The following is a 288,358-nucleotide window of genomic DNA, read 5'->3' as shown; positions in this document are numbered from 1 at the left end:
TGCTTCTTTTGCTTGGAGGAGTTTTGTTTGGATATTTTGCGCGTCAGCCAGAGACGCGATACAAAGTCCCCGCTCTGCAAGTTGGCCTGAACATCACTGGACCGGCTCCTGTAGCAGTTTTTTCTTTTCCGAGGTATCGGATTGGTTCAGGCCCGCCTCTAAAGCCAAACTACACAAGGGCGGCTGCCTTGCAGTTCGTGACTGCACGAAGGACTTTGGCATATTGTTACCGTTGCCCCTGCCCTGTTGACATTTGGATGGTGAGTTTAGAGCGTTATGGGGACCCGAGGAAGCCGTTGGACCCTGGACTCACCTTTAACAACTTAAAAACCTCCCTTTTGCCAGATATTTCAGCGCTCATTGAGCACGGACTCCGCCACTTGTACTTACCACCAAGATGCATTCTGGGGGCTGCAGTCTTCAGACATTGGACTGCAGCTGTGAGCAATCTGTTAGGAGGAGCCAGCTGTCTTCCCCACCCAGGGGGAGGATTGCAGTAGTTCAAAAGGAGGGTGTCGGTGATCTTCCAATGAGAAGGGCGTCTGATGAAGGCACACCCCACGCCGAAATGCATTATGCCCTGATGGTCCAATAAAGAGCTTCTGAAGGATTCCCCTGTGTGGCCTCTGCTTCTTCTGCTTGGAGGAGTTTTATTTGGATATTTTGCACGTCAGCCAAAGACGCGATACAGAGGCCCCGCTCTGCAAGTTGGCCTGAACATCACTGGACCTGCTCCTGTAGCTGTTTTTTCTTTTCCGAGGTATCGGATTGGTTCAGGCCCGCCTCTTAAGCCAAACTACAAAAGGGCGGCTGCCTTGCAGTCCGTGACTGCACGAAGGACTTTTGCACATTGTTGCCATTGCCCCTGCCCTGTTGACATTTGGATGGTGAGGTTGGAGCGTTATGGGGACCCGAGGAAGCCATTGGACCCTGGACTCACCTTTAACAACTTATAAACCTCCCTTTTGCCCGATATTTCAGCGCTCATTGAGCACGGACTCCGCCACTTGTACTTACCACCAAGATGCATTCTGGGGGCTGCAGTCTTCAGACATCGGACTGCAGCTGTGAGCAATCTGTTAGGAGGCGCCAGCTGACTTCCTCACCCAGGGGGAGGATCACAGTAGTTCAAAAGGAGGGTGTCGGTGATCTTCCAATGAGAAGGGCATCTGATGAAGGCACACGCCACGCCGAAATGCATTATGCCCTGATGGTCCAATAAAGAGCTTCTGAAGGATTCCCCTGTGTGGCCTCTGCTTCTTCTGCTTGGAGGAGTTTTGTTTGGATATTTTGCGCGTCAGCCAGAGACGCGATACAGATGCCCCGCTCTGCAAGTTGGCCTGAACATCACTGGACCTGCTCCTGTAGCTGTTTTTTCTTTTCCGAGGTATCGGATTGGTTCAGGCCCCCCTCTAAAGCCAAACTACACAAGGACGACTGCCTTGCAGTTCGTGACTGCACGAAGGACTTTGGCACATTGTTACCATTGCCCCTGCCCTGTTGACATTTGGATGGTGAGGTTGGAGCGTTATGGGGACCCGAGGAAGCCGTTGGACCCTGGACTCACCTTTTAACAACTTAAAAACCTCCCTTTTGCCTGATATTTCAGCGCTCCTTGAGCACGGACTCCGCCACTTGTACTTACCACCAAGATGCATTCTGGGGGCTGCAGTCTTCAGACATTGGACTGCAGCTGTGAGCAATCTGTCAGGAGGAGCCAGCTGACTTCCCCACCCAGTGGGAGGATCGCAGTAGTTCAAAAGGAGGGTGTCGGTGATCTTCCAATGAGAAGGGCGTCTGATGAAGGCACACCCCACGCTGAAATGCTTCTTCTGCTTGGAGGAGTTTTGTTGTTTGGACATATATATATATATATATATATATATATATATATATATATATATATATATATATATATATATATATATATATATATATATATATATATATATATATGTATATGTATTACCTACTGGCGGTCGCCAGTAGGTAGTTATAGTTAGGACCCTGTTTCCATAGGAAATCCGCAACATTCTATTTTGAATAACTTTGGCGCCGGTCGACGAATCCTCGCGAATTTCTCAAAATAGGTGGGGCGCTACGCTCCGCTCGTACCCTGAAAGTCTCGGGGGGATTCGTCAAGCGGGGGCTGAGATAAAAGGGGGGTCCCAAAACGCGTTTTTCCCATGCATTTTTCCATAGGACCTTTAGACAGGGCTACAGCCCGAACGGCTGAACAGAATTACTAGAAATTTGGCAGAGAGGTAGTCCTCAGGTCAAGGAAGTGCCTTTTGTAGGTTTGGTGTAAATCTGTTCAGTAGATTCTGAGAAAATAGCCTTTAAATCAATATATATATCTGAGCCAGCTTACGGTACGCTTACCGTAAGCTTACCGTACGCGTACGGTGGCGTGCGCGAGCGCGATTCTGATTGGCTGTTACATCTAAGTAAACATTCGAATCGGTCGAAACCAGGAAGCGGCGGCCGCCATTTTCTCTCTCGCACTCTGAGGGGGGGGCTGTAAACAAAGGCAAAAAACATATAAAGGGGCTGTTTAGACAGCGCCCATGCACATAGCCATGTTAGTTGAGTCCTCAAAGATCCCCCAAGGCCAAAAACGGTAAATTTTTATTTTTTGAAAATTTCGCCGATTACGCTTACCGTACGCGTACGGTGCGCTTACGCTAAAAATTTTAATAAAAAAAAAAAACACTCTCTGTGCATGGCATATTATTGTCATCACTTACAAATTAAATTTAACAGATTACCTATCACAAGGAAGCGCATAATATGTCCTCCATGTGCGCACGGTGCGTAACGTGGGCACGCGGTGTGCGTAGCGCACTGCGTGCCCACCTTGCGTGTACGGCACTAACTGCGTAAAGTGGGCGAGCGGTGCGCGAAGCGCACCGCGTGCTCACTGTGCGCGCACGGTGCGCGAAGCGCACCGTGCGCGCACGGAACGAACTGCGTTAAGTGGGCGTGCACGCCACGAATGGCGTAAAGTAACTTAGCATTTAAAAAACCGTACAAATTCACTGAAAAAACCATAGGTTTCACACACGTTATAGTTAGGAATTAGCATTTAAAAAACCTTGCAAATTCACTGAAAAAACCATAGGTTTCAGACATGTTATAGTTAGCGGAAATTTTACTGATAAAAAACCAATGAAATTCCCCCGTTATAGTTAGTGCAGGCAACTATAACTCACGCGACCGCAATCTTCTGCTGATGACATATGTGTCTTTATGAAAAAAAAATATTTGTAATATATGTATAGCTAAAAATTTATGGAAGAAGACATGGGCAAATAAGTGTCTAAATACAGTATTAGCATCAGCAGAGGATTGCGGTCGCGTGAGTTATAGTTGCCTGCACTAACTATAACGGGGGAATTTCATTGGTTTTTTACGAGTGAAATGTACAGCTAACTATAACATGTGTGAAACCTATGGTTTTTTCAGTGAATTTGCAAGGTTTTTTAAATGCTAATTCCTAACTATAACGTGTGTGAAACCTATGGTTTTTTCAGTGAATTTGTACGGTTTTTTAAATGCTAAGTTACTTTACGCCATTTGTGGCGTGCGCGCCCACTTAACGCAGTTCGTTCCGTGCGTGCACGGTGTGCTTCGCGCACCGTGCGCTCACAGTGAGCACGCGGTGCCCACGTTACGCTAGATGGGCCATGGACGCACGATGCGCTTCGCGCACCGTGCGCACATGGAGGTCATATGATGAGCATCGTTGTGACAGGTAAAATATATGTTTTGTTTATCTCTGATGAGCCATGCACAAAAGGTGACCTTCGGGCACCTTTTGCACACGGGGTGGGGAGAATGTGGATATTTTTTTTTTTTGTTATTATTTCTTACCGTACGCGTACGGTAAGCGTAATCGGCAAAATTTTCGAAAAAATTTAAATTGCCTTTTTTCACTTGGGGGATCGTTGGGGACTCCCTCGACATGGCTAGGTGCTTGGGAGCTGTGTAAACAGCCCCTTTACATGATTTGCACTTTGTTTTTCAACCCCATGTCAGAGTGCGAGAGAGAAAATGGCGGCCGCCGCTTCCTGGTTTCGACCGATTCGAATGTTTACTAAGATCTAAGGGCCAATCAGAATCGCGCTCGCCACCGTACGCGTACGGTAAGCGCACCGTAAGCGCACCGTACGCTGGCTCAGATATATATATTGATTTAAAGGCTATTTTCTCAGAATCTACTGAACAGATTTACACCAAACCTACAAAAGGCACTTCCTTGACCTGAGGACTACCTCTCTGCCAAATTTCAAGTAATTCAGTTCAGCCGTTCGGGCTGTAGCTCGGACTAAAGGTCCTATGAAAAAATGCATGGGAAAAACGCATTTTGGGACCCCCTTTTATCTCAGCCCCCGCTTGACGAATCCCCCCGAGACTTTCAGGGTAGGAGCGGAGCGTAGCGCCCCATTAGTTTTGAAAATTTCGCGAGGATTCGTCGACCGGCGCCAAAGTTATTCCAAATAGAATGTTACGGTTTTCCTATGGAAAGAGGGTCCTAACTATAACTACCTACTGGCGACCGCCAGTAGGTAATATGAAGAAAAGTACGCTGTCTCAGCACTTCCTTTCGGCGATCCAAGGACAACACGAATCCCAAATTCAGGCACAAATATTTTATTGTAGAGCTGCAAAATCTGATGCGTTTCGGGAGGTTGCCCTTGCTCACAGATTGTCAGTTCTTATATGTATATTACCTACTGGCGGTCGCCAGTAGGTAGTTATAGTTAGGACCCATTATCCATAGGGAATCTACAACATTCTATTTGGAATAACTTTGGCGCCGGTTGACGAATCTTCGCAAAATTTTCAAAACTGGTGGGATGCTCCGGTCCGCTCCTATCCTGAAAGTCTTGGGGTGATTTGTTAAGCTGGGGCCGAGAAAAAAGGGGGGTCCCAAAACGTGTTTTCCCCATGCAATTTTCCATAGAACCTTTAATCGCAGCTACAGCCCGAACTGCTGAACGGAATTACACCAAATTTGGCAAAGAGGTGGTCCTTGGTTCACACTGGTGCCTTTTGGTTAAATGGTGTAAATCCGTTCTGTAGTTGCTGAGAAAATCAAAAGTAAATTCACATATATATCTGGGCGGATCCTAACCACACATCTCATCGTGAAATCTGATTGGCTGTCAGCACTTCATCCAAGAAGTGTTGCCAGCCATCTTGGGACCAATATACATGATAGCACCTCATTAAAAAGCATTGCCGTTAATAGAAGGTTTTAAGACTTTAGTTACATTATAAATCATTTGTTGATGGTACCATACTCATTTTAGGAATTGTGGTGTGTTCTAAGGTGATTTTACCATGTGAAAAAGCCTTCTGCTGGGATATCATGAATCATGTTTGAGAGAAAACTATTTCCTCATGCTTTACGGATAGAGGTTTGGATGGTGATCTATAAGCTAAACTGAGAGCATATTTTCTGTTAATTCACATTATCTTTCTCAGTCATGTGAAAATGAAGTCTGATATTCTCAGTAAAACATGTACATCCAACAAGGGCAGAGATTGTCAGTAGATTCCTTTGTGTTCTACTGCAGCTTCCCACAGTGTTCTAAAGAACAACTAGAGCGCTAACAGTCCTACTTATGACAAACGTATTGCACACCTGAAGCCATCTTGATTGGAATAAAGTGGTAACTTTTAAAACATTTAATTTAAAAAGGAACAAAATGAGGGGGTTCATTTTGGCATAGAAAGTATGATTAGTGCTGCAGAAAGAAAAATTAGGTAACATTTTGAGTGACTTCTCAAATCCTCTTCTATTTCATTCAAAAATTCTGACATGCAGACTGAAACATGCACTTTCAATACCAGCAGCAGACTTCCCTGGTGAGCAGTAGCTTTACTACAGTGATCTAATGAGCAACTAGAGTGCTAACATTCTGAATTTATGGCAAATGTGTGACACATCTGAATGCCTTCTTGATGGAAACAAAGTAAAACACTTAAAGTATTTCCTACTGAGTAGAGTGTAGTAAATGAGGAAATTAGGAAACTTCATAACAAATAAGTCTCCCAAGATGGCCACCAGAGACAAAAGAGCCCAAATGTAGCACAAATATCACCCAGATGTAGCCGAAGTATAGCTCAATGACAGAATGTCCCAGAGTGTTCTTAAGAACAACTAGAGCGCTTACTGGGCAAACTAATGGGCGCTAGGTGGCGCTGGACCGTCATGGCCGCGCTTTAGTGAGGCTCTCGCCAGCCGGGCGACCATAAACCCTGCAACAACATCCTACAGGCCAGTTACCGACATTCAATCGATACCGATGGACAGCTGAAGGTCGCGGGTCCACTCGGTGCGAGTTTCAAGTCCGTGGGCGCCTTGGCGGTGAAGATATTACCCGCCGCGGACGGGGCAGCGAGAGGAGCGGACCTTCGGAGCGGAGGCTCCCAGCAACGCGAGACCGGGGATTCATCGGGCCCTGCGAGCCGCGGGGGAGTCGTGGACTGTGGCTGGCTCGGCGGCCGCTCTGCAGGACGGCCGCGGTGGGCCTGTACGTCCCCCTCCCTACATCGCGACTGCCGGTGCCTACCGGATGAGCCGGACGTGCAGGGAACGTGGAGAGGACCTTGCTGCATCGAGGCTGCGGACGTGGTGCGTGTAATACCCTGCCCGCCCGCACTGAGGCAGGGGAGCGCACTTCTGAGCCCGGGGGTCGCGGGGGTGCCGTGGCCGGGGGCACCGGGAGCTGCATCGAGGTGGGGGCTGGTGGCAGAGCCCTTACCCGACGGACGTCTCTTCTGGGCCTGGCTTGGTGTATCCCACGGGCCTGAACCTCGTGGCCTATGGAGCGGAGTGGCGCGGCCCTGTCCTTGCGGGGGCTGAGGATGTGCTGTGACTACACGGAGCGCCTGGAAGCCAAGCTGAACTGCAGAATCCTGGCGGCTAGAGGGGTCTGATCGTCTGGTGAGCTGGTGTTGGCACTGCAGACTGTGGCTGGCCCCCTCAACTTGGTGCTCACGTAGTCGCATACATTATTGAACTCACCTGGCGGACTGACTCTTGGAGATCTTGGCTCTCGTCTGAAGCCGCCATGGGCAAATCGGACGCGAAACAAGCGACGCTACAGTTCAACCCCCCCAAAAAGAAAACGCGAGCGCTGCCTGCGGAGAGTGGCGAGTTGGGTCCCAGCGAGGAGGAGGAAGTGGACTGGAAAGCTATCCTTCTCGGCATGCAGAAGAGCTTAACATCCATTGACACCAAAATCGACAACATGAACACACGCCTGGAGGCGGTGGTGCACCGGCTGGACCAACACGGAGAGCGCCTGAAAGAGGCGGAGGGGCGAATATCGGAGCTGGAGGATGGCGCAGTGGCTGGTGCAACTAAGTTGACGCAGATGGACCGACTGCTCAAGGTCATTGCCGACAAAAATGAAGATTTGGAGGCGCGCTCCCGGCGGAACAACGTTTGCCTGATTGGCCTTGCGGAGTCCAGCGGTGGGGGCCGTATGGAGGATTTCATTGAGCGGCTGCTGATCGATAAATTTGGAAGGGACTCTTTCTCGCCGCAGCTGGTGGTGGAGCGAGCCCACCGCTCCTTGGGGCCTCGTCCAGTCCCTGGGGCCCCGCCGCGCCCTGTCATCATCAAATTTCTGAATTACAGGGATCGGGACGCCGTACTGCGCCTAGCCAGGGAGAAACAACCGATCCTGCATGAAAACGTCACCATTTCATTCTACCCGGATTTTACCCAGGCAGTGCAGGATGCCCGTCGAAAGTTTACAGGAGTAAAGAAGAAACTACAGCAACGAGACATTCCTTACTCCATGCAATATCCAGCCAAGCTCAAGGTCACACATCATGGCAAGCCCCTTTTCTTTGGCAATCCGCAACAGGTGGAGGACTTTCTGAAAGAACAGCCTTCTGCTGCCCCTCGGCGACGCGGTCCTGTAACGGGATCGGGCTCCAGCTCTCCGACGTCTGCACCAGACTGATGAGTACCGCTGTTCTGGTTCATGTTCTGTCTCTTTACCCCTTCATGGGTCTTTCCTTCTTCCTCGGCACTGCCTGCTCCCCCTCGCTCTTGATTCTTCTCTTTGAGTGACCTGTACTTTGGCTGTGGAGCTTGGGGGGATCACGTTTTTTGGGAGGGACCGTTCCCGTTGGCCCAATGTAGGACTGCCTTGGCCTTTCGCCCTCTCTCTATGATGTAAGGGATGAACGGACATTACTGTTTGGGGACCTGTATGTGCTGTCGCCTACTGTTAACAGGGTACTGGTCTGGACATTGACGACGGGATTCGCCCTGGCACTCCCCCCCTGTCCCACTTGGACTCCTCCCCCAATGGGGTGATGGTGTGGTGGGTGAAAAAAAGGGGATTGGGACGGGCAGGTCCGGCACACCGGCGAGTCCCCCACAGGGTATACCCCACTTTTGCGTATATGTTTGTTGTTAAGGATGGGAGGGGGTCTGAATTCCGGCAGGATTGGGCTGCAGTGGTGGGAGGGGGTGGGATGGGGTTTGGGGATGCCCGACATGATTGGGATGTCGAAGTGGGCGGGGGGGTGGGATTTCCAGGGACTGTTTTGGGGTTGTTGTTGGTCTTCAGCATGAGCACTGCCAACATACTTGTTGAAATAGCACAGTGTGCCACCTTTTTTCGACCAATACATCTATGGCCTTGCTGCCAGTTGCGCCTCCTAATCCATAATTCATTTATCGGCACAAATGACCCACACCACACGCACTGAGCTGGAGGGGGGAGGAGTGCTCACTGCTATTACCTGGAATGTCCGTGGCCAGGGGGATCCAAGGAAACGTAGGCGAATCTTGGGTGCCTTAGACAGGTTGCATGCTCAGGTTGTATTTCTTCAGGAGACTCACATGGACCCTCTCCGCAATGCCACCTTCGCTGCCAGATGGGCTGCCCATTCACTTCATGCGCCTTACTCGTCTTATGCAAGAGGCACTACTATCCTAGTTAAAAGGGGAGTTCCCTATGTTCCCATAGGCACCGCCACGGATCGCGAGGGTCGTTATTGTATAGCGTGGGGTAGGATAGGTATCGAGACCATCACCCTTGCCTGCTCTTATGGCCCCAACTGTGATAACCCGAGCAGTTTCATTGCTCTCTGGAACAAGGTCAGAGAAGTGGGATCCACACACCTCATTTGGGGGGGAGATTTCAACGCTGTCTTAGACCCCGCTTTGGATAGGTCGAACCCATCTATGCACCACTACACTAATACACACAGATACCTAAGGGACATCTGCGACACCCATGAGATCGTGGATACCTGGCGACACTTACACCCGACTTCTATGGAAGGCACGCACTGGAATCATGCACATGCAACTTGGGCCAGACTAGATTACATTATGGTGGATCGGGCCCTAGCCCCCTCCTTAGTGGAGGTGCGACATGTGGGCCGTACGTACTCCGATCACTCCCCGGTACTGACCAAGTTCCGTCTACCCAATATAATGGGCAGACCTCAGACTTGGAGACTCCAACCCACCATCTTACTTGATGAACTATTTCGAACCGAATTGTGTCAAGAGCTAGAAGATTTCCTATCCCATAACAGGGGAACGGTAGACCGGGCGGCCACTCTCTGGGAGGCGCTAAAGGTCACAATACGAGGCTTCTGCATTTCTAAGAGCTCCGGGGTACTACGGACCTTGCGAGATACCTTGCGTAAACTGGAAACTACACTCCACACCCTAGAACATAGCCCAGACTACGCCAACAATACAGATGCGCAGGCAAAGTACCGCGAGACGCTATCGGACTACATGTCCACCGCTGAAAGAGAGGTGAATTTCCGGGGCAAGTACTTCAAAGCTCGCACGTACGGGGAAGGGGAACGACCCGGTAAATCTTTGGCGGGAGCGGTCCGCCCACCGCGAGGCTCTAATTTTGTGCTGGAGCTGGAGGGGGAGGATGGGACTCCTTTACGTGACACGCACTCGCTTCTGGCGGCCTTCACTACACACTACTCCACGCTATACTCTACTACTAGGGTCGGTGCATTGGACATGGACGACTACCTTCGGGAGCTTACACTGGGATGGCTCTCTGACCGTCAACGGGAGTTCCTGGCAGAGCCGATCGGCCTGGAAGAGGTTAGAGATGCGATCAAACAGATGGCTCCGGGAAAGGCCCCTGGCCTGGACGGGTTGCCTATGGACTTCTACAAGGCGTATATGGATATCCTAGCTCCGGTGCTCCGGGAGGTTTTCATGGAGGCGCATGAATCGGGCACGCTTCCTCCGTCAATGCAGGAGGCACTGATTACCTCCTTGTTGAAGCCTGGGAAGCCGCCTCAGTGCTGCGACTCATACCGCCCTCTCTCGTTAATTAATTGTGACGCCAAAATCCTGACTAAAATACTAGCTAACCGGCTGCAGTTGTTACTGGGAGGCCTGGTGTTATCTGATCAAGCGGGATTCGTCCCTGGTAGGGCCACTTCCAATAATCTCCGGACGCTATTTTCCATCATGCATAATGTAGACCCGGATTTGCCATTGGTGGCGGTCTTTTTGGACGCCACCAAGGCCTTCGACTCTCTGGAATGGGACTATCTCCACTGTATTTTGCGCAATATGGGCATGCCGCTGGGCTTCACGCGCTGGATTGATCCCCTGTATGACCGGCCGGTCGCTAGGGTGGGGTTGAACGGGCGAATATCGGACGCCTTTGTGGTATCGCGGGGTACCCGGCAGGGTTGCCCACTATCTCCGCTGCTGTTTGCGGTGGCGATGGAACCTCTGGCGGCCCGGCTCCGCCAACATCACCGAGACAAGGCTCTGCGCTGTCTTCAGCGAGAGGTCCTCATCTCCCTATACGCGGATGACATCACGCTCTACATACGTGACCCCGCTGCCAACCTCAGCCCTGTCCTCCGGGAGTTTATTCGCTTCGCAGGTATGTCTGGTATCCATATCAATTGGGGAAAATCCACTATATTTCCCCTGACTGCAGCCGCTCAGCCTTTCCCTCTGGACTACCCTCTACGGTGGGACATGGATGAGGTTCGCTACCTGGGCATACTTCTCTCCCATGACCGAGAAGAGTTAATGCGGATGAACTATGGCCGCACGTTTGACTATATCCAGGCATGCGTGTCTAGATGGATCACGCTGCCCCTCTCATTTGCGGGCCGCGCTTCCTTAATTAAGATGGTGGTTCTTCCGAAACTCCTGTACCTTTTCATGAACATCCCATATTACCCTGGCAAGTCCTTCTTTCGTCTTTTGAGGTCTGAGCTCATTCGCCTGGTCTGGGGGGGGAGGAAGCCGCGTCTCCGTTGAGAGGTGTTGACTCGTCCATTCGCGCAGGGAGGGCTCGACCTCCCGGAATTTGAGATGTATTATCATAGCGCGCAGGCCCACTACATTCATCACTGGATTCGCCCCACGCCCTTCCTGCCACAGACGGCTGTGGAACATTGGCTGGTTGCGCCTATTCCACTGGAGGGAGCGATACTCAGTACACCAGAGACACATACGGCGTACCGCACCACGATCTCGAGTTCCATTCTAGCGTGGCGATATATTGCGAAGGTAGCACGCGCACCGCTGCTTTATTCTCCACTGCTTCCTCTGGCATACCATCCCCGGTTGCCCCTTTTAGAGGAACAACTGTTTAAAAACTTTATGGCCAAACTCCACATTACAACATGGGGGGACCTCTATCATGACGGACAATTCCGCTCCCAATCTCACATGTTCGCTCACTCTGCACCCACTTTCATGGACACCTTCCTATATATCAGGCTTCGTAGTGGTATTCGTGCATTGAAAGGGGACTTTCCTAGTGAGCCACCCACGCTGGAACCCCTGCATCGGTTACTTAAGGCTACCACTCCGGCTCATGCAGTCTCTACCCTATACCACTCGCTACGCACTACTCTAGACTTCTTGCCTTGCAGGGCACGTACCAAATGGGAGGAAGACCTAGGACTGCCCATAGATGACGAACTCTGGAGCTATTGCTGCTTACAAACCGAACAGATCTCCTCCAGTAGCAGGTTTAGGGTGATTCATTATAGGTTCTTACATAGGCTCTATTGTACTCCAGAACACATGCATAGGGTGGGCCTTCGAGAGGACGATCTATGCTGGCGCTGTCGCGCTCCGGGAGCGGACTTCCTTCACATGACGTGGGGATGCCGGGAGATTGCCGACTATTGGCAACAAGTGTATTCCGGCGTTTCGGAAATGATAGATGTCCCACTGGCACCTTCTCCGACACAGGCACTCCTGGGCTATACCAAAACTATACGAAAACCGGTCCGCAGATTTGCCACTATCGCCCTTCTTCTGGCGAAACGTCTGATAGCCTGTAGATGGGGACGGGGCAGAGCTCCCAAATTTAAGGATTGGATCGGGGATATGGTACACTGTCAGGATACTTTACTTCGATATGCTGAACTTCTGCCTTCCGCTTCAAGGCCTACTGACATCTGGGGTCCCTTACAGGCATATCTGTTGTCACACCCACAGACATAGCGGGCCTTCTTACCCGCTTCCCCCTTCACCTTCCTAGACATCGCTCCTACGGTAGTGACCCACCTTCTGTCCCTCGGCCAGGCAGCACACGGGGATGGGAGGTGAGACGGTCATTGTGCGCGATTGCGAGGCACCTTTATACCACTGCTGCATGTTACTGAGGGTCGACTGTTTCAATGCAAAGTATTTCGTGGTTGATGGGTGATGGTCATTCACAGTGGCATGCTAATTATCCTGCTTCTTATGCCGCAGCCGGCCCCTGGAGGGTTGTAGGCAGGCAGCTGTGTATAACATTCATTTTCATTCTCGTATCAAGCCGCCGGCCACAAGATGGTTGTAGGCGAGGGGCTGTGTATTTCGCATTCATGCTGAATAAAGGTTTTGGAAACGTAAAAAAAAAAAAAAAAAAAACTAGAGCGCTTACTATCTTACTTATGACTCAAGTATGGCACACCTGAAGCCATCTTGATTGGAATAAACTGGTAACACTTAAAACATTTAATTTTTAAAGGAACATATTGAGGGGGTTCATTTTGCCATAGAAATTATGATTAGTGCTGAAGAAAGAAAAATTAGGTCACATTTTGAGTGACTTCTCAAATCTATAACAAATCAAGAAGGGGGGAGAAAGAAGGAACTGCGATCCATTCCGCTTCCTTATTCTATATCAAAAAATCAAGTGGGGAATGGATCACTTGTCCTGAGTAACCAGGGTTTTTTACATTTTCGTATGCTATACTGATAAAAAACCCTCATTCACGTACAGAGGTAGCGGTGGCGGTATATCTTGGTTCTCTGCCTTTCTCTTTAAAAACGTGACGGCATCATCATTGGGTTAGTTTTTATGCTTCCTCCACCGGGAGGTGTACCACTGGTTAGTGCAGTAGTGATCAGTGATGGTTGGGTTATGTGCAGTGAGAAAAAAAGGGAATAGTTAAAATGCTCGTACAGCCAGATAAAGTTTTTTAATAAATCTGAATTCGAGATAGTTTAAAAATAGTTCCGTGCGTAGGGGGATTTATTATGAATCTCCCGCACCTAATATATCCATAAAAAGGTCGACATGTTTCAGCCCTTGCGATTGCCCCGAGGGGTCAAGTGGGCTTTCTTCAGGACCTAGAGTGAAAAGATGTAGGAAAGGGGTATAGTGAGAGACCTATTCTGCTTTGGTCAGATAGTACCTGTAAAAAAGGGAGGAAACAAGACAAACAAACATAAAGGAGAATATCAGGTCTGTATTCTCACAAATGGTCATGCTGTCTTTGTGCTAAGACAGTGCAAGAAACTATAAAATGGCAACACTTTATAACAAGGCAAATTCCTATGGCAGACCTATTAGTGAGGATCTCTAATCTTTGCTTGCTGTGGGTTCGAGTATAGTTGGAATATCACTTGATGTTTTGTTTCTTTGTTATCATGTGGATTGATAACATAAATGTGGTACAGTGTCAGAAAGTGGTTAATTATCAGCGTTCTGGGTGAAAAATCTACATGTTTCATAGTTGATGTTACATTAAATTATGTTAGCTGTTGTTACGCTCTTTAAACAAAAGTGATAGGAATTCTAGCAGGTCTCTTATTCGCTGGGTAGTACTTAACAATGTGTGAGTGTTGAAAAGTTATCACAGCGTGATAGCGTAAGAGATGTTAGTACTTAGGGTTAAAATATTTGCTAGCATTCTGAGTGAATGATTAGGGCGTCTCAATATTGGTGTTAAATATAATTTACTTGGTGATGCTACCCGTGATTGGATACGAAATATGTACAGTTCCTATGGTAGGGCGCTTCCCTTAGATTCACGTTCTGGCCAACTCCTTCAATCTTTCTCATGTCAATTTGTATTGTTTCTTTACAACTAGATGTTAGTGTGTGGTAGATTAAAATTCATAGTGTAAAGAGTCCTGACCAAATGGCAGCGTGCGGTAATCGCATTATTGGTTGGTAAGTATTTACGAAAGAAGGTCAAAAATAGTCATTACAATGCTGCTGTTACTTGGAATGTTGTAGGAACTAAGTTCGCAGTGAAACAAAATGTTTATGGGTGCATTTCCCTTAGTAAAAAACACTCCTCTCAGATAATCGATGTGGCCAGTCCCCTCGCTCGCGCCGTTCTTGATTTACCTATTGTCCTCGTTACTGGACGTCAACGGGTTTTCAGCGAGTAAGTCACCTGTCTGATGACACAAAATAATACTCATTTAACACATATTTTGATAATACGTTACGGTTTTGTAGATCGTAGCTCTCTTCGTTGTTTGCTTCTACCTATCAGGTTGGTGCAGCACGACTTGTGCTGACTCTATCTCTGCTGGCCCGGTTGTGTTCGCCTTCACTGTGGTGTCATTTTTAAAGAGCTAGAAGAAAGACTATGGGTGGTTTTTACCACTGATATAGTTCAAGAAGAGGTGTTCCATTATTTTTCTTCAAATTATTATTCTTTTTTTTGCTGTGTATGTTGTAAAAAATAAAAACAAATAAATATAAATATCAATAAATGATTGTGCTTCTTTCATCAGACTCTGGGTGTTTTTAGCCCTCGATCTCTTGACTCATTATTTGAAAGGGTGTTTATAAAAAATGGAACGATCAAGTTTGGCTGAGGTATTTGTTACGCCGATGACTTCTCAAATCCTCTTCTATTTCATTAAAAAATTCTGACATGCAGACTCAAACATCTACTTTCAATACCAGCAGCAGACTTCCGTGGTGAGCAGTAGCTTTACTACAGTGATCTAATGAGCAACTAGAGTGCTAACATTCAGAATTTTTTGCCAAATGTGTGACATATCTGAATATCTTCTTGATGGAATCAAAGTACAAAACTGAAAGCATTTCCTACTGAGGAGACTGCAGTAAATGAGGAAATTAGGAAACTTCATAACAAATAAATCTCCCAAAATGGCCACCAGAGACAAAAGAGCCCAAATGCAGCACACATATCGCCCAGATGTAGCCCACAAGTAGCCCAAAGACAGAAGTGTGCAAAACACTTTTTATTTTTTGTGTTTTTGCAGTTTTATATAGTGCAGACTTGTCAGGTATTGGAGCGCTTTACATGAGCATTGGTTACATCACACAAGAACAAATTCATTTTGGTTGTAGACATGGGGAGATTAAGTGATTTGACCAGAATCACAGAATGTTGAGCTGAAGCAGAAACTCCAACCTGGTTCCCCAGTTGCAAAGTCTGCAGCTCTGGAAGTAACACAACATCCTCTCCCCTAAGTGCAACATTTAATCAAGTGGTCAACTGGATAAAAAAACATAAAGATAACAAATAATTTCAAAGTGCTTTGCCGCTATTTGAAAACTCAGAAAATATGTCCTAATTTTAGTTTTTTAGAGCACTAACCATAATTTTGATGCAAATAATCAACGATCTATGTAATTTAGATAGAATTCACCCTGATCAGCCATCCACTCAGGAGTTTTGTAGTTCCTTGAACTCATTCTTCTTGGACAAGATATCCATGATAAAGGCCAGTATCCCCGCCATATGTTGCACAGACCACACTGATCTGGTCACGACTAATCCTGTTACCTTGGATCATTTTCCTCTGCAGGACGGCCGCGGTGGGCCTGTACGTCCCCCTCCCTACATCGCGACTGCCGGTGCCTACCGGATGAGCCGGACGTGCAGGGAACGCGGAGAGGACCTTGCTGCATCGAGGCTGCGGACGTGGTGCGTGTAATACCCTGCCCGCCCGCACTGAGGCAGGGGAGCGCACTTCTGAGCCCGGGGGTCGCGGGGGTGCCGTGGCCGGGGGCACCGGGAGCTGCATCGAGGTGGGGGCTGGTGGCAGAGCCCTTACCCGACGGACGTCTCTTCTGGGCCTGGCTTGGTGTATCCCACGGGCCTGAACCTCGTGGCCTACGGAGCGGAGTGGCGCGGCCCTGTCCTTGCGGGGGCTGAGGATGTGCTGTGACTACACGGAGCGCCTGGAAGCCAAGCTGAACTGCAGAATCCTGGCGGCTAGAGGGGTCTGATCGTCTGGTGAGCTGGTGTTGGCACTGCAGACTGTGGCTGGCCCCCTCAACTTGGTGCTCACGTAGTCGCATACATTATTGAACTCACCTGGCGGACTGACTCTTGGAGATCTTGGCTCTCGTCTGAAGCCGCCATGGGCAAATCGGACGCGAAAGAAGCGACGCTACAGTTCAACCCCCCCAAAAAGAAAACGCGAGCGCTGCCTGCGGAGAGTGGCGAGTTGGGTCCCAGCGAGGAGGAGGAAGTGGACTGGAAAGCTATCCTTCTCGGCATGCAGAAGAGCTTAACATCCATTGACACCAAAATCGACAACATGAACACACGCCTGGAGGCGGTGGTGCACCGGCTGGACCAACACGGAGAGCGCCTGAAAGAGGCGGAGGGGCGAATATCGGAGCTGGAGGATGGCGCAGTGGCTGGTGCAACTAAGTTGACGCAGATGGACCGACTGCTCAAGGTCATTGCCGACAAAAATGAAGATTTGGAGGCGCGCTCCCGGCGGAACAACGTTTGCCTGATTGGCCTTGCGGAGTCCAGCGGTGGGGGCCGTATGGAGGATTTCATTGAGCGGCTGCTGATCGATAAATTTGGAAGGGACTCTTTCTCGCCGCAGCTGGTGGTGGAGCGAGCCCACCGCTCCTTGGGGCCTCGTCCAGTCCCTGGGGCCCCGCCGCGCCCTGTCATCATCAAATTTCTGAATTACAGGGATCGGGACGCCGTACTGCGCCTAGCCAGGGAGAAACAACCGATCCTGCATGAAAACGTCACCATTTCATTCTACCCGGATTTTACCCAGGCAGTGCAGGATGCCCGTCGAAAGTTTACAGGAGTAAAGAAGAAACTACAGCAACGAGACATTCCTTACTCCATGCAATATCCAGCCAAGCTCAAGGTCACACATCATGGCAAGCCCCTTTTCTTTGGCAATCCGCAACAGGTGGAGGACTTTCTGAAAGAACAGCCTTCTGCTGCCCCTCGGCGACGCGGTCCTGTAACGGGATCGGGCTCCAGCTCTCCGACGTCTGCACCAGACTGATGAGTACCGCTGTTCTGGTTCATGTTCTGTCTCTTTACCCCTTCATGGGTCTTTCCTTCTTCCTCGGCACTGCCTGCTCCCCCTCGCTCTTGATTCTTCTCTTTGAGTGACCTGTACTTTGGCTGTGGAGCTTGGGGGGATCACGTTTTTTGGGAGGGACCGTTCCCGCTGGCCCAATGTAGGACTGCCTTGGCCTTTCGCCCTCTCTCTATGATGTAAGGGATGAACGGACATTACTGTTTGGGGACCTGTATGTGCTGTCGCCTACTGTTAACAGGGTACTGGTCTGGACATTGACGACGGGATTCGCCCTGGCACTCCCCCCCTGTCCCACTTGGACTCCTCCCCCAATGGGGTGATGGTGTGGTGGGTGAAAAAAAGGGGATTGGGACGGGCAGGTCCGGCACACCGGCGAGTCCCCCACAGGGTATACCCCACTTTTGCGTATATGTTTGTTGTTAAGGATGGGAGGGGGTCTGAATTCCGGCAGGATTGGGCTGCAGTGGTGGGAGGGGGTGGGATGGGGGTTGGGGATGCCCGACATGATTGGGATGTCGAAGTGGGCGGGGGGGTGGGATTTCCAGGGACTGTTTTGGGGTTGTTGTTGGTCTTCAGCATGAGCACCGCCAACATACTTGTTGAAATAGCACAGTGTGCCACCTTTTTTCGACCAATACATCTATGGCCTTGCTGCCAGTTGCGCCTCCTAATCCATAATTCATTTATCGGCACAAATGACCCACACCACACGCACTGAGCTGGAGGGGGGAGGAGTGCTCACTGCTATTACCTGGAATGTCCGTGGCCTGGGGGATCCAAGGAAACGTAGGCGAATCTTGGGTGCCTTAGACAGGTTGCATGCTCAGGTTGTATTTCTTCAGGAGACTCACATGGACCCTCTCCGCAATGCCACCTTCGCTGCCAGATGGGCTGCCCATTCACTTCATGCGCCTTACTCGTCTTATGCAAGAGGCACTACTATCCTAGTTAAAAGGGGAGTTCCCTATGTTCCCATAGGCACCGCCACGGATCGCGAGGGTCGTTATTGTATAGCGTGGGGTAGGATAGGTATCGAGACCATCACCCTTGCCTGCTCTTATGGCCCCAACTGTGATAACCCGAGCAGTTTCATTGCTCTCTGGAACAAGGTCAGAGAAGTGGGATCCACACACCTCATTTGGGGGGGAGATTTCAACGCTGTCTTAGACCCCGCTTTGGATAGGTCGAACCCATCTATGCACCACTACACTAATACACACAGATACCTAAGGGACATCTGCGACACCCATGAGATCGTGGATACCTGGCGACACTTACACCCGACTTCTATGGAAGGCACGCACTGGAATCATGCACATGCAACTTGGGCCAGACTAGATTACATTATGGTGGATCGGGCCCTAGCCCCCTCCTTAGTGGAGGTGCGACATGTGGGCCGTACGTACTCCGATCACTCCCCGGTACTGACCAAGTTCCGTCTACCCAATATAATGGGCAGACCTCAGACTTGGAGACTCCAACCCACCATCTTACTTGATGAACTATTTCGAACCGAATTGTGTCAAGAGCTAGAAGATTTCCTATCCCATAACAGGGGAACGGTAGACCGGGCGGCCACTCTCTGGGAGGCGCTAAAGGTCACAATACGAGGCTTCTGCATTTCTAAGAGCTCCGGGGTACTACGGACCTTGCGAGATACCTTGCGTAAACTGGAAACTACACTCCACACCCTAGAACATAGCCCAGACTACGCCAACAATACAGATGCGCAGGCAAAGTACCGCGAGACGCTATCGGACTACATGTCCACCGCTGAAAGAGAGGTGAATTTCCGGGGCAAGTACTTCAAAGCTCGCACGTACGGGGAAGGAGAACGACCCGGTAAATCTTTGGCGGGAGCGGTCCGCCCACCGCGAGGCTCTAATTTTGTGCTGGAGCTGGAGGGGGAGGATGGGACTCCTTTACGTGACACGCACTCGCTTCTGGCGGCCTTCACTACACACTACTCCACGCTATACTCTACTACTAGGGTCGGTGCATTGGACATGGACGACTACCTTCGGGAGCTTACACTGGGATGGCTCTCTGACCGTCAACGGGAGTTCCTGGCAGAGCCGATCGGCCTGGAAGAGGTTAGAGATGCGATCAAACAGATGGCTCCGGGAAAGGCCCCTGGCCTGGACGGGTTGCCTATGGACTTCTACAAGGCGTATATGGATATCCTAGCTCCGGTGCTCCGGGAGGTTTTCATGGAGGCGCATGAATCGGGCACGCTTCCTCCGTCAATGCAGGAGGCACTGATTACCTCCTTGTTGAAGCCTGGGAAGCCGCCTCAGTGCTGCGACTCATACCGCCCTCTCTCGTTAATTAATTGTGACGCCAAAATCCTGACTAAAATACTAGCTAACCGGCTGCAGTTGTTACTGGGAGGCCTGGTGTTATCTGATCAAGCGGGATTCGTCCCTGGTAGGGCCACTTCCAATAATCTCCGGATGCTATTTTCCATCATGCATAATGTAGACCCGGATTTGCCATTGGTGGCGGTCTTTTTGGACGCCACCAAGGCCTTCGACTCTCTGGAATGGGACTATCTCCACTGTATTTTGCGCAATATGGGCATGCCGCTGGGCTTCACGCGCTGGATTGATCCCCTGTATGACCGGCCGGTCGCTAGGGTGGGGTTGAACGTGCGAATATCGGACGCCTTTGTGGTATCGCGGGGTACCCGGCAGGGTTGCCCACTATCTCCGCTGCTGTTTGCGGTGGCGATGGAACCTCTGGCGGCCCGGCTCCGCCAACATCACCGAGACAAGGCTCTGCGCTGTCTTCAGCGAGAGGTCCTCATCTCCCTATACGCGGATGACATCACGCTCTACATACGTGACCCCGCTGCCAACCTCAGCCCTGTCCTCCGGGAGTTTATTCGCTTTGCAGGTATGTCTGGTATCCATATCAATTGGGGAAAATCCACTATATTTCCCCTGACTGCAGCCGCTCAGCCTTTCCCTCTGGACTACCCTCTACGGTGGGACATGGATGAGGTTCACTACCTGGGCATACTTCTCTCCCATGACCGAGAAGAGTTAATGCGGATGAACTATGGCCGCACGTTTGACTATATCCAGGCATGCGTGTCTAGATGGATCACGCTGCCCCTCTCATTTGCGGGCCGCGCTTCCTTAATTAAGATGGTGGTTCTTCCGAAACTCCTGTACCTTTTCATGAACATCCCATATTACCCTGGCAAGTCCTTCTTTCGTCTTTTGAGGTCTGAGCTCATTCGCCTGGTCTGGGGGGGGAGGAAGCCGCGTCTCCGTTGGGAGGTGTTGACTCGTCCATTCGCGCAGGGAGGGCTCGACCTCCCGGACTTTGAGATGTATTATCATAGCGCGCAGGCCCACTACATTCATCACTGGATTCGCCCCACGCCCTTCCTGCCACAGACGGCTGTGGAACATTGGCTGGTTGCGCCTATTCCACTGGAGGGAGCGATACTCAGTACACCAGAGACACATACGGCGTACCGCACCACGATCTCGAGTTCCATTCTAGCGTGGCGATATATTGCGAAGGTAGCACGCGCACCGCTGCTTTATTCTCCACTGCTTCCTCTGGCATACCATCCCCGGTTGCCCCTTTTAGAGGAACAACTGTTTAAAAACTTTATGGCCAAACTCCACATTACAACAGGGGGGGACCTCTATCATGACGGACAATTCCGCTCCCAATCTCACATGTTCGCTCACTCTGCACCCACTTTCATGGACACCTTCCTATATATCAGGCTTCGTAGTGGTATTCGTGCATTGAAAGGGGACTTTCCTAGTGAGCCACCCACGCTGGAACCCCTGCATCGGTTACTTAAGGCTACCACTCCGGCTCATGCAGTCTCTACCCTATACCACTCGCTACGCACTACTCTAGACTTCTTGCCTTGCAGGGCACGTACCAAATGGGAGGAAGACCTAGGACTGCCCATAGATGACGAACTCTGGAGCTATTGCTGCTTACAAACCGAACAGATCTCCTCCAGTAGCAGGTTTAGGGTGATTCATTATAGGTTCTTACATAGGCTCTATTGTACTCCAGAACACATGCATAGGGTGGGCCTTCGAGAGGACGATCTATGCTGGCGCTGTCGCGCTCCGGGAGCGGACTTCCTTCACATGACGTGGGGATGCCGGGAGATTGCCGACTATTGGCAACAAGTGTATTCCGGCGTTTCGGAAATGATAGATGTCCCACTGGCACCTTCTCCGACACAGGCACTCCTGAGCTATACCAAAACTATACGAAAACCGGTCCGCAGATTTGCCACTATCGCCCTTCTTCTGGCAAAACGTCTGATAGCCTGTAGATGGGGACGGGGCAGAGCTCCCAAATTTAAGGATTGGATCGGGGATATGGTACACTGTCAGGATACTTTACTTCGATATGCTGAACTTCTGCCTTCCGCTTCAAGGCCTACTGACATCTGGGGTCCCTTACAGGCATATCTGTTGTCACACCCACAGACATAGCGGGCCTTCTTACCCGCTTCCCCCTTCACCTTCCTAGACATCGCTCCTACGGTAGTGACCCACCTTCTGTCCCTCGGCCAGGCAGCACACGGGGATGGGAGGTGAGACGGTCATTGTGCGCGATTGCGAGGCACCTTTATACCACTGCTGCATGTTACTGAGGGTCGACTGTTTCAATGCAAAGTATTTCGTGGTTGATGGGTGATGGTCATTCACAGTGGCATGCTAATTATCCTGCTTCTTATGCCGCAGCCGGCCCCTGGAGGGTTGTAGGCAGGCAGCTGTGTATAACATTCATTTTCATTCTCGTATCAAGCCGCCGGCCACAAGATGGTTGTAGGCGAGGGGCTGTGTATTTCGCATTCATGCTGAATAAAGGTTTTGGAAACGTAAAAAAAAAAAAAAAAAAAAACTAGAGCGCTTACTATCTTACTTATGACTCAAGTATGGCACACCTGAAGCCATCTTGATTGGAATAAACTGGTAACACTTAAAACATTTAATTTTTAAAGGAACATATTGAGGGGGTTCATTTTGCCATAGAAATTATGATTAGTGCTGAAGAAAGAAAAATTAGGTCACATTTTGAGTGACTTCTCAAATCTATAACAAATCAAGAAGGGGGGAGAAAGAAGGAACTGCGATCCATTCCGCTTCCTTATTCTATATCAAAAAATCAAGTGGGGAATGGATCACTTGTCCTGAGTAACCAGGGTTTTTTACATTTTCGTATGCTATACTGATAAAAAACCCTCATTCACGTACAGAGGTAGCGGTGGCGGTATATCTTGGTTCTCTGCCTTTCTCTTTAAAAACGTGACGGCATCATCATTGGGTTAGTTTTTATGCTTCCTCCACCGGGAGGTGTACCACTGGTTAGTGCAGTAGTGATCAGTGATGGTTGGGTTATGTGCAGTGAGAAAAAAAGGGAATAGTTAAAATGCTCGTACAGCCAGATAAAGTTTTTTAATAAATCTGAATTCGAGATAGTTTAAAAATAGTTCCGTGCGTAGGGGGATTTATTATGAATCTCCCGCACCTAATATATCCATAAAAAGGTCGACATGTTTCAGCCCTTGCGATTGCCCCGAGGGGTCAAGTGGGCTTTCTTCAGGACCTAGAGTGAAAAGATGTAGGAAAGGGGTATAGTGAGAGACCTATTCTGCTTTGGTCAGATAGTACCTGTAAAAAAGGGAGGAAACAAGACAAACAAACATAAAGGAGAATATCAGGTCTGTATTCTCACAAATGGTCATGCTGTCTTTGTGCTAAGACAGTGCAAGAAACTATAAAATGGCAACACTTTATAACAAGGCAAATTCCTATGGCAGACCTATTAGTGAGGATCTCTAATCTTTGCTTGCTGTGGGTTCGAGTATAGTTGGAATATCACTTGATGTTTTGTTTCTTTGTTATCATGTGGATTGATAACATAAATGTGGTACAGTGTCAGGAAGTGGTTAATTATCAGCGTTCTGGGTGAAAAATCTACATGTTTCATAGTTGATGTTACATTAAATTATGTTAGCTGTTGTTACGCTCTTTAAACAAAAGTGATAGGAATTCTAGCAGGTCTCTTATTCGCTGGGTAGTACTTAACAATGTGTGAGTGTTGAAAAGTTATCACAGCGTGATAGCGTAAGAGATGTTAGTACTTAGGGTTAAAATATTTGCTAGCATTCTGAGTGAATGATTAGGGCGTCTCAATATTGGTGTTAAATATAATTTACTTGGTGATGCTACCCGTGATTGGATACGAAATATGTACAGTTCCTATGGTAGGGCGCTTCCCTTAGATTCACGTTCTGGCCAACTCCTTCAATCTTTCTCATGTCAATTTGTATTGTTTCTTTACAACTAGATGTTAGTGTGTGGTAGATTAAAATTCATAGTGTAAAGAGTCCTGACCAAATGGCAGCGTGCGGTAATCGCATTATTGGTTGGTAAGTATTTACGAAAGAAGGTCAAAAATAGTCATTACAATGCTGCTGTTACTTGGAATGTTGTAGGAACTAAGTTCGCAGTGAAACAAAATGTTTATGGGTGCATTTCCCTTAGTAAAAAACACTCCTCTCAGATAATCGATGTGGCCAGTCCCCTCGCTCGCGCCGTTCTTGATTTACCTATTGTCCTCGTTACTGGACGTCAACGGGTTTTCAGCGAGTAAGTCACCTGTCTGATGACACAAAATAATACTCATTTAACACATATTTTGATAATACGTTACGGTTTTGTAGATCGTAGCTCTCTTCGTTGTTTGCTTCTACCTATCAGGTTGGTGCAGCACGACTTGTGCTGACTCTATCTCTGCTGGCCCGGTTGTGTTCGCCTTCACTGTGGTGTCATTTTTAAAGAGCTAGAAGAAAGACTATGGGTGGTTTTTACCACTGATATAGTTCAAGAAGAGGTGTTCCATTATTTTTCTTCAAATTATTATTCTTTTTTTTGCTGTGTATGTTGTAAAAAATAAAAACAAATAAATATAAATATCAATAAATGATTGTGCTTCTTTCATCAGACTCTGGGTGTTTTTAGCCCTCGATCTCTTGACTCATTATTTGAAAGGGTGTTTATAAAAAATGGAACGATCAAGTTTGGCTGAGGTATTTGTTACGCCGATGACTTCTCAAATCCTCTTCTATTTCATTAAAAAATTCTGACATGCAGACTCAAACATCTACTTTCAATACCAGCAGCAGACTTCCGTGGTGAGCAGTAGCTTTACTACAGTGATCTAATGAGCAACTAGAGTGCTAACATTCAGAATTTTTTGCCAAATGTGTGACATATCTGAATATCTTCTTGATGGAATCAAAGTACAAAACTGAAAGCATTTCCTACTGAGGAGACTGCAGTAAATGAGGAAATTAGGAAACTTCATAACAAATAAATCTCCCAAAATGGCCACCAGAGACAAAAGAGCCCAAATGCAGCACAAATATCGCCCAGATGTAGCCCACAAGTAGCCCAAAGACAGAAGTGTGCAAAACACTTTTTATTTTTTGTGTTTTTGCAGTTTTATATAGTGCAGACTTGTCAGGTATTGGAGCGCTTTACATGAGCATTGGTTACATCACACAAGAACAAATTCATTTTGGTTGTAGACATGGGGAGATTAAGTGATTTGACCAGAATCACAGAATGTTGAGCTGAAGCAGAAACTCCAACCTGGTTCCCCAGTTGCAAAGTCTGCAGCTCTGGAAGTAACACAACATCCTCTCCCCTAAGTGCAACATTTAATCAAGTGGTCAACTGGATAAAACAACATAGAGATAACAAATAATTTCAAAGTGCTTTGTCGCTATTTGAAAACTCAGAAAATATGTCCTAATTTTAGTTTTTTAGAGCACTAACCATAATTTTGATGCAAATAATCAACGATCTATGTAATTTAGATAGAATTCACCCTGATCAGCCATCCACTCAGGAGTTTTGTAGTTCCTTGAACTCATTCTTCTTGGACAAGATATCCATGATAAAGGCCAGTATCCCCGCCATATGTTGCACAGACCACACTGATCTGGTCACGACTAATCCTGTTACCTTGGATCATTTTCCAGCTTTATGCCCCCAGCTCTTCTCAGAACTACTGGTTCGAGTCAAATACGGGTCACCCAACGACTGTTGTCCCCCTCATATTCTAAAAGAGGTTCTGTCCGTCCTCCCCCATGTTGTACTCCCTCTCTTAAATGAATCACTCTCCCAAGGTAAGGTTCCCTCTGCTTTTAAGAATGCGATAGTGGTCCCACTATTAAAAAAACCCGGGGCTGACCCTCTGAATCACTCCAACTCTTTGCTTCCCTTCTTAGCAAAAATTTTTGAGGCCCACGTCACCAAGTCCCTCTCGAATTTCATCGAACAATCCGACTACTTGGAACCCAATCAAGCCGGGTTCCATCCTGCACATTCCACTGAAACGGTCATCCTTGCCGTACTAGATACCCTGCGAGCAAATGCGAACAAAGGCAATCACCAGGCCCTCATCCTCCTGGATCTGTCAGCCGCGTTCGACACGGTGAATCATCATATCTTATTATCCTGTGTCGAACAAGCAGGTATACAAGGCTCCGCCTACAACTGGATCAAATCTTTTCTTCAAGACAGAACGCTGGCAGTTCGTCTAGGCACTTTCACCGCTCCCAGGATGGTCTCCTCCTGCGGAGTCCCCCAGGGATCATCCCTCTCCCCTCTCTTATTTAATCTCTATCTCAGACCCCTCATTAGTTCCTTAAAAAATATGAAGGTCACAACTTTTAATTATGCAGATGACCTTCAACTTATTTTCACACTAGACGGGCCAAACTCAGCCTCTGAATTCCAAGCCACCATGTTACACATTCAGCGCTGGATGAGTCTCAATCATCTCAAACTTAATCCTGGCAAGACTGAACTAATCTTGACAGGCATTAGCGCAACCATGTAGGGCCCTCATTTCTGGCCTGCCAACCTTGGACCACCTCCCTCCCCCTCCCCCTCAGTAAAAAGCCTCGGAGTGACTTTGAATGCCGACCTTTCGCTCAGGGGACAAGTGGGGTCCGTAGTATCCTCATGTGTTTTTCAGTTGAGGAAACTCAAGAAAATTGCTCACCTACTTACCCCTTCGGCCCTTACTCAGGCAGTGATCGCCCTTGTACTCTTGCGTCTCGATTTCACCAATTCTATCTACTTTGGCCTACCCATGTTTCTGCTTAAACGTCTTCAAATGGTACAGAACCAGGCAGCCAGATTAATACTCAAGCAACCCAAATGGCACTCTGCCAGCCCCCTTCTGGCTAAACTACATTGGCTCCCAATCGCACAACGTGCAGCTTTTAAGACCGGCTGCCTTCTTTTTAAAGCCCTGCATTGTAAGAGCCCTAAATTTCTTAGTAACCTGATCGTGAAATACATACCACGCCGCTCCCTACGGTCTGGCAACCTCATGCTACTAGCTACCCCGACCATTAAACGGAAACGCCAGGGAGGGCGTAGGTTCTCGTACCTCGCACCTGGTCTCTGGAACTCGCTACCTCTGGACATCAGAGTGCAGGAAAACTTATTGAGTTTCAGAAAGGCCCTCAAAACACAGCTGTTTGCACTTTCATACAATTAGTCCGCCCGCCGCGTCTCCTTGTGACAATTAGCGCCATGAAACCTTCTGGTGTACGTGCGCTATACAAATCTCTTTTAACGTCACATAACATAACATAAGACCCTCTCATATATGTAATTTCTAAAGGAAATGCTCTAGGTATTAGAGTTTTGATTACATCAAGATGACATCAGGCGTTCCACACTTTTGTAATAAATATAGAATGTTAGCAATCTAGTTGTTCATTAGGATACTGTTGAGAGGCAGAGGCCAGGTGCACAGACTCTGAAAATTGAAGGCAGGTAGGAGGGTGCAGAGGCAACAATTTGACCACACTGGGCAGGCAGGAAGGGCAGTGGCAGCACAACGGACTATGGAGGGCAGTGGAAAGGGGGGCAGGTGCAACAAACCAACAATACAGGACTGGCAAGAGAGGCTGTGGCAATATAATAGACCATTGTGGGCAGAAGGAAGAGGCAGTGGTAGTACAACCATACATGCCAACAGACCCGATTCAGCCAGGAAACATCCAATGTTTTTAAGCTCAAATGGGCTTTATTTGATCTGTCTCCTGTCTACAATCTCCTCTTTTTTAACGTAACTCAAAGGGGAAAATCAATACTCCAGTTTTTTTTCAAAATCTCCCTCTTAAAAAAGTTCAAAATGTTTGCAAGTATGGTACATTGGATCATGGAAGGCAGGAGGAATTGGGGTAGGCACATGGACTTGGATAACAGAGGACAGGAGGAACATGGAGAGGTGCACCAAACTGACCCTACAGGGCAGGCATCAGGGTTTGCAGCAGCACAATACACCACACAGGGCATGTGGGACGGGAGTGCAGCACAACAATCCATAGAAAGCAATAGGGATGGGACAGGACCATGCACATGGACAACAGAGAACAGATGGGAAAGAGGCAATGGTAGCTAGCTGACCATAATGGACAGACAGGAGAGAAAGCTGCAGCATAACAGACCATAAAGGGCAGGAGGGACGGATCAGGGGCATTACAATGGAACAGACAAGCCAGGAGGGAGGGAATAGGGGTCTGCACATGGAAACAGAGGGCTGGGGGCAAGGGGGCAGGGCAGGAGCAGGAAGATAACCATGGAGGTCAGGCAGGATGGGCACTAGAAGCAAGACACACCATGGAGAGCAACAGTGAGCCTATGATGGCACACACACAGACCATGGAGGGAAGGTAGGAGGGGGTCAGGGGCAGCTAGCTGACCACACAGAGAAGGTGGGAGGGGCCATGGCAGCACAGAAGACCATGCATGGCAAGCAGGAGGATTAGTGGCAGCACAATGGCTATGATGGGCAAGAAGAAGGGTGCAGGGGCATGCACAAAGGACCATGGAGGATAGAAGGGAGGGTCAGGGCAGGCAGGAGGAGCAGTTGCAGCACAACAGACCAGGGAGGGCAGTAGGGTGTGGCAGTAAATTGGACCATGGAGGACAGGAGGAAGGGGATAGGGGCATGGAATGTGGACAGGCAGAGTGGAGGTGGCAGGGACAGGTTACAGTCATCTGACAATGCTAGGCAGGTGGGAGGCGAGTGGCAGCTCAACAGAACACTCAAAGTAGATAGGAGTGGCAGGTCCATGGAACATGGTGGGCAAAAAGGACGGAGCAGGGGCATGCACAAAGACATCAGTGGGCAGGGGGAAGGAGAATAGGGGCAGCAAGCTAAGCACAGAGGCTAAGCAAGAGGTGAATGATGGGGCATGAATTGAGCAATGGAGGGCAGGAGGAGTGGACTGGTACATCATTCTAAATGGAGGGCAGTGGCAGCACATCACACCATTCATGGCAGGAGGGAGGAGGCTAGTCCATGGATTCAGACAACAGAGGATATGGAGGAGGTGGATGGGGCAGCAAGCTAACTGTTCAGAGAAGGCGGGAAGGCCAGTGGCGGAACAACGGCCACACAGGGCTGTAATAAGGGAGCAGGGACATGGACTTGGACAATGGATGGCTAGGAGGAGGGAAGGCAGGAGCAGCAAGCTTGGGTGGGGGCAGCACAATGCCAGACCCTGCTTCCAACCCCCCACCATCCATTGTGATATGCATCTTACTTAACGTTAAAAAAAAAACTAGAAATTTGCTGAAAAAAACAAAGATTACAGGGATGGTATAGTTAGACTTAGAATTCACTCATACACAACCAGTGAAATTCAGCAGTTATAGTTACCTGAGCTAACTATAACTTACGCCCCCGCAATGTACTGCTAATGACCTCAGACATTACATCATTCATGACATGGTCAGTTACATCACTCATGACATCACTCATGACATCTCAAATGAGCAGTGAATGGAATGAAACTATAATCGCTAGAGCTTTATTCAGGGATAGTGTGTGTATATTAACACCCCTTTTTTTCCTTTTCTTTCGTGTAAGAACCATTATAATACGCAACGTGCACAGATTAATATGGCCGCTAGCCTTTCACTTTAAAGTAATGTGTAGTCCATTGTTTATGTTGATGTTTGCAATTCTAAGTATGTTTATTATGAATAAGTCATGTTGACGAACATACAGGTATGGCGGTCACGGGGCAAGATATGCTGAAATGACATTGTGTGCATATTAACACTTGTTTTCTTTTCTTTATTGTATCAATTCCTGAATTTTCACATCGTGACCAGGCCAATATGGCCGCCAGCTTTTTGGATTAAAGTAATGCACTGCTGATGACGTCACATATTACATCACTCATGACATGGTCAGTGACATCACTGATGGCATCTCAAATGACATCACTGATGACATAATCTACGTGATCATCTGATGCACCTCCTCACACCCTAAAATACAGACTACCATTCTCGAAACCATAGACCCACCAATACTAGTACAGCTACAATATTCTGTGCACTATGCAGAACTCTAATCAGCTACATAGCTTTGATACAGTCTTTTAAAAACTCAGTTAGTACCTATGCAGTCTAGGATCCTTCTGTCTGTCCCATGTACTTCTCCATTCAACCATCCAGCACTATCTATGTATCCTATCACCCTGCCAGTACCTAAGCACTAATACATTTAGCATGCACTCTCTTTGCAGCACTGAAATTACTCCAGTTATTAGTTATATACTTAAGGAATGGCCTAGCCACTAACACAAGTGCAGGTACAATATGTTGTACACTATGCATGCAGACCTCTAACCAGCTACATACTATTGATACTCTCTTCTAAATACCCACTTAGTACCTATGCAGTCTAGGAATCCTCCTGTCTGTCCCATGCACTTCTCCATTCACCCATCCAGCACTATCTACATATCCTATCACTCCACCAATACCTAAGCCCTTATAAATTCAGCACGCACTTTCTTTGAAACACTGAAATTACTCCAGTTATTAGTTGTATACTTAAGGAATGGCATAGTCAAAAACACAAGTGCAGGTACAATATTCTGTACACTATGCATGCACACCTCTAACCAGCTACAAACTATTGATACGCTCTTCTAAATACCCAGTTAGTACCTATGCAGTGTAGGAATCCTCCTGTCAGTCCCATGCATTTCTCCAATCACCCATCCTGCACTATCTACTTATCCTATTACTCCACCAATACCTAAGCACTTATAAATTCACTATACACTCTGTTTGTAATACTGTAATTATTCTAGTTACTAGTCATGAACATATGGAATGGCCTAGCTACTAACACAAGTACATCTATAATATTGTGTGCACTATCCAAGCAGACCTCTAACAAGCTACATACTATTGATACATTCTTCTAAATACCCAGTTAGTAATCAGCAGTGTAGGAATCGTCCAGTCTGTCCCATGCACTTCTTTAATCACTTATGTACTTAGCCTATCACTCCACCAATATGTAAGCACTTATAAATTAAGTGTTTGCAGCACTGTCATCATTCCAATTACTAGTGGTATTCTTATAAAATGACATAGGCACCAACACAGGTACACATAAAATATTCTGTGCATAATCCCTACAAGTCTCTAAGCAGATACATACTATTGGTCCACTCCATTAAATACTGAAGTAGTACCCATGCAGCATAGGATACCTCCTGTCAGTCTCATCCAATTCTTCAATCACCCATCCAGCACTATGTTCTTATTGTATCAGTCTGCCAATACCTAAGCACTTATGGGGCAGATTTACAAGCACCCTGCGCCACCAGTACGTCACTTTGTGTAACTTAGTGATGGCGCCAGGTACTCCTTCATATTTACAAGGAGTGGAAAAGCCACCCTGCGTGGTTTTTCCTCTCCTTGTAAATACGACCCCTTGATACACAGAACTTTGCGTTGAAGGGGCGTCCCATAGGTGTTGCTGTGGGTGTTCCCACGCAACACCCATAGAACAAGACACATCTCCAGATTTATGAGAAATCGTAAATCTGGAGATGTGTGTGAATGCTGCGCCATCCTAGAGTTGGTGTAGCAAGGCGCAACGAGGAGAATTGTTTTCATTTCTCCTCATTTTTTCCTCTTTCAATGCATGCTGCATTCCACAGCATACATTGAAAGAGGAGAATGCCTTTACTGATTGTTTTTGTGCAGGAAGGTCTCCCTTCCTGCACAAAAACCATCTCCACACGACACAGACATCCTTGCACCATGGTCCAAGGGTGCCTGTGTCACCGCATGGCTGCAGTTTGTGCAGCGGTGCAGAGGGAAGCACAGAGTTGCAACATATTCATGTACATATGTCACATCTTTGTGCTTCGGAAGTGCCAAAGTGCAGTGCAGCTAAAGAGCTTGCAGTGTCACGCTGCAGTACTTCCTCATAAATCTTCACCTATAAATTCACCATACACTACTAATGCATTCATTCAGTCAATCATGCTGTATACATATATTCAACCAAACTTTCACAAATTACCTTGCAATGATAGTTCTTTCTTTAACCAGATAAGGTAAGAACTTTTTTTTCTTCTTTTTTCTTTTGTATTTATTTTTTATTTTTTTGAACAATTTTGTATTTTTGTTTTTTTTTCAAAAATTTAACAAAAAAAGAACAAATAAAACAGGAAACATTTGGAATTGCTTATCATTCCAAAAACAAAAAAAATTAACAACGATGGTTGCGTTGCGCAGCACAAACTGCATCCACCGACTGCTCACCGAAGCATATAAGTTTCTTACACTTCACGTAGTGTTGCTCGAGAAAGGCGAATTCTGGCCTAATGTCCATTGCAGGTGTTCCTGAGGGCGCTCCAGATGTACTTGCCACAGAAGGTGAGGGGTTCAAAGCAGCTCACCTCATTTCCTCCCGAGCAAGATTGTGAGGATGTGTGGTCCGGAGATGCTTGTACATGGAAGCAGTGCCACAAGAGTATTTTTTTTCACTGCCTCTTGACAGCACTCGGTCACAAATTTTGCACGTCACCTTTCTCGCATTTACTTTCTTCTCTCCAGGTGGAAAAGTGAAGAATTTCCACATGACAGATTCCGGCTTCTGTGGACGTGGTGCCTCCTGCAAGAATTCTTCTTCAGAAGATACTTCCTCCTGCTGCTGCTGCTGTCCAGATGCCATTTTGTTTGATATTTTTTTTAAAACACCAAAAAAAAACAAGCAAAAAGGGTTCTTGTAGGAAAAGAGATGTCTCTCTAAAGATGCTCCAACAAGAATGATTAAAATGGGTGGATGGGTGGGGTCCTTCAATAGTTACAGTGGGAAATGTTATGAACCAATGAAATCTTTTTTTTTTAGCTCACATGGGATCCGCGCACTCTGCGCTCACGAAGCACGCACCCGAAAATATATTTAAAAATAATATAAGTTTATTATAAGTACAAATATCTTATTTTTATCAATATCTTAGTCTCTTGCCCTAATATGTATATTAAACACACATAAATATCATTTTAGAACATAAAAAAAATTAGCCGGAGTCGCGCACCCAGCGCGTCCCAGCACGTATATGACGTCACGCGGGACCCGCCACCGCGCAAGCGTTGTGTACTGTAATGCGCATGTGTCGGCATTGCGCGGGAGCAGGAGTCGCGGACTGGTCGCATACGAATCCCGCACATCACGTAATATTAAATGTATATGATGTAACTGAAAAACACACAGCCGTCGCACACCGTACGTGGATCCTTCACGATGTTTCTAAAATGGCGGCTAGAATCCGCACACCCACCGTGATGTGTACGCTTTGGGTGGGCGACTCCGAAAAATTTAGGGAAACATTTTTTTTAAAAAGAAAATAATATAAATATATTAAAATAAAAAATAAAACAAAAACATTAAACAATATTTCAGTTTGAATTTTTAAAAAAATTTTTGTTGCAATTTTCAGAAAAATATATGTTATTTAATGAATAAAATATATATCAATAAACAGTTAAAAAACTGTAGAAAATCAGTACAAAAAAATAGGTATAACTTCTATTACACTTTAAAATTAGCATTTAAAAAACCTTTGAAATTCACTGAAAAAACGATAGGTTTCAGAGACGTTATAGTTAGAAATTAGCATTTAAAAAAGCTTTGAAATTTACTGAAAAAAACATAGGTTTCAGAGACGTTATAGTTAGAAATTAGCATTTAAAAAACCTTAGAAATTCACAGAAAAAACCATAGGTTTCAGAGGTGTTACAGTTAGCTGCACATTTCACTCGTACAAAACCATATAAATTCCTCCGTTATAGTTAGTTCTGCTAACTATAACTCGCGCGCCCGCAATGCACTGCTGATGATGTCACATATTACATCATTCATGACATGGTCAGTGACAACACAGATGACATCTCAAATGACATCACTGATGACATCACTGATGACATCATCCATGTGACAATCTGATACACCTCATCATACACTAGTATAACCTTTCATCACTCACTGTAAAATACAGACTACCATATTTGAAACCATTGACACACCAATACCAGTTACTACGTACCCACTCACTGATTCCTAAGTCTACACACACAACTACCCACTCAACAACAAAATCACTTATACATGCAGTCACTAAGTAATAGAACACTATCGAATGCACTTATACACATATATAGACATTGAGACATCAGCAGTCATCTTAGTCGGTTATGCAGTCATCCTACTCACTCATGAAAAAAATTAATCACACTTACATTTACTCACTTACACAATTATACACACAACACCTCATTTATTCAAACACATAGTAACTCATAGTTAATATGTTAAAAAAATCACCATTACAATTATACACTCATTCATATAGTTACTCTCACAATCACTGACTCTTATATACACGTATTTATATACACCAATTCTCACATACAATGCCTTTTATTTTTTTACTTTGTTGAAGATGTACAACTAAAACATATATTCGCTCACCAACACACAAATAAATACAGTCAGTCACCCAAACAACTGTTTCCACATGCACTCTTAAACCTATACACCTAGTCAATCAACCATTCACACATCTATGCATAGAGTTACACACACCCCATCCAACCACAAACAAACTCAGTGTCCCATACAAATACTCACCCAACTAATCAATAACTAATATACACACTCATGTAGTTAGTGACCAACTGATGCAGCATGTTATACAACAACAGAGACAGTGATGCATACATTCACATAGTTTAGTTACTAATCCATGTATTAAGTGAGACACTTTTAATTACTAACTTAAACAGACAGTCAGACAGCTACTAAATCCTCCATCCAGACAGTTATATATCCACTCAATCTTCAATACAGATTGGTATATATATATATATATATAATACATATTTAAATGTCAAACTAAACCACATTCACTGGATGATGTCACCAGTGATGTCATCAGTGATGTCATTTGAGATGTCATCAGTGATGTCATCAGTGATGTCACTGATCATGTCATGAATGATGTAATATGTGACATCATCAGCAGTGCATTGCGGGCACATGAGTTATAGTTAGCAGAACTAACTATAACGGAGGAATTTCTATGGTTTTGTATGAGTGAAATGTCCAGCTAACTATAACACCCCTGTACCCTATGTTTGTTTCTGTGAATATATATATATATATATATATATATTATTTTTTTTCTTCGAATTGCTTGTATAGCAAACTCCTAGCCAGAGGGCGCATCGTCACAGCAGCCTACCCAAGCTCGGTCTCTATTTATATGATTGACACTCCTCAGCAACCAAGGACTGTCGACGCTATGTTTTGACAAAAATAAGGTTTTATTTGTCGGCTGATCGGACGTGTTTCGCCTGTACCAGAAGGCTTGCTCACCAACCAAGCTTTTGTCAAAATCAACCATTTTTAAATGCCGTGCATGTGACGTGTCACGTGTAAAGCTGCGCACACAATACCATAACAAACAGACTCGTAGTTTTTTAAAGAATTACAGCAATGCTTGCAAGTGCATACTTAAATTTCAGCCTTTGCTGCAGCTAATAAAACCATTTCTTTGAATCGTCAAAGAAATACATTCTACCACATTTTAAGACATTATCAGCATTTTTACGTTATTGCCATAAAAACATTTCTAATGATACATAAAGTGCCGCATAGCATAACTTTGCTCATTGCATAGCCAAAATATATTAGGCATTATTTCACCCATTCGATTACATCATTTTTCACATATTACCCCGCAATTCATTGCTCGATATTATATACATCCCAATCAGGGATTTCATTAATTTTTTTCAATAACGGTTCTTTTTCAGCAATTTTGCCCCAGTGCGCTTATCTCCTATTGGTTTCTACTCTATACAATAAGAAGTATGATCAGTCCTGCCAAAGTGGGCTTTTATAATCAGTCAGTCAGTCAGAAAACTTTATTTCGGCAAAGTTGCCATAAAAGTGCAGACATCACATTTAAAAAGAATCAACATATATAACCAATAGTCTTAAAACCTCTCATAAAACAATAATTTAAATCGTTATGTGTACATAAAAAGTAAATGATGTTTAGCACAAAGATACAATAAAAAGATACATGGCTTGGAGAAAATAAGGAAAAGGCGTTACAATGCTAGGTGTTTTCTTGTTACCCACATAGAGAAAAGGTATTTTGCAGTTACTGTGACGAATAGGGGTGAGGTGTCAGATTTCATTATCCTATGTAGTTCTCTATAGTTTCTTACACCAAGGTTTTTGGCTAGTTGAATGATCCATTTTTTGTGTGGGTTAGTGTAAGCCTTGCAAAAAAATAATACATGGGCCTCAGTTTCTTCATTCAAACTACACCCTGGGCAAGAACGAATTATAGAACCTTGCCATTTATTCGTCCTAGAAAACAAAGGGAGAGATCCATGCCTAAATTGGATGTAAAGTTTCTTGGCAAGCAATGGTTGGATCAAATCCAGTGCGGGCTCAAAGCTGTAGCTTAATTTCATTTCGAGGAATACAGAGGTCATGTTAGTGCTAGGCTCTAGGCGTAGCATTTGCAACATTTTGTATTCCTCTATCGCTTTTGACAACTGTTTTTTTTGTAGGACAACACAGGTCTCCTCTGGATTAAGCCAAAGATCCTCCCTACCAATTGCGCCTAAAAACCTTTTAATGTATACAAGCCATTAAATGGTGCCAGCCCCTGGTAGTGTCATAATTGATTTTAATTCCTCCCTAAAGTTGGTGAGTTCTGGTGTGCTCCACAAACGGCGCCAATACATGACCGGGCGGGAAGCAACCAGGTCCGCTATTGGGTGGATTCCAAGATCCATTCTAAGGGGTTGGAGGGGAGTACTCTTGGGTAGAGCTAAAAGTTGTCTCATAAAATGATTTTCTGACCTTACTAAGGACTGGACTGCGCTATGGCCCCAAAGTTCAGCGCCATATGTCGCCACTCCTCTTGCCTGGACCTTATAAACCTCTACAAGCGGGCCAATTAACTTTATCGGGCTGTCCCGGTACATCTTCAGGATTCCCCCAGAGACTTGGACCAGTTTCAGATTAGCCTTTAGGATCTGGGCTCCCCAATCCATTTTGTTACTTAGTGTGAGCCCCAAATAATCAAAGACCGATACTCGTTCCAGCGGTAGATCGTCAAGCTTTGGGATCGGGCAGTTTGTGGTATCCGCATGCAGAACCATGTATTTGGTCTTGTTGACATTGATGACCAGATTTTATATCTTTATATATTCTTGCGGTTTCGCTAATTAATTTCTGTATTTTGTCAACATTGTGCCTAAGACTAACAAAAAAGTGCAAGTGTAAACAAAACTTAAGATTATTAAAACCAGAGAATCTGATGGAGCTTATTAACTATTTGAACCTGTATGGCTAACTAGACTTCCAGAGAGTTCACAGATGTGTATACAAATCTTCTTCCATATTGAGCCCGGCCAGAGCCCTCGTATCTAGCTCTAATATGTAACAGGATTCTAACCTTCTTAATTTCTTCTCTCTGTCTCCTCCTCAAACATGAGGCGGAATGGAGTCTACGACAAAGTATGTTAAACCTTGCACATTTTTATTAGGATGTTTTATTCGAAATGGCGTGCCAATGGATAGGACTTATCACTCTAAGGTGCTGCAGCACTCTCCTGTGTACCGGAAGGATTGTACTGTCCACGTACTGAAGATTACAAGGACATCCTAGCACGTAGACAGCAAATTCGGTTTTGCAATTGTACTGTCCCTTTATTTTTCTTTCTGTTTTAGATAACCCCGGCAAATTTGCTGATGTATTCTTACCATGCATGCACGCTTTACACTTCATACATTTTATGAAGTCTTCTTTGTGTTTCAGCCACGGAGTGTTCACCCTGGAATTATCATAGAAATTCCCCCGTTATAGCTAGTTGAGCTAACTATAACTAGTGCGCCTGCAATGCACTGCTGAAGTCATCACATATTACATTACTCATGACATGGTCAGTGACATCACTGATGACATCACTGATGACATCTCAAATGACATCACTGATGACATCACTGATGACATCATCCAGTGAATGTGTGTTTCTGTAAAGTCCAATAATTTTTCATATATATCTATGCCAAGGTGTATTGAAGAATGAGTGGATTTACAAGGGCCTGAAGGGATTATTTAGTGGGTGCGTGACTGACTGTATAAGTGAGTGATTGAACGTGTGTTACTGAATGCATGGGTTAGTGACTAAACTGTGTGAAAGTCTGTATTAGTCTCTCAGTTGGTGTGTAAGCAACTGCATGGGTTGGTGAGTAGCTACATGAGTGTCTATATGGGTTATTGATTTGTTGTCTGAGTATCTGTATGGGTGCCTGAGTGTCTGTGTGGGTGGGTGGGGGGTGTGTGACTGTGCATAGATGTCTGAGTGGGCGATTCACTGGTTGTATGGATTCAAAAGTGCATCTGGGAAGGGCTGTATGGGTGAGTTAGTGTGTGTATGAATGTGTTGGTGCGTGAATGAATGTTTCAGTGGTATATGTGTGACTAACTACATATGTTTTAAGGCAGTATATGTGAATGCTGGAGTATATAAATGAATATACGTGAGAGTAAGTTATTTGAAGAGTAGGTGTATAACTGAGTGTCTGCTTGTATCAGTGATTGTATAAGACAGTAAGTATGTGTTAGTATTTGCATAAATAAGTGATGTGGTGTGTGTATAAATAACGGAGTTGGTGTGTATAACTGTATACATGAGTAAATGGGTATATGATTGATTCTTTGCATGACTGACTAGGTGTGTGAGTAACTCTATGGATGAGTGGCAGAGTGTGACTGTATGTATAGGTGTATGAGTGCATATTATAGTACTGTATTGATGATTAACTGCATGTATAAGTGACTGGATGTGTGTGTAGACCTTGGAAATAGTCGGTGGTATGTAGTATCTGGCATTGTTGTGTGTATGGTTTCAAAAATAGTAGTCTGTATTTTAGAGTGGGTGTATCAAAGTTTATATTAGGGCATCAATATGTGCATCAGATTATCACGTGGATGATGTCATCAGTGATGTAATTTGAGATGTCATCACTGATGTCACTGACCATGTCATGAGTGATGTAATATGTGATGTCATCAGCAGTGCATTGCGGGCGCGCGAGTTATAGTTAGCTCAACTAACTATAACGGGGGAATTTCTATGGTTTTATATGAGTCAAATGTCCAACTAACTATAACGTCCCAGAAACCTATGTTTTTTTTGTGAATTTCAAAGGTTTTTTAAATGCTAATTCCTAACTGTAACGTCTGTAAAACCTATGTTTTTTTCAGTGAAAAAAAATAAATATATATATATATATACACATATATATATATATATATATTATCTACTGGCGGTCGCCAGTAGATAGTTATAGTTAGGACCGAGTTCCCATAGGAAATCTGAAAATTCTATTTTGAATAACTTTGGCGCCGGTTGACTTATCTTCGTGAAATTTTTAAAACTAATGGGGCGCTTCACTCAGCTCCTACCCTGAAAGTCTCGGGGTGATTCGTCAAGCGGGGGCTGAGAAAAAAGGGGGGTCCCAAAACGCGTTTTCCCCATGCATTTTCCCATAGGAGCTTTACTACAATGATGTAATGAGCAACTAGAGTGCTAACATTCAGAATTTATGGCAAATGTGTGACACATCTGAATGCCTTCTTGATGGAACCAAGTAAAAAACTGAAAGTATTTCCTACTGAGGAGACTGCAGTAAATGAGGAAATTAGGAAACTTCATAACAAATAAATCTCCCAAGATGGCCACCAGAGACAAAAGAGCCCAAATGTAGCCCAAATATCACCCAGATGTAGCCCAAGTATAGCCCAATGACAGAATGTCCCAGAGTGTTCTAACGAACAACTAGAGCGCTAACAGTCTTACTTATAACAAAAGTATGGCACACCTGAAGCCATCTTGATTGGAATAAAGTGGTAACACGTAAAACATTTAATTTACAAAGGAACAAAATGAGGGGGTTCATTTTGCCATAGAAATTATGATTAGTTCTGCAGAAAGAAAAATGAGGGCACATTTTGACTTCTCAAATTCTCTTCTATTTCATAAACAAATTCTGTCATGCAGACTGAAACATGCACTTTGAATACCAGCAGCAGACTTCCCTGGTGAGCAGTAGTTTTACTACAGTGATCTAATGAGCAACTAGAGTGCTAACATTCAGAATTTATGGCAAATGTGTGACACATCTGAATGCCTTCTTGATGGAACCAAAATAAAAAACTGAAAGTATTCCCACTGAGGAGACTGCAGTAAATGAGGAAATTAGGAAACTTCATAACAAATAAATCTCCCAAGATGGCCACCAGAGACAAAAGAGCCCAAATGTAGCCCAAATATCACCCAGATGTAGCCCAAGTATAGCCTAATGACAGAATGTCCCAGAGTGTTCTTAAGAACAACTAGAGCGCTTACTGTCTTACTTATGACAAAAGTATGGCACACCTGAAGCCATCTTGATTGGAATAAACGGGTAACACCTAAAACATTTAATTTAAAAAGGAACACAATGAGGGGGTTCATTTTGCCATAGAAATTATGATTAGTGCTGAAGAAAGAAAAATTAGGGCACATTTTGAGTGACTTCTCAAATCCTCTTCTATTTCATTAAAAAATTCTGATATGCAGACTGAAACATGCACTTTTAATACCAGCAGCAGACTTCCGTGGTGAGCAGTAGCTTTACTACAGTGATCTAATGAGCAACTAGAGTGCTAACATTCAGAATTTATGGCAAATGTGTGACATATCTGAATACCTTCTTGATGGAATCAAAGTAAAAAACTGAAAGCATTTCCTACTGAGGAGACTGCAGTAAATGAGGAAATTAGGAAATTTCATAACAAATAAATCTCCCAAGATGGCCACCAGACACAAAAGAGCCTAAATGCAGCACAAATATCACCCATATGTAGCCCACATGTAGCCCAATGACAGAAGTGTGCAAAACACTTATTTTTTGTGTATTTGCAGTTTTATATAGTGCAGACTTGTCAGGTATTGGAATGCTTTACATGAGCATTGGTTACATCACACAAGATCAAATTAATTTTGGTTGTAGACATGGGGAGATTAAGTGATTTGACCACAATCACAGAATGTTGAGCTGAAGCAGAAACTCCAACCTGGTTCCCCAGTTGCAAAGTCTGCAGCTCTGGAAGTAACACCACATCCTCTCGCCAAGGTGCAACATTTAATCAAGTGGTCAACTGGATAAAAAAACATAAAGATTACAAATAATTTAAAAGTTCTTTATCGCTATTTGAAAACTCAGAAAATATGTCCCCATTTTAGTTTTTTAGAGCACTAACCATAATTTTGATGCAAATAAGACCCTCTCATATATGTAATTTCTAAAGGAAATACTCTAGGTATTACAGTTTTGATTACATCAAGATGACATCAGGCGTTCCACACTTTTGTAATAAATATAGAATGTTAGCAATCTAGTTGTTCATTGGGATACTGTTGAGAGGCAGAGGCCAGGGGCACGGACTCTGAAAATTGAAGGCAGGTAGGAGAGTGCAGAGGCAACAATTTGACCACACTGGGCAGGCAGGAAGGGCAGTGGCAGCACAACAGACTATGGAGGGCAGTGGAAAGGGGGGCAGGGGCAACAAACCAACAATACAGGACTGGCAAGAGAGGCTGTGGCACTATAATAGACCATTGTGGGCAGAAGGAAGAGGCTGTGGTAGTACAACCATACATGCCAACAGACCCGTTTCAGCCAGGAAACGTCCAATGTTTTTAAGCTCAAATGGGCTTTATTTGATCTGTCTCCTGTCTACAATCTCCTCTTTTTCAATGTAACTCAAAGGGGAAAATCAATACCCCAGTTTTTTCTCAAAATCTCCCTCTTACCAAGTTCAAAATGTTCGCAAGTATGGTACATTGAATCATGGTAGGCAGGAGGAATTGGGGTAGGGACATGGACTCAGATAACAGATGACAGGAGGGACATGGAGAGGTGCACCACCCTGACCCTACAGGGCAGGCATCAGGGTTTGCAGCTGCACAATACACCACACAACGCATGCGGGACGGAAGTGCAGCACAACAATCCATAGAAAGCAATAGGGAGGGGACAGGACCATGCACATGGACAACAGAGAACAGATGGGAAAGAGGCAATGGTAGCTAGCTGACCATAATGGACAGACAGGAGAGAAAGCTGCAGCATAACAGACCATAAAGGGCAGGAGGGATGGATCAGTGGCATTACAATGGAACAGACAAGCCAGGAGGGAGGGAATAGGGGGTCTGCACATGGAAACAGAGGGCTGGGGGCAAGGTGGCAGGGCAGGAGCAGCAAGATGACCATGGAGGTCAGGCAGGATGGGCACTAGAAACAAGACACACCATGGAGAGCAACAATGAGACTACGGTGGCATACACAAAGACCATGGAGGGAAGGTGGGAGGGGGTCAGGGGCAGCTAGCTGACCACACAGGGAAGGTGGGAAACCTCTATGCAACGCAGCTCTGTGGAGCTTACTGGAGGTACCTAGTGGGCTAGTTTGACCCTAGGGCCCCTTAGGATTCAAGGGGACTTAATCTCTCAACTTAGAATGGCCACAGGGTGCGTTTACACAGTGGTGAAGGGAGGGGACGGGGCCTGAGGTGACGTGTGCAAACACGCCCTGTGGCGCGTTTTAAGTTGGGGAAATAATTCCCCTTCAATCCTGAGGGCCCCTGGGGGCGAACTAGCCCACCAGGTGCTTCCAGTAAGCGCCACTGAGCTGCGTTGCAGAGAGGTGGTCCAGGCCGTGCCACTTTTTACACCTCTCTGCAACGCAGCTCTGTGGCGCATACTGGAGGTACCTAGTGGGCTAGTTGGACCCTAGGGACCCTCAGGATTCAAATGAACTTAATCTCCCAACTAAAAACGGCCATAGGGCGTGTTTACACAGTGGTGATGGGAGGGGACGGGGCCTGAGTTAACGTGTGCAAACAAGCCCTGTGGCATGTTTTAAGTTGGGGAAATAATTCCCCTTCAATCCTGAGGGACCCTGGGGGCCAACTAGCCCACCAGGTGCTTCCAGTAAGCACCACTCCGCTGCGTTGCAGAGAGGTGGTCTAGGCCGTGCCCCTTTTTACATCTCTCTGCAACGCAGCTCTGTGGCGCTTACTGGAGGTACCTAGTGGTCTAGTTGGACCCTAGGGACCCTCAGGATTCAAGGGGACTTAATCTCCCAACTTAAAACGGCGACAGGGCATGTTTACACAGTGGGGAAGTGAGGGGACGGGGCCTGAGGTGACATGTGCAAACACGCTCTGTGGCACGTTTTAAGAGGTAGTTTTAATCCCCTGCCCTATTATATACTAGGGGCTTACAGAGGAGGTCATGCTGATCACAGGGGGACCCCAATGCATAGTGTTCCCTAGTGTATGTAGGAAGTTTCACTGTATTCTGAGTGTCTTTTAACATAGCACTGGCTCTAGGACTGGTTAGTCAGACTCAGTTACCACCAGTATCCGTCTGAAAAAGTTGAGGGTACAGGATGATTTTGCAACAAGGCTTCTTTCTGCTCTTCTGTTTGTTCTTTCTGCACGTTATCCTTCTTCCTGCACTTTTCTTCGTCTTTGAGGACTTCTGTTGCTTCTTTCTGCATTTCTTTTTTTTCTTTCTGTGCGTTTTTTCTTCTTTCTTCACATGTCCTATCTCTGTAGGCATAGTTAGAAATTAGCATTTAAACCACCTTTGAAATTTACTGAAAAAACCATAGGTTTCAGGCACGTTATAGTTAGGAATTAGCATTTAAAAAACCTTAGAAATTCACTGAAAAAACCATAGGTTTCAGGGGCGTTAGAGTTAGCTGGACTTTTCACTCGTACAAAACCATTGAAATTCCCCCGTTATAGTTAGTTCAGCTAACTATAACTCGCGCGCCCGCAATGCACTGCTGATGACGTGACATATTACATCACTCATGACGTGGTTAGTGACATCACTCATGACATCACGGATGACATCTCAAATGACATCACGAATGACATCACTGATGACATCATCCTTGTGATAGAGTGGCAGATCTCCTCTTCCCCTAATATAACCTTTGATACACACATTCAAAAATAGAAACTACAATGTTCAAAACAATGGACATACCAATACCAGTTACAACAACCTATTCAGTAATTCTAAGATCCACATACACATCCACTCATTCACCAACATTCCTATACAGTCACTCATACATGTACTCACTCATCATATGTACTCACACACCTATACATCCTGTTACACAACGCCACTCATCCATAGAGTTACTCACACACATAGTCACTCATGCTAATAAAGAATCAAACATCCATTTACTTGCATATACAGTTATACACACACCACCACACTTACTTCTACAGAAACTTACACATACTTAGTATTTTAAACAATCACTTATAGAAACACATACTTATTCATACAGGAACTCTTTCAATCTCTCACTCTCACATATACTCACTTATATACACCAATAGTCACATATACTAGTTTAAAACATATGTAGTTACTCATAAAGACACTATTGAGACAGTCTATCACTCACTAACACACCCATGCACACACTCATCCACCCATACAGTCCTGCACACATGCTGTCTTCAACACATACAAACAGTGAGTCACTCATTCATGCACCTATGCACTACGTAATACCCCCCACCGAACCATACAGACACTCAGACACTCATACTGATACTCAAAAAACCAACTAATAACCTATATAGACACTCATGTAGCTACTCACCAACCCATGCAGCCACTTATACACAAAGTGAGAGACTGATACAGATATTTACACATTTAAACATTACTCACTAAGCCATGTATTCACTAAGATACACTTAATCAGTCAGTTATACAATCAATTTTTCAAAAACAAATCATCCATTTAGACACTTATATACCCATTTATTCTTCCATCGACCTTGAGATATATATATATAAAACATATGTAATTTTCAGAAAAACACACATTCACTGGATGATGTCATCAGTGATGTCATTTGAGATGTCATCAGTGATGTCATGAGTGATGTCACTGACCATGTCATGAGTGATGTAATATGTGACTGTTAGAAGGCGACCTCAGAGGGGCCCGAAGGGGGCCCTGACTGCCCTGAGACCCACCCTCGAAGTATCGTAGCCGGGCACTGGCGGGAGACTCCTCAGGGGAGGAACCTCGCTTCTAGGATCGGCACCACACGACAGAGAGACACCACACGAGGAGTTCTTAAGAGCAAATCTTTATCAGATCGAGTGGTAGGATCTTTATGATCAGCAAGGCAAAATATATACAAGTAGAGTGCGGGCTCACAAGGTCTTGGAGGGGGGTTAGGAGGTAGCGGGACAGTCTTTGGTGTTAGGAATCAAATGCAGGAGCTTACCCGGCGCACAGCTCACAATCCTCGAGCTGGGGGATACGCTTGTCGTTGTGGGGTCCGGCGGGACCACGAGAGTCTGTGGGAGCTGCGAGTCACTCAGCAGGGCTCAAGCACAAGTTCGGAGGTCTTACGATCTTCAGGGAGCCGCGAGTCACTCAGCAGGGCTCAAGCACAAGTTCGGAGGTCTTACGATCTTCAGGGAGCCGCGAGTCACTCAGCAGGGCTCAAGCACAGGTTCGGAGATCTTACGATCTTCAGGGAGCCGCGAGTCACTCAGCAGGGCTCAAGCAGAAGTTCGGAGGTCTTACGATCTTCAGGGAGCCGCGAGTCACTCAGCAGGGCTCAAGCACAAGTTCGGAGGTCTTACGATCTTCAGGGAGCCGCGAGTCACTCAGCAGGGCTCAGGTGTTTCCAAGGCGAATCTGCCGGACAGTCCCAGAGCACCCCTTGTTATAGGGCGACTCCTCTTTGATGTCCGGAGTCTGTGCAGGCAGGGGTCTGGTCCCATGGGGGTCGCTTGTTGGGGTTTCCTGCCATTGTCCTTCTGATCCTTCCAGGGCCGGGTCGGGAGGAGTCCCAGACACCCAGCAGGCGTGGAGCCAGCCCTCGGGGAGGCCGGCAGGTCGATCGAAACCCACCTTCCCAGGGAAGCGCAGAGGTGTGATAGAAACTGCTCCTCCCTCTCTCATCCCCGGGGGATCGCGATGTTCTCCAGCCGGAGTGGCGCCTCTAGGCCAGGGTTGCGCTGGGGCTGGGCGGCCATCTTGTTGCATGAAGGGGGCACGCGGGCCCGGTGTGGCCGAAAGGAGGAAGGCCACGGACGGCAAGTCCGGGTTGGGTGCGTGTGAGTTCTGGTGGGAAGAATCGGCTAGGCCGTGGGTTTGGGGGCTGGTGTGAGGTGCAGGGGTCAGGTCTAGCTATGTTACGAGGGCCGGGTCTAACATGCGTCCCCCCCAGCTGAAAGCCGGAGAGAACTACCCATCCTCTTGGGGGTTCTCTTCGCTGAGGCGGAAGAACCGGGAGAGGCCATCGGCGTTGGCGTGGTCAGTCCCAGGGCGGTGTTCCATGGTGAAATCCATCCCCTGGAGGGAGATCGACCACCGCAGTAGCTTGGGGTTTTCTCCTCGCATCTGCATGAGCCATCGCAAGGGGCGATGGTCGGTCTGGACCTTGAAATGGGTGCCGAACAGGTAAGGGCGTAGTTTCTTGAGGGCCCAGACTACGGCGAACGCCTCGCGCTCGATGGTGCTCCATCTCTGTTCCCTGGGCAATAGCCTTCGGCTGAGGAAGGCTACGGGCTGGTCGAGGCCTTGGTCATTTACCTGGGAGAGGACTGCCCCGATGCCATGCTCGGAGGCATCAGTTTGTACTACAAACTCTTTGGAGTAGTCGGGGCCTGGAGGACGGGGGCAGTACACATGGCTGCTTTCAGGGCCTCGAACGCCTCTTGGCAGGCAGGGGACCACTGTACCTTCTTGGGCTGCTTTTTGGACGTGAGTCCCGTGAGGGGACCGACCAGGCTGCCGTAATTCCGGATGAATCTCCGGTAGTAGCCCGTGAGGCCCAGAAAGGCTCGGACCTCCGTTTGGGTCGTGAGGGGTTCCCAGGCTAGGATGGCGTCGATTTTGGGCTGTAGGGGGGCGACCTGCCCGCTTCCGACCTGGTGCCCCAGGTAGGTTACCGAACCTTGCCCAATCTGGCACTTGCTGGCTTTCACGGTGAGGCCTGCCTGGTGCAGGGCGGTCAGCACCCTCCGGAGGTGCTGGAGGTGCTCACTCCATTCGGAGCTAAAAACTGCGATATCGTCGAGATATGCCGCACTGAATTTTTCCAGCCCGGCCAGGACTCTATTTACCAGTCGCTGGAAGGTGGCCGGGGCATTTTTCATCCCGAAGGGCATCACGCAAAAGCGATAGTGCCCATCCGGGGTGGAGAAGGCAGACCACTCCTTGGCTCCCTCTTTGAGCGCAATTTGCCAGTAGCCGCAGGTGAGGTCGAAGGTGCTGAGGAACCGAGCAGCCCCGAGCCGGTCAATGAGCTCGTCGGCTCGGGGAATGGGGTGGGCATCGGCTCGGGTGACTTCATTGAGTCCCCGGTAGTCCACGCAGAAGCGGAGTTCCGGTGCGACCCCGGGGGCAGCTGCTTTTGGGACCAGGACCACGGGGCTGGCCCAGGGGCTGTCTGAGGGTTCGATCACGCCTAGGGTCAACATTTTCGAGACTTCGGCTTGGATACAGGACCGGACCCGATCAGGGACCCTGTAGGCCCGGTGTCTCACTGGCGGGCTGTCCCCGGTATCCACATCGTGGACACACCAGTAGGTGACCTTAGGGACCAGGGAGAAGAGGTCCGGAAACTGCCCTAGGAGCTGGCGGCAATCTTCACGTTGCTGGGGAGTGAGAGATGGGGAAAGGTTCACTCCCTCTACGGAGCCGTCCTTCTCTTGGGTGCACAGGAGATCAGGGAGAGGATCTGACTCCTCCTCGGACCCGTCATCAGTGGCCAGTAGGAGGCTCAGCTCCGTCCGCACAAAGTGGGGCTTGAGGCGGTTCACGTGGAGGACCCGGAGGGGGTCCCGGGGGGACTGGACGTCCACCAAGTACGTGACCTGGCTCTTCCGCTCAACCACTTTGAAGGGCCCGGTCCATTTATCCTGGAGGGCGCAGGGTTTCACGGGGGCCATGACCCATACCTGCTGGCCCGGCTGAAACTCGACCAGAGTGGCGTTCTGGTCGTACCAGCGCTTCATTTCCTCCTGACTCGCCTCCAGGTTGGCCTCGGCCATCTCCCGGAACCTCCTAGTCTGATTTCGGAGGGTCAGGACGTACCGGAACACATCTCGGGGGGGCCTCGGGGCGCCGCCTCCCAGCCTTCCTTGACCAGGCTGAGGGGCCCCCTTACAGGGTGCCCGTAGAGTAACTCAAAGGGGATGAACCCCAAGGATTTCTGGGGAACTTCTCGGTATGCGAATAGGAGGCAGGGGAGCAGGATGTCCCACTTACGCCGGAGGGGCTCCTCCAGGCCCGCGATCATCCCCTTCAGAGTCCGGTTGAACCGCTCTACCAGGCTGTTTCCTTGGGGGTGGTACGGGGTGGTGAACTTATAGGACACCCCGCATTGTTGCCATAAGGACTTCATGTATCGGGATATAAAGTTGGTACCGCGATCGCTCACGACCTCGCGGGGAAAACCCATGCGGGAGAAGATTCCCATCAACGCCCGGCCCACCACGGGGGCTGTGACGGTGCGCAGGGGGATGGCCTCAGGGTAACGGGTGGCATGGTCCACCAGGACGAGGATGAACCGGTGCCCTTGGGAAGTTGGGGGGTCCAGAGGTCCTACAATGTCGATCCCGACCCGCTCAAAAGGGGTACTGACGACAGGGAAGGGTTGGAGGGGAGCCTTGCGCTTTCCTCCGCTCTTCCCACTGGCCTGGCACGTGGGGCAGGACTTGCAGTGGGCTTCTACATCTGCTTTCATTCTGGGCCAGTAGAAGTGAGTCACGAGGCGACTGTACGTTTTGTCCTGGCCCAAGTGGCCTGCGAGGGGGACGTCGTGGGCCAAACCCAGGAGGAGGTTTCGGAAGCGTAGGGGTACCACCAGCACCCGGCCGGACCCTAGCTCCACCGACTTCTGTTCGCTGTACAAAAGGTCATTCTCCCAATACACCCGGTGCGTCCCCGTCTGGTCGCCGGCGGCCTGGGCCTCTGCCTGTTGCCGGGGCCCGACCAGGGAAGGACAGGTAGCCTGCTCTCGGCAGAACTCCTCTCGGGAGGGGCCCCCTTCGTGGTGCCACTGGGCTAATTCGGGCAGATTGCCTAATTCGGTGACTTGGTGGGAGTCGGAAGGCGGGGTTCGTCACTGGCGATCGACTCTTCTGGTGGGGGAATGTGGGGACCCTCGGCCGGGACCATCCTATCTTCAGGGGTCGGGCGTCGTCGACTTCCCTCAGGGGGGTCAGTCGAGCCGCCATGGATCGAGTGGTGGCGCACACCCACTCAGGGAGGCCCATCATCCCTAGGTGGGTCTTGCGCTCGACTTGTCTCCAGGGTGAACTTTCCAGGTCGTTCCCCAGGAGACAGTCGACGGGCTGGGAGGTTCTTACCGCGACCTTCAGTTTACCGACCACCCCTCCCCACTCAAAGGGCACCAGGGCTACCTTACATAGGCTTTCTGTGTTGTCGGCTGAAATGACAGGGCAAAATACGTTGGGGAGGACCTGGTCTTCGTGGACTAAATGGCTGAGGACACCGGTGATGCTGGCCCCGGTGTCACGGAGGGCTTCTACTTGGTGGCCATTGATCGTTACGAGCTGCCCATATTTCTTTGTGTTAGGGGGCAGGAGGCTCCCAGGGACCATCTCTCTATCTCCTAAGGATACTAGGGCCATAGCGGCGGGTTCCCACTCCTCGGCCTCCTCAACCTCCTCCCCCAGTGCTACATTGGCTATCTGTCTAGCGGGGGGTGCTGCCTGGGTGGTGCGTGGGGCCATGGGGCATTCAGGGTCGTTGGCGTAATGCCCGGGCTTCTGGCAACGAAAACAAGTGATGGTTACCCGGTGCCCCGTCACAGGGGCGGGCCGGATACAGCTGGTGGGGGTGCCGGGAAAGGTGGAGGTTGGGACTTCGGGGGACTAGCCTGGGACTCTCTCTGCCCTCCTTGGTTTCCCCCCCCTCTCTGGCGGGATGGTCCCTGACTGGCTCGGGGGTATTCTCCTAAAGGGCCCCGGGAGACCCGGGTGTTGGTCCAGCGATCCGCCTCGACAGCCAGCTTTCTTGGGTCCGTGAGCTTGCTGTCGAGCAGATGCTGGCGTAGTTCCACAAAGCAGTTCGCAGCCAGGTGTTCCCACAACATAAGGTCGGTTAGTTCTTCCAGGGTGGTTACCTTGCTTCCCTTGATCCACCCATCGAAGGCACGGCTGAAGAAATTCACATATTCCACCCAGGTGGTACCCGGGATCTTCCGGCAGTCCCGGAACCGTTGGCGGTACATCTCCGGGGTGAGGCCGTACCTCGTGAGGAGGGCCGCTTTCATATGGTCATAAGAGGTCTGCATGGAGGTGGGTAGGTCGAGCAGGGTGTCTCTCCCTTCGCTCAGGAATCGTCCCCACAACCCAGCCCCCCAATCCTTCTGCGGGACCCGATGGGAGGTCATGGCGACCTCGTAGGCCCGGAACCACTGCTGAATGTCATCATTTTTGAAATATTCTTTGACCACATCCTTGGGGATGTGGACCTTCTGCTCCGCCGGGGCGGCCGCCTCCCGGTTCCCCGGGGGCCGCGCTTCTTCGCTTCTTGCTTTCGGTTCTATTTCCTTCAAGCTGCGTTCATGCTCCAGTTGAAGTCTCCTTCCCTCGTGTTCTCGTTGGAGTTTCTTCTCTTCTAGTTCTCCTTGGACTCGCAACTGTTCTACTGCTAGCTTTTTCTTGGCTAATTTCAACTCGCCCTCAATTTTGAGTTTGGCTAATTCCAGCTCGTGATGGCGACTTTTTTCTCTGTCTGTGAGTTCCTCCGGGGATGGGCCCCCGTCTGGTACGAAGCTTCGCACCTGGTTGCTGTTGCGTTCTCCTTGGGAGGGTCCAGCTTCGTCGTGGGGCTCCCCTGCTCCTTCTGGGCGGGAGGCCCCAGAATCCACCCAAACTTTCAGTGCCTTTTGCATATCTTCTTTGGTGTTGAGACCAGTGGTAGCGATTTTGAGTTCCTTACAGAATTGTTTTAGTTCTTTGTGAGTGTACTCTTCCAGCTGTTCCACCTGGAACACGGCACTGGTGTCGTTTTCTGTGAGAACCACGGCGTTTCCTTCTGCCATCTTTGTCGGTAGTGCGTCAGCCGTTCACGGTACGATCTCTAGATGATGAGCTCGAATCCCGTCGCTTGCCACCAATGTTAGAAGGCGACCTCAGAGGGGCCCGGAGGGGGCCCTGACTGCCCTGAGACCCACCCTCGAAGTATCGTAGCCGGGCACTGGCGGGAGACTCCTCAGGGGAGGAACCTCGCTTCTAGGATCGTACACTCGGCACCACACGACAGAGAGACACCACACGAGGAGTTCTTAAGAGCAAATCTTTATCAGATCGAGTGGTAGGATCTTTATGATCAGCAAGGCAAAATATATACAAGTAGAGCGCGGGCTCACAAGGTCTTGGAGGGGGGTTAGGAGGTAGCGGGACAGTCTTTGGTGTTAGGAATTAAATGCAGGAGCGTACCCGGCGCACAGCTCACAATCCTCGAGCTGGGGGATACGCTTGTCGTCGTGGGGTCCGGCGGGACCACGAGAGTCTGTGGGAGCTGCGAGTCACTCAGCAGGGCTCAAGCACAAGTTCGGAGGTCTTACGATCTTCAGGGAGCCGCGAGTCACTCAGCAGGGCTCAAGCACAAGTTCGGAGGTCTTACGATCTTCAGGGAGCCGCGAGTCACTCAGCAGGGCTCAAGCACAGGTACGGAGGTCTTACGATCTTCAGGGAGCCGCGAGTCACTCAGCAGGGCTCAAGCACAAGTTCGGAGGTCTTACGATCTTCAGGGAGCCGCGAGTCACTCAGCAGGGCTCAAGCACAAGTTCGGAGGTCTTACGATCTTCAGGGAGCCGCGAGTCACTCAGCAGGGCTCAGGTGTTTCCAAGGCGAATCTGCCGGACAGTCCCAGAGCACCCCTTGTTATAGGGCGACTCCTCTTTGATGTCCGGAGTCTGTGCAGGCAGGGGTCTGGTCCCCTGGGGGTCGCTTGTTGGGGTTTCCTGCCATTGTCCTTCTGATCCTTCCAGGGCCGGGTCGGGAGGAGTCCCAGACACCCAGCAGGCGTGGAGCCAGCCCTCGGGGGGCCGGCAGGTCGATCGAAACCCACCTTCCCAGGGAAGCGCAGAGGTGTGATAGAAACTGCTCCTCCCTCTCTCATCCCCGGGGGAGCGCGATGTTCTCCAGCCGGAGTGGCGCCTCTAGGCCAGGGTCGCGCTGGGGCTGGGCGGCCATCTTGTTGCATGAAGGGGGCACGCGGGCCCGGTGTGGCCGAAAGGAGGAAGGCCACGGACGGGAAGTCCGAGTTGGGTGCGTGTGAGTTCTGATGGGAAGAATCGGCTAGGCCGTGGGTTTGGGGGCTGGTGTGAGGTGCAGGGGTCAGGTCTAGCTATGTTACGAGGGCCGGGTCTAACAGTGACGTTATCAGCAGTGCATTGCGGACGTGCGAGTTATAGTTAGCTGGACTAACTATAACGGGGGAATTTCAATGGTTTTGTATGAGTCCAGCTAACTATAACGCCCCTGAAACCTATGGTTTTTTCAGTGAATATATATATACACACACATCGATAGCTCTTGTGCACTTTTAGCTGCTTTGCATCAATGCACACACCACTGCACATTGCGTGAACCCTGTCCTTCCCATATACTTCCACAAAGATCTTGTAGATCCCCCTGGCAGACCAATTGTGGCATCTGTGTAAAGTCTCCTAGAAAACTGTTCTATTTATGTTGACCTGTTTTTGTCACCGATGGTGAGAGACCTTGCATCCTATGTACAAGATTCGCAGGATTTCTTGAGATTGATCGAGGAGATAGTAATGGAAGAAGACATGATGTTGATTACGCTAGACATTACAAACATATAAACCTGCATTCACAACACTCAGGGCCTGCATGCAATCAAGTGGTTTTGGGGGAAAAGGCCACTGAAATTCCAACAGCTTAATCAAATGCTCCTCGACATGACGAAGTTCTGCTTAGAAAATAACATCTTCATTTTTGCAGGACAGTTGTATAGACAACAACGGGTAACTGCGATGGGCACGTGCTTTGCCCCCAGCTACGCAAACCTCTTTGTTGGCTGGTGGGAGAAGCATGTGACCTGGGCAGGAAGGAAGGAAAAATGGGTTGATAACATCACTCTGTGGGCAAAATACATAGACGACCTGTTTGTCATTTGGCGAGGTGATCGCTCCTCGGCTGAGGAGTACGGCAAATCGCTGAATGACAACGGGTTGAACCTATTTTTCACTGCCACCATTAGTAGTGAGGCAGTCTGCTATCTGGATTTAGATGTGTACATTGAGAATAACAGACTTCTAACCAGACTGTACAGGAAACCTACATCAGGAAATTCGACCCTACACGCAAGAAGTCACCACCCCAGGAGCCTAATCTCCAATATACCATATGGAGAACTATTGCGTATCAAACGCAATTGTACAAAAGAAGTTGAATATCAGCAAGTAAAGATAAGGGCTTTCGAACGCTTCACAGCCAGAGGTTATTCCATCAATGGCCTCCGTGCTGTGGAAGCAAAAGTAAATATGGTGCCTAGGATCTTCAAGAAAAATTGGAAAATCCTACAAACAGATCAGATGCTGCGTGGAGACCTCCCACTCAGACCTATGATCACCTATACAAGAGGGAAATCTATGGGTGATCACCTAATACACAGCCATTTCCAATCCATGCCCCCCAAAAACGACTCAATCACGGGCTTCTTCAACCTGCATGCGATGCAAGGCATACAAATACAGTAAAATAGTTCCCAGCTATAGGATCAACAATAAAGATCCAAAAAGCTTGTGGAAGATAAAATTGCTTCTTATTGCAATTCAGAATATACCGTCTATTGCTTGGTATGTCCTTGCAATAATAATGTCCATATGCTCAAGTGGCCACATATTCCCCAGCACCGTGTCTGCCCCCTCGTCGGGCTGCCAAACGTCTGCTTCAATGCAGTAAGGAGTGCATAAAGGTAAGCCTAAATCAGCAGGGTTCATCCTCCATAATCTGTCAATATCGATGGCGTACTGTGAGAGTGCCTCACAGCAGCTCTCTCTCATCTGCTCCCATGTTCCCCTGCCTACACATCTCACACCGTACAGAGGTTTTTCATAACTGTACGGGATTTAGAGGCCATATATTTGCAAGGAGAATATCTATCAATACTAGGGTCTAGTGGTAAGTTAAAATCACCAGCCGATATGAGTAATGCATCATCATGAATAGTTTAATGTTTGATTGTTAGGGAAGTCCAGAATGTTGAATCATCCCTATTTGGTGCGTATACATTGGCTACGTAAAAGTCTATCCTTGTTTAATTTAGAAATGATCCATGTGCCTTCATTGTCTGTAATTTTAGAGCTCCGGTTGATTCTAGCATTCTGATTGATATGAGTAAAGACATCATTTTTTTTGTTCAGTGTGTGGGAGGACACACTATATCACTGATCCCCCTCTGTTTGAGTAAAAATTGTGTTTTTATATCCATCTTACACTCTTGTAGCAAGACAATATCGCCTTGAAGTTTGTATAGGTAAGGTAGGATTTTTATTCCTTTGCCCAGGTGATTCAAACCCTTCATGTTCAAGTACAGTAATTTAATCCATTCATCAATAAAACTATGGTAGCAATAATAGATCATAATTATTAACATAACAGAGGAGTAGTAGCATTTGCTATAGTAACCCTACATATGTGTGTAAGACACAATGAGATGATCAACAGCGCATATCTGAATGAGTGTCAAATAACCATGAATATCAAAAAAGAAATGCTCCTAATCTGGTGAGTAGTGAAAGAGTACTTATGCAAAACTAAAAAGAAACATCTCCAAAAATCTTAACTCTCCAAGGGGCATATCATCAAGGTTCCGCAATGGAATTATCGCCGCTTTAGCGTCTGTTTCGGGCGAAAAGCGGCTATAATTTTATCACATGATCAGCAAGGTCACGCTATCGCGTGAATCCATGCCTCAGCGCCTATTTCCTTAACGCCCAGCATCTCACTGCTAATGAGATGCATAGTAGGCGTTCCGCAGTAAAATAACCTGAGAAATGTCGCTAACACGAGCTACTCCTATCAAAAAGGAGGGCGCAAACCTGCGTAGCACGGATAATAATATCGCTAACCGCGCTTATCGCAGCTTTGTTTCCTCCTGCTTCAGAACTGACTTACCCATTACATCCAATGGGAGGTGAATTGTAGGGATGAGTCTGCCCTGCACTATCAACAAGGTTCTGAATATCACCGTCATGTTATCGCTGGGTTTCCAGCGATAATTGCACACTTTCGCCGCTATCGCTGGATTTCCTAGCGCATTGGAGATAGGCGCTGCTGATAGTGCGCTATCTCTGTGATAGAATTCAGCGATAGCCGGCGTTAAGTTGGAACACGCTAAGCGCACTTAGCGATGTTTATCGCTTCTTGTTGCTGATATGCCCCCAAATCCCCTCCCTCCCCCGAGATATACTAGTAAAGAGTGGCGATATAGAGGATTGTAGACCATCACTGGGTGTGTCGACAAGTTATATTTGTTTAGAGGCAGAACACCATATAGCAATACTAGAAAGTAGCATATAACAAACAGGAATCTAGCAGACTCCTACTGCTTAAAGATGTGTTTATCTAAACTTGAAGTGTTCATGTAAGGGAGAACTTTAAAGACCAAATAAAGGGTCTGACAATGAAATATTACTTAAGAAGTTACTAAGAATAAAAAAAATTGTTAGGTAGTGAAGAGTATCATACCTTGGGTGAAACTGTTAGATATATCAATAAACATCTTAGATACTTTGGTTTAGAGTGCAATGTTAATTGAGAAACAGCATTAGCGACTCTGAGCAATTGCTTAATCATGAAAATAAAGAGACACGCTAGTAATTAGAAGCATGGATTTGTCTAGCCTCTAAAAAGAAAATTTTTAGCACTAGTATTAGTAACAGTTAGGATTTGTTAGAAGCATGGCTCTTTATGGCCACAGTGAGGAGCATTGTTAGTAGACATGTGATTCAATAGAATGAGGTGGTAACAAAAGTGATGTAGTAGGTCACAATGGATAATATGGAGATTGTCAAGATCTCCAATTGATTTACATATAAGGATACTGTTAGAAATCGGGGTCTCTAGTTGTTAGAGGTAGGTACCTTTGTCCAAATGGGGACATTTGCTTTTAATCAAGATAAGGGGGATACACACTTTAGATAACCCCTGCTCACCCCCTTGGTAGCTTGGCACAAGCAGACAGGCTTATCCCAAAGGCAATGTGTAAAGTATTTGTACTCAAAACACACAGTAATAAAGTGATAGCACCACAAATGAACACCACCCCAGTTTAGAAAAATAAGGTATCTTTATCTAAACCATCAAGAGACCAAAATGACGAACATCCGACATACAGGTAATAAGATATGACTTTAGAACAGTTAATGCAAAACAAATAACTCCACCTGGGGCTATTACGATGTTGTGCCAACAATAAATCCAAAGTACGGAGCCAACTGCGAGGTATGTGGCGTCGAAGGGACCCCCAAACACACAGTATCTTGGAAACAAAGTCTATGATGATGTACAGCGTCGTGGAGGTGAGGCATCGGTGCAAAGGTTAAGGCTGGCTTCCTGCTGCCACGGGGGAGGCGAGGTGGCGCATCCACGAGGAGGCGATGTGTCGAATCCAGGACAGGGGAAGACAGTTGCGGCGAGGCGGCGGTTCCAGTGATGGTGCAAAGTCAGCTAGTACATGGAGTCAGCCTAGGCGGTTATCAGCGCCGCGATAACAGGATGCAGGCACTAGAGATGACGGAGTCGGTGCGAGTGCTGGCGTCAGGAAATGCTGATAACTGGAGGTGTGGAAGGGCATTGAAGGGCGTCGGAGCTGTGGTGCAGGTCGGGCGGTGTGACGTTCACTTGACGAGCGGTGTCCTGGGCCTTGGTGCAGGTGGGGGTGTCACAGCAGCATCACTGACAGCATCCGAGACAGGCTTTCTTTACTTCTCCTCGGTTTCTTCCAACTCCCAACAGCACCTCCCAGCAGGTCAGAACTCTCAGCAATAGAGTTCAGGGGAGCTGGGGGTGAAGTCTTTGTGTCCCTGAAACTGCAGAACAGGAGGCCAGCACACTCAGGCCCTCTGAGATTCTTCTTCAAGCAGGTTGACAGCAAAGTTCCAGTCTTTGTCCTTTCCTTGGTAGAAACAGAAACTACAGGCCATCCCCACACAGCACACAGCAAAGGGGCAGTACTCCTCCTCACAGCTCTTCAGCTCTTCTCCTTGGCAAAGGTTTCTCTTGCTGGACTCAAGTGATCTAAGGTTTGGGGGTTTCTGGAATAATACTTATACCCCAAAATGTATTTGTTCGCTTTATGCAGGGGTCTCTGAGCCCAATACAAACCAGTTCTGTCCTCACTGGTGCAGTATGACCACAGGGGGTGGAAATAGCATGGTGCAAGGGAACCTCCTCCCACTACTCTAAATTTAGCCAAGATCTATTGCGCTCAGCTCTGAGTCATCCAGGAAGGGCCAGGTACACCTAAACCCCCCAAGCCCCCAGTGGCTGTCTACAGTGAATGCACATCCCCAGCCCCTGTCACTCCAAAACCAGACAGTCAATACACAACCAGGCAGGGGTGCACAGAATGGTTAAACAAGAAAATGCCTACTTTCTAAAAGTGGCATTTTCAAACACACAATTTAAAAACCATCTTTACTAAACGATGTGTTATTAAATTCTGAATTTATAGAGCCTAAACTTTATTTCTCCATCTTGTCCCAATGGGAAGTTATACTTGTAAGATGTTACAAAGTATTTCCCATTCTATCCTATGGGACAGTATTTCACTATCAGGACATGTCACACACAGCAATACCCACCCCACCTTTCACACACACTGTACCCTGCCCAGGGGGGTACCTTGGGCCTACCATAGGGGTGCCTTACATGTAGGAAAAGGGAAGGTTAGGGCCAAGTCAACATGGCAGTTAACAAACTGCTCACAGACACTGCATTGGCAGGTCTAAGATACCTCTTCAGGGCTACTCATGTGGGTGGCACACCAGTGCTGTAGGCCCATTAGTAGCATTTCATTTACAGGCCCTGGCTCACTCAGTGCACTTTACTAGAGGCTTACCAGTAAATCAAATGTGCAAATCAGAGAGAACCAACTGTAAATATAATTGACACTGATCTGCAGTGGTAAAGTGCCCAAAGATCTAAGCCAGCATAAACAAAATCCAGCACAGCATAAAAAATACAGGAGGCAGAGGCAAAAACCACACCAAAGATGCCAAGTCTAACAGATACATTCAAGGATACAAAATTCCACAGAAGCTACTTAATGCTTAGGAGTTTTGCTACAGTTACTCTTTGTGGAAGTATCCATGTCGGAATCACCTTTTTCATCTAAGAATTTTGATAAGTCTTTGTAATTCTTTGGCATTTGAGTAGTTCCTTTTACAAAAATGCAACATTTTTCTTGGTCCACAAAAGAGAATTCAATGTTCAAGGTTTTCAGTCTTAGTCGAGGTGCTAGGAAGCCTTTCCTCATACCTACCACGGCCTTAGAGCAGTTCTGAGTTATGTAGAATTTGTTACCATTCCAGTTTATAGAGTTATTTTTCCTTATGAATTCAGTTCTTTGGTGAAATGGGTACCTGTTGTCTGATGGATCCATTTTCCTAGGAAGGTGATGCATGAGCCTGTAGAGTCCGTGGCCCTTTCAGGGATGCGAAAGATGCATATATTCTCTCGTCTATAACGATCTCCCAAATTTGAGATTTCTTTTTGAAGAAATACTGCTGTAGATTTCAGAAAGGAAAGATCTTTTTAGAGTTTGCCTGTGATTCCTCAAGGCTCCTAATCCTGTCCTCAGCCTCCGCAATTTTATTGTTGATTGTTTTCATGTCCATTCTAATATTTGGGATTTTGTTTAGCATCATATCAGTGTTAGCTTTGGTAGACTTGGCCAATTTGTGTACTTCTGCTTTTTTTTTTAGGATCATGTCCATTGTGCTGTGGATGTCGGTTTTGTTTGTAACAGGAGAGTTAGGGTTAGGCGGCTCTGCCTTAGAGCGTATTAGGCTTGATTTTGTTTTGCTATCTGCCATTATAATACTGTACAAGGGTATAAAAGCTGCAGAGTGGAGAAGTTTGTTTATTATAAAAATGAGAAACAAGTACGGTCAATACAATATACTTGATATTTTGTAGAGTAGGCACCACGTGCTGTAAAGCTAGCAAAACACAGTGCGCACTAGGACAGTAGACAACAGTAGGCAACAATGGAAACAAATAGAGCATAACATTCTGTATTTTACCACAATCAAAAGGTAATGGTGCCCTATATAAGCCTTATTGATTGTGCATATATTATTTATTTATTTTAACGATTTATAAAGCGTGCAGCTACCCAACAGGGTTTCCCGGCGCTGAGCTGAGTGAGGTTGCAGCAGGATTGGTAAAGGGAGTTAAACCTGACTATAAAGGAGGGTCTTTAGCTTTTTTATGAAAGGTTAAAAGGGACTGACAGATCCTCAGTTCCAAAGGAAGAGAATTCCACAATTTAGGTCCAAGGTAGGACTACGAGCGACCTCCCATATGGGTCTGCCGTACTCTAGGAACTGAAAAAAGAGAGAGGCTGGCGGGGGGTAGGTAAAGCTGGACAAGGCTTTGAATGTAAGAGGGTGCCAAGCCATGCTAAACTCAAACATATAACATAGGGCCTTGAACTCAATACGTTTGGTAACCCTAAGCCACTGGAGTTGATGGAGCAGAGAAGAGACAGAGATTTGACGAGGCAACCGAAAAAGCAGGCGAGCGGCCACGTTTTGAATGAGTTGAAGATGGCGAACAGAAGCCTAGTCCGCACCCAAGTTAAGTGCATTGCCATAGTCAAGTCTGGAGATCACCAAAGTCTGCAGCACGGTTCTTTGGGCGGCAGGTGGAATTAACCAGAGGATTTTTTAACCACTTACGAACCACAAAGCAAGCCTCAGTAACTCCAGACACTTGGGCTTCAAGAGAAAGCTTACCATCAATGGTAAAACCCAAGTTCTTAATATTTGTGACCGGAGCAGGTAAAGGTCCCAAGGAGATGGGCCAATGACTAGCTCCCCAAAGTTTGGGATTGTTCCCCAAGACAACTTTAAGGCATTGCTGGACATCCATAAGGAAATGTTACGTAGTCGAAGCTGGAGTAATGAGGAGTCCTGATGCTGAGCAGATGAAAGAGAGAAAATTATCTGTGTATCATCTGCATAAGGGAAGATGGTCAAACCAGATTTTTCTGCAATGTCAGCCAGGGGGTGAACATAAAGGTTAGAAAGCAGAGGACTAAAAATTAAGCCCTGTGGTACTCCTGATGTTAAGGCTACTGAGTTTGATTTAGTTGGAAGTGAAAAGACCTGAAAGGAGCGACCCTCTAAAAAAGAGGTCAGCCACTGCAAGGCCACACCTACAATGCCTGAGGCTTTGAGACGATTCCCCAAGATGGAATGAGCGACTGTGTCAAAGGCAGCGCTCAAATCCAACAGGAAGAGTGTTGCCATCCCACACCTAGCAAGCTGCTGCCTGAGATCCTCCGTCACCCCAAGCAGAGCTGATTCGGTGTTATGACCAGGACGAAAACCGACTGCAAATGATGGAATAATTTGTGCAATGTCACATGTGCGTAGTGTTGAGAATTCATGTGTCTTTCCAATATTTTGAAAAATGTTGAAAGGAGAGATATGGGTCAATAATTTGACCAACAGGGGGGGTCCAAACCGGTCTTTTTCAGCAGAGGGATCACTTGTGCGTGTTTCCAATTTTGAGGTACCTGCCCATAATTTAAAGAGGGATTGAGAAGAGTGAGAATCACACCAAGGGCAGACTCATCTAAAAGTCTGAGCTTAGATGGAGGAGGCGGATGAAGTGGGGAGCCAGATTTAACAGTTCCCAGTAAACATTGAACGGAGGTCAAATCAAGTGGGAGCCAGGCCTCAATTTGACCAGGCTCTACCAATGAGAGAGCTTGGTGGGCGATATTGCCCAAATCAGATAGTTGCGTGTTAGGAAAGATGAGGTTGTCTTGAAAGGAGGAATCAGAATCAAGCTGGCGATGGATAGAAACAACTTTATCATGGAAGAACAGTGCAAGTTCGTTTCATTGAAGGGGACGGCTGGAAAGAGCTTGATGCGGAAAGCTCCGTCACAACTTTAAATAAAGTTTTCTGACAGTTTTGGGCAGTCATAATCTTGTCCGTATAAAAGGAAGCCCTTGATGAACTGCATAGAGAATGATGTTTTTTCAATGCCTCCAAATAGGCACTCTTAGCCTGAGGAGCATAATTCTTTCTCCACTATCTCTCCAAGACTTTACAGTGTTTTTTATCAAGTCGACGGGAGTCGGTGAACCACGGGGCAGGGGGAAGCACTCTGGGTTGGGATATGGCAGAGAGAGGAAGAGTGGAGTCAAGAGCCTCCACAAGCCAGTGATGCACCAGAAGTTGATCAGAGTCCAGTTGAGAAGTAATGGTAGGCATTGTGTTAGAAAGCTGCTTATTGAGTGCCTTCATATCAAGATTAGACCAGTTCCTCTTTTTTGACAGGACGGAAGGTCGAGACAAAGTGGCCTGAGAAGACATAATGGAGAAAGGGAAAGCAAAGTGATCCGATCAACCAAATCGAATAGGAGGTGCGGTGGACAAGGTAGGGAGATTAGAAAAATAGGGTCCAAGAGATGCCCTGCTGAATGTGTGGGTAAGGAATTAATAAGTGGAAGGTTCATGATCATCAGATCATCCATAAGAGTTAAAGCTGCTTTGTTATTAGGATCGTTAAGATGAAAATTTAGATCACCAAGCACCGAGAAGTTAGCCACCGGGAGAATATGGGTAGTTAACGATTCAGCAAAGATAGAGCCCCAATTATTAGATGTCCCCGGGGGGCGATAGACAAGAGCACCAGAGAGGGTAAATTTGGGGAAGAAAGGTATAGAGAAAAGCAAAGCTTAGCAATTAGGAATTGTAAGTGCCTCAATTTTACAAATGTCGTTTTTTTTTTAAAATGATGGCAATCCCACCGCCAGTTTTCTGTGATCGGTTGATAACTAGCAGCGCAAAGTTCTTAGGAAGTGCCGCAATCATGTCAGGCATGGATCCAGCATGAAGCCAGGTTTCTGTTAGGTAAACCACATCAGGATCCGTCTCAACGAGGAAATGAAATAAATGCAATTGATGTTTCGGAAGAGAGCGACAATTAAGACTTAAACAGCCAAATTCCTTAGCTAGACAAACAATGGTCGGATCGCATACATGGTGGTCTCTATGCCAGAGGGAAAGTGAGGCCCAATCCCAAAATAAGAGGCAGTAATGTCGAATAAGCAATTAGTGCAATGCCTAATGCCTGTTTCTGGCGCAAGAACTTGGCAGCAAGCGTTAGGGTGGGTCGGAATCTGAGAAGGGCCTGAGGGGAATAAATGAGGTGAGGATGCGAAACAAACTGAGCAGGGGGTCTGGGCCGGCCGCGGACGGGCGCAGACGGGCGCAGACGGGCTTGCCTTAGGCATGCCTTGGGCATGCCAGTGGCGCGCCCCCTGCACTCGTCCGCCAAGGCATGATTTTAAATATTGTGATGCCGGTAGGTGCACCGCCGTGCCCCACCGGAAGTGCTGTAAAACACTAGCCTGACTGGATTTTGTAACGCCCTCCGCACAAACAACACGCAGCCGCGACGGAAGAGGGCGAAAACAGAAGAAAACAGCAGGGCGTGTGAATAAAGCACCAAGAAGCAATCAACTGTAAGTCTAATCACACTAACAAAGTATTTCCCCACTGAAATAGTAATCCACGCAATCTTTGCGCCTAGACTTTCCCCCAGCAGTAATCTCTAACTGTGCAAGATATAAACCCTTGTATGTGTTTAGCATTGAGAGTCTCATATCTGCAATCAGAAGGTTCAGACAGGTAATTAATGTAGATTAATGCACCCATCCCGTGATTCTGGGCAAATCACTTACTCTCCCCATGCCCGTGGACAGCTCCTGGATACCCTAACGGGTGATTAGCGTGCTATAGAAATCTACTAATAATAATCATTCCTTTATTCAATTCCTCCCATTAAGTCATTTTAAAACCCAAGCCCTCAGCGGTGATACCAGCAAAATAAATTACTTTCCTCCTCTAAACTAGCATTAAATGCTGCAAAAACCTTGCACAGGTTTCTCCGACAATTAGTGACTTGATCAGGTGTATGGAAATGCAGTGTGTATGTCCGCTATATTCTAAATATGCTCCACTCGGGACACGCCGCCATTCACCTCCGCAGTCGAGGCGGAGAACTCCGCACATAAAATGATACGACAGGCCTATCCTTTCATGTGTGAAGTTCTCCACCCCGACTGCGGAGTCTCCGCACTCGTAAACATACTATTAAAATGCAGTTTTGTAAATACTGAGAAAGAGTGAACTTACACAAACGTGTATGTTTACCTTTGTGAATCAGGCCTTTAGTGTGCAACAATGACCAATCATCCCTCATCAACTTTAATCGATTATTACAAGTATCATGTCCTTAACACAAGGAAGACTTAATTGTATTTATTGTTTTCCACTTTGTTTCTTTCATTCTGCTCTGTCCAACTATTTGTTGTTTTATTTCTGGTTATTTTTTCTGTTTCACCTGGCTCTACTTCCCTTTACCCAAATATGTACGAAAGTGGGTTAGACATCTTATTATAATCTAAATGGATAATTTCAACTTTTAGGCCCTGATTACAAGTTGCATAATACTGGAGTAACAGTGAAATTGAATTTGTACAATTGCCATGTGGTGATTTCACACCAACACTGTGAAATTATGAATAAAGCCTCATGGAATGAAGAATTACCCTGGGGGGCCGATTTATCCAGCCATAAAACCACTCAGAATTTGCTATTCCCTGGAGGTTTCCTGCACATATTTACCACCTGCTCTGAGCAGGAGTTACATGTATATGCACAAGACTGAGCGTGGGTTAGGTTGTAGGTGGAGTAGGGAAGGGAGGGATTTTATTTTTCTTGTGGGGTGAGCAGAAGGGTATAGAGTCAGAATATTGAGTTGGAAATGTCGATGTGCACTAATTTCGACTTTGAAATATCGAGGAACAGAAATGTCGACAGCAAGAACATCGTGGTCCAGAATATCGAGTTTGGGGTAAGAAATATTGTTTTTTTAAATATGAAAGTCATTAATATCGTTAGCAAAAATATCGTCGTTAAAAATATCGTTTTTTAGTTAGTATTATGTCTTGTAGTCTGTATTTTAAATGTATGTGCTCAGTTTTTTTGTTCAAGTATTGCTTTTGTTTTTTAATATATGTGTTAATTTTTTGGTAGATATTCATTTTATTTTAATAAACTTTTGCGTTTTAGTTTCGTAGCAGGTTGTGGGTTTATAGGGGAATAGGGAATTTATTAGTATTTTTTTAATTTAGGTTTTATATTGTTAATTGTGGGAAATAATTTATTATTAAGTAATTAATAATTGACTGTTAATTTTAATTAATGAATTAATTAATTAATTAGTCACTGGAGTGAGTAGGGGCTCAAATCTCTTCACCCACCTACATATGTCACAAAGAACTAAGGGGCATATTTATAATAACTGACGGATCCCTGCATATCAGCAGGGATGCGCCAGTTATTTTGCGCCCCAGCTCCATCGCCATGGATGCGCCGCATTTATAATGCGGCGCACCATGGGGCAAAAACGGCACAGATGCGTCACGCATCTGTGCCGTAAAAGTGGCGCATTGCTGAAGTTGCGTCGCAAGCGCGACGCAGCTCCAGCAATGCTCTGGGGGGCCCTAGCTTCACATTGCTGCGTCAATCCTTACGCCTGCTTCAAGCAGGTGCAGGGTTTTGACGCAGCATGGGCTCAAAAGTGACTGAGTGAAATCTTGTAGATTTCACTCAGCCACTTTTAGGAGGCGTTCCTGCACCGGAACGTCCCCACCTGCCCTGGAACGCCTACATGTGGCGCAGGGCTTTACAACGTGACGCATCTCCCAGATGCATCACGTTGTAAATACCCCGCACCATGGCGCAGGATTTGCGCCGCTGCTGCGTCACAAAAGTGACGCAACAGCGGCGTAAATGAGGCGCAAGTCAAACATAAATCTGCCCCTAAGTTTGTATTATGTCGAGGATTTTATCAAATCTCGGCCTGCATTGTTCTGGCTAAAGATTTGGCGAAACCCAGCAGCAATTGTAACTCAGGAAATAATCAACGACTGCCTTAAATGCGAAAGGGGTAGTTTCATACCTTGGCTTAGTGCTGTTAAGAAAAGTCTAGCCAGTGTGAAATTGGAACATATTTTCTCCCATCCCCAAAATACAGACGGTATGAATATAAAAACCGTGAGAGAGGCATTGTATGATTCATTCCGAAGGGCCAGAGGACATACAGAGCTCTTCAAACCTTCAATAGTTAGATATACTTCCATTTTGACATTCCCAGGCAATAAAAATGACACGCCACAGGATTATCTTAAGAAAAATATCGGAAGATGGAATAGGAGCTTGCTCTTCCGTCTTAGGGATGGGAGCATAAAATACTCACTTTGCTTCCCACTCGGTTTTAATAAAGACCTAGAGAACCTGCTCTGCCCATGTGGAACTGGTCATAAACAAACAATTTTACACTTTCTGTTTTTCTCTAATTTCTATATCAGATACACTAAACAGTATTTGATCTCATATTTTAAATCACATGCTATTATTGATTATAAATTGGCATTTGATGAAATACTGCGGCTAGGAAGTGATGACATGATTTTCAGAGTAAGCTCATTTTTGCAATCTGCGGTACGATCGAGAAATACTATGAACATTTCTTAGTTCAATATCCACGCACGGCTATTTGTACATCGATATAGCTGGGTTTGTTGTCTGTATAATGTATATATTGAACCTGCTAGTACTTTATCACTATTTTGCACAACTGTCTTGTGATTTACACACATTGTACTTACCTGCACTTTATTGCTATTTTTGCACATTTGTCCATGCTATTAATAATGTTGATTCGATATTCAACTTATTTTAACATGTGTGTTTTATGTTATTGTGTATTGTATCCTATTGGTGGTGATGACTTGTACTTTTATGGATATTCTATATCCGAATAAAGACCATTTGACTTTGACTTGACTGGAGTGGGTATAGAAATTTTTTCTCCTCCGCTATCCAACACTTTCACTACTGTTGTACACGCTGGAGCAGGAATAGTCATTCTATTCCCTACGCTATCCAACTTTCCCTACTGTTGCACTCACTGGAATGGGACTAGTAATTTTTTCCCTTCTGCTATCCAACACTTTCCCTACTGTTGCACTCGCTGGAGAGGGAATAGTAATTTCTTCCCCTCGGCTATCCAACACTTTCCCTGTTGTTGCAGTCACTGGAGTGGGAATAGTAATTTTATTCCCTACGCTATCCAACGCTTTCCCTAATGTTGCACTTTCTGGAGTGGGAATGGTAATTTTTACACCTCCGCTCTCCAACACTTTTTCTACTGTTGCCCTCCATGCTCCATGTAGTGCAAAATGTAGGTTTGAAAAAAATTTAAATATTCTAATATTTTAATTTATAATATATATATGTTTTTTTAAATATTTATGTTACAGGTGTATATATATATATATATATATATATATATATATATTTATAATTTTTAATATATTTACAACATTTTAAAATGTATTACATTTATTTATTGATTTTTTTAAGTAAATATATATGTTACATTTTATATATGTATGTTTAATTTCTTTTACATTTAGGTGCCGATTTCGATCCTTTAAAAAAAATTACCGTACGACTCGTATCCGTATTTTTTTACGTACGAATCGTACAAGTCCCGTACAACTGGTGAAGTACGATTCGTACGTGAAAAATACATACGAATCGCTTCGGGAAAAGTCTACGAGACGTCCCCGGACAGTTTTACATACAAATCGTAAAACTGAAGTCTGAGCGCGCAAGTACGATCCGTACCGCCCTTCCGAAAACACAAGCGCATGGAAAAGGCCCCGTATGGAGCGAACGCCGTACCACTCGTATCCGTGTAAACCTGTGCCCGAGGTTACGAGTCGTACAGCCCCCCCTCCCCCCATATGTCAGCACCGTACCCCCCATATCTGCACTCTACCCAAGCCCCTTACGTGTACGCACCGTACCCCACCACCGTACCCCAGCCCCGTACATGTACGCACCATACCCCACCACCGTACCCCAGCCCCTTACTTGTACACACCATACCCCACCACCGTAGCCCAGCCCCGTACTTGGACGCACCGTACCCCAGCACCGTACCCCCGGCCCGTACTTGGATGCACCGTACCCCAGCGCCGTACCCCAGCCCCATACCCCAGCGCCGTACCCCAGCCCCGTACATGTACGCACCGTACCCCAACACTGTACCCCAGCCCCGTACATGTACGCACCGTACCCCAACACTGTACCCCAGCCCCATACATGTACGCACCGTACCCCACCACCGTACCCCAGCCCCGTACTTGTACGCACCATACCCCAACACCGTACCCCAGCCCCGTACTTGGACACACCGTACCCCAGCACCGTACTTGTACGCACCGTACCCCAACACCGTACCCCAGCCCCGTACATGTATGCACCGTACCCCACCACCGTACCCCAGCCCTGTACTTGTACGCACCGTACCCCACCACCGTACCCCCGTACTTGGACGCACCGTACCCCAGCACCATACTTGTATGCACCGTACCCCAACACTGTACCCCAGCCCCATACTTGGACGCACCGTACCCCACCACCGTACCCCAGCATCGCGTATGTACGAACCGTACAACAACATTGCATATGTGAGCACTGTACAACAACATCACGTATGTACGCACCTTACATACACTAAAACGACTCGTACAGAACCAGGACACTGTAAAACAGCACAAGGAGGGTCAATTCGACTCGCACAACACCACAAAACACGTCTACAGTAGAAAAAACATCTAAAAGACTGACCTGGCACATCCAAACAGGCAAACAGAGGCCCAAACTCACAACCACCTCTTATAACAAACCCACCAAAATTTCAAACCCAGCCACAACCACAAATGGACCAATAAAAAGGGCCCACACTCACAAACCATGAGCCTTTGCAACAGACCCACTGCTGACAGACACCACACACAAACAACTGCACCCATACACCTTAACTTACACACCTTCACACAACCTCCTCTCACCCCAGCCCCTTACTTGTACGCACCATACCCCACCACCATACCCCAGCCCCGTACTTGGACGCACCGTACCCCAGCGCCGTACCCCCGGCCCGTACTTGGATGCACCGTACCCCAGCGCCGTACCCCAGCCCCGTACCCCAGTGCCATACCCCAGCCCCGTACATGTATGCACCGTACCCCAACACTTTACCCCAGCCCCGTACATGTACGCACCGTACCCCAACACCGTACCCCAGCCCCATACATGTACGCACCGTACCCCACCACCGTACCCCAGCCCCATACTTGTATGCACCATACCCCACCACCGTACCCCAGCCCCGTACTTGGACACACCGTACCCCAGCACCGTACCCCAGCCCCGTACATGAACGCACCGTACCCCACCACCGTACCCCAGCCCCGTACTTGTACGCACCGTACACCACCACCGTACCCTAGCCCCGTACTTGGACGCACCGTACCCCAGCACCGTACTTGTATGCGCCGTACCACAACACCGTACCCCAGCCCCATACTTGGACGCACCGTACCCCACCACCGTACCCCAGCATCGCGTATGTACGAACCGTACAACAACAATGCATATGTGAGCCCTGTACAACAACATCACATATGTACGCACCTTACATACACTAAAACGACTCGTACAGAACCAGGACACTGTAAAACAGCACAAGGAGGGTCAATTCGACTCTCACAACACCACAAAACACGTCTACAGTAGAAAAAACATCTAAAAGACTGACCTGGCACATCCAAACAGGCAAACAGAGGCCCAAACTCACAACCACCTCTTATAACACACCCACCAAAATTTCAAACCCAGCCACACCCACAAATGGACCAATAAAAAGGGCCCACACTCACAAACCATGAGCCTTTGCAACAGACCCACTGCTGACAGACACCACACACAGACAACTGCACCCATACACCTTAACTTACACACCTTCACACAACCTCCTCTCACCCCAGCCCCTTACTTGTACGCACCATACCCCACCACCGTACCCCAGCCCCGTACTTGGACGCCCCGTACCCCAGCGCCGTACCCCCGGCCCTCAGCCCATATGGCCCAGGTACATACCCATGCACCATGCTCAATGCACAGGGACTGGCAAAGTACTGACAAGGTAGCTGACACTTGGCCCTGCTGTAGGCAGCACAAGGCCCTCCTGTGACCACTGCAAACTCAAACACAAACACAAGAAGCTCAGATATCTAGGACAGGAACTCACACTCACTGACATGGCAGCATGCTCCATGGGGGGACAGATACATCACCTGGGAGACCCACTGCCAAATCACACTACACCCACCAGCAGGCACCGTCAATCAATCAACAATCGATCAGGGTACTTGTAAGGCGTGCTACTTACCCGTGAGGGTATCAAGGCGCTGAGGGGAGGGGGTTCCACTACTGCTCGAAGAGCCAGGCTTTGAGGAGTCTTCTGAAGGCAAGTAGGTCTTGGGTCAGTCGTAGGTGGGTTGGGAGGGTGTTCCAGGTCTTGGTGGCGAGGTAGGAGAAGGATCTGCCGCAGGCGGTCGTACATTGGATGCGGGGGACAGCTGCGAGGGCGAGGCTGCCAGAGCAGAGCTGGCGGGTGGGGGTGTAGAAGCTGAGTCTGATGTTCAGGTAGGCTTGTCCGGCGTTGTGGAGTGCCTTGTGTGCGTGGGTGAGGAGCTTGAAGGTGATCCTCTTGTCGATGTGGAACCAGTGCAGGTCACTCAGGAGGGGGGTGATGTGGCTGTGGCGGGGGACGTTGACGATCAGTCATGCGGAGGCGTTTTGGAAGCGTTGTAGCCGCCGTTGGTGTTTGGATGGGAGTCCTGCGTAGAGTGCGTTGCCGTAGTCCAGTCTTCTGCTGACGAGGAGTGGTGAATCACAAACTCACCAACAATGTCCATCAGAAACCCACTGACAAAAATTCCCTCTTGCATTACAGATCTTACCACCCCAGGGCTCTGAGGGATAACCTGCCTGTAGGGCAATTCTTGCGATATCGCAGGAATTGTTCCTCCACTGAGGATTTTGTCGAACAAGCAGGTGCCTTGTCCTGCAAACTGGAGGAACGAGCGTACCCGACCAAGGTCATCAAACAGGCCAAAAAAAGAGCCTTGAATACTCCCCGAGCTGCCCTCTTGGATAGAACACCCAAGACTAAAGGGGTCTGTATCCCTGTGGTCACCACCTTTGGCCCCTTGTCCACCCAAATCAGACAAATGATTAGGAAACATTGGTCCCTGTTGAATACCCCCACCATGATTATGCCTCAACCCCGTTTTGCTTTTAAGCGATCTACTAATCTACGAGACCGTTTAGTGCATTCACGACCCAAATGTGAGATTAAGGAAACAGGGATCCCGCCAGGACACTATCAATGTGGCGGATGCACAGTATGTGAACTTACTACATCAACAAAAAGTGTCATTCTAGCAGGAGGCAAAACATGGTATCTCAACATGTTTAGCAACTGCAATACGAGTAACGTCATTTACAGACTGACGTGTCCCTGTGGCCTTCACTACATTGGCCTTACCACACGCAAAGTGAAGGTCAGAGTACAAGAACATCTCAGCACAATTCGGTTGGGTAAATTAACTACGAAACTGATCCAACATTTCTTGACGGCCCAACACAGTCCCAAAGATCTCCGGTGGGTTGTATTGGAGAGGGTAATGGGAGACCTCCACAATATGGAAGCCAGACTAATAACAAAGGAGGCACGCTGGATTTTTCAAGAGAAAGTGGACCAACAGGGTCTAAATGACTACATTGAATGGCACAAGGTACTGACTCAATAGCCTACTTACTAACACATCTTTCCTGTCAAACCATCTCTGCCAGGTATCCATATGCGATGAATTGGGTATTCATTTCCGCTTTTTGAACTTGGGTCTCTTATTGGTTTGAGCAGCTCCTCAAGTACTTCATCACCCACATAGCAGTCCGTCAGCTATAGGTCATGGGTGATCTAAACCATGCACTGACCACTCGCGTGTGTTTCTTCAATAAATGAGCAGGTTTTTACAAACTGAGCAGGCACTGATAGTAATTAAATATATATAACACACACTAACCGTGAAGTTATCTAGTCACTGCAATTCTGTTGAGTGAACATACAGTAATTTAGAAGTGCTTAAAGTGAGTTCTGCGTATTAGTGAGACAGTATACATAAGGTGCTGCCCAGGCAGTCACGGCGGCTTACACAACATGGCCGCCGGTGACTTCAACACACTGACACACATCCACGCATGCTCGCAGGCAGCGCGCTGCACGTATTTAAACCGGAAGTAGTTGTCCTGTCCGTGATGAAGGCTGATTAGCATCCGGACCAGAGGGCTGACGAGGTGAGATCGAGCACAGGCTGTGTATTGATGATAGAATCTTGCCGACACATATATTTGACCTAACACTCACTAGCGGGTTGCCTATAGACACAGGGGCTCCCCTCATGGCGGGCGGAAGTCACCGAAGAATTGTAATAGTGGGGTCCCGCGGACTCACTAGCTGTTAACGTCAGACATCAGTGGTAATTTCAGGGAGGAGGCCACATGCACGGGAGCCGAGCGGGGGCTCGGAGCTCCTTAGACTCTGTACGAATGCAACACATATCGGGGCAGTAGCAATAGGCTGTAACCACCAGCAGCAGCCTGTAGAAACGATGTGATGAGCGTTAGCATGGGCGACAGCAGTCACACATGCAGTGGGGGCTGTAACATCTTGGCTTGTGTGTGTAACAACTGGATGTGTTTCTGTGCTTTTCAGAAACGCGAATCCGCGGCCACTGGGCAAGCAGTCCAGGAGTAGTATTGGATGTAGCACATACCTATCTTTTTGAAGGGTTGAGGTATGCTGAACGAGAGCAATCTTCATGGTAAATATTAATGTCAAAGGTGTTGCAGGCACCGATTCTTTTTAGCAAGTCAGCGAAGACACAAATCACTCTCATATATGTATGAAGGACCCATATGAGCAATGTGGGTGAGAAGCTGAATGTGTGTTTTTTAATTGTGTTTCCCCCAGGTGCAGACAGATAGATCACTGGTCTGAACTAGCAACGCAGAGAGGCCAGTCGACCCTAGCCCTGAAGAAGTTGCCGCTAATTTAAACAGGCAATGAAACATGTTGGTTTTAATGAGCAGACACACAGCACAGAATAAAGAATCATGCAGCCAGTGTAGTCTTGCTCGGTTTTAACTTGGATTGACGTGGGTCCTGATCAGACTCAGTCTTCCTCTTTTTTTTGGGTCGACATTCTCAGTTTTTGAACACAGACACAAATTAGAATATAAGTTTCACTAGACACCAGTTTTTGGGATTGATTTGAGGTTTTTTGATTTATTCCTTCTTTTCCTTTCTGGGCGGCAGTTGCCTATGATTAGAACGTGAGGTAGCAGGCGTTTACCTGTCTGCGTATCCTCGTTGGGGTTACTTCCGTGAGGCACTGCCAGTCCCTTCCCACCTTTTTTCTATCTCTGTGGTTTTTGAATAGGTACCATAATTATTTGGTACTGTCTGGTCTTCCGCCTTATACAAACTATTTGGGAGATAGATTATCAGGGAAACACCTTCATAAATACTTAGACACGTAGGATTTTTTCTAAAGAAGCAAGTGACATCAGACCCGGTTGGTGAATGGCAAAAATTGGCCGCACATGCAATATCAAATACAACAGCTTTGAAAGTGCAAGCGTTACTGATAATAACGTGTTCACTGTGTTAATACATTTTTACTGGGCAGGTCCTGTTTTGTGTATAGTTTATGAGTGGGGGGGTGACCTGCCTATTGACCCCCTGAGCTCCATATTTTTGAGAATGCTGCTGACGAGGGCCTGTGTCACTGTACTACTTGTTTCGGTCAGGATCCACCTGTAGAACCGGTGGAGTGTGCGTAGGGTGTTGTAGCAGGAGGATGAGACGGCGTTGACCTGCTTGGACATGGAGAGGGAGGATGCGAGGATCAATCCTAGGTTGCGTGCGTGGTTGGTGGGTGTCGGTGCTGTCCCCAGAGCGGTCGGCCACCAGGAGTCGTCCCAGGCTGATGGTGTGGGTCCGAGGATGAGGACCTCCATCTTGTCCGAGTTCAGTTTCAGATGGCCGCTCCTCATCCAGTCGGCGATGGCCCTCAGACCCTCGTGGATGTTTGTTTTGGTGGTGTGAAGGTCCTTGGTGAGGGAGAGGATGAGCTGGGTGTCGTCGGCGTAGGAGATGATGTTGAGGTTGTGGTGGCGGGCCACTTGTGTAAGGGGGGCCATGTGGATGTTGAACAGCATCGGGCTGAGGGATGATCACTAACCCCTTACACAAGCACACACACCCGGGGCAGCCAATGGAGTTACCCACTCTCACAATGGACATGTGACACAACAAGATCAAGCCACAGCCAAAGAAGCATCCAAGCCCAAATTCGACATGTCAAACACCCTGGAGAACATTTCAATCAGTCCCCTGCAACATACCCATCCACAAGTGAACATTGATGTGAATGCTAGGCACATACAACTACCTGGAGGAACTGTGGCAACTAGAATATGTATGAAAACATGGATGGCGCATTAAACAGCATTAACATTGTCTCTCTCACACACACAGGGCAACGTCATGGATCTCCCCCCAACAATGGGGGGGGAAGTACCACAGTCCCAGGCTCGGGAGGAACCTGATCCCACTGGCAGCGACACCTCACAACACTCCGCGGATGATCCCAACCCACCTGGCCCCTCTGGTGTCCTAGCCCCTGCAGCACCTGCTTCAGATACATCTGTGCCAACCACCACCCCCATTACTGCCACATCCCAGGAGACACCCAGGAGCCCTGCCCACACTGAACAACTGAGCCAGTCTGACCTGGAGGGACAGGGTTTGCTGGGCACCCAGGAGGAGGCAGACAACACAGCAACTGCCATCCCTCAGGGGTCCCGTAGACCCGATGTGCCCACAACGGCAGGCCAGGCTCGTGTGGGCAGGGGTGGTGGGAGTGGAGGGAGGCGGAGGCGAGAACCTGACCAGACAGCTGTTGGGACCGTTATGTCACACGTACGCAACATCATGGAGGCATACCGGCGTGACACCAGGGCCATCAGTCAGGTAGTGGCGACCCTCACAGACATTAAGAATCAGCAGGCCGAGCAACACGCCAGTCAACAACAACACCAAGGACGGATGGAGGCAAGACTGGCTGAGCTCCTGGCGGTGCAAACAGACATAAGCCGTTCACTCCATCGGATCGCCGACAACATGGCCAACCCTCCCTGTGCCACCAGGCGAAGACCAACACCAGCCACAGGGAGGGAGGAGGAGGAGGAGGATTCGTCCGACGGAGCGTCCCAAGCTTCGTCAAGGCCTGCATCTGAGGGTCCCTGGAGGAAGGTGGGTCGTCCACGGAAAAGACCGTGAGAGGCAGCGGACCATCCACATCTCCCAGGTCACCTGGCCTGGCACCTGGCCCTCATGCGCAACAGCAGCACATCATTCACTGACATTCTCTGCCACATGGACTTGCTGGTCACAGTCTGACCAATGATGACCAACACTGTGGTCTGGACTCTGATGACTTCAAATGCCAAGGATCCCATTTCCCCCTGTGAACTTTGGATTCTATGCACCCGGTAGAGCACCTTATTTTTTTCTAACAAATCACGCACCCCATAGAGAATAAAACTATTTATTTATTATTAGATGTTGCAGTCATTTTGCATTAGTCCACAACATATGTGTGGGTAAATGTCAAACTATGCCTGAGTGTTGAACTAACTCCAGCCATCCATACCCTGGGATCTGAGTCCAATACAGGACACACATGGGTCACAATGTATCATCCGATACAGCCTGGGAGCCCAATACTCACCCGTGATGGCCTTAAGCTGCTGAGGGGGGGCTTGCAATACTGTGCGGACACACCAATCAGGAAGAGGATGATGAAGGCCTAGAGGTCATGGCTCATGTGGAAGTTCCCAGGGAGGGAGTCCCAGGTATGTTTGTCCAGGTGGGAGAACCATCTCCTTCATGCTGGAGTTTTGTGGATGTGAAGAATGGTGGCCAGGCCAAGTTCGGATGCATAGAGTTGGGCCAACGGGGTCTTGGATGACAGATGTACAAGGTTGATTTTGGGGTCTGGGGTTGTTGACTGCCACCTGAGTGTGTGTGAGGAGTGTGAAGGTCATCCTGCAGCACACAGTGATCCCTTGCAGCTATCTCAGGTGGACGGTGATGTGGATGGGGTGCGGGATGTTGAAGCTGAGTTGTGCAGATGCACCCTGGATGTGGCGTTGACGGCCCGTCATGGGGACCAACATGCCCAAATACATACACAACCATGGACTTCACACACAATAGAGATTCTAACCCATGAAGAACTGCATGCATGTAGCCAAACTACACATAGACTCATATGAACAATCTTTGACAACTATGCCAGAGATGCCGCATGCAAAGTGGCAAGAGACCTGCATTGACAGAGATGAGGCACCTTGGAGGGTGAGGAACCCCTTTATTACTCAGGCTCACACTAAGGGAAATGCATCAATATGAACAGACTCACAGGTCATTTGGCTGAACATGTGGGACCTACACTGGACACCCCCTTCACAACACAGATGTAGTAAATCCAAATGGCCTGGCACACAAGTTAAGGGGATGAGCCAAACACCCCCTGCTGCACACGGAGAGGCTGCAATTCCCCATTGAGCCACTTATGGGGATATCCCACACTATGTCCACCCGTAACATCCCATATGTTTCTGAGGGAAGTTTTACACACATTGATGCCTTCATCAGAATCCACAAACCATTACAGATGACTGTCACAAAGGTTGACTATAAATTCATGGGAGTCATGCTACATGTCATGTGCCCCATGGTGAGTCGACATGTATGCATGGTAACCCAACATGCACAGGAGCAGTCCCCACACATTCCAAACACGTAACACCCCCAAAATGCCGTGCTGCAATCCTCACCCAAAATTACTTTTCCCCATGTCCGTGCATGGAACGCTGATTCAGCACACGTTGCAATACTCATGAGGAATAGCAGGAGGCCAACGATGACACGACCAGACAACATGCGCAAGAACCTGTGGATGACAGACACACAAGAAGTCAGCTAAAAGATTTTTATCCGCATACATGGTCATTTACTCTACCGGAATAATGTTGTCACCATGCGAATTAAAAATGTAGTGTCTCAGCTAAAATGAGTGGAATGACAGCATCACTCGAGTGACACATCAGAACATACATCTAAGTCACTTAGCATACAGTCAGCTAGACACACACATTGCAACACATGCCACACAAGACTCCAAGCGTGCACACTCAGACCCAGTGACTCACCATTATGAGAAGAAGTTGCGTATGAGCTGACTCCGGATATCCTCCTCCTCCTCCTCCTCCATTGCCTCGTGACCAAGCCCTTCATCCTCCACGGGTGGATGTTCCTGCTCATGCTGCTCCAGGATGAGTGGCACTGCCTTCTACACTGCCATGTTGTGCAGCATGCAGCACACAAGGAAGATTTTGCAGACCTTTGCCGGTGCATATGGGAGGGGCCCACCTGTCTTGTGAAGGCACCGGAATCGGCTCTTCAGGAGGCCAAACGTCCTCTCAATCACTCGCCTGGTCTGCCCGTGTGCATTGTTGTAACGGTGATCTGCAGCTGATCTTGGGTTGCGGAGAGGCGTCATCAGCCATGGCATGTTGGGATAGCCAGAGTCCCCTACATGGAAACATCATGTAAAGAAGTGGATCAGGAGATGCCGTAAGATACAAAGATACCGCAAAACACAGGACGAACAGAGTATACCCACCAACAAGACATGCTCGTTCGTTGTGCAGCCGCAGCATCATTTGTGGCACCCTGCTACGCCTCATGATGCAGGCATCGTGTGCTGACCCTGGAAAACGTGCACAAACATGGGAAATCAGCATGTTAGCAAGACACACCACAAGGGCATTTATAGAGTGGTAATGTTTACGGTTGCGAAAGGCGACCTCCTGTGCCTGTGGTGGTACCAAAGCCACATGTGTCCCATCAATGGACCCAATGACATGGGGCATCCCTCCCAGAGCATAGAAATCACCCTTGACACCTGTCAACTCCTCTGGAGTCGGAAAATGGATGAATTCATCCAGGTGCTCCAACATGGCTGCTAAAACATCATGCAGGACACGGCTGAACATCGTCTGTGACATGCCACCAACATCAGCTATGGTGAATTGAAACGTACCTGTGGCAAAAAAATGTAGATCTGCCATCACCTTCATCTTGGGGGTTAGCGCAGTAGGACACCTGTGTTGTGGTTGGAGGTGTGGTGCCAGCTTCGTGGTCAAGTCCTCAATCAACTGTTGGGTGAATCTGTATCGTCGTATGCAGTCACGTTCCCTCATGGCACCCAAGTCTGACATTGGTCTGGGGACAGGCGGTGCCCTGCAGAAAATTGGAATGAATAACGAAGAGTGAGAACATAACAACATCAATGTCAATGAACTGAGCACATGCTCAACTGCTAATACACATCTGCTAAATGCAGAGTCTGGTCTGTGCAATACATCCAGGACACGTATGCCAGCCAGGTGATACTCCTACAAAAAGCCAGCTACACCCGTTGATTGTCAAGTCTGCATGACATGCCCTGAAACGAGCTGTGGGCCAGTGTCAGTGAACAGCCAGAGACATCACACGAGTGACATACATCCACATATCTGCATTTGAAGGAGGTTATCTCATACAGACAGCTGACGGCAAGCTAGACGCACAGATCACATGGAATGTCAAATGTACAGATCACACACATTGCGATGAAGGGGTACACATGAAAACAGAAAACACAGACATTGAGATGACGCAGATCTGTCCTCATGTGAAAATATCATGTTTGATGCATACAGACACACGTTACGTGGAAATCCACATGTGGCATGGTGTGCGTAGATGTGTGCCATGCCCATCTACACACAGACACATGTTGGATGCAGCAACAGCAGATGCAGTTGACGGAACACCAACAGCAAGCTCATGGGAACACATGACACACACATGACATAGTCACAACGGTGCACGCTGGTCGTTAAATGTCAGTTGTTAGTGTCCCTGTCCCTGGCATCAGGGGACAGTTGCGGGTGGTGGTGACTGTGCCATACCAGTGATGTTGTGCTTGACACGTTTGTACTACATGCACACATGTGCAAAGTGTGAAAGGGAAGTGTGCCACATAGTGCCCCATCACACATGACATGTGTACACAGGTCATCACACATCAATTGTCTAAATACATGAGGAGACATTGGCAATATCACTGCCTGACACACCTAGGCCCTGCACATGTAGGACAGCAATGACAATGACTTGATGTACATCCTTGTGTGAGTCTGAGATCTCCATTCCTTTCGTGTGTGCATCCTATCAACAGTGTAAGCGTGTGAAACGCACCATACACACGCTCAGAGGGCGTGTGTACGGTCTGTATCACTATAATAGTGGTGCCGTAGGAGCACGCATGGTACGGACCATACACACGTACGTGTATTACCAGTGCCTACACGTACGTGTACTACCCGTGCCTACACGTACGGGTACGCACTGGTAGTACACGTACCCGTACGTGTACTACCAGTGCCTACATTTACGTGTACTACCAGTGCCTACACATACGTGTAGGCACTGCTAGTACACGTACAGGTACGTGTACTATCAGTGCGTACACGTACGTGTAGGCACTGCTAGTACACGTACCTATACGTGTACTACCAGTGCGTACCCGTACGTGTAGGCACTGGTAGTACACGTATGTGTAGGCACTGGTAGTACACGTATGGGTACGTGTACTACCAGTGCGTACACGTACGTGTAGGCACTGGTAGTACACGTACGTGTAGGCACTGGTAGTACACGTACGTGTAGGCACTGGTAGTACACGTACGGGTACGTGTACTACCAGTGCGTACATGTACGTGTAGGCACTGGTAGTACACGTACGTGTAGGCACTGGTAGTACACGTACGGGTACGTGTACTACCAGTGCGTACATGTATGTGTAGGCACTGGTAGTACATATACGGGTAGGCACTGGTAGTACACGTACGTGTAGGCACTGGTAGTACACATACGTGTAGGCACTTGTAGTACACGTACGGGTACGTGTACTACCAGTGCGTACACGTACGTGTCAAACGCACTGTGCAACTGGTGCTGTAGGGGTACGTGTGAAACGCACCGTACCTGTGTGTGGATTTGAAAATTACATAGGGGACACATAAGGGACAAGTATTAGGCACTAAATGCATGCTGGTTGTCAAGGATACAGAGTTTTCAGTTCAAATTTTTCCATTAGGTGTCCTAGAAAAGTCAGTTGGCCACAAAATACAATGTTGCAAAGTGGTTGTTAACTTGACATGATGCTCAAAATTTGAACGATGCAAATGCTGTCACTGGTGTATGTGGAAAGGGATTGGAGTAAATGTAAGATGCGAATGAATCTGACCAATCACTATGTACTCCTCCAAATGAATGCCCCTGAGCAAGACAGATATAAGTCTGCCATGAGAGGGCACTTGCCTGCACAACTTTCCTGTTGACAACACTGCTGCTGTCTGTGCTTCCTCTGGCACCATGTCAAGGTCTGTGGAGAGGGCCCAGCCATTCACCCAGGAGGAGAATGAGGCATTGCTGGATGTCATCCTCCCACAGTACACCAGCCTGTATGGGAGACCAGAGGAGCAGGTGAGTGCTGACTCCACTACCTTTGACTGTGCACCTTTTTTGTGACTGTCACTTCTGGCATTGTGTCCAGGTGTGACAGACATGCAATGTTGTTTAGAGTGGGTCCCGGGGGGAATGGCTTATGTCTCCCATGCAGAGCATGATGTAGTTCATGTGTGCACTCCTCACTTGCATTATGCTTACTGTGACATTCACTGCATAGTGCATGACACATTCAGCCTGGATAATCCTTTGTGGCATTTTTTGTCTATAGTCCTGAGGTGTTTCAGTGGTCCCCCGGTGTGACAGGTGACTGTACCCACAGATGTGTGTGAGTTGAGTGGAGCTGTGCTGAGAGTGTCCAAGTGATGTGTACGCCCCCTGGACATTGATGTGTGTGAAGGTTCCTTGTCATGTGGGTGAGTGTATATGTGAAGTGTTGCACCACAGCTGCATGGAGGAGGCAACAGCTCTACCCATCTGATGTGAGAAGTAAGCCGTGCTGTGTGTCTGACTTGGTGAGCTAGCCCCACACCTGTGACACCCCACAGGCAAGTGGCACATGTGCAGAGTGAGGTTTGTATCCACTGTTGCCAATGGCATGTGATTGATCTGTGCCTGTGTGTGTCTGTTTACTCTGCTGAGGTTGCGTCAGTGGCCTGGGGCATGTAACTGCTCGGAGGTGCTGTCCATCAGCCTGGTGTTGCTTGTGATGCACAGTGTGTGCCATGATCATGGAGTGTGTCGCACCCCTCATGCCACCTGTGTACTTTCAATGCCACGTAGTGCATTGGGGCTTCCACAGAGGCCAATGTCCGTATGACAAAGATGCTATTCCTTGGCAGCATCCTATGCCCTGTTCAACGTATCAAAGATGTTCAAATGTGTGTCTCTCTGACATGGAGCAGGTGTAGTGATGTTGTCTCACTTTGTCATCCTCACAGCTAACTGCCTACGAGAAGGGGGAGATCTGGAAGCGGGCCGTCAGGGCAGTGAGATCGGTGGAGGGTCGCAGTCGGTGCCTAGCCCAAGTCCGAAAACGGTGGCAGGAAATCCGGTGCTGGACCCGGAGGATCGCCCGGGTCCTGCTGGGGGACTCACCTCCATGCCCCCATGGCAGGTGCCGACACCTGACCCACCAGATGAGGCGTGTCCTGGCGGTGGTCTTCCCTGACATGGATAGGCAGTTACAGGAGAGACAGCAGCAATGAGGGGGTAGGCACATGTGTGTTTGTTGTGTGTCACCAGCTTTTGGAAGTGCTCAGTCGCCTGGATACACAGCCAGGGTTTATATGTGCAGTGCATATCCTGTTCCCCCAAGTCAACCGGTGCTGTTCTTCCTCCCTTCCCCTCCTTGACATGTGTTCCCTGGTCTGTGTGTAATCACTATTGCACATGGTCATCTAGACTGCCAGTTAATCCAAGTGCACATTGCTTTCTGCATCATGTGTGGGGGTGGTCTGTGACATGTGTTGGTACCTTGCCTGTGCCCTGTCCTGTTCAGTCATTTGGGGGTCCATATTTGTTGGCACTGATGCTGAGTCTCAACATAGGAGTGTGAGATTTCAAATGAACAGACTTGCAGCATGCATGACCGATGTTGTGGCCTCAGTCATGATGTGCATGAGTGGGAGATATGCATAGTGCCGGGACGGTTGCTCATGTTACAGTCAGATCATTCCAGGACCATGGAGTAGTGTGCCCACTACAGTCCCCTGAGACACCCTTGCCTCGTAATCATGTGTGTCATCCAACACTGTGCCCATTCTCTGTGTGTTCAGCATAGGTTGGCCTCTGTGACATTGTTCCCTGGCCTCATTTGTATTTATCTAAAGTGTGCTACATGTGTCCACTGGACAGGGTGACCCCATTTGGCTTGTGCATACTCACACTGGGCAGTGCCTGTGTGTCTATTCACAACTACCTGTTGATGGTTGTTTGTCACAAATATTTCTTGGCAGCCTCACAAGGTGATGTGGAGTACATTTGGAAATTCTTGATGCACATTTTTGTAAACCCTGATTAAGAGATGTCACTTCTTGATCTGTCTCAATCACATTGTCTCAGGTATGGGGGGTTTGTGCGGGCGAGGCCTACATGTCCAAACCTTATGTCTCCTTGCCAGGTCTGACCTGTGTGTGATAATTGTCTGGACAGACACTCAACATGCAGTGACCCAGTGATGTTGTGCAGGGTTTAATGTTTGTGCTTTGCAGCATGTGTCAAAAGTTTAAATACATGATTCCTGCTCATCCATTTTTGGCACCAGTGTGTGGTCCAGATGCTACGTAGTTTTGTCTTTGTGTGCTGACATCTGTGTGGACATTCTGGCTTGCCATGAGGGTGTCTCCTCAGTGCAGGTGTGCCTTATTCCAACACAATTGCTGGCCCATTAGCTTATGCATTGTCGTGTGTTTGGACATGTGTGCCACTCCACATGACAGGCAGTGGGTCAGATGTGTTGCCAACTGTGTCATCATGGTACGGATGGCCATGTGACAGGTGGCATGATTCAAGTTGTTAGTCAAAAAGTCTTGTACCTTGGCACTCACTACACTTGTCAACATGTCTTCATGTTTTCAATGCTTGACTTTGATGTTTTGTTGTGAAGGACAATAATGTGCCTGCATGACAGATGTCTCCCAAGGAAGTACACAAGAAACCACCTTTACACTTTCAGGGAACACGCTGGCATATTTTAAAGAAAGGCACAGTTCGAAAAAGACTGTTTTTCAGATTATACATATCCATGTTCCCACAGTGTGGTGGCATTTGGGTAAGTCCTTGGTTTTTGCTGATACCAACTTACGAGTGTCAAGTCATCCAGACCGCTGTGGTCCCATGTATATGTACTTTCTGAAACCCCATTTCTTTCTAACAGTGGCTTCTTTGAATAAGGCTGGCAGCTCATACAATGACTGTGTAAATGTAGTTTTGTGTGCACCTCCTTATGTGACTTCTTTTATACAGGCACATGTGTGTTCTGTTCACAAAGTGGCACATTCACACATTCTAAACATGTAGATTGTGTAAAGTGGTGTGATTCCCAAGGGATCAAAATGTATTTCGTTTGGGTTTCCAAAGTACTTACAGGTCTCTGAGTGTGGGGACACCTTCAGCATTGAGGTCTGTTACTTTCACAGTAAACAAGAGGTGGAATGCCTTCATAGTATTGCTGTGCTCAACTGTTCCCAGACACTAGCTTCTCAGTATATTTCTAATTCAAGTTTTTGGCTGTTGTGTCCTATTTTTCCTTGTTTCCAAGTGGCATGGTGGGTCAACCAACTGGGGAGTACAGGGCTTACATATGTGCGGAGTAATCTAGATGTTACTCATGATGCATTGCCTGATATGCACTGTGACCTATTTTGTTTTGACTCATGTGTCAGATGTATACAGATGACTGATTATTTTCTGTATCTTCACCTTGCCCATAGCATCATTGGAGGAAACCGAGGGAGACACCTGCACGGACCTGGAGGAGGGATCCAGCACCGGTGCCACCAGTGCTGCCGAGTCTGCGGGAGCAAGTGGCCCGGAGGGCGAGGGGAGTCAGGCGGAGGACCTGTCTGGTGGCGAGACCAACTACGACGCTGACGGGTCCGAGGCTGAACTCATCGAGGGGGCGGAGGCTGCTACAACACCTGGCAGCAGCACAACATCTGTCCCCGCCTCCTCCATTCCCATCACTGCCCTCCCAGTTGCTCCGGTCCCTTCTGTCCGTGCAGGGCACCACCATGTCTCCTTCGTGCCAGGCACCACACCCCCTGACCCTGTCACCCCTGCTGCCCTCACTGCAGAGTCTGTGGACATTCAGTGGCAGTTGCAGGTTAGCCAGACATCGATGCTGAATGTCCTCCATGGCCACACCACGCTGCTGACACAGATGGTATCGTTCATGGAGGGCATGTCAGCAACGATGTCTGACCGACGGATGTTGCTGAGGTCCATGGACTCTTCACTGATGGCAGCAGTGAGTCTCCTGCAGCGCTTCATCCCCACTACCCCAGCCCCATCCACACTTCCCACTCCCATGCCTGTCCCATGCACACCCAGACATTCCCAAGCACGCACCCCACCAGACACAGGCAGCACACCACCACGTAAGGGCAAGCACACACCTCCTGGCACGCACACTCAGGGGGATAAGGGCACACCCACTGGGTCTGGGGCACACAGACATACACGCAGCCACAGTCTGAGTCCGCATGCCTCACTACCCAGTCCCTCCAAAAGCACTCCCCTTGGCTCCCCTGCCACACAGTCAGACAAGGAGAGCTACATGTCTGTGCTGGGCCTCAGCCCCACTGTGTCACCAGCCCGCAAGCGGGCAAGGCACTCCCCGGGTAGGGAAGTTGAGTCGCCCCCATGTCCACCCACTCCCCCAGAAGCACTGCACCCCATCCCTCCGACCCCCCCCTCCTTTGTGCCTGTGGTTTCTTCTGGTGCAGGGGATACTCTGGATGCCCTGGCAGAAGTGTGCAGCGCCGAGCTCACCTCCACCTTTGGCGCTGCCCCACCCCCTGTGGTGGAGGCGTCCGGCCCTGCACCCACCACACCTACCCTTACACCTCCTGTCCCTGCAGTGCCTGGTCCTTCCCCACATGATTCCCCCCCCCAGTCGACGAACCTGAGGGTTCCACTGTGCAGGTAAGCTAGGGGAGACGTGTGCCCATGTGTCCCCCCAAGGACTTCTATTCTGGACTGGCCATTGGCCTTTGTATATAGTGTTCTTGAAAAAAAATAATTATACTGATTAAAGCATTTTCTTTTTACTTTGAACACTATTGCATTTCAGATATTGATGTTGGTGCTGATGCTCCAGGAGTTGTGGCTGTGGTAATGTGTTATGTTTCTGGCAAAGGTTCGAGTCTGATGGTCATGAGGTGGACCATGGGATCTGCGTGCCATCACAAGGTCTCTGCAAAGGATCTTTGGTCGTGTGTGTTATTTGTTTTTTTAGACATAGTACCAAGGAGTGTCCCTTCCTCCGTGGCACCTGACATCTTTCCTGCAGAGAGATGCACAATTGTTGTGCTGACCTGTGTATACATTCCCTTTGTTGGTGACGGATCCCTTCAACTATGGCCATGCCTGCTCAGCAATGTCTCCGGCTGCATCGTCTGTGCCATCCTTGCTAGTCACTGTACTTGTGTATTGAGTATGTTGACATGCCTTCATGGAGAAATTCTCCCTTTTCCGCACTATGCATGTGTGTAATCCCAGCCTAGCACACATATGGTACTTGTTCTGAAGGGTATTTGGGCACCTGACTCACAATTGTGTGCATTGTATCTGTGGGAACTCAACCTTATTCCTTCCATGAGAGACAACATCTTGGTGGCTGTCCCAGCACCTGTACATTCCTATCAGTCCTGGGATGTGCGTGACAGTGTGTGTTCCCTTTGGCTCTCTTAGTTTAGTAGGCATTGACATGACTATACAGTCTTGTGGCATGATTTCTGTGTGTGTATTGTGCTGCATCCACCAGCGGTGGGTATGCATGTGTCATTTGTCCTCACACCCACATGTGGTGTGTCATGCAGTGGGGGAAAGACATCCATCCTCATGGGAGTGGGACACTGCTGGGAGTGATGGGCACCCACCCCTCACATGTCCCTGTCCACTGGTGGTATTCCTCTGCACCCACCCCTCACATGTCTCTGTCCACTGCTGGTATTCCTCTGCACCCACCGCTCACATGTCTCTGTCCACTGCTGGGAGTGATAGGTTGTTATGGCACTATCAACATAGTCGAAAATTAGGGATGCGTACATACACCCATGGAGTTGTGGTCATCTGATAATGATGTACACACCCCCATGTCTCTGTCCACTGCTGGTATTCCTCTGCACCCACCCCTCACATGTCTATGTCCACTGCTGGGTGTGATAGGCACCCACCCCCATGTCTCTGTCCACTGATGGGAGTGATAGGCACCCACCCCTCACATGTCTCTGTCCACTGCTGGGAGTGATAGGCACCCACCCCCATGTCTCTGTCCACTGCTGGTATTCCTCTGCACCCACCCCTCACATGTCTCTGTCCACTGCTGGTATTCCTCTGCACCCACCCCTCACATGTCTCTGTCCACTGCTGGGAGTGATAGGCACCCACCCCCATGTCTCTGTCCACTGCTGATATTCCTCTGCACCCACCCCTCACATGTCTCTGTCCACTGTTGGTATTCCTCTGCACCCACCCCTCACATGTCTCTGTCCACTGCTGGTATTCCTCTGCACCCACCCCTCACATGTCTCTGTCCACTGCTGGGAGTGATAGGCACCCATCCCTCACATGTCTCTGTCCACTGCTGGTATTCCTCTGCACCCACCCCTCACATGTCTCTGTCCACTGCTGGGAGTGATAGGCACCCACCCCCATGTCTCTGTCCACTAATGGGAGTGATAGGCACCCACCCCTCACATGTCTCTGCCCACTGCTGGGAGTGATAGGCACCCAGCCCCATGTCTCTGTCCACTGCTGGGAGTGATAGGCACCCACCCCTCACATGTCTCTTCCACTGCTGGGAGTGATAGGAACCCACCTGCATGTCTCTGTCCACTGCTGGGAGTGATAGGCACCCACCCCCATGTCTCTGTCCACTGATGGGAGTGATAGGCACCCACCTATCACATGTCTGTCCACTGCTGGTATTCCTCTGCACCCACCTCTCACATGTCTCTGTCCACTGCTGGGAGTGATAGGCAACCACCCCCATGTCTCTGTCCACTGCTGGGAGTGATAGGCACCCACCCCCATGTCTCTGTCCACTGATGGGAGTGATAGGCACCCACCCCTCACATGTCTCTGCCCACTGCTGGGAGTGATAGGCACCCGGCCCCATGTCTCTGTCCACTGCTGGGAGTGATAGGCACCCACCCCTCACATGTCTCTGTCCACTGCTGGGAGTGATAGGTACCCGCCCCCATGTCTCTGTCCACTGCTGGGAGTGATAGGCACCCACCCCTCACATGTCTCTGTCCACTGCTGGTATTCCTCTGCACCCACCCCTCACATGTCTCTGTCCACTGCTGGGAGTGATAGGCACCCACCCCCATGTCTCTGTCCACTGATGGGAGTGATAGGCACCCACCCCTCACATGTCTCTGTCCACTGCTGGGAGTGATAGGCACCCAGCCCCATGTCTCTGTCCACTGCTGGGAGTGATAGGCACCCACCCCTCACATGTCTCTGTCCACTGCTGGGAGTGATAGGTACCCGCCCCCATGTCTCTGTCCACTGCTGGGAGTGATAGGCACCCACCCGCATGTCTCTGTCCACTGCTGGGAGTGATAGGCACCCACCCCCATGTCTCTGTCCACTGATGGGAGTGATAGGCACCCACCTATCACATGTCTGTCCACTGCTGGTATTCCTCTGCACCCACCTCTCACATGTCTCTGTCCACTGCTGGGAGTGATAGGCAACCAGCCCCATGTCTCTGTCCACTGCTGGGAGTGATAGGCACCCACCTCCATGTCTCTGTCCACTGCTGGGAGTGATAGGCACCCACCCCCATGTCTCTGTCCACTGATGGGAGTGATAGGCACCCATCCCTCACATGTCTCTGTCCACTGCTGGTATTCCTCTGCACCCACTCCTCACATGTCTCTGTCCACTGCTGGGAGTGATAGGCACCCACCCCTCACATGTCTTTGTCCACTGCTGGGAATCCTAGGCAGCCACCCCTCACATGTCTATGCCACTGCTGGGAGTGATAGGCACCCACACCTCACATGTCTTTCTCCACTGCTGGGAATCCTAGGCAGCCACCCACCCGCACCCTTGGTGCAGTACACTGCTGTCCTGGGCATACACACATCCCAATATACTGGTTATATGCTGCACCAGGCCCTAAGCCAACATTTGTGGCGTTTGTACGCCTTGTATCACAAATGTACTGGTGCCCTAGGGGTACGGGTGATACGGACCGTACACACGCATTCATAGGGTGGGTACGGTCCGTACCACGCGTACCCCTACGTCACCACTACAATGGTGGTACGGACCGTACCCACGCCCTGAGGGCGTGGGTACGGTCCGTTCCACGCGTACCCCTATGTCACCACTACAATGGTGGTACGGACAGTACCCACGTCCTCAGAGCATGGGCACGGTCCGTACCACCATTATAGTCGTGATGGGTACGCGTACACATCCACTTCCGCTGTTGCGGTACGCAGGGATTGGTGGACACGCCCCCCGAAGTGACCAGACCATGGAGGTAATGTATGTCCTCCATATTGTATGTTTTAATTTGTGTAGGGGGTATGTTTCATGCCCCTCACCCCCCCCTTGAACCATGGGTGTTTTTCTCACCTTCTGCGGCGTGTGCGTCGGGTTCGGTGCACCAGGTTGTAGGCTAGGAGGGCCGGGATGACACGTAGGATGGGGTCCATGGCTGTCTGTCGCGTACCGTTGCTCCTTATTCGCGTCGTACTCAATTTCCCGGGAGTTTTTGGCTGCCGTAAAAAATGAGCCGTGCGGAGTGACGTAGGCACGAATCGTACTTGCTGGTCCGTAAAACGCTGCCTGACTCCGTACGGACGTCACGTACGCGATGTCCTGGATCAGAATTGTTGGTATTTTTGCGCCGTACGTAGTTTTGTACGATTCGTACGGAAATGTTATTTCTGTACGAATCGTACTTGCTGGTTTGTAAGGTGGATTTCCCGGGTACGAGTCGTACGGAGAATACGCTCCGTACGACCATTCGTACCCGGGTTTTACAGGATTGGAATTGGCACCTAAATGTATTACTTACAATTGTTAACATTTACTAATAAATCTAAATAATTTCTTTCAAGTTACATTATGAAGAAAGGAGGTCAATATTTTTGACAACAATATTTATGTCCCGATAGTTCTGTTGTCCAATATTGTTTTTGTCGATATTCTGTCAATGATCTGAGCAGAAGAAAACAAGGAATGAGACTTGGCTGCTGGTTTTAGTGGTCAGGTTCTACCACATGCAGAAAAACTGAGTGTGGAGTAACCTAACTATTTGCAATCAGGTTTCCTTGAGATATTACGGCTCTACCTGACGCATAAAAAGGCACTTGGAGCTACAATAAAAGCTCTCAGATGTTATGGACATAGGGGTAGATTTACAAGCCCCTTGCAACATCTTTACAACACCGTTGAGTCACTTCTGTGACGCAGCGGTGTCATAAACAATGCGCCAGTAAGCAACATATTTACAACGTGACGCATCTAGGGAGATGCGTCACGTTGTAAAGCTCTGCGCTACATTATACATGCGTCAGGTATAATGTATGCAGGGTGGGCGTTCCGTCACAAGGAAGCCTCGTAAAAGTGACGCAGTGAAATCTACAAGATTTCACTGTGTCACTTTTATGACCCTGCTGCGTCAAAACCTTATGCCTGCTTGTAGCAGGCGTAAGGAGTGACGCAGCACAGCAATTATAGGCTGCCCCTGAGCAGTGGTGGAGTTGGGTCACGCTTATGACACGAATCCAGCACTACGTCACCTTTACACCGACAGTTGTGTCTGTGCCACGGCGTGCCGCATTGTAAATGCGGCGCATCCATGGTGGCGCAAGGGTTTGGTTACGTCACGCAAAATAACTGGTGCATCCCTGCTAATATGCAGGGATGTGCCAGTTATTGTAAATCTGCCCCATAGTACTTGCCTTAAGTGATTAAAATCATATTGTTTAGTGTTTGAATGAGTCCAGAGCCCTGGCTTATTTCTGGAATTCTGGAGAACTCAAAGAGTAAGTGATGAAAATATCATTGTGAATTGGGACCTCGCTTTTTCAAGTAAAGTGCAAAATCAGATGATGATGTCTATATCCTTTCCTGGATATTTGCCATTCATTAGTGTATTTTTCTGAGTTTCACATTTAAAATGGATATTCATATTTTGGAATAAAGTTGGTGACACATATTCTCAAATCTATTTTATTTATTTGTTATATGTTATGTTATCAATATTTCTTTTGACCCTAACCAAATAATAAACATATCCCCTATGTACTGTCATGAACGTCCATTCATCCTTTTTCAGGAGATATTTCTCCTCACATTTGTTCATCCTGAAGAAGCTACTTTTTATTTCCCCATGAAATAATTATTCATGAGACCTATCTCAAGTGTTTCTAATAAAAAAAAATGTTTTGTTGCCTTTATGTATTTCATTTCGGAGTACCCTTGACTACATACGAAGGCGCCAATTCTCAAAAGCATTTATGAGGAAGGGAAATACTACTGCCGGAGTACTCTTTTACATACTCTTTGTAGAGTGGCCCTGAAAAGTCAAAATCACTAAAAGTGCAAAGAAAGCACAACCTTTCTATTTGTACCAATTGTATCTGCATTGTTGCATGAATATTCACATTTGAGATGTTTTGGGGCGAATTCACTAGGGCACATAAGAGTACATAAAAGAATGCTACCAGCGGACTACTTTACATAGTCCAACAATGCCTTTGTGGAGCGGCCCGTGTATCTGCTTTTCATCTTAATCCCAATTATTTCACTTTATTTATTTTGTATTGGTGTAGTAAACAGATAGATTTATTCTGCAGTCTCCAGTTTAAGGATTTCACTTAATCGCTGTTGATGTGCACATCAAACAAGTCACACAACTTGCTTTGGGAAATGTCCCCTTATTTAAGGCTTCATGCTTTTCACTCCTTAAACCTCATGGTGAAATTCAACATGAGCCAAAGATGTTGTCAAGGTGGCAACAGAATATTTGTTTGTTGGTACAGAGAAAGAACAATAATGCAGTAAATGGCACTGTCTTTTGAGATTGATCCCTTCCTCTGTCCATTTTTAAGGTTAAATTACATCACCAAATTAGCCACCGAGGTTCCTGTGCTGCTCAGTTGTGAAATTGATCCATGAGCTTGCTACCTAGAACTTTGCAGCTCTAATGGGCAGTTCTAGTAGCTCCTAGCCTTAGCATATCCAAGATGTGCTCCATGTCTAGCGTCTGACTTTCAAAAGGCTCCCCGTCAGAAGCAAGGGGGAGCAAGTGGGTAAGCAGAAAGGGTTACAGAGCGCTGGTTTTGGAAGGAACAATAAATATTGACATGAAAATTGGACTCATGGAAGTCTGCTGATCGGGCCTAATACCATTTGTTATTGGGCATAATGTTGAAAGCAGAGCTACCTCTGAATTGTGAGTGAAAAGGAGACTACTCTATGGTTTATTGACAAGAGACAGGTCTCCGATTCTTTTAAATGATAACTAAAAAATTGAAAATAAATACTGTGTCCTTTAAATTTGCTTATTAAATAAACTTTCTGTTGTCTGATTTCTCTATTCTTCCTTTCCTTTTCTTCTTTTCCTCTGGCTAACGGTTTCTAGTACTTTAGCTAAGCAAGTTTGTGGTTCCCTCCAAAGCTCAAGAACTTGCTCCTGAAAAAAACACAAAGGGGTCACAAGACAAGTAAGGCATGTATTTATGGATAAATTCTAGCCTTTACTCTCCCTATGTTCTAGCTATCTTGTCTTTTATATATTTTTTTTATCGTTTCCATTTCTTTTTTATCCTTCTAAATCTTTCTGACCCATAACATATTACCCTGTCAGTTTCTTTCGATTGTTACATTTTTTATTTTGTTTCCTCCTCCTTTAGATTTCTTTTTTTTAGAATGTGTTTTCAATGATCAGTCTGTCATGTTACATACTCTGCTTTTTATCATCTACAAGAAGTCCCAGTGCAGCCCCCCTCTTCAAATATATTTAACATCACTCATCTTGCGCAGTCCACCTCCCGCTTGGATCGTCTACCCTGTTCTGCCCTCTTCTCTAGAAACACCAGCACTGCGCCTTGATTTAACCAGGCTGCTCTCTCGACTTCTCAAAGTGTGCCCTATGGTGTAATTGTCATGGAGTCCAGGTAAGTGTTTCTTTTATATGCCCCTCGTCCAGTGGCGGCCAGCCTGGTTTGGGGGTGGCGGGGCAGGGGCGGCGCGGGTGGTATCGAGGTGGGGTTGCGCGAGGATGCACATAATAAATTTAAAAAAATTAACGTACCTTTCCAGTGGGTCCCGCATCTCTGCCACTGCTCTCCTCGAGGAACAGGAAGCACAGCCAGGCCTGATTGACCGATCGCATCACTGCAATGCAGCATTGTGATTGGAAGGCACCCAGGTTCCCATGACCAATGACAATGCTGCAATGCAGCATTGAAATTGAATTTGAGCGTCCTGGTTCAACGCTCAACCAGATAATGGGGGCCTGGGCATGTTCTCCATGTAGGCTGTAATGCAGCCTGCATGGAGAACGGGGAAAGTGCATATGACAGGTTTGTGTGGCCCGAGAAGCCCGACCAAACAAGCATTGCGCACTCAGGGTTGGGCAAACCACTCCTCCCTTGCCCTGCTCCGCGAGCAGAGCAGACCCACTCACCAGCCAGTCGCCCGCAAAACAGCACAAACATAAAATGTAAATAATTGAAAGTTATTATCATTTTATGTTTCCTCTTCTTGCACTGCTTGTAAGCAGTGGGGCAATGCACCTCCGTCATAGCAGAGGAGTCGCCACTGCTAAGGTCGTTAATTCTCAACGTGTCTCTAGATAAAGTAATTCTACATTTGTCTTTAATTGCCCTGCTCTATGAACAGTTCTAAAACAATAGGATTGAAGTGGGAGGAACCACCTTAATATTTGTGTGTTATTGCTTTTCTATCGAGTGGGACATGGTCAGAGAGTAAAAACAAAAAGCCTGTCTTCCAGATAGTACCTAAAAGTCTCTAATGGCCCTTTAACTGCCAGCCATTCTTTTCTCTAATAGAATACCTGATTTCCCAGATAATGAAAGGATTGAATTGTATAGTCTCACCCTTGCCTTTGCTCGTCAGGTAGAGATATTACACCTCTTAAGTTTATGCCTGAAGCATTTGTTTGCAGATGGAAAGGTTTGGCAAAAACTGGACACTGTGACACTGGGTTATTACACAGATTGTTTGAAGTATTGAAAAGATCTTCCAAGGAGGGTTTTTGTTACTGCTTCAGGTTTGTATTATTAATAGGTCATTTAGGGGCCCGTACATATGAGAAAAAGTGGAAACAAAGTGTAGATAATAACTTGGCACACTCTAGAAAGCTCATAAGTTATTTTTAGTCTGAGGGAAGTGTTACTGCTGGATGGTTTCCATCTGTTTGAGGTTTCCCATAACGAGGCTTGGCAGGTCTGTGGTTCCCTCCAGGTCTAAGAGCTTGCCCTGCTGGAAAACACCCAAAGGTAACAGCAAATTATGTATTTCTAAGTTAATTATAGGCATCACTCTCTCTATATCCTATCTTGACTTTTATACTGTTTAAATATGTTCCTTATCATTTCCTTTTCCTATTTAGTCTTCTGAATTTTCTGGCCAGCAAAGCTTGACCCTCTGAGTTCTGAATCATCAATCTTGCGTGCCCTATAGTCTCACTTTTATCATCTACAAGACTCTCTGAGGTCCCATCACCGACCCACCCCTTGAGCTCCCTTGCTTGTCACTTGTTTTGCACAATCCACCCCAGATAGTAGATCAGCACCCGGTGTTCTCCTGTTTCGTTGAGAAACAGCACAGTTTGCATATGCGAAGTCCTCGATGCTGATTTCCATGTTCTAAGTCAACCTTAGGCTCTTGTGCTGGTTGTCAGAACCTCTTTCAGAGGGCCACACGGCATGCAGGGGTTACTGGGTCCAACTGTGGTTGTTGAGGTCTTTTACTTCTGATATCCCGGTGGCAACTTGCTGTGGATCTTCTGCAACTGGGCCAAATACCCCTTCTGCACTTGACTCTTCATGGTAGCTATGGTTGAGCAGTCCAATATGTCCTCAAGGGAGTGAACATGACTAATAACTCAAAGAGCACACAGCAATGTCAATAAATCATTGTGCAGTCAAACACTTATTTTTATAATAAAAATAATTATTTATGGCTAACTCTACGCATAAAAAGCAATATTACAACATGTATAAAGTATAAAACATTTTCACTTGAGGCCGGGGCTCTAGTGTTTTGCTAGAAAATCCATCTAACACCCGCTCTTCATATTGTGGTAGTGATTATTCCCCATTCATTGGTGACTTCATCCAGAGAATGCTCACTAGCAAGCCTTAACTCAAAAGTCCACTCTGACTCTTTGTAAAATAGTCAACGTTTCTTGGTGCAGCAGCAGCCTCTTCAGCGAGTTCCCCCCACGCCTGACAGTCCTGTAACCAGTCTTAAATGCTCCAGCGCTGTAGGAAACTGGCTCTGTATACACTATACCAAAGTGAGGTATAGTGTGCACAGAGTCGAGTGGAACCCCAAAGGTAGGCAGAGGTAAAGTTAGATAGAACCTTACTCTCTATTTGTGGTAATGTGGTCGAGCAGTAAGGCAGTATCAGAGGACAGTGTTGAGCATTTGTTGTACACACTCAGTCAGCAAATGAATTCACACACTCAAAGACTGAACTTTAGACCAATTGTTTTTGTATAAAAATATTATTTTAGTAATTTTATTTCTAGAACCAAGCAAGCCTGGCACAGGTAAGCAGTAAATACTTTTCAGCTGGAAATGCTGATTGTACAACAGTTCCATTGCAATTGTAAATGTACTATGGTTTGACTTACAGTATTGTATCAGAGAAATGCAATCACTTGTAAATACAGTACATTGACATGAATGGGATTTTCAGTAAATAAGCAGGTAAGTTACTTTTGGATTACTTTTCTTACTCAGTGCTGTATGCCTGGATGCAGAACTGGGACATTTCCTGTAAACAGGTGAGTAAAAGCGTTTTTGTTAAATCGTACAATTTTAAAGAATTTCTTTAGGTTTCAAAACTCCACACAGAAACTTTTTCAGGAAAAAGTGTCAATGTTATCCTAAGGAGGAAAATATGGTTATCGTTTTTTAGGTAAGTAATCGGTCTTTGGAGTTGAGGTTCTGGGGTTAGACTGAGGGGTCCCCCCGGGTCAGTGATGCACTCGTGTTACACCATCAGTGGCACTAGTGCGGCCGGGTGCACTGGGTTGTGGGAGCAAAGCTCCTGGACTTTAGCTCAAGGCAAATGGGGAAACAAATTAGCACCAAAGGTGCACCCTCAGCCCACTAGGGCGGCAGGGTGCTGTTACGACGTTGGATGCCCTTTTGTTTTCAATGGAGAACCTCCGGTTTACAAAAGCACTGCAGGCAGGGAGACCAAGGACTTCTGGGTGCGACCACCACTTCGAGAGGTAAGTTGGGAAGTTGGGGGTTGGTTAAGCACCGTTGGTTTGGGCACACAAGGCCGTGGGGCATCGGGAGCAGGGTGCCATTTGGGGTCGGATCTTCTTACCAGCTCCTGGTCGAAGTTAGGGGGGCCTTCTGGTTTTAGACTGCAGGCATTGGCTGGAGGCTTGAGGCAGGTCAGGGGTCACCGGATCTCGGTTCAGGATGGCAGGGGTGAGCTCCTTGTGGTGTTTGCCCACATGAGCTCAGGCAGTGGATGGAGGGTGCAGAGTGGGGCGGATTCGCAGTCTCCGGCTGCTGCCAGAGGTTGCAGTTGAACAAATCCGATGTTCACGGGAGAAGCAGTCTTTGGAAGTGAATGCAGGCAGGTCCTCCGGGGTTTTTGAGGTTGCTGGCTGCAGGACACACCAGGATTTCACAGGAGCAGGTTCAAGGGGGAGACAGGCCGCTGGGGCTGGGGCCAAGTTAGTGGGCGTCTTCCTCTTGTTAGCTGCTGCACGGCTGTTCGGTCCTTCTACTTCTTTTCTTCTTGAATCTTGTCTGGATCTGAAGAAGCAAGGTTCAGGGGTGCCTCTAATACTAGATTTAGGTACGTTACAGGTAGGTAAAAGGCAGGGACCAATGGGTCCCTTCCCTGGGGTGGGTATACCCCCTATTATGCCACCCTCCAGGGGGAGGAGGGCACGTGCCTGTCCCTGGTGGCTGAAGCCCCCCATCTTCAAGATGGCATGGACTGAGAGTTGTGCTTCACCTCGCCTGCCCCACCTGAGGGGTGGAGTTGGCAGAGTTGGGCCCACCTCTCTTCCTCACTTGTTTTTCTTACCGGTTCTCCCACCCAAAGTGGGGGTCAGAACCAGTGGGGATCAGTTGCTGAAAGCAGTTATTGGCCTGGGGAAGCTCACAAAGGCGGCAAGCCTTTGAAGCTTCCCCTTCGTGAACCCTGCGCATCCTGGGGGAGGAGGATTGGCACCTCATCCCAGGATGTGCATTTTTCAGGCCCCAGAGAGCAACAGGCTATCGACCTATGGGTCCAGAAACATGTCTGGTGGGTTCGTTTTCAGGGGGCATCTCTAAGATGCCCTGTGTGTGCATTTTTCATTAAATCCCACACTGGCATCAGTGTGGGTTTAATGTGCTGAGAAGTTTGATACCAAACTTCTCAGTTTTCAGTGTAGCCAGTTTGGTGCTGTGGAGTTCGTAATGACAACCTCCGAGCTCCATATACTCTTAATGGCAGCACTGCACTTACAATGTCTAAGAATCGACTTAGACACTGTAGAGGTACAAGGCTCATGCACCTGTACCCTCACCACTGGTATAGTGCACCCAGCTAGAGGGGTGACTGACCTATGCCAGGGCAGTGGGTTGTAGGCCTGTCAAACAGAGATGTGTACCATGTAGACTCTTCACTTTGTTTGCAAAGGCAGTGTGTGAGTGTTGTGGTACGGGACCTCTAAGAGTGGCATAATAAGTGCTGCAGCCCTTAGAGGCCTTCTCTGGTCACAGTGCCCTGGGTACCTGTGGTACCAATTACCAGGGACTGACCTGTGACCAGAGATGCCAATTGAGTTAGTTTTTGGGGAAGAACACAGGCCCTGGGAACCTGATTGGCAGGGACCCAGGGCACATCAAGTAAAAGTGCATCAGTAGTCTTGCAAAAAATGGGGGGGTTACTGCAACAGAAAGCCACTTTCCTGGTAATGTGTGGAGAGTCAGTTGCATGAGGCTCTCTTCTGAACATATGAGGCTGGCTACAGCAGCAATGAGAGGCGCCCAGGTGCTTTTCCTGCACAGTAAGTCTTGCCTTCCCACACAGGGGGTTTGATTACCATGCTCCTGGCTGGGGTCCTGATGATGCAGTTGATGCAAACATGGTGTCTTCCTCAGTTTTACAGAGGGGCAGCTCCAAATTAATCCTTGTTGCTTCTTGATTCTCAGATGAAGGCCCAGTCCTCGCAATCACTCCTGGCATACGGGGTTGCCGTAACTCTACCAACCAAGGCACAGGTCCCTGCCGTACAGTAGACCCTACCACAGCGGCACCTCCTGGAATATGGGGTCACTGTTAGGCTCCTCGCAGGCTTGTACCCTTCTGATGGGCGATAACTTTCATAGCGTTTCCTCCTGGCATACTGGGATGCCTCTACAGGCACCACACAGTTTCACTTATTCCGCACTGCATTCTCTCATGGCTAGCTTCATGGTGGACCCCTCCTTTCATACGGGGTTTGTTGACTGGAATCTACACATGGGCAGTGACTCAATCTGTGCAGCAGTCATCTCCTCACACCCCACACGTCACACTGGGAGTCCACTTGACTGGGCTTCCCACTGGACCTAGCTCCCTCCAGTGCTCTTCTCTTTCTCACAGGACACACTGGTCTTGGCAAGTAGACAGGCGCTGGTGCTTCAATCTACAGAGCAGATGGTCTTGGTTTCCCTGGGTGATGTCCCCTCATCCAGGAAAGAGGCTAGCAGGTCTTAGCTGCCAGTCCCGATCACATGCATAACTCTTGCATACTTTCCCTCCTCATACAGATGTCTAGCTGCTTGCAGGACGACATATTTTGGGGTCTCAACCCCTTCTTCTTTATGGTCCCTCTCCAGCCATCAAATGTAATTTAGTGTCAGGGTCTTTGAAGTTTTATGTTGGGGTTCTTCTTCTTTTGAAGAACACGTTTCTCTCTCATCTTCATCTTGAAATGTTGTCCGTTAAAGTAGGAGAGACTCTGAAGCTGATAGTCTCACCTTGATGTTAAGCACAGTAATATGTGCATCAAAAGGTTCATCCCAGACCACCATCCTTGCTTTTTATGAGTCCCATATTAGCCTCCTCTCCTTCTTGAAATGTGTTCAGGCCCTTTCCTTGTGATCTATCACTGAATCAAAGAGCACCTTTTTGAAGTGTACAGGGGCAGGACCTCTCATGCTTTTCCAGCATATTCCACCCAGCTCAAAGGAATGCAGCAATACACAAATCTGCCTGGGGGGATTCCTCTACTCCTCATATCAGGCCTGGGCTTCCCAAAATGGATCCCAGGGTCCTCCATGTAATGTACCATTATAGGCACACTTGCATTCAGTGTATGGCCGTAGCACATACACTTATCCAGTATGCCCATGCATTGTGCCATCACAGACGCGTATATACGTTTAGCCCACACATTCATTCTGAGCGCACTGCTCAGTACTATCGCTTTTCCGCATTGTGCCATGCTGTGCTCCTTGCGAAATCACACACTGCCAGCACTCACATTCACCATGCGTGTGCTGCACAACATTTCACCCTTCATGTTTTGTACTTCTCAAAAGCACACATACACCCAGCTCATGATTTCACTGAGCGTGCACTGCACAGCGCTGTATCTCTCATGTAATGTATCCTTTGTAGTATACATACACCCATTACATGCACTCACCATGTATGTACTGCACAGCACTACTCTATCCCTGTAGTGCATCCTTCCCAGGCACACATCCATCCAGTGCAGAGTCACCACTCCTGCACTGCACAGCACTCTACATCCAATTGATGTAGGCCAAGTGTGAGTTAAAAACACAGCATCTGAACTTTAAAATAGTGAGTGAGTCTGCAGGCTCACTCCAGTGAAACAGGTTTAAAAGGACTTGTTTATACTTACTGATAACTTTATGTTATGCTGCAACCACAATGCCTGTGCTGCTTAACACCTGGTGGAGGCAATAGCCTTCGACCTCTATGCGGGTAATGCTTTGTGCGCCCTCTCGGTCCAACAAGACTGCTAATTCATGGGACAGACCTCTGTCATGGCATACACGCATGATCTATGTTTGCCTATGACAACAAAAATCTACATTAGGGATCCACACAACAGTACAGTTGCACACTCGGGGCAGGGATTCACGTCCATAAGCAATGCAGAGGACTTGCCTGTCCAATACTGGTCTCTTCTTCTTCTGTCCATTGCCTGGGTCTCCTTCCTCGAATGAAATCTCTGGGGTGTCATTCCTTTCCTTGCAGCTGCCTTCTTTTATGATGTCTCAGAATCCTCTGTGGCCCAGTCCTCTGCAGCTTTGAATGCATGATTCTCTTTCTGTTGTGCCTTCTTTATTTTTAAGGGTTGGCGGAGCAGGCGGAGTGCCTCTACGCGCCCTCCCACCCCCCAAAGTCATTATAAAGTTATAAAAAAGGCACTTACCTGCTGTGACTGCCTCCTCCTCACCATGGCCGCTCTCCTTCCTCGTCCGCGCCGTCCTTCTTCTCTGATAACCCCTACGTTGTACATCTTGCGTGTGCGCATGTGCACGCGCAAGACGTACAACGTAGGGGTTATCTAAGAAGAAAAATGGCAAAGATGAGGAGAAAAACAGGGGATAAAAACAACCAGAGAATCAACATTAGGCTACCAGACTGGTGAACTATGTTGGCAAAGACATGTCTACTATCAGAATCTATCCATGTTTACTGAATATTGATTGGGAGATATTTACAGACAAGAATGTCTTTCAGAAGGGGCTGTGTCAGCTTCAATCGTCAGTCATGTTGGCTGATTTGGAAGAGATAAGAACCTGTTCCACCCAGTCTCAAAGTTTTTTTTTTGCTTTTTGTTGTGGCATGTGAGTCTCTTGCAGCAGAGCTATGTCTGCTTTTTTTGGAGTTCAGGAAACTAAACGGCTTATTTACAAGCCCATTACGCCATCACTTTTTTGGATGCACCAGCAGCCTATATATATAAGGCCACATAAAGCCACCCTGTGCGGCTTTTCTTGGCCTTGTAAATATGGCCCCTTTCACACATTACTCTGTGTGAAAGGGACGTTCCGTGGGTGTTGCTCTGGGTGTTCCCACGCAACATCCATGGAACCTGATGCATTCCCAGATTTACAAGATTCCGTAAACCTGGGAATGCGTCAGATTCCGGGAGGCGGAACAAGGAGAAGTACCTTTATTTCTCCTCATGTTTCCTTTTTCTATGTGTGCTGCACCTCAAGGGACACCTTCCTGAAAAAAAACAATCACCCCTACAATACAGACAACCTTGCACCATGGCGCAAGGGTGCCTGCGTTGACGCATGGCAGTCCATTGTGCGCCAGCGCAGGGGAAAAGGACAGGAATGTGCCATATCTTGTAGATACGGTGCTTTCCTGCCCTTTTCTTTTGATGCACAGCAGCACAGCAGGAAGGCTTGCTGCACTACCACGCATCAAACTATTATAAATGAGACCCTAAGAGTTTTCCCCCTCAATTTAGCTTGTGAGTCCATTTGTATTATGTTAGAAAGTCACCTTATTTTTGGCCTGTTCACCCCCATTGTTTTTTGTGCTGAATGGAATTGGTGGTATCTGAATCTGACTCTGACTGTCTCTTGGGCTCTGATAGTCAGACACATGCACATACATTGAGGTACACTTATAATTGGCATGACCTACCCTATAAGTCTCTATTAGATAAAAGGGCAAGGGGATAAAAACTACCTATAAGTCCTGAGGTAATTTTAAAAGCAGACCTGTGTTACAGCACTGCTTTAAAAAGTACAATTCACTGATAACTCGACTTTGATGGTATGGGCCCTGTGAAGTAATAACCAAAATTGTGTTTGCATATTAGAAACCCCCCAGGTCTCCCCTAAGTGTTCCAGGGGTTGGGGCTCCTGTAATTATGTGCACAAGCTTTATAAAAGAGGTTTTATAAACCATGATGAGGAAGAAATTGCCCATTTTATTTTTCCCATTGAAGACAGTTGGCCTCATAGGCTAACATGGCAATATGTTATGGACACATAACTTTTGCTAGGAAATTGTGAAAATATAATTCAAAGACTGAACAGAATGGTATTGATTGATCCAGCAATTTAGCATTGTTGAATTTATCATAACTTGTACAGAAAATAGGTTATAAGACTTTATTTTCAGCAAGCCAAAACCTAGCCTCTGCACTCTTCCCTGATTAGCCAACCCTGAGGGGATTAGCCAAGCTGCCTTAGTTTGGTGATAAGTGGCCTGGCCAGGCAGAGGCTATTTGATGGATGGATCTCTGTGGGCCACAGGAATGCCAGAGTAGGGGGTTGAACCATAAAGCATTCACAGGAAGAACAGGCCAAGCAAACCTGTCAACCAGGACCACCCCCTCTCCCTACCAGATGGAAGGCTTGAGGAAGGAATTCACAGATGTGAGTGGGGGAGTTTATGGAAATAAACCATACTCTGAGTCTGGTTAGTTAGCTCTTGCTGCTCTACTGAAAGATCAGCCATGATGGATTTTGAGAGAATAGTGCTTTCTAAGATAAGAATATGCCACACTTTGGAGGAAGTTGTCATGCTTTGGGGTGTTTCACTGCACCTCATTGGACAGGGGTGCTCCCCTGCTTGTCGCCTGGAACACTGCATAAATGTGTGAGAGGTACCTCTCATGTCTCTGCCTGAAACTAAAAGGAGAAGGAAGATTGTCCTGCTGAAATCCTGATCTGCACCCAAGGGCCTGCCTGGTGAAGACTTCGCCTGCTGCACTATCTGGGGATACAGCTCTGAGGACTTTACCTTCCTTCAAGGAGTAAGGAGTGAACTCCCTGCAGCTACAGTTTAATAGAGCTTAACTGACCCTTCTCCAGCCAGAGTCCCTCTCCTGATGTGCGTCTAGTGGAGTTTTAGGTGGTTGCCTAAGTGCACTGTGGGAATTGAAGTCCAGACCTGCCAAAGACCATATAGGAGATTCCAGACCCTTGGATTTGTGTTTCGAACACTTAAAATGCACCAGGAGACTATCTGGAATGACCTCCAGAAGTTTGGGAAAGTTTGGCAAACTTTTTGGAAAAAGCTCCAGAGGGCCAAGCCAGCCACCTTCAATCGCGACACGGCACGGATTCCAGGTTCATGCTGCTGAAGAGCCCTGGAGGTCCGACTTCCAGGGTTTGACCGGGAGCTTGCGGAAAGTCAAGCCGGCGACCCTCACCGCATCCAGACTGGTGGAGAGCATCGAGGGCCTCTACAGAAAAGCTCCAGAAAAGTTTTTAAGTGGAAGGTAACATTTTGACCATGGCCTCCCGCGTGGAGTATCTGAGCAGGGTTCCATCGAGGTAGGCCTCAAATTTTGACTTTGTCCTGGTCAAGTGCCACCAGATGCCCAGAAGTGGCGCTATTGGTTTCTAAGCATTAGAAAGTGTTTATTCTTTAAAACGTTATATCTCTGGTTCCCTACATTTGATTTTGATGGTGTTGATGTCATTTTAAAGATAACAATATTTAATATTTTCATAAATTGGTGTGGGATTTGTTTTGTGTGTTGTATTTTACCTATTCAGTGTATTGGTGTTTTTAAATGCTTTACATGCCTGTCTCTCAAGTTAAACCTTGGAGCTCGGTGTCAGCTACCATGGGTTGAGAAAGGGACTAATTTATACAGACCCTATTTAGGATCCAATACCATGTTGGTGGCCTTGTTGCTGGTGTTAGGTGTAATGTAATGTAATGTAATGTAAAAATTACTTATAAAGCGCGACATACACCGGACGGTTTCTTGGCGCTATTTACTTTATTCAGCAGGAGGCAGAAGACGGGGAGAAAAGGATTTATGAGTAGATGCCATGGAAGAGGTAAGTTTTTAGGAGAGACCTAAAATGAAGATGAGAGGGAGAGAGTCTCAGTTCCAGCGGCAGAGAGTTCCAAAAGGAGGGTGCCAGAAAGGAAAATCTGAGACCTCCGTGTTTTTTGCGCTTGAAGCGGGGAATCTGAAGGAGCGCAAAATGAGAGGAGCGGAGGTTCCTGGAGGGGGTATAGGGATGCAAGAGGGAGGAAATGAAGGACGGACCGGTGCCTGCCAGAGATTTATGAGTCAGGCAGCCAAGTTTGAACTTGCAGCGCTCCAAGACAGGAAGCCAGTGGAGGGCCTTAAGGAGAGGACGAACGTGGTGATGTTGAGGTTGGTGGTGGATAAGGCAAGCTGCCTGGTTCTGGATCAGCTGCAGTCTGTTGATTTGGTATTGTGGGATGCCAACGTACAGGGCATTGGCGTAGTCGATCCGAGAGATGACTAACGCCAGCAGAACCAGGGTGAGGGCTTCAGTAGTCAGAAAGTGGGCTATTTTCCGGATCTTCCGGAGTTGAAAGAAGCAGGAGGACACGGTGGCACTAACCTGGTGCTTCATTGAGAGGTCTTGGGAGATGTAAACCCCAAGGCTTTTTACTTTGTCAGCAGGGTGGGGGGGAGGGCCGAGGGAGAGGGGCCAAAAGGTGGAGTTCCAGGGGTTGGATAGGCCTCCGACAAGAACGAGCTCCGTCTTGTCGGGATTGAGTTTAAGATGGTGAGTGCTCATCCAATTGCTGATATGGCAAAGGGTGGACTGGAAGTCTTGAGCCGCTTCGTCCGAGGAGTCGAGATTGAAAACGAGCTGTATGTCATCTGCATAATTAAATGCAGTGACATTCCTGCCGCGGAGGGAGTGGATCAAGGGGGTGAGGTAAAGGTTAAAGAGAAGGGGTGACAGGGATGAACCCTGCGGCACACCGCAGGTGACTCTCGTCCGGGTTGCCGTAAACTGGGAAAGACGGACCGATTGATGGCGGTCCGCAAGGAAGGAACAAACCCAATTGAGGGCCGTCCCGCTGATGCCTGCCTCTTTGACACGGTCGACTAAGATGGTATGATCGACCGTGTCAAAGGCCGCTGACAGATCTAAGAGCACCAAGGCTTGGCTGATGTTGGAGTCAGCGCCTCTGCAAAGTTCCTCCATAACAGAGAGGATAACCGCCTCTGTCGAATGGGCAGGTCTAAACCCAGCTTGCTGGGAGTCCAAAAAATTGGAGTCCTCGATGAAGGAGCTGAGGGTGCTGGTCACATGCGTCTCAAGTACCTTGCTCAGGTAGGGTAGAAGGGAAATAGGGCGGAAGTTGCCCAAGACCGTAGGGTCAGCGTTGGTTTTTTTTAATATGGGGACCACTTCGGCGTTCTTAAACTGACTGGGGACCACGCCGAGCAGGAGAGAGTTGTTCAGGAGGGCCAGTGGAGGGCCAGGGCAGGTTGAAAAGGCGGTCCGGAGAATTGCTGGAGGGCAGCAATCAGTGGGGGAACCAGATGAGACTTTGTGGAGCAGGGGGAAGAAGTCTTCTTTGGGTATAGGAGGGAGCTGTGTCAGGGAGCAAGAGTTGAGAAAAGGGGCGGCCTCTGGGAGGGACATTGCTGGGGCCCCAGAAGAAATGCTATTTTTGATTTTACTAATTTTGTCCACGAAGAAGTGGTTGAGGGAATCACAGAGTGCCTGAGAGGGAAGGGGTTTGATGGTCACTCTGTCCGGATGTGAGAGTTCCTCCACAATAGCAAAGATGTCTTTGGATTTTTGCGCAGAGTTGAGAATTTTTGTGGAGAAATAGGCAGATTTTGCAACTGAAATTGCGTGTTTGTATTCTCCGGATAGATTTAGGAAGTGGGCTTTTGCTAAGGGGTCGTAGTTTCGGCGCCAGCGGCGCTCGGCTTGGCGAAGTCTCAGTTTAAGAGATTTAAGGCTGTCAGAGAACCAGCGATGTGCATCATGAGGGCGCTTACATCGAATAGACTTAGGGGGGGCGACTTTGTCTCATATTTGGGACATGACTAGGATATTATCTAAAATAAGGAATAAAAATTAACAAGGAGAGTCAACCTTCTGTTGATCCGCCGATCGCTCACGGAAAAAAAAGAACAAGTCTGATCTTGCTGATCTTGCTCAGCATCCTTAAGGGATGATTAAGCCATGGTAAGCCTCAGTAAATTTGTATTTGTATTTGTAGGGGAATTTATATAGCGCGTGTATACCGACAGGTCTCTTAGCGCTGACAGAAGGAGATTTGCAATCGGCCCGGCAAAGACAGTCCTGGTAACGGGGATATTAAGAAGTGTCTCTAAAAAGCAGCGTTTTCAGTAGCTTTCAAAAAGGGAACAAACCTGGTTCTTTCCGTAAAGCATCTGGCAGTTGGTTCCAAAGACGTGGTAAGATAACAGAAATAGCTCGCCCACCCTTGGTAGCCAGATTGCTTCGAGGGCAGACTAGCTGGAAAGCATCTGTGGATCGGAGTAAACGTCCTGGAACATACTTAACCAGGCGATCCCTAATGTAGCTGGGGGCGTGACCATAAAGGGATTCATGAGCGATACATAGGCCCTTGAATTTTGCGCGTTGTCTAACAGGCAACCAGTGTAGCTTAAGAAACAGGGGTGAGGCATGGGACCTCCTAGGAAGGCTGAGAACCAGCCTAGCAGCGTCATTCTGTACAACTTGGAGCCCGTCAGTGAGTTTCAAAGGAAGACCTAGGTACTTAATAAATAATGAAATGGAATATTTTCAAAAAGGGATACATATTATACTAACCGGTTAGGGTTTTAATGGGGATTAGGATGTATTCCTGTCTTGGGAGGCAGGCCTTTCTTGTCTCTGTGCTTTTGAGTTTACGTATTCCTAGAGCCTTGGGCTCCATTGAGTCCTCCTTCTGAGTCCCATTCGCCTTTTTGAATCGCTGTGTGCGGTTCTTTTCTCTGGTCTATGGGGGAAGTGTCCATAGAGGCAAAATTTACTACATAGAACACCAGCTCCAAAGGGTCAGTGAATTCCTTGGTTTTGTCTCGCACAGACACAAATATGAGGGTACGGTCAAGGAGACCATATCTTTTTGTTTGAGGATAGGATGAAGGGATGTAATTTTACTTTATCATACTCATCTCTTAGGAGAAGTCTCCTGAAAATGAGACAATATTAACTTTGTAGTGATAAGGACTGTGCTTTCTTGAGGTCTGAAGAATTTGTCTGACCTGATAGTGTCTAATACGATACATGATATTCTTTCTAGTAGCCTTTCTGGTACAGAGTCTGTGCGTGCTCTCAAACTCCAGAAAGTGGTGAAAGTTATTACCTAGTAAGTTTGATAATAAAGTAGAGAAAAAATGGGTACGTTCTGGGATTCTTCTGATTTAGGAATTTGGTATAGCATTATATTATCACACCAGCTTTGATCTTCAAGTGTAACCACCTTTCTTGGCAGTTTCCATACCTCTGTGTCCCAGTCAGGAGTTTACACCAATTTTTACTCTAGTGCTGTAACTCTAGTCTCTGTGATAGCTGTGTTCAAAAGGAGAACATTTCTATATGCATGGATTTCATTTTATCATTTGCCACAGTAGTCGATGATTCCACCGTAGTGACATGCCTCGATGTCTTTAAGTTCTCTTATGAGTGTTTCGAGTGTTATCTCTGCCATTCACTGTTGGTAATACTGTGTTGCCCTCTTTCTTCTTTCTGCCAACCAGAGCTTCAGAAAATGACAGCTGCCGAGATGTTTAGGCTTAGTAGACATGAGTTCCAGGTGTCAGTGTCTTATAAAGAAATGAGACGGAATACTATAATGGTTGAAGTGTGCGTTGCAGAATGAAGTGGTAAAGGTGATCACAAGGGAAGCTGAAAATGTATGGTAGAAGAAGTGTGCACTGTAGACAGCTAATGGCGGAAAGAATGTAACTGAATCAACATACTTCATCAAAGGGCATAGGCGTGCTCTGTTGTACTGAGGGACAACATAATCATATATATATATGGTTATGATGTACAGAGCTTGAAAGTGAAACAAACGGCTTTGATCAGGACCGTATATTCAATATGAGATTGGGCGAATATCTCCACATAATGAAAGTCACAGATCGCAGCCTGCTCAATAGAGCCCAATCCAAGATGTCCGCTGTCCAGGAAAACAGTGACCATTCGCAAAATCTTGGCATCATCCTGGACTCCTCGCTCTCAATGAACCACCAAATCAACGACATTGAATCTTTCTGCTTCCACATGCTCCACCTCCTTTGTAAGATTTTCAAGTAGATCCCCACCGAGTCCAGGAAAATGGTCACCCATGCGCTGGTCAGCAGCAGACTTGACTACAGCAACACACTCTATGCCAGCACCACCCACAAAAGCTAAAAAAACTGCAGACCATTCAGAATGCCTCCACCAGACTCATCCTGAACACCCCATGCCGCAACCACGTCATCAACCACCTGAGAGACCTTCACTGGCTTCCAGTCAACAAGAGAATCACCTTCAAGATTCTCACAAATGCCAACAAAGCCCTCAACCACCGTCTCTCCTTTTACACTCCCACCAGACATCTCTGCTCCGCCCAACTGGCCCTGGCCACCATTCCACCGATCCGCAAGACCACAGATGCAGGAAGATCCTTGTCCTACCTGGAACTCACTGCCTCTACACCTCAGGCAATCATCATCACTGCCACAATTGAGGAAGGACCTCAAGACATTGCTCTACGACTGAACCGCAGACCCCCCCATCCAGCGCCTTGAGACCCTCACGGGTGAGTAGTCGTGCTTTATAAGAACACTGATTGATTGACTGATTGAAGGCCACTGGGGGTGAAGATAGTTATTTCAAGACTCTGGGTTACAAAAAGGAGGAAAGGAAGGAGTCTTATTTTGCTTCAGGCAGCCTTTCCCATAGGCCACCTTGCAGATTTAGGATCCATGGTATACCAGAATTGGTATCTGCGGCTGTTAGAGCAAAGAGCTGTAAACTCAGGTGTTGGCTTACCCAGACCGTTCACCCCAACTCACAGATGGCAATCGGGTCCTTCTCTAGAATTGGTTACGCTGGGCATCCGAGGGTTGCTTTTCGTCCTCACCGACAGTATACGGGGTATAGTGGTATGGGGCAGCTTGCCAGAGAGTGACTAGCAGCACTCTAAGATGATCTGTGTCATAGAATATCTGTGGTTGAGTTTACAGTGAATGTAAAAGGTACATACTTGGAAGCCGTCATTACTGGAGGGATGGCAGGGCTTTTGAGAGATGGAGAGGGCATAGATACTCCCATCAGTAGTGGGAACATAGAGGCTCAGTTTTATCTTCACTCCCTCAGAGACAAGTTGGTGATGCTGGAAGCAGGGAAGGACTCCATTATAACAAGATAAAGGCCATGGCAGGATCTCGACAGCAGAGCTAATTTAGAAGTTATCCATTGTCATGCTGTCATGCTCTGCTTCTCCTGCAGTGTCTTGTTCAATCAATCAATCAAACAACATTTGTAGAGCACACTACATACCCGTGAGGGTCTCAAGGTGCTGGGGGGGGCACTATTGATCGAACAGCCAGGTCTTGAGTAGCCTTCTGAAGGTCAGCAGGTCTTGGGTCTGTCGTAAGTGGGAGGGTGTTTCAGGTCTTGGCGGCGAGGTGGGAGAAGGATCTCCCGCAGGTGGTTGTTCTTCGGATGCGCGGAACAGTGGCGAGTGCGAGGTCGGCGGAGCAGAGCTGGTAGTTGGGGGTGTAGAAGGAAAGTCGTTTGTTGAGGTAGGCTGGGCCGGTCTTGTTAAAGCGCCTTGTGTGAGTGGGTGAGGAGCTTGAAGGTGAACTTGTTATGTTCTCCCATTTTTTGCTCAAGGCTGCTGTCTCTGCCCATCTTCTAGGAATGCCTGTCCTTTGAAAGAAAGAGGTGGTTAATATTGTGGTCCCTCTGAATGAATATTTCGAAAGGTAGGAGAGTGTCAGCTAACTTTGAAGAGAGTGTCCTGAAAAGGGAAAAAACGGAGCACAGGATGAAGAAAGTACGAGATAACAGGTCATGCTTTCAATCTGACATCACAGAAGCAACCTCTTGGTATCCATGCACATAATGGCGGTGGTAAGGGACAATCTGGGTCTCACCAGGATCCAGATCAATCAGAGGAGTTGGCAATGAGGAGCTCTGAAGGCACCTGGAAATGCCTCGGGCCCCAGAGGAACCAACACTGAGGATACCGACAGACCACATCACAAGGACAAGCTGAACAGTCATTGAGAGCTAACATGAAGGCAAAATAAAAAGCAGCACAAGGCAAGCAAGATGAATACAAACTGATGATAGAATCAAAACAATGGAGGTTAGGGAAGCAATGCTGATGATGAACTAAGCGAGAGCACTTCAACATATCTAAAGTTGCCAGGCACCAGTTTGCTAGTTGTTACCTCTTTTATGACAATCTGGAACAGATTGCTTCACTGCTTCTGCTTGCTTCAACCCACAAATGAATGGTTCTACCATCCTGTATGTTTGTATGGACCAGCATCCAAGAGTCAGTCCTCCACAATTGCCAGTCTTTCTTGCGATGACCAATGCTCTTGTATCTTCTTTGAACTTTATTACACATGTGTATTCTATGTTCACTTGGATAAAAACCTGACAGTAATCCCCTCGAGACAGAGCCCTTCTCCTGACTCCATGACGGCTAATGTGGGAAAGCTACATAAAAGCCCTTCACTAACCTGGGTATATATAGATGCATCATATGCCTTCCATACTATGAGGTCTTGAAAGTTCCCCCTTTGGATCTTGGGGCCCGATTCACAGAACTAACTTAAGACAAAATCCTAAACTTACTACCATTTTGGTATTCACAGAAGGCACTTACTCATTATGGTATTCACAGAAGGCACTTACTCATTTCGGTATTCACAGTTGTTAGGAGTCCTAACTTTAGGACTCCTAAATGCCTTCTGTGAATACCGAAAGTCTTAAAATTAGGATTGTTCTAAGTTTAGGAGTCCTAAAGTTAGGAGTCCTAACTTTACTACTCCTAAACTGAGAAAATTCCTAACTTTAAGACTTTCGGTAGTCACAGAAGGCATTTAGGAGTCCTAAAGTTAGTAGTCCTAACTTTACTACTACTAAACTGGGAAAAATCCTAATTTTAAGACTTTCGGTATTCACAGAAGGCATTTAGGAGTCCTAAAGTTAGGACTCCTAACTTCTGTGAATACCAAAATGAGTAAGTGCCTTCTGTGAATACTGAAATGAGTAAGTGTCTTCTGTGAATACCAAAATGGTAATAAGTTTAGGATTTTGTCTTAAGTTAGTTCTGTGAATCGGGCCCAAGGAGTCTAAAATAGCATCTACTTCACATTTCTGTGAAGCCTTTATAAGTACTGGTTGGGTGGATTTATGCTATATGTTCCACATGATGGATTCTCCATATTCCTGGTAGGGCTAATAGCAAAGCAAAAGAACCAACCAGCTGAGCGAATCTTAAAGGGATCCACAAATTGAGGCATAATCTTAGGATTGGTAACTGGAACTGAGAGGTGGTGATACAAACCTTATCTCCCACTTCATGACTAGAGATGGGGCTTCGATGTCTATTAAAAAATCTTTTTGTATTCTGCCTTTGCCTAAATTAATTCTGAAACAGATCTCTGGATGTCATGCAGTTTTTTTGCAGAGTGGTAACAGAGGGAACTGTAGTGGTCGATCACTGCCATATACTAGGTTGAAAACCATACATACAGTTGAATGGGGCACCTCCTAATGCACTATAAAGAGAGTTTCTGTATGTTAGCTTATTTAAGGAGACCTAAGATGCCCAATTTTCATGATGTTTCATAGTTAAGCACAAGTACTGCTCAAATGTCTGATTCAACCGTTCAGTCTGTCCATCCATATGTGGATGATATGTCATGGACTTGAAATTCACCCTGCCCAGGAATCGAAGACTTTTCAGAACTTAGCTATCAACTGTAACCACCTGAGAGTAATAATAACCCCGTGGAAGCCCAACTAACCTTACTGTATGGGTTGCAAATGTTGTGCTAGTTCTGGAGCACCTGGTTAACTTGATTGGGCTACCAAATATGCAAATCTAGTAAAATAATGTGCAGCCACTGCAAGACTTGCATATTCTTGTGAAAGAAAATGTTCCACAATAATTTCCATGGAAATATTAGATCAAGGATTTGTAAAACACCTACAGGCATTTGCTGACCGCTAATAACAAGACATATCATTCCTTACAGTAAGCCACCAAATGTATCTTAAGGTAAGTTCTAATCTATTTCTTATTCCCATATGGTTGGCTGCACGGATGTCAAAGTCCAAGAAAGAATGAGTATTTGCTATTCCTTTTCAGGTACCCAAAAGACCATTATTATGAAACAGTAGTCCATGTTTCTTTATTTTCTAATTTGAAGCCTTTACTATTCATTGTTTCCCATTGATCTTATGCTATGCTTATTGAATAAGATTAACACATTCATCATCACTGGGGTTTTGCAACTGGATAGTAGGACTCTTAGATGGAATGTCAGAATCTTCTTTTTCTGGCACAGGGCAAGAGAAGGCATCATCTTTTCCATGTCTCTTTCCCAAGCAATATAAAATATCATTGTGAAATCTAGAGAAATAGAGGATCCATCTTCCATGTCTTAAATTGTTACATCTCATTGATGTCAAAGAGCCAACCTTTTGAATGGTCCTTCCATACTGTCACTTTGTGCTTAGCTCCCTCTGGACCCTGTCACAATTGACTAAAGTCCTCCATAATGGCTAGCAACTTTCTGTCATAGATGTTATCATTTCATTTGCTGGATAATCAAGTGGAAGAGTGAAAATTCATGGCCTTCAGTCTCTGGATCCCTCAGAGATAAGATGGCTCCAATAGCAGGTGTTGAGACATCTGTTCTGTTTTTACTATGAAAGTGAGCTCACAATCGGGATGGTGTAGAATCGGAGCAGATGTGAGCAATTCTTTTAGTGAGTGAAAGCTTTTATTGCTCAAATCCCATTTAAATATAATTCATGTTTAGTGCCAGAGTTATAGGTATTACAATCATAGAAAAATGACACATGAAGTGCCTATTGGAATTAAATAATCCTTGATATTTTTTGGACCTCTTCCACATTCTTTGGTGAGGACCATTTCATAAAAGCCTTTACTTTATTTGGGTCCATAAGGATCCATTGTCCAGGAATTAGAACTCTCAAGAAGCCAACTTATGATTTCTCAAGCTTTCACTTTTCAACCTTGGCACTAAAAGCATGTTTTCAGGGTCAAGAAAACCTTTTTTTTATATGCACCCAATGTTTCATAGAAGAGTTTGAGAACACTTCAATGTCATTGAAGTACATAACCACATACTAATCTACAATGTCTCCAAAAATGTCATTAACAAAATGCTTGACAACTGCTGATGAAATATTAAAAATGGCCATACTGCTTGTTGAAAACAGCATTCCACTCATTTGCCTTCTGGATTTGAACTAAGTTGTAGGTCAATCTCAGGTCTAGTTTAGATAACACTTTGACAGTCCTGATCTGATCCATCAATGAAGAAATCTGAGGCACTGGAAACCTAATGCAGATAGTCAGAATATTGAGTTCACGACAGTTCATGCTTGGCCTGAAAGTGTCATCTGATTTTTGAATTAAAATATGGGGGCCCCTGTGGGTGATGTAGAATGTCTAAGCAATCCTTTTTTTTCAGTTTTCTCCAAAATACTCCTTTGATACTTGAACTTCCTTGATAGTTACCAGATAATCCTTCCATTAGAAATGTTTGCAATGGGCTCCAAAAAAATGGAACAGTCATAAATCCTGTGATAAGGAAGATAATCTACTCAAGTCTTTCTGAACACATTGGCAAATTCCTGGTAGGGTTCTGGGATCTGAGTTTCAGTTTTGATTGTTGTTGCAGACAGTGCTTAATTTGTAAAAACAATTAGTGCCAGGGCCCTCATCAGGAGGACACTACAGCTTGCACCATCCATTGCCTCTGCTAGGGCTGCCAATGACAGTGCCAACACAACAACTAACCATCATGCTCTTAAAAGTGTGACAGTTCATACAATTCCAGGCCCCCAAAGCTATATGAATGGTTTGGGATTCAGGATTAGTCAATGTAAATGTAAACTGAATTAGTAAACAGCTATTATTGTGCTCATACTAAAATTAGCCATACAGCACCACCATGTGGCAGACTGTCATAAGCTCTGGTGCTGGCAATTAAGTGCCAGTGCCAAGAACCGGAAATCACCTGCTCAAATTAAGCACTGGTTGCAGAGTAAGACTGTTAAAAATGGGGGTCTCTAGTTGGCAGAGGTAGGTACCTTTGTCCAAGCAGAGACCCTTCTTCCTAGTCAGGATAAGGGAGTTACACTCCTAAAATAACCCCTGCTCGCCCCCTTGGTAGCTTGGCACGAGCAGTCAGGCTTATCTTAGAGGCAGTGTGTAAAGCATTTGCACATAACCAACAGTAATACAGTGTAAGCACTACAAAAGGACACCACACCAGTTTAGAAAAATATCCAATATTTCACTATACTTAAGACAAGACCAAAAAAACGATAAAAATCCACGATATAGTACTTAGAAATCTTCAGTTATCAAAATAAACTTAAAATGCAGTTCTTTGAAGTCGATAGCTCCGTCCAGGGCGATCACGGCGTTGTGAACAAACAAATCCAAACAGTTCTGGTTGACAGCGGCATCACGGGCCAGCTACGGTTTTGGGAAGACCTGCAAAACAGGGCGTCGGTGACCTCTTGTTGAGCTTCCGAAAGCACGGTGTGTGCAGGCGTCAGTCCAGAGGTCAGTGCAGGAGTCGTCGGGCCCTTGAAGTCACACGCAGGCAGCAGGCAGCAGTTTTGGAAGCTGCACGTTCATTATTTGTGCGTTATCGTTCTAACTCTGCTATTTTTAACATTGCTTTTAAATGTGTTGTGTATCGACTTTTTTAAAAACATTTGGTATTTTATGACATTGCTATTTGCACTACTTACCTCACTTGACTTGAATTGCTGAACAGTTGTGGCATTGAGCGTGGGGACAGAAACGGAGTTGTGTTCAATACTCCGGGGGCGACGGGGCGGCTGACATCTTGGGAGGAGGAGGTTAGCGGTGCAGTTGCCGCTCAGAGCACGCACGTCAGGGGTCAAAAAGGGCGGATGTGGCGAGCGCGCACTTGAACCAGGCAGCAGTTTTGGAAGCTGCACGTTCATTATTTGTGCGTTATCATTCTAACTCTGCTATTTTTAACATTGCTTTTAAATGTGTTGTGTATCGACTTTTTAAAAAACATTTGGTATTTTATGACATTGCTATTTGCACTACTTACCTCACTTGACTTGAATTGCTGAACAGTTGTGGCATTGAGCGTGGGGACAGAAACGGAGTTGTGTTCAATACTCCGGGGGCGACGGGGCGGCTGACATCTTGGGAGGAGGAGGTTAGCGGTGCAGTTGCCGCTCAGAGCACGCACGTCAGGGGTCAAAAAGGGGGGATGTGGCGAGCGCGCGCAGCGGGCGCGCCGCTGGCGCGCCGAAGGAGCGCCTAAGGCAAGCCCGTCTGCGCCCGTCCGCGCCCATCCGAGACCAGAGGCCAGTCCCCCTGCACCTGCAGGTATAGTTCTGCACCCATATTCAGCTGAACAACTGAAGGAACTCCGGGGCACGGACAAATGTCATCACTGCTTGGGCCCCCCCTTTGAACAGATTAGCTGTACTAACTGTAAGTTTGCCCTGAAATTCGAAGATCAGATAGATAAGATCTCTCTGCTAAAAACCAATTTCAACATGAAGCTGGTAAACTGTCGTCCTCTACCTAAGCACGCGCTAGAAATTAGACTACTTTTAGAGGAGACCAGACCAGACGTAATATTTCTCACTGTGACTTGGCTTACGGATGGGTCTAACCCTTCGATAGTTCAGGCGCTCCCCCAAGGCTACTCCATCCAGAGGCAAGATCGATGCAGTGGCCGAGGAGGCGGACTTGCCATTATTTACAGGGAGTCCTTAGGCTGTCGAATCTCGGAGGGACTTATCCGGGATTGTGAAAGCTGCTCCTTTTCTATTAAGCTATCTCCCACATGTACATTTTCAGGCATGCTAATATACAGACCTCCAGGAGCCATAGGATCCTTCATCAGTGACTTGGTGGAGAACATTTCCACTGCAGTCAGCTCCCTGCCTAATTATACTGTGCTGGGAGACCTCAACCTACATCTCGAAACCCGATCAGCTACCTTTGTGGAGGAAGTAATCGATGCATTAGAGGTCTTACTGCTGTCCCAGAAAGTGACGGGCCCCACTCATGTTAAGGGACACCTGTTGGATCCTATCTTTTCTAATATCCACCTCCAGATAGAGGTTCCCTTGCCGGTCCCTTGGGCGGACCATCACCTAATTTCGTTCTCTTGGCCGACCTCCGTGAGCAGGAAGGCTGAAAGTCACTCCAAAATTCCGAACCGGAGCTGGTCGAATATCTCCAGAGAGGAATGGGCTGTTATTCTCAAAGAAACAAGGCCTAGTCTTGACTCCGACCCCAAAATTGCCAACATACAGTTTAATCAATGGATTAAAAATTCATTGGATGTACTTGCCCCTATAAAACTCAAAGACATCAAAAAAGGCACAAAAAAAGTGGCATGGTATACCATGGAACTAAGAGACCTAAAACGGAACTGCAAGGTGCTTGAGAGGCACTGGAGGAAAGATTTTTCATCTCAAAAAAAGAAAATCTATCGTGATGCCTTAAAACTGTATAAAACTAAGATTTCCAAAGCCCAATCTTCGTTTTATGAGGCAAAGATTTTGTCTGCGCCCAACGCTCCCAGAGAAATTTTTAAAATATTCAAAGCCCTGACCACCCCTTCGGTAACATCAATGACACCGGTTGATTTACAAGGGCGTTGTGACAATCTAGCAGAATTTTTTCACGACAAGGTCCAGGCGATCTACTCAGCCTTCTCGACCGTCAATAATTTTAATAAAGACCTCTTAATGGTGGAAAATACAGGCCGTCGAGATCAAAGCTTGGAATCTTTCCCGCCCTTAGACACAGACATAGTGGTGTCTTTACTTAATAAACTCAAATCAGGATCCCCAAATGATCAGGCGCCCCCCACTGTATTGCAGCAGGTTGCCCTAGAAGTAGCTCCAGTCATTGCTACACTGATCAACTCTTCTTTTGCAGCAGGTAAAGTCCCCGCACTCTGGAAGGAAGCCATGGTGAAAGCCCTGTTAAAAAAAACGGGATCAGACCCGGAATTAATGGCTAACTATCGCCCTATTTTCCTGCTTCCGGGAATAGCTAAAATTGCTGAGAAACATGTTAACATTACCCTTTCCTCCTATTTGGAAAAACATAATTGCCTGCACCGGACACAGACCGGCTTTAGATCTCATCAAGGGACAGAAACCGCCCTGGTTGCGGTAGTGGAAGAAACAAGGAAAATCATGGACTCAGGAGGATCAGCTGCATTGATTCTCCTCGACCTCAGTGCGGCCTTCGATACCGTTAATCATCAAATCTTGATTTCAAGGTGTCTCGAAATGGGGGTGACTGGCTCAGCCTTGAGTTGGTTAGCCTCCTTTCTTGAAGGTCGCACTTTCCAGGTTTTCGAGGAGAACGTGTCCTCTACGAAGGTTCCCTTGAAGAGTGGAGTACCCCAGGGCTCCTCCCTTAGCCCCACTCTCTTTAATATTTATATGAGTCCCCTAGCCAAGATTGTGGAGGAATTTGGCATACAAATAGTGATGTATGCCGATGACACTCAGCTGATTGTCTCGCTCAAAAATCTCGGACAGCCACAATGCAATCTCTCTAGATGCCTTGAAGGAATATCAGCTTGGATGCAACAGTCTTGCCTCCAACTGAATGGATCAAAAACTGAGCTCATGCTGCTGGGAAAGCCTTTGCCCCCAGACCTGCCTTGGTCCTGGCCCAGCTGCATGGGATCTCCACCCACTCCAAAAAAACACATTAAGAGTCTAGGAGTGTGGCTGGACGAAAAATTAGATATGAAGACACAGGCCAATAAGGTTGCTGGGTGCTGTTTCGGGATTATGAAAACAGCCAGGAAGATTCTCCCTCTTCTCCCATTCCACGCAAAAAAACTGCTCCTTCAAGCATTGGTTCTATCACGTCTGGACTACGCTAATGCCTTATATTTAGGAGCTCCCCTATCCACAATAAGCATTCTGCAGAAGGTCCAGAACTGCGCAGCAAGAATTCTCCTACAAATCCCGCGGAGAGAATCAGCTAAAGGAGCAATCAGACAATTGCACTGGCTTCCGGTCGCAGAAAGAATCCAATTTAAGGCCCTATGCATCACGCATAGGATCCTGAACAAGAATGGCCCTCCAATCCTTCAAAAGTTAGTTTCCCCGTACCATCCTAACAGACACCTTCGCTCTGGTAGTAAACACCTGGCCATGGTTCCGAGAATTCTCAGGTCCAGACGCGGAGGTCGTTCTTTCTCTTATGTCGCATAGAAGACTTGGAATATCCTCCCACACTCCATTCGAATGGAGGAAAAATATCTACCCTTTCGTAGACTCTTGAAGACGCATCTTTTCCCCATCGCATAAGCAGTCTGCATCTCTGTTACCTGGTTCTCAGCGCTGGGAGGCCTTAGGGTAGCCATGCGCTCTACAAATGCCTCTTTCATTTCATTCATTTCACGCGTTGCAGATCGAATTCCTTGTGGTTGAAGTCAGGAGCGCTGGTGTCGGCAGGTGTCGGGTGCTGCGGTGCGAAATGCAGCGGTGCGGCGTGCAGTGCCCTCAGCTCATGCTGCGAGGATCAAGCAGCGGCGTCGTTGTTGGTGAAGCACTGTCGCCGGCTGACAAACTGGAGTCGATGGCACCGGCATCGGTAGGCCAAGGCTGCGGTGCGGAATAAGAGCGTTGCGTCGTGTAACTTTACGAGCGGTGCCCTTGAACCATGGTGCAAGCAGCGGTGTCATTTTCGGAGTGGAGCGGCGTCGTCGGGATACCAAGGTGGCATCATGAAGCGAGGCGATGTGGAGTGCGGTGCCCACAGGTTGTGGTGCAAGCAACGGCTCGGTGGTGGTGTCCGCATGGGCATCGTCGGTGAGACCAGGGTGGTGGGGCCCTCTGCAGTGCCTTCAGGACATGGAGTCGGCAACGGCATTGTAGACAGCGTTGGGTTGCTTTTTCTTCCGTTGAAGCACAAAACACACAGTCCCCAGTGCTGAGGGCAGAAGAACTTGAAGTCTTTGCTGTTCCTGAGACTTCTTGAACAGGGGGCAAGCTCTACCTCAAGCCCTTGGAGATACTCAAAGAAAGAAGTTGTAGAAAGTTCAGTCCATTCCTTTCACTGCCCAAGACAGAAGCACCCCCTGCATGCCAACACAGAAAATCACTCAGCAAAGTGGTAGTTAATCCTCACAGCTTCTCCAGCTCTTCTTCTTGGCAGTCTTCTTAGTCTAAAAGAGTTTTAACGTTCAGGGGTTTGGGCTCCACTTTTTATAGCCCAAAATCCTTTGTCCTCTCAGGCAGAGAGTGTCTGTGCCCAGCCAGAACTAGTTCTGCCCTCTCTGGTGTAGCTTCCTGGTAGGAAGTGGAGACGGCATTGTTAGAGGCAGACCAGGCGCCTTCAGGTGAAAGGAAATCTCCTCCCCCTACTCTAAATGCAGCCAAGGTCTATTCAGCCCTTTCCTGACCCACCTAGACTATCTGGAGCCACGGCTCCTCCCCAGCCCCTGTCATCCAAAACCCAGATAGTCAATCCACAAACCTAGCAAAGGCCTACTGGATGACTGAGCAAGAAAATACCCACTTTCTAAAAGGGATATTTTCAAACACATAATGTAAAATTCACCTTCACTAAAAGATGCATCTTTAGTTTCTGAGATCAGGCATACTAAACTTTATTTTTCTACCTCGTTCCCAGGGCCAGTTATGTTTATAAGATGTTATAAACAAACTCCCCATTCTGTCCTAAGGGAACACGTAGCCTTGCCATAGTGAAAAAACGAAATTGGCACTAATTCACTATCAGGACATGCCACACACACCAGGGCATGTCCTGCCATTCACATACACTGCACCCTGCCCACAAGGGTACCTTGGGCCTACCTTAGGGGTGACTGACATGTAAGAAAAGGGAAGGTTAGGGCCTGGCAAGTGGGTACACTTGCCTAGTTGACATGGCAGTCCCAGACTGCACACAGGCTCTGCAATGGCAAGCCAGAGTTATATTTACAGGCTGTTTGTGTGGGAAGCACAATCCAGTGCTGCAGCCCACTAACAACATTTGATTTACAGGCCTGGGCACACTCAGTGCACTTTACTAGGGACTGACATGTAAATCAAATATGCCAATCATGGAAACACCAATCCATAACACAATTTGCACAGAAAGCATATGCACTTTACCTCTGATCAGCAGTGATAAAGTGCCCAGAGTCCAAATACCAACAACAGTAGGTCAGGAAAAAATAGGAGTAAGAAGCAAAAAGTTTAGGGATAAACCTGCAAAAAGGGCCATCTCCAACAGAGACATGTTAAAAATTGGAGTTCTCCTTCTCCTGATCCAGGGAAACACTTTCTTTACAGAAAGTTGATGAAAAGGTGATAACCTGTGTCTTCGAATCAATGACAGCAATGTATGTTGTAAGCCACCCTTTGTCCCTTCTAGGTCATTTGCACTTGAATTCATTTTTTCCTCTTCAAATGCCCTTATAATCTCTTCAAAGCCTGCCTCCTCTCCTTCCATGACAATAAGAGGTTCTTCCATAGAAGTTGCTTCATCATAAAGACCGAAGACAATGGGGGATATCCTCAAGAACGTGTGATAACTATCGCAAAATTTGCTTAACGCCACTTTGCACATCGCAGTCTATCACAGGAAAATAACGCTGTGTTAACGTTATATTCTCAACCCGGCGGCACCATGCGATAGTCTCACGATAACGCGCCAAATGACCAACTTAAAACGAACGCGACACCGAAAAAACACGAAACATGAACGCGAAAAAGGTGCGATGTGGCCAATCGCGTTGCAAAAATCAGCGATAACCAGCGACAGGCCTGCAATTCCCACGCATCATGAGAGAAAATGCACTGTAAAAACACCGAAAAACACAAACAAAATAATTCAAACTGTGTAGCACTATGGAGGAAGCCAGAGCAAGTACAGAGGATGACCAGAACCCCACAAGCCCCCAAGAGGACCTGCCTGGGACCTCGGGATCACAGAAGGGCAAGGAGAAGAAAACGAGGAAGACCAAGTTCAGTCCGTAGGAAAACAGGATCATCATCACGGAGGTAATAGAACACCACCAACAACTGTTCCTCACCTCCAACGTGCCATTGGCAAATAAAAATGCAATATGGCAGGCCATCCTGGACAAGGTGAATGCAGTCGTAGTGAGGAAGAGGACAATTGGAGAGGTCAAGAGGCGCTGGAATGATGCGAAGCGCAAAACCAAGAAGAAACTCGCTGACAACCATCAGGTAGCAATGCAGACTGGAGCTGGATGAGATGGAGGAAATGGTGTCCACAGTCATCAGTGGGGAGACGGTGGCAGGACTTGGGGGTCCGGACACTGCCCGACATGACCTGACACAACAGCACCAGGGTGAGTACCAAACAGGGACTGGGGGACGAGGGGAGATGGGCACAATGGCACACATGCACAATTAAGTCAAGCACACTGCACACCCACAATGACTCTTGAGCATGTCCCTGATCCCCTTGGCACACTGCAGCACACATACAAACAGCAAGTAGGCCCATGTCCACTATGGGCATAAAGGTGTCCCCCCACACAACACCAATCCCTCAATCAACCCATGCACATGTGTGAAAACCAGCAAATCTGCATGTCCATGAGTCACACTGACAATGCAAGTGACACTGTATGACGAATAGCATGGCTGCAGTCCAATAATCATGACATGCTGCACGCCACAACACTGAGGTGACTGAGTGTGGAACACATCCGGAAATGAGCAGGTCACACCCTGGCACATCCACATGCACACCCAACCCCTGACGGCAACAACACATCTGCGGATAGACCATGCCCAAGAGCCCAAATCAGCCAAGTCTGCAAAATCTCATCACTTTAGAAGCACAGAAGTCAATGGCACACCGCCTCAAAGTGATAAGGGCAGCAAAAGCACAGCTGCAGGGGCTACTCACCCACAATGCAGCAAATACTCATAGCAACAACAGCACATCAACATTGACGACAATGTGTTACGAAGTGCAACACTTTCACTGCAGAACAGAGGACACCACTGGTTCCGCTTGTGCGTAGAAACTGGTCAATCACAACTGGCATAGTAGGAAACTGTAAGATGAGGGTGTACGCGTACAACCTCACATCCCTGGTGTAGTTCAAATGTCCACTGTCCAGCATGAAATAGTCAGCTCTTCCCAAACAGTCATAATGTACATTGTCATGCAGTCTGCATGTAAACATGTACAATGCGTACACATACATGGAACACAATGTCAACCAGCATCTCCCCTGTACATTACAGAGGGACAATCAACACCTCCTGCAGAGTAGACCAGACATCTCTTCAGTGATGATGAAGAGGACCCCCTGGACATTTGCCACGACACCCTCCAATGGCTCATGGACAGCCTACACACCCCACCCCCAGGCTCAGTGCAGGCCAGCTGCATCGAGGGAACCCCACCCCCTGCACAGACCACACAGTAGGAAGCACCCACCACCACGGCTGGCTCCTAGCACCTCACCCAAGAACACATGGCATTCCAAGGCCAGGTGTTAGACTGCCAGAAGGAGGTGGCCAAACATGTGCAGGTGGGGTTCGACAACATGGCAGCAAAACTGGATGACATACGTGGGTGTCTGAGTCAGGGACAACTTACACTCACTAACGGACACCCATTGTTCGCACCATAATGTCCAACAATCCATGCCCGACACCGCTGGAGACATGCCTCTGAGAGGAGAACAACTGCCCACTCAGAGTGGCCTCAACGATGTCAGCTGAGAGTTGGCACAGATGATGAGAATAATGGAGAACATCGAGCATATTCATGCGGAAAGAATGGCTGCCACAGATGCACACCAGCGAAAAGTTGTTGGTATCTTCCATGCCCTGCAGATCCTCATCATGGCATTGCTGCCACTAAGGCAGTCACAGATGAATGCTACTGATAGTTCCACACACACATCTCCGGCTCCTGATGTGTCAGTGGCACACAGTGCTGCAGACCAAACATCCGCACCCACATGTCAGACAGATGACACATATGACGAAGATGAAGGTGATTCCACCTGTGTAGTAAGAAGGAAACAGTAGCAATCCTCTCTGCCATATGCCCTGTTTCAGCTTTGTGCTGCCCTCTGCATCATGCCCTGTGACAACACCTCCCACTGTCCCCGGAACACTTTGCGACACTCACCTTGGACCTCGACATGGACTGCCATGTTCTGTTTGCTCTACAATGACACAGCAATCACACTGCGGACTGTCCTCTACCTCTTCTGATGTACTTGTCAATCCCTAATTGACTCTGGCTGGCCCTACCCTGGTCTACAATGTCATGTGGTGTTTGCATGGCCATGTACTGCTCCAGCTCCGACAACCCCAACAAATGTGAATAAAACATTCAAATTGACATAGATGTGTCATGTCCATAATTGATCAAGTTTGAAAGTATGAATGAATGTAAGGATATTATTTGAACAAAATAGTACACCCTGGGAAATGAGAGCAATGTGCATGTGTGACCATGACACACATAGGCAGTGAGATGACTGGGAATGTGTGCACTAGCTGTGGCCTCAATGCACTTTCACAACTTTGCCCCATGCAATGTTAGGAATAGGGCTGTGTGTGTAATGTCTAAGTCATTGGCAGGCCTAAAGTAGTGTCCCCCATCACATTTGACAACAGAACATCTCTTCCCATACCTACTCACACTCAACTGGGTGGACACAGCCTGTAGTGATGGATCACATTGATACACATGGCAAGAAGTTGGACACCATACTCACATTGCTGAAGAAACGTAGGAGCACAGGTCTATCAGCAACTATACCAACAACAATGTCTGGCTCACAGAGCTGGAGCTGGCAATAGGGACTCACCCCTCAGTGAAATGCGTCAGTCAGTCCCTCACTGTGTACGGACAATGCTCGTTGAGGCACACAATTTGTCATTCCAATCAACACTTATCACATTTGAACACTAGTGAATTTGCGTAGACTTAATTTGCATGTACGAGTCATTACGGGCAAGACAAGGGCCACAACATGCAGACCAATGCATTAGACACTAACAGGCAGCATTCGGTCACAGTACAGTTCCACGTGACAGACGTTGTGCATGTGCCCGGGATGTTCTGCGTTGGTGGCTCTCGTATCACCGGCACTCCTCAGGCCTGCGGCAGTTATGTGGATGATATGCCACAGCTCGGAGCAATGAGTCTTATGAGTGTGCAACGTTTGGACGTATGGGTAGTTGTGTACACAAAGGTCAAGGGCATTCCATGCAAGAGTACCTCTAGCCAGGACTTCTGTGTGTGTGGTGTGGATATGTTGCTCCTTCGTTTGCGATGTGCGTAGTGTGGGAGTCGTCATCACCTGCTATGGTATCTCTCTCAGGGGGTGCCGGCAGCATGCAAGACCAAGGTCGGAGGTGCAGATGTCCTTCTGCATTATGTATTGGGACAAAGGTGCTTTCATCCCTGATGTTAGTCTGACAACTGCTTGCATTCTCGAAATTTGATATGACTTTCACGCTGCAAATGAGACTAGGCCTTAGGCTTATGGTGCACCGGGTGTGCAGCCTTCAATGATGCGCCGTCCTGGTGGTCCGGACTGGTAAGGATTTGTGTGAGCCCTGCTGGACCGCAGTGTAGGCCTGAGCCGGGGGCAGCACGGGCCTACCACCATGTGGCGTTGCCTCGCAGTTCACAGAGTTAGTGGCACCTAAAGAGCTGGGAGGGTGTGCAGCCTGCGATGATGCCCTGTGCACTGATGTGATCTCTGCCATTGTGTAGTCAAGACCCAGAATCAGGTGTGTGACCTTGTGGCCCGCGGAGCGGGGCTGCATGAAGTGGAGGCTGCCAAGGTTGCAGGACCCGGGCTTGGAGCTTGCACTGGCACCTGGTGGGCCCTCTTGGAGACACGCCGGTGGCGGAAGGTGAGCAGCGAGGCCTGGTTGCGCAGGGGCGGCCAATCACCGCTGGGCGGCGGGAGGGGCTGGTGTGCAGCAGAATGTGTGCGCAGGTGCGGGCAAGCGCTGATGGCATGTGCAATGATGTATCCTCTGCCATTCATGATTCGGGTTAACTGTTTCAGAGAAGGGACCTGGTGGACTGCAGTGTGTACCGGCACGTGGTTGGAGACACACCAGTGGCAGCAGGTGAGCAGTGAGGCCTGGGTCTGCAGTGTCTGCACACTCTCTCCCTCTCCCCCTTTCGCTGTATCGATCTTTCTTGCTCTTTCTCTCTATCTTTCTCTTTCTGTCTCTCTTCTCTTTCTCTCTTTCTTTCTCCTTCTCTCTCTCTCTCTCTCTTTCTCTCTCTTTCTCGCTCTCTTTCTCACTCTATCTCTCTCTCTTTCTCTTTCTCCCTCTCTCTCTTTCTCTTTCTCGTTCTCTCTTTTTCTCTCTCTCTTTCTCTCCCTTTCATGCTCTCTCTCTTTCTCTCTCTCTCTCTGTCCTTAGATGAGCGCATGACACACCATCTTATCTTCAGAGAAGACCCGCCATGACTCTTCCACACAGTTGTATTTGATTTAATTTGAATAAATTGTTTTGTTTAGAAATTCAAAGATAAATGACTGATTCTCCTTTTTCTGACCACACATGATTGTTGATTGTTGTGATTGTGCGACATCATGCAAATTGTTTTGTTCAGGATTTCGTGCAGTTGATGTGATATCTCTTTGTCCGGGGTGGGGCCCGAGGGGGGCCTGTGGGTGGTTAAGGTGGGTGTTTTGGCCCTCTTGGGGCTCCGAGCAGCATGATCAGTGGCTCCATGGCATCTGTCGTTCTGCAGGTCTGGCTCTGAGTTGGGCTCCCTTTCATGGTGCAGGTTGTCATCCGACTTAACACCAGGTAAGAGCAGGTGTTAAATCCCTGCTTCTAACACGCCTTATCGCATGTTTTGTGAAGTTATCGCCGATCTGGCTGGTCGTTGAGAATGTTGCGAAGTGGTGTTGTTGCGGCTTTTTGCATGGGAATGCTTACTCTGCATCTCATTAGCGTTAGTTGCCGGTGTCATCTGTGACAATGTTTTTTGCAGGTCCTATCGCCGGAAAACTAGCTAGTGAATAGTGCGATAAATTTATCGCCACTTTGGCGGCGATAAAGTGCCGCTAACTCGGTGATAGATCCTTGAGAATATGCCCCAATATTTTTTCTTTGTACAACTATGTCTGACAGCGAGACTGCACTCCTTATCCAATTGTAGATTTTTTAACAACATTGAAAAATGGAATACAAAATTAATGATCCAAGTTACAAAATGAAGATTCATAAACCCTTATATACAAATAATAAAACTTAGTCCTAGGAAGGAATTTTATGTCTACACTTTTAATGCTTGATTGGCACGATAATCAAACTGAATCCCATAACAAAAACCTGGAAGAAACCAACCATGTGTATTAATTTTCAACAGTCCAGTCCTGAGATGCAAACAGGTTTCAATGAAGGTAGCTTTTACTTTTGTGAGGTGGCTTGGCCTGAGCAACATGACAGATCTCAAAGAAAACACTGCATAAAAGCTGCATAACAAACCAATGATTCAATAATCATGTGTGAAATAAAGATCTTGCAATGTAGACATCAGGTGTAAGTGAAAGATTAAAATGTAATAACAAAAATAGAACTTTGGACAGGCTCATTCCTCATGACTGGTCTTCGTCCACTTCAGGATTCTAGCACTCTAGTGGATTGGAAATACCTGAGAGGTCAGCAGGTTTTTGTAACTACTAACTTTCGTTTACCACAGCTTTCAGGAACAAAATGTTTGCAGAAGGCAAACATGTTTTTTCAGAGCAAACAACGTGTCTAATATTCCTAGCCAGGTAAAGTCAAAGCTTACCATGCTAGCCTGTGCTAAAATTTGTCTTACAACCTGTGCTTACACTTTTTGTTACAGAGGTGATAAATACTAGCGGGCATATTTATGAAAGAGTTGTGTCACCCTTGCACCACGCAACAGGGTGCAAAAGCGATGCAACTCTTAAGTTTGATGTATCAAGCCATGCAAGTCTACCTTGTGTGGCCATGCATGGCTTGATAAATCTAGGGTAATGCAACGTAGCACAAATCGCTGCTTTGTGTAACTCTGCCCCAGGGAGGCGTCCCATGGGTGGAGAATGGGTTTTCCCTATCACACAGAGCAGCAAGGTGACTTGCTGTGCTGAGTTATTATTTGTTAAATATGACCCTGAATGTCTCGTCCCCTTTTTCCTGACCTTTATCAAGCAGCACATTTTTGCTTCCAGTAGCATAAACTAAATGGACTCGGACTAGATCAGAAAATATCCGAAACTTTAAATATGCACAGATACTACCTTCTGTCTGGAAAAAAAGTTAACTTTCATTCCTCCTATATTATTAGCAAATAGAGTATGACATTTTGAAATTTCCTGACATTTTGCAAAAATTATGCTAATGTTCACGAAATTTTGCAAAACAATATTTGACTTAAAAATAGAACGTGAAGGCATATTCTGTGTTCAAAATTCATGTGTGATAAAAAACAGCGGGAGTATTTTGATGGAAAAAAATGTCTCCCACAAGACATTTTCTGTTCGAACCAGTCGTACATTGAATAAAACTGTGCAAAACTGGATAAAGTTTTTTCCTGCTGAGAATTGTATGCAGTGTTGCATATTCATGTAACATGAAATTAGCAGGCGTAGAAAGAATTTCTCCTATTCCTCACTAAATCTGATAAGAGAGTTGCCAAAACAAAACTTAGGCTGTGAAAATTATAACGTTGTCACCAGATATAGATTGGCAATTTGACTTAATTTCACATTTTAGTAGAAATAGGTTGCAGTTTAAAAAATATGTGTCAGCCTAATGTGTTTGTTAATTCCAGCCACACGTCATGTTTTCAGAACTATCGACTATGCTATAAAATGCTTTGCAATCTTACAATTAAGCTTATTTGCATTGGTGTATGACGTGTATTTTTTGTTACATTAGGTCAGTCATTTATTTGACACTAGTGTGAGCTAAGTAACCCCAGGCAAGGCTCGTTTCACAGCAGCAGTTCTGCAATGAAGCTGAGGCATATTGCAAATCAAAACATAGCATAAAGTCTCCGAGACTGTTCAGCAGATATCAGGCAGAAACAAAAAAAACTTGGGAAGTTTTACTAGAAATTATGAAGATTTTTCAGGAACATTTTGTATGTTGTGAATATCCACAGATTGCAAGAACAATCACAGAACTGAAAATAATTACTTGATTTTTCAACAGATGTCTTCATGGAACCAATCTAAAATCAACTGCTACTCCAAGCGGACATGATTTGCTCCTTTGGCTATTGGACATCATTGTTTTTGCATGAGCTTCTGTTGCTGTCGTCAGTTGGGCATTCATTGCTTTGAAATCCTACAAAAGACTCAACAAATGAAGCAAGGCAGCTGCCATAGACCCCCTGTTGCTGAGCAACAAAAACAGAATGACTATATTTTTGAATAAATAACAGTTTAATTACATTATTGAAATAAAATATAGCATGATAGTAATACATTGTACATGTTACAGAAGTACTATTCTGCTTTAGGTAGTCGAATGGTTGAAGCTAATTTAAAGACAATCTTACCAGTACTTGTATACAAAGTTTTTACAAGTTACAAAACAAAAGATATTGCAGCGGTTTACAAGGATGTTACTAGGTCAACAAACATCTAACAATACAATAATCTGTTTAGAGGATGTGATAATGGAAGAGTTGCAGACAGTAAAGAGTTGTGGTCTTCCATTTTGAAACACTGGAAAAAATGTTTGGCGTGTTTAATGCTCTATTATTAAGACAGACTCCCGCCACATCGTAGTTCACCTTAGTGGGAGCAGCATACACATGTTTTATAAGCCATATTAATGTTTTAAGATGTCACAGGAGCATAAAGATCTGTCTATCCTACGACTGGTGATTTTAGATCACTATAGGTCCTTCTCTGGCAATTCATCATATATATATTTACATACATTCTTCCTGATACAAGTACACAAAATGTTTCGTCCATCTCAAAATTGGCATTTTCAACATTTCATCGAAGGTCCAGCGCAAGAAAACATTTATAGCAATTGCCAACAGCAGATAGAAGACAGTTTCATATGATACAAATATACATTTCTGACTCTAAAGATTTAATCTTTGTACATGATATGATTGGTCTCGTGATAGACATTCAACGATGGAAAATGAAGCTTGAGGCAACTTATTTTGTAGGCAAAGACGGGTGGAAATAGTTGTGTGGATACGTGTAAAAGCATTGATGGAAATTATTTGCTGTGCTACTAACTATAACTAGTACAGCAAATTAAAGATAATTCTTGCTGAATCATAGGTTAAATATGGGTTGAAAAGACTTTTAGCACAAAACAAGTATACCATATTATAACTTGATATACCGTATTTTGCAGTCAACTGCTTAAACTAGCAAATGACGAAGGAAATGAATGTTCACCAGTTACCATACATGTAGATGGACATTTCGTAAGATACAAGGTAATGTTTCACAGAGCACAGCTTATTATTAGCTTAAATGATGAATAAGCACCAGGTCTGGTGCCATGGCAGCCCCATTGTCCCTTAATTTATCACATACAAATAGAATTTCAAATGCACAAAAATGCTCTACAGTGGTGTTGCATTCACAGAAAGACAGTTTCCAAAAAAGGGGTCTCCTAAAATGATTTCACAGTGGGGTTTATTAGATTTGGATAGAATGAGAATCTCAGTCCTTCTGCCATGTCTTCAAAACATACTCAGGTCAGGCCCTCTGCATGGCTTTGCTAGCGGTGATGCCAGTGGTTTCTTAGCTACGACCCACATGACTTCATCTACGGCGGGCCAGAATTGGAAGCCCATACACAAAAGCCTTATAGTCGAACTACATTTAGTAACTCATGCATGGTGCCAGGTATGCAGAAATTCCTTCAGTACTAGAGGCCAACACATGCATATCTTACAATCCATAGCTCCAATTTGTTTTGTCTTCTAAGTGTCTGTTGTCATGGGTTCCTCCCCTCTCCCACCGGTCATGAATACTGCTCATACTTGACCACTGCAAATACTGAACATGCGTGGTGGCTTCCCATCATGAAGAGCAGCTGAACTTTCACCTTCGATAACACTCATATTTTATTATAAAAATAATATCCAGCATTACTTTCTTTTACTAGGGATTCTCCGAAACTAGAACTGTTTTCTTTTCCCTACTATGCTGAAAGAACTCAATTTTTTGAAACCGAATCCTTGTGCAAAACGTGCAACAACTGGTAAAGATAACACTTGGCCATAGCTGCATCTTTGCAGTTATACTATGACCCACATATTTACAATACAGTACACGAAAAAGCACACACGCACACAGCCATCCACCATATTTATATACACGTTCACACAGAACAGATTTTATCCTAAAATACTTTTTCACCTCTTCAAGTAGACATCGCAAAAAAACACAACTTTAGACTTCCCTGGCTTGGAGCCTACCAAGTGCTGCCATCTAAGAGACCTTGTTAATCAAACCCCGTCCCCACCCTCTAGTTTACAGCTAGTGCCCCGCAGTGGGACAGCACGCCCACGCAGGCGCAGAGTCGCTTGAACTATTCCCTTATACGTATTTACTTCCGGTCATGCTAGCCAGCTAGCGTCTCTTCTGCCTTTAAGACAGTAAAGTAGAGTTTGTGCAGAATACAAGTGTTCCTCTGTCACGATGCAATCAATTACTCACAAATGACTTTAAAAAAACATCCCAACTCGAGAAAGCAGCACCTGCTTTCTCTAAATTCCTTTAGACCATATTCACAAAAATACATCACATTATAGCAAAGTGCATACAGATATTAGGTTCTCTACGTGAAAAAAATAAACAATGCTGACATTTGTAATAGCGAAAGAACAAACAGATTGCTTTTACAGTGGTTTGATGCCAGCACAGTTCCCTGTCAATATTATTGCATTAACATTGAAGTGTCGAATCCTAAACATGAATTAATTCGAGGGAGGTATTTGCACAAGAATTTGTAACACATAGCAATTTAGTGCATAAATCCTGTCTAAATAAATCCCTCATTAGTGTAAATACAGGATATTTCTCTGGGTCCACTGGAGATCAGGAGAGTTGAAGGTATCTCTCAAGAGCCCTCTAATTGAGTGTTTTCGTTGCGGTTTACACCTACGATACATTGTTTGCATGGTTTCCAATTAGATCTTTTTTTTGTTTTAGTTAGACAACCACAAGCATCATGCCAACACGCACAGATGCTCAAGCGGAAAGAGCACGGGTTGTAATACCCCTAAAATGGGTTACAGTGGATCTAAGAGAGAGGATCAATTCACAAACCATTGGCCAATTTCACAAAATAATGAGAAACAATCTTGAAAATATGTTTCTCACGATAATGTTTCAAATTAAACCAAGGAGAGTAGATTTTCATATAATTACAACCATGACTTCTTTAATCCAATCTGATGAAAGCCAGTTGCATTTGTTGAAAATAAGCCGTGCTGGAGATGCAATTTTCTTTTCCTACTTCCCATTTTCTTGAATGCTTCCAAAAACATTCATGATGTAAATCATTCTTACCACAACCAGCCATTCTCCAATCCAATATGCAAGTCAGAGGGTGCCCATATCTACCTACATTTTGAAATGCTCCTCCCAGCAAGTTTAATATTGTTTGTTTTGTTTTTACAAGCTAACAGTCAGGAGTGTTTCTCAGTATGCGATCATACCTTGCAGGCGAGCATATTGATCTCCTGAAAGCCTCTTTAACGGTAGCGCATGACTTCATCTTGGACAATCAGCTCATATGGACAGAGGAACATAGCAGCATAGGAAATTCCGTACCATATGCACTACCAGCTTTTTGTTGTTGTTTGTTTTTACTTGTTAGTGGTTTCTCTGATCACTGATCAATCCAACCTCTAAGCTTGATTTGAGATTTTTTTTTTTTAAATGTGCATCCATCACAGTTATAGTCTTTTGGGATATTGAAGAGGGTAGGCATTGGGATTGTTAATCACATAATCCAGAAGGTCAAGCTTGAACACATCCTGTTGACTTTTTTCAAAGATTTATAGATGTGTAGACCGAATATTATTATACAACCTATACTGCTTCGCCAGATGTTTCCGTGGAGACAGACATGGTCACTTTGGCGATTTTAACCGTGCTCTTAATGCAGTTTTCAGCAGCCCTGTGAACATTTCCTGCATTATTCCCATGCCTGTGCTGATAGTCTGATTCCATACTGTTGTCAAGGGGTTGTGATGTCCCTTCGCACGAGGGACACATGCTCCAGAAAGCATGCCTCAAGTCTTGGCTCCGCAGAGCATAGATGATGGGATTCACTGTCGAATTCATTAGGCAGAGCATGCTGCAGAAGGCAAAAACAGTCTTGACTGGGTTATTCATCTTTCCAAAGACATCGTAGACCATAATTGCAAGGAGCGGACCCCAGCAGATAATGAGGACAACCAGAATAAGGACCAGGGTTTTGGCTAACCGGATGTCCATGCGCGTCTGTTCCGGTCTAGTGACCTGTACTTTGCCATCTTCCGAAGTGTGAATAATTATACTCTTTTGAGTGCCCCGTTGCAGCATTCGAACGGCATGACTGTGGGCCTTCCAGAGTATGTAAACATAGGCATACACAATGAACAGCAGGAGTATACTCGTGACCCCAATCCAGAACATCAAATAGTTCTCATCGATAAGTGGGAATATGTCGGAGCAGACCGATTTGAGTTTTTTGCAGTTCCAGCCAAGTAAAGGAAGTACAGCAATAATAATAGCAATGGTCCACATCATGCAAAATGCGATGACCGCTTTTGTCCTTGTCACTATCCTTTTATAAGCAAGTGGCCTATGTATGGAAATATACCTGTCTATAGCAGTGAGAAAAAGGCTACCTACTGAAGCTGTGAATGAGGCTGTAACTCCTCCCAATTTGAACAAGAAGACATTGGGACTATCTTTTCGATGGAACACGTGAAAGTCAAGAAAACTGTAGACAAAGATGACACTTCCGAGGAGATCAGCCACAGCTAAGCTGCCAATAAAGTGGTAGGAGGGTCTGCATCGGAGGGTCCGAGATTGTAGAATGACACACAGTACTAAAAAGTTCTCCAGGACTGTGAAGGTGCCTAGCGTAAGGGAAAGGACTGCAATGATTAGCTGTTGGCTTGCAGTTAGAATCATGAAGCACTCCATGTCCATGAAATTCTCCCCACATCTCATGTTATCGTCATTTTCCTTGAATGTTGATACAGACCGATTAAAAAACTCAGTGACATTAAACTGATCCAGAGGATAGAAGCTGAGCAGATTATCATCTCCTATAGTCATTTTGTCTGCAGAATGATCACTCCTGAAGGAGGACAAAGGTAACTTTTGTGGGAAATACCCAAGTTTGGAGGCCATTTCGCCCTTAGTGTCTTCGTACTGAACGTCGTTGGAACCCATGTAGAGAAGGTCAGTTGTGATGGTTCGAAAAGTTGTGTCTGCAAGGCCATCCAGGATCGACTTCATAACCTTTGCTTTTGATCACACGGGCATCTTCAAAAAATGGACGAAGTGTAGAAGTATGCTGTAGAGAAAAAAACAGAAGGTCCATAAATGAAAATGAACAAGTAGAGCATTTTGCATTATGTACATGAAGTATTTTTTGTAGATAATTTAGCACCAGGCTCTGATGATTTATTGGCCATACATAGATAATCAATTGGTTGGTGGTGCAATTGTAAGAAACACCAAACTAATAAAAAATATTAGAACCTATCCTGTTACACAAATAAATATAAGTAAGGCTGCATGACTCAACACAAATTCCCTACCCTAACTGGACCTTTCATCAAGATCATGCATTATTGTGATGTGAAATATGGGGGAGCATTATTTTGTACTTTATTTATTATTGCAGGCTAGTTCTTGTGTTACTTCTAATAACTTGTTTGAAGCAAGCAGTAATGTGACACTGCCCTAAACTCTATTGTGCACAGATCAGGCAGCCGTTCATTGCCATCAGAAGATTTGAGGAAAGTCATACACTGCCATCAAACACCTTCTTTATGAGCCAGAAGCAGGGTGAAGATAAGAAACCTCTACCTCTTCCAAGTCATAGAGACTGTGCTGGGGTCTCTGTGTGCCACCTCTCTCAAACACTGAGGGAAAGTGAGGGCCCAAATGCTGCCTCAGGTCCTCCTTGTAGCGGTAATTCCAAACATGCAGCACCGTGTCCCAGTCTTGCCGCAGCTCAGACAGGGCAATGGATGAGTACAACATGGTGGCTGAAACACATCCTGTAAGAAATTACAATTCCTTATGCAGCAATTTCTTCGAAGGATCCCAACCCAGAACAGTAGATGATTAATGGAAGGACTTGTTTTCAGGCTGAGGACAATTGTTTTCTTCAAGCCTTTTTTACGATCAAGTAATACAGGGGCATATCAGCAACAACCGGCGATAATTATCGCTAAGCGCACTTAGCGCTAGGATAATTATCGCCGGCTAGCGTGGATTTTTATCGCTGAGATAGCGTGCTATTAGCAATGCTTATCTCAAAAGTGATAAAAATCCTCGCGCTAACTGCCTAACGCGAGATTATCGCTGGAAACCCAGCGATAATCTCACGCAATGTGGCGTTAGCTTGATGATAGGGACTCACAAACTTAGCCATGATATCCACCTTCCATAGGATATCATGGCTAAGTCATTCCTGAAGCAGGCGTAAGGAAAGTAGCGATAACAGGGGTTATCGCTACTTTTCCTGACGCTATGCTTCATAGCGTGGGGCTTGATGATAGAAGAAATGTCGCTTAGCAACATTTCTCCTGTCATGTCAGGTCAGGAACGCCCACTTTGCATCTCATTAGAGATACAAAGCTGGGCGTTAGAAATTGCTATGCTAACGCAAGTTTTCACGCATTAGCGTGAGCCTGCTAATCAGGCGATAAACTTATCGGCGCTTTTCGGCCAAAAACGGCTGCAAAAGCGGCGATAATTCTATCGCCTTGCCTTGCTGATATGCCCCACAATGTTTTTAGTGTGAAGACGGCTATTCTGCAGGAGACTCAAGTAGTGACACTTTCTGCCATTCCTCGCTTTCTAGCTAACAGTATGTTGCATTCTGCATGTAGTTTCGATTTTAAATTCTGGATTTGTGCTTAAAATCCGAGGGATCTTGGCTAAAAACCTATTAATAAATAAAGGTGTCAAATGTGTCATGATGCCACTTGCCAACTATGGAAAGAGTGGGGTCATATATTATAAGAAATAAAGTACCCTACAAAGCACAGGAAAATTATATTGCAACTCGCCTCACTGTTCTGTGAACTTATAAATCCACTCAGTATGTGGCATTATGCTTGAATATGGCCAGATCGTTTTTTAGTCATATAATTAACAGTCAGGGTACCTGTCCCTACATAGTTTTCTACGTACAAGGCTTTTTCTTACCAACCATGATGGAACATCAGTAAATACGAGACAGGTTAAATAAACTTAACGCAGGCATATATGTTATAGTGGATAAAAGAGATCAATGTTGTGAACATGTAGAACATGGTCTCGGATTGAATATAGTTTTTCAATAACATCCACTTTCTCTTCTTAGTAGATAGACTAGATATAATGGAGGACTTTTATACCGACTGAAACAGCAATTTTCATTGCGTTCCTCTTGGGATCTCACACACAGATGCTGATAAACATGTTTTTCCCTGCATAAACTGGAGCAAGATACAAAGAACTGTCTAAATTTAGATTTTGTAGCTCTTAAACACACAGCATCCTAAAGTTGCCCCCGTTTCCTTCTTTAGTAGACTAAAATGTGTTTATTTCGGTTGATATTATATAGATAGAAACAGTTAAAACAGCAAATGAATAATTCACATTTCACTTTGCCCATGGTCTCTGCTGAAATACTGCTGCTGTAAGACACTCAGCGTATTTAAGATATATGGAGAGGCAGAGAAGATTCAAATACACTGTGTAAAAGGTGGACTGGCTGTGCTTTGCTGTTATGAGCAACTGCTCTGACTGAAAGTAACTCCTTCTGAAACAGTCGTTCAGTGTAGCACTATATAACAATAGGTATCACCATAATGTTGTTGTAAAGCACAAATATAAAAGGTAAACAAGTTTTTTTCTCATACTTTGCTCTCCTTTGCACTCCTACATTCCTTATACTCTGTATGATTTGTTTATCAATAAGCCACCACTTTTTGCTTCTTTCCCATCCTATCTCTCTGCTAGGGTTTCATAACATTACCTTAACCGGGAACCAAGAAAAACTACATTGGCAGAGCCAATAGATCCTGCCTATGAGAGCTATTGGCATTAGCAACGTTGTGTAGCCATTCTGCACAGTAGCATGGATGTTTTGCAGTGTGGCGAAAATATGCATCAGACTACATTTTTATTATTATTAATTATAGCCAAGCTGCACAGCAGCCATGCTGCTATAAGGTGCAGATACAAATTGTCTCAAAAATTGCCAATGCACATGCTGTACAGCATGAACAAATGGCAATGGCGGAGCCAATAGTCACAAAGGCAAGACCTACTGGCTTTGCCAAGGCTTGTTAGGTCTCAGCCCAGCACTCTTGTGATTCTGAGCAAATCAGTTAATCTACCCATGTGCGAAAAAGAAAAAATATGCAGTTTGGCAAAAAATCCTATCACATCAAGAACGCAATTGCTCCCATGTCCATGTCTTAGAGAAACTACATTTAGAAGCAGATAACATCTGTGGTCCCAATAAACATCCATTTTTAAAGAAGAAGATGTCTTCTTTGAAGTGTGTGTAGCATAGTAAAACATAGCTACAAATGGCAAGAGGTTCAACAAGGATGACAGGGAAGAAGAGAAAATAGAAGTACTACCCCAATCACAGTGGAAGGACAGCAATCAAGCTGAAACAATCAGTACTTGGTCCATGCTCCAGCCAAAAAAAGAGGAAGAAAAGCAGTAGACCCTGGCAAATTAGAAGGCAGCAAATAGGAGTGACAATGAAGCCAACTAATGGTAAGCAAAGAGCTGGCAGTAAGCCTCTTGTTGTATACAGTAACTCTTGCAAGCAAGAGCGCATGCAGTGCATTTGCTGTTGCAGGTGAGGCCTAAAAAGATAGGTAGGTCCTGCGAGGGAGAAACATCTCACTTTAAGGGCCTTCTTTTTGGAATTTCTTAACATTGGATCTTGGGCCAGCCTCCCCCATGATCACCTTCGGAAGGTTTTGAAGACATACTTATTTTAGGTAACACTGAGAAACATTTCCTATAGGCAGAGAGCACATCATAAATGTTAGCAATCTGTCAGTCCTCTTCTTCTGAATCTATACCTGCTCGAATTCTATTACTGTTTTAGCCACCATAATGTAACTCCTCAAAGCTGTCTTTGGTAGCCCGAGTGTCATCAAAGGCAATTTGACGCTGCCCCTTCCAACTTTGGTGGCATTCAAAAAGTATGAAACTCCATGACTTTGGACCCAATGACAATAAAGTTAAATGATATGTGACACTGATTGCATCTCCAGAAGTAGCATCTCTCAAGGGAAACAAATCTTTAATTAGTATAAGATTAGTAATATGATGCATATTGTTAGTAAACGAGATAGAAGGGTGTTTTTGGTAAATAAACATAGATTAAGTAGAATGATACAATAATGCTATTGAGTTTAAATGGCATTTTGATATTTCTCAATCAGCCTTTAGTGGCAACTTTCAAACTAGACAAGAGAGCCCTGCAATCCCTCCTACAGCATAACTCGTCTAACCCTTTCCCTCACTCCCGCTTTTTCTAGCCACACCTACCTACTTGCTTCCTCTCAGTTTTCATTTGACCAGAGTTTACTAAAGGTCAAAGTCCTGAACTCTTGTGTGAAGTTCAAAGCCAGCCATGTCTGCAAAACCAGAAAGCTACAAATGCAACCAGTGTAAAGTGGGCTGGGAAGTGTGGCTCCTTGTGGGGAAGGGAGTTCATTTCTTAACACTGCAATGTAATTCATTAACGTCACCGGCAACCGAATCCCAACCTCAATCGTGTATTGCCAAGCAACACGCAACACAGTGCGGGTTGACAGCAATTTTTGCAGTGGCGTAAAGTAAAATCATTGGGCCCCTGCTGAATGTGATGAGTGAATATGATACAGGCCCCTGAGTCTCCCATATCTTACAGACATTCATTGGCTTTGGGCAGAATGGAGGCACCCTGAAGGGTCAAGTCCCCCCACCCGCCCCCACCCGCACCACAGGGTCTACAGGGGACTAAATGATCCCTCTTGTGTGCTGCAAGGATGTTCCTGCTTTGATAGCAAGAGAAAGGTGCTACTTAATGCTGCTGTGCGAAGTGGAGTCAGCACTTGCTGTGTGATAGGGGCTCAAGGGCTGTTCATTTTGTCACAGTATGGAAAGTGGTGCAAGGCAAAAAGTGGAATATCTGCAAAATAGCTGGGGAAACCTGATCCAACAAATGCTAATGCATTTTCAGTGTTCTGGAATGGAAAAAGTGCAGTTACTTTCCTGAAGTACATCTCAGTGTTTGTTCAAAGCTTTATGAAAGCAACAGTTTCTCAGTTTCTATGCCACAGAGGTGGCCCAGAACCTAGAGGAATGATCTGCATCTTGCCAATGGCAAGCTGACAGGTGTCTATCCCTATGCTCTCCTACCACAGAAACATTCACAACTGCAACTCCTTCTGGGTCATTGTGAAATTTGTAAGCTATTTAGTATTACATGGTGTCAATATACATACGATGGATGGGGGTAGCCACGAAATATTATCTGGGACAGTGGCGCATTTTTTCAGATGGATAGTTCTAATGTAATTTATTTGCAGTATATATTCCATTGTACAATGCAATCTCATTTTATTAAAAGAAAGTTAGACCCAGACCAGTGCTAAATGCGTAAAATAACTGATGTGCCAGGAGGCAAATGTGCAAAAAACATTTAAGACCAAATTAGTGAAATTCTCAGTTGTACCTGTAAAAAAAGAGGCCACTGAATATTTCAATAGCTGGTCACTTTGCCTCAAATCGAACCCGTTAACGAACAGGTAATTCTCGACAAGAAAATAAGGAAGAATAGATTGGTGTATAGAGGGAAATGTGAAAGATGATAGAGGAAAGGTTTGAAGGGTGGTTTGATGGATGGAAGGAAACAAAAAAGGAAGGGAGAAATGACTGAAGGGTGGGTTGGTACTCTTTTCTGGTGGGTCAGACTCTGAAAGTGCCGCTATAGTTAAGGCTCGAAGAAGGGCCATTTCAATTTTTCCAAAACCTCTTGAAAATGATTAACATTCTCAATCTCTGATTCAACCCCCTTGATGTTAGTAGTTTTTTTTGGTTTCCCAACTAAAGGTCGTTTAGCTGAATTTTATGTTCTTTTAATGGCAATTTGTAGTCGGTGGCTGATTTTAAAACACTTGATCACTCAAAACTGAATAGGATTTCGAGGTAATTTTATAAGTATTTGATGGTGGTTTCGCCTCGAGCAATTCAACTGGAAACATTTCTTGCCAGAGGTCGATTTTTAATCCCACAAGGCCACTATCTAAAGATGCAAAGCACATGTCAATATAAAGAATATTGTAAGAACTCTTGGGGGCATATTTACAAGCCCCTTGTGCTGCTGGAGCCTCGTTTTTTGTGACGGTCCGGGGGAGCAAATCACAAAATTATGTCTATGAAGCCACGCAAAGCTACGCAAAGCCACGCAGAGCCACTATTGAAGGCTCTGAATGGCCTCAAAGGTCTTATAGATATGGAGTAAGGCAAGGCAGCGCAAATCACTACATTGCCTTACTCGGCGCTAGGGTGACATTCCATGGGCGTTGCCTTGGGTTTCCCAAGCAACACCCATGGATTTTGACACTTCTCCAGATTTACGAGAGCATGTAAACCTGGGGAAGCGCCAAAACCTTACGCCTCCTGACGTGAGGCGTACAGAGGAAGAATACCTTTATTTCTCCTCGTTGTTTCCTCTTTCCATGTGTGCTGCCTTCTGCACCACACATAGAAAGAGGAAACCCCTCTTAGGATTATTCCTGTGCAGGAAGGTGCCATTTTCTGCACAAAAACAATCCTGCTGACAACACAGATACCCTTGAACCATGCCTGTGTCGGCAGTAGGCTGCCCAAAGGGTGCCAGCACAGAGGGAAAGGAGAGGAATGCACTGCATTGCATAAATACGATTCATTCCTGCTCTTTCACTTTGGCAAAGGGTAGCACAGCAAGCTGACTTGCTGTGTTTCTGTATGCCAAATCCCCAGAAATGAGAGCCTTGATGTCCAAGTAGTGGGAGATTTGTGGTCACATCAGGTCTGACTAGTTGCACATTATGAGAGCTTTGAATGTCTCAACATTAGGATGTATTTGAAAATTGCATTGTGATTTTTTTCCCAGTCGATTTCAGTTGCAAAATAGTGACTCCATAATTTGACTGGATGTGTCAATGCGTTAAATAGTCTCCACTGAAACCTGCACTGAACTACAAGTACCCAATCTGAATGTGGACAAGGCCCACTCAACCTTCCCTTCTTCAAGGTTGGTAAATGAAGCACCACAACTGAAATTATAATTAAATTGGGTAACAATAACATCTTTTATTTACAGTGCTTTGAAAGGGCAGATGTGTAGTATGAAGTGCTATATAAAAACAGGGCCTTATTTACAAGCCCAATGCGCTGCTGATGCATCATTTTTTTGACGCACCGGCAGTGCAGACTGCAGACCCATATCAATGAGGCCACGCAAAGCCACTGTCATGGCGTCCTATATATAGAGTAAGGGAAAGCAGTGCAAGTCACTGCTTTGTCTTACTCTGCATCAAAGAGTTGTTCATGGGTGTTGCAGTGGGTGTTCCCATGCAACACCCAAGGATTCTGACACATTCCCAGAGTCACAAGAACTTGTAACTCTGAGAATATGTAAAAAGCCTACACTCTGTATGTGTACCTTCCTGCACAAAAACAATCATTCCTACAACACAGACACCATGCTGCAAGGAAGCCTGCAATGGCGCAAGGCAGCCAATTGTGCACCAGTGCAGTGGAGTGGAAGAGGACATTCATCCCAGAGGTACAGCGCATTCCTGCTCTTTTCTCTTGACCCAGGACAGCGCAGCAAAGTGACTTGCCGCCGGACTGCCCTGCATCAAAAACTAGTAAATAAGCCCCCAATTAAGTAAAGTCCAATTTCAATTTTCTTCCATTATAATGTACACATGCGAGTTAAATAGTGAATTTAATATCATAATCTACCTATGGCCTACAATTTTTTATATTGTGGATTATGTAGTTATTTATGGATGCTTATTGGATGTTTACCTTTCAAAATATATTATGCTCACCAACTGGCACCATAAGGCACCCTCTCCCACTCACAACACAGGAACCCGTACCAGGGCATTCTCTCAATTGAGGATACTGGTCTGGAATAAGTACACTGCATTTGACAATTTGCACAACATGCTTAAAATTAATGCAAAGACAAGAGTGACCCTGGAACTAACAGGGCTTAAGCTGCATGCTACAGAGGGTCAGTGGAGGATACTAGCTTCTGGAGTTTGAAAAAAAACAGCAAGTAACTGTAGGATGGAAAAACGCAACCAGTTAATTTAAGGTACGAAAGTTGGAAGACTCCGAGAACTTTGATGTCTTTATGATCCTCATAGTAGAAGGGGATTTCGTTTTGTTTCTAGTTGGTTCACACCTCTCCCACCAACATGGATCTGAGATCATGTAGGAGTCACCTTTAGTCCTAGCCCTCTTGAGTTTATCCACCCTCTCCCAACCAGTGAATGAAGCCCACCACATATGTTATTGACATTATCAGTTTCATTTACTTCAACCTACATATTTTTTGCAGCTGCTGCAATGTGAGCCTCAGATTAGCAGGCAGGGACGGGCTGGAGACCAAGATCAGCCCTGGCAGAAATCTTCAAATAATCCCCACGCTGCAAGAGGCCATGACTACAACTGGACCACTGGGACATGGCTGAGTGATGCAGCCCATCATGCCCAGAAAGCAGCCCACTAAGCCTGCATCCAGCCGGGGACATAGCAGAGAGGCAGAATGGCCAATCCTGCCCTGTTTGCAGGCCTAAAAGAGCAACAGCCTCCAGGAGCATTCAGCACAGGACTTAGTGTAGAGCATACAGCACAGCAGCATGGCACTTGAAAAGCTGTGGTGCTAAGTTGATGAGACACAGCAAGTAGATTGCTGTCAGTTTAAACTTAATGTGCTCATCCACACATAGTACAAATCATGCTAAGGTGGATTGGCTTCCCTATTGACAATCCAACAGGAAGACTGGCAAAGCCTGTATATGTGCAATGCAAATGGTCATCACATCAATTCTGGGTTTCTACAGTTTCTGCTACAGCAACTGATAGAGTAGCCAGTGTAGTGCCTTAGACGGTGCAATTGATCACTTCCAGCTCTGGGCTGCGCTGCCACTACACTGGCTAAGCCATCAATAGCTAGAGCTCAGTTGTCGTCATCAGCCAGCTTCTTTCAAGCTTCAGTATTTGCACACACGTATAATAATGTAAGAATTTCGGAACTAACTCAAACAGTTTAGTGCAGGCAACAGACTTATGTTTATGTAGCCAGTGCTTACTTTGTAAAAACTTAAGTGACAGGGCCTTCATCAAAAGGCCACTTCACCCATTGCCCCTGCATCTGCCGCCAATGATAGACCCGACACAACTACTAAACATCACACCCTACATGTATAAAAATTCAGACTATCCAAGAACCCAAAGCTTTAAGAATGGCTTGGGCAGCAAGCACTAGTCAACTTAATATATACTGAATTAATAAACGACTGTTGCTGTGTTCAACTCTAAATTAGACAAACATGCCACCATGTGGCAGAGTGTCATAAGTGCCGGTGTTGACAATTAAGTGCCAGTGCCGAGCACCAGAAACCACTGGCTTAAATTAAACAGTGCATTTTGAAGATATCTGTTAGGTGGAACTGGCTCACAGGCATTATGCCCTGTTTTTAGCAAGTGGCAACCCTGGTGTCATGTCAGTTTTGCACTGCAAATAAAAAGTCTTCCGCCTTGCTTTTTTGCTGATAGAAGGAATGAAACAGACCATGTGTTACCCAGTAAGTCTAAACAGATCGCCATCAGAATTCTGTGATCTCATTTACAGAAGGATACTACTGTATAATGCTCAGGAAAGCAGTGATGACATAATTTCTTCCATATACTAATCCATCGGTGAAATTACCACTTCCATTTCAGAGTGTTTAGTATTACCATCCTCAGTGCCTAATTTGTAAACTAATGAGTGCAGGTGCCCAGAGCACTACTTGGAAGTCAGCGGAAGGCACTATTATGTGTCAGCCTTCCAAAGAGCAAGGCTGTGTCGCCATGCATCCAACTTGGGCCTTTTTATTCCACGGGCAGACATTTCCTGCCCATATATCTCCTACATTCTCCCTTAGTGGTGGATTTCCGGTCCTTCTCTTCCTCCTTCTTGGCCATTTATGTGTTTTCCCTTTCCTGATCTCAGGAACAGTCTGACACGGAAAAATAGGTACCAGTCCCCAAAAGTGAGTGCCCGTGGCCCCCAACAGCAAGCGCTGGCTCAGATTAGGCACTGACCATCCTCCTCTAAATCTCTTGCTGTTTGGCCTTCTCGGCCTCTCTCGCTTCACTCCTCACGGCCTAAATCAGTTCAATGTTGATGATGTTATCTTCGATCTCCAAATCGCCAGTCTCTCCCAGCTCAGCCTCTTGAAATTCCTCTACTCATCTTCACTAGAGGGGCCTCGGTCCTTAAGAGCCTCCTGGTTTCTCTGGGTGGTGGCCATGGCTTGGTGCCCCATTTGCTTTTTAAGTCTCGTCTTCGGACCAAATTCTGCACAGGCCTCACAGTCCTCAGCGCTGTGGTCTTTCAGGAGACACAAGTTGCACACCTCATGGGGGTCCCTCTGTGCGAACTTGTGATGGCAGTTGGGCCAAAATTTAAAGGGGGTGTTCTCCATGCCTCTGCATTCTCTAACCACGTGGTACTTACCAGTGAGGTCCCGTGTCAGGATTGAGAAGGCAAACCTTCTCCATCCTTCAAATGCTGTGCTTCACGGTGATCTTCAGTGTTTCTCAGTGGAAAACACATGGTTTTTCACTGTTTTGATGAAATTCTTCGGAGCTCCTCTGCCGTTCTTCTAGACCCAATATCAAAAAAGACAATCTGAAGATCGCGACCATGCACAGCAACTTCCAGGGCCCACCTCTAACATCACACAGGGGAATGACCTATTACCTAATGGTGGTCTACAACGCCCCAAAGAAAAAACAAGAGAAGTTAGACAAAACATGATTCTGGACCCAACCACTAGATGGCAGAATAGATGCACAGAATGTAAATCCAGAAAAGGAATCATACCGCAAAACAGACCTTGTGTTACCCGGTAATTCAAAACAGATCACTGCAGGAAATCTGTCTGCTGATTTAGAGAAAGATAATATTGTAAAATGCTCAGAATTCTATTTTGGAGAGTTTAGTATTACCTTCCTCCTCTAAATCAGGCCAAATGTCAGTGGCGGCCAACTCTAAAAAATACCGGGGTGGTGGGTGCGTGGAGGGAGAGGGGGCCAGCGGGAAGCATGGGGGGGAGCACGCAGAGGGGGTTTATTAATTAAAATAAACACTTACCTGGTGCACCCGTCCGCCTTGCGCTCCTCTGCTGAGGTTCCTGTCCTAGGAGTCCCTGCGAAAGCGCCATGACTACCATCCAATCCCAGCGCTGCTCTTGTTCAGGACAGGAATTCTGTTTGATTTCTCCAGCCCGGCTGTTCAATACAACCAGGCTGCAGAAACCTAAGTGGGTATGTGTGTTTGGCCGGCTTGAGACGGCTGGCCAAACACACATGCGGACTTAAAAGTGCACATAGCACTCCTCCTCCCCCCTCCCATGGCCCGGCCCTGCCCCTCCCTGCACCAGCTGGCTCAGAGCCAGCAAATAAAAAATAAAACTATACTAAGATATTGTTTTATTTTTCACTTGCTGGCTCAGATCCAGTGGACTGACGCTCCGCTGCCATTGCGGAGGAGCCACCGCTGCCAAATGCCTCCTCATCCGTAAAGCAGCAAGATATTACCGTAGCACAATATGCAGATTAAGTTGTACAAAAATATCCGGTTTACAAATTACATCATTGAGTCATGGAAGGCTAGCATGTACTCTTGGTACTCTTTAGCGCCATTCCTTTACTTGCAGACTATTACCAGAAAACCCACTCCTCGAACATAGCATTTAATGTTCTTTTATATCTGGGGTGCAAGTGGTAAAGTAAGAGGGGTTAGTTACACCAATGCAAAAATTCACCTCAAGGGAGACTCATTTTGTAGGCTCATCAAGTAATGATTGTATTAATAACAAGATGTAGAAAAGGGTCTCACTTAAGTGCTCTGAAAAGGACCTGCTTCAAAAGTACAGAAACTGCCTGAGCTGTTCCCACTCTTTGTAGTGACCCATAATCCCAGGGTTTTCACAACAGCATAGGCATAGAAAAAATTCAGGGGCTTATTTATGAGCCCTTGCGTCACTTTTTGTGACGCACCAGCAGGGTGAAAAATGCTCCATGTTGTGTCATATTTACAAAGTGACACATCTACGTAGATGCGTCACTTTGTAAACTCCTACGCCACATTATACCTGCACCAGGTATAATGTATGCAGGGTGGGCGTTTTGACATAAGTAAGCCTCGTAGAAGTGACGCAGTGAAATCTATGTGATTTCACTGCGTCACTTCTAGGACGCAAATGCGTCCATATCGTACGCCTGCCTCACAGCAGGCATAAGACTGACGCAGGCACATTTAAAATGGGTCTTGCCCATTTGAAATGACCCATTGATGGAGTTGCGCCACTTTCGTGACACACTCTAGCAATGCTTCATGTTTGCGCCTACAGATACGTCAGAAATATTGATGTATCTGCAACTCCTTGCGAGATGATGCATTATACTGTAAATATGATGCATCCAGCATGCCGCAAGGAGGGCGCAATGAAACGTAACGCATCGCTGTTTTCACGCAGCGATGCGTCACTTTTTATAAATGAGACCCTTAGTCCTTTATTTTCATGAAGGTGCACCACAGGCAAGAATAGTTAGTCCAATTAATGGAAGGGGAATTGTTGTAGAGATGGACAACTTGTATTTGTTAAATCCCTTTTCTATATGTTTGAGATAAAGTCATGAGGTCACTTGAATTCTTGCTCTGGAGAGTTTGAGATCCGTTGTAGATTCAAAGATTGATGTAGACGCCTGGGCTGTCTGTTTAGGTATGCCAAATGCAACATCACACTGGAACCACCTAGCATACAGTGCCCAGCTTCATGGGAGTTAAAAAAGGGATTCTGTTTCGGGCTAATAAGGCTAGTAAGGAAGTCTAAAAGGTTAGGAAATTCAGCACATACAACTAACTGGTGGTCCAGTTTAATTTACTTTGAATATTACTGTTTAAAGAAATTTAATTCCATTGATCGTGAATGAATTTAGGACATGGATGGTGTTTAATTTTAATGTTCTCAAACCGTTTCACTTAAGAACCAATGCTACCTGGCCCAAGATCACATATCAAATATCAGGCCTTCTGGAAAGAACCAGGTGCTCCTCAAGTGGCTTTAGGCACTGCTGCCTTTAAACTCCAGAATATAAAATAATAGCACTAAAAGGCAGACCCCTGTTTGACATGTTCCCAAAGACTCCAACCATAACATATTGCAGGGCAACCAGAACCCCAGAGGACTTTCTGTGTCCCTCCTACATGTAAACAAAGGTATCCACTTTAGGAAATACATGGCTCTACGTGTTATTGTTATTACCCCCCAGGGAAGCATAAGAAGGTCCCTGTGATATTAGTGAAATGCCCACCCACTCACACATATTCATACGATACCAAGATCAGTCACTATCTAGTACTGATAGGCGAATCAGTCAATATGACTTTTGTACAATAACTCCTTTGCTTGGCAAACAATAGAGGGATCCACAGTCATCACTTTAGTCCACGTTTGCCTCTACTCGGATCCACCATAGTTCAATAGAGGTGAAGATGCTAAACTTATGCTGTAGTTAGTACAACAGGCTGCTCAAGTACTCAAGACCAATATTAATAGATGTCACACACTTCTGCACCTCGGTTTTCCATAGACCTTAGGTCATTAAAGCAGACCTACAGAAGGCATTAAAAGTGACGAAAAACCCATTATGATGAACTAGAAAAAGACAGAGTATAAGAGATGCCTGACACATTATAAATTCTGTCTTCTGAAAGCTAAATCGCCTTCAACACCTTAAAAATAGAATCTTCCTCTAATTCATCTAAACACATTGTATGCCACTATAGCCCAGCTCACCGCTTCCAGCCCTGTTATTCCATCTCACTCCTTTTGCAACTTGTTAGCAGACACCTTTTGTGGAAATGTGGAAAGTGTCTCTAACGTCCTTGCTTCTACATCCCCCGTAGTAACACCACAGCAATTTTCCAGTTCAACACCCGGGTCCCAATCTATTCTTAATTGCTTCACTCCTTCCACTAAGGAAGAGGTTGGATGAATGCTACAGTTCACCCGATTAGGCTCACCACTATACCCATGCCCTCCTAAAAGGGTAAGCCATGTTGCACCTTAATTAGGTCCCTATCTGGCAGACATCTCTCAGCAGATATGCATATCAGGTATCTTTCCTTCCCAGTGGAAGGAAGTTTCCATTCACCATCTACTAAAGAAAACCCTCACTAAATCCAAAGAAACGTAATAATTATCGACCCCTAGCCGGTCTACCACTTGCTTCTAAGGTCATTGACAAACTCATGAATGCACAACTGATGGAACATGTTTTAAACAATAACCTCCTGGATGACATACAGTTTGGATTTCGGTCAGTTCATAGTAATAAAACCGCTCTTATCAAAGCCACTGAGGAGATAAGAGCATCCCTCAATCAAGGTAACGGGGCAGCCCTGATTTTATTAGATCTCTCTGCAGCCTTTGATATGGTTCAGCATGGACTCCTACTAGATCGCTTGTGTTCAGGTGGAGTATCTGGAATAGCCTTGAAACTTATCAAATCAATCCTGACTGATAGAAAGCAATCAGTGTGTCTTGTAAATTTTACATCACCCTAAATTTCCTTTCCATGTGGGGTTCCACAGGGTCGGCGCTGAGCCCTGAGCTATTCAATCTTTATGTTAGGCCACTAGTAAATTTGATCCATTCTTTTGGCTTTCCCCTAACATCCTACGCAGGCAACACACAAATTGTTGCCTCGCTTTCAAAGGAAAGACAAGACGTAGCTGCCAAATTTTGTGATTGCGTGACAGCAATCACCAGTTGGATGTCATCTAACTGTCTCAAACTAAATTCCACCAAAACGGAGGTGCTACTCTTCGGACGTCAACCACCCCTTTGGTCCCATAATTGGTGGCCACCCGAATTAGGCTCCCTGCCTCTCCTGGTTAAATCAGTAAAAAATCTTGGAGTCAAAATTAACACAGTTCTATCTTACACAACTCAGGCTAATTCTGTCTCATCTGCCGCCTTTTTTACCTTAAAGCTAATCAAGAAGATCCTGACCTATATTCCGGTTCCCCTTCAGAAATCACTAATAAACTCTCTAATGCTGTCGAAACTCTACTACTGTAATAGTCTCTATGTCAAGACACGGAAACATGTGCTAAAAAAACTTTAGACAGTGCAAAATGCTGCAGCAAGGGCTCTATTCAAACTTCCCAAATATCACTATGCTTCCACAGCTATCCAACAGCTTCATAGGATCTCAGTCAGGGTCAGAATCATTTTTAACTCACTATGTATAGTCTATAAAGGCATACACGGTATAGGTCCAGCCTTCCTGAGATCAGCCTTCTCCATCTACCTTCATCAAGACATCTAAGATCAGCCTTATCGATACTTGTATCAGTTTCTCAGTTTCTCATTTTAGACGAGTTAAATGGGGCGGCTGCAGATTTGTATTGAACTCATCCAAGGCCTGGAACTCTCTCCTCCTTGTTATCAAATCTCTACTAGATCTGTTAGCCTTTAGGAAGGCTCTCAAGACATGGCTTTTTACTTTACAATAATTTCTAGCCACCACAGCTTGCTCAGGTTGCTCACTCAGCTAGCACCAAGACGCTTTATTGGTATTTGGGGGCTTTATAAAACTACTTAACATAACATAACTATCTTTAAATTTGTGATAGCTAGTTTGTCATCTGACATGGCATTATGATGGACTTTCGGAATCTTCAAACAAATGAAAAAGAATTTATTAATGAATCACTCTTCGCCAAAACCAGAGGTAAACCGATTGGTAGTTGTTGTTGCAGGCTGCAGAAGTTATCTTTGCTTTAGTAGAAAAATACATGCAGACCTGCTTAAATGTGCAAGATAACACTCATCATTTACAGGTTGTCTGAAGCCCCCCCCAACTCTAATTTTGACTTTATAATTTAAAGTATTCATCGTGGAATGTATTTTAGAGTTCATGGCACCATTCATACAAATGTGTGGCAAAGCAATGGAATAAAGTGCCACAGACATGAGAAACGATTCACCCACTTTGAGCCAGAAACAAAGCACAGTTCCACTGTAACTATCAGGGGACCTGCACGTCAAGACCGTCACACCTAATGCTCTCTCCCTCATCATTAGGTCCACAAGGATATCCAGTCTGGGCATCTACAAAAGCGCCTAGGCTGCAAAAGGCTCAACACCTGTGGCAACTCTCCGATAGGACTGTGCCTTTCGGCATCATTAACCCATGATAGCCCAAAGATGGACTTTCCACCTTCCTGCACAATATGCCAAAAAGCACTGTAATTTTCAAACCTCCTCATTTGGATGGAAGTACTCCCAACTGGAACACAGGTGTCGGAGAGACCCTGTTCCCTGATTCCACCGTGATGAGACAATAGAACCATTAAGATCAAATCACTAGACCTCTGAAGGTCGGGGCCTCAACCAGGAGGATTTGCAAGTTTTATTTTAGACTTTTGGTTATAAATACCTGCTTCTTTCATAATTCCTCTAATACATTCAGTCAGCAAAGAGGGCTACAATGTCCTGAAGAATGCCCCACACCTCTACAAATATGACTGCAACTGTCTATGACAAAAATTATTTGTTGGGGGGAGTCTGTTGTTTCCACATCTAACTTACAAGTTAGAATGAATATCTTGGAGTCTATATAGGTTGACTCTACTCATGAAATGGTAGGCCCATGTGAAGTATGGAGTGAGGTTTCCATTTCTAATATCTGCAAGGCACTAACTTTATACTTCATGGGGAGAGCCCCCTTGTTTCTCAGACATCTTCTCTAATTTCCGCTACATGTCTTCTGTAGAAAGGTAGTCTTGGAGTCTTTAGTCTGAGCAAAGATAATGTTTCACTACTAGTTGAGGAACATTGCATTACGCCGCATTGTGGTGTGTCTTTTGATGGTTACATGGCTTCCAATGAAGGAATACAATGTTTTCAGGGAAAGGCCTGACATTGGGTTGTTTTGGAATTGGTTAGATGACCCTTCTAGAGTAGTTTTTGGGTCACCTTATGTTAGATCTGAGTATAGGAAAACTTCCAATGATTAAAACCTCTGGGTCAGCTCAAGTTGAGTATAAACGGGTATCCCCCATTTGGAATACATCAGCTGAGATTAAGTACCACCAAAAAGTTATCTGCGCCAGTGGTGGGACAGGTCGAGAGGTGGCAGTAGCTACGGAGGTCATATGAGGAAGAAAAAAAAAAGGAATACCATTATAGTACATCCTCATTTAGGTAAGAAACGGAATGATGAAGGCAGGTGATGTCTAAATAATTTTTGCTAATCTTCATTACTCCGAATCTTCCTTCCTTGTCTAGGTAGCTATGCTAAGGGACCTTTGTCTAAGATCAGACAATGGGCTTGCTGTGAACAGAAAGTGAGGATGGATTGGACATCCTTTATAGACCGGAGGGTTGGGGAAAAGGGAAAGGCTTGAGGAAGCAGTCTTAATTAAGTAGACAAGACTACCTTCTCATTTACTTAAGTACTGGGTTGGGGAAGAGAGAATTGGTGCAAGGAATCCAGGAAATTAAATGAATTGTTCTTCATAAGCCGCTAGGAGTAGCTTTACTTTTTTTTAAATTGTATGCGATTGTGCAGAACATTAGTGGTCATGAGAAATGACAGAAATGTTGCACATTGGCTAAACCTTTTCTTTGCTTGTATTAGAAGTGCCTCAGATTTGTGGAGAGGAATCATATGCATGCACAAAGCGGTCTGTTATCTCTCTCTTCGGTCCCTACAACTGTTCATCTGTTTGTGGGGCGGCCAGATATTGCAGAATATTGCTTACGTCATCCCAGGCGCTATTTCAGCATCTTGAAAGGAAACATTCATCCCTGAAATCACACGGCGCTAAAATAAGTTTATAATTTATAAGATTCGCATTAATAATCCGCCGGCATCATCCAGTGACAAAAACAAATCTCGTTTTATCATCTCTACAGCCTTCATTACATCGATAATTAACTCCCAGTTCAACAATAATGTGGAAATTACAGCAATGACATTTTTATGCAAATCATAAAAAACAGCATCTAGTTGCAAAGTGGACTCTGTATAAATAGAATCCATTAGAACTGCTGTTATTAGCAATGGAACGTACTAAGGTTTTTCCACATTAATGTGAAGGAAACCCATTAGAGTGGATACAGAAATGTGTGCTTATATTTTGACACTGGTCATAAAAAGTTTCCGTCGCCAAGGCTTCAAAATGCTGGACAGAAAACAACAGTGTTTGTTTCGTTGAACATAGGAACGCTGTCATTGATGCTTAGATTTGGTGAAATATGTTCTAGCTATGCACATGGATATACTTTGATGTATCCTTGCCTAAGCTGCCCTCAAAACATGTCAAATGTATGTGCTTTGAAGGTTTGAACTTGAGGGCCACCACATTTTACAATAGGTGTACAGTACCCTTTATTTTTATATAGCGCAAACTCGACGCAAAGGTATTGGAGCGCTTTACATAGAGCACCGGTTACGTTACACATTCAGGCACGGTGAGATTAAGTGATTCGCCCAGAATCACAGGATGTGGACGCAACCCCGAGGCTCGAACCCTGGTTTCCAGCACCAAAGTCGGAGGTCTAGCCGATGGACAACATCCTCTCCCCATTATGTTATATACAAGAATAATAGCATAAAACATGCAGTTTTAGAAATCACCTATATTAGAAAATTGGAATGTGGAGCACTCCATTGAATACAATGGAGTGCTCCGAGCTTCTATGGGCCGGTAAAGGCCCGCAAAGCAACATTCCAATGTTGTTTTCACAAAGGACTCTCCGCCGCTCTGAGAGGCCTTTGTTTTATTTATTAGAACATTCTGCCCTCTAGTGGCAGAATGTTGTAATAGCCTTATAGCCCATCATAGCTGGGCTATACCAGCTATTAAAGCTCCGCTCCCTTGTTAAAGACCCTCACCTTCGGCTTGGGCCTTTAACGCTGGAGCGGGCCTTTAATAGCTGGAATAGCCCGCTACGGTGGGCTATAAGGCTATATTATGGTGCTTACTTGATTTTTGAAAGTTTGGGGAGGAAATACTTGCCTTGAAATGTAGCAAGAGAGCAAAGTGAGTAAGCTAGGACTCTTCTCTAGAGGGCTTTTGCTCCCAAGATAAATTTGAAAAGAAAGGGGTAAAAGTGCATTTGAAATCACAATTTTCACATACATTTGCTAAAATGCCACAGCCGCAGTATATACACTCATTAAATATTCAAATAGTTCATGGAATGGCAAGCCAATGAATTCTGAAGTTACCCTCTAGTGGCAGAATGTTGTAATAGCCTTATAGCCCATCATAGCTGGGCTATACCAGCTATTAAAGCTCCGCTTTCTTGTTAAAGGCCCTCACCTTCGGCTCGGGCCTTTAACACTGGAGCGGGCCTTTAATAGCTGGAATAGCCCGCTACGGTGGGCTATAAGGCTATATTATGGTGCTTACTTGATTTTTGAAAGTTTGGGGAGGAAATACTTACCTTGAAATGTAGCACGAGAGCAAAGTGAGTAAGGTAGGACTCTTCTCTAGAGGGCTTTTGCCCCCAAGATAAATTTGAAAAGAAAGGGGTAAAGGTGCATTTTAAATCACAATTTTCACATACACAATATTCAAATAGTTCATGGAATGGCAAGCCAATGAATTCTGAAGTTACCCAAGAGTTTACCCCATTTTTTCAAAATGTGGTATGGGTGCCCCCATATTTGAAAAATGACCTCCATTGTGCCATTGTGCCAGGTCAGCATTTTTTTTCACGACGGACGCCCCCCATGTTCCAAGGTGCCTCTTATATAAAAAAAATACATAAAATATGCCAGTGCCAAAATTCTGCAACATATGCGATCCACATAGCATAGGTGATCCTTATGTAAAGAATTACCCCAGTATGTCATGGCCGGCATTTGATCAGGGTTGCAACCCTCTCATGTGCCAAGTTGTCCACCTTTATGCCGAGAATTACCTCTCACCAGCATTCTGCCACTGGAGTACACATGCCAAGAATTTCCTCAAGTTTGCCAGTATTTTCCAACGTGTGAACTACATGCCCTGAATTACCTCAAACATGCCAGTACCAGTATTTTACCATTGGTGCCCTTTATGCCATGAATTACCCCAAAGTGCCAGTATTTTGTCACATGGGTCTGTCATGCTAGGAATTCCTGCAAAAATGCCTGTGCCATAGACAATAATTACTTTCAGTATTCTAAGTGTGCTCGATTTGTTATTACACTAATAGCGAATAATACAGTTTTGTTCAGTATTAATATGATTAAAAATGGGCAAAAGATAAGGAATTAGGAGCCTTCCCTCTATTCTTGGCACTGATTTTGCCACCTCTGAGGCCAGGGGTCACAAAGATAGTGCCAGGGGTCGGAAGGGGCAGCTGCGACTCCTGGTGACCCCTAAGTGACATCCATGAGTTCAGGGTAAAGATATTTTTGAACTATCCCAAATAGCTGTTGTTTTTCTTCATACAAAAATATTTCTATTTATGGGTTTCAATACCATGTGTTCAAATAACATACACTGTTTATTGTAAACATGTCCTACTTAGAATGCTTTCTTCAGCTTTGACAACTTTAATGCAGTATATTTATAATTACTCTCGATTCCATGATGAATTACACATTTTTTTAAACTAATAATCAAACTAACGTTTTTATTTCAAAGATAAGGTAACATTATATCCAGTGTTTAATTTTTAAAAGAATAAGAGCCAAGCTCAAAGTTTTGCTCAGAAGCCCGTGGCCGGCACTATCGAAGGTTGGATGCCGAATATCAAGGTTGTGTAGGCTTGATTCCACCCGATTCCTCTTTAAACAACTACCAGCAGTGCTTTAAATGGGTAAAGATTAGTGCAGGTACTCAATAAAATAGAGGTCTGGCAAGTGGGCGGGGCTAGAGGCGGGGCTAAGGGCAAGATATGATCATACATAATGACTTTTGTACTAGTTGCAGAACATATTAAAACACACAAGAAATGTGTTTATGTCAATAGAACAGATTAACTCATTACACATAATGAAAGCCATGATGGCACTTTCACCGGAATGTTGCTGCGCACCTGATTGACAGTGCAGGGTCTGTCTAGAGATCCTGTCCTGTTAATCACAGCGTGACACATGCCCTTTCAAACCCCTGAAGTTTGGGGACATTCAAATGGGTGCTGCAACTCTGCAAAGGCTACTTCACGGCTCAGTTCATTACAAGCTCCTCGGAAGCAGAGCGGCATCCGCCCTGCACTGGAGGAGAAACCTAACCTGCGCCTGCCGTGCCGTGGATCATGGTACCGGTCCTCTCCCTGGCTACAGAGAAGTGCTGGTACTGACGGCAAAAAAAATCAGAAGTGCCGGTACTCAGTACCGGTGAGTACCGGCCCATTAAAAGCACTGACTACCATACACTCCCTGCCCCCTTATCTCACTTTTGAAGGCTCCTTTTTATCATTGCTTTCTTTCTCTGTCACTGTTTTTACATCATTCTCTGCCTCCGTCTTTGTGATTTTCTCTCTCTGGCTCTCGATCAAAGTCTGTCTGTTCAGGAAAAGTAAATGGCAGACCAAAAAATGAGTGCCCCACCTACAACCACCAACTCAAATTAATCACTGGTTATATTCTTCCCAAGCTTTACACTCATCAATTCATTGGCCTCACTTAAAATGTAACAGTTGCAATTGAAATATTTTGTGATCTATTGTCCAACATATGCGCTGACAATCACAATTACTAACCATAGACCCCTGCCTACATGTATGCGGTTTTAACTATAGCAAACCGAGTGCCAAATCTATTCATCACTGTACAACAGGCTGCAAGGGAAAGCAAATTGGGGAGGGACACACTGATCCTCCACTTGCCCTTCTACGTTTTCAATTTACGATTCCCGATACACACTTTATTTTTCATCAATTTTCCTGTTCCTCTTGTGACTTTTTCACCTTTCTTCTCTCTCAAGGACATTGGCAAACTTCATGCTAATGCCCTTATCCCAAAATATTCTTTCTAGTCTATCTTTCTTTCTTTGACAGTCACGCTCCCTTTGATAACTCCATTTTCCCCATCAATATGCTTGAATACCTTGGGGCAGATTTATGTTTCCTGGCGCATCCCTGCAAATCAGCAGAGATGCGCAAGGAAAGATGCATCACGCAAGTTTACCCTTGCGCCACACATGATGCGCCGCATTTACAATGCAGCGTATCGTGGCGCAAGGATAAACAGATGCGTGACGCCTCTGATGGCGTAAGGGCGGCGCATTGCTGGAGTCGTGTCGCAACCACGATGCAACTCCAGCAATGTTTAGGGGCTGCCCATACCTTATATGCTGCGTCATGCCTTACGCCTGCTTCAAGCAGGCGCAAGGTTTTGACGCAGCAGCGTCGGAAAAGTGACTGAGTGAAATCTTGTAGATTTCACTGCGTCACTTTTCCAAGGCTTTTTCCGCTGGAACGCCCACCCTGCATACATTAAACCTGACGCAGGTTTAATGTGGCGCAGGGCTTTACACCGTGACGCATCTCCATAGATGCGTCACGATGTAAATAGGGCGCAACGTGGCGCAGGGTTTACGCCGCCGCTGCGTCACAAAAGTAACGCAACGGCGGTGTAAATGTGGCGCAAGTCTAACATAAATCTGCCCTCTTATCTTTAATGGGGTATTCATATCCTCAGGTGAGTTGGTATCTTGCATATTCCCAGGAACGCTTCCAATACAACTGTGAGATCAGGGCCAATACTCAGACATATATACAGTGTCCCCCTTTCACTTCTCAAAGGCGTGCTAAAAATACCTCTGGGTCAACCTTTCTCCATTTGTGAGGTACCCCCTTATTTCTGGAATATTCAATAAGGGCAGCCATTTTATTATGAGTCACTAAGGGCAACTCTAAGTTAAAATAAACTTTCAATTAATTATGGTCTCTTATTGGGCACTTTCCAATAGAAAACTTGCATACGCTCTCAACCAATGACTTAGAAAATACAATAAAATCAATCATAGAGCCTTTGTCTCTACCCGTGAATGGTACCTGTTCACAAATCTCTGAAGAAACCAGATCTACTGCAAAAAGGAGGTCACAGGTAATTAAAAATGTATTCATGATGTCACCACAGGGATTGTGCTCGAAAGGGGAAGGATTACAGGAATCCTCAGGCCGCACTCTGCATACCTTGTCATTTGAGATGGAGCAAAGTCTGTGGTTAAAATCTCCACCCCATATTATAACACTACTGTCAGCCGTGCAACCAGTTATCTATTGCACTCATAAGGGAACCAGTAACACTTAAGTTGTTTTTATCAAACTTGTTGTGGTAGAAGTTAATCAACACCATTAGTAGGAATCCTACAACAGACAACAGATTATTTGAAAGAAAGCCGAGTCAACGTAACCCTAACCAGAAAGGAAGAGTTAAAAGACCACCGTCATCTCGTCCTGAGGTTGACGGCATCTCTGGAGCGAAAATTGAATAAAAAACATTTAAATGCACATCATTGCGGGGTCAGGTCTCTCGGAGACAACTCATCTGATATTTGGATACCTGTTTGACCCAACTGTCATTGGCCAATTTACTGCCAATCCCTGAAATGTTACAAAAGAGTTTACTTACTTCATAATTCGAGTGACTAAACTCTGGAGTATTTAAGCACACCTGGTCTGACTAAAAAGGTTGCTGGAAGCTATCAAAGCTACCAGACATCAAATCAATGCCTTGCAGGGACCTGACCTCCTTATTTAGATATAAGTGGGGCTAAAAGCCTGCACAGGTGCATCTTGTGAAAAGGAAATGAGCATGGAGGCTGCCCTTTGAAATTCGACTGATGCTTTGTTCATTAGTCTACAAAAGTGTTAGATGTCTCAATTGTACTGGGCACCCCAATATGTATTCTTGTAGATGATGACGAGGCATGGTTAAAGGATACTTCCCGTACTCATAAACGGCTTAGTGAATCGGTCACAAAACGTCCAACCGCTATTGGTAAAAACGCCAAGAGGGCACAATCCTTTCTACTTGTAGGAATAGTATTTGAATATTCTCTGAATGTTCCCATTTATACATTTTGGGGTCTATTCTCAAAGGCCTTCAAGAGTGCGTATAGTATTACTACAGGAGTACTACATCTCGTACTCATAAATGCCTTTGAGATCAGACCTTTTATCTTTTATGTAGCTCAGCTCTAACATCTTCCAGGACTTGCATATCAACCATACATTTTTTAATTAACAGTCATCTTCTGGTATATAAAACAATGCAATTTAATATTTCTGCAATTCTGCAAATTTTCTGTTGATAGAGACACAGACACTTTCAGCATAACAAATATTTTGCTGATGTTTAAATCTGCCAGGGCATTCAATCGTGGAATTCCTATTTCTGCTGACATGGACTCAGTGATGGTACCCTATTTAGGATAAGAGGCTCTTTCTTTAGGACTCCTAAATGCCTTCTGTGAATACCGAAAATCTTAAAGTTAGGATTTTTCTCAGTTTAGGAAACCTGAAGTTAGGAGTCCTAACTTTACTACTCCTAAACTGAGAAAAATCCTAACTTTAAGACTTTCGGTGTTCACAGAAGTCACTCAGGAGTCCTAAAGTTGGGAGTCCTAACTTTACTACTCCTAAACTGAGAAAAATCCTAACTTTTCGGTATTCACAGAAGTCATTCAGGAGTCCTAAAGTTGGGAGTCCTAACTTTACTACTCCTAAACTGAGAAAAATCCTAACTTTAAGACTTTCGGTATTCACAGAAGGCATTTAGGAGTCCTAAAGTTAGAACTCCTAACTTCTGTGAATACCGAAATGAGTAACTGCCTTCTGTGAATACCAAAATGGTAGTAAGTTTAGGATTTTGTCTTAAGTTAGTTCTGTGAATCTGGCCCATTGTCTCCTATAGGTTGGCTAAAGAGCTATGTTGAAGACCGTTAATGAAAAGTTGGCCATGCAAGATGTCAGCATCTTCCTTCACCCCATTTTCCCATCGTGCCCTTTCCAAATAGATTTGCAGTCAGTCATATGTTATGACTAAGAATCTGCATGGAAGGGACAAGGTTAACAAAACGAAAGCTACACAGATCTTATAATCACATGCTGCAGACAGCAGAGGTAAATAAATATTGCAGGCTCAAAGAGCAATTACAAAGAGATTACAGGCTAAGACAGCAAACAGTTTTACTTCACTCGTATATACTGAGGGCTCAGACGTAGCACTGACAACATAAAAACTATCATTATAGATAATGAAAACCCGCCACACAAGTCACAAAATAACAAACATAGCCGTAAGTGATCTTCTGCACCAGTGCAGGCAAACCAACTATACTCTTTGGAGGACAACAGAAATTGTCATTCAAATAACAGTTTTAAATATATTTCAGAGATATAACTATTTTGTCTAAAACCTTCTCTTGCTAGTTTATATAAAAGTCTTGAATTTTACCAATAAATACAGACTTTGTATTTTGGATAAATAGGCTAAATTCCCCATTATGAGAAGTTTGTCATTACATGAAATGAAACAAACTCTATTTAGTCTTGAGGTACCACATTTTTATACTTAGCGAAAACGTTCTGCGTCCTCAGACATTAGCTTGCTATTTTCACTAAGCAAATACATAAATTACTGTCACACAGTGGCAGACTCTTAGCGGGTGGGGCCAGCTGCCATGCACTGAGAATGCGGGTGATGGAGTTCCTCACCGCCCGCGATCCTCCCGACACCGACTGACAGCAGCTGACCTCCCCGCTCCACTGGAACTGGAGCCATCCAGGACCCTGGTGCCCCACCCACGATCCTTGGGAGGACTGGGCTACGCTAGGAGCCTGACACAACTTTCCAGAGCTGGAGTGCTTACTAGGCAAGATGGCTGCCCCGATTTTTTTGTGATGGCTGCCCTACTGAGACCCATGGTCTTGGCTGTGATTGAAGTTAGGGAAGACGGCCCACCTTCCAGAGGGCACCATCTGGGGGTTGGCACACCGTATGCACTCTCTCGTGCTGCCGGTTCTGGGCCCGCAGTGGTGAGAGTCGAGCTCCTTTTGTCTTAAACTAGATTATTGGGTGTGGCAGAGTTGCCTGGCTAAGATTGCGTCTGTGCTCTGATCGCTGCGGAATCGGCAATGCGATGATTCTTGGTGGAAAGTGCCCCCTCCTGCTTCTTTGGCGCATCAAGGGGGATCATTGATCTCAGGGTGCCCCCAGCACCTACATATCACTGCCCAGAATACGGGACACAGGGGGCCATGCAGCGCTGGATCACCTATGACGACGGCGGTGAGTTCCACGGTCCTAGAACCCCTTCCTGCTTGTTTAGCCAAGGGCCCTGGGCATTGAGTTCCTCTGCACTACGGACCTGTGAGCCCCACCAGTCTCCTACTGGCCCCTCCTTTATCCCATAAGGGCTACCTTCCACTGTGCCTGTGACCCCAGCGGTGTGGTTTATATTTTTTGCAGGACTGGTGCTCCTTCCTCCCTGATGTACCGTATGGGGCGCTAGTGTTGATTGATCCCCCACTCCCCTATCCATCTGGTGCTGATGCGCCAAGTGTCAGTTGGGTTCACACGCTCATTTGAGTTGTCAATATGGGGTGCGCACAATGCACTAAATATGACGCGACAGTGAGCGTCTCCCAGCAGATGATCAAGCAGGGCGCTGGTGAGAGGGACAAGTTGCATATGGATGACAAGTTTGACAAACTCTTGGTTGCCATTGACGCCCCAGGGAAGTGGTTGGAGGGCAAAATCGATTCCCTATCCGCTGAACTAGGCCATATATGTGAGGATTCGCTGAAGGTCACGGTGAGGGTTGCTACCCTGGACACTGCCATTCAGATACTGACACCGGTGGTTTTATCAATGGATCACTGCATTCAAGCCCTAGAGGCCCAGACCCAACACCTGGCTGCCCACCTGGAGGACCAGGAGGGACAGGCTCAACGCAAAAACATCTTCATCATGGGGCTGCCCAAGCACGCAGAGAGAATTGTTATTGGCCTTTCTTGAGTCCAGGTTCTGGCAGGTCTCCAAATTCAATGCCCTGGAACGTGCACACAGAGTGCCGGCTCAGGAGCCTCGTCCTGGTGCCCCACCGTGGCCAGTGGTGGCTCGCCTACTCCATTTTAGGGATTGGGATCATCTTCTGCAGCAGGCCCGAGCCCCCAGCTAATTTGTGGTGGACAATTCTAAGCTGTCATTGTATCCTGATTTTTCTCTGCAGGTCCAAACTCAAAGTGCTTCCTTTATGGCAGTGAGGAAGAAGCTACATGACTTGAGCATCTCGTACCTCTGGGCCTACTCGTTCTTCTACCGCATGCGCTAACGTTCCCACAGATGTGGGGCAACATGCCCCTCTAAGACACAGGTGCTCTGGAATAATCGATGGTGGTCGAAATAGCTGCCACTATGGACACCGATGGGAATTCTTTGTGGCCCACATCACATGAATGCCGATCCTCCACCTCAGACTCTGAAGCGTCTACTACTCCTGGTCTCGAAGATATTCTTCCTGGGGTCACTCTGGGATCAGTGAACGACTTGGTTTGATGTGGTCCTATGGGCTTGAAATGATTATTTTGCCTTGTTTACATAATGATGCCCATTTATCATCATCAAATACCAAAGACGTCCATTATTTGGCAAGCATTTCTTCACCATTTTGCCAGGGGTGCATGGAATTATGTCAAGCTTGGCCACAAAATGTAATAGATTGGTCACGGTTATGCTAGGTATAGTCAGCATTTTGCAGGAATGGTGACAGTGTGCCATAGATGGGTCAATGTGATATAGGGATAGACAGCACATGACAAAAAAATGCTCACCAAATGCCACATAGGGACCCCTGGGAGCATGGGTGAACCTCATTGACCCTCTTTCACCAACACAAACATTCATACAGCCACTGAATAAACCCTGGCTGGATTTGTCAAAGACACAGCGTTGTGTCCTTTTGTTTTGAGAGGAGTGCTGTTCAAACATTCATACATGTGTACAAAGATTTACACTAGCTCATTCACACACGCACACTCATGCTCACATGCAGACATTAAACTCACAGAACAGGTAGGGGCAGGTGGAGACTGGAGACACAAATGAGGCAAGGAAGTGTAAAGCAATCTGACACTTCAAGATCAAGTGTCGTCGTCCTTCGATTGGCCGAGAGTATCACGGGTCATCCAATTTGAGGAGAAGAATCTCAGTGTTGAATCTGAGCTCATGGCGAGCTGGTTGCTCTACTTTAACCTGGGAAAGCAGCTACTTTTAAGAAGTGGCTTTCAGCTGTCACAGCAACCTCATGCAAAATTGGGGCAAAATCAAAGGTGCCTACCTTTCATTGCCCAGTGTGCCAAAACAGTTTTTTCACTCACTCATACTGACATGTTCTGCAAACGCAGTAAAACAGACCAATCTGCAAATCTTCTCCTTTAAGAACAGTGGGGCACAGCCCTCCCTTCGCGGAGGAGACACGGGGCATATTACAAGGGCTTTATTTCTGCTTTTTTGGCATTTAAAGCCAAAAAAGCTGAGATAAAACTATCGCCCTATTAACAAGAGGGTGCTAACATGCATTAGCGCATGTTAGCACCCTTTTACCCACCGCCTCCCTTCTCATTTCTAATGAGATGCAAAGTGGGCGTCACTGGGCAGGACAACCTTGTAAATATCACTGATGTTCACATCGTGATATTTACAAGGCTGCCCCAGCATTTTAGCACACGTTAGTTTTGGGAGAAACCGCTGTTTTCTCCAAAAACTAGCGTCTGCTAAAATGCAGGCTTACCTATCCCTAACATTGGGGTGGATTATGCTGATACGACCCTGTGGGTCGTATCAGCAAGGTTATCACCGTTTTGCAATGAACATCGCTGGAAAACCAGCGACGTTCCCTGCAAAACGGCAATAACCTCGCTGTCTTTGGATTTTTTATCGCCCTGGAGAAACGCGTTGTTAGTAACGCGCTATCAGGGAGATAAATTCCAGAGATAGCCTGCGATAACAAAATTATCACTAAGCATGGCCATTGATAATTATCGCTGGCCGTTGATAATATGCCCCCACATTTCTTCCTTTGAGAGTGCCCTCACTCATTAAAATGGAAAACAACATTGGCAAGCAAGACTTACAAAAACCTAGCAATGTATACATTAAAGCAATGTACACATTTATGAAAGAACGAAAAATTTGTAAATGTGTCAGCCACAGTCATGTACACTTATCGCTCGGGAACCCACCTTCCGTGCAAGTTCTTGCCATACTAAAAATTGGAAAAAGGAGTCACGGTTGCAGGCAAGTCATGAACAGTCTTAGCCATATGGTGTACCTTTTTTTGTGTAATTAAGAATGAATTTAGAGCATAACGCTTGCGTGCCTATTCTCTACATTGCTGAAAGACCTATGGAGGATACTTCAGCATCAAATTATTTATTTTTAAATAATTTTTGCTACCTCTTATCATTTGACAAAAATGTTCTGCAAAATCCCAAAACGTAAAATAAGATCAGCTTCAGGTTCCTACTGCATCAAACAGCCAGGTAGATAATGACCTAACAAAGTGACATTGCAAAAGCACGTCATATTAGACCACTGATTAGAATTGTGTAATTGGCAAATGGAGGAATGTCCTTCAGGCTATGGGTTATGCAGCACTAGGTGTAAAATGTTTGTAACACCTTGTGGTTTTGTAATTCTACATAATCACTGCCTAATCGCAGTAGGTGAGAAAATGGCTTGTCTTGGATCACTCCCAAATGTTATAAAGGACCATGAAATCCAGCTTTAGAGCAATGACAACACCTTGCCTTAACGGTCTTAAGACAATCTGATGGGTACCCATTGATCCTTTGATCACGGGACAGTCTACTTACCACCCATTTGCAATCCATACCCTAAATATTCCTCTCCCTCACTGCCATGCTCCTACAACAGCCTCTGCACACCTCTCTGTACGGCAAACCATGCTTTGCTCCATATCCGTCATCCTACTGTTCTTATCCTTTTTACTTCCACACCTGCGGACTGATTCACAAAGGGCTTCCACACTTGTGGCAGACGCCCCACAGGCATGGGGGAGTCTCCGCACACAGGGTCAAATCTCCGCAATGTGAATTCTTGAGGGAGAAGTCTCCCCCATGATTAGGGGCTAGCCACCTGTAAAACGAAGATTGCAGTAAAGCAATCTGTGGTGTTCTGTATCTAGGTTATGATGCAGGGTGCGGGTAACCATGTAATGATGTAGGGAATTGGAATGTAGGGTGGTTGCTAGGGTGGGATGTATACTTTTGGTAGGGCAAGCAGTTGCATTTATGTATTGATGAAGCTGGAGTCTCTGCTTCTGATCAACTTATTAAACATGCTTCATCTCTGATTTGGAGCTTTGGCTTTCTTCATCTACAAGTACCATTTTACACACTCCCTTGAAAGTGGTGTAAAACCTGATTTGGCAATCAGTTATTCTTTTCCTCAGTGATTTCCCAAGCTCTTAAATGTTAAATCTTTCTTTTTCCTCCACATTCATCTCTGTGAACTGCTGAAGAGCATCTAAATTATTATTGTCCATTTTCAATCCTCTAGCCACTGCATTATCCCATGAGGGCAGCTTTGCTACCTTTTTCTCCATCAAGATCTAAATGTCCCTAGTGTCTCTTTTCTAAGCGTAATCAAACAGTTGTCCTTGCCTTGCTTTTTTCTCTTCTCTCTACCCAAATGAACCAACACAACATATTCTCCTCTGCTCAATCTTTCCCTGTAATTTGGACAGTCCCGTTTTTCGAAATAGTCGTGGGGATCATCCCCAAACACAAAATAACTCTGATAATTACTCTGCTTACCAAATACTTAAGGATAGTTAAGGACAAGCAAATTACGCTCTTTACCAACATGGCGTGAGACCGACAGAGGTGCCCATTCAGCCAACATGTAGAGGGGACCAGGCATTGAGCTCTTAGGTGTGGGACTAACCAGGCGTTCCTATTCAACAAGGCCCGATGACATCTTATAAGTTGTTATCAGTGACTGTGCGAGCACCACATAGGGAAAAGGTTTGAGTGCACCTTCTCTTTTAAAATGTCATATGAGGATTAGCAAGAAGGGTAAGAAAACTATTGCCCTTTTTTCTAAGTAGTTGGTCACTTGTCAACCTCCGGTCCTGATGAAGCCTACAATTCTAGAAAGGCCAAAATGCGTAAACCTGTTATTTCTTTGGAGGAGCCAACAGAGGATGAACTTTTACAAATGTTCATGTTGGAGCCATTTGGTGAAGGCTTCTACTTCTTTTTTAACCTTTTATGGCTGTCAATTATGTTCCCCCCAAAATCCATAAGTTCGCTTTGACAAGGACCTAAAAGAAAGAAAGACCTTTCTGGTGATTTTATTTCCTCATGCCTGAGACCCTGCTTGCCCTGCTAACACACTGCTGAAGGGTGTCTCAAAAAGGGCAGACCCTCTCAGCCTGCAATGAAATGCCTGCTACTGGCACTCCTTCACTTGGGTGGTCACTGACTGGTATATGAATGGTCTAGCTCCAATCCAGCCTCCATTTCCAGAGCTTGCTGGCTCAGATATTATTCAGCAAAGACTGATGTACTAATGTACTGTAAGCTATAAACTATAAGTGTATTCAAACCTTTTTCCACTGTTTGGTGGGAATTCAGTAGCATATGAAGTCCCTTACAGTGAGGAATTTTTTAGGAGTCTAGTCATTCGCCCTTTAGGGATCAAGATAAAGTGTCAGGATTCAGTTTGAACTGTTCTGGATTTTACTATTGATTATTTTGTTTAATGTTTCCACCTGTCTAATTGTCAACCAGAGCAACAAAGGGTGAATAGGAGTTGAAAAACCTTTTCCCCCCTTACTTAATCATTTAGTGATCCATTATGCTAAGAACTCTCACATTGATAATAATGTGATCTTCACTGTATAAAACCTCAAATAAATAACATTTTATTTTCCCTTCTTAGCCAAGGGAATTTAGTTACATCAGCACCATTGGGCCCCAATCTTACGACTTTGTTACCCTTTATTCCCAGCCACTTTATTTATTTATTTGGGTCATTTGTAAAGCGCAATATCACCCCACGGGTATCCTGGCCCTACGTTACTCCCCTACGAACACATAGTGCCATAAAGAAAGTGTGGCAGTGATCCTCAGCAACATGGCCAGTATAATGTTTCAGGTATGTTCTATTCTTTTGGGAAGAGCCATGTTTTAGTCTTTTCCTGAAGTGCAATAGCCCCCCCTGACTGTATCAGGGTTATTAGGAGTTGGTTCCATAATCGAGCTGCCTCAGTCATGAATGCTCTTTCTCCAAATCTGGTTTTGATGATCCTGGACATACTGACCAGGTTGGCTGATGAGGAGCATAGATTTCTTTTGCGGGCATGCCAATTAAGTCTATTTTGAAGGGGAGCTGGTCCGAGGCAATGGAGGGCCTTAAATACAATTCAGAGCGATTTAAACCTTATTCTCTGTACCAGTGAGAGCCAATGAAGTCTATTTAGGGCCAACTTGGCTGCCACCGTTTGTACTCTCTATGATCTCTTAATTAAGAAGTTTGGAGCTCCCAGTCGCAAAGATTTCCAATAATCTAGTATGCTCAAAAATTCTACTTCAAACCACTAGTGCTCTGGATGAGATGGGGAGTATTCGGAGTATCTTGTGCAACGCTCTGATGAGGAAGAATAAAATTCCAGTTATCTTGTTCACTTGAGTTTCTTGGCTGAGCTAGTTTTCAAAAATTACACCCAGGTTCCGAACTGTCTCTGAGGGCACCGGAGGCTTTTCTGATGGTATGGGCCAGAAATTGGAATGAAGGGGAGTTGGATCCTTCGTCGCTGGGCAGCATAAAATCTCTGCCTTATCACCATTAAAATGTAGTGTATTGGCTTTGAGCCATGCTGCAGTTCTTTGCATGCATTTGTGGAAAGTATCTAGTGACAGTGATTGATCTCCTTCCAGAGACAGGATTAGTTGGGTATCATCGGCACAATTGAATAAGTTGATTTTGTATGACTTAATGATTGGGATCAGTTGGCTCATGTATATGTTGAATAATATGGGAGTGACTGCGGACTGACCCCTGTTTGACACCATGATTAGTGTCCCTGTATTCAGATTGGTAAGGGTGAAGGGCTGTGGGCTGCTGTCTATTAGACAGATAGGATTGCAACCACTTTGACACCGTGCACCCCACTCCAATTGAGGAGAGCCTATCAAGGAGGATATCATGGTTGAGAGTATCGAACATGGCAGACATATCCAGTAGAATCAGTATGACCATGTGGCCTTTGTTTTCTCACATTCTAAGTTTATCCATGACTGTCAATAGGGCTGTTTCGGTTCAATGCTCCGGCTGGAACCAAACTGCTTGTCTTCCAGTAGATGATTGATTTCTAGGAAGTGAGATAGTATTTTGCTGATGAAACGTTTCAATATTTTCACTGAGTAGTGCAAGAGAGATATTGGCCTGTAGTTATTTAGACACATGGGATCTAGGGTTGGCTTTTTTTAGAAATGTTGAAGTGGTGAAGGTTTCTATGGCCCCACTCACCCAGGAACAACACCTGCCTCGCATTGCTGAGAGGGCAGACCCATATCTCAACACAATTTGCTGTTTAAAGACTATTTCATCTTCATAGAAATCTGTCTGGCCTTCATCCAGACCTGGTCACCAAACCATCTCCTTGCATAGTGGAGGGAACACAATCCTCTTTTTATCTCTGCTGCGCTTTAATTCCCTGACTGTGAAACCATATCTCTCTAGTTGAAACTGTAGGTCTCTGATAGCATATCAATGGCTCTAACGTCTTGACGGTGAATGAATGAATCACCAGGACCAAGCCACATTCACTGAAGCAATGAAGCAATGAGGCAATGAACGAAGAACCCTGTCTTCAATATTGTCTGGCAGGTAATGGAAGGAACCCTGACACATTAAAAAAGAGTATGGGTGACCAGTGAAGTTTATATTTTGTTGCAGAGAATGTTATTTGGTGTTGTGTATGGTCTTAGAAATATAATTAATTGTTATTTGCATAATCAGTTGCCAGGTGTTGTCTTCTGTGTTGAAACCCCTCCCCCCCCCCAAACCAGTGCTAGAGCCTGCAAAACTGTGCTTCCCCTCTGTGTGTGTATTATGTAGCCTCTTGGCAAGATGCAGTAGCCCACATATACTCTCCATAAAGTATTCCTAAACTACAAGGAGGCAACTTCATGCAGTGCAAAAACAAGAGCCCAGTTGCACTGACATGTGTAGCATGTCTTTTTGAAAAGTTCAACAGAACACAGACATTAGGATTGTCATTGTTCATTCATTGATAAATTATAAGGTCTCAATAACGGGCCTGCTAATTTTCTAACTAAAGCCATTCAGTTTGTGCCAACTAACAAAATGTGTGCACAACTGTAACATTTTCTAAGGTTCACATTAACCAGCCGGAAAAAAGATTTTGCCATTCTCTGATAATCTATAATAACTATATCTGGGCAAAAATGTTATAACGCATGAGAAATTGGTGTAACTTTGATAATTTACTAAATTTAGATGAAATTACCAAGATTGTGCCAATACATCACGTCACGTCATTTTGGGGATAAATGTTATCGCAAGATGTAACTTTCTATAATTTTACTTAAAGTTAGCTGAATTTCAGGTAGATTCTTTACCCAAGCCGACCATTTAGGTCAATTTTAAATTTTTATCAAGATTTTATTGATTTTCAAGTATTATATTATCATTGGCAACGTTCTCACTGTGAAGCAATTTATCAAAAAAACACAAAATACAACTACAAACCATGCACTGCCTCACCCCACCCCTTCCTCCCCCTTCTGTGTTTGCCTCGACTTGGATTACCACATTATCTCTTTAGTCCCCTCAGGTATAGTTCTCGATGAAAGTCCGTCTTTATTGATGACCTGATGAACACCAGTGGCTTCTCCCAGACTATGGTACAATCCTGCTCCTTGCAGGTGTGAAACACCAATGTTATCCCTCCCTTTTTGTACACACCACGGGGTGGCCCAATTAACCCTCTTAAGTCGAGGGAGCATGTACACAAATGACAATGTCCCTCCCTTTCTGGCTGGACTAGTCTTCTCCCATATCCCAGCAGTCCCATATTATCCCGTATTTCTTGGAGTATCATCTGCCTTTGTACCATTTTTTCTGTTTTTCGTTATTTATTCATTTCCTTCACGCAGTCCTGGAATCATGGTTGATCTGCCCTCCCCCACTTCTGCAGAACTTCCTTTTTTGCCAACAACAGACCCAGGTTAACCAGCACCTTTTGATATGGTGTGATTATTGATCCATTTCAGACTCCCAACAGTACCAGGGGTGCCTATCCATCTATTTGTGTACCCACTGCTGCCTCTAGCCTGGTCAATATCCCTGGCCAGTACCATCCCAGCATCGGGCAGTCCCACAGTGTGTGGAGGAAGGGTCTGCGCTGTCCGCACCCTCGCAAACACTTATCATGGTCCGCTCGCCCTATTTTGTGTAGCAGTGTCCTAGTGTAGTAGATCCTGTGCAGGATATATTAGTTGTATCAGGTGGAGGCGCCTTTGTAGGGCCACCTCAAGGAGGAATTGGAGAGAGTCCCTATGGTCTCTGTCATCTATGTCCCCTATATCTGCCCATCAGCGCTCTTGTAGCATGCTCAGGTCTCCCAGTGTGCTCACCATCAAGGTTCTATAGGTGAGAGAGATTGTCTTGGCGGTCATTTAGCCGTTCAGCAGCCATCTCTCCAGGGGGGACTTTTCCATTGTCTGTTCCTCAGGTGCGATCTGATTGCAGAGCACATGGCGGAGTTGTAAGTACCTGAACATTTGACTGGGAGCTATATCATACTCCCATCTCAGATCCTCAAACGGGTTATCCTGTTTACATCCCATATGCCTGCCAGGGTGGACAGACCTATCAGGTCCTATGTACGGCCTCCTGGGAGGGCGTTCAATGGACCCAATTTGGTCCCCTGCCACATTGGGGGTTTTGGTGGCAGTCACTTTTCCCACCCCATCTCGTCTGTTAAGCAATGCCAGGTGGTTACCAAGGTGGCATAGGCCATCCGCCGGTTTACTGCCTTATAAGGCATGGAGATATTCCTTCTCACCCAATGCGGCATGGGCTAGTCTGTATACAGGGTCGTCCAGGGTTGTGTAAGCCCAGTGATTTACTACACTGACTTGTGCCACTTTGTAGTATTTCTTAACATTCGGGCGTGCTCTCGCAGACTCGTATGATGAACGTTGGAATGTCACGAGGGCCATACGCGAGTGTCCATCCTGCCATTAGAGGGACTATAACAACCTGACCAATGTTTGGAAAGATGTGTGCGGTTTGACATATGTGCTGTTCTGCAGTATGTAAGTGAACCTGGGTAATGCTATCATTTTGAAAATCCATCAAACCCATCAGAGAGAGTGGCAAGGCCTTCCAATGTTTGTGTCCGCTTCTAATTTAGTGAGCAGGGGGGGCAGGTTACCTATATGGTGTTTTGTGTTCCCAATAGAGATCCACAGCCCCAGGTATTTAAAGTAGTCGGTTGCTTTCTTGAAGGGAATGGTTAGGTGGAAGCACGGGTACTGGACCGTTAATCATTCCCTGTCCCCTCACTTTGTGATTGATAACACCCATAGTAATAAACAGGGCAGCTGAAATGCGTCTATGAGGTGAAATTACCTTGCAAGTTCTGTCTTGAAGGAAGGAGTGATGGTACCATAGCAGTCCCTACAATTTTAAAGAGAAGTATCCTTCACAGTTCTGCGGGAGCAAAACAGAAGCCAATTGCAAGCTAACCCATGCCTGGTCCATAAAGCACTATATACAGAGCTGGACAGGTGTTTTATTCCACCTGACATTTACCTGGTAGGCTGGAGCCTTTGGAGGCCGGTTTTGAAAGCTCATGGTCGCACCTGGTTCCTCTGTTGCTATCCCCAGCTCCCAGAGAGAGAAGAAGTGAGTGAGGGAGGGAGAAGGTAAAGAGAAAGTGAGAAAGGAGGAGAGAGAGAGGAGAAAAGAAAGCGCTAATGCATGGCTGGAAAGTGAGAGACAGCTCAAGGTGTTGAAGGGAGAAGGGATGGCTTTAGTATTCTTTGCCTGAGCTGCTGTTGGTTCCCCAGTCCAGCCCTGACCATATGCAAGAAAGGTATATAAGATACCCGTGTGAGGTGCCAGGTTACACACAGACTGAGTGGTTGCTGTACAGATGGAGAAAGGCAGAGTTCAGATTGGGGGAGAATGTCTGCATTGTCAGCATTCCGTCCATCATTTGTTTGTTGTAACGCTTTTCGCCCTAAGTGGGATGGGTATTCCCAGACGTGGGACCCGTGCTCACTACGCCACTGGAGTCAAGCTATCCTGGCTGATGACGGCTGATAGCCAGAAACCGGTCCTAGGATGCTTGATTCCGGTCCAGGGAAGACATGGCTTGGCAGTTCGGGCTGGACTGTTCCCATGAGGCACAGGGTCAAGACTGATTTGCATATGGCCATGTCTAAACTGGGGTGGTGTAGTGGGCAAAAGAACGATGGATTTAACCCAGATCTCTTGACTGGGGGTGAATGTCTGCATTGTCAGCATTCCGCCCATCATTTGTTTGTTGTAGAGTTCAGATTTTAGACATGAAGGTACGAAAATCATGCAGGGAGGCTTTTCATGGAACAACTATGCTGTTAATCAGCTTGTTACAACACAGAGAGGGGATTAGACTAATTGATTAGAGATCAAGAATGAATTAAGTGTGGTGTGTATCTAACAACTGCCATCTTGTATCTATTACTGGCTCAGTAGTTTCTGATCTTTACAATCATTTCCACTCATATCATATGCAGAAAATAGAACATAAAAATGATTGCTTAATCTAAAATACCAAAGCTTGTGTGAAATGTCTGGGTTCAAGGTAGGGCTGTGTCATATCATCTAAAGATGAGATTTTCTAGCAGGTTTTGTTCAACTCCTGATACTCCTACCAGTGCGAGCATAACTCAGTAGGCATGGGTACAAATGTTGCAGTTATTGGACGTAGGGCATGTGCTGGATGTAACCCTGGCAATTTGGGGTAAACCAGACAGCAACCCATAAACTCCTAACTAGGAAGTGACAGCTGTTCTGAAGAGTATGGGGGCAGGGAGCAATCGTCCCATAGGACTAGAGCATTGAAACTGATCTGTGTATGGCAATAACAAGCATGTGACACTGCATACAATTACACACACTATTAACTGTGGTGATGAAGCTTATAGGGGTGCTGTAGAAAACTTGGTTACTGGTTGAGGGGGCTGAAAACATACTCAAGCAGCAACCACCATTCATGTTAGGGTGAAACACAAACAATCCACAAATTAACCTGTGCTTAACCCTCTGGTAGCGTGACACAAAAGCAGTCAGGCTTATCTTAGAGGCAATGTGTTAAGTATTCATGCTGCACTCCAAACAGTAATAAAGTGAAAACACAGCACATAAAAATCCCACATAAATTTAGAGAATTAGAGTAAATGTAATACATTATTTGATGAAAATTCAATCAGTGGAACTGAGGATATGCCATTTTCAAGATTTAAGTTAAGATAGTGCCTAGAAGCACAAAGTGCCAACTTTAGCTACCTGGTTGCGCCTGACCGGGACAAAGTCACAAGTTCAGGCTGACCACGGTGGAACCAGGGCTGAATGCAGGGACCAAGCTAGGCTCACTCAACAAGTACCTTAAATCCTGGTTGGAGAGCGTTGCGAGAGCCCGCGTTGAGGATGGGTCATGCATTGGCAGTTAGAATGTGCTGTGGTTGGCAATGTAAGGTCCTGCATCGAGGATGCATCACGCAGCAGAGGTTCCAGGGAAGACATCAACAAGGCTTCCTATGCAAGGTTCTGCATTGTCAACGAGGATGAAGTTGATGAAGGCTTCCAATGCATCGTCCTGCTTCGTGGATGTATCGCACAGCAGTGGTCCCGACGCAGGCCTATGAGGATATGCATTGCATTGCATCAGTTCAGCCCTCAAGGCCACAGTTGGGCTGGCAGACAAATAGCCTTTGGAGTTCCACTGGTGGTCCTCGGTTCAAGAGGTAGGTCCAGTCCTTCTCACTCATAGAGCAGGGCAGCAAGGTAGCAGAGTAGCTGGACAGCAGAGTAGCAGTCCTTTTGCACTAGAGCAGCACAGCAGTCGTTCTGAGTCTTCCAGTGGTCTAGAGGTGTACTGAAGAGTTGGTTCTGAGGGTCCAATAGTTATACTTTATGCTAGCATTCAAGAAGGAGGAAGTTCCAGAAGTTTCCACCCCTAGAGGTGTGTGGAATTTCCTGGCTCTATGTTCTGGACCTAGCTTGTCTGGGGTCAGAAAAGACTAGGGCCAAACCCTTTGAGAAGGTGTTGAGGCAGAGGCTTTGTTATGTACAGTTGTGGTAGGTGACAGCTGTGCTCCCCTATCAAGTCAGAGATGACGCATCCTGCCAACACCTTTTCCCCCTTTGGCTCACTGTCTGGGAGCAATACACAAAGACCAACTGCCAGCTACACCCTAGCCATGTGATCCAGGATGCAGGCTATATGCACAAAATGGTTAGGACAAGATAATGCCGATTTTCTAAAAGTTGCATTTTCAGAATTGTGACTTAAAATCAGATTCTACGATTGAAGTCAGTTTTAAATGACAATTCTTTAGACACCAAACTTGGTATTGCCACGTGCTCTCAAATGAAAGTTATCACTTATTAAATGTAATAGGATACCCCAATGTTATCATATGGGAGAGTTAGGCCTTGCAGTTGTGAACAACGAATTTAAGAGCTTTTCACTCCCAGAGCATATAAGCTGAAAGAGCATGTCCAACTTTTTATATACACTACACCCTGCCCTCTAGGTGGTTTGGGGCCTACCCCCAGACTGACTTATATGCATTAAAAAGGAAGGCTTAGGACTGGCATCAAGTCAATTTTGCCAGGCCGAAATTGCATTTTACAACTGCACACACAGAATACAATGGCAGGGCTGGGACATGTTTGACAGGCTACTTTAGTGGGTGGTGCAGTCAGTGCTGCAGGTCCACATGTAGTATTTAATTTACAGGCCCTGAGTGCATGTAGTATCCCTTTACTATGGACTTATAAGTTAACTAAATGTGCCTATTTGGTGTAAGCCAATGTTATCATGTTTTAGGGAGTGAGAATATGCCCTTTAGCACTAGTTAGCACGTGTAAAGTACACGGAGACCTAAGGCCAACAAAAACGAGATCATCAAAAAATGAAGGAGTAAGGAAAAAAGTTTGATGAAAGACCATCCTAAGGCTCAAAGGTCTAAAACGTGCCACTGCACTACTCATTTGAAGGGGGCTTCCATTCTCTCACTCATCTTTAGGCTCAAGTTTAAAGGGCCTGCCTCCCTCCATAATTATTTTAGGGGGGGGGGGTTGTTAGCCAATTACATCAATCCTCATCAAATGCCGGGCTGAAGATTCTCATAAACATTTTCTTGATCGCATTTGGGTAATTATGCAGCCTCTCCCTGGTTGAAATAAAATCACTTTTATAAGAGGTTGTTTTCTTGAATGGCCTGACCTCGGATGAACCACTGGCTCAGAATGTCATGGAGTTTTATGAAGTCAACTTTCTTCCTCTGCTGTAATATGGCAATCCCTCTAATGCCAGTGTTTGGTTAGCCCAAAGGATCCATGTTCAAATTGTTGTTACAACTCCCTATGTACTCCTGTATCTTGTGACTTCCAAAATCAAGTCTTCTAGAGATTCTGTCCTCGTGGACCATTAACCCAGAGAACGAAATTGTAAGCATATCCGTACAGTACATAGCATTGGACCTCAATCACTAAAGCTTAAGAAATAGAGCATGCTGCATGCACTATAATGCAGCCCTTTACTTCAACTTTTCAAAACACGGTGAGCACTAAAGAACTCATCACAAAATGCGCACATGTATGTCTGATTTACACATGGAGTGGAAGTCTCATGGTGTGAATTCGCAATAAGTTTGTGAACAACTACAAAAGTAGAGAGTTGTGGGTATTTCAAACTTTTTCCCAAGCACTTACCACCCTGGAATATGTTGGAACATTTTACTCATGTTAAAAGCAGAAGTGAATCGTTTTCTAGTTTAAGAAGACAAAACCTTAAAAACGATCGATTCAATTAAGAAGGAGCTTGTGTAGAGGGGAAAACGCGCTAGAGAGAAGGTGTTCGGGAGAAATAGGGTGTAGAAATAAAATCAAACAGTAGAAAGATATAAAGGGAGAGAGTTATAAAAATAGAGGGTCACATTTTACCATCCATTGAGTGACATTGGGAAGAGATGGTTTCTAAGAGATACAAAATTGATAATAATTTCTTAGAATGGTGTAAGTGTAATAAAAATGATTTGAAGAAATACTGGAGACCCTTGGTCAAGAGAGTAAGAGTCACATTTAGGAAAGGTAGAGGCTACATGTGAAAATATTGTTAATCCTGAGTTTCTCTTTGGTACCAGTCAAATGATATTTGCCTGTAATGTCGAACATCCTCAAAGGGTATAAAGAGTGGTTAATTTATTTTCCACCCATTTATCCTGTGTTCCAGCCACAGACAACACGGCATAAGACCTTTGCTCAAGAGTAACACATTGTATTGTATTGTAATTGCAGTTATGTAGCGCTTACTACCCCTGACGAGGCGTTGAAGAGCTTTTTCGGCGAGTAGCAGGCTACTCCGAAACCCATAAAGGATTAGTGTTGAATTAGTATAGTGAAATATGAATGTAATTTGAGTGATGGATGGGTTAGCCAGTTATTTGAATTCAGAAGGATACCGTAGAGATAGAAGAGGGAAAAAGGTTTGCATTTATATAGCGCATGTTACCCCTGATGGGTGTTGAAGTGCTTTTGTTGGTGAGTAGCACGCTACTCCAGAACCCATCAAGGATTAGTGGTGAATTAGTATAGTGAAATATGAAAATAATTTGAGTTGTGGGTATTAGTCGGTTATTTGGATTGAGAAGGATAGCAGAGGGATAAAAGAGGGAAAAAAGCTTTGCATTTATACAGCGCTTGTTACCCTAATAGTACACTTTCGAAATGGTAGAGGCTGCTCTTCTGTATATTGTTAACCCTGAGTTACATTTTGCTTCAAGGCAGTGGTTAATTTGTGAAAAAAAATAAGTGCTGGAGTTCTCCGCAGGAGGCAGCTTGCACCAGCCCATTTCTCCTGTTAGCGCTGCCTAAACAGAACCAACGACTAACCATGAAAGTGGGGAGACGGTGTGGTGTAATGGCCAGAGCTGCCGACTTCGGAGCTGGGGAACCAGGCTCGAGTCTCGGGCCGGCTCAACATCCTGTGATTCCGAGCAAATCACTTAATCTCCCTGTGCCTACCATGAATTAAGGTGTCCACAACTGGTGCTCATGTAAAGCGCTGGTGTTGATTAAGTGCTGGTGCTGAGCACCAGAAACCACCATCTCAAATTAAGCACTGCTTCAAGGACAACAATAAGTCATATCGTGCTATCATTTTTACCTGTAAGGTCAATATTATATGAAGAATGGCTGGAGTTCTTCACAGCCTTTTCCTAGGGCTATTTTCTTTACCTTACCGCAGCCCCCACGGCAGACGCGTAAAATAGACACAAATACAGCATGTACCAGAACATATCTCTTATGCAAGCAATATCCATTAATCAAAGATATGAAACAGTGAAGCTTCATTAGACTTAATTATGGAGGTTGATAAGAGGAACCAAGCTTTGCAATCCCATTGGCTGTTTCAGCAGCAGAGCGATTAAATCCGCAATGGGTCATGCAGACTCTTTAACCCCTTACTCAGTTACTGGGTTCTATGCGTCCCAGCTGGAATTCTGCATTCCCAGCAGATAGATACTGTAATGTAGCAGGCTGAAGAACTCTTGCTGTACCGGGCCCGCAGTCGTCTGCTGGAAATTTACAGAAGCATTCAGATCACTAATCGTTTCCTACAGCTAATATTAATATGTCGGTGTAATGCATTACAGTCCATCATATGTGAGATTATATTACATTATTACGGGCTGCATAGCAAATGAGCTGACTAGCCGCCGCGCTAATATCTGCATTCTGCAGCACACCGGGACTGGGGTTGATACTACTCCACAGAAATGAATAATGTAACCTAAATAATAGCTGGCAATTAAAATGACAGATGCTACTTTCTCGCTGAGAAATATAGGGGATATCAGCGTGCATACAGTGTTGAGGTTTTGAAACAGATATTACTGGAGAATACTGATGCTTGTAGCACAGTGAAATGGCACATCAGTATATCTGCCTGCGTCACATTAGAGGAGTGTGTAAAGCACACAAACAGAAAAATAAACCTTGACAATGTTTGTGGCTTTATCATTTCCGGGGGGGAAGGGGGGTCGTAGAGTATGTTCAAGTAATGTAGGGGCTTTTTTATGAGTCCCTTGCGACACTTTTGCACCACCTTGCATCACTTTTCATGACGCAGCAGCGGCGTAAACAATGCACCATGTTGTGCCATATTTACAAAGTAATGCCTCTAGGCAGATGCGTTACTCTGTAAACTCCTTCGCCACATTATACCTGTGTCAGGTATTATGTATGCAGTGTGGTTGTTCCCTCCCCAGAAAGCCTCGTAGAAATGGCGCAGTGAAATCGATCAGATTTCACTGCCCACTTCTAGAACGCCACTGCGTCAAAACCTTATGCTTGCCTCATAGCAGGCATAAGGGTGACGCAGTTCAATACACAAAGGCCTCCCTAGGCATTGCTGGAGTTGCATCATCCTTATGACACAACTCCAGCAATGCATGAGTTTTGCGCTGACAGATACATCAAGATTCCTGACGCTTCTGTCAATCCTTGCAACATGGAGCACTGTACAGTAAATACGGAGCATCCATGGTGTCGCAAGGAGGGCGCAGTGAAAAATGTTGCATCGCTGTTTTATCACGAGATGTAACACTTTTCATGAATGAGGCCTGTATTGTTTGTTAAGCAAATTTGCAATACTAGCCCGTATTTGCCGTACTAGCCCGTGTTTGCTGTACTAGCCCATGCTGGCCTTGAGAAGGTAAAATACTCCCCTGGGGCAGTATGAATTGTGATACACCCAACCGCTCGCTAAAACATTTGCAGCCAAGTAAAGCGACAGAAGAAGCTTAAGGGCTACCGTAACCCTCCAGACCCCAAGGATGCCCATGAGGAAATTTACTAGAAACAACTGGAGAGAAAAAAATCCCTCTCTCATCTTTTCTGCAAGAGTCTGGAGCCTTGTGTAGCAGAGGCAATCAAACCTGGTCACAAATGTAATGACCTGAATGGAGGTTCTGCTAGAATTCGGAAGGAGGAAATACGTAGCCCCAAAGGCCTACTAGCAAAACTATCTTTCTATGTATATATTTAAATATGAAATTCATAATTGAAAAATATATACATGTTTAAGGAGGGACTCATGATAAAGACAATCAAAAGGACACAGTGAGTTGACGATGCCTCACTCATTGTTTATTGAGACTGTTCGATAAATCACTTTATTGCCAATAAAGAGAAGTACGAGTGAAGTGAGATGCAGATATAGGTTATAGAAAAATAGCTAACCTACGATGCACAAACACATTTAATGGTATATAGTAAAGTGACATAAACTCTCTTCTAGTTTTCATTGTGTCGCCTCTATGGTTCATTTTAGCAGAGTCTTTCTCAGGATATGGGTTACCACAACAAATGTCCAGTTGATGCTTTCTTGTTGATTACTCTGTGCACCAGGCAGCATATGGATTATGATTTTTGTAAAAATTATACCAGCTTTTCAATGTGATGGAGGGTTATGGTTTAATTGAAGTGTGATAAGGTTATTTTTAATACTTCATGTATGATGAAATTATTGTGCATATGTTCTGGTTTAATTAAGTCACACTACGTTAATGGGGGTCAATAATTGGAAGATTTCGGGCCCTGTTATTAAATTGCACTCTGGTGTGTGATATGCTGTGTTGCAGGCTGAGAGGAAAACATTCAGGGCAAGATTTATCAATGTATCGAGTTGCCGTTGTGTCACGCATGGTGTCGCAAGCACAATGTAACACTAAAGTAAGATTTAACAAGCAATGCAAGGCCGCCTTGCATGGCCCTGCATCGCTTGGCACATCTGTTGTAATGCAAGGCAGCGTAAATCCCTGCCATGCGCTACTCTGCCCTGGGAAGGCGTTCCATGGGGGGAGCGTGAGTGTTCCCATGCATACATCCATGGATTTTAGCGCATTCCAAGATTTACTAAGACTGGTAAACCTGGGAATGGTTCAAAATGCTATGCTTTCCCTGGGGAGGAGCTATTATTTTTCCCTGTGTTTTCCTCTTTCTCAATGTGCTGAATTCTGCAGCACACTCAGAAAGAGGAAAAAGCCTCAAAGGATTGATTTTGTGAGGGAAGTTGTCCCTTCTTGCACAGAAACAATCCTGCCTGCAACACAGGCACCCTTGCACCCTGCCGCAAGGGTGCCTGAATTGGCGCTAGGCAGCAGACTGTGGGCCAGCATAGGCAGAGAGCAGGGATGTGCCATATATTGGTAAATATGTGTCATTCCTGCCCTCTCCCTTTCCCGCAGTGCAGCTAGTTGTTTTGCTGCATTGTGTTGCATGAAATATTGATGAATTTGGCCCTCAGTATGTCCTATGGAAATTTGGGAAGCAAGGGTTCCTAGATCAAGTTTCTGGCAACGTGCAAACAGTGGCCTCCTTTTGTGAGGCAGAATGAGGTGCCAATCTGAGAAGGGCAGCAAAAATAAACTGTGTTTCTTTAGCACATGTTTTACAAAAATCAACAACTTATTTACAAAAGGTATATTCAACATGAAAGAAAAACTGCAGTAGTCCAAAAGCTTTACAAGCATATTTTTGAATTATATTGCTTAGAACCGGTAGAAGTGCAGTATAAAGCCCTATATATAAAACATCTTAGAATTTCTCAAAAGAGCAGAAGTTCATTGGGTCTTCCCCATAAGCTAAAAATCTTTGTTTGTGATACCTGTGTCTCTTTGCTCTGTAGTCAGTAGGTAGGAACACTTTATTGCTCGATTAATTAAAACCATTGCAAGAAAGGGGCACATCATAAAAACACAAAGAACCACAAATCATCTGAGCAGTCATATCATAAATATGCAATAAGATTCAATCATACAGCAATCAATGACCTGCAATAAGTTACAGCACAATAAAAGTCCTCTGAAACATAGTAGCTAATAGATTATGTTTATTACGTAGATTTTTTATCAAATCCTCAACATCCAAGTTGATTGATAACAGTTTACCCTATTTACACACTATTTTGGAGAAAAGTTTACCCGAAAGCCCACTATTTCAGAGATGAATGGCTTCTAATTACTTTAGGGATCTTTCCAGGTAAGAAGACCAGCCAGAGCTGCCTGTCTTTATTATAGTCCATAGATGGAACTTCGGGGTATTGGGGTCTGCCTTTCTTTTTTTTCAAAGATGTTTTTTATTGATAAACAAACAGAAAAGGAAAAAACAGGCGACAGTCCCGCACAACTTCCCTGGGTCTGCCTTTCTTAACTTGTTACAATACAAGAGAGATCTAGCTTGAAGAAGCAGTTTGTAGCTGGTCAAACTGAACTCCAATCTTAACTGAGCCTGGGCGGTGGCGTACAGGAGTTGGAATGTGTGGCGATAGCAGTTACATTGCGTTATCTCAAGCCAATCACCCAGTTTGTCCCTGAAAAGAATCATGCCAAACTGAATGGTTGGCAATAATTTACCCTTGGTGGTTTTACACAGTTGGCTTTTGTCAGAACAAGAGACATTCTTTAGTAATTGCCGGAGATTTGTATGTAGAAATACAGTAAAGGTTGAGGAATGCTCCATTTGTTGAGTTTTCCCAAAACTTACCTCTGTTGACGTTGTCAAAAGCTGTGGTGAAGTCTATAAAAGCAGCACATAGCAAGTTATCTGTATTAACCAAGGTGTTTTCTACTAGGATTGAAAATGCCAGCCAGGAAATTGTCCTCAATACCACAGCCTTTTGCAAACAGTTTTTTTGGGGTGAATGTTTCATTTCACTTCTTTTCAAAGGAACTGTAGGACCCCACTGAACATCTTTGAATGTTAAACCTTTCTCGTTTCTGGAAAATGAGCATTCATTTGTGTTTTTTCTTTTCCCTAGGTTCTCATCATCTCCAACAATGGTTTTTAACCTGTGGTCCATGGACCCCTGGGCGTCCGCATAGCCTACTCAGGAAAATTAAACAATATAAACAGATTATTAAAGCAAATATAAATAAAGAAGCAAAATGTAGAACTGAAAATTTGAAATGTAAATGTGAAAAAACTTAAAATTGGAGGGGGGAAATTAAGTTAGTATCTTCAGATTGAATTGGGGGAGCATTGCAAGTGCATCAAACAGAATACAGTAGGGACAATGAGTGGGCTCATTGAACTTAGTAAATACTGCAACTTTCCTATTAAACTTTTGTTTTTTTTAAATATTTGTTTGTAAATGAAATACAATATTTCATTATTTGTATATTTGTTTGTCGTATGCTTGTTTCTGCATTTGTTGGTATTGTTTTTTAGTTCAAATCATCGAAAATGCTAAGGCTGGAGTCCCTGGCTTCCAGCAATAACTCAGTGAGAGTTCCCAGATTCAAATAATAATTCAGTGCTGGTTCCAACCACTGATCTACGACAAGCAAAAGATGTTTGTTTTTCTCAGCTCCACCATGCATTCAAATAATCAGCAACAACATGGTGCTAGTTTCGAATTTTAAAATCATTGATTTTTATATTCGCTCTCAAAACATTGAGTCAAGGGCACATAAGCATAATTTTTTTTTCTCCAGATGAAGTAAGAAAACAAAACAAAGAGTGATAGAGAAGAAACCAACTATGACAACACTGTTGCAGTCTTAAAACTGCTACCTTCTAACAACGTTTCTATTTTCAAGTCGACAGACTACTTACTCTTCAGGGTTTCAAATGCTGCTCAAGGACACAAAATATCTGTGCAGTGCGGCAAATACTTTCAAACGTGCATGAAAAAAGGAGCAGTTTTTGTGCGGTTGTTTGTGTGAAAAGTTAAGATTCTATGCTCTGCGGATGGGTGATCCTGTGAGGGGATGGTGGAGAAACAACTAGACCCTGGCGAGAGGACTCGAGGTGGTACCTATAGAAGGAACAGGGTATGGTGGGTGAATGTTGAGGGCAAAGATCAGATCCAGGGTACATTTCCTGTCAGGCCAAATAATCGTGCATAGAGACACGGATCTTAGCTTCAACGTGTTTTGCTCACAAGTGTAGTTCCATTTAAAACATACACAGAAACACAGGTTGTTTACAGTGCCTTCCGTGGCCATAGTTCTGTCTGCCTGCACTACTTAAGGCTGCCATAGGGCCATTTTTAGGTCTCATTGGAGTTGCAGCGCGCAAGCGCTGCTCGCTCTGCGAGGTCTTCTTGGAATCAATATACTTTAAGAAGCTGAGTTTCTGCTCCGCCCGTAATTTCCATTGGTGCGCATCATTGTGCGTCATGGATTATGCTAAATGGTGTGTTGTGATTGTAACGGAGGCTTTTTAGTATCTCCTGGTTACCACATTGTCCTCTTTTGGCCGCGCCCACCAGGACTGGATCTTTTACTGGCGGCGTGACACGGTGGGTTTTATAATTACTGTCTGCACTTTTCTTTCACCATTACTTGAATGTGTCGTGGCAGTGCTGTGAGTTTGTGAGTTATTATTATTGTTGTCTCAGCAGCGAGAGAGTGCTTGAAGCTCCGCCTTTGGTTTTTCTATACCTTCTGTGTGTCTGTGAGTGAAGCAGCAGCTCTCTACCCTTCAGGTCTGAGAGTGAAGCCCCAACCCTGGACTCTCCATACGTGCTTATGGTCAGTGAATGAAGCCCTGAGTTCACATGTCTGCGGATCAAAGAACGAGGCGCCAGCCCTGTAATTTTCCTTCTTGCTTCGGGTATGTCATCGAAGCCACAGGTCCGGACTCTCTACCCCTGTGGTGGGTCTGTTAATGAAGCCACAAAACTACTCTTAAGTTAAACCTAGTTCTGTACCCTGTACGTCTGCACGTCTGTGCCTGGGGGCTCACGAAAGCCTGTACAAGCCGCACCTGTAGGCCTGTTGGTGAGGCCTCACACAGACTCGAACTCTCCACCACAGTTGTTGATCTGTGATTGTCGCCCGGTGTTGTATTCCCCACCCATGGTATCTGTGAGTGACGCGGCCTCTTTCATTCCAGGACTCATTTTAGCCTCGGCACTGCCCCTCTCAACTTTGGCCTCGGAACCCCAAGACTGTACCCACATTTCCTGCTGCGGGTCTCTGAGGGAAACCTCGGCCCCGCTTCTCTGTGAGGCTGGCCTGACTGCCTCAGCCCTACCTCCACCGGGAGCGGCTTCCTGGCCCGGTCAGGCAGGGTGGAACCGATTAATGTGTCCGGAATGTGCCGAGCAGGGCCCTGTGCCCGCGGAGCTGGAGAGCCGCTGCCTCCCCGGACTCCAGCAGCAGGGAAACTGGATCTGGAGGAGAAGGGGTGTCTGATCTCAGCTGCAGCTCTGGCGGGTACATGGAAGGGCACAGCTGTCCAGATGCAGCCGTTCCCGCGTCTGTGCAGACTCAGGCCCTTGGTGGTGTATCCGTGTCCTATCAGCATAATGAGAGGAGCTGGACCCGCTCAGGCTATAACCGATCACCCGGCTCAGAGAGTCAAGGGAGTGTCGCAGCACTCGGTACCTAAAGTGGGGAGAGGTGTGAAGTAAACAAGGAGCTGCAATCCTCGGGGGAGTATGGCCGCACTCGGTGCCTCAAGGGGAGAGGTGTGTGGGAGTGGACCTTCCACCTCTTACCCCACCCCACCCCCGAGACTCCCCAATGTAGCGTAACGTCGCGATACAGTGGGTTGTTCAGTCTGTCCTGCAGCTGTCTTGGTGGCATGAGAGCCATATACTGGACGGTATACATAGTGCTGGAAGGCAGGCGGGCACCATGTATACTGCAGCCCTTTCATGGGCATCATAGCCCATACTCTTTGCATGCACAGGGCAGGTGGGTACCGGGAGGTGGGATTGCCCTGTCCCTAGCGTATGACATTTTACACGACGCCATTTTACTGTACGTGCATAGCTAGTTCGGCCACTGGGTGCCTAAGCAGTTCACGAGGTCCGGTGAGTACACACTGCAGGAGGGCAGGCGTAGGCAGGAGCTGCACAGGCTTTGCCTGTTAACGGCTCCTGGGATGGCTGATCAGAACATGGCGGAATTAGCGTTGCCGGTCTTTATAGCAGTGCACCCTTCTAAGGCGAAGGCCTGTCCGAGTTCCCTGACTCACCTTTCCTGCTCCACTCATGCTCCACTCTTGCGTGATACATTTCTCTGTTAAGTTCTTTTCTCATCCCCTTTTCTCACACTACATCTGATGCAGTAATAAGCATGCGTCTGTTAGTGCCCCCATGGGCGGCTTTTGATTTGTGGTGCAGATAGAATCGTGAAGAAAACAAACTGAAAAGGAAGTTCGTTTTTGCACTGAGTGGAGCTATAATTTAATTGCGAATTACAGAGGTCCATTTCCACCTAAGACATTCTAGTGTGGAAGTTACTTCCTTCTACCTAATACTAATCGAATAATCTTACCTTCCTTCTACCTCACACTACTCTTCTACTTCTCACACTCCTTTCATATCCCTCCTACTACTCTTCTACTCCTCTTTCCTTCCTTATGCCTCCTACTGCTCTCCACACTTTCCTTCATTCAATATCACGCTAAACTCCTCCATGCTTTCTTCCTTCTCCCTCATACTGCTCTCCCCCTGCACCTTTCTTCTGCCTCATGCTATTCAAGTCCTCACTATACTACTTTAACCCTCATGCTATTCTTCTGCTCACTCTACTTCCCAAATCTTAAACACTAATCTTCTCCTCCTAACGCTATGCTTTAACCTACTACACAGCTAACAAATACTATTCTAACAACATAGAACCACAGCATATCACATACATACACTCCATTATACATAGCTATAACACAATACCATTAGCAAAGCAAAAGGCTTTAACTTAAACAAAGGCGAGACCTATTGCATTTCCAATGCTTGTTTTTACCGTCATGACTAGTATTTTAATGTCTCAACCTATACAAAAATTAGGAAAATCACCAAGCTGGTTTTGTTTTTCTGTATCTGTAGTTACTTAAACAGTAATTATGACAAGCACGCACTTTCAAATGTGTTCTAAATCTCTCTAAATGACCCCTGAGTGACAATGGCGGCTGCCTCTGTACGGGGGTGGTAGGTGGGGGGAGGGAGGCATGAAAAAAAAAATTAAAAACGTACCTTCTGTGCCGCCACACGTCTCTCGTCCGTCCTCGCACTCTGCCACCTGAAGCACCCAGGCTCTCAGAGCAGTGTGGGGATTAGACTGAGAGGCCTGTTTGGCCGCTTAGGCAGTACCTGGGAGACTGGGCATGTTCTATGGCTGTTTGGCTGGCCCCAGAGGGGCAGTCAAGCCATCATGTGCACTTAGGAAGGGAGTGCAAACCACTCCTGCTCCCTCTGACGGCGGTGAGCCCAGCCCCACCCTGTCCAACTTGACTGGAGTCCTTCAAAGAAAAATACAATGATTATAACTTCTTGTTAATATCATTTTATTTTATTTTGCACTGCTCAACGAGCCACCACTTCTGAGTGATATTGTTAAGTAGACAAAGACATAAGCACCATGTTAGAAATGAAACAGTCTTTTTTGTTTAAAGTTCTATGTAAGTATAGTGTTCAGGCCTTTTGTAGAAAGTTAAAACATAAACAAATGGTCAGTATGTTTCTCTGGGAAAGGTAGCAACCCTAGCACTATTGTTGCACTGCACAGCGGGCCTGCGTCACTTCAAGGTGTCCCACAACGCCCCCCAGACTCACTGGGACTTATTTAGAAGCCTAATGCACCGCCCATGCATCACTTTGTCGGCCTCATTAACAAGCCCATTGCACCACCGGTGCGTCACTTTTTTTGATGCACCGATGGCGCAGTATTACTGCCCATGTTTACAATGCCACGCAAAGTCACTGTGCATGACTTTTCATGGCCTTGTAAATATGGACCCCTTTCATTCATTACTCTGCTTGAAAGGGGCGTTCCATGGGTGTTGTTGTGGGTGTTCCCAGACAACATCCATGAAACCTGACGCATTCACAGATTTACAAAATGTCATAACCTTGGAAATATGTCAGAATCCTACGCCTCCCCAGGGGAGGTATAGGAGTGGTGCAACAAGAAGAAATACATTTTTTCTCTTCGTTTTTTGCTCTTTCTATCTGTGTTGCATTCTGCAGCACACATAGAAGAAGCACAACACCATGAATGATGTCCCTTCCTGCACAACAACAATCATTCCTGCAACTCAGGCACCCTTGCACATTGGCTCATGGGTGTCTGCGTTGGCACACAGCTGCTGTTTGTGCTCCGGTGCAGGGGACAAGGACAGGAATGAGCTGTATCTTGTAGATACAACACATTCATGTTCTTTTATTTTGACGCATGACAGCACAGCAGGAAGGCTTGTTGTGCTGCCACGCGTCAAAATATAGTAAATGAGACCCTTAATATGGGAAAAAGTGACACACCAGCAGCACAAGGGGCTTGTAAATAACCCTTACTGCATCCCACTCAAAGCTCACACACTGACATATGAAAAGTCTGAGTGCCTTTTCCATTCTGGTATTTAGTCTTTACATTCAGATTGGATGAGTCTTGAATGCATATAGGTAAACAGACCCATTGCAAGGAGTAACTACTTTAGGGGGGGCCTTGCCATAGTAATAACAACATAAGGAGAGGTGTTAGGGAGAGGTTTACCACTATCAAACCATGGAAAATGGCTGCAACTGATGAGTTGTGTGTAGCAGTGCATCTCAAAGCACAATGGACCACCGACCTTAATCACATTCAAATACAATTTTGATGGATAATCCTCCTCTTGTGATCTGTTTTGTTAAAGGTGTGCTCTGTGGAAGCAGTGCTTAATTTGTAAAATAATAAGTGCCAGGGCACTGACCAGGAGGGCCCTGCAGCTTGCACCACCCACTGCCGCTGTCATTGCTGCCAAACCAACTACTAACCATCTCTCTTGCCTGCAGAATATTCCAGGTCCCCAAAACTAAAGGAATGGTTAAGGAGACAGATATTAGTACTTTTTGATGTACATTGCATTCACAAACAACCGTTGTTCTGCTCATCTCTAAATTACATGAGCAGTGCCACCATGTGTCAAACTGTCATAAGTGCGGTTTTGACAATTAAGTGCCGGTGCTCAGCACCGGAAACTACCGGCTCAAATTAAGCACTTTGTGGAAGCTGTTACGGTAATCCATGCTTCACATGAAGGGTCAGGGAAAATTCTTCCACTGGCATATTTGTTTTGTAAACTGAAGTAATATAGAAGTTTACATGCCAATATGGACCTTGCATGTAGGGCCACTGTGGAAACTGTCATGGCATTCGATACAAGTGTCCCGGCACTATTTGTAAACTGGTGGATACCTGTCTGAGGAATGAATCTCTAAGATTAGTCTCCTGATCAATAAGTAACATGCATCAGTCATCTCTGAGCACTCACAATGATACCCCGAGGAGCCCTCTGACAGAGTAAGCAGTTTAGCAGCAAAACCTGCTGCTAAACTGCTTACCTGTCTTATTGAGGAAAAAATACATGGCAAATTTGATACTCAACCTTAGAATGCTGGCAAAATGAGCAAAATACTATTACCAACACCCTGAAACCCTTGAACAGCACCCTAATATAAGTGCCCCACCATGGTATATTTGAGCATCTGTCAGGTATAGGGTGGCTGCACCCTTGCAAAAAATATCACCAACTCTTTTGGTACTTTTTTTCTGCCACAGGCATTACTGTGCGTTTTCACTTGACGTGAGACCAGTGGAGCATATTTTGCCCTGGCGCTTTATTTAAGATGTTTTATTTCTGCTGCTGTAGGATTTTCACTGGGAATTCCTTTTCTGTTGTGCAATTTGCAACAGACAGACAGTGCTATGCTAGAGGCAGAGAATTGTTTCTTTATGTGGAGTGACAGTTTACGCTTCCACACATTTCTTTATAGGCACACAGATTTTCTGCTGCAATGTTTAGATCTCCAGGACTGAATGAACCTTTCAGTTATCTCTTGTTCTGTCCCAAGTTAATTGATTCTTATGGTGTAGAATCGCAGAGAATTTTCTGTATGTAGTTTTGTAATATTGCAGGCTTAGTTGTGAATTATTCCTGAATTCCCAGGAGTGAGGCACACTTCTGCAAATAGTGCTTTATGATTTGGGTACCTTGTTCTCTATTCCTATCCATCTCCTCTTCCTGTGTTTCTCTGTAGAACTCCATGCTCTCTGGTTGGCCTAGTGTTGAGGCTCCAGATGACCAGAGAGCCATTGTAGATCTCAATCTGGCTTTCCAGGCACGTTGGGGGCTTGAGTTCATCACCTCGTACTTTACACAGCAGATCTTGAAGGTGATGCAAGCAGGAAGAAGGCAGAAGGGAGAGTCGTGGCATGGTCAGTAAGATTAAGGGTTGGGGTGAGCTTCAGATTTTCCAACAATCACACTAACATATAATGTCAAAATACATTATATGAAAAACTTGGCACATGAGAGGGGATAAAAGGGCAGTATAAAGAAAGCCAAATGCGGATTGGTGAGTGTACTAAGTAAGGGAAAAACATTTTTTTTGTAAGATATCAAAATTTTTTAAGATTTTCAATGCAGAGAGGGTGAGAGTGTGTGCTTTTTAGTCTGTGTTTATGTAAAATTCCTTGTGAAATCCGACAAACACCTCACCATACCTGACTGAAAGCACCTGTATCCAACTATGTTCCAGAAAGTACATTTTTAGTGGGGTGAAACACCCCAAACAACTACCCCCCACCCCCCGAAGCTATGCCACTGGCAGAAGAAACCCAGTAGAGTCCTCCCAGTATCAAAGTATTTGTGCCTTACTGTCGTAGATCTTCGATCTGGTGGACTGCAGTGCATACATATTCTTTAGCGGTTAATGCCATCCAGTACGCTGGCGGTGCTTCCACTGAGGTATTTTAGACTCATAGCTTAATTTGAGATGGTGGTTGCAGGTGGAGCCCACCAGCACTCATTTTTGAGGAATGACACTTATATTTCCTTATCAGACTTTCACCCACAGCACAAAAAAAGGAAGAGAAAAACTGAAAAATTGTGACAAAGGGAGAAAGCAGCGATGAAAAGAACATGCAGGCATGAGATAAAAAGGCAGGCAATGTCTGGTAGTGGCTGAAAGAGGCATGAGGTGGAATCAAGACTACACAGCCTTGGTATTCAGCACTCCCACATTCAATAGCACCAGCTGCAGGTTTCTCTGCAAAATGTTGGGCACCAGAACTTATTGTTTTACAAATTAAGCACTGGTTAGTTCCACTATTTCAATACCTTTTTTCGCTGTCCAGTTATGATAGAAAGACCTTCACTTTGCAAAACAGACAAAGTGGATGCAAAACATTTTTTTCCTTTACACAGTGGAAGCAGTAACGCTGAGGTTGATGTCTATGTAGGAGCCTAGGGGCTTGACAATGGTCAGGAGTTTTGGGTTGAATTCTTCAGGAAAGCCATCCTGTAATTGTTGCAACTTGCTGACACTGCTGAAGAGCATGTTCCATCCATGCTCAAATCATGGCAAAACAATGACTTGAAGTTCATCCCTTATCAAATGCTACCTTGATATTGGTGACATTGGTCAACTGGGTGATCCCATGCAGTTTTTTCAAGTAATTGTGCCGACAGGTTTTGCCTGCCTGCATAATCTCAATGCTGGTGATGTTTAGTGATAATTAATTGCCATTGACTCATTCTGATTGGCTGAGTGTTTAGACAGTGCTTTGCGGTATTATTCACACACACAAGAAGGCAGAAAGAACATTTAACATCCACTATTGATCACTAGCTGCAGTTCCCATTATCATTCATAATTTATATTTTCATGTATTTGCATTCGTGTCCGTCATTATGCATCTTGGTAGAGTGAATAGAAATGGAAAGTAAAATTGAGAATTTTGCCTACCAGAGTGCACGTGATCCACTACCAACCAACACCAAATAGAGTGCAGAGTGTGCCGTGACTGCCTGCTGCCGCACCCCTGTGTGTTGACATGTCTGAGCGGTAGACAAGTGACCAATGATGCTTCGCCCTTTAGGGGAGCTTAGTGCTGTCATGGTGTATTTTATAATGAAACCCACTGCTTCAATAGATTTTAGCCAAAACCTTAAATGGGCTGATGGAAGTGTGATATATGTGGCAATCTGTTGTCCACCAATTATAAGACTGTTTCCTACATATTATCTTTAGTTAGCCTAATTATTGTTTATGCCATTTGATGCAAACCAAGGCTTACTTATGGCACCCGGAATTAAAATTGCTGTGGTGTGCCTGCACCACCAAATGTTTGCTTGAACATTGCGCTTACCAATGTTCTGAATAACAGTCCACTGAATCATGATGCGCGCCGAGGCAATGTGCATCAAGGAGGTAGGAGTAGCTGGGCACAGGTTTCCATTGAGCAGGAGCCAGAAGTGACAAGTCCCTGTGCAAGAACTGGGGGGCGCAGGATTAATCTTAGAGAAAGGAGAGAGGGAGAAACATGCCAGGAAAAGGAAAAGGAGGAAGGAAAGTGTGAGTGGAGCATGAGTAACAGCCATGCAGAGTCACACATTTGAAAATAGGCCCAGAGATAAATTGGAAAACAGCGTGGGGGTAGGATCTGAAGGGAAGAAAATGACGACAGCATACAAGACCAAAAATAAACCTAGAAACATGGGTCTAGCATCCAGTCGAAGTGCTCAGCCGATCAAATTCTGCCAACTTCCTTGCATCTTTTGATAGCAAGCTTGCGGCTAAAAGCATCTTGTGCCGGCGCATGCCCTTCACACAACAGAAAAACAACTGGCGTGAGCATGGTATGTTTTCTTGAAATTTGTTAGCATTAATTTAGAGTATTATATGTAACAATATATGGCACAGGTAAAAAGAGAACCTGGGTCTGTAGAGAATCACATTCCCAAAACATCCAGCGAAACACAGTTGTAGTGGCAGCTCCTCCGCTAAGTTGGAGGCGCGTCGTCCCACTGCTTTGCAGCAGTGAAATAAAGGAAAAATAAATGATAATAACTGGAGGGTATTATCATGTTATGGTTTCCCTGCTGCTGCAGCTTTGCAGGTGGGGTGGGCAGGGCTGCTCTGCTGACAAAGCAGGGAAGGAGTGGTTTGCACTCCCTAAGTGCGCATGAATGTTTGGCCGGCCAAACATTCATTCGCACTTTGTATGTCCTCCACCTAGGCTGCATTACAGCCTGGGTGGAGAACATGCCCAGGCTCCCATTCCCTGGCTCAGCGCTGAACCACGGCACTCAGACCAATCACAAAGTTGCATTGCAGCATTGTGATAGGCTCAGAGGAGCCTGAGCCTTGCTGGCCCCTGTTCCTGGAACATCGGCCGGGAGAGACGACAGCGGGACGACGGGGAGGGGAGCGGTGTCACATTTTTTCTTTTTTAACAACCCGTTATCCCTCCCACCCCCTCCACGCACCCTCTGCCCCACCATCCCCGATCCATGCCTGCTGCTCCTACACAGTGGTGACAGTTCTCATTATAAAAAGTGGCAGTACTAATCGTGATAAGGTATCAGGCAAAGCTAGGATTAAAAAACGAAGTTCATGAGTGTGTGAAATTGCATTGTTTTTCATCCGGGCATGTAGGTTTACAAGGCACTTTAGGTGGAAACATTATTTCCCTTGCATGTTTTGCAAAAAAATGTCATTGCAAACACATTTTTATGCAGAAAAACTCTTCCACAAGCGAAATTTGCCTAGGGCTTGACAGAATTCTCATTCTTTTGAAAATTTGATAGCGTTGCTCAACTTCAAGGGCAATTTTTAAAAAGTCCATACAACTTTAGAACCAACCTATGTTGGAACTGTCATGGTTTGTCAGGCTCCCTTGAAAATATGCTAGTCAGCTTTAAAATGATGAAACCATTCTGGATCAAGATTGAGAAAGCTATAAACAAAGTATTTAATGCTAATATCTCACTTATATACTATACTGTAACCCTAGGTCTGAGGTCCTTCGCACTATAAACAAAGTATTTAATGCTAATATCTCACTAAATTACTATACTGTAACCCTAGGTCTGAGGTCCTTCTCACCAATCCCCAACCTACACCTCCTAGACTTATTGCTGACTATAGGAATCAAAAGTATGCTATGTGAATGGAAGTCATACAAGAATTTATCTTATCGTGCATGGTGGGCTTGGGTCTGCATTGATGGAAGTGTTACCTTTCACACCCACTCAATGCACAAGCTATGGAACAAATTGGACTTATACTTTCAAACAGTGGACCCCCTCAATAACATAGTTATGCTCCATACTTTACCCATACCCATGGACCTGGAGAATCTCATCCCTACACATCCTCTATATATAGATCTTCATGGTTATCAATATTGATTTTATCTCTTAAACTGAGCCTTACAGTTATGCATCCATCACCCATCTAACGATGCACTTGTTTGTCTCTAACTCCTTTCTCTTCTTCTATCCCTCTTCTCCTATCTCCCAATCAACATCATCACCAACAAAGAGTAAAATGAATCCATGATATTTACTAGTCTTCATTCTAGTTTAAAATAATATAACAGAAGCAAACACAAATACATTTGCATTACGATATTATGTCTTTTCTTTACAAAATTCAATAAAACCTTTGAAAAATAAAAATAAAACAGTACAGTAAATATCAAAAATGTACACAGACATATCTGGAAGGATGGCTAGGTGATATGCCGGTCATAGTTTAAATCCCTGGAAGGCATACTCAGACTCCCATCTTTCGTAGACTGGCAAGGTGTTTGCCACCAAATTGAGTAATAGAAACACTTGTTTTTCAAAGCACTTAGAGACAGTAAAAGTGATGTAAGAAGAACATTATAAACAAAACAAGCAAATCTGCTGTTAGCAGATGGTGGAGCAGATGTTCTCTTTATGCAAAAAATCATTTGAGGTTATCAGAGGGAATCACAAAGTGATACTGTCATGGAACACGTCAACTTTCAGTAGGTACCAGTCCCATTAATGTAAGGAATTAGGAAGGAGAAGAATAGTTCCCTCGGATTCGTTCACCTAATGTTAGGTCAATTATATGCTGATACCAGACAAACCCATTTCTGATATTGGCAGTGTAAAACAGTGATGGTTAATCAATCGTCTGCTCCTTGGCAATTGCCGCCTACTGTACATAAAAAATGACAAGCTGGACCAACATCCCTAAGCAAATATCATCTATTGATATATATTAAGGCAAAGGCAAAATAGGTACAAAACAGATGTACAAGTGCTCATGGCGCTGTGATCGGTGAACAGTGAATGAAGTGAGGGGCATATTTATGAGGAAAGTTGCGCCCCTCTTGCACCACGCAACATGGTGCAAGTGCGACACAAGCCCAAAATGCAACTTATGAAGTCTCACAAGACCACCTTGAGTGGCCCTGAGTGGCTTCATAAATCTGGAATAACGCAACGCAGTGCAAATCTCACTTAATTATGACTTGCACCCCTCCATACAGTTTTGTCATCAATGTTGTAATTTCAGATGTTGCAGCGACTCGGTAGGCAGTGAAACCCACTGAGACACAGCCAATGATTTTAATCAAATGTATATTTCAATAATACACACAAATCAATGTTTATCAATATTGATTACTTAAAAACATATTCAAAAAATTGTCTGTGAGCCTTTTTTTAAAAATAGTCAAACATATTTTGCTTAAAAAAAGTCTCTAAATCTTTCTTTTACCATTGTTTAGACCAATCAATGTAATCACAAAAACAACCACAAGAGGTCCTAATATCTTGTTTATACATCTTTACGCCACATAAATGGCAGTCATAGAACAGGCCCCTAGAGGGTGCTGCATTCCTGGCTATAGAGCAAAGGATCCAGCCAGGTAAAAGCTCTAAAGAAATATAGTAAGATCTCCAAAGGTCATGGTTTAAATGACCAAGGAGACTTACTGTTTCTTTTTGCAACATTGCTTGGGGGCTGGTGCCCCCCCTAGGAACATAACCAAAAATAAAAAATGTCTAAATCGTTCTTGCAGGCCATTATGTGGCACTTGAAGGAGCAGTGAATAATGCATGAGTTGCTGTGACAGCTCATTTATTACACACTTTTTTTCATCTTTTTAAATATTGTTTGTGGGTGTCCTGGTCCCACCCAGGATCCCCACTGCTTTTTTTCTATAAGGGGCTGAGCGGGCAGTCCCTGGGCCCTCACAGCTCTGCCAGCTCCCTACAAGTGGCCCCATTTTCTCAGGGCTGTGCAAGAGCCAGCATTCTTTTTTATTTAAAGGTGCCTCCTGTGCCCATCCAGGGCACCCCAGGCAATTACTTTTGTTGGGGGTCCCTGCAGCCCAGCTGGCTTCCTGATCCTGCAGGAGCTAGCTTTATTTATTTGCCCTCCCGGGCATTACACTGCTGCTCCCTTGTTGGTGGCTGCTGAGGGAGGCTCAGGGCCCCTGCAGCACCGCCGGCTCCCAGCTTGCACCCATCGCAGGTGCAGCAGGAGCCGGCATTGCCCCCAGCCAGCAGGAGCAGTTTTTTGTTTGCTCTCGCAGGCCAGGAGCAGTTTGATGTATTTTTCCTATCCAAGTGCATGGGCAGGGAAAACGTTTTGATCTCCCACTGGGTGGGAGCAGCTTTGTGATCCTGGGTGGTGGGAGAACATTTCACATTCCCTGCCCACGCTCTTGTGCATGGAAAAGACAGTGTATAGGAGGTTGAGAACCCTGGGCCACCATACCTGAGTCTGGCTCAAGGATGGGGTCTCCAGGGCATCTTAAAGGCTCTGGGAGGGGGGGCATGCAGCCCCCTCCCATTTATTAATATGGCTGCCTTAGGGAAGCAGTCCCCAGAGCCCCGTTAGGCTCTCGGAGGGGGGCCTCTTTAATAAGATGTCATTCCTGGGGGATGGGGTCCCCTGGGTCTCTTGACTTATGCCCCCTTCACCTTATTTGTCAGTTCAACGCCCACCTCGGACCCTGGACCACCCCAGGGGTAACTTTTTTAAATGCGTGAGTTTGCGGCAAAAATGTTTTTTTTAAAACTGGTTTTGGTCCTAGGCATAAGAGGCTCAGGGTATCCCTACCCTGTCCTCTTATGTCTTTTGTTTTACTTTTTTGTTGTGGTGGTAGCCAATCAGATATCGCCAAGCGATCTGCTGGCCTGCAGATCCTCCATGGTGTGTAATATCCAATGTTTTTGAGCACTAATTGCTCAAAAAACACACAGAACAGATTTACACCAAATCACAAAAAGCACTCTTTCTGGACCAAGATCTAGCTTGCTGCCAAATTTAGTGTAAACCTGTTTAGTCGTTTGGGCTGTAGCTGTGTCTAAAGTTCCTAAGGAAAAATGAATGGGGAAAATGTGTTTTGGCATCCCCTTTTTTCTCGGCCCCTCAGCTGACAGATCACCCCAAACTTTCCATTAGCAAACTAGTCAAGAAGTAGCACTTAAAGTTTTGTGGAAATTCGTCAAACGGTGCCAGACAAGTGAGGACCGTCATTGGGAGATAATATTTTTAAACGTGTTAGTGGCGGGCACTATGTCCGACTAATCCTTGGAATTTGATGTGCTTTCCAATAAATATGCACCTTGCACTTTAATTGGATGTGTTCCTGCTCCATTTTTTAATTGGATGTTCTTTAAGAGGTCCTCGCCAGCAGTTCCCCGCTTGTTCTTGTTTTGCGGGGCTGGAACAGTTTCTGTATATATATATATATATATATATATATATATATATATATATATATATATATATATATATATATATATATATATATTAACCAAATAACCTCTACTCTCCATCAGGAAAAAGAGCACGCACTCGAGGGCTATTCAGGTAAAGGCTTCTTTATTGAATTATGCCTCCTCCGACCCAGCAAACAGAGACACATTTCACTTCTCACAGCAGGCTTTCTCAATCTGCATATATATATATCTACACCGGAGTGCTGTGGGTTCCTTTAATGCCACTGGATTTGCTTTTCTTCAGAAAAGCATTTCCAGTGGCATTAAAGGAAACCACAGCACTCCGGTGTAGTTATTAAAGTTTATTGTGCACTACGAAAAAGGCACAAAAAGCCCCGCGTTTCAGTGCTGACTTGCACCTTGGTCCCGACTCTGACTATGTTCCTGCATACACTTTTTTATATAGTTTGTTCATCACAAAAATCAATAAACATTGACAGGACTCCAACAAGTCAACAGTTTTAGCTGCCACTTAACTAATTCAATGATAATAATGTATTATTTTTACCATAATTTCTTCCTGACAGTCGTAAAGTTCATTTTACTACAATGATACTTAGACCAACTATCAAGGCTTAGTTTTTAAATTTACATAAACAACCAATAGACCAGAAACAAGTGCGTTAGTATAGCAGCCATCGAACTGTGGCTGCTTTGTCAATAACGATCACTGTTCTACTATGTTTAAAGTGCAGATACTGGGGGCCAGATGTACTAACGTTTTTTGCGGGCGCAAATGGGTTTTTTACCCATTTGGGACCACAAAAAACATGTGGCTCATGTACTAATCCTATTTTGCGATTCGCAAATCAATTTGCAACTCGCAAAATAGAATTAGCAACTCACTATTAGGAAGGGGCGTTCCAAGGGTGACCCTTCCTAATAGCAACTCCTAAAGCTATGTATGACTGTTTTGCGACCGCAATTGTGGTCGCAGTTCACCACCCTTCACAGAAGGCTGGTAAACCCCACGGTACCCCTTCCCCTTTGTGAGTGGCTCTCAAAATATTTTTAAGGGCAGGCAGTGGTCCCAGGGCTTTCAAATCGCAGGTGCATAGCATTATGGACATTGTAGTCATGATAAGAAACGAAATTGTGATCATGGACTTTCCAACTCGAACATTATAAAAAAGAGTGCAATAGCAAATATATTTAACAGAGTATGGATTTGGACTGATGTATTTTGATTGCTTAAATATGAAAAAAACAGTGGGTTGCACGTATTCATTGCTTGTGTACTTCACGAAAAGGAAAAAGCACTTGTACTGAAGTCCTTCCTCTCTGTCTGACTGGTATTTAAGTTTCCCAAACACCTGCCCCTTGAATTTGCATATGATTAATATCCATTTGGGATTGAAACGCGTTATGCATGTTGACATGCTGCTGGTTTACCTGCCTGAATAAAGGAGTTTGAAACTACTCTTGTTTGGAGGGTTTGACTCTCTTGCAGGGAATGTACAAGAGTTTTTGTTTGCATTTATTGGGCGGTGATGTCGCCATCAAGGCCCGACCCGATGTCCTGGGCGTCTTTGTCGTCAAAAGCCATATGGAGAATATACATATATTTATATACATAAATATATTAGGTGTCACTGTAAATATTCACTTCATTCCCTGTTCACTGATGACAGCTCCATTGAAATATATGCAAATTAGTATCTGTAGCTAAGACAGTTTCAATTAGTACTCTAGAATAAGTTCCCAAGTTTACAATTTTATCCAATGTTGACATTTTGACCAATATTGGCATAAGTTTTAGGATCTCATCGGAATAATCAAGCCGCCTGTCAGTCTATATCATTCATAGAAGAAAGATGTGTCAGTAAAATCCTGTCTCAGAGGTACTGGGATCCTGGGCTACACAGTCCCAGGTTACAATACTTGCAGCAGTCAAATTACTGGTTATAAAAAAGCTTCAACCTGAACAGGATCATTAGTTTCATTGTTAGATGAGTACCAATTAGGTCATAAAACTCGGAGGAGTCAATCACAAATGCATAACCAAGGCAGATTCACGTCACTGTCCACAGTCCTATCTAAATGTAAATGTCAGAAAGATGAATACAGAGTTAATACTATGGGGCCAATTGGCAAAAGCATTTATTTGTGTAGGGGATAGTTTTAGAGGAGTACTCCTTTATGGACCTTTATATGTCTTTGTGATTCGGCCCTGAAACGTTCAACTCTCATTTAGTCAAAGTGCAAAGAGGATACAGTCCATTCTATTTGTACAAGTTACATATGAATATTATCTGAATATTCACAGAATTTTCCCATTTTAAATCTTTTGGGACAAATTCACAAAGGAATGAAATAGTATGTGAATGACTACTATCGGAGTATTACTTGATGTGCTCTAATTTTGCTTTGTGAATACGCCCCGTATAACACAGGCCCAAAAAATGGTCCTGTAAATATAAAATGCAACATTTAAATACACCACTTTAAAACCCACACCAGTTTGCTCTAGGAGGGAGCTGTGACATCTACTGACAACTCCAACGATGGAAGTGAGGATTAGCTCAACACTCCAGCAATATTGACCTAAGCCACACCACACAGCACTCAGGTTTGACTGCAAGGAGAGGCTGATTCACCACTTCATCTTTTGAAGGTGGATAAAAATAAGATGCCAACATCTGTCATGAGCGCTTTAACGTTTGATGATTTACTGTAGTGCAAAATATCAGTCGATTACACGTGCCTCAAACAGTTCACTCAGACAGCGTATAGATGAACACGATGCTTGTATTATAAGCAAGGATTCAAATATTGATAAAACTGCTTTTAGAATTCATGCTGGTATAACAAAATATTTTTCTTTTTAACACACTCAGCACTTACCTTTGAATGCATCGGTTTGTTGGAGTGCTCACACGTATAATTGGTTGTATGATGGAACAATGCAGGGAAATTCACATTTTTCATCCCACATTTTTTTAGAACGCATATGCTTATACATCGTATGCCTTTACCATGCATTGTTTATATATATATGTATATATCAACAGAAACATCCAACTCCAATGAAGAAGAGGCATGTACTCGAATAAGGCAGGAATAAGGCTAATTTATTGTATTTCAGGTCTCCCTCGACCCCGCATTAGATGAGATACGCGTTTCGGTTGCGCAGCAGCCTTTATCAATCTAATTGGCGACATCAACAATCCCAGTTAAATACCCTTCCCCCCATTTGAAAATGGATATGTACAGAAGACTGACTATGTAGTTATAATCAAATGCTGATTACTGCTATATTGACTGTTACACGTTAAACAAAACATGTCACTGGCAAAACATTCTAATTGCCTAATAACTAAAATGCTGAATGCAACATGATTATACACAAGGTATTTGTGAGGGGAGAACCCCCAAACCCCTGAACTTACCTTAAATGCGTTGCATATGTTGTAAAAGCATATGCGTTCTAAAACCATGCGTGGTAAAAAATGTGTGGTAAAGAGACAACATGGTAAAAACCTTGTTCTAAAGGCTGTTTCTCTGTATCATTTGTCGAACTAGAAATACATTCAATGCATTGAAATGATACACAAGCATCTATACCTCATCTAGAAATAATTTGTTCATTCTATAAGGTCTATAGATTAAAATGGCCATAGTTATCGCAAAGGGGCAATGCACAGATATAGGTTTGTGTTGCCTCAGTGTTTATCAGAATAAAAAATAAAAGGCTGAAAATGCAGGTCTGGATAGACAGTATCATAACATGTTTAATATTAACATTGGCCTCAAGCCGATGAAATTTGCATTACTGCCAGAGCAGGAACAAACACAGTTTAGATTCATAAACTGAATCTATGCATGAGCATTTGGACCTTCTCCAGTTTATTTAAAATTTGATGGCATTTTAGTTATTGTTTTTAGATCTGGCCTTGGAGAGAGCTTCAGCTGCCTCGCAAGCTTGTTTTTGTCAAAGTTGATTCATAATACATACACATAGATTGGCTTTTGGTAAGCCGACTTTATCCATCGGTTGGTTGAACTATCATTCACATTTTGCTTTCAACCACCACAGCACATACCATGGGGCAATGGTCCAGCTTTCTACACCCACTGGCTCCCATCACTGTGAGAGTGTGCACACATCCTGTGCGTGTTACTCACATTCGCCACATCTACTTCTCCAACCTCCATATTGCTTCTGCCCATCTGCTCCCTCTGTGTTGCTTCCCCACCTGCACCCTCCCTGTTGCTTCCTCCACCCGCACCTTCCATGTTACTTACAACCCCCGGACCCTCCATGTTGCTTTTCCCCAGCCCTCCATGTTGCTTCCCCTCACCAGTCAGTTTAGCTTCTGTCCCACTCTCCCTGTTGTTTATGCCCACCACCCTCCATGTTGCTCTCCACCAGCAACTTTTAAAAAACAATTAATTACTTTTTATTCTTTTTATTTACCGATCCCATGTGGATCAGTAAATGAAAAGCAAAAAAATCAACAGCATTATTTTGTGGGTGCGCACATGTGTTGTGCGTGTGCCTACAAAATGACATGGCCAGCATGGCATAAGCTTTTCTTACTATTCAGTCATGGTTGTCTGCCAACTAACCCAGTTAGTGGAGGGATCTACACATGCAGTAGGGCACCTACTCGATCCAGTTTTTTCTAATCTCCCATCGCTTGAAGTTTATGCACCCCTCCCTTTGACCTTGACGGACCACTCTCATTTCCCTGTGCCTGTGAAAGAGATGGATGTGCTCTTTCCGTGCTCCATCACCTGCATACTGCAGGCACTCGTGTGCGCACTCCATATCAATCTTCTTGGAAGTGCTCCTGGCACAAATTGGAGGTGCCAACCTTTTTATCCACATTAAATCGGTCCAGCCCAAAATGGCCCATAGATCTAGAGGCAGCTCATAGTGCTTTTACGGGCTGGATCAATAATGCACTTGATCAATGTATTCCAAGGAAAATAAGCAGTGCCAAATGCACCCAAACCCACGCATGGTATAGCGAGACCCTGGCCAAGGAAAAGAAGAAATGCAAAATTTTAGAACGGGCCTGGAGATCTGCCTATAATGAAAGAGAAAAAATCACCTACAGGAAAGCAATCAAAGCCTATCACAAACGAGTCCAAAAGACCAAAGCTTCATTCTATTCCAACCTGATTTCGTCAAGTCCCAACCCCTCCAAAACCAGATGGTGAAACTCCCAGCAGAGGCTAATAATATCATTTCTGATAACTCACATTGTGAGTCACTGGCCAAGCATTTCATCAATAAGGTGGAATGCATCTACAGTGCCCTGGAATCGAGGGTAAGAGTCCCCAAACCTCCAGTAAATGCCTCTACGACAGTCACATCCTATTCTTACAAGATCTGCGCCCTATGTCTCCTAAAGATTTGGATGTGCTTGCAGCGAAGGTCAAATCTGGCTCTCCCGACGACCCGCTAAATCCCGACCTTTTTAGAAAATTTCATGACTGCGTCTTGATTGAGGGCAAGAATTGATTAATAGGTCACTCCAAACTGTGGAGATTCCTAAGTCATGGAAGAACGCTAAGGTGATCCCTCTACTGAAGAAGCCCACACTAGACACTTCTCTCCCGGAGAACTTCCGCCCAATCTCTTTACTCCCGTATCTGGCTAAGATCATGGAGTCCCATGTAAACACCACCCTGACCCACTAAATGGAAGCAAATGAGATTCTGGACGGATCTCAAAATGGTTTCTGGTCCAGACACAGCACAGATTCTGCCCTACTGGCAGTTACAGAGAAGCTACGGGCTGCGCTGGACGAAGGTTCCACCTCGGCACTGATCCTGCTTGACCTCAGCGCAGCCTTTGACACAGTCTCCCATAAGATCTTACTTCAACGGCTGGGCGAGATTGGGGTCAAAGGTAAGGCTCTGGCCTGGTTTCCATCTTTTTTGACCGAGCGCACTTTTCAGGTCCACGCCCCTCCCTATCGATCCAGTCTGTTCCCTTAGCTGTGGTGTCCCGCAGGGCTCTGCTCTGAGCCCTACATTGTTTAACGTATATGTTCACCCATTGGTCCTCTTGGCAAAAGCACGGAACAACAAGATGGTATCATGCGCTGATGATGCGCAGTTGGTGTTTACCTTTTCTGACAACATGAAACAGGATCAAGTAAAATTCCAAGAAGATTTTCTGGCCATCTCAGACTGGATGGCAGATGACTGCCTACTATTGAACTTCACCAAGTCTGAGGTGCTTCTGGTAGGTCGGGATATCCGTCTATGGGACAACCAATGATGGCCGAGGGCTCTAGGCACTCCTCCTCAACCAAAAATTGAAGTCAAGAACCTAGGGGTCCTGATGGACAATGCCCTCTCATTTGAGCACCACATGAAAAAAGTGGTAGGGACTTGTTTTGGCCTTTTATGCGGCCTGTAACCCATTATGGGCTTCTTTGATGCATCTATCCACCAAACGATTGTCCAGTCAGTAGTGTTGTCTCACCTGGACTACTGTAATGGGCTCCTACTTGGACTCCAACGGGCACAGAATGCAGCAGCACGTACCCTCTTTGCCTTACCAAAAGACTGTCATGTTTCCAATCTCCTTCGCCGTCTCCACTGGCTGTAGATTGAGCAAAGAGTCCAGTTTAGGACTCCCTGCACTACTCATAAGATCTTACATGGCTAAGTCCCTCAAATCCTGCAAGAGCTCTGTTCTTCATACGTTCCGGCGCGGGCTCTGCTCTCTGTCAATTTGCACCTCGCCTGTACTCCAAGAATACGTAGGCAGAGAGAGGGAGGATGCTCCTTTAAGACACTGGCTCCCGCCCTGTGGAATGCCGCCCCTCTTGCTGCTCGGAGCACATTAGATCACTGGGCTTTCAGGAAACTGATTAAAATATGGCTTTTCTTGTCCCTTTAGTTCATCCTTCCTGGCCCCCCGTCTGCTAGCGCTGGGACGCCCCAATGTTGGGGTAGCCATGCTCTTTATTAAATCTGCCTAACATGTTGTAAGGCATCACAAAAACCATTACAACGCCAACAGGCCCCAGAGGTGAGACCTACTGGTTTTGCCAATACTTGGCTAAGTTGCTGCTATAAAGTGTTAAAGTGACATTGCAACATTTATGTTGCCTGTGATTTGCATGCTTGGTTTTGCTTTATTCTTGTCTCTATCACACATAATAAATCTAATAAGTGCACGGAGCAGAAAACCTCATTAAGGCACATTTTCAAAAATTTCAAAGTTTTATTATAAGCACATGGAGACCATGTTTAGGAGACAGCACATTTTTTCCTTTATATTTTTGAAGCATATGCTTGCACTTATTTAAAAAATATATATATAAATAGCAATTGTACCAGCCTTCCAAGACTAGAACTATTGGCTTTGCCAATGCTTTCTGCAAAGAGCTTGTGCTAGGAGAAAAGCCTTTTGATCTATTGAGATGACCTGCTAAGAATCTGGCAGAGGTCTGAAAATCCACGGCACGACTAACGGAATACTTGCTCTCCTTCAATAGGACTGATAATTAGGATCACATTAGCCATAAGCCTAGGCCGTGGAGAATCTCTTCCCGAGAGATTTGTGAGAAATTGCTGACATCTGCCAGAGATATATTAGCAATTAAACAAGACTGTTCTAATTACTGTGTGAAGAAACCCTTGGTGAGAAAATGTGACAAACTGAACCTTGAGAAAAAGAGCTGAGATTGGTTGAAAAACACCTATAAAAAAGAACCTCAAAATGGCAAGAGGAAGGCTTGATGAAGGGACCTGAGGGGGAATAGGGCTGGAGAGAGTCGGTGAGCAAATGTTTGAAAGATAGAGCATAAATCACAGGTTCAAATCCAGGAGGCATGACATAGAATTTCATCCTTTTGCGGAGGATAAAATGAGTGCTGCTCCATTTGGTAATAAAACATGGTAGTAGATCATTAAATAAAACAGAATGTGCAAAGGATATATACAGCAGTAAAAAGGATGAGGTAGTGTAGGTGTCTGTGACGAGAGTTGATTGCAGTGTCTTACCTAAAATATTGTTGGAGGAGAAGTTCAGGTCCGTTTTGAAACTTACCAGAGAGGTGATTATGTGCAGATTTGGAGGTAATGAGTTGCAGGTTCTGGTTGTGCTGCCCAAGAAGGATAGTACCAGCAGTCACTCCCTTTTAAGTAAGGGATTCTAGCAGCTCCTGTAACCTAAAGGTTCTCATAGATCTTTGCTGTGGGCTCACCACCCACTGAATTACTGTGTAAGATGTCATGATGAAAATGTAGGAATAATGTGTATGGGAATTTTAATGTGAACCAATGTAGCTAGCTAGAAGTGTTTTGTAAATCCTGACATTGGCAGACTATTGATCCGCTAATGCCACAAACCTCCAGGAGGTCAATTGTTTTCCTAGGCTGGTATGTTAATGTTTGCATTTACTAGTGTTGTGGCCAGTGCCATGTCAAGTATTGGGATGATATTGCAGCAGCTTGGAATCAATAGCATGTCATATTGATGCTTATTCTTGAGCAGACTCCAGTAAGCGGGTTGGAAATACTCTGTGCATCACTGCTCTGAGGTTGGTGGTCTCTTCACGGTGAGTGGTCTCCAATAATAGGCCCACTACATCCACTGAACAAGATGCAACGTCTTAACAGCTATGCTTCAGAACAGCGATAAAAACGATTCACAACCTGTACTGAACATTTAACGAGTGTGCTCCAACTGAGAGTTGATTTCAATGAAAGCTTGAGGCGATTTAGTTTGTAGGGTGAATTTAGTACATTCCAGAGAGAACCAATAATCTAAAGGAGGAATTTATGTAGGTAGAATATAGGTTCTTGTAGTAATAATCAACTCTCCATGAAGTTAGGGTAAGTCCTTTTTTCTGTGACCAAGGAGTATTCTGCAAGTGATGTAAAACACCCTGTAATACACTGCACACACCGTTTTTACAATGCTGATAAAAATTCTATACATTCTTTTCCCTGCACAGACAAAACTACACCACGTACAACTAAACCAACTTTTAGAAAGTTGTGAAGAGTAAGGTTATTACAGCTAGGAAATGCAGTAACACATAATCCACACAAAATTCCAAATTGAGATCTGAATTTGAGATTATTATACACAAATTCATCATCAATATCCTCTTTCTGCATGGGTTGATTTACCATTCTTTTTTATAAGGGCATGATGTAGGGAACTACCCTACTCAAATGCAAATATCTACCATCATCAACTGGTGTCAATTTGTTTAACACTTGCTTAACACATTTGGGCTTATACAAATTACTAACCCCCTTAGGAGTTTTTCTGGGTTTCTCAATTTTTAACCAACCCATTATCCAACAGTTATTCCTGTGGGTTTAATCCTTTATTTCTTGGTATAATATTCCTTATATTCATTATGTTTGTTAGATACCTTTTTCTTGACCACTTTGGATGACCAGACACCTTCATAAGATAAGGGTACCCAACCAGATTAAATATTGATTTATGTTTCCTACCACTCATGATTTCAAAATGAAAACCCAGTAGCAGCAACTTCAGTAATTCTATAAGACCAATGGGTTTTATATACTTGTTTTTCCCAATTAGACCTACTTTTCTATGCTAATTGTAGAGCACTCTTACGAACTCTGTTAAATCATTCCACTATTCCGTTCCCACAGGAATTTTACACAGATGTCATCTTGTGGAGAATTCAACAGTCATTCATGTAATTCTTTGCTTTGTCCAAAGTAAACTGCACTCCATCATCGCTAATCAGACATGTGGGAATGCCTTCGCCTTGAAATATCTCATAAAACACTTGAGAACTGTAAAAGTGTCTATTTTAATAATGATTTTAATGTACGGTCACCTTGATAATACATCCATTTATACAATTATTTACTTTTGACATTCACCTACAGGTCCTATAATGTCTACAGCAACACTTTCCCATGGAGTACTCGGACCCGAATACTTGCTCATAGGTGCTCTAATTGTTTCGTTACACTACCTTGCCACACTTTCACCATTTATGCGGCTACCCTTTCCCCAATAACTGTTTTAATGGTTGTTTTGGTTTTTATAATTTCAAGATGCCCTTAATGACACATAGAAATTATTCTGTTTCTCAAATAGGTGGGGGAAATAATTTTTCGCCTCTTATGTATCATTAGCAGAAGATAACTTTTACGTACTTTCCAGTAGAATCTCAAATGACCTAAATCACTTTTGTTAGGCCAACCAGTGTTTATACAAAGTAATTATTAGCAAACATTGAGAGGTACCGTTTTACAGATAGGGGACAGGGTATTCAGCAGTATAAACAAGAGGATATCCCCTACTTATCAGAATCTAATTCTGATTACTACAATCATGCATCACTTACAGACTTTAATATACTCACTATTCTCATCACACTGAACCCAAACATATGCAAAAAATGTCTGATATTTATTATGTTAATTCAACGTACATGTACAAAAGACAATTAAAAACATTAAAACGTTTTATGCTAAAACTTCATATAGTTAAGTTCCACTTTGCACATGATCTCCTCTACCCCCTTCTTTTTACATCAATGTACTGATCCAATATATTCAGAGGAACATACAGAACAGTTGATCTTCTTTGAAAAGAGGTCTATAGCGTTTTCAAGTGCAAAATAAGCAAAAAGGAATAAAAAATCTCATCAAAATCACAGGTGCTATTCCAAAAAGTTATACAATAAAAAGTTGTTGATGCAGCGTTTTGGTTGGCGGAATCAATATGCCACCTTCTTCAGGACTTTAGTAAATGACAACAATCATCTAAATAAAATGTACATGAAACATAGTTGGGTTCAGTGTGATGATAATAGTGAGTATATGAAAGTCTGTAAGTGATGCATGAGTGTAGTAATCAGAATTAGATTTCTGTTTAGTAGGGGATATCCTCTTCTTTATGCAAAGTAATACATTTTGTATAATACTATCTTTTCCATATTTACTTTGCTGTTCTTCATTTCCAAAAGCTGGCTCCCCACCATCACACACTAAGGCTACTTACATATTATCCATTAAATAATCTTCATTTATCATTAATGTAGTGGGCATTCTAAACTATAATATTACTATGGCATATCATTTTCAAGGTATATATTCTATTTTGTACATTAAATCCAGTAAGTCATGGAGATGCAAGCCAAACGTGAAGACACCTTAGACATTTCCACTGTTGTCAGAACTTTTACCAAAGGTTTGTGATTGCACCTTATGGTTACTTCCTTACCTCAAATAAACAAACAAGAGTGTTCCAGGAACCAAGCACACCAAAGCTTCCCTTTCAATTACTGCATCATTTTCTTCAGAGGGAGATAATGGTCTAGAGGCATAGACAATGATTACTTCGTCACCTTTGTTATTATGTTGTGAGAATACTTCCCCCAAACCCTTGTTACAGGTATCTGTGGTAATAATACTAGTACATTGCGTATCAAAGCCTTGTAAAGCCAGAGCACGACAAATAGACTAATTGGTATCAATAAACTCTTGGTTTCAATTTTTTGACCAATTAAATTTACAGTAGACTTCAACAGTTTCCATATGTGAAATGTTCTCATAAAAAAATTATTCACAAATTTTGAAAAAATTCTACCAACCCTAGAAAGGATTTCTGTTTGTCTTTGCTTTTCAGACATGGTGCATCTCTTATAGCACATAGTAATACCTTGTTTGGCTGAATGCCGGAATCACTAATTTCGTGACCCAAATAAGTGACTTTCTCCTTGGCAAATTTACACTTAGGCCGCTCTATTGTTAGACCATGTTGTTCGAAATGTTGAGTACTTCTCCTAATTTCTTATCATGGTCTTCTTTGTCCTTCCCCATGGCTAAATTGTCATCTTGGAAAAACATTATATTTTTGTAAGAAACTGGGTCATTAGTATCTGTGGGCGGCAGCTTTAATGGATTTGTAAAGTATTTATGCAACTATAACAAAAACATTGGTCCCTTCATGAGGTAATAGGCAGTGGCACATAGAACTACAATGAGAGCTATGTTTAAATTCTCCAGCTGGAGAAGTCAATCATTTATTAAATAACAATACAAGTTGAAAACATAAAACAAAGAATAAGTCGGCAGTAAGATTGGCAATCAACAGATTTCCAGATCTCAGGCATTTACACAAAAAGTGACTCGACAGTGAGTATAAATCCAAAACGTCACAATAGAAGAAGTGTATTATGGTCATGAGAAATGCAAATACAACAGTTTAGAGTCAAGACACAAAGGTCGACAACGTACGTGCCAGATATATAATCCGAAGACAATATTACTAACTCTGTGACATATTCGTCTACTAAATCATTTTACTGTGGGAAAAGATAAATCTAGTTATTCAAATGTATATGTTAGGAGAAATATTAGTGTCTAGTTGTTTAATGGCTTCATCAAAAAACATTACTATCTCCAATTATATCTATTTTTGAAAGTTGACTGTAAATTTTTAGTCCTTCTGAACCTAGAGAATGCAATATCAAACCTTTTTTTTCTTTTCTGGTTTTAGAATTCCATTGAAGTTAATTGTCAAGATGTGATTAAAACAAATGTTCCTTCCATTGTAACCGATGAACTGGTGGCTCCCCTGGAATATACAGTAATTCCTTTGGTGGGTTGACTGCAATAGTTGCATTAGCCATAAAAGAGTTACTCACAGACTAGTTGCCCTACTCTTCTTGCCTTAGTCCTCAAATAATTAATTAAAATTGAAATTTCTAAAAAGGTCCAGTACCTACCACTCACCGTAGGGCCATTGCAGAGAGCAAAGCAAAAATGTCAGAAAGCAAGAAATTGCTTTTCCTACAGCCTGGCGAATCCAGATCGTAATTTAAACATAGTCTAGCATTTAGTTCGGACCAATATGGTGCCTGTCTTAAATGAGAGGTCCATGGGCTGGAAGACATGACCTGGAGTACAAAGGACACTGCAGACACAGAGAAAATCCTTGTAAAAGGGCATGCAGGTGCTAAATTAAATTTCAATGAAGCAGCGTGTGTGTTCCTTACCCCATCACAACTATTCAACGGTTGTTTTCAAATATCCTCTTTGTGTTAAATTTTTGTTTTTTTGTATCAGCTCCCATCTTAGCTCAATACACGTATAACATTGTATCTGGAGAGGGTCATTTCACCAAGATCTAACATTGTCTAAGTCTCCCCAACATTCCACCTTCCTCTGTGACACCTTCAGTATTCTACAAAATACCTAATACACACTGTAGGATACAACAGTTCTATTCCACCAGAGTGTGGCAGAAAACGTTGTATCACTAGTGTCTATGGGCATAGCAGCAGCCAATGAGAAGTTGTCCCTTGTTAATGTACACCTTGGCCCCCATTCACTAATATTTTGAACCAGGTTTGCGTCAAAAACGTGATACAAAGTGCCACAAAGTGTTGTACTGGGATTTACTTTACAGTGCAAAAATTGTTTCGTGTAGGAATGTGACCTTAATCTAATACAAGTTATGTAACTACTTTGTGACACTGATCATACCATGGGTGGCACATGTGCAGTGACATGCAACCACCCAAGGGTTTTGATACTAATCTCTACTAACTTTGGTAAACAGGGACTTGCATAAAAATTGCACGCCTCTTCCAAGCAGTGGTAAAGTTAGATAAAAGATTTGTTTTCTTCAAATGTTGCTAGACAGCACACAAACAAACTTGGAAAAGTACTAATCTATGCCTAAGCATAGTATTTTGTATTGGAAAGGTAGCCTTGCAGTACAAAACCTGTGCTCGACATCATGCACAGTGCCAGGGTGAGTTCAATGCACAAGGGTGCCTAATGTGCACCGGTGCAGCAGTAGAGAAAAACAGTACCATATCTAAATATAAAAGAACCCTCAAGTGACTCCATCTGTCCAATCTGGAACAGACAGCACAGACAACATCTCACTGTGACCTCTGCAGCTGCATGAACCAGAGGCACATGGGTACTATGATGTATCGCACAGCTGCTGGAAGCACACAGAGGATCACATCTGTGTTACCTGATGCACCTTCGAGAAGTCATAATAAGCCGATACTGCAAGGTGATGAATGAAACATATTTATGAGCAGTACAGTTACTACAAGCACGAAAATATTGCTTTATAAAACGCAAAATCTGTAATTGAATCTACTTAGCTCGAGGTGCGAGTACGCCACTTCTTTGCAAATTTGCACTGGCTGTGTGGAGTTATTGCCCCCCCCCCCTCCCCTCCAAAAAAAAAAAACCTTCCCACAGAATAATAAAACACGGCAAAGCAGACGTTTTGCTATACGTTTTGCAGATGTGGATAGAAACGAAAAAAGGTAATTCGTGGCAATATTTACATTTTTGGAAAAGACATTGACCCACCTCTATTTGCTGGCTTTTATGCTCTAGTTATTGAGACAAATGCCGACCTTGCCTGCATCGAGCTCCATCTTGTAAAACTTACAATGATGTTTATTATCTGCCGTCTGGTCTCTATGTGTGGCTACAGACCACCTAAGCTGTCTATCAGCCTTTTGTTTTGTTTCCGGTTCTTTAATTTATGTTTAGACTGGAGTTTGGCTTCACGCACAGTAATATATTTCTCACCCCCCTGCACTGGCTTCTTAATTGTATTCAACCTCATATACAGCGCTTGCTTTGCACTGCATGAGGGACTATTTTACATGTAAGAAGTACGATCAGCCTACACAATTTTTGTCAAATTGAATTGTTTATCTCATACTTGAAATAGCAATACTAGGACTAACAGGACTAATACCACCTATACAAATACCACCAATACCATGACAACCACTGATGCCACCACTGTACCACTCAAATCGCAACCAACAATACTGCCAATGCCACACACCTCTACAGCCAATATAAATACCATCACCAATACCAGAACAACCACAAATACCAGAACACCACTGGTAATTTCCCACCATCACGAATGCCATCACTACCAATACCACAGCACAACATTACCAATACCACTGCAAATCAAAATCAATTGCCACCACTAATACCACAACGATCAATGACAATACCAATCTCCAGTGACATCCCCTGTTTTGGCCACCAATACCAACGCCTCCATAATAACCAGCAACAGTACTCTGAATGCCACCACCACCGCCAGTATCACTGCCACCAACAATACACCACCACAAAAACTACTTCACCACTAATATCACTAATTCCACAACACAACCAATATTAAAGCACCAGCATTGCCACAGCCACAATATCACAACCACACCACTACTACACCACCTCTACCACCAACACCACTATCACCATACCACCACCACTAAATCCATGCCACTTCCAAATCCATCGCCAGTACTACAACTTATTCTACCACTAGTATACCCAATATCACCACAACCTGCATACAGTGGCAGTGCTTTAGCATTGACTTTAATGTGCTATTGAACTGAAACACATTTCTGCATCCCTTTAGTTGCATATATTGTCGCGTTGATGCCAAACTTACTGACTCTGATGATGTTCATTTCAAGTTTATTCTTTTCCTTTTCATGCCTTGTTTATTGGAGTAAATATCCCCAATGATAGTATTTCCTGCACTACATGAGTGAAGAGACCTTCTCTGCGCCACAGACTCAGCTAATTGGCTGAGGGTAGCAGCAGGAATTCTGGTCCAGGTTGTTATGCAGCCTCTCCTACACTTTCTCTTCAAATGAACTTTTCACTGGACCAGCTCTATGAATTTTGTTTGCGAAGCTATACTTTGCTATGGAAGCAAATCTCAAAATAAATCAGAAATATAGGGACAGATTTACAAAAGTGACGGAGCGCAGCCTTAGTCTTGTTGGCTTAACGTCGCGCTCCGCCACTTCTGAAACGGAGGGCTGCACCATATTTAAAATATTACTGTGCAGCCCTGCGTTTCTTCCGGCACTGGCACTAAATTTAGCATCCTAGCGCCAACACAGGCACCCTTGCACCGTAGTGCAAGGGTGCCTGCATTTAGTGGCAAGGAATGTTTATGTGCAAGAAGGTGTCCCTTTGTGCACATAAACGATCTGAAATGGTGGTTTGTAATTACTATGTGTGCTGCTGTGTTCAGCACACATAGAAGTTGCAACTCATCATTTGTTTTAATGATTGTTTATCTGCAGGAAGAATTACCTTCCTGTTCATTAACAATCAATGGTGTTATGCTGTTTCTATGTGTGCTGCATAAAGCATTACTCCTCGTTTCGCCAGGGTAGGACCAGATTTTCCAGGGTCTTCATTTTGGTGCTGCCCCATATTTACGCCACCATTGTAAATATGGGGCAGTGTCAAAACCAATGGGTGTTGAGGTGGAACACCCACCACAACACCTATTACCTGCCCCTTTCATGCTAAGTATAGCGTGAAAGGGTGCCTTATTTGCAAGGCAGCATTAGGCCATGTTAAGTGGCTTAACAATGCCTTGTAAACAAGGTGAGGCCCATATCGGAACAGGAAAGTCACTAAAGTGACGTTCCTGTTGCAATAGGAGCTTGCAAATATGCCCCATATTGTCTTTGGCTTATGCATACTTTTGAGAGTACATTTCTGTTATGTTTCAAATTCACAGCTTAAGTCAATGGTATACCTAGGACTTCTCAATTGTCACAGTTTACCAAGAGTCGTGCTAGAGTTATTCCCACGTAACAGCAATTTTGTATGTGTAAGTGCAGCAGGGGCACATTTAGACAAGCTTAAATACATTGTAAAAGTTAATTTCCACTGTAAATCCTTTTCCTTTATTCTTCTAAACCCTTTCCATGCAACCCCAGGAATTGTAATTGTGTTTTTTAGCAATTTCCACCCTGAGTAGATACTTACTTCCGTCCTTTAAAGAAGTAACTTTAATTTTAACGCCATTTCTTGATAATATGCCCCTTGGTGCGGTGTGTTGAATACACCTCTTATCTTGCTGATGGAAGTTTCAACTTTTCCAGATGCTGATCTAGGTTTCCACCTATGGTCACAGCATTAGTTCCTATGTTGCTTTCTGGTGTCAGGAGTTCTTCGGCAATTCCCACAATGCACTTCACCCACATTCAGTCCCATTGCAACCTCTAGAAAGCTTGGTTTCACAGGTTCAACCCGTATTGACAGTGCTGGCGTCTTTTAATGTATCCAGACTCAGACATAGCCCCCTGGCACATAATCCTGGAGCATCAATCACTCGCACAGGAATGTGGGGCATTTTTCAACAGCACTCACCGGCTAGGGTAATACCCGACCAGGGTCATTTAAGAAATGATTCGCCTGAATAAAAATCTGTGAATTTGTTTCCTTAGTATTCAGACAGCATTATCCCATAGCAAATGAATCTGTACTATCCAGTGGCAGAGCAGCCCAGGTTTATGATGCAATTTGCAAAATGAATGACTATTTTTGTTATGTGTTAAGCAGCAGTGCACAGGGATGCGGATATTATTTCTTATTTTTCTCTGAGGCACCGTGTTCCATTATTTTGTAGAAAAACAATTAATTATTGCGAGGAAGTGCCCTCCTGGGAACTTTATTTGAGAGTCATTATTAATTCGCTGCCATGTTTGCTGATGCAAGCGTTTGCCATAGACCAGATCCCTTTATGGATAATAAGTGCGAACCATTCCACATGTGCATCAAGCCAAAGGGGCACTGTGTCAGATGGTGCCAGCTTTCCTGACATCACTTTTAACAGGCTACAGAGGTTACCTAAAGTCCTGAAGTTGGCAGATTTCTGAAGCATAACCATGAACATGCAATACGGTTTTTCCCAATTCTCCAATGCATACGTACGTTTCAATCCTGCATACACTGTAAATACTGTGAATGGTTGTCAAAATTGGCATTCACCATGAAAAGATGAAGGTATGCCAAGTGCTGGTGCTAGGGGCTCTCTCTCGCTTTCCCTGTGCATCGAGCGTGATGTGTAAAACTGCTTCTCTGTAAGGCATGAGGTCTCCCTCACACTCCAGATCCAGAAGCCTGGAGTGTACCTGGGGGAGCCTGATACTGGCTAGCACTGCAGTGGGATGGTTGCCACTCCAAGCCTTAGAATCAGAAACCACTGGTTTTCCCCTCTATAGTGTGCCAGTGTGCATGGTGCCCTGAAAGATCAACCAACATCCATGCGGATCATCAGGTACTTTAAGAGATTTCCAAATACTTTCTGCTTACTATGGAATACCCCAGGAAAGCCACTTACCCTGGAAGAGATGCCCAGACACCAGAGAAGGTTGAGCTGTTGCTTTTCTTCACAGTATTAGTTTCATGATCACCAGTGATTCTGACCTTTGTGCTGTATTGTCTTTCAAGCTTGGATTCACGAATGCTGCTTACACCCTTCCCCGTTCAAAAATGCTGCTATCGACCTGCCCATCCCATCATCTTTGTCCCGGTCCTCTCATCCCCCGTCTGGTGTCTCCGACATGGTGGAGGCTTACTCTGCTTATCATCGCCACCAAAGAAGCCCTCACCCAAAACATTTTCACCTTAAGTCTATTTAGAAAAACTCATTCAGCCACCAATCCTACAACAAAACACTCTCTCTTTGTTTCCCATTGCCAGATAATGCTGCAACGTCTGCACTCACAGTAGTCTCCCCCCTCCATTGGCTCATACCAAAAAGGAGGAGTGATGTCACTAAGAACTACACACCCTTAATCCACTAAGTGAATCTTCTTAGAGATAGGCAAATTAGCAGTTCCCTAAAGAGTGACACATCCATACATACCCTTTGCAGCAACCTCTACTCCAAATCCTCAGGGATTTCCCAATAGACATCTAGATAATGGCACTCTTCATTGAAGTGGCATATACCCTTGAATGAACACTATCCTGATTACCTTAGCCTCACAAAAAACCTGTTTCGCTCAAGCTTCAGAAACAATTCTGGACTCTCATCTTCTTCATAGCTTTGCAATCATTCATCATTACTGTGTAGACAGTGTAGGAGGTGGAGTTGTGATAAATCGTAGGATTTCAATTGCCTGTTTGTTGATCAGTGTGCAAACAGAGGTTTGCCATGGCTCTAATGCCTGTAGTTGAAATTTGGTCCTTTTCCCCAAAATCCTTTAGTGTAAATATCAATCACCATCCTTGGTAGGCACACAAATTATTTGCAGAACAATACATATACCACATTACTGTTCAGCTTGTAAAGTACAGAAACAAAGCGATGTAGGGGGTTACTTAGAGGTGGGTGGTGTTAGGGCCTAGTCCAGAAAATTGGCAAACACTCTGTCTGCTGAGCACTTGGGTTCGCTGCCTCATTTAGAGAGGGAGAACTGATCAGTTTGTAATGGAAAAGCATGAGCTGGCTTCATGCTGGGCGAGACTGAGGATTCTGCAACTCTGAATTTGTTCCACAGTAGACTGCAGGCTAGACGGCTGTTTCCAGGACTGAAATGCTGCTATGTCCAAACCTTGCCCTTGTAGCCACATTCTGACCACTGCCTCCTGCTGTGTGGAGCTGGTTTGAACATTATTTCAAGGGTAATTTTGTTTTTTAGTTCAGCCCAAGCTCCACAGTGGAAAATATCCTGCTGGAGGGAAGGTCGCCACAGATCTGCCCCTTAAACTCTGTTGAAATATTTTTTCAAGAACCTTTCGAACCGGTTTTGCTCTGTTTGAAAGTCCACGCAAGGGATGGCTGTCTCAAATAGTGATAAATACATAGCGCCTCATTTATGAAAACTGTTGCATCGCTGCGATAAAACAGCGATGCAACAGTTTTCATTGCACCCTCCATGCGACACGATGGATGCATTGTATTTAATGTACAGTGCTTCATGTCTCAAGGAATGCATCATAAAACATAGGTGGGTAGCAATGGTCAGACCCTATAGTCATGTACCTCTTTCATCCAAGGCCACAATCTTTCAGCAAAGACTCAAACTCTCTACCCATGGCGAACTCATAAAGGGGCCAGCAAACCTTAACCTTTTATTCAACTCCTTTCATTCACTTGCACCAAAACTTAGTGGGATATTTATGAGCTGGTTTGCTTCGCTCTAGCACCACACAACGTGGTGCAAGAGCGACGCAAACCTTAAGTCAGATTTATGAAACCACGCAAGGCCACTTTGCATGGCTCTGAGTGGCTCCATAAATCTGGAGTAAGGCAATGCAGCACAAATTGCTGTGTTGCCTTACTCTGTCCTGGGAAGGCATTCCATGGGTGGTGCATGGGTGTTCCCATGCTACTCCCATGGTTTATGACGCATTCCTAGATTTACCGGAAATGATAAACCTGGAAATGAGCTGCAAATATATGCCTTCCTACGAGAGGCATACGAGGAGAAATATCTTTATTTCTCTTTGTTACTTCCTCTTTCTATGTATTTACTGTATGGTGCTCCATATCGCAAGGATTTACAGATACCTCAGTATTCTTGATGTATCTGTGTGCGCAAAATTGGCGCATTGCTGGAGTGTGTCTGAAAGCAGACACAACTCCAGCAATGTGTCCTTTCACATGGGGCAAGCCCTGTGTGAAAGGACCTGTGTCACTGGTAACGTCAGCTTCAAGCAGGCGTAAATATTTGACGCAGTGGCGTCCTAAAAGTGGCGGAGTGAATTCTCATAGATTTCACTGCGCCACTACTTTGCGGGGAAACGCCCACCCGGCATACATTATACCTGACGCAGGTATAATGTAGCGCAGGGGTTTACAAAGTGACGCATCTGCCTGGATGCATCACTTTATAAATATGGTGCAGTGTGGCGCATTTTTTACGCCTCTACAGCATCACAACAAATGGCGACGTCAGGGTCATAAATAAGGCCCTGCAATAAAAAAAAATAACACTGCTTAAAATTTTATTTAAATCATTAAAATTTAATTAGCTTTTATTTTAATTTCATTTTAATTCTTGCGTAATTTAATTTTATTCATTTAAATTGCTTTCATTTTGTTTTATATAAATTAATTTTACATTACCCATTTCTGACCTCCTACTACTTCTAAAACTACTGCTGTCTGAACTCTAAAAACCCTACTGTCCACACTGACGACCCATCCGTAAATTAAAAAAGCTCCTTACAACCCCTATACTATCTGTTCCTGAACCCTAAAAACTCCTTAGTACCCCTATACATTACCCAAACCTGAACTTTAAATAAAACCCTTACAGCCCCTAACAAAACCTACATAACTTAAAACATATACCCATTTATTAAAATATATTTGGAAAAAATATTTAAATATTTTCACTTTTATCACCATTACATAATCTTATTTTTACTTCTTTTTGATTTATAAATAAAGTACCTTAGATATAATTATGTAAAATTAAAAAATGTTGTCTTAATATTTTAGTTTAAAATACATTTAAAATACTATAAAAATTAAAAAGAGAAACCTAGGGGGCGTGGCCAGGCGCCGACTGTGATGGCCGCCTGATCCCGGAGCTCCGCCGGGGCCGTTGGTGTCCCCTGTGAAATCCGCTAGATATCCGTGCTGGGAGATCGACTTTGTGATCCCCCCGGCTTCCCCGTGGCCCGGTGCCCACCTGGTGGCTCAGCTGACTCCTGTGGACGCCGCGCGGCGCTGGGAAACGGCCGCGACGGGCGGAGGCAGTCCGGCGTTTCTCCTCTGGAGCTCCGTCTACGCTCCTGGCGCCACCCGAGGCCCCGGCTTGGGCCTATACAGCGAAGCGCCCGGAGGGGTGCAGGCAAGGAAGGGAGTGAACCCGCCGCGGCGGCGGACCGCTGCTGGACCCTTGGCGCACTGGAGGCAGGATTCCGACGCCCCGAGGGCGGGCGCGCTCGCCCAGCGGGGGCTGCAGCTGAGAGGACGCCCGGGGCCTGGAGAGAGGCGGCTGCATCGTGCCTGGCCATCGATGGACCGCAGTGAGTGCCAGAGTGGATCGTGGCTCTGAGGGACCCTGCATGGCTCGCCGGGCGGAGGCCGCAACTGTGGCTGTGGTCTAGCTGCCTTTTGGTGTGTGACAAAGCACCTCGCGCCCGGTGACTGGACTGCTCGTAGGCGGCGAGGGCCTCCTTCTCCGTGCTGGTCCCTGGAGGGGGCCTGGGGACCGCGGACGCGCCGCGCGAGTCGGGTTGGAGCTGGCACGGATCAGACGGTATTCAAGGGCTGCGGCAGGCGGGGGCGCAGCCGGCCCACTAGCTAACCGCTACGCCATGCGGCCTAAAGGCGGCTCCGCGACCCAGACCAACAAACTGGACCAATACACCGTAGCCAAGGCGCCGCCGCAGCTGGAAGGGGCCGCGAAGGAGGCCGCAGGACCGGCAGAACCCTCCTTGACGTCCATAATGGCCGCAATCCAATCCCTGGGGGCCAACTTGGAGACCAAAATGGACAAAATCACTATAGAAGTTAACCTGCTCCGAGCCGACCTGGGGAAAACCGCGGACCGGTCTAAGGCTAACGAGGTGGACATAAAGGCCCTGCAGGAGTCGGAAAAGCGGCTCGAGGGCAGGGTGAACGACCTTGTGCATCAACAACGGCTGATGGCCCAGCGGCTCGACGACCAGGAAGGGAGGGCCCGGAGAAGCAACATCCGCGTCGTAGGGGTGGTGGAAGGCCTTGAAGGGGACTGCATGGAGCTCTTCCTAGAGGAACTGATCCTTAGGCACCTGAAACCCAAACGCCTCTCGAAGCTCTTCACAATCGAGCGGGCGCACAGGGCCCCGATCCCGCGGCCCAGACCTGGGGCCCCACCACGGACGATTATTGCCAAAATACTGAATTTCCGGGACCGGGATGCAATCCTCCAGGCGGCGCGACAGCACGGTGATCTACAGTATGAGGGGGCCACGGTCCGCTTCTTTCCTGACTTCACGCTACAGGTCCAGCGAGAAAGGCGTTCCTTTCAAGGGGTCAAGGCGGCGTTGCGGGATCGTGGGATCCGGTACATGATGTTCTTTCCCGCCAAATTGAAGATCATCTCTGGTGGCAAATCCGTCTTCTTCACCTCCCCGGCTGCGGTGCAGGAGTGGCTGGACGCGGACGCGACGGCGGAAGCTTCCCGGCGGGACGACGATCGACGGCGGAGCACCGGGCACCCCTCCCCGGGGTCAGCTGCAGAACGTGCGGAGGGCGGTGAGCTGAGCCAGCGGTCCTGGCGTTCCAGATCGAACAGCCCCTGTTGGGACTCACCTAGGGACGGTGCAGGTCGATGAGACCGCGAGGGCTGGAGGAGGACGCCGGACTGTAAAGTATATCTTGGGGTTCATTTCAATGTGGGGTTGTTGGGCCACGAGACATTACGCCTGCCTGGCCTTTCGGGGCCGGCTCCAGTTTATGTGGGGCACTGTGGCCTGCGGGGTGACACAAACGGGGACACCACGGACAGGCGGCTAGGAGGGGGCTGGCCCACGAACTTCCCTAGTCGGGTTTCCCCCGGGTTCACCGGGGTAGGGTTGGGCGACAGGCGCTCTGCTAATTGGGGTGGTGGGTAGTTCAAAGCCCACGGAGCAGGGGGCAGGGAGGGGGGGGTCTGTTTAGTTACGGGGGGGTAGGGATGTTGGGGCTGGATTCGAAGGGGAGGGGGTGGATTGCACTGTTCTCCAGGGTTGTTCTATTTGCTATTTTGTGCAGTTATGGGGAGGGAACCAGGGAGGGGTGGGAATTGGGGATCATCTGCGGTCACACGAACTATGTCAGCAAGCACGCAGCCGGGGTAGTGGGACGGAGCACCCTGACAAGGCATGGCTATGGCTAGGAGATGGGAGAAAAGTTTAAAGGTCCTTAGTTGGAATGTCAATGGTTTGGGGGACAGGCTCAAACGCACCATAGTCCTACAATTTCTCAAACGGCACCAACCAGATGTGGTGTTCATGCAAGAAACGCACTTGATGGGGAACGTATGCCATGCCCTGAACAGATGTGGTTACACTCTAGCAGCACACGCAGGTTTCACCTCCGGCTCGCGGGGGGTGGGGATACTATTGCGTCGATCATTGCCCCTCCACATAGACCTCACCAAGACTGACCCGCAGGGCCGCTTCACGGCTATATCTGGGCGGTGGGAAGGCCGTACGATTAACCTACTCTCAGTGTATGTCCCGCCAGGCCTCCAGGCCCAGGCCTTCGCAGACCTGGGCACACTCCTCCTTTCACTTCCAGAGGGTCAGCTAGTACTGGGCGGGGACCTCAATGCAGTGGCCTCAGGCTCCCGAGATAGGCAGCCCCCCAGAGACCTGCCCCCGGGGCATGGGTGGCTGGCGGACTTTCTTGAGGCCTTCGGGCTCACGGATGTCTGGCGCCTGCTCCATCCCACCGACAGCAAATTTACGTTTTTCTCAGGGGCGCATCACTCGTTCTCGCGACTGGATTACATCCTCACCCTGCTCCAACATGATATGGTGGTGCTCGAGGCAGAGCTCCTCCCTAGAGGCATTTCTGATCACTCACCGGTCTGGACCCACATCGCATTTGGAAGCGGTCGGGTGGGCTTCTTACCCCCAATAAATGCCTGGCATCTGAAACATGAGGTCACCAGGAAGCACATCTCCACCTCCATCTCACGCTACTTCGAGGAAAACGCTGGGTCGGTCGACTCCCCGGTCACCCTCTGGGAGGCATTTAAACCTGTGGTGAGGGGTGAGGCGCTCTCGGCCATAGCGGCCAGGCGACGGGAACAGGGCCAGCAGGTCGCGACACTGGAGGCAGAGTTGGAGGTTCTGGAGCGGGAGGCGCCGGTAAGCGGCGACCGGGAGGTCAGACACACAATGCAATTAAAGGCGGCTGAATACAAAGCGTTGGTGACCCAAGAAGCTCAGACCGTGACTAGGCACCGGCTGGGCAGAATTTATGACCAGGGCGACAAAGCCGGGAAGCTTATTGCCTGGCTCGAAAGGAAACAACGGGCCGGCAGGGTGGTGCCTGAGCTGTGCACCGACTCCGGGAGAGTGATTACAGAGCCCCGGGAAATAGTCCACCAGTTTGCCGCGCATTACCAGCGGGTCTATCAGCGTGAGTCGGATCGGCCGGAGGAGGACTCCGTGGACCTCCTTACCGATATCCGCATGCCCACCCTATCGGAGGCGGATCGCGAGGCCCTGGATAGCCCGCTCACCGAGAACGAGCTGCAGCGAGCGATAGGGGACCTCCGCCCGGGTAAAGCGCTCGGCCCCAATGGGATCCCAATTGAGATTTACAAGCTCCAGCCGGCCGTCACTAGTAAGCACTTGAAACGCATGTTCGATCACAGCAGGGCAGTGGGGAAGCTGCCCCGGGATCAGCGTATAGCAACGATAGTGGCAATACCAAAAGAAGGCAAACCCATAGACTCCTGTGCGTCCTACAGGCCGATTTCGCTTCTTAACGCGGAGCCCAAGATATTGGCGAAGACGCTGGCCAATAGGCTTAAGTCGGTGCTCCCTTCGCTGGTCCATCCCGACCAGTCGGGGTTCATGCCCCATCGCAACATGGCCCTTAATATCAGGCGACTGCATGGGGTATTGGGGCAGCGCCACAGACTGCAGGAGGACGCGGTGGTGGTCTCTTTGGACGCCACCATGGCTTTCGACACCCTGGAGTGGCCGTACATGTTCGCGGTCCTGCGCAAACTAGGCTTCGGGCCTCGATTCATAGCGTGGGTGCGGCTGCTCTACGCTGAACCCCTCGCGCGGGTGCTGGTGAACAACAAACTGTCCGAAGTTTTCGCGCTGGAACGGGGGACACGCCAGGGCTGTCCCCTCTCGCCTCTTCTCTTCGCCCTCTCCCTTGAACCACTCGCGGCCTGGATAAGGCAGGATGCAGCATTAAAGGGCATAGCATGGACGGAGGGGTGGGAGGATAGAATATCCCTATACGCTGATGACATACTCCTTTATCTCTCCAGGCCGCGAGGGTCGATAATAGTGGCACTCGACATTCTGGCTAGTTTCGGTCGCAACTCCGGCTTCCGGGTTAATTGGGCCAAATCGCATCTATACGTCCTGCGTGGGAACCCTCCGAGGCTCCCGGACACATGTCCTATCATGGTGGCAGAGGACGGGTTTAAGTACCTGGGTGTCTACATCACCGCTGATAAGGCCAAACTATACGAGCACAACCTCAAGCCGCCGCTGCAGCGGCTCCAAAGAGAAGCTAAATCCTGGCAGCACTTGCCACTGACCTTGCTGGGCCGGGCAACCCTTTTTAAGATGCTGGCGCTTCCTAGATTCCTGTATGCGCTTCAAAACTACCCGGACCTGGTCCCGAGCAGCTATTTCGCGGCCATCGAGGCCGCTCTCCGTGACCTCCTCTGGGCCGGGGCGCCCCGAATCTCGCTGGCTAAGCTCACCTTGGGGTGGTACGATGGCGGTATAGCCCTTCCCGACATCCGTAAATATTACTGGGCGGCCCATTTGTCCGCAATAAACCAAGGGACGTATGGGGACGGGAACGATCCAGCCTATGGCATGGATAGATGGCTGCTTCCCGGGGGGAACTACGAAATAGCGCTTTACTCGAGGAGAGGTCTGCGTAGCCTTACCGGACCCACGCTCCATTCGGTACAGATTTGGCGCGCTGCACAGAAGAAGCTCGGCTGGTCGGGTGTCCTCACAATGGCCACGCCACTATGGGCCTCCGAAATACTGGGCAATCTGGGACGCACCAAGGGGTTCCGAAACTGGGACCTCATCGGCATCTCTCAAATTAAGGACATCTGGGGCCCTACAGGGATTCGTACGTTTGCGCAAATGCGAGACGCATATGAACTGGCGCAAACTGAATACTTTAGGTATTTGCAGGTGCGTCACTCCCTACAGTCGAACATCCCTCCTGAGACCAAACTGCCGCCAGCTTCCCCGCTTGAGGACAGGCTGCTGGACGGCCACCTCCCGGAACACGCCATATCCCTCACCTACAAAAAACTCATCAACAATCCCCCCGATATGCTTATCCCCCTCAGAGACAAATGGGTGGCAGAAGGCCTAGAGATAGATGATGAGGAGTGGCTTTCGGCCTTGGCTTCCCCGCGTGAGGTCGCCATATCATCCCGACTGCGGCTTATCCAATTGAAGATTTTGCATAGAGTATACATCTCCTGTACGAGACTTCATGCGATGGGGAGGGCTGACACAGCGCTCTGTAGGAGGGGATGTGGGGGCACAGGTACCTTCTTCCATGTGCTGTGGGGCTGCCCGAAGGTTCAGAGGTACTGGCGCAGGGTGGTGCAGTGTATGGAGGAGGTGTGGGAGGTGGAGATTCGCCTGGAGGCTAAGAGATGCCTCCTGAATATATGGGAGCCAACGGACCTGCCACCAAAAGGGAGGCTCTGGGTGACGCTCGGCCAAATGGTGGCGAAGAGGAACATAGCTAGACTCTGGGGAAGTCCCATTCCGCCCACATTGTCAGACTGGAACAGAGACATGGACTGGTGCATGCTACAGGAAAAAACTGTCTATGTGGCAAGAGGGTGCCCCCGTAAGTGGGTCGAGGTGTGGACCAAGTGGAATGATTTCAGAGGGGGCATCTGTGTGCCTCCGTCTATCGAGCAGGCAGACCCCGGGGATGTGTAAAATACCACTGCTCTGTACGCTCCGACGGTTAAGACAGTGATGCGTAGGTCGCACCACCTGGAAGTAAGGTCAAAGGTGCTTGCAGTGTGGACAAAGGTGCTGGCAGTGTGGACCGTCACTTGGAAGGGTGGGGGGGGGGGGGCGAGGTTTGACTGTTAGATAAGTTTACGCCTGTTGGGGCACATGCTTGTGTTCAAAGTGGTTCTAAGAGAAAATAAGACCTAAGGCATACGTCCTTCTTCCCTACAAATTTGATGCACTGCTTATTAACGCCGCCGTACCCCCGGGTTGACGGCACAGGGCTGTGTTATTGGTTACACATATAAGATTCCTTCCGCTGCCGGCCCACTGGGTTGTAGGCTGTCAGCCGTGTATTATGTGTCTCTGAATAAAGGGCTTTAAAAAAAAAAAAAAAAGAGAAACCTAGTTAAGGTTAATGCACTTGAAAAGTCACTTACCTGTGAAGTAAAAAACCAGTAAGTAAACAACTGAAAAATTACCTGCGATGTAGACTCCCCATATAACTCCCGGAATGTAATGGCTCCTGATAGAGAGTTTGCGAAATAAATGTACAGACCCTTCAGTGCCTGCTAACTGTCGCCCTGTCTTTTACTGCCACCCTTCTGTAAATCCTGTGAAGGATTGGTGCTCACTTGCCTTACTGCGTTCCTCACTGCTCATAGCCTGTCACGCTTCCATGTTGTACATTCCACAAAAAATGCCCTCGCTCATTGCCAAGCTTTATAACCTCTTCCCATCATAATTGCCTCACCTGCATTCTCATACTTCGCCCTCGCTGAAGCATTTGACACTGTAACTCACCCCACTCGACTGTCCGCCCTATCCTATCTTGCCACCACAGACTTGGCATTAAACTGGTTCTCGTCCCATCTTTCAGAATGTACCTTCTGAGTCTCCAAGGGTTTTCTCTGTGCAACCATTCATCCCTGCCAACGTATGGTTCAGTCCTGGTCCCTCATCACTTATTTTTGCTTATTCTATCACCTCTATGCGATTGATAGTAAAATCTATCACCATTTCCTACGCGATTGATAGTCAAACCTCTCTCCTTTTTCTGCATTCACTCAGAGCTGCAAACCACAGCCGATGCCAACGCCAAGTGTTTAGGGCACAGGGACATTTTGCCAGCTTACTTGCTTTATTTTTCTTTTATGTGCAGCAATAGAAAATCTTTATGTTCAAAACGACTCCCCATAGCTTGCTCTGATTGCTTTTGTGTGTCTTTGCCTTTGAAGATTTAGCATCTGTTCTGCTATTTCTTCTTGAATTATGTTTGTCTCTTTGCTTGGGATCAAATGTAAACAACACATTGCTTTTAGAATGGCACTGCAAGGCAGGAATTGAAATCACACTTTTTATTGCAGGTTTTAACTGTATTGGAAGTAAAAATAGTTTTTCATTTGCATTATTATGTCGATTATTTAAATACTACAATAAAAAGAACTGTAGGGCATTATTTAAGATAAAAATGTAGTCAAATTTGTGTCAGCTGTTGTGTCTGTTCTTCTCATGGAGAAAGACTATCAATAGAGTAAGTAAGCCACAGTCCCTAGTGGTACCTCAGAAGGGCTGGTGGAAGTGGGGCGAAGTCAGAAGGGCCCCAGCCCCTTGGCATTTTGTGGTCTGCTTGAAAGACCATTGCTGTGCGGATGTATGATATTACAACGCGGGTTTTTACCACGCGTGCAGTTACATCGCATGCGTTACAACGCATGCGATGTTACAACGCTATGCCATTAGAACGCAAGTCTTTACATCGACTTGCGCTAGATGGCGTGCTGACATTAAAAAAGTGTAATTTACTATTCCAACTCCAGTCCACTTAACAGTAGGGAAGATGTTGGGATAGTAAACTACACTATTGGTAATGTTAGCACGCCATCTAGCGCAAGTCGATGTACAGACTTGCGTTCTAATGGCATAGCGTTGTAACATCGCATGCGTTGTAACGCATGCGATGTAACTGCACAGCGTGGTAATAACCGCGTTGTAATGGCTGTTCCCCTTGCTGTGCATCATACCCAGTTTGTTCCCTTTCTGCTATTTGGGGACACAATCTACACAAAGGTGATTGTGCTTCCCATCCTCTGGAGGCAGTACTGCGGGCAGAGATCCTACTATGTAGAGTAGGCACGAAAGAATGGGTCTGGGACAAGCCAGGTCCACATGGTGGTGTGCTCTGGTTTCAAGACAAACTGCGGTGCTATAGTGAGCAAAGGAATGAAGGATAAAACCCAGATCTCTTGACTGGGGAGGAGTGGTTGAAAAGATTCAGCGCTTCGTACATCATCTTGTTGTGTTTGCCCTAAGTGGCAATGGCATGCCCAGACGTGAATCCTCTGTTCGCTGTGCCACTGGATTCAAGCTAGCCTGGCTGATGAGAGGTGTTACCCCAAAACCGGTCCCAGGATGCTTGTTGCCTGTCCAGGGAGGGCTTGACCTGGAAATTTGGGCTGGACTGTTCTCATGATGAGCACAGTCAAGACTGATTTGCATATGGCTGGGTTCATTCTGGGGTGGCCTTGTGAGCAAAAGAATGATGGATTAAACCCAGATCTGACTGGGGGTGAGTAGTTGAAAAGTTTTAACACTCTATCCATCACCTTGTTGTGTTTGCTGGTTTGAAGACTAACATCTAGGAAGTAGAATATCATTTGATTTTTGGAAGGCTGTGAGGAGGAGGCACATTGAGCTACCAACCATTCCAGTGATCAGATCACAGGCCTACGCTTACCTGCAGTGTTTGTGTTGAAACATGCATGGCCAGTGTCCTCTTTGTACCTCTTTAGAATTGAGAGAGGCTCAAACCTTTGCTGCCTGGAGTGCACCTGGTCTGTGTACACGAGTGAATGCAATTACATATCAATGCAAAGCAAATCCAATTTGCACTGCTGCTGCACATGTTGTACCTGTTCTGTGTCGGACTGAAGCTTTAGTGGCTTGTGCCCTTGAAACATCTGTTCTATGTGTGAGGAAAACTTGCATTGTAGCAGCTCATGCTTTATCTGCTTTGTATATCGTACGTGTTTATTCCTATAACCCATGCTGCTCTCTGTATGTGTAACTTGCTGCTGCTTGTACTGTGTGTTTTGTGTATGTAGTAAATAATTAACATTGCTGCAGCCTGCACTGCGCCTGCACTTTATGTGGGAAGGAAGCACGCACTGTTGCGACATATGCTATACATCAGTGAAGCATAATGTAAGTACTATACCTCTTCTGTATATGCATGTGAGAGAGAAAGAAAGAAAAAAGGAAGGAGAATAAAGCTTCAATTGGTCCTCTGTGATGTACAGATTATGGGCCTCATTTCCAAGCCCATTGCACCGCCGCTGCGTCACTTTTTTGATGCACCAGCGGCACAGTGTGCCTGCCCACATTTACAAGGCCACGTAAAGTAACCCTGCATGACTTTTCATGGCCTTCTAAAAATGGGCCCCTTTTACGCATTACTCTTCATGAAAGGGGAGTTCCATGGGTGTTGCTGTGGGTGCTCCCATGCAACATCCATGGAACCTGACACATTCCCAGATTTACAAAGTTTGTAAAGCTGAGCATGCGTCAGAATCCTACGCCTCCCCAGGGGATTTGTAGGAGTGATGTAACGAGGAGAAATATTTTTATTTCTCCTCATTTTATTCTCTTTCTATGTATGTGTGCTGCATTCGGCAGCATGCATAGAAAGAGGAAAATGTAATCAATTACTGGTTTTGTGCACAAAGGTTTCCTTTCCGGCACAAAAAATCATCCCATCAATGCAGGCACCCTTGCAGCAGTGTAGTATTGTTGTGAATACGATGCATCCTTGTGCTTTTAAAATGATGTAGGTCGGAACAGCAAAATGGCGTGCGGCGCCACCCTGTATTTATTTTTGTAACTCAGGCCCTATGTGTGCTTGCAATTTCTACACCGCTGATGGATGTGAGAGTGCAGTCTGCATGCACTGCTGCTGTCATGTTGTTCCCCGCATATGACGAAAGTTGCATCATTGCTGTCCATATACTAACAAGTATTGTGTGCAAGAAATATTTGCATTAATACTGATATTTTTTTGTCAGCATGAACTGCTGCTATTTAACTCTGCTCTACATTTTGTGTGTGGGAAGAAAGCCTGCACTGCTGCTGCCCATGGGTGACTTTTTGATGTCTTGCTAAAGCTAAAAAAGACAATTTTGCTTTACAAACTCCAAAATGATTTGCCGTCTGCTCATGCTTCAATTTGCAGTTTTTCCCTAATGATGCTACAGTCGCAATGGTAGTTGATGCTTCTTTGATATCCATAAGTGATGGGCACAGCTTTGCACAGCAGCAATCCTTCATCCCCAATACTGTGCATCGAGACTGCCATTTTCAATTCCCCTGAATTTTCTCTGGCGCCAGTTGTGGTCATTTGAAGCCGACGTTGCGCCTCGTCCAGGCTATTTTGTTACTCGCATTTCCAGTAAGTGGTCGGGGATGGCTGGCAGGAATTGATTCCTCACTGAGCACATTTACACTGATAATATCTAGCTAAACTGACGTTTTCCCATACTTAGAATTTATCCAGAGCTGTCCACGCCTACATTAGTAGCTTGACTTTGTAGTAATCTCCTTTGGGTGATATCTTTCAGACACTGTTGGCTCGCAGCTGTTTTATTGTCTTACTCCTCAAAAGAGTCACACTTCGACATAGCAGTAGCACGATATCAACATAAGGCAATAAGTTGAGCATGTGAAAAGTTGCAGTTTGCCTAACAAAGTCAGGGGTAGAGTTATGAATTTGTCACCCACTGCAGCGCAGCAAGTCACCTAGCTGCGCTGCACTGCATAACAGGGAAAGGGCAGGAGTGTGCTGTATTTAGTGCATTCCTGCCTTTTTCCCCTGCACAGTTGCTTTTTTGGCAGCCTAGTGATAATGCAGGCACCCTTGCACCAAGCGTGAGGGTTCCTGCATTGCATGCAGGATTGTTTTTGTGCAGGAAGGACACTTTCCTGCACAAAAACAATCCAGAGAAGCATATTCTTCTTTTTATGTGTGCTGCAGAAAGAGGAAGTAACGAGAAGAAATAAAGATATTTCTCCTCGTCACGCCTCTCCTGGGAAGGCGTATCTTTTTGGCATATTCCCAGGTTTACCATTTCTGGTAAATCTGCAAATGCATCCAAAAACCATGGGAGTTACAGGAGAACACCCACACAATGCCCATGGAACGCCTCCCTTGCGCAGAGTAAGGCAAAGCAGCGATTTCCACTGTGTTTCTATTCTGCAGATCTATGGAGCGACCCAGGGCCACACAAAGTGGCATTGCATAGCTTCATAAACTTCACTTAAGGTTTGCATCGCACAGGTATCACACTTAGCGTGTTGCAGACAGGCTCGTTAATAGGCCCCTCGGCTCAAAAGAGTATAGGGAATATAAAATATGCCGGCACCATATGTCGCACAACATTTTTACACTGCTCATAATTAGCTCTCACGGTTTTATGGCATTCATTTTTGGGAAATTTGTGTCTGTGTTCATCCATATTTGCTGCACATATTGTTATTATTTATCCATAAGTATCACATTTTTTCACAAATTAAGCGGTACCTTGTATATTTCCACATTTATTTAACCAATGAATGTGTATTGAATTTACCGCTCTAAAAGGCAAATATAACATAGCAATGTGAGCATCTTCGATATAGTTTAGAACACGTGCAAATATTAATGTATTTAAGAACCTTGCAACACTTTTTTAAACTCCCCACGCTCAGGTATGGGCTTGGAAGTGTTGAATGATAGTACGGTGACTCATGGTAATGATCACCTATTTTCTACATTTTTCTGTTTTAAACAAATGTAGGCATTTATGGATTTTGTTTCTGGCTGCGGTTATCTGTAACCACACAAAACTGGGATCCTTTCTAGTAATATAGATTTCAGAAAATGAATATTTTAGCACCTCCTGGTGCAAAGTATGTAATGTGGTCCCCGCTTGTCAATGTCGCAGAGTATAGGACAAGGATCAAGGTCAAGACAGCAAGATACAGGGATAGCAAACATCCCTCATACCATAATATTCCAACAAACAGCTGTCAGACACGTTAACACCAGCCCCGTGTGACACTGCGCTTCTCCAGTGCTATTCAGGTTGGTTTGGAAAGGATATGCCCACAATATTTTTTTTTAATATTGCAAAATGTATTATTTTTTTATCACATTTTTCCTGAAGTACTGGCTAGGAAGCCCTGGGTTTTACAAACAGTTCTGACGACAAACCCATGAAATATCTCAATTCTTCAAAGTCTGGCACAATAGACAGGAACTGGAAATCTCTGCGGTACTAATCATACCTTTGCTTATGAGAAAATTGCGAGCCACTTCCCGAGGGCTCCCTTTAATGGCTGGATCCGGACTTGAAAGCAACCACTGGCCACTTACCTCAGGAGGGGGAAACCCCCAAAAGGCTAGTTCACTCCTGATTTCAATGCACAACCGAACTTGTCAGGCTCAGTAACCTGCATTGCAACCTGCACTTGCTTCCTGGGTCAGTGATTGATGCGTGAGTATTCTTAAAGTGACAGTCGCAACAGCGGCAACATACACCCAAAGGATCACGCCGCAGATTCACATTTCGAGCACCTGTTCGGCAGACCAGGTCTCTCCATCTTATTGTCAGCCGGAAGCCTCGATGTAGTGTCTTCATTTGCGTTCTTCCCAGTTTGCTGTCCTGCAGGATTGTAAAATGTATGATATATGTCTCAATAGCTCAGAGCGTGCAATTCCTAGAAGCAGTTTGCAAGTATCAGATGTAACTGCTATCCAATTTCTCAGATGTAGGCCTTAAAATAACTCAGGGGCATATTATCAACGGCCAGCGATAATTATCGCTGGCCGTTCTGTGCGTCAGAATTGTTATCGCCGGCTATCGCAGATAATTATCGCCATGCTAGCGCTGTATTAACAACGCATAGTGCAATCGCGATAATTATTCCTGCAATAGCGTTGTTTTCCATGGAACATCGCTGGAAAACCAGCGATGTTCCATGGAAAACGGTGATAACCTTGCTGATAAGAACCTGTGGTCGTATCAGCATAATCCACCTCCAATATAAAGTAAGGTAAGTCAGCATTTTTGCAGACGTTAGTTTTTGGCGAAAACCGCGGTTTTCACCAAAAACTAACGTCTGCAAAAATGCCTGGGCCTCCTTGTAAATATCGCGATGTACACATCAGCGATATTTACAAGGTTGTTCTGCCCAGTGACACCCACTTTGCATCTCATTACAGATGGACAGGGAGGCGTTGGGTAAATGGGTGCTAACATGCGCTAATGCATGTTATCACCCTTTTATTTATAGGGCGAAAACATTATCTCCGCTTTTTTGGCTTTTAAAGCCAAAAAAGCGGAGATAAGGCCCTTGATAATATGCCCCTCAGTTCTTTAGGCTTTTAGAACAGCTGTAGTCCTCCACTCGCCATGTCAAATCTGTTTATTATATCGTCGTTGAACTTCTTCTGTCTATTGGAAAAGTCACTAGGAGAAGCTGCAGAACTCAGAAGGTAATCCTTACTCGCTGGATAAGCATCCCACAAACACATTCGTTTGCAGAAATCTGCCTTTTCCAAACGCAAAACAGCCTTTCTAACTAAGCACTGCAGCATTTTGCACCGTTCAACTAGTAATGCACTCTCAGGAACATTTTAACGATTATATAAAGATCACTTCTGAGCTCTATAGGCTTAGCTTGGGGACCATTTTTCACCAAACATGCTGGTGACCTAAATTTCAAGAATGTATGTGTTGAGAATTTGAAAGAGTGGGTTCTCGTGTATTAGGTGATATTACACATCTCAGCAGTACTCCCAGTGGTGGTTGGCTTGCACCAAGACTGATGGGGTGAGGTGTGTGGGGGGTACAAAAAAAAATCAGTTTCCTCCACAGCGCAATATTCTCCTGTCTTCCAGGAAGCTCCAGATGCAGGAAACTGCACTACCCAATCCTGGCGCTGGTCTCACAGCATGAAAGCATTGCCGGGATTGGATAGAGCAGGCTCTCCCAGTGCTCCCAAGAGAACTGGAGACCTGCGCTTTCTCTAACCCAGCTGTCTAAGACAGCTAGGTTAGGGAACTTTAAAATGTGCATGTCTGGCTGGCCGTCCCAAGACAGCTAGCCAAACAGACATGCGCATTTTAAAGCACACAACTCCCTGCTGCTGCCACTCAGCAGTGTTGGCACCGCCCTGTCCAGACACTTATTTTGGGACGGGTTGCTATAAAAAGAAACAATAATAAATACACTTCATTACCATTATATTTTTCAGCTCTGCAGCTTGTGGGATGACGCTCCTCTGCTCAGATGTAGGAGCCGCCCCTGAATACTTCTTTTAGTAACTAGAGTAGATGGAGGGAGTACTGCCAAGAAGAAAATGTCTGACTTGCTATTTTTTAGGCAAACTCGCAATTCAAACAGCTATAATACCAGGTGACCAGCCACCATACGATAATGATCTGACTAATATTGCTACAAACGACAACATGGAACAAGAAGTCCGCTGAAAAATGTGATCAGAACAAGACACACATTATTCAAAAAAGGATGGGGGGAGAGGAAAGGTCTTGAAGCTATGCTTTTTGTGGTGGATTAAATGAAATCTCAGTTTTTTTCAGCTCATCCAAATTTCTAGCATGTTGAACTCCCTATCGTTTAATGATGATTGTTTGTCTTTGTGCACGCTTTTGCTACCACTGATTAACTCACAAGAATACTGTTAGACCTGGCCTACTTGGTGTTTGCCTTCGACCCTCCTGTTTGCAGACATTGTTTTTTCAGGCTTTAGGACTCTGTACCCTTTACCACTGCTAACCAGTGCTAAAGTTCTTGCGCTCTCTCCTTAAAACATAGTAGAATTAGCTTATACCCAATTGGCTTATTTGATTTACTTCTGAGTCCTTAGTAAAGTGGCACTGCCTGTGCCCATGGCCTGTAAATTAAATGCTCCTAGTTGGCCTACAGCATTGATTGTGCCACCCTCTTGAGTAGCCCTTTAAACATGTCTCATGTGTGCAACTGCAGCCTGTGTGTGCAGTATTAATCTGCCATTTCGACCTAGCAAGATAAACTTTTTGCCAGGCCCAAACCTTCCTTTTAAATTCATATGTGACTTCTAGGGTAGGCCCTGGACAGACCAAAGGGCGGGGTTCAATGTATTTAAACAGTAGGACCTGTACTTTTAAGTTGTACATGTCCTGGTAGTGAAAAACTCTTCAATTCGTTATTCACTACTACAAGGCCTACCTCCGCCATCGGATAACATTGGAGTTACCTTATTACATTTATTATGTTGTAATTTTCAAATTGTAACAGGTAACCAGTTCATGTTTGGTGTCTTTGGAATCACAATGAAAAATCCTATTTTATGGTGAGGTGAGAATTTTAGTTATATTCCTGAGAATGGTACTTTTAGAAATGAAATGAAATGAAAATGGGTTTTTGTAAAGCGCGTGTTTGCCGTGGCGTCTTAGCGCTGGCTGCCGTAGAGTGTAACCGAAAAATCAAACCCCCTATTGGGTGCACGCAAATATCCAAGTTTTTTTTTTTTTTTTTTTTTTTGAAACCGTTTATTGCAATCTCAAATATATACAAGTATGGGCCTACAACCTTCCGGCCGGCCGCTAAAGTGACAGAAGCAAATGACATACATACAATAAGGCACCTGACTTTGCAGAGACGATAAAGCAGGAGGTATCAACAACGTGGGCCACATGACTCTGAGCCCACAATACGGTTTCGTTTTATACAACACAACAACATAAAACCACACCCGCAAGGCAACCCGCAATCGAAAATGACGACACGTGCTCCTCCAGTGGGGGACCCCAACCATCCAAAGAAATCCAGAGAGGGGAAGGGAAACAGATCCGGGACTGGGAGAACAATGTGCCCGGGGCTGAGGGAGGGGGTCAACTAGGGGGATGGAGCTGGTGAAGCGGGAGGCAACAACGGCGGCTCGCAAATACCCCCGCGGTAGGCGTTCCAGGGGCCCCATATCTTCACCCATGCCCCAGGCTTACCCCGCGCCACATACACCACCTTTTCTCGGAACATGCACCAATCCATGTGTTCTTTCCAGGCTGACACCGCCGGGGGCCTCACCCATCGCGTCTGCGGAACCGAGTAATCGGTCGGTTCCCACACATTCAGCAAGCATCTCCTCGCTTCAGGCAACAGCGCGACATGCGTAACCGCTCGCAGGACCTCATGCACACCACGGCAGAATCGCTCCACCCTCGGACATTCCCACAGAATGTGCAAAAAAGTCGCCAAAGCACCACACCCACGCTTACACAATCCATCCTCGGCATAACCCATACGCAGAAGCCTTGGCCCCGTCATATACACCCGGTGGAGTATCTTAAGCTGGACGAAGCGAAGGCGAGCCGGGATGGCCACCTCCTTCGGAGAGGCCACCGCGGAAATCCAGTCCTCGTCGTCCAACTCCAGCCCATCGGCAACCCAAGCCTCTCGGAGGCCAGTCAGTAAGCCCGAGCGGTCATTTATCAATTTCTTGTAAATGAGGGAGATTGTGCTGTCCGGAACGTGGCCATCTAACACTCTATCCTCCAGGGGGGAGGACTCCGGGATGGAGGCCACGTCTGGGAAGACGGAACCCAGTGCGTGACGGATCTGCAGGTAGCGAAAGTATTCACTGCCCTGCAGCTGAAACTCCGCCTGCAGCGTCTCGAATGTTTTGAATCCTCCCCTCGTCCAGAGATCTCCCACTGTACTGATGCCTATCATGTCCCACCTCTCGAAGCCCTTCGAGGTCCACAAAGAGCCCAGCCTCTCCGCCGCATACAACGGTGACGCTCGGGTCAAACGGTCCTTCCATCCCATAGCTGCATTAGCCGCGTGCCATACTCGCACCATGACACGCGTGGGTCCCGTCAAGCGGGAATCGGGCACGCTAGTGTAGAGCGCTCGATTGTAGTCGCCACCGGGCAGGAGCATTTTGTCCATTTCAAATGCCGGGTTTAGGGCGGGCCCATAGAAACCGTGATTAATTGCAGCTAACTGGGAGGCCCAGTAATACCGCTTAATATCCGGGAGGGCAATCCCTCCGTCGTACCACGGGAGCGTCAATTTTGCCAGAGCTATACGCGGCCTCCCGTCCCAAAACAGACGGCGCTGCAAGCTTTCCACCTCACGGAAGTAGCGCGCCGGGACCAAGTCCATAGTGTTCTGGAGAGCGTACAGAAAGCGCGGCAATGACATCATCTTGAACAATGCCGCCCGGCCGAGCGGCGAGAGCGGCAAGCGCCGCCAGCGCGCGACGTCCTCCTTCAAGCGCTGGAGGGGGGGAAGCAAATTTCGCTCGTAGCGGGCCACCGGGTCCAGCGTAATATAGACCCCCAGGTATCGAAATCCCCGCGAGGCAATCTGGATCGGACAACCCCGAGGGAGGACAGGAGCCTCCCCGGAAAGCACATAGACACAGGATTTAGCCCAGTTGATGACAAGGCCTGAATTACGGCCAAAGGAGCGCAAAACATCGACCAGGACAATCAGTGACTTGCGCGGGGAGGCTAAGTACAAAAGGATATCGTCAGCGTAGAGGGACACGCGGTCCTCATACTCGGGGGTCCAACGGAGACCACGGATAGAAGGGTGCCACCGCAGCCACTCCGCCAGGGGTTCCAAGGCCAGTGCAAAAAGGAGCGGCGACAGGGGACAACCCTGTCGCGTGCCCCGTCCCAGCACGAATGGGGCCGAGACTCGACCATTCACCACCACCTGTGCCAATGGGTCCGAGTACAACAATTTGACCCAACTGATGAATCCCGGGCCAAATCCAAATTTCGCCTGCATCGCCCAGATGTAGGGCCATTCGAGCGTGTCGAACGCCATGGTGGCGTCCAAGGACGCCAAGATGGCCGGCTCCCGCACGAACGGAACACGCGCGAGCACCCCATGCAAACGCCGCAGATTAAGGGCCGTATTGCGATGGGGAATAAAGCCGGACTGGTCTTGGTGGACCAACTCGCCCACCACGCCGACCAGCCGGTTGGTGAGCACCTTGGCGAGGATTTTAGGCTCCGCGTTCAAGAGCGAGATAGGCCGGTAGGATGTGACCCGGTCTCGCGGTCTCCCCTCCTTGTGGATAACCACGATGGTAGCCAGACGCTGGTCCGGCGGGAGGGAGCCCCGCGAGTGGGCCACAAGGAACATTGCGCGGAGATGGGGTGCCAGTACATCCGGTCGCAGTTTATACAACTCGATAGGAATGCCGTTCGGGCCCATGGCCTTGCCAGAAGCGACCGAGCGGATGGCGAGGGCAATTTCGTCCGAGGTGGGGGCGGCATCCATCAACTCCCTGTCCTCCATTGAGAGGGAGGGCAGCGCGATGTCACGCAGCAGGGCCTGGGAATCCTCCTCCGGGCAGGGAGAAACCGGGGAATATACCTCGCGGAAATAATCTGCGAAGCAAGAGACAATGCCTTCCGGCTCAGTAACACGTACACCATCCATTCTCTCAATCAGCGGGACCACACGACTAGCTCTCTCCTTCTTATCCAACCACGCAATCAACTTGCCAGCCTTATCACCCACATCATACAATCGCCCCTGTTGCTCTCTGCTGAGGCCCCTGGCCGCCTCCGTGACGAGGGACCTATAGGCCGCCTGCTTAAGGTGTAGAACGTGCAGCGCAGCGTCAGTCACCCCACTCCCCAGATCACCCTCCAGTTCAGTAATTTCGGCCTCCACCCGGGTCACCTCCTCCTGTGCGCGCCTCCGGGCATGGGAAATAAAGGAGAGGGCCTCCCCTCTAAGCACTGTCCTGAAAGCCTCCCACAGGGAGATGGCCGACGAGACAGACCCCACATTCTCCTCAAAATACCGTTGCAAGGATTTAATCAAGTCCGCACGAATAGTGGGGTCGCGCAGGTACCAGGCATTGATTGGAGCTACCCTGCCCTCCCCCCTCGGGAAGACGTCAAAGTGCAACAGGAGTGGGGAATGATCTGAAATACCCCGCGCCAAATGGCGCACCTCCCCCACTCTCCCGGCATAGGCCGCAGGGACAAGGACATGATCAAGCCGCGAAAGGCTACCATGGGCCCCCGAATGGAAGGTGTATTGCAGCTGAGTGGGATGCTTTAGACGCCAACAGTCCACCAATCCCAGCATGTCCAAAAGGCCAGACAGCCACGCTTGTGCCCGGGGGAGGTCCCTAGGGGGATAGCGATCCATAGTCCCAGAGGCCACCGCATTGAAGTCCCCCCCAACCACCAGAAGCCCCCCCGGAAGGTCAAGCAGGAGGCGTCCCAGGTCCGCAAAGGTGGTGGACTGTAACCCCGGTGGGACGTACACTGAGACAAAGACGACTACTTTGCCCTCCATTCTCCCCACCAAGACAGTGTAGCGTCCCCTCTCATCATGGCGCACCTCGTCTATTTCTAGCGGGAGCGAGGTCTTGACCATAATGCCCACCCCTCGTGAGCCTGATGTGAAGCCCGAGTGGGCCACCAAACGATAGCCACGCCGATTCATGGCACAAAAGGTGTTACCAATGAGGTGCGTCTCCTGCAAAAAGACCACATCAGGCGAAATCCGTTTCAGATATTGCAGGACCACACCCCGCTTAGTCCTATCACCCAGTCCGTTAACGTTCCAGGACAACAAAGTCAGGTCCCTACCCCCCATCCCATACAGAAGCCATCATTTGTCCCCCGGAGAGCATCTCAAAAACACAAATACAATGAAGGGTTTGCCTTGCGGTAGAAACGAACCACACCCCACCCCAACCCACCCATCCCAACAGAACTCCCCCCACCCTGCACCCCTGCAGGAGCCCAAACAGCCCCCCCAAAGTGCAGTGTGCCTGTCGCCCCATAGAAAGAAAACTAACTAGTCCCCCAGAGGAGGAGGGAGATCCCCCAAGAGACCCCACACGACCTCCACAGGAGGGGAACTTACCCTAACAGTCAATGGTGACAATAACACAGTCCCGAGCAAGGCCTACCATTAGTCCCTCAGTCCTGATCCGGCGGGCCCTCCCCACCAACCGCTCCCCCCCACCCCCCCGGCCCCGATCTCCGGGCAAAGTGTCCAGCCAGTCCCCGGCCGCTTCGGGACGATCAAAAAAGTGCGTGCGGCCATCCACCTCCACCCTCAGCTTAGCCGGAAAAAGCATCGCATATTTGAGATTCAGGTCCCGTAGGCGACGTTTGACACCGAGAAAGCTCAGTCTCTGCTTTTGGACCGCCGGAGTAAAGTCAGGATAGAAATTTATATCCATATTATCAAGTCTGACCGGCCCTTGTAGCCTGGAAGTCTGCAGGATAGCGTCCCTGTCCCGAAAATTGAAAATCCGGGCGATGAGAGGCCTCTGAGGGGCTCCGGCCTTAGGCCTACCCCCGGGGACCCTGTGGGCACGTTCCACTGCAAAGAATTTACTCAGCCCCCGAGGCTGGAGATGGGTGAGGACCAAGTCCTCCACAAACAGATCCGCTGCCTCTGCCTCGCGTCCTTCCGGCACCCCGATAATGCGGACGTTGTTTCTCCGGGCCCGACCCTCAGAATCCTCCAGTCGACGATGCATCAGGGCGCTCGCCTGGCCAAGCCTGCGCACCTCCTGTTGGAGGGCCGCCACGTCAGATGTGAGGCCCGAGGTAGAGTGGGCCAAAGAATCAACCCGGTCATTTGTTTTTGACAGATCGGCTCTCACGAGGCCCACGTCCACGAGGACCGAGTCGATCTTCTGCGCCAGAGTGTCAAAGCGCTGGTCCACCGAGGCCTTCATCTCGGCGATGGCGCCCATGACGTCTCGGAGGGTCAGGTCCGTGGGCAGAGCAGGAGCATCAGTCGGGCCCGTAGGGGACCTACGCAGCGCCTCTGGAGACCCCTTCTGGAGGGTGTAGCGATCCATGTTGTTGGATTGATGGGCCGCGCCACGACGGGACGACTTCACCTTAGCCCGGTCGCCATCTTGTTTTGTGGCCATGGTCGCGGTCCCCAAATCGAGCCAATCTCCTCAAAAAGGGGGTAGACAATCCCGTTCAAGGGCTCTGGGGGGGGGCGACCACCGCTCCGCAGGACGGACCGCAGCCGGCGGGCCGGCAGGGCACCCCAACGAGGCCACACCACCGCACACCGCTTCGCGACCCTACCTCGCCTGGCAGCAAGGAGGGCGCAAAAGCGAAAGTGAAAGTGCGGGGTGCGCGAGTCGCCCGGCCTTGCCCGCCGCTGTTATTCACTTTGTCGCCGGATCGCCCCACAACTCCAGTACGGGGGGCTGGTGTGGAGAAGGCCGCAAACCTTAATCGGTGCTCCCGCCGGTGTCCGAAGTCCGAATTGAAAACGGAAAACGGGCGTCACCTCAGTTCGGGTTCACAAACACAGTCCCCTCATCTAGGACAGGATTCGGTCAGGATTTATGCAGGAGGTCGCGGAGGTCCTCGGGAGCCTCGCACCTACGCGGCCATCTTGGGTGCGCGCTAGGCTCCTCCAATATCCAAGTTTTAAGTTCCTTCCTGAACTGTAACAGGTTGTTTTGAGTTCTAAGGTGCATAGAGTTCCATAGACTTGGGGCTAAGTATCGAAAACTTCTGCCACCCCATTTCAGCGTTTTTACCCTTGGGACCACAAGCAGATACGCTGATGCTGACCGGAGGCATTTCTGTGGAGTATAGCGCTTAATATATTGACTAATCTGCACGGGTCCCATCCCGTGCAGAATCTTGCGTAAAATACACATAGATTTAAACTGGATCCTGGCCGATATGGGCAACCAGTGTAGTTGTTCTCGAGTAATTAGACTAATGGGACTAAATTTGGGTAATTTTAATAGTAGCCGGGAAGCCGCATTCTGCAAAGTATGAAGTTTATAAATCACACTTTTTTTTGCTCCAAGGTAGAGTGAGTTACAGTAGTCAATTTTTGACAAGATCAGAGCCGTAACGACCATTTTCCTAAGGGGCATAGGAATGAAAGGGACAATTTTCCTAAGAATTTTCAATGTATAAAAACAAGATGAAGTAATACTATTAACCTGGTCTGATAAGGAGAGATGATCATCAATCAGAACTCCAAGATTTTTTACCTTCTTTACGGGCTGGGGGCATGGCCCTGCTGTCGCGGGCCACCAGTTGGAGTTCCAAAGTGTAATGTCCCTTCCAAACATGACCACTTCCGTCTTCCCGGTGTTCAATTTTAAGCAGTTGTTCTGCATCCAGCTAATAATCTGGCTCATGCAAAAATTAAAACGTTCTGCCACAGTCTCTGGATTGGCGGCTAGTGAGACAACAATTTGCGTGTTGTCCGCGTAACAAATGGCCTTAAAACCGAAGGAACGAATAAGTTTAGCCAGTGGGGTAACATATATATTAAACAGGGTAGGTGAAAGTGCTGATCCGTGAGGTACCCCACATGGCATAACAAAAAGGGGAGATTTGTGCTCATCTAGCGTCACAGCTTGTTGTCTGTTAGTCAAATAAGAACAAAGAATGTCTGCAGCCTTATCAATAATCCCTATTTCCGCCAACCGCTAAAGAAGTATGCGGTGGTCCACTGTGTCAAACGCGGCGGATAAATCAAGCATTACCAGTATGGCCTTTCCACCTTGATCTAGTTGTGTACATAGACTTTCAGTAGCTGCAATCAATGCAGATTCGGTGCTATGCCGTGGCCTGAAACCATGCTGTGCTGCATCCAGTTTGTCATTGGATTCTATAAAGGACCGCAGTTCCTCATTTAGTACTTTTTCAAGAACTTTTGACGGAAATTGTAAACAAGTAATAGAACGGTAGTTAGCGACTGCCGAGGGATCAAGAGTCGTTTTTTTAGAATCTGTTTTATCAGGGAATTTTTCCAGTCACCCGGAAACTGTCCTAGGTTAAGAATGTTATTCAGCAGGGGTTCAGTAGGAAATGTTGGAATTTTCCTGTCTCAGCAAACTAGCGCTTGCAGACTGTTTCTGGGTCACATGACTAGGTGTAGTTGGCAGTTGGGCTTTGTATATTTCTCCTCGAGAGTCACATACAATAGAGAGCTTAGGTGTGCCTGGGTGAGCCATCACTGGCAGGAAGGGTGGGCAGAGCTGGGCAGAGCCCCATTTATACTTTAATAGGTTGTGTCCTGCCTCCACACAAAGGGCTGTGTGCCCCCTGTAGTTTGTCTTGAGCCAGGACAGGGAAGGTAGATGCCTGGGGACTTTAGATGCCAACTCTTCAGTACACTTCTGGACCTGTGGAAACTCTGCCAGGAAGAAGGACAGCTGCGCTTTTGAAAGAACTCTCTCTCTGTTTGACTGCTGTTCTGAAGGACTGTTGGCCTGCTGTGCTGATATGCTGCCTGTTGCCCTCCTGCCTGTGTAAGAAGGGCTGGACATGCGTCTTTTAAACCCAGGACCACCAAAGTGGCTCCAAAGGCTAGTTGGTTGGTCTCCTGATGAGCTTCAGGGACAGAAGGCTCTACCAACCTCAACCCCAGCACTTTGACTCTGCCATCCGTGAGTCTACCCTGACAAGCAGTGCCACCCCATTCCTGGATCCTTGGAAGTGGGCCTAAGGTGCTCCGATAGCCTCTGTGGATCCAGAAGAACTGACACATCTTCTCTGCTGTGTAGTGCAACCCCGAGCAGAACTGACGTTTCACCACCGCTGTGTGGATCTTCCCCATCGCAATGACCCTCATCGCATCATAGCCCATTGCCTCATAGAAACCGCCGCAGGCCTTTGTATCCCTCGTCAATGGCAACCTTGACGATGGACTCTGCATCGTGGCCTCACAGCTCCTCCGAACCGGCACATCACCCTGACTGCATGACACATTCTCGATGCCAGAATTTGCATTGCAAGCCTTGTCAACAGGATCCTTGACAGCGACACAGGTTTGCTTGTGCCTTACCGTGACAAGGGTTGTGGTTGCCGCTTGACCAGGGCTCTTACCCCTGTCAACCAGTAACCCAATTTCTTACAAATATCTATTGTCAGACACTATAGTCGCATGTCTAATGTTGTTGTTATTTCGAAGGTGCTACTGCAAGTGTGACACAAGTATTTTGCTGTGATAAAGATCCTTGTATCTAATACTGCAGTAGGTCAAAACATCAACTTTTTCTTTCTCTGAACCATGCACTGACCATTTATTAGGCTGTTGGGAACAGACCTTACTTTATATACACATTGGTGCCGCAGGGTTGTTTTTGCATTTCATATGTTGATCATGTCACCACTTTCAGGTTGGTTTCACTTTACATGCATTACATAATCCCCTTAATTGCTCTCAAGCACCTCAAATATCTTACTCTGTGTAAAGATCTCTTAAACGTATACTGTGTCATCTCAAGGCGTGATGGGGAACTGCTTATTTTTCTCATGCTCCTATTAGATATCGACACTTGATTACGCTTATGTTCGTATATTTTCTTAGAGCTTTGCAGAATGATTGTATAGAAGTTATTGTTTCTTTTCACCTAAGTATTTGCACAAGTTCTCAGAAATACAGGTAGCCCCGTCTGTTTTTATCTGTATTTGAAGGGTGCCATAAACTCAATAGAATCACAGCAACCTAGAGCACTCTTATGAAGAGACAGGGGAGTTCTAGGATATAACATTTAAATAGAATTATCACTTGTTTTGGCATATCACATGGGTCACCGTCACAGAAGGAACAGTTGCATAAAGAATTTATCTTTTTTCCTAGTAGGATACAAAGTCCGTGAGAATGTGTCCATTTTACAACTTACTCCATATTTCATCGTTCTGTCAGACCCTGTATATTTTCTTGTGCAGAAGACTTGTGTCATGTTTCATGTTTCTTCAGACTGGTGCTCTAGATGATGTGGGCTTGTTGCTCACCAAAAGAGTGCTAGATAGCCAATGTAGTACTCCTTTTAATTTGGGTTCTTACTGTCCCCTTCACCAGTTCAACCCTAATCATACTAACGGGTGGTGGCAGCTGATTATAGACTGCCTACTAGCTCTCCCTGGTCCTTTCGTATAGTACGTTGTGATAGGGCTTTTCTTTTCTCTGATTGTATGTGATGTGCAAGATAGGATTGGGGTGCAATGGAGGATGGAGTTTCCACTGGTTGTATGTGGCCATTAACGGTGGAGGGATCTTGAGAGAGTATAGTGGTGATCAGAGATGCTCTCTCCCTTTGGCCGCGCATCTTGTGAATTCAAGTATATCTTGAATCATCATCTCAGAGGAAACAGAAAGATAGACCTTTTGTTTGACTGTACCTGGACCCAATGTAGTTTCAGCAGGCGATCACGTGAATTGGCAAGAGCAACACCAGGACAACGGAATGGGCCAAAGTAAGGCCAAGAGTGCAGAAGAATGTGGGGGCATATTAACAAGCGAGAGCGATAATTATCGCTGGCCGCTCCTAGCGAGAAAAATGTTATCGCTGGCTATCGCAGGAAATTATCGCCATGCTAGCATTGTATTAACAATGCACAGCACAATGGCGATAATTTCCCAGCGATAGCGATGTTTTCCATGGAACATCGCTGGTTTTCCAGCGAAATTCCATGGAAAACGGCGATAACCTTGCTGATACTACCCTGTGGTTGTATCAGCATAATCCACCCCCAATGGTAAGTATAGCTAAGTCTGCATTTTAGCAGACATTCGTTTTTGGAGAAAACAGCTGTTTTCTCCAAAAACTAACGTCTGCTAAAATGCGTGGGTAGCCTTGTAAATATTGCGATGTGTACATCAGCGATATTTACAAGGTTGTACTACCCAGTGACGCCCACTTTGCATCTCATTAGATATGCAAAGGGAGGCGTTGGAAAAAGGGGTGCTAACATGCGCTAATGCATGTTAGCACCCTCTTGTAAATAGGGCGATATTTTTATATTTTTATATAAATATGCCCCGAAGTGTGGCTACCTGCTGCAGCTGCATGCCACGCTGTGCGGTGCTGGAGAAATGCCTGACAATAAACAAATTCACTTGAAACTAATTACCATGATACTACGGCATACTGAAAAGAATATGCACTGTAATCTCATTGGTCCTCCTCCCCCAAATGTTTGGGTTTTCTTTGAACCTAACTGAGCAGCGCCATTTGGGACACCTGTCCAAAAATTGGAAATAAGCTGACACTTGCACCGCATGCAGTGCACTCCTTTGACCGCAAGGAGCACTAAACACCAGAACAGAGGAAAGTGAAGGCCAGATTCAGAATTCTTGGCTGTCTCCCTTTGACGGGTAAGGTCAACACATCCAGCACGGTGGAAGAAACTCTGCTGCTTTTGAAAGAGCCAGGAGATGAAGTGCCCTGTGTTTAGAGTGCTTAATCATAGCAGGAATCAGGAATAAACAGATGTTCAGAAATACAGTCCCAAGAAATTGTTTCCTCAACCATTCAAAATATGGCACAATTAGGAATCTTCAACATATATTCTCCAACAAAAACACTGTAGGAGTGAGGACCCTGGTGGGCAAAGTATAGTAACTCTTTCATAGCTCAACTTAAAGGAGAAACCCATGCCCCCACAGCTGACAATATAAACCCCAAATAGACCATTAAGAAGGATAGGAGCTGGAGTACCACGTTGTAAAAAAAGGCCTGGAGTGGCCCATTGCTGGATACAAATGTGGATAGCTGGAAGACGAAAGTGCCCACAACCGTCGAGTGAGAACTTAACTCACCCTGCCCTCACTGGAAACTCTGATAATGAACCTGAGATGTGTCTGGGCCCATATTGAAATCATGAACATAACCGAAGTTGGAAGCGAAGGAATTTACACATCTTATAATTAGAAACTGCACTCCTCCTTCAGCGAGCATGTTGCAGAGCAACTCAAACAACATGAAGGGCATAATCAACAATGAAAAACCTGGGATCCCCAGGGCAAGCAACCCAACACACATGAAGAATCTTCCTGTGGTGATCGAGAAGGATCGTACGCTAACCAAGAGCCATCTGGAACCAGCTCTTAAACAAAGATAGTAGAAATACATCAACAGGTAAAGCAAGCAGCTATGGATGAACTGTTGATACAGAGGAGGGAGCAAGGGTAGAGTGGTCGACCTCGAAGCTGGGGAACTGGGTTCGACTCTCAACATCCTGTGATTCTGGGCAAAATCACTTAATCTCCCTGTGCCTAACAAAAAGTGAATGTGTCCATCTGTATCCAAACTGGTGATGATGTAAAGCGCTCTGATACCTGATATCTTTGAGTCTAGTTCACGCTATATAAAACTCTAAAAAAAAAAAGAAGTGGTATTCAAAGGAGAATGGGAAGACTTAGAAAAAGCTTCAAAGAAAAATAGCTAAATACTGGCAAGCACAACTGGTTGTGCCTTACAACAAATACTAAAGCTAATGTAAAAATGTTAATAATTTAATATTTTTAAAGTCTCTCTTCCTTCAAGTAGAACATGAGGAAAGGAGCAATTCCAGGAAATATATTGGACAAGCAACAATATAGAAAGAAAAGGCAGTGAACTTCTTTTCACGCAGAAACAGAAACAGATGAGAGTTCAGGCGTTGTAAACAAGTGGTTATTGAGGAAAAATAATAAAGGATTAAACATCTCTATAGGGATTAAGTGCCAATTTAAAAGCTGGGAGAAGCACTGCACACATCGAGTTCCTGGCCAAGACTATTAACCAAATATAGAATAGAAATATGCGGGCAACTGCCCATCCTGCCTTTTTGTTTGACTTTCTGGCTCACCCTAAGTTTCTTTCAGTTCACTCAATATCTGTGAGCTAACTGGAGCAGTACATGTCCTGCGGTGTTGCTTGCGAGCAGCGCTCTGGTTCTGATGAACGAGGGCTGCCCCCATAGGAGACAGTAGCTTCTGTCCCTTGCCAGTTGATGGGGAGACTGACGACTGACAGTAGCTGGGATTCTGGCGATGACACCGACTTTTTACCTCTGTGCCTTTTGGGAGGGGTATTTACTGGCTGGCCGATTCTGTTCAATCTTCAAAACCTGCAGCTTTTCTCTGTCCATGAGTGTCTTTCTGGACTCATATATGATGGGCATCAAAACTTAATGTGGCATAAATGGTATCTTCTGTGAGGTTATGTTTGTTGCATGTACAACACTCCACAAGAACACAAGTCTGACCAAAACTAATTCTGCTGCTTGTTAGCTCGTCAGAAGATATGCCTGACACCTTCTAACTACTCCTGCGGGTAGCTGATTTGGGCCCATTTCACATTCGGTAGAGGTCTGTGGCCTCGCCCACATGTACTCCTCCAATGGCTGTCTGGAAATTGGGGAGACCTCTCTAATGGAGTCTGCAGTGCCTCTGCGGGTTTTCACATGTTCCTGACCTGTTGGTGTCTACTCTTCACTAACTTTGCAAATTCCCAGAAAGAATACCCTAAACATGCATTCCACTGTGGTTGCGAGTGTTTGCATCTATTTTAGTGTGATGGGTCCTTCCAAAAGTGTCCACACACAGGCCAGATCACTGCCTCTAAGGCCCTGTGGGGTATTTCCTTCTACTCTGACTTACAGATGACCTTTCCTTTGATGGAAACAACTCCCAGGAATGTCAATTAGCTTTAAGATGGTCATATTTGATTAGCCTAAATTAGGTAACATTTGTAACCCCTAATGGAAATTTACATTTGGAAATCAACTATCCTAAATAAAATACAAAACTGAAACCAGAATCTAAAGCTATCTGACGTCCATATTTGGGGTATATATTCTTTTTATCACCTTGGAAATCGCATCTATCTACTTTGATTAATTATTATTAATCAGAGACACTGACTTGAAGACCAGAAGGTGTCCCATAGGCCTGAAGGGAAATTAGAATTTCTCTCTAGTTCTGTTTTCACTTCTGTATGAATATTTCCTAAAGAGGCATTCTTACATACTACTAATAGCCCTGATTTGTATTTGTGAATAAATGATCAATTTATTCAGACTGACATGAGGACTGCAGCAAAAGTATAGTCCACTTTGTGCCAAGTGAAGGTCAAAAACTAAAGTACAGAAAAGAAAAACATTTGGAGATTCTAACTAGACAAATGGGTGCTAACAACCTTGCCCTCGGATTACTAAAACATCCTGAATTCCCATTAAGAGTCGTGTGAAACGTGCTCATTTAATTTGGAATTTCTTTTCGACATTGCAAAATACTGCTTAGTAAGCATTTGTGGCAAAACATTTCTGACAAAGTCACTTTTGTGGTAAATGTGCAAGGCATGCGACATTTTTGTAATGAGCATATTACGACGTGAACTTTCAGCAGAGTGCTGCTTCCATTTCAGCAACTGAACACGTTTTTTTACCACCTTTTAGATAACTCTCCTCTCTGGGGTTTGGCGTTTCAATATTCACTCGATCAAGAGACGTTTTACGACGTGGGCAAAATGAGCTCCTCTCAGAGCCCCCACTTTCCAAGGCCCCCCCTGGGAAAGTGACCTTTCTCAGTGTCTAGTCCAATATGTCACCCTCTCTGCTTCTCGCTTTCTACCTCTACCTCGGACTCCGGGCCTGATTTAGAAGCGAAGGGAAGACTCAGTCACAAACGTGATGGATATCCCTTCCGCCATGTTACGATCCCCATAGGATAGAATGTGATCGTAATGGCGGACGGGTTATGCGTCACGTTTGTGATGCGTATTCCCCTCCACCGGCTTCTATACCGGGCCCCTGTGTTTGAAAACTGGCATCTTAAAGATTTCTGGGGCTCTGGAAAGATGAATTGCGGTTTTTGCTGTCACCCCATTGCTGCGTTTGTTTTGCACAACACAGGCTTTAATTAGAAGAAAATGGTAATAGAATTTAAAACTTTTCCAAAAAGGGGCCCCCAAAACATTTCTTGACGAGGCCCCAAAACTCCTTAAGATGATGCTGACTCGCCCCAGGCCATCATCAGAATGATTATATTTAACCAGGAGAGAACTGGTGTATTCAGCGATATCACGCAAAGGTAACGCATATTGAAGGGTCCGCGTACCCTAGGAGTGGGAAGGAGGATGGTGCACAGATTGAAGGCCTAAAATGACGGAGATGTTCCAATGTGCTGGCAGTGGCATCAGCCCTGAATTCCAGTATCTCTGGTGTTTACATTTATTGACAGGGGCTGCATGTTCTTCGTTGGCAAATGATGCCACAAACTCTTCCCATGAGGTTTACACAGTGCCACAAACATCACTTCCGTTTTGCTCAAGTTCAGTTTCACCCATATTGAATCCTTTCCAGTAATTGTCTCCTAACACTGTCTGACTGCTGCTCCGGGTTAAGCTGCTGGAAGCAGAGGCGTAGATTAGCTGTGTATTGATGAGTTTACAACATATGTTTCTGCATGATATCCATTAGAGACAAGACCTTGCACAATGAGTGAGACAAGAGATAAAACAGGTCTTCCTGAAAAAACACTGGTGCGGGGGTGCAGCAGCCATCTAGAGCTGGGCAAAGCTATAATTCGATTGATATCTTCCAGGAAACTGCTAGGTTGATAATCTTATAAACCAGCCTAATTAAACTCATCTCTGCAAAAAAAAAAAACTGACTTCAATACACAACAGCATGTGCGCGACATACTCAAAGCTGCAATAAAGACTCATGTGCAGACGGGAACCCAAACCTCTGTAGACCCTAGAGTTGGGCACAGGGGAGTCTTTCGATGGGGACCCAACACTGCCAGCCGATCAGAGCCGCCTACTCATTCAGACCACATGCGGCACGCTTATTGACTCAAATTTGATCACAATTAACATTTCCATCATAAACCATGCACAAAACTTGAACAAAAAAATATAGTACACAAGGACCCAGGTGGTTTGTGTAGTATAATAAAAGAAAAATCTGAAGATTATTCACAGCTGTATGGAAGCCGATGCAGAGTTAAACATACAGGAAGATATATAAGCAGAATATGTAATATGCATTAGATGCCTATCTATTGAAGGGTTTAACCATAAATGTTTTTCTTATATCCTTCGTGTCATTTTATCTCACATAGAGTGATTGAAGCAGAAAATATATGGTGGGAATAATTCAATTAGAGGTATATCATGGCTGCGTGCACTGCACTAGCAAAGTTCATCTCAAGGTGTTAACTTCAAAGAAAATACATTGAGCAGATGTCTCTTGCAACTGGTGTAGGTGGCAGCATACCTCATATACAATGTATCACTTTAGTAGAATGCAAGAGTGAGTCATTAGCATTTCACACTGTCCTTATATTTCACACTGTGCCAAACCATAACCATGGGAGTAGATACTCAAATAGAACTACGACTTACTTGTCATGGATTCATGGGCATTTGAGACCCAGGCACTATTGCAGATCATTAAAATTTAGGGGAGTTGTAGAGGGTGGACAATGATTTTAATAACTTGTACCAAATCTTTCTTTATATCTTGTGGTCCATAAATGAAATCGTGTCATGCCTAGTAGAGTTTGCAACGTGTGTTGGATAAAGATAGTCCAATGCAAAAACAACAAAGTGATGGATGGAATGCTTGAATTAATCTCAGTCACTGACAATCGCTTGGGCAACACCCCAATCCATTGTTTTTCGCCCACCATGCCACCTCAGTTTGGACCCTGCCATATGCAGATCAATTTTGACCATAACTCTCATGAGAGCAGTCAAATCCGAACTGCCAGGCAAGGTCCTCCCTCAACTGGAACACAAGCAACCTAAGACCAGTTTCACCCTTATTAAGGCTCTTTCACCAGGTATAGTTTGGTTCCAGTTGCACAGTGTGCCAGGGACCCATGTCTAGCAACATGGTGTGCAAAATAATGATGGATTAGGATGCGGCCGAAGTGATTACCAGTGGCTGAGATTATTTCAAGCATTCCTTCCATCACTGTTTTGTACACTTATTGGATAAAGACAGTCAACAGAAAGCCCCCTGGATTATGGCTTGTGATCTCAGATCTGCAATGTGTGCACTCTTAAGTGCATATCACCGATCCTGATCTCCATTTTGTGTCCTGTCACTCACAGGCATCACTTGCGTCTTTGTAGGACCTAAACCTCCCGCTTCAGTGCTTCTTTCTTAACTCTGCCATCAACTTTAGTGATATAGTCAGCTGCATTTCTCAAGCAAAAGGGGAAACATTTATATGAGTGGAAATAGTCCATGACAGATCATAAGCGACCATCTTTATCAATAGCAACATCATAAATCATTTAGGGTAATTAAACGCACCAAATATCTGAGATTCATGCAAATGCGTGTCCTAGAACATGCCAGCCACCAATTGTCTCAATACCTGGCAATGCTCACTAGAAAAGACATGCTCTGTGAACACATTTTAACATTTTAGCCCTGAAAAATAGGAAACTCTTGCTGCTGATAAGGCTTTGTTAACTTTTTGCATAATTAAAACAATGGTTCTACCTTATCTAAGTTTATACCAAGATATAGATTTCATTTCATGCTGCAGGTAATTTGAGGCTTTGTCATACAATATCTCATTCAAGGAGATGACCCCACAAAGCCAATTCTCCACTAACTAACTTTGAACCTGATAAATGTCATTCGTTTTGGGTGGTTGTGTCAGTGGTCTGAGTAGATCATCACAGAGCACTTGTAATTTCTGAATATGTGTTGCTGTTGATCCAAACAAGGGTGAATTGAGTGGTGGGCTGTCAATCGTGTCGCAGATCTGGCCAACGCTGTACAATGCTTCTTTGAGAGGGACTTCTTAATGAGTCCTGAGCCTCACTGAAGGTATGTTATGCTTGCTCTTAAAGAGGCCCAAGGCAAAGCAGTGTGGATGCTGGCCAGAAAGCTTTTACCCCCTTCCAAATTCACAGGATATTGCATTTTATTGTGTTTTGTATCTAGATATATTAACATCCTTTTACTCACTTTTATAATAAAGTTTTTATTATTTACTGGAGACATTTTATGACAAACTGCAAAGTATTTCAACGTTGTTTATTTCTTTACACTCTTTTGTGTATTGTATATGCACGTATATGGCCCTGGTGGCCCAAATAAAGTATTTTGAATTGAAGTGAAGTAGTGGGCCCAAGAAGGAGGTTGAGATGTCTTTCACTATAGAGTCTAATATCTCCCAAAAATCACCCACGTCATTCTTCAACTCTTATTTAAAGTATCAAAGACACATACAATGGCAACCATGCTTAATGTGAATTGACCACTCGTGTCTTTTGTGAGATTGGATTATTTCCTGAAGAGTAACCCTGTTTACAACAAAACTATTGGTTTGAAAACCACGCATACAACTACTTTAATGAATGTCTTTTCTAGACATCTATGAGCTTTTATAGCAGTTCCAATAATTTCCTGAACATGATGGAAAAATAATCAAAAAATCAAAGGAGGGAGTGAAGAGGAAAAAGGTAGAATCGTCCTCATCTTGATACTATTATCCAACATAGGGATTCTACCATGTATTATGTGAATATATATTTTTCTTTTTATTTGAAGTGTTTAGTCATACGTGAAAAATGGTGCAAAAGGATCAGAGCTCCTTCTCTCAATTTGTGGGAAGGGCAATGTTTCAAAAAATTGTAAAATACCCCTCACACACTGAAACCTGATTCAGTGTCATCCTTCCAACAAATTGAGAGAAGGAGCTCTGATCCTTTTGCACCATTTTTCACGTATGACTAAACACTTCAAATAAAAATAAAGATAGCAGCACACACATGGGTGCATATATATTCACATAACACATGGTAGAATCCCTATGTTGGATAACATGATGGAAAAATGGCAATGCCGGATGCAGGGCCGGACTGGGAACCAAAACCGGCCCTGGCAAAGTGCTCGGCTGCCCCCCCCCACCCCATACGGGGGTTGGGGGTGCCGCCGAGCTCTTTTTCAGGGCCAGTTTACGGGCGATTTTGTTACAGGGCCGATTTTGCAGCTATGCTGCAAAAACGGCCCTGTAACAAAAACGGCCCCCAGGGAACCAAAACCGGCCCCCACCCGTGCGGCGTGCCGGGGGATTGCCCGGTGCCCGCTATGGCCAGTCCGGTCCTGGACGGATGGACGCTATGTCTATCAAGCCCCAAAGACATTGTTGGTTGTGTTGGGGGTGCATTTTGTGTGTTCTCACCAAACAAGACATTTGACCTCGTCAGGATGTTTTGTCAGTCAAGATGAAAGTATATCTTCACCACATGAAGTGATGATGGTCATTTTAAATATTTTCTGAAAGTAAGACTTTAACAAAATCTATATAGTGTGCACAAGCAACCTAGCTCTTTTTAGAAGGAGAGAACCAGAGGATGTTTGGGAGAGATGGCTGAATGAATTCTTGCTGAAACTCAACTCCTGTAAAACACAGGGCATCATTTATGTGTTTTTGCCGTAGGGCAGCACCACAGGCCTTCCTGCTGCACTGCCCTTGGCAAAAGAAAAGGGCAGAAATGTGCCATATCTATCAGATACGGTGCATTCCTGTCCTTTTCTCCTGTGCCGGAGCACAATGGGCTGCTGTGTGCCAACACAGGCACCCTTGCACCATGGTGCAAGGGTGCCTGCGTTGAGGGGATGATTGTTTTTGTGAAGGAAGGGAAACCTTCCTGCACAAAAACAACCCACAAGAGGATGTTTCCTGTTTCTATGTGTGCTGCAGAATGCAGCACACATAGAAAAAGGAAAAATGAGGAGAAATAAATATATCTCTCCTCATTGTGCCTCCCTTACGCCTCCCATAGGGAGGCATACGTTTTTGGCGCCGCCTCTGATTTACGATTCCTCATAAATCTGGGGCATCTCAAAAAGCCATGGATTTCCCCACTGCATGTCCCTTTAACACAGAAAACTGTGTTAAAGAGAATAATATTTATCAGGCAGCATTAAGCCAAAAAAAGTGGTTCAGTGCTGCCTGATAAATATCGTGCAGGCTCCTGCGCCACGGAACGTCACAATAAGTGACGTTCCGTCGGTGCAAGGGGCCGCATAAATGAGGCCCACAGTGTATAGTGGAACTTATACTACAGCAGCTTTTTGTAACTGACAAATATTCACCCCTTCCCAACTCAATACTGATCCTTTTATTGACCCCGGAAGGATGAAAGTATTTAAGTGCCTGACGGAATTTGAATCTGTGACTTGAGGTTGCATGCATATCTGTGCAGCAGAACTTAACTCACTTTGACTACTTAAAATGACTGAACCAAAGCTATTTTGCAGAATTACCTTTGCTGATGGATTTTTTTTTAAGAATGGCTTTCTTGATTTGATAATATGTTAAATGGCCTTCTGGTGTTGATATATGCAGCTCAGTCCTCACTTTGAACCTAATATACTATGAGTCTTCTTCAGCAAACGAGAATTACGGTATTTTCGCCATTATATGTCAACAGATTTGTCCGTAAACAAAGGCTCTTGTGTATTGAATTACAGAGGAAAGCAAACAGATGAATTACAAGCAGCGGGCTGCTTAGCACCTATTGTTTCTGCCAGTGATCTCCTCATTACGCTGAGAAGGATTAGGGCAACGTGCCGCGTGCCGCAGTTGCAAGCCGCAGACATCTCATTTGCACATATTTTGCATACAGATGCCTCGGGCAGCGGAGCTGCGCCTGCATCCCAGATCCCCATGCGTGCTGACGCAGGAGCGCATCTAAATGCACGGAGCTTGCAAAGGGAGCCACGGGAACCCGTTTTAGATGCATCCTGCGTTCACAATATAGGCATCTCATTGATACGAGAAATACATCTACAGATTTCTATGTAAATGGAAAGTTCTGTTTTTCATATTAAATAAAAGTGATATTGTTACAGTAACAAGCCAGGAAATTCTACATCTTCAATGCAAATCCTACTGGGGTGATTTTGTATCCCTTAAATGACATCAAATGCACACTGGAGTGTCTACGGTGTAGCCTTTGGCCCACATTCGTAAACCATTTGATGTAATTGTGGTTTACTCCTGCCTTAAATGCTAGATGGCATGTTTCTGCCTTAAATTAAGAAAGTATTTTGTGTATGAAAAGCGCGTACTATAAGGCAGCGCGCCCTTAGGATGCGGGCCCCCGGGATACCGGCCACACCCTCGTGGCTCCTGGCTGAAGCATTGGTCGCCGGGGACGGTGGGAAGCACTTCCGGGGCAAAGTGACGTCACTTCCGGCTGGGGCCGTAATGGGGGGGGGGGGGAGAGGGCTGGGGGCCTATTTAGAGCCTGCTGCCCAGGCCCTCGTCCTCTCTTCCTTCCAGCGCCGGCCCTGTGTGCAGGGCACTTCGTAAATCTAGGATCGTCGCAGGCTTTTCTTTTGCCTTCTTCTGCAGGTCGCAACGTTGGTGAGCCTCTTCGTGGTGGCGGTCGTGAGTGCAAATCGCAGCGGTGCCGGAAATTCGTTATTCGTCTGGAGGAGGAGCGGGGCGCAGCCTAGGAGGAGTGCGGCACAGCGTTAGGATGCAGGGAGCGAACAGTAGAGTGTACTTGTGGTACACAGAGGTGAAGGGAGGGGGGCCTTTGATTGTTGCATGGGGCAGTCGCGGGTGGAGGCTTTGTAATTTGGTTGGATTATAGCCGAGTGGGGGGAGACTGTATCTGGTGACCCTCACGCCTCCGGTCCCTGCGGTTGCCCGGGGCACATAATTGGAGATTGCACGGGAAGGAATAGAGTGCGTTAATTACAGTCGGCCCTTTCCCTCCTCAAAAACATCAGGCGGGCACGTTTTGGGAAAAGGTAAAAATGAGAGAAGTTTCGGATGCTCCCTCCCAAAATTTAGTCCATATTAATCCATGGCGCTGGTTTAAGGAATAGGCTGTCTATGGGTACAGAGGGTAGCTATTCTGGCAGTAGGGGTATTTCCCTTACACTAGTGGACACCGAATTTTCAATGCATTGCGGCGTTTGGTCGGTGTTTAAGTACGAAGGCTATTGGGGCCGTATTGTACCCGTTTTTGCTAATGAAGCAACAGTCCCTCAATTTTCTATACAATGGTTGTTCGTATGTGGTGCGTTTTTAACCTAGTTGATGATCTTGTGCACTATATTGGGGATGCTGTGTTGAGCCCGGGCCTGCTACTGGCACCGAATTGTGTGCTTTTATCATGGTGGTTGGTTTGAACCACAGTCCCTCAATTTTCTATACAATGGATGTTCGTATACGGTGCCTTTTTAACCTAGTTGCTGATCTTGTGCACTATATTGGGATACCGTGTTGAGCCCGGGCCTGCTACTGGCGCTGAATTATGTGCTTTGAACATGGTGGTTGGTTTGAGCGGTAGACTGGCGATCTGTTTAAGGCACTGGCTACTCTTGGCGCAGTGTGATCACTGTTAAAACAGGAAGTATTCTGGGCGCTGCACTACTCTTGCCAGCAGACTCAATTCTCTAGGAACACGAAATACAATGAGGTCTCCTGTGAATCTGGGAGGAGTTGCGAGGCAGAACAGAGGTGATGAATTCATGGGGCGGCGTTGTGCCGACCGAGGACTGGGAACCGCATAGGCTGGAGGGGTCTTGCCCAGTTCGAGTAGGGGCTAGATGGGGGCACCATGCTAGGGCTGGCTGGCCTGGTTTATCGTCATAGTTGGTCCGACTGTTGTGTGGGCGGAGGCAAGTGCGGTGATTGCAGCCCCTTCATGCTGCTGACACAGGGTTGCTGCCCCTTGGCTGTTTCAGGCCCACTTCTATTCTTTATCGAAATGGATGCAACCATCGTGCCTCGTGTTCCGGGTGGGCGTGGGGGGCAGAGTTGTGTCGGAGGTTGGCTGGGGGTGGTGGCCCCCCTTCTTTCTCCGAACACGCCTTTACAACGCCGGAATCCAAGAGAAGGCCCTAGACTAGACCTCCTCCTCTCCGGCAGAACACAGAGCGTCCGCCTCCCCCCCTTCCGCTCCAAAGCCACCAAGATCATCTGTGGCATACCTCAAGGCTCATCCCACAGCCCAACGTTGTTCAACATCTACATGGCACCACTCGCCCACATCGCACGACGGCACGACCTCAACATCATCTCCTATGCCGATGACACCCAGCTGATCCTCTCCCTCACCAAGGGCCCCCACACCGCCAAAACCAACCTCAATAAAGGCCGTTGCCGACTGGATAAGAAACAGCCGACTGAAGCTGAACTCAGACAAGATGGAGGTCCTCATCCTCGGATCCACCCCCTCGGCCTGGGACAACTCCTGGTGGCCGACTGCACTAGGAACACCCCCAACACCCACCGACCACGCACGCAACCTAGGGGTCATCCTCAACTCTACCCTCTCCATGACGAAGCAGGTCAACGACGTCTCCTCCTCCTGCTTCAACACCCTCTGCATGCTTCGCAGGATCATCAAGTGCATCCCCACCGAAACAAGGACGGTCACCCAGGCCCTCGTCAGCAGTAGACTGGACTACGGAAACGCACTCTACGCAGGAGCCCCGGCCAAACTCATCACACCCCACCTGAGAGACCTGCACTGGCTCCCTGTCAACAAGAGGATAACCTTCAAACTCCTCACCCACGCACACAAGGCACTCCACAACACCGGACCAATGTACCTCAATAGCCGACTCAGCCTCTACAACCCCACCCGCCAGCTCCGCTCCGCAGACCGCGCCCTTGCCACCGTCCCCCGCATCCGAAGAGTGACCGCCGGCGGCAGATCATTATCCCACCTCGCCGCCAAGACATGGAACACCCTCCCCATCTGCCTACGGCAGACCGAAGACTTTCTGACCTTCAGAAGATTTCTCAAGACCTGGCTCTTCGAACAGTAGCAGCTTTCCCCCCCCCCCCGAGCACCTTGAGACCCTCGCGGGTATGTAGTGCACTTTAAAAATGCCATGATTGATTGATTGATTTGTAGTCTGGGACGGAGGGATCGATGTTGTCAGTCTGGAGTATTCGTGTTTTTGCCCATTTCGGTGGGTGGTGTATTGTTTGGTCCGCACGGCGCCATGCCTAGCCTGGGCTGTTCACCCAGGTGTTATGAAGCAGAAAGTCTTAGCTCATACGAGCAAGCCTGCATCTGTCCAGACAGAGGTGCATCTATATTGTCCCTGGGCATGTTCACTCAGATCTTTAATTTTTCTCATCAAAAGATTCAAAATTCTGGGGATATGAGCGGTTGAATTGACCTATTGATACTGTGTTCATTGTTTTTACCTGGGTTCATGAAGCCAGGTTGGTGTTTGAGGTGCTTCTCAAAGGGAAGCCCGCAAAGTTCTGGGGCACTGGCGGGCATTTTGGCGGCGGCGCTGGTGCAGTGTGCACGGCGACCCCTGGCATTCGCGTAGAAGGAATGTGTGCCAGTTGCGTGGCCTGGTTGCGGGGGTCTGGCCCTCCGTTCGCAGAGTGGGGCAGTTGGCTCTGAAGCTGGGACCCGAGGGGGATGCGAATGAGGGGCCCGGTGTTCGGAGGTCTCCTGGAGGCAATTGCGGCAGTCAGGTGTTGGAATGAGAGCGGCGGGAGCAGTTGCCGCCATCTTTTTTATGTATGTAGATTCATACGATGCATGCTGGCGCACTGTCCGATGACCCACGCATGAGGCATGCTAGTGCATTCATGCACGCGGCCCAGGTAATCCCATGTAGAAGGCGTGCAGCCAGGGCGGCCTCTCTGTATCACGCGTATATATATATGTAGGTGTGCCGGGGCACAGTGTTCAGAGGTCTTCTGGGGGAAATTGCGACAGGCGGGTGTTGGAATGAGGGCAGGCTGGGGCAGTTGCCCCCACCCAGTCGCTCTGCGGATAGCCCATGCACTGGTGAGTGCGCAGCAGATGCTGCGGGGAGCAAGTGAGGTCTCTGTTGTCGGTGCCCAGTATGGAAGGGTCTTTGGCGGTCACACTTGGTGCGGGGGCAGTCAATCCGCCATGGGAGGTGCGCGTGTCTAGTCACTTTTCACCTGCTGGGTTGGGCTTTGACTCGCTTGAGAGCCCAAGGGGATCGATGGCGCAGGCATTGAGGCGTGGTACCTGTGCCGCGGAGCGGGGTTGTGCACGTGTATTTGGCACTGCCGGGTATGGTAGCGGAGGATGGTACTCCAGTTCCCACGGCAATCTGGCGGTAGGGCCCCTACGTGGGTAGCTTGTTGGGGTATCAATGGGTGTTGCTGGAGCCGGGTGGCAGGCAGGTCTGGTGTTCCCGACACACAAATTAGGGGTACGCGGCCGTTAAGTGGAGGAGCTGGGTTAGAGCCCTGGCAGGAGCATGCAATATGCGAGTCAACAAAAGAAGTTATGGGTGTGTTGAAATGTCAGGATAGTCCCCCACGTTATACTGCAGTTGTACATTAACTGTATCCCATTGGCAGGGGTATTTAGTGCTACCGCGGGGGTTCATCAGTTATGGCATAAAACTAATCAGCTTAATTGCCTTGGTTCAGTTATCAGGGTTTTACCGTAGGCTTATTTTCTCACAGAAAGATGTCCCCGACACTTGAAGTAGATTCTTTCATCTACCTTTCCTGGTTAGGCAGCTCCCCTGCGGTGCTTATGGTGGAGCTAGTATTATTGGTACAGTGCTTATTTAGCCTTCTTTGGGTTCAAGAGAACTGGTGGCCTCGCAGCCAGAGCTGTGGAATTTTGGGCTGGGGGAACCATGTCCAGGCCTGTCCTGGCACATGTTGGTGTGTTCATCGGGCCTGTCGTGCCTACAAACTCTGATGTTACGCTGCCCCCTCCAGTATCTGGTGCATCCTGTTTTGATTTTTCCTGCATTGTGGGCAGCTTAACCAAGTTACTTGGCAAAGAGTTATACACAAATTTGTTAAGACACGGAATTGTTCAGGCAGCGTGTTTAACTTGTCAATGGTGGCATCATTTGCATTGATAATTAGAGACTCCACACCCTTAAGTTTGTCTGCTCAAATATGTACCGTAGAATGAAGTGGGTCTAGCTTCTTAGGTAGTATTAGCACACTCTGTGCAAGCATATGTAGAAGATCTGCATGAATTTCTAAGGGAGGGTATTGCCACGCAACCACCTTGACTGCAGCCAATAAGGAGGATTGATAGTGTTTGGGAAGTGATCAGGATGATATCCATTGGCAAGAACTGAAACTCTAGGAGTGATCCCCTAGAAGCAGGCGGGCTGGTATCTTACGCAAGAACCCAATGAACGGTGATTGTTTTCTTTGCAAAGCTTAGGGGAGACAGAATGGGGCTGATTCCTTCTGGAGGAGTAAGACCTTAGCAGGAGACATGTAGGGTGACCCCACGTAGGGGGCAGAACTTCGACGAAGTTCCTTTATTTCATGCAGCAGGTGCAGGGGCAGTTGAGGGGGCCCTCAAAGGGAGCAACACATTGTGACTCATGCACTGGGGAGGTCTGCAGTTCCTGGGGCACTGGCTTCTAATGCAGTCAGGCTCACTCCCTGGGGGGAGGTTCTAGCCTGATCCTACTGGGAAATGCACGACATATCGCAAGTGGGGGATTGATGGAGTGGTTCACTCAAATCAGAATTGGGACTGCGACATGCGCAGCAAGCCAGACATTTCACCAGATGAGTAAGGTAGTATGTCTTCCAAAGTGGTGTGGGTGCTGGGTCACTTGCCCGTGCGATGGGCCACTTATCGCTCATTGGCAGCTGCGGCGTGATTGAAGCAGAGGGCTGGGAGAGTGTCTCCCGTTCATGTGACTCACGTGGGGACCTTCAGATCGCAGACATTCACAGCTGGTGGAAGATTCCATGTGTCATGGGAGACTGTAGTCCCCAGAGTTGGTTATCCTACATTTAGGAGGTAATAATATGTTGGGCTGGGACACAGGGCCACGGGGGATGCTCTGTGGTCTGGATTCACCTGATTGGGATAGGACGTTCCCAAGATAGCGTGGGCTCATAGCGCCGTGAACAAATTCGGGGCCAGGACTACGGTCAAGTGCCTTTTAATGTTTTGGCCGAGTGCCTTGAAGGCCGGTGTGGTCTAGTGGTGCCTGGTGCATGGGCCTGCTTGGTAATGTACCACAAATTAGGCATGGACATCGTATGGTGCACTGCAATGGTGGACACATGTTTACCCTGGACCCAGACTGGTGGATCCGGGCATTTGAATCCGACATGGCTCCAAGCCTGGGGATTGATGGAACTTGATGGTACAGGAGTTGCCTGGTGGTGGGGAGGGTGAAGGGCGGTTGGCCCTGGTCGCCCTTGTGGTGGTAAGGAGGCCACATAAATTACCTTACATTGTTAAGGGGAGTCCTCCTGCATACTCCCTAGGCCAGCACTGAGGGGGAGATACGGTAAGCTCACCCCAGAAAGAATGGAGACACCGGCTGGGGGCAAGGGTGTCAGTTTACAAACTAATGCATGGGGCATACGCCCCTGGTTATTCTCTACGAGCCCCGATGGGCAGCCTGGTGGTGGAGGGGTAGGCCCCTCAGGTGGCGGACAAGGACCAGATGGGAGGAGCTCACCTCTCAAGGACACAGGTGGGTTGTCGCTTGAGTGGTTCTCAGTTGGTTGGGGGACGCGAGCCAGAAGGCCCCTTAGTGCTGGAGCGATAGAGAACATTCTTTGTCGATGAATTAAGTCCTGTCATTTCTGTTGATAGATTATGGAGTAATGATCAACAGAAATAAAATGTCGTTCAGTGATCAAAGTTGATAGATATATGTTGTATGAAATTTTAATATTATTGATGATATACTGTCATGTTTATATGTGTTCGTGTATATTAAACATGGCCTCTTTTACCCACAGCGCTGGTCGTCAAGTCTTGATTTGTGGGTTCTGATGGGGGCGGGGTCGGGGACAACCTGGGGGGTCCGTGTCCTATGAAAAGTGCGTACTATAAGGCAGCGCGCCCTTAGGATGTGGGCCCCCGGGATCCCGGCCACGCCCACGTGGCACCAGGATGAAGCATTGGTCACCCCGGACGGCGGAAAGCACTTCCGGGGCAAAGTGACATCACTTCCGGCTGGGGGCCGTAATGAAGGGGGGGGGAGATGGCTGGGGGCCTATTTAGGGCACGCTGCCCAGGCCCTCGTCCTCTCTTCCTTCCAGCACCGGCCTCGTGTGCAGGGGACTTCGTGAATGTCCCACCCACCCATCCCTGGAGTTAGAGCTTGGGAAGGTGCTGGAAGTTGAATTAAGAGTGGCAGTAAGGAGACCACATAAATTGCCTTACATTATTAAGGGAAGTCCTCCTGCATACTCCCTAGGCCAGCACTGAGGGGAAGATACGGTAAGCTCACCCCAGAAAGAATGGAGACACCGGCTGGGGCCAAGGGTGCCAGTTCACAAACTAGGGCATGGGGCATCCGCCCCTGGTTATTCCCTACGAGCCCCGATGGGTAGCCTGGTGGTGGAGGGGTGGGCCCCTCAGGTGGCGGACAAGGACCAGATGGGAGGGGCTCACCTCTCAAGGATGCAGGTGGGTTGCGCCTTGAGTGGTTCTCAGTTGGTTGGGGGACTCGAGCCAGAAGGCCCATTAGTGCTGGAGCGATAGAGAACATTCTTTGTCGATGAATTACGTCCTGTCATTTCTGCTGATAGATTATGAAGGTATGATCAACAGAAATAAAATGTCGTTCAGTGATCAAAGTTTATAAATATATGTTGTATTACATTTTAATATTATTGATGATATACTGTCATGTTTATATGTGTTCTTGTATATTAAACATGGCCTCTTTTACCCACAGCGCTGGTCGTCAAGTCTTGATTTGTGGGTTCTGATGGGGGCGGGGTCGGGGACAACCTGGGGGGTCCGTGTCCTATGAAAAGTGCGTACTATAAGGCAGCGCGCCCTTAGGATGTGGGCCCCCGGGATCCCGGCCACGCCCTCGTGGCTCCTGGCGGAAGCATTGGTCACCCCGGACGGCGGAAGCACTTCCGGGGCACAGTGACGTCACTTCCGGCTGGGGCCAGTAATGAAGGGGGGGAGATGGCTGGGGGCCTATTTAGGGCACGCTGCCCAGGCCCTCGTCCTCTCTTCCTTCCAGCACCGGCCTCGTGTGCAGGGGACTTCGTGAATCTCCCACCCACCCATCCCTGGAGTTAGAGCTTGGGAAGGTGCTGGAAGTTGAATTAAGAGTGGCGGTAAGGAGGCCACATAAATTGCCTTACATTGTTAAGGGGAGTCCTCCTGCATACTCCCTAGGCCAGCACTGAGGGGGAGATACGGTAAGCTCACCCCAGAGAGAATGGAGACACCGGCTGGGGGCAAGGGTGCCAGTTCACAAACTAGGGCATGGGGCATCCGCCCCTGGTTATTCCCTACGAGCCCCGATGGGCAGCCTGGTGGTGGAGGGGTGGGCCCCTCAGGTGGCGGACAAGGACCAGATGGGAGGGGCTCACCTCTCAAGGACGCAGGTGGGTTGCGCCTTGAGTGGTTCTCAGTTGGTTGGGGGACGCGAGCCAGAAGGCCCCTTAGTGCTGGAGCGATAGAGAACATTCTTTGTCGATGAATTACGTCCTGTCATTTCTGCTGATAGATTATGAAGGTATGATCAACAGAAATAAAATATCGTTCAGTGATCAAAGTTGATAAATTTATGTTGTATGAAATTGTAATATTATTGATGATATACTGTCATGTTTATATGTGTTCGTGTATAATAAACATGGCCTCTTTTACCCACAGCGCTGGTCGTCAAGTCTTGATTTGTGGGTTCTGATGGGGGTGGGGTCGGGACAACCTGGGGGGTCTGTGTCCTAAGCAGTTTTCACTAGGTCTGGGCAGAATTTTGATTATGCAACACAAAAGATGATGGACGGAATGCTGAACGTTGTCCAACATTCACTTCTAGTCACAGATCTGGGTTTAATCCATCATTATTTTGCTTGCCACACCATTCCAGTTTGAACCCAGCCATATGCAAATCAGCCTTGACCCTGCTCCTCATGGAACCAGTCCAGCCCAAAATGCTAGGCAGGTCCTCTCTGGACTGGAAACAAGCATCCTGGGACCGGTTTTATGGTCTCACCCTTCATCAGCCAGGCTAGATTGAAACCGGTGGCGTAGAGAGCACGTGAACCACTTCTGGGCATACCCTTCCCACTTACAGTGAAAATCCAACACATAAAGATGATGGATGGAAGACTTGGCAGTTCTGGCTAAACTGTTCCCATGGGGGGCAGGGTCAAGACTGATTTGCATTTGGCTAGGTTTAATCAGGGGTGACGTGTTGAGCAAAATAACGATGGATCTAACCCAGATCTGTGACTGGGGTGAGTGTTTAAAACGTTTCAACACTCCGTCCATCATTTAATTTTGTGATGGTGCTAGGTGCGCCTAAGAGGCTTAGGGTATGCCCAGACTTGGGTCCCTTGCTTGCTGTGCCACTGAATTCAAAGCAAGCTTGATACCCCGAAACCAGTACCAGAATTCTCGTTTCCGGTCCAGGGAAGACCTTGGCAGTTCGGGCTGGACTGTTCCCATGGGGAGCAGTTTAAGACTGATTTGTATATGGCTGGGTCCAAACTGGGATGGTGTGGTGAGCAAAATAAAGATGGAATAAACCCAGATCTGTCACTGGGGGTGAGTGTTTGAAAGGTTTCAACACTCTGTCCATCATTTTGTTTTGTGATGTTTCTTGGTGCACACTAAGTGGCTTAGGGTATGCTATGGATCCCTTGCTCGCTGTGTTATTGGATTCAAGCTAGCCTGGCTGATGAGGCGTGATACCCCGAAACTGGTCCTAAGATGCTTGTTTCCTGTCCAGGGAGGACCTGGTTTGACGGGTCGGTTTGGACTGTTCCCACCAAGAGCAGGGTCAAGACTGATTTGTATATGGCTAGGTCCAAACTGGGTGACGTGCAGAGCAAAATAACAATGGATTAAACCCAGATCTGTGACTGGGGAGGAGTGTTTGAAAAGTTTCAACATTCCGTACATCATTTTCTTTTGTGATTTTGCCAGAATTTTGAATATGCCGCAGTAATCTGTGTCATTTTGGTAATTCTGCATTACTCTTTGATGCGTAGTTCCCGATAATTTTTCCAGTACTCCTGCCTATGTAATTAAGAGTAATTTTGTGGGGGGGGATCCTACTGCTAGAGCACAGTTAGCGACCGGCTGCTCGCAACTGCTATCAGTGGCGGTAAGGCGAGAAGCGTCATCCCACTGCTTTGAAGCAGTGAATGAAGGGAAAAATAAAATGACAATAACATAATGTTATTATCATTTTATTTTGTCCTGCTGCAGCAGCTTTGCATGACGGGGCGGGGCTGCTCTGCTCACAGAGCAGGGCAGGACAGCATCCTCCTAAGTGCGCAATGAATGATTGGCTGGCCGTCTTATGCCAGCCAAACATATATGCGCACTTTGCATGTTCTCCATGCAGGCTGCATTACAGCCTGCGTGGAGAACATGACCAGGCCCCAGTCCCTGGTTGAACGCCGAACCCTGGTGCTCAGACCAATCACAACACTGCATTGCAGCATTGTGATTGATCAGGGGAGCGTGGGTGCTAACCAATTACAACGCTGCATTGCAGCATTGTGATTGGTAAGAGGAGCCTAGCTGCTTCCTGTTCCATTCCAGACGCGAGGAGAGATGACGGAGAGACGAAGCGTTAAGGAATGTTTTTTCTTTTTTTTTAATATCCTCTTACCCCCGCGCCCCTTGTCTCACCACCATTGATCTGTGCCGGCCGCTACTGCCCGTTATTTGTGTTCTGCTGCATTTAGCACTATTCCATAGCCCAAGATTACCCTCATGTCCATTTTGCACACAAGGGGTCTTTTGTGCACTAAGAAATAGTGCTAAAAGCAGAATTACTCTTCTTGCTTAATTCAAGCATAATCTCATGGAATTATTAGGTAATTCTGCATGATTATGCTACAGGAAACTATGCATGTTACACCCACCCCTAGTTTTCACCAATACCACCTGTTTACTTACGATCACTGTGAGTAAGAAAGTATTTCTTCCAGAAATCCATGAATACGCCACACATAAGTCTAGTGAAAGACAGTCATTCTCACAGAACAATCTCTGTGTAGGCCCTCTTAATAAGACAAGAAACCCAAGAAATACTTTTCTACACGTGAGGGATTCACTTGTCACAATAGATTCATGTCCCAGTGTGCCCCCAAGGGCAATACGAGATGGTAATGCCATCAACGGGGGCCATTATCACTTAAGGCACCTAGAGACGGCCACATCTTTTTTCGATATCTAAGTGATGTTGACTGGAAGCAGCCTTGCCACGCAGTTAATTAACGGTTTGACTGAAAAACAGACGAGCCTGTAGGCAAATCCGTAGCCCTTAATTTACCAAAGCTCTGAACAAAGGTTTGTTTGGCCTTCAAGCCATCCAAGCTGTTGTGCACTGCAACGTGCGCGTGCTAACGGGCTTGAGCTATTGTAATTGCTCCTGCCCTTGATATTGGTATGCTCCTGCCAACCAAAGCCCTCCATCCTCAATGAGCGGTGCGCCTCCAGCCAATCACAATGCGCGTTTTGCATCCCATTGTCTACGCTCAGTTTATTAGCCCTAAAACAGCTTCAGCCCTGCCAAGTTTCCCAGTTCCAAGAGTGATGCACGCTCCGTCCGGGATTTTTTTTTTAATTCTGAGACTTGTCGTCTTGTTTCCTCAATTGTAAAACAGGACTACAAGTCCCATAATTCAAAGAAAAAAAACCTGGACTTGAGGAGCATGGAACTCAGAAACATGGCAGCTATGCAGCTTCCATCACATGTGTTGTTGGCTATGGGGGAAGCATTTTTTTTTACATTCTGTGAGGCAAGTGTCTTTACAATAAACCTCATTTTACAATTTTCTTCTGCAAATGAACATTCCTCTAGGCCACTTATTCACTATTTAAATGTGCTCTAGAGAGACAATTCGTTAACATTTACCTTTGAAGATATCACATGATCTAAACTGTTTGTTACTCAAAACAATTGAAGACACTGAAGGACTATGCACGATCAGGGGAAAACAACAAACTACAGACGTGATTTATTTGGATCTGTGGTATAATGACCGCCTTTCTTGATCTTGTTCACAAAGGAGTCTGAGACGGAAAAGTAAACCGTCCAGCAGAAAGTCACCACAAAACCACTGTTCACTAACAACATGCAGCTCTCCTGAACCAAGGGCCCTTGATGGCCAACATTTCATTGCCTGTGACTTCTGGAGCCCTCGCACTGTATATCCAGACAGAAGGACATACCTAGTCAGACATGTTTAACGCTGCTACGTAAAAATCAGCCTGTTGGCACCATCATTTCTACTCGCTTGCTGCAAAGGTGACCGATACAGGAAGAGTCACTGGAATTATGCAATTTTGTGTCTGCAGTTTTTTTCTGCATGATTATAAATTCCCCTCTATTGCCACATAATCTATCATCTGCTGCATAATCTAAAGATTTTAACAAAATCATTGTTTCAAGATCAAACGGATCAAAAGTTACTAAAAATGTTCTGACATGTTCACGCGCAGTGGAAGGAACTTCATTAAGATTAATCGGTCATCTTTCCGTTGCTTATTTCTGTTTTAAGTCGTCAAACTGGTACTAAGCTTTGCCCAGACAGTATTACCATGAGTAAAAATTACAAAATAATGAAATAATACTATCAAGAAATGTGTGACATTATGCCGCATAATTTGCCTTCTCTTGCTACATAATTTAGTCAACCCTGTCACATAATCTGGTGCTCTACTTCCAATTCCAGTGGCCCTGAATATTAGTTTTAATGGAATCATCACTTGCTGGACGGACCAGTCAAGGAGGCAGCGCTGCATCGCAGGTGGAGCGTGGTGCTGAGGAAGGCGCACAACACCCATTGGACTCAAAGGGCTTCAGCCCCCCCCCCCCCCGTCGTGTGTGGCGGCCCGGGATGAGACAGCTTCCCGGGCACACACACAGCCGCACCCGAGCACTTCACAGGTCTTTAAAAGACCATTTGCATGATAATGAGCCCTTGCTGTTGTTTCACCCCTTCTTAGAGCCCCTGCAGCTCCACTCTGCCTATTGCTTAAAGATTCAGCCCCCCCTCGAAATTTTTTCTTAGCCCTACCCCTGAAATTTGGCTCTAGTTGCGCCTCTGTGCTGAGGTGACACGCTTATGCAAGTTTCTTGACATCGCAGGCAGTGGATGGTCAAGTGAATGATTCAGAAGCTACAAAGCTAAAAAGCAGCAGATCCGTTAGCTGTCCTCATTCCAGAAGGTCCCCATTCTTAAAATCTGTGGGTCACTTTCGTAACGCTCAGGTGCCCAGACATTGTCCTCTGCCCCTGTGAATGGCAGATTTGGATTCAGAGAACCAGGATCTGTCAGTGTTGATGGACTCTGAGGGCCCTTGGAGGAACACCACTAGTTGTACTGATTTTCCCCAGTTGAGTGGGTTGAGAGGTGGGAAATGTAATTTCCAAATGAGTCCTGTGGAAATATCGCAGCAAATTTGGGAGAGGCGTTGTAATCAAAGCTTTGTGAATATTTACCAACATTTTCAATGATTTCCAGAAAGTGTTCCATAAAAATGTAAGTCATAAGTGGAGCTCCTAGGCTGGAAATGTTATGTTATACCCAGTATTTAGTGTGGGTGCATGGAAGAGTATTTATACACATGAGAATATTTTTATAAATGCAGGAAAAAGGTCAAGTACACATTTTGCACAACCCTGTGCCCAATGATAGCTCACTTTTCTAACAATCCACAGATTTAAATTAAAAATGTAAAACAACATTCATTGAGCGCATAGCTACCCGAAGGCATCCCAGCGCTAGCAGCAAGACAGAGAGGAGCTAAATGGTTTAAAGAGGGGTATTTTGGAACAGCCAGGTTTTGAGGAGTTTCCGAAAAGGAACGTAATGTGACTCTGACCGAAGATATCCAGGGAGAGTATTCCAGAATCTTGCTATGTTGTACGAGAAGGACTTTCCCACACATCTCAACCTTTTAACTTTGGGGTTTACGGACAAATTCAAATTACCTGAACGTAGACATTTCAAGGGATGGTAAAAGGTGATAAGAGAGTCATTTATTGAGGGGTAATTCCCCATAAGGTTTTGTGAGCTATGCACAGGGATTTGAATGTTTTCCTATCTGAGATAGGAAGCCAATGTAAGGCATTCACAGCTGGCCTAGTCGATTGAGTTCTGGGCGTACCAAGTAGTAGCTGAGCGGCACAGTTCTGAATGACTTGGAGTTTCCTTATAGTAGAGTTGGGGGCTTCCAAATAGAGGGAGTTCCCATAATCCAATTGAGTGTGCGGATCCTATAGCATGCCCCTGCCAGCATGACTGCTTGATGGTCGAATTTAAAGGATTTGTCCAACCAGACACCTTGGCTTTTGATTTTAGTATTAGGGTATGGGGCAGGGCCAAGGCAGGGTGGCCAGGCTAATTTAGGCTCCATACTCAGAGTGTTGCTCAGGAGCATTAGCTCTGTTTTTCCTCCATTTAGTTTGAGACAGGAGTGGTCCATCCATGTTGCCACTTCCACTAAGCAACTTTCCAGGTAGGATGGAGTACTCTGGTGGTGGTTGAGAACAACTGCCAACTGTGTATCGTCGGCATAGGTGTCGATTTTGATCCTGTATGGCAGAATAATATCTGCGAGCAGTTTCATGTATACATTAAATAGTGTGGGGCTCAGGGAAGAACCCTGAGGCACTCCGCAGATGAGCGGTAGGGTCTTAGAAAAAGAATCTCCTGCAAACACCTGGAACGATCTGCCATCCAATTAGGAGCTGAGCCAGGTGATGGCACCACCAGAGTCTCCAACTTTGCTTAGTCTATTTAAGAGTATATCAATGTTGACCGTGTCAAATGCAGAGCTTAGGTCAAGAAGGACGATGGCTACTGCTCCTCCCTGAGCAAGAATTCTCTTGGATTCTTCTACCACAGCCAGCAGAGCAGTTTCTGTTCCATGTTGACAACAGAACCCAGTCTGGGAATAGTGTAGAAGTTTGTGAGTTTCTAGGAAGTCTGAGAGGATCATGTTGACATATTTCTCTAGGATCTCACAGATCCCAGGGAGCAAGGAGATAGGGCGGACGTTATCCAGGACATCAGGGTTAAGGCTAGGCTTTATAAGCAGAGCATTCAGCATGCCATGCTTCCAAGGAGCTGGGACTAAGCCGGAAGAGATGGATAGGGTTATCAACTCCAATATAACTGGATGCACTACTTCTTTGACTTTGTGCAAGAAGTGTGGAGAAGCTGGATCAAGAGGGGAGCCAGATTTTATTTGGGAGGAAATTCCCCAATAAGATATCCAAATTCATAGTGGGAAATTCCTCCAGTACCTGCTCGGTAGAGAGAGGGGACTTCTCCATTGCTAAAGGGTCAGTGGGGCATAAGGAAACAGGAAATATATTATAAATGTCTTGAATTTTCCCATGGAAAAATTCTGTAAGTTCATTGCAACGGGCAGGTGAGACAATATGTTGTGTGTCTGAGGGCGGGAGCTCTAGGAGGTTTTTTGCGAGGCGGAAGATTTCTCGGGGGAGTTGGCTGCTGAGTTAATTTTTCCTTTAGAATAGAGTGCTTGTGCTTTCTTTATTTCCAACTGGTAGAGTTTTATATATTTGCTGTATTTTTGTTTACTTAGTTCATTGTAATCAATCCTCCATGGCATAGAGGCAAAGTGTTCCTCATTTACACGGGTCCACACACCCATTCAAATGAGGGAAGACTGCTTGGCATTGCGCCAATGCCATCTGTATTACAGAAAGTGGGGCAAATGCCCGTTACACTCCTGAGGTTCTTTGTGCAATACTTCCCCAGGTGGGGGTACTCAGCTGTAGTCCACATCTAAGACAGAACTAGTTATATAAAAAAATTGTGAGGTCGCACTGTGAATCGTGAAACTCTCTGCCGGCGGCAGGCTTACAGCTGCAGAGGTTTGCACAACAACATGGGTTGGATAGGCTGAAAGGAAGCAAACTGTGAAATGGGAGTGCGAAGTAAAGCGTCAGGGATGAGAAGGGCAGACACGGGCTTCTGGCCAGGCGAATGTCTAGACAGGTGACGTCACTACACGGAGGCCTCCTGAAGGAAGATGCCTGCATGGTTTGTTTCTCAAAGCCCTTTCTAAAAACGATTGTGTCAAGCCCTTGACTGTGTGTGTGTGGGGGGGGGGGGGATGTCTCAGAGTCCGGGCAGAGCCGTACTGAACGGCCTTCAGTGAACACCGACCAATGGAGCCACCTTTCTGAACTGCGTCACGCGTCTCTGAGGTGGGACACCCCCCCCCCCCTTCCTCTTCTCTGAGAGCCGAGGTCTGCTCTGCCCCCCTGAGCGGACGAAGATTTATATATTTGCTTCTGTGCATTAAAAACAAATTCCGTGCCAGAGTTCAGAGGGCCGCGCCTCTCAACTGACTTATCATTTGTAACATTCTTTTATTTCAAGCTGTTTTCCTGTATGGAGTTATTCCTTTTCACTGATAAACTGGTTTGCTAGACTCTGCTACTTCACGGTTTGCTATACTTTGTTATTTCGTGCCATTTATGTCGCACGGTTAAGGTGTTTTCTTGACGCTGTAAAACTGACAACAAACGTTTCTTTCACAGAGCCGTCCCTGATTGAAAGACATGTTTGCAGTCTATAAATCCCACGCATACAGGACGTGATGTTATTCAGCGGTTGTTCGTAGGAAATATTGTAACATTAAGGATCCGATAAGATTGGTTAGGACTGAAATGTCTTTCGCCTTCGTTATGCCTTAGAGATGTCCGGTGATAGAGCAGGGCAGGGGATACCGGTTAACAAATAAAAACATTGCCCGGACTTTTAAATGCAGCTGACGCTTTAGCGTAGCAAAGATGTCTTGGACCAGGTGCAGGCAACCCCCCTCCCCCCCCTTTCCCCTCCACCCCCTGCTGTTGATGTAGTAAAACAAACCAACTTTCATGGTTCAAAGGGATCCTTATGGCTCCGGGCCCGGTGCCACTGCACCTGCTACACCAATGGTAGCTGCTCCTCAGAGTGGGGATGTGGCACGTGCAGTTTAGGCGTCACACTCAATGCGTACTCTTGGGGGCGCTGTGGGGTCAGAGCTTTCTTGTCAGCAGTACCTTAACCCAATCTAGGTACTGAATAAAACATGCAACCAATATTTCCATAGGAATGAGGTATTTACATTGCTTATTAAGGTCGTCATACATGTTAACATGGTCAATCGGTATGTGTCAGAGGACTCGTATCTGGGGAAAAGACCAGCAGCGCTAGCAGACGACGCAAGGCTACCGACAGAGCGACACCTGTTGGGGGAATCCGGAATTACGCCCATATTTGTTTTGTGCTTGATAGGTAAGTCGCATACTATGTCAAACCCACGGATAGCGATAAACGGATGTTTAACCATTTTTATAAGGCAAAGAGGGCCGGCGTGTGTTTGCGGGTTTGTTCTTCATGGCGTTTTGACGTAGTCACTGCACTTGGCTTTATAATAAGCATTCAGGGGGCTATAGTGCTATTATTATGTCGTCAACGCTTCGTTACGGATAGTGAGCACTATTAGTGCATGCACCTCTTTCTGTAAAATCTATAAGGATATATGCTCGCCGCTGGCTTCCGACTGGTTATATGCCGCCGTCAGAGCAGAAGCACGAACATCGTGTCTCGTGAAAACGCACGATTATTCCCCATCCTATGAAGTGCAGTACACGGCTGACACACAATGTGTGTGGCGGTGGGAACGTGGGATTTCAGTCATATACACTATCGGGCGCCTGCCAGTCAGCACCATGACCCGCCCGGGTAAACACGGAAAACAGATCGGGCAGACCGAGTTCACCAGGTCCACCCCTCCCCCTTTTCACACAAGCGCTGGGCCAGCGCTGCACTCTCTCTCTCAGGCGTGAACGGCTCTCCTCAGGGACTGTCACCAGGAGCATCCCCATAACAACGGGGAGCCGCTTCCTTTCCCCCTCTCGGGTGCAGACTTGTGCCAATTAACAGTGCCCCAGGCAGGCCGCAGCCAGAGGTGTCAGCGCCCCGGGCTGGGGGCGTGTGTGAGGGCGCGCCGGGGACACGGGCTGGTGCTGTGGGTTCACCGCACGGTGAGACTGGGCCGCCTAGGGCTCGGTGCCACGGAGGGTGCAGTGACCTGCACACGGCCGAGTGCAGCCAGTGCGTCATCATGGACCCTAGTGCAAGGAAGGAATGAACTCCCCACGGCTGTTTCAACTGTCAGGGTTGGGTGGGCCCCGGTGCAGCTGCACCTGCTGTGGCAATGAAAGCTATGCTCCGCCCTGGCCATGTGAACGGTGATTATCTGCTGAGTAAAGGGGCACAGGAGGAAACGTGCTATTTGTGTATAGGCACTGTACTAGCTTCCTTGACCCTGCGTTATGTGCAGCGTCACTGGAATTCTGCGTGGAGGTGGGGGTTCGCTATTTACGCGGGATGGCTGAGTAAGTTATGCGTCAAGAAAAGGCAAAATCTGCTGCGTAATGTGACACCTTATGTGATAATATTACTTCATTATTTTTGAATTTTAAATCTTGTTAACACTGTCTGGGCATTGGTTGCACCACATTAGAACCAGTTTAACGCCCAAATATAGCAATAAGCAACAGAAAGGTCAGTGCTTTAAATAGGCCGGAACGGTCCTGTACTGAGTATCGGCGCTTTTTTTATTTTGAGAGAGAGAGTACCGGCACTTCTCAAGAGAGACATAATACTTTTGATTGGAGAGTACCGGCACTTGTCAGAAACAAGCAGGCACTCTGTTACAGGGTACCTGCACTTCTATTTTCCCATTTCAAGCCCTGAGAAAGGTGACCAGACAACCCTTGCAAAGGGCCTTTCACAGCAAGCAACAGGTGCTACTGCATTTTGTAACTTTTGAACAGTGCGAGCTACAAAACAACCTTTTGTATTAACATCTGCAGATTATGCAGCAGATGATGGAGTATGTGGCAAACGCTACAAATCTCAAATTATGCGGAAAAAAGCCACAGCCGCACAATTGCATAATTCCAATGGCCCTGGTTTTGTGCGGTCCCGGCTCTACAACCAAAAGCACAATAATTACATATGCAAATATGCAACTCCCAGAAGAAAAAAGATGCACACACCACTAATCCCTGGCACGCACAGCTTGAGATGGCCAAGCACTATGCAAAATATGGCCAGGCTCCTATGCGATTTCTGCCACACGTGGTCTAAGAGTACAATTGCTATTATTCAAGTTACTTCAAAGATAGTTCTCCATTACTGTGATTTTTAGTGCAGGAATTACCTTAATCAAATAATCTATACAAATGCTTACAGCTCCAGCGCTTCCTGGCTCGTGTAAGAAAGATTGAATTATGTCAGAGTAGTGTGGCATTTGTGCCAACTAGCCCCACGACACGAGGGTCGCATTGGCCCACTTGTGATTTCTTCAGACACAGTGGCTTAGCAACGGCAACATAGTACCTAAATAAGCAAGGAAAACAGCCCCCCATTCCCAGTTTAGGCAGTAAAAAACCAGCTACGATTGGAATAGAGTGGGCCTCCTGGATCTCAGAGCCCTGGTGCCACTGCACCTGCTGAATGATGGATTGTCACTCCCCTGTTCGGGCACAGCACTTTGCATGCTTAAAGTTATGGGCACCTGCATACAATAATGAATGTAAACAAGGCCTGGCACCCACAGCGCTAATGCTAGAAAGACACAGCATTTGGGTGCGACACACTTGTCATGGCAGCCATGATGCTGGAGGTATTCGCCTCCATAGCAAAGTTCTCAAGATTCCCAGGTCCATTCATGAGTAGGTCGTCCTGTGCCGGTTATGGCTTTGCTTGCTAGGATTTGCAGCTCTGATTTTATAACCGGATAAACAGGACTATATTCTCCAAGATGCAAAGCGAAACATCTGGCTGCGGCTTTGCATGATGGGACTCGCATCTCTGGTTCTATAACTAGATAGGCAGGGCTGCAAGCTTCAATTTGTGCAACAAAACATCTGGCTGACGCTTTGCATGATGGGACTCGCATCTCTAGTTTTATAACTAGATAGGCAGGACTGCAAGCTTCAATCTGTGCAACAAAACACCTGGCTGACGCTTTGCATGATGGGACTCGCATCTCTGGTTTTATAACTAGATAGGCAGGACTGCAAGCTTCAATCTGTGCAACAAAACATCTGGCTGACGCTTTGCATGATGGGACTCGCATCTCTGGTTTTAAAACTGGATAGGCAGGACTGCAAGCTTCAATCTGTGCAACAAAACATCTGGCTGACGCTTTGCATGATGGGACTCGCATCTCTGGTTTTATAACTAGATAGGCAGGACTGCAAGCTTCAATATGTGCAGCAAAACATGCCTTCGTCTTTGCATGGCGGGACTTGCAGGTCTGATTTTACAATTGGATAAACAGAGCTACTAGCCCCAAAATGCCCAGCAAAACAACCTGACTGGGTCTTTGCGTGCTGGGACTAGCAAATCTGATTTCACAGTTGGCTAAACAAGACTGAAAGCCCCAAAATGCCCAGCAAAACATCTGGGAGAGCTACACATGCTTGAACTTGAGAGGTATTCCATAAGTGACAGCACTCCAATTCCCTTTAAATCAAGTGTGTCTGACACACACTCCTTGGGATACATTATCTCAGCTCTTAGGTGGGCGGTGCCTGCTTTAGCTTAACATGACTCAGCACAACAGATCATGGACAGCATAGCTGCCAGGTGGCCCCATCTCTCCTACAACACCTCCACCCGATCCATATTTACGACAGGGGCATTTAATTCGGGGGCTTGGGGGCTTGCACTGTGCACACATCCCTAAAAGCTTCAGACGGGACAAGGGGAGGCAATGACAGCCAGACAAACATACTGGAAATCCCAAGTGCCTGAGAGACTTGAGGATACATTTATATCCTTAAAAATGCCCAGAAATGAACAATAATTATACTGTGCAAACGTCGATCCAATGATCAGCGCGTTTGTACAGTCTGATCACTGTTCACTTAAGTGCAAAGTTTTTTAAACGATGCAACTGTCTAGCGCCTGGATAAGTCAAGCGCGATAGTCTCTAGTAACTCGCCCTCTGCTATGCCCGCGCCAGTGGGCACGGAGGGCGTTGCAGTTGATTGTTAGCCGGTCCTGGTTACTAAACTAACTGGTGTCTACATCCAACTTATCAACAAAAAGAATGGATCGGACGGGGTTTCCTCTCTTTCTTTTAAAGGGCCCGGACGTCTTACTGGGCAGTCCCTCTTCTTGGACCGGTGTATGCAGAGGTCAGGAGGCGAGCCAAGCAACCACCCCTTGCCTGTCTCTTTTTCAGACAGTGTACTTTTGTATTCTTTTCCTGCTAGTGGGTGACAGACAAACATAGAGGCAGCCGGGGTGCCATTTGGGCGTCTGTGCTTTCTATAACACCGGCAGGACCCTCCCCAAGTAAAGCACTGCACGTCTATGTCGGTCAGCCGCAGGAAAGGAGTGTATGAGGCGGCACGTCACTTTGATGGCTAGCAGTCTAAGCGCTGAGTTGTAAGGCATTCCTCCGTGGTATAGCGAGCTGCAGTATATGCAATGAGTAACTCTATTGATCAGGCAGTTTGGGGCTCCCTCACGCCAAACCTGAGACCAACTTCCATGGAGAGGACGGACCCAGGCGCGCGAGCACTACTAGCCAGGTGTGACGGTGGTTTACTATTGGTGCCCCAAAAGCTCAGTAGTGAAAAGTGTTACAAAAAATGCAAGAATACATTTTATTAAAAGTCGATCTTTCGGTAAATCCCGCCGTGGAAAGGCCACTACCAGAGAGCTCAGCGTCCATTCCGGATTCTGCCCCCCACATAGGATCAGTGTGAGAAAGCGCTTTACTAACGTATGGTCTCCACAGGAGGACTGAGTCTGCCTCGCCTAGATTCAAACTTTTGGCCATTGGCTCCCTTCCCTGCGTCAGTCGACAGTGGGCGTTAACCCACTGGCCCATTTCACCCCCTTATCCAACACGCTTGGTTTTGCCCCAGTTTAGTCAAACGTCCCTGGCTTCACCAATTGCACAGATCGGTTAAGTTGCGGATTCTCGAAAAATACAAACACGTGTGAAGCTCACCAAAAGAAACATATACGCCGGGGTAAAGCCCCCGCGATTACATGTTTTGTTAAAATAGTTTAAAATCAGAACAGATTACAGTAGATTTCGATTGAGTGTGGAAACGGGGGCGGGGCACCCACTGCACGGTGTTCAGTTCAAATGTGAACCTGCAACTGACGGTCAAAGTGAGTATGAGCCTTGCAGTTACCTCATTCACATAAGTGTCCTTTACCTCTTTACTGTGCAATAAAGCGCCTAACTATACAGAAGCATGGGACTGGGCGCAATGTAAACCAAAGCCTCAGTCGGGAGAGTGGTTACACAACACACCGACGTCTTTCAACAGAGCAGACGGAGAACAGACATCAGCAGCACGCGCCGCGCTCCCGACTCCTGACAGAGCTGTTCATGACAGCACGAGGTCCAGAGAGACCGGGAGTCAGTGCGGAGCTCACACACATCATCTAGGAAGGCGCGCGTCGTGACTGGGGAGAAGCGAACTGGAGAGGGAGGGCAAGAAAGTGGAATAGCTAGAGGGCTGCTGAGGGAAAGAACACGTTCGTAGGATGTTCCACCAAAGATGAAGTCTGCTTCCCTAAATACCCTCTATCCATCCATCCATCCATCCATCTATCTATCTACCTATCTACCTGTCTCTCTCTCTCTCTCTCTCTCTCTCTCTCTCTCTCTCTCTCTCTCTCTTTCTCTCTCTCTCTCTCTCTCTCTGTCTTGTCTGTCTGTCTGTCTATCTGTCTGAGCATCCTCTCTCTCTCTCTCTCCACATCCTCCCTACCCCACTTTGCTTTTTTTTCCCCCTATTCATTGCTGCCTGTGTGCATTGTTTTCTTGGAAGTGCCTGCTTGTCTATATATGCTTCTGTATTTGTGTGTGTATGTTCATGTAGGTTAATATGTGTGCGTCTCTATGTGGGGAATGGGAATAAGATTATGCTTTGTGTGCGCGCGTGTCAGTGTTTATGCGTAGCAATTTCTATCCGCTAGTATGTGTATGTGTTGCATATGTGTATATGTTTGTGCATGTGAGTGATTGTGTGCATGTGCCTGTGTGAAGTGGGTGTGTTTGTGCAGTCTGAAAGCTTCTTTCTATCTTTTGCGGGAATCTGCGCGTGGGGGAGAGGGTTAGTGTGGTTGGGTGAGTGTCTGCCACTGTGTGCGTAGGCGTGTGCTTTAACCTCAATACAGGTGGAGAATGTCCTCCTCATCCTGTAGCCGCAAGTCCAGCAGAGGTATGCCTGACACAGTCCTAGGCGCTGCTGGGTGTACATTTCAAGGCTGGTGTTGTTCTGAAGGTGGGGCAAGTCCAGCAGAGGTATGACTGACACAGCCCTAGGCGCTGCTGGGTGTACATTTCAAGGCTGGTGTTGTTCTGCAGGTGGGGATTGGTTGTCTCCAGTCATGAAAGGAAAGCCTGTTGGTTCTGTCATTTCTTCCACTGGTCTGCCAGTCTTCTGGGTCCAGGCCGACTTGGAGGTAGAGGCTGGTGAAAGAAGAATACCGGCTTTCCAGCCACGCCGTGGCTGGGGGGCACCCCTTCCCATCTGCCTCGGACCTCCTAGGAGGCGGAGAAGCGGGAGGACAGCACACCCAGTACAGCACAGACCCCTCTGCAACTCACCACGCCCAACCCTGGGGCGCAGGAGAAGAACAAGAGGCCCTGGTTCCTTGCACTGTCCATCCTTGTTTACATAAACAGCACCTTAACGAACACAAATCCCGGTTTATGCGCCAAGAGGCAGCTGTAGTTTTGCACGCTATACGATTTATCAATATAACCATAATGCCTTAGGCACTGCAGAATTCTTCCCCAGTGTGTGGCCTGACAGGGCGCCCTTGATTTCTAACTGATGAACTCTCCCCCGAGGGTTGGCCTGCAAGTCTTTTCAAACGTGCAGGGCTCGCGCTCCTTGCTAGAACTACACTGTGCATGCGCCTCAGCGCCCCACATAGGGGTAGTAAGCGCTTTATAAAAGCTGCAATACAATACAATACACACACAGGCGGACCCCAAAGATAAGGAAATAATTGAACGAGAGAAAGGCACGCCTTCAATCTACAGAAAACTCCTGACCCCGGCGTACTCCTCTATGACGAGCAGTGTAAGGCCTCGCTTCCCTCCCCACCCTCATGGCGCAAGGTCCTATCGGCAACTGAGAGGGCAGCTGTCAATATTCGAGACAACCGTCTATCTGCACTACAAGAACTTATTAAGGATCGTCAACATTTCCACAAAGCAGGCTCGGATCCATAAATAATGCAGGCGCGCACGCGCGCACTCACGAGCACACGCGCGCAGGGCAAAGGGCAATGACAAATTCGACGACACAGGTGCAGCACAGGGGCGGGCACGGGAAGATACACCCCGGGGAACCTAACCCTGCACTGATAATAATAATTATAGTCATCATCACAGGCAGGAGGAAGCACTTTCCCCGGAAGCAACAGGAAAGCACGCGGCCCCACAGCAGTACAAGGTGCCCGGTAGCCCTGCCCCCCAAGGTCGACGGCCGAGACTTTGCTTGAGCGACAATAACAGATTGTTCTGATTTGGGCGAGTACCACAGTGCTCCGCCGTGTGAGCGCCACATTTCTGAAACGAGAACCACAGCCGCCCTTCAGCCGCGCGTTTGCTGAGAGCAAGTTCGCTGTCCACAGCCAAGGTGCTGAAACAGGCTAGGGAGCGGCCTCCTGTGCCTCCAAAGACCCAGGGTGTCCCCGAGCCTCGCGCTGCCCCCTCTCTGTACTCACTGCTGCGCCTAGGGGCGGTGATCAGCGCGGTTGTTTCCACCCTGTCGCATCGGGTACCGAGGGACGAATCTCCGCGTACTCCGCAGATACCTCGCATTACAAAGTCCCTCGGGATCCGCGGAGGTTTTGAAACTAACGCGTATTTTTTCCCCCTCGCAAAGGGACTGTGGTGAGACGTGCAAAACTACCCACTGCAGCAGCTATGATATGTGCCCTATTGCAAGGAAGAAAATGGGCTCCCTAGCTGTTGTTCGAAGTGTCAAATACAGCAATAATCAGGATCTAGTGGGCCCCTCAGACCTCTAGCCCCGGTGCCACTGCCCCTGCTACACTAGTGCAAGATACACCCCTGACCTCCTGCCTTAAACGACCGGCACGCAGATCGTGGGTGCAACAACCCTCACTTTGGTGTGTCTTGCGTCTTTCCACATGCCGGGCACGGCTGGTTTCCATCTGTCAGCCGCATAATGACTTCACGGGTTAATCGATATTGTTCAGCGTGTCGCTACGGACGGCCAGTAAAGAGGGATAAATTGAAATAAAAGTACCCCGAAGGTAGCATCAGACGGAGTGGCAGACTTCTGGTGGTAACCAGGCTGCAGATGAAACAAAGACGTCTTGTCTAGTGGAGCAGCCGTGGCTGACACAGTCAATGCGGAGATCAATCAGTTCCTCTTCACACGGCTTCCTCTCCAAATAATCTATTAAAAAGAGAGATGGCACTGACATGGAACAGTCACGTGACAGGCAGTCTGTTATATTTCATTTTGTGCACGCTATGTGACAGAATTAACCCAAACGGCTGAACATCAAGGCACGCCGCTTATCGAGCAAGGGCACGTGCGAGCAATATGTGCGATAAAATGACACGTAAAATCTAAGACACTTTAATATACTGGATACACAACATCGGTAATATAAATCAGAATTATGTCTATACTGTATGCTCGAGGGAACTTTGCCATTAAGCAAGGCGCATCTCTGCTCGTATTACACCCTTCAACTCAACAAGCACGGCGAGTGCATGTAAACGGCAGCCACAAACAAACACACACACGCAAACAGCCACACATTGGCGTGCTCACGAACGCACAGACAAAGGTGCATGCACGCGCACGTGCGCACACACAAAAGAACACACGCACACGTTGAGGAACATACAGACACATGAATTCGCGCGTTCTCTTCTATGCACAGGCACACACTCATATGTGCACACACACGTGCCGCGAACATGCATAATGCAGACAAACCATTCAGTATTATGACTACTCTGCGCTTCTGAGACATGTTAACATTCACATAACTAGGCAGCTAAACCGGAACGACCGGCGACTAAATTATAAATATTTTGTGACTGTGAGTGAGGGCTTGAGCATTCGTTATGAAATTATATAACCATTTCAAAGGCATTATGTAAAGGAGTCATGTTAACGGCTTTTATTCGTCCTGTTTAGGAGTCCCTTGATTTATTAAACTTACATTCTTGAAACCGAAAAACAGTTTCCGAATTTTTGGGATACCATATGCCCTCCCGCGCAGGCGTCGAACGAAGTTTCCTAATGTAAGGTTTCAGCCTGAGGGCATTGGCACCGACCCTCGGTGTCGCCCCGGGGAAGTGTCCGTGGGCTGCGTAAAGCCCTGGAGGCTGTTTCAGACCGGTGAAGTAGAAGAAAGTGTGCAATAAAAAAAAGAGCCAGCGCCCACCGGAGCCACCTGTTACTGCGCCCCTCCCAGAGCCCAGTGCCTTACCCGGTCACATCGCTCGCCCGCTCCGGCTGCAGTCGCTCCCGCACTGTGACACTCTAAACTCGAGCAGGGGTGGTCGTCCTGGGCTGGAGATGCTCTCGCTCTGACTCTCTGGAGCTCAGGCAGGGGTGGTCCTCCTGGACTGGAGATGCTCCGCTCTCTGTCTTTGTGGAGCTTAGACAGAGCTGGTCCTTCCGTGCTGCGGAGAGCTCCCGGGCTGCAGTACCGGGCTTTGCCGGCAGAGGGGGGTGCTTGGTTAAGCCGCTTCCCCGACAGTGCAAGACCGGGCAGCCCGGCGGCAGAGAGTGAGAGGCAGGAAGGGCTCTTCCGCGGGCAGGCTGGGGGCAGTGGAGGAGGGGGTGCTGGCACCTCTTCTTTCACGAGGTGTCAGTCTCATAGCAGAAGCATGGGGGAGGTGGGGGCAGCAGGGGTGGAGCAGATTTCTCTTCTTCCCGTCGTCCTCTTCAAAGGCTTCCTCTGTTCGCAGTGTCTTAGGGATGTTGCTCCACAGAGCTGCCCCGCATCCTCCCCTGCGCCTACTGCGCGCTTCCTGCTCCCCTGGGTGTTTCTTTGCTCGCTGCCTCTCCCAGCGCCTCTCTCCCCGCCTGTATGCGCGCCTCTTTTTTTGCCCCCTCTTTCCTTCTCTCAGTTCCCATTTATGAGGCAGCCCCTCATCACGTGTTAATGTGATTCTGCGCTGGCACCGCACATCGGCTACGAGAACAAGTGCGGGAGAGATGGCTGGAACACGCACGGAGCCGGGAGGAGGCAGCCTTCCGTCACACGCAGCCAGGCACACACACTCACAGTCACGGGCACATGCTGCCACCGAAGCTGCCGGGGGTTGATGCATCTCGTGTGCCCCCGACAGCAGACTGATGCCGCATAATCCAGGGCTACTTGCACTGACAAACCCGGCTTCCTCCTTTGTACCCACCTGACACTCTCTTGCCAGGGAATTTATGGGGTGGTATTTGAGATCAAATGTGTCCTTTCTCCCATTCCATTAAAGTATTCTCCCCACATGAAACGCCCCACATGGTATCCAATTCTGTTTAATTGCGCCTTTATTCGCCATTACCCTTGTTAGTAGCTTAGAAAGCGAGGTAAACTATTTGCGCTTGAATGGCGCGTGCGTGAGTGAGGCAGTCTATACCATGTCTAGACGCACAGTGTTTTCACAGAGACCGACTCCATTTCTCAATTCACACCCCACCGTACCAAAATCTCGAGGTCAGAAACTGTCCACCAGGGGGCGCTGACACCTAATGCCCCAGCACCATAGGTTAGCGACACAGGCAGGCTACGAAGACATCTACAGACCACAACGCGCATTTCCACAGCCATCGGCTTGGGTTTGTTTATCAGTCATCAATCAAGCCAAACCTGGTAAAGAGGTGGGAGGAATTAAGGGGCAGCTAAGTGCTTCATTTACCGGCTCGCGCGCACGAGTGAAGCCCCATAAATAAACGTATGTCATATGAAATGTCATTTTCACCCTCAGGGGGGGAAATAAAAGTACGTCATGAGGCTTTCCCGGTAGCGAGGCCTTTGAAAGAGGCTCCTCCGTGGGGCCTGTCTCATATTGTTTATGCTGTCGTGGGAAGCAGGAGAGGTTGCTGACGGGGCACTGGGGGCCTGGAGATCAAGTGCACGTGAAGCCTTTTGTGTCCCACACTCCACTTCTTCAGCCTCAAAAATGCTCAACAAAGCAGATGTCTGCGGCTTTCACCCACCCACAAGTCCACAATTCACATGCATATGAAATATGTCCATAAAGCCGTAGCACAACTACCCCTCAGCCAGCTATCAACAGACGGACGAGAGCGGCATTAAAAGAGGGTTATTCGTCTCAGCAGACCGACAGCCTGGGGTTTTATCCCCCTGGTAATTGGATATCACCTGCGTTACGAGTGCGGGGAAACCTCGGGGGTTTCTTTTGTACAGTAGCAGCATTGCTCACTCACGACTGGAGGAAAGAGCCAGATTCTTCCCCCGCCCCTTTAAAAATGTTAGATAATTTATGATTTACTGAGCACATATTACGGAGTCTAGCAGCCAGACAGGTGGCTGTCGCGCCCTCACGTGTCTGACATATGAGCTCAAAGCACCGCGTCGCATCATTACTGCTTCATGGGCAGATTATGCAGGTGGAAAGGAGCTCGCGCTGGAAGGTAATTGCTGTCGCTGTTTATAAGAACCATTTCTACTTTAATGATGCTGGGGAAAGTTCTGCCTTGTCAGACTTGGCAAATGTTTTACTGGCTAGATGATAGAGGCTTACTTACTACCGGGCCTACATTACCTACTGGGAACAGGGGCCTCTGTTGGACCTGAGGCCACACCCACTGACTCTTTCTGAGACTTGGAGTTACATCATCATTGCCAGTTTAAGGCCTCACCTGAAAAGATGATGCATGATTGCAGTTGGGTATGCCATGCACTCATCGGTGCTGGGCGTTCCTATTTAAACAAAAAGACAAGCCCTGGCAAAACCATTTGGTCTGGTTTATAACTGAAAGTACTAGGCCGCCACTTCCATTACTTAAATCATTCATGCATCTGTCCATGCACTCAATCACTCATGCACTGATAGTGCATGGCTGCTGCTCAGTTGGGTGTGGGAGAGATGTTAGTAGTGTGAAACTGCAGGAATGTGAGAGGTGTTATGAATGCTGCCAGGAGCTCGTGTCTGTTACTCTGTTAGGGGCGGGAGACTTCTGCTGGTATTTTAGTTGTTCTGTTTTTCCACCATAAAGGCTTTAACAGTACTCTTTGTGCTTTCATTGAGGAAACGGCTGAAGTGAAGACAGTCTCGGCACTTATTTAACAATGTGCGTGGCTTGCTCTTGAAACAGTGTGACTGCAGTCATTCAATAGCAAGGTTCTCCTTGAGGATGAGCCTAGGAAGCCCACAACGGGCATCTGGGAGACCTGCTGTAATCACTATATGGAGTGTTATCCCACCTGCTGCTTACCATACACGACTCCAGCATCACTCTTTTTTGTTGGCTGCTCATTGGTTCGCGCTTCCGATACATCACTTTCATTTGGATTTGAGGAGTATCGCTGAACTACCCATTAATTCTCTTTAATTAGTGGCCGTTCGCTTCAATGCAGGGACTATGTCTTCGACCCCTCTCATTTCCTTCGCCGTCTTTGACAAGCCCCTTTATGTTATTGTTTGGAAGAACTGTTTGTTTGAAATTGTTGCTTTTCCACACTTTGCTGCTTATTTTGTGTTTTTGTTTTCTTTTTCAACTTCACAGGTATTGGAGCACTTTACATGAAGTGACTTACGCAGTCACACGGGTTTGATGCGCCTCCTGTTCAGCGGCCTCATGGTCAGCCACTCTAGCGCTTATCCACTCACCTCGACATCAGCATATAAGATGGCTGACACTCCTTTGGAACTCACAATTATAATGCATTCCCATTATGCATTCCAAAGCAGCGCCAGACATCTTGTTTTCTACTGCTTGCCTGTGAGGGGTAGTGGTGCTCACGGTCGCAGGGGTACTGCAGTGCGGTAGTTTACCAACTGCTCTGCTTGGTACAAAGGTTAGACAATGTGCCCACTGCACGTCTCTGTCTGCGTACATCCACTACAATTTACAACACCAAGTGCTCTAACTCTTGCAGATGCAAGACCTATTGCATTGCAAATGCTTGTTAGGCTTGTGAGCCTTGATGGTCTGCTTTCCTGAAAGAGGCTGTTTGAAGGTTGGGTGAGCATTAATAACCTAGGCTGTTCCATTTTGCACTTTCAAGAACCCTTGCCCTGTGACCGCTGGCAGCAGGCTGCACCCACTCTCCACACACCCAGCTTAGATCACTGACCCCAACCTTATGTGCACATCCGGTTGCAATTACAGTCATCACCAAACATCATTACCAACAGTGAATAGATGAACCCGCTCCCCTGGATCCATCAGTACTGGCAGACACTCAACCTCTGCTCCGGGACACTGTCTCTGGAACCACATGAACAAGTCCATGGACGTTTCTAGCGGATGCTCTTTCTGGCTGATGCTAGTCTCATTCAGGGGCGGCTCCTCCTTTAGGGCAGAGCAGCGTCGCCCCACTGCTTTCTTGCAGTGCAAGAAGCAGAAACATAAAATGGTATTTTAAATACCATTTCATGTTTCTGCTTCTCACGCTGCTGGAAAGCAGAACCGTATGCTGGTTGGGGACAGGCGGGTGGGTGAGTCGGGGAGGAGTGGCTTGCCCAATGCTGTGGGCCCTGACTGTTTGGTCGGCCCCAACCAGTCATGCACAATCTGCATTTTCTCCATATAAGCTGCATGCAGCCTACATAGAGAAAATGGGCTCCCTACAGGCGCCCAGGCGAGCGCTGACCGCACCAATCACAACGCTGCTATTTCAGCATTGAGATTGGCTTTGGGGAGGGGAGGGAGGATGCCTGCTTCCTGTTCAAGGAAAGCAGCAAGAAAACACAGGACTCGGCCAGAAGCGGAAACGGTGCTGGACCCGGTAAGGTAAGTTTTATTTTGTATTTGTTAAATGCGTTCCACCCCGTGTGAACACCCGCGCGACCGCTCTGAGGAAATATGAATTTTTATGATCAATTGTGTCCCCTATCTTAGACCCCAACGGCTCCATGTACATGCTACAAGTACATGTATGTTCCCTCCACTTCAAGCTATGAAGACGCAAATACAATTGTGTCCAACGTCAACATGTCCTCTTTCAGATCTGCCATGAATGGGTCATATATTCCGTTCCTAAGTATGCCTTGCCACCGTCTTTATATGGTATACTTTTCACGTTTTCCAGCTCTGGCAAGGTAGGCCCTGAATTCTGCCATCGAGCCTTTTCCTGCTTCTGCCTCTGAATGCTCCAGCCTGGACCTGCATCTGTATCCATGAACTTTGTCTTACTTCCTGCGCGGTTAACGGTGCCTAGCCCGGCCTGTTGCCTGCCAAAACTGTATTCAGCCTTCAAGTTATCTGCTCCGCTCCTCGAGAAATGCATTCCTGTCTAGTAGCTTAGGTAAACATCCCTCCAGCTGCAGAGCAAAGGGCCCGGCCTTACTGTCTCCGTGCAAGTAATTCATGACTTTCGTTACCATGGTAGGCCCATGCCCCCTCGCATCTCATGTAGACACTTAGACGCTTGTACACGCACTAGCAGTCAGTATAGAATAGGCTCTGTCCGAAAAGACCTTTCCTTCCAGATAATATAGTTCCTTAAACACAAGATATTAGATATGATTTGGGATTAGGTTGTCCTGACATCCCAGATTTCTGTCTCCTCATGTAGGGCTAAATGTCGAGTTCCCTTCACCCTCTAGTTATACGTCAATCACACGTCATGCGGCTGCGCGCGCATCTCTGCCATGTATTTTTGCTGACTTTGCAGGATTCTCTTATGGATCCACCCACTTGTGTCATCATCATAATGACGTTTCTAGTATACGCCTTTATGCACGCCTATTGTAACGCCTTTTTCATTACGTATGTGTATTCTTATCTCTCTTCTCAACTGTAACGCCTTCTACATATGTCTTTACTGTAATACATTTTCATATAAATATGATAACCTGTCAATAATGTATTGCTGATCCCTTCCTGAACCTTCGTGGTGACGGAACTCGATTGCCTGGTTCGAACCATCATCATTCCTTTGTAAGGAATAAATTCCCTTTTATAACCTCAAATACCACGGATTCTGCCTCTTATTTTTACTGAGTTATTCTTATTTAATTTTACCGCATAAATTAAGTCTAGGTAATTTAAATTTACCACATAATTGGCGCCCGAATAGGGACACCTCTCACACCCCACGCGCCGGAGGTGCGTTGCAGACCCGGTCTCCTGCCACAGCCGGACGGACAATTACGCGTACCCGCAGGATTTCCTGTATCTCCCTCAGGCCAACGGGGGCGACTGAGGCTGCGATCAACACCCAGACGAGGCGGTGAGGAGTGCGGAGAATCCCGACCAGAGCCTAGCTGAGAGAGCAAGATCCGAGGTATACAGAGGCCCACCAGATTCCGAAGTTCCGAAGTATCCAAGTCACGAGTCGAGTCCAGTCCAGTTTGGTCTAGTCCAGTCCAGACTTCCGAGGCCTTCCGTTCCGTGCTTCCCGGTGAGTACCGTTGCTGGGGACGCATCTAGACGTGCACATTAGTTTGTGCCGGTCAAGACGGGTTTGGGTACACAGACCTGGTCTGCACTGTTTTAGCAGTGTATCTGTACTGTTTAGCAGTACATACAGTATATTTAGTATTATGCAGTTAACTAGTTTTATTCTAATTATTTATTGTTCGTTCTAAAATGTTTTGATATGTTTTAAATGTCGTGGTATGAGTGATTGTTCGATCTTCATTATTGTGTTTATTGTAATTATTGTGTTCAAGTCCGAGTAAGAATTAAGTAACAAAGGATCAAGATGCCGTTATTTTCAAAATTAAGACAGATAAAAACTAGAAAAGGGATACTCGAGGAAGCTGTTCCCATTCCACCTAGGGACACTCCAGGGTACTTTATGTACCATAAACATGGCCTAGATGCCGTATTATATCTTGATCTATGGGTGGACTACACCAAGGATTTAGCAGAGAGTCAGAGATGGCCCGCTACTGGAACATGGGATGCAGATTGCATCATGAGAATAGAAGAAGCGTTATGGAAAAAGAAAGCTAGACAGTCACAGAAAGATGCCATTGAACTATGGCGTAAAGAATCGCATAGACGCACAGAGAAAGCGCTCAGAAAGGAAGAGAAAAGTAGGGAAGATTCAGAAAGAGCCCGAGAAAACATATTAATTGACGAAGGTATCCGAGTAAAAACAGAACAAGTAGACAGACAACGAAACACTCTTATGAATGGTATGTATCCTCTTCTGGCCGAGGGTTTGCCTAAGGCCACCTTGGAGGTACCAAAAGATCTGCCACCTCCATTACTCCCGATTTAAGTACATCCCAAGACCGCAAAGGACATTTTCCTTTCTTCCTATTTAGATGATACAGCCCCCGAATATGCTGATGGTGCGCAGCAACGCACACCACCTGTTAACGACGCTCAACCCCAAGATCAGCTGCACCAACCTCCGCAGCAACAAACCCCTCCTCACGTTCTAAACATTCCATCTGTTTCTACAGTCCTTCCTGCACCCACACTCTCCACCCTACACCCAACAAATCCTTTTGGACTTGGCACCTCAGGAGGTGCGACAGGAGGTTTTTCCACGCCACCGCCAGCAACTAGATTGACTTATAGGGATTTAGCACACCAACGTACACCCCAAAGAGCTAATGACAATATATTAAATGAGCCTCTTACAGATTGTAGATATGATCCAGTGCCAGGTAAACACGACAGAATGTTGCTATCTTCAGTACGTTTACGACGAGTTGCAAACTATTTAATGACATTACCAGGAATGGTTGAACATCTAGACAAAATATATCGCTTTGTCCAAACAGGGCAAGGTCCTGAAAGTATTGGCGAGGCCATGGAATACCAGAAAGTAGACATGCAAAAATTATTGTTACGCTTTTTCATAAACTGCTTGATCAGAAACAGAGATAGGCCTGAGGTAGATTCGGAGGAAATGCAAGTACTTACCAGATGGGGTCAGAATATAGCAGACGGAAAACATGATAAACAGAAGTATATAGAAGTCATGTGCCGAAAGATCAGAAAAGAAGTAGAACGAATACATGAAAGAAGATTAGAAGCAGATAAAACTGAATCAGAGGAAGAGGAGGAGGAACAGTCAGAAATGAACACAGGACAATTAGAATTACCAGCTAGACAAACGATAGCTTATGTAGGAAAAGGAAGATCTTTTAATAAAACAATACGTCCGATACGTCCAGAATGTAACAGAATTTTTCAAACAGTTATCTCAAATCCAAGGACCCCTGAACACTTATTCCAGGCTACTGATAAATTACTTCGAGAACGAAGGGGGTACCATGTGCTCGATTCTATGGATGAACAAGAATTAGCCAGGTCAGCAGTACAATGGGCTGACAGCTCTGAAAAATACAGTAATGATGCGCTAGCACACACGTTTCTGAATCTCGCCCCAGATGAACAGCGTTTAGCTAGTATATACATGATACAACATCTCCTTATATTATATAAAGGCCAACACTCAGATCCTGGTCCCCTACCTGATATACTGATAGAACTACTCATGAATAAATGGAGAGGTCTAGGTACCGATCTAATTAAAGTAATTCTAGAATACCGACATAGATATAGTGCCTTTTTGTGTCCAGAACATGATCCAGCTCCTTCCATGGAGAGAAAAACGTATTACATAGACAGACAGAATCCCTTACGCGAAGTACACCCAGTTAGGAATGATGATAATACGTTTAGACGCGTGTTCGTGTACACGCCCATAACTAAAATAGAACTATTGGAAATGAAAAAATTAGTGCCCAGCCATGACAAAGATCCAGCAGGTTTTCACCGGGAACTAAAGGACATGTTACTCATGGGTGATTATACCTATCCTGACATTATGAAAATACTGAAAGTATTATTGCCTGCCGGTATTTACGAGAAACTCAAAGAAAAAGAGTGGGAAGTGGGAGACCAAAAGATTGATTGGACCGCATTAGAAAACGAAGAAAATGCCCGAACTGCAGGCGTAGGGCTTGGGGACAAAACAAAAGCATTGCCAGGATTATTGGTACAAGTATTGCCACGTTTATTAACTACGAAAAAGGAAGACTGGGGAGCAATCTCAGCTTGTAAACAGAAACCCGATGAAGACACTAGTGATTTTTATTCCCGATTTGAAAAATGTTTTGGTATTAATAGCGGCCTGAAAGCAAGTAGCGATTCATATCCACATCTTTTTGTAACAAAACTAGTCGAGAATTCCCTGCCACAGGTTAAAAATAGAGTATTGAAAGTTGAGAGCACTTGGCAAGCTAACACTCCTTCACAAATGTTACAAATGTTACAGTATCACCAGAATAGAATTAGAGAAGAACAAGAACACGAACAAAGACGTATGAAAGACACGAAAATGAAAATGCTCGTCGCTCAGTCAGTTCCAGCTGACGGTCATAAAAAGGGTGCGACACAGTCCAGTAATTCAGCGGTTCCCGTTAAAGGGACATGCAACTATTGTAAACAGACAGGTCATTATATAAACGATTGTGCAGTTCTGAAACATAATATCTCTACGGGTAAAACCAAGGAGAGACCACGTCCGCCTAGACAGGATCAGATCCAACAACAAGCACCTCAACATGTACAGCCTATGCCGGTTCCACAACAGACCGTAGTGGTACCACAGCCACAGCCTATTGCCGCAGCACAAAACACGACACAACAGATGTACCAGTATGCACAAAATGACTATCCAGAGTATCAGCGATACACATGAAATAGCCTCGAGAGGGAAGTTGGCTTACCCCTTATTGAGGTTCCTGTAGATCAAGAGGGTCCTTATGTACAGAGTCAAATATTAGGGAAAGACAGAAAGTTTCTACTTGATACAGGGGCAAGCAGGACAACTATAAGTCACGACGAAGTCCCAGGGGCACCCCTCTCAGGCTCACAAAATATTTCCCTTGGTTTTTCAGGAAAGCCTACTATTAACGAAGTATCGCAACCGCTTGCATTTACAGTTGGTCCATTGACACGGACTACAGATCTATTGCTTACAAAATCATGCCCAGAAAACTTGTTAGGTATAAAAACATTGAAAGCTCTAGGAGCTATAATATGTTGTTCTCCGGACGGAGTACGACTATTTTTGCGTGACTTTAAAGGTCACTACGTGTCAAGAGACATGGATCACCGGTTACAGAATCTACCTGCACATTTATGGGCAAAAGGCCCCACTGATGTAGGTTGTATGCACATTACACCATATCGAGTCACACTCAAAGCAGGAGTGGTATTACCACGAATGCGACAATACAAGTTACCTCCAGATGCTGTAGTGGCTTTACTGCAAATCATTGACGAGCTCATTGCACAAGGAGTGGTTGTAGAAACCGACCTCAATGTATGTAATTCTCCGATCATTCCGATTCTTAAACGAACTGATCCAAAAGCACCCCCAGTATATCGATTAGTTATTGATCTGCGCGAATTGAATAAATGCATTGTACCACAATATCCCGTGGTCCCAGATATCTCTTCATTACTGACAGCTATTGATTCAGAAGCAACGTTCTTTACTGTAATTGA

The 288,358-nt window shown here is 46.1% G+C and overlaps 1 protein-coding gene across 1 annotated transcript; it reads right to left on the bottom strand.

Moving 5' to 3' along the window:
- Positions 1–127,467: 127,467 nt before the first annotated feature.
- On the bottom strand, positions 127,468–278,801 carry CNR1 (cannabinoid receptor 1). The gene is made up of 2 exons (XM_085611182.1): positions 278,172–278,801; positions 127,468–132,592 (listed from the first exon to the last, which is right to left on the bottom strand). Exon 2 carries the CDS (start codon positions 132,532–132,534, stop codon positions 131,113–131,115), a length of 1,422 nt encoding a protein of 473 aa, XP_085467308.1. The 5' UTR covers positions 132,535–132,592; positions 278,172–278,801; the 3' UTR covers positions 127,468–131,112.
- Positions 278,802–288,358: the final 9,557 nt, after the last annotated feature.

Source organism: Triturus cristatus, chromosome 6 (assembly GCF_964204655.1).
Source record: "Triturus cristatus chromosome 6, aTriCri1.1, whole genome shotgun sequence".
NCBI classification, from domain to species: domain Eukaryota; kingdom Metazoa; phylum Chordata; class Amphibia; order Caudata; family Salamandridae; genus Triturus; species Triturus cristatus.
The sequence above is the reverse complement of the archived record's forward strand: the minus strand, read 5'-3'. Positions and strand labels throughout refer to the sequence as shown.

Excerpts from the sequence above, each read along its gene's own strand:
- CNR1 (XM_085611182.1), bottom strand. The coding sequence starts at position 132,534 with ATGAAGTCGATCCTGGATGGCCTTGCAGACACAACTTTTCGAACCATC.